Below are 288,358 nucleotides of genomic sequence, written 5' to 3'. Positions count from 1 at the left end.
TGTAATAGACCAAGAAGGTTGCATGTTAGAGGGTAGTAAACGATGGATAAACGATAATAATTATGCATCCCTTAAGGAATGTCGTACATATGATTTTTTTTGATACCTACTGCTAAATATTTTTTATCATAACATTGATTAGGTGAAATGAGCTATTTTTGGTTAGGCAAAATTAGGCAAACTCTTTTGGCTGTGCTAAATTTTAGAGCGAGATAGACAGTTTTGACTGTTTAGATGGCAAACTTATTGTAACAATTATAACACTTCTAACTACCCTCGACAGTTGCCGATAGCAGTATTGTGTATAGAATAGATGCGCTGGGCATAACATAATCAGTGCTTTAATAACATTGACGCGGTCAATATTCAAACAATAAGCACCAAACTGCAGGGTAATTCGTGCGCACACAAATCTATCGAAGTGAATTATGTTACACATAAATACACAAAGTGACGTTTATGAGACCAAGGTGAGGGACTTCCTCTGCCTACTACAAAAATACATCTAAAGACCGGTAACTAAGAATAAGGAAGTAGACAAGAGTACGCGATGTGATAGACGTCCCTAACTAGATGAAATGGCAATCGGCAAGTGAACAATCGCTGAACAAATGCCGTTATACAATATTACCACAGACAGAGGCACTAAACATCCACAGAGACCTCCTCAAACCTGCTTGATAGACCAATTTATAAAGTGGCGGCAAAGAACTAAGGACCGATAAGTGTATAGGGAGATAGGAGAGGCCTTCATCCATCAGTAGATTGATCCCAGCTGATGATAATAACCAGAAGATATATATGCAATAGATTCAATACATTTTAGCGATAATTATTATTTGATTTTTTTTACAATTTGTTATCATTTCATTGCCTGATTAGTTTTCTCGCATTAAAATCTAAATAAAGACAAATGTAATATATTTGTCTTGCTTTTAATAAATAGTCCTAATTCTATTTAATTTTTAATACTGAAGGTAAATATTAAATAATTATTCATTCCTACCCCTTTGCCACTGTAATAGGAAGAGGTATCTACCGATTGGTCAACAGAAAAAGGAACGAGGCAGAATTGTGAGGAGGGGAGTCATGTGCAGTCACAGTGGTTTTGTGCGCCAACTGTGGCGTACCCTTAATATCCATTAGGCACCACTTGACCACTGGCGATTCAATAAGAAATGGAATGACGTACGTATTGATAAAATAACAATGCAATATCTACGAACATTATGTCGATCGTTGTCTCATTTTATTATCTGACATAACAAAACAATTTAACATTTCCAGTCGACCCGATCGTTGGCTTCAATAAATAGAGACATTATTTGATAAAATTAAAAACTATAATTTTATTTTTCGTTATAACTATCATATTAACGATCATTTAGCTATACATAATCCATCAAGAGATGGGCTGGACACATAGCTAGAAGAAGAGACAATCGTTGGACGAATTTAGTCGTCCAGTGGTATCCAAGAGGTACAAAACGTCCGCAAGGTAGACCTAGAGTCCGCTGGATCGATGAAATGATAAAGTTCTGCGGAAGTACGTGGCAACGTAACGCATAGGACCAAGAGAAGTGAAAGCAGCTTGAAGAGGCCTTCATCCAGCAGTGAATAGATTCAGGCTGATGATGATGATAATTTATAATATTTCAATTGTGTCAATGATAATCTCGTCTAATAAAATTTTACCAATTTAATGTTGTTATTAATTTATTGATTATGAACATTACTGCTAAGAAAACATTTAATCTTTTGAAACTTTAAAACAAATTCAATAGATGTCTACACATATTTTCATCCGTTTTCAATTATTGTTTCATTCTTTTGGAAGAATATAATTTTACATAACTATACAACTTAACAGTTACTAATTTAATAGCAACAAAATCAGTTCCTCCTTACAGATTGAGCATACTAATTATATACACATTAAATATCACGAAAGAGATAATCATTATAATAATATAATGTTCAAACTTTAAATGCAGTTATGTAATTGTAATATGTAATTGGAATTAGATTCTGATATAATTTTGACCTATATGCTTTGTAATTCGGGGAATAGATGGCTCTATAAAAACGAAACTTTTGATGACATCCCCCTTAATTAATAAATATGTATCTGTAAACATTAAAATGATTTTTTTTTAAGTCAAAGATAAACTTACAATTATTGTTAAAATTGTGAATTTCTTGCAGGGTCCCATCTTATTATTACAATATATTTTATGGTCATTATAATTTAGTTAATTAAATTTTCAATTTTTTACTGTTTAAATTTTTGACTAATTCATAGTTATAATATTTTATATCTATTTTAAAAACCATCGATTTTTATAAAAAATATAAACATGTATAACTTGAAATCCTTTTTGTTTATACGAAATCTTATCTAGGTGTGGTCCCAATATTTAAGCTCGATTTGGCAACATATATCTACATATTGGCAATTATTTTTACATTGAACGATTGAATTTAACCCAGTTGGCGGAATTAGATCACGTGACCAACTAGTCGCAAGCATATATTATCTACCCACTAATTTTTAATCATGACCAGTAGCAAAAATTAGAAGATTAATATTTTTGGTTCTATTTATAGGAAAAAGCTAATATTGATTACAAAAAACATCTTACAATCGGAAGGTTAGTTGCAGCAACCCTGAAACCATGCTCTGCGTCAGCTTCGTAAGACACACTTTGTAGAACTCCATTAGCATCTACGTATGAGTATGATCCTCTTGTTACTCCATCCAATGACCTTGACTCTTCCTTAGATGATTCACCGTTTGAATAACCATAGCTGAAAAATGATTAAAATCATTACAATCTATTTTTTACAATCTATTAAAAAATGTAAATAGCCAACATCCGAATCCGCAGTCATTTGATTGTTAAAATTAAATAATGAATAACTCTGATTAATCAAAGTTTCTAGTATTTTCTTAGTATTTTTAATTCATTCACAAACAACTTCAATATATTGAGTAATAATCTTTTATTCATTTTAAATAATACTGAACAGTCGTTTTTGGATTTTAAATCACGATTGTTCCATTTAATCACAAGTAAAACTCATTGATGATAAAATAAATTTTAATTTAACATCCGCTTAGGTACCTACCAACTAATTTTGAACTAGATACACCGATAAGGAAGATCTTTATATCGAATCAAAATGATGAGAATACCGACTTCATAATATTAGCTACACTTGAATTTATGTTTCCCAAGATAAAAGATAGTGCGTAAAATTCCCACGATCAAAGTTTTGTTTCGCAGCCGAGCTTTAAAAACTAACGAATACGTCACGCAGAATCGAACTTAGGACAAAGCTTTCGCAAGACATTATTAAATTTTCTTTTTTGTTTTTCTTACTTCGCCACGTTTTGGTTAATTTCTCCGGAAAATGAAAAGTTATATATTAGTAGCATATTTGACTCAAGTGATACCCTATGGCCTTTAATATTTATAGTCAGTATAATAAATCATTGTGAATTCAACAATATATTATATGTTTTATAAAATAGTCATAAGTCATGTATATGTATTATTAATATCTAGTACCTATTTCACATAGTTTAATAATGATCAAGACCGTTTCATCTGCTTCAATGGGACATTGTTAACATATCGTCGCCTCAATACTACAACTAGATAACTCTGGGAAAATGAAATTAACACTTTACTTAATTAACATAAATCTAGGCTATAATTATTATTTAAAAGAAAAATGGAAAATAGTGCTTGTCTAATTGGGAACAATTAAATAATAATGTATATATATTATTTTATTTATTTAATGCATTTATGGTTTTAAAATTCTTTAATATTTTCAAACACAAAAGTAATACAGTTCCCATTAACTTCTGAATTACATAGTTTTATCATTTTGTAGAGAAGGAAATGTAGAATCATATTCAATAGCTATCTCAAAAATAGTGAAAATCAAGTTATCTATTTGTAGTATTGAGGTGACCATAATATTATATAATACTTATGCATTATTGCAGATTTTTATACAGAAACATTAAAAGTCAATTGAAAATATAGACATAAGAAAATTCTAAGAAATAAAGTGTTCAAACATGTATTTAATTATTTTTCTTCCGTATTATATTTTCCCATCCGTCTTAAGTACATATGTCTTCAGTAAATATTGTTTTTACTATAAATATGTGAAATAAGTACCACATATTATTATGTTTTATTTTATTCAAATTCAAATTTATTTGTTTCATATATAATGAACATGACAAATTATAAATTCAAAGCGTTCACGCCATTCCATAAAGTAAGTGTTAACATTTTTTCAAATACAGATACCGGGTAATGTGGGTATATAATACAATAATAAAATAAGAAAATAAAAGTACGTGGAAGCACAAAGAGTGAAATTGGTTAATAGACCCTATCTTAAAAACTTATAAAACAACGTCCACTTAAATTCACCCTCACTTAATTGGAATATATCAATAAATGTATTATTAAAATCGATTGTTATCAAGAATTCACAGTTAATACCATTAAATAAGTAGTATTAATATAACTTTTTTTATTTTTATGATACGTAAACGATAATTTATTTATATGGTTACTAATTTAAAATAAATTCTTTGGAATGTTGATAAATGTGGCACTATTATGTCTAGGCCCACTCTTACCAGTAATTAATTTGTCTTAAGGTGTAATACGCCATAAAACTCCTGAATACGACTCTGTAAGCATGCGTTAGCACCGCAAGTTTAGGCACTAAATTCCAACCACAACGCGACACTTTGTTTCAGTGATCATAAAACTAAGAAAGAGGCGCCCTTACAGTTACTTTATCAAATATATCTAGGTATTAACTATGTACTAAAATTTATATGGAAAGTTTTTTTAATACTATATCGTTGTTGACTAATTGTAAATGTAATTGTGTAGTGTATACTTATACAACAAAATATTATTTATTTATAATAAAAAATTATCGTTTTTTCTACCTCTGCATACATCACACAATAAATAAATTAGAATTGAATATTCTTCATAATATTGTCAGTTTAGTCGTAACATAATACGTATGTATGTTTATAAATATTATATCCTAATTAAAGGCAACATAATAACAAATAACTTTTTGCTGAGCCAAAAACGACTGTCATCAATGGTACCTACTCAAATCTAGCGGGACAAAAGCTCTTTTTACGTATATATTGAATAAAAAATGTATATAAATGTAGGTAGGTATCTATGACGAGTTTTCTCAGAAAATCAAAATGGTACCTAGCCTGGGGCGGTTTCCCATAAACTATAGATTCGATGGGGTTGCTTGATAAGAAAGTACCAAAATCTTAAAAATATATAAATATTTACAGTCCGAGTTTTACAATATAATGAAAGTTTGCCTTCTAAACGTTTCTAGTATCAATATTTCGAATGTAAATACCCAATGACGGTTTATCGTATCGGACGGTAAATGGTGTAAAGTAAGGGGGTCTCCAAACCTGTCACCACCTCGGATCTCCGCGTACCCAAACCCGCTACTTCGTGGATCCCGTGTGTCCTAAAGCATAATGAATACAATCTATTTGTGCTACCATCGCTCATGTCCGCTTGTAAAACATGGACCTTTAATGTAAGGGAAAAATAATCAAAAACACCCAATATACAATTGGATAAGGAAGCGGGCAATGTTACGCGATGTGATTGAAGTCGCCACGCAGATAAAATGGCAATGACTTGGCCATGTCGTTTGGCGAGTGGATAACCGCTCAACAAATATCATCATACAGTAATTACCCAAGTGGCACTAAACAAGGACGCTGGATGGACGAACTTATAAAGATCGGTTGATTACCTGGCAGTGAGAAACTAGGGATCATCCAACAATGGATCGACATAAAATATATGTTATATTTATATATGCAAAGCAGTTATCTACTCGTACATGTTTGAACAGGGAACTCAGAAATAATGGGAACTGAAATACATAACGGGTAAGGCGATAGCAGGTAACCGACTCGAGAAAGGAAGAATCCGGGTTAAACTTACACACGTGTCAAGAATACGTTGTATGTTGAATACTGACAACTGCTCTCGGTTTATTCATTTACGCTCATTTAATGTTGGTGTATTACACACACTATTGCACGTGCATAATGCGTGCTTCATTTTCGTAGGACACTCACACATTTAAAACCCTGCATCAAGATGCGGCGTATTGAATATAACCCTTCGGTATTCTATTTATTATCTGTTCTGTGTATTTGAACCATGTGTCATATTATTATATACTGTTTCTAGCACATTTGCTTTTTAAATATGTCACTTACGAATTATTAACTGAGTGTCAATTGAATCTTCTTATTTCAAAAAGTAGTATTAGTTAAATCTAAAATTATTATTAGTATAATTATTAATTAAATACATATTATTATTTATAAGATTTTTAAATACTGCTAACATTATTTTTAAATGTTATACATAAGAAATTGCCACAGTAAAATAAACAGCTGAATAAACAGAAATCCTAAAAATTATGTATCCGAATATCTTAATTTTGGTCACAGCACTGAACCGAAAATCCAAACAATTCGTTGACTTTGATGTGCTTTAAATGTTTCTTGGTGAAAACCTCTAACTTAGTTTTGCAAGAACCACTGACTCAAGTAATATGATTCAAGTTTGTCTTTAAAGTATCTTAATTCTAGAGATCATGAACTTGTGCTAAGGCTCATAATAAAACACGGGAAATTTAACACGGCGGCCGATGTTTCTCTTCAACCTAAATAAGTTTGGCGATTTCTGAAACATGGAGACTTATTACGAGAATATTTTGTTAATTTAAAACTTGACTGTATATCACAATGTATAATAGAGTAGAATAATCTAAAAGATTATGTTTTTTTAAACTGCTATAAGTGCTTAGCTGGTAATATTTTAATTGAATTGAAAAAAATACTAATTTTATGTTTTCAATACTAACTGCCCAGTAGGTACTGTGAGTAAAGTTGTTAACTAATTTATAAATAACTTAATAAAATTTAGCCTATTTTAAAAATCTATTATCTGAAGTTACACAGATAGGTTACATAGGTATATTTATATTATATGAAAATACTCCTAATTAATTATTTAAATTTAAATATATAAACGATGGTTCGAACATGTCGGTCTATCGATTTGTTTTACTCGAGTATTTTATTATTTACCTTTTCTCTGGGAACAAAGGTAATTTAAGTAAACTTTTATTATATTATTTCAATTTGATTTTAAAAATTGTTACTTATTGATATTTTTATATGATAATAATAATATTATGAAGGTAATCAGCAATCAGCAATAGTGTGAGATAATAATTATTTTCTGCGAACTGTTTTAATATGTACTTATTTTTATATTTATGTAGGTGGTGGTTTTTTTATTTCTATTTTGCTACTGAATTTTAGTATATTTTATGGAAATAAACGCTTATATTAAAATAGAAAACTGGGAGATCATAAATAAACATTATAAATAATTCAATTTCGTCTTTCGTATTTCCATAAAAACAGCGCATAAAAGTACTCCACAACAAAATCCCACCAAATTCATTCCGCAGGGGAACAAGATTCCAGGTTTTTCATAATGAAAAGCATAAGGGCGTCCTTGAATCGACGCCGTTCAGTGTTAATTGAATCGCTAATGAGCGTCGCGGCGCTGGCAGGTGGGCTTAGAAGCCCTCGCAAGTGTTAAAAAGCTTGACGGCTAATGTACGCCGAGCTTTTTCATCGTGCTTATAAAATCGTTATGTATACGTTTTAGCGCCGTTTAAAAAGCTCCGTTCTGCACAATTTTATAACCTCGCGTTTCCAAACTGTGACCCAGTGTATCGATAATTATTTAATGCCTATCATATGAAGCTTCATTATTAATCAAGAAAAGCAAATCCATCGTTCATATAAACAAAGTTTTTTATAAAATGTTTATACACATATAAATTATAATTACTTAATACGAGTAGTAACCTGATTTTAAATGACGTCATAAAATTTGAAATATATTCGAATTATCAATTCGGTTGTTGCCATTAATTTCGTCTGTATCGATGGTGTTTACATTAAAAAATGTGGCCATCATGGCTGAACACACCCATAGTGTAATCAATTATGACATATTTTATAAAATTAACAATTAATCGTTTTGTTTGTGTGTACAATTAATCTTAATGCAATTATTTTTTGGAAGAATTTCCGCATCAAATAGTATCAGCTCATTCTATAGACAATGCAGCATTGAGGCGGTTAAATTCAATGCTAACACCGCGAATGGCGCATTTGGATCAGTTGGCCATTAGATGTAGTTAACCCGTTATTTAAATGTGGTAATTAAAAGGTCAGCAGTGATTGTGTTTGTTACAATAAGTTAACCATCTGAACTGTCAAAAAGCGCTATGTTTTAACAGCACCTCTCTTGGGTGTGTTAATTTTTAGAGCGAGATAGTTATAATTATAGTTATAACACCTCAATACATAAATGTGATAAACTACCCTTGATAACCGCCGATAGAAGCTTTATTTATAGAATAGATGCGCTGAAACGGATAAATAACATACCGTATATAAAAACATACAATTATTATACATATACTCAAAATATATGACTGCTTTGCTTTGACACGCTTTTAAAAAAAAACTATTATCTAGTCACTGTTATTTTGAAGAAAATTAATAATCATTATGAAATCACATAGCAATAAATGTGGATTAACACTTTGCCACTTTTGTTGCATAATAAATAACTTCAATGTATGAGCTCGAGTATAGAATATTTCAAATTAATAAGTTCCACATTTTTATAATGCAGAAATGTTAGAAAGCATTAGTTCTTCAGGAATTCACAAAAAATACCTAAAGGTGGACTTGGTTGATTTTGAAATCTAGCGACACATATAAATGTAATCAAAAAAGTTTACAGACTATTCAAACTAAGCAACTAATTTTCTGTATTTTCCCTTGCATTTCAAAATAATTTAACTCAAGTTTTGAGAACCAATGGTGTCATTTAAAATCTTTTAGTAAAAAGCAGTAGGTGTAGTTAACGTCTGACATACCTACTGATTCGGGGTGCCGAAAAGGTTCCTGTCATGATAAAAGAAAGACCTTATGACATAAAATTTGTTATCATCAAAGAGCCTATGTATATAATATCTATCTATGTAATATGATAATAATCTTTTAGCGTTACCTAATTAATATTTTTATTTTCTTCTTTCGTTGCTTTATTTAAGTAATTATAAACCTGGTAGCTTTTTTAATAAAATGACTCAGTATAATACAGTCGTCAACCTATATATTATATACCTACGATGTAGCAAAATTCTTGATTCATCAATGTAACAGGTAGTGGAGGGACTCATCATCATTGTGTATTTGTGATAGCTCCATAATATGATGACTACATACATTGGAGGTACGTATTACGGTCACGTGTTAAATCGGAGGTTTATATTATTATAATTGGCGATACATAGATTATTGAGCATCTTCAAATACATTAAAAAAACATTTAGACTACATTTTTACATCGTAGTTTATAAAAACTACATGACGATTTGTATGCTATAAATGTATATAATACATGTAAAATATACAGGCGTATTTGTGAGTATATTTTTAATGTAGATATTCCATTGTTTGAAAAAATATATGCATTCCTATTTTTAATTACTGATAAAATATGTACTTACTTACTTAAGGGGGGACATGCTCAGCGTAGGTCAAAATGGAGCTTTTATTCTATTTTCAAAGCATTATCCTGGAAATTTTTTAAACGTTGTAGATAATCCATTTACATAATTTTGAAGCCTTATTATCCTTTATATTTATTTTAAACATTTGATGACTGCATAAAGTATTTTTATTACATAAAATAGTATTCTTTTAAACCTAGCCTATAGCCACATTTCAGTACATAAATGTGCAGTGGTGTTAGGATTTTTTACATTTATTAATTTTCAGACACATTTATAAAACCATCAGTATAATTTATGTCGACATTATTATAGTGAAATATTTACGATAAAAAATTATATTGATAATCTCTGTGATCCCAAATTTGACAAGAATTAGGCATTTTATTATTCAAAAAATGGGCAAAATTAACACATTTTAAGATCATTCTACAGATACTAATTATAAGATATGTCTTTAACCATTCAAATGTGATAAAGATTCTACGAATAATGATTTTTTTATAATAATTATTGACCAAAGAATAAGGTAGTGTTTTTTTTTAAATACGTCATTTCTTTTGGCATTCCCCAGTGGTTAAGCTACAACATACGGCCGTAGCCATAAATTGACAAACTATAATTGAAGTAGGGAGTACAATGATGTTAACTCGCGTGTTTGAACATGTACCGTTTAAAAAAAAATCAGTTAGGTACATGTTCAAACACGCGCGTGGGTCAAAATGTAGATTTTTTTTAATTTTCAAAGCATGATCTCTGTGATCCCAAATTTGACAAGAATTAGGCATTTTATTCATATCAATATAATTTTTTATCATAAATATTTCACAATAATAATGTCGATATAAATTATACTGATGGTTTTATAAATGCGTTTAAAAATTAATAAATGTAAAAAATCTTAACACCACTGCACATTTATGTACTGAAATATGACTATATTCTAAAACATTAGAGCGAGAGGTTTAAAAGAATACTATGTTATGTAATAAAAATACTTTATGCAGTCAACAAATGTTTAAAATAAATATAAAGGATAATAAGGCTTCAAAATTATATAAATAGATTATCTACAATGTTTAAGGTATATCCAGGATCATGCTTTGAAAATAGAACAAAAGCTCCATTTTGACCTACGCTGAGCATGTCCCCCCTTAACTGATGACAGTAAAAATTAGTCAATTGTTATTTTGGTCATTAAATGGTACCTTATGCAGATATTTAATACTAAAGAATATTATACTTAGTACATCTGCAATAAATTTAAAAATACCAGTGCGATACATACATACACGTCTACATATTAATTGAACAAATTACATGTGAATTTCCTCCAGCTTTGGAATTTGAACACATGACTCATACATTAAGAGATGAACTAAAAGCGTTCTAGCCTCATCCACACAGTGAAACAATATTAATAGTGAACAAAAATATTTAAAAGGAGTAGGTATCAATATACTTTAACCATTTCAACACACTATTTAATATGTTATAAAAATATGTAGGTACTTACTTACTTTCTCCCAATTCAGTGCAATCTTCAATATGTATATTTTAATGTGATTTAGACTGAATTACACGATGTTGTGCCGATAACTAACAGGTAATGCAGAGTTGACATATTTTTTAAATTAAATAGTAATAGTAAGTAAATTAAATATAACTTTCTCAAAAGTCTAGTCCTAGAAGAGCGTATTCATGTACGCCATCATAGTATAATATTTATGTAATGTTAATTTATCAACAATTTATTACAGTTTCTATAAAATGGTTCATAATATTGTATTGTTTCTATGATCCACTTTAAAAATAATCAACTCCATCTATATTATTTCACTATCACAGTTAGCACAGAAGTTAACCATTAATTACGGCATGTAATGTTAGCAGAATTCTGCAGATGGAGCGTTAACTGGGACATTAATTGTTAGTAGACCATTATGAGAATAATACAATTAACCAGTTGAAAATATTTAATTTATTAATTGAATTGACGTTGACATTGATGCGGTAGAACTCCATAATAATAGATTTAAGATTTTATTCTACGATACTTGAGCTGTTTCGGGTTATAAACCCATCTTCAGAATGACAAAATACCAGTATACTTAGCATCATACCACCGATGTTATTTATAATTAAAAATATTTTATATCAATGGTCGACGTCAAAAAAATGTGAATTTAATTTTTTTTTTGAATAATTTTAGAATAACATTAGCTATTACTCAAAGTCACTCTAAAACATGCTGGATTCTCAAATTGGTTTACACAGACATTTATGATAACGATAATTTTGATGACGAATAGAAACGGAAGGAGCGTTAGGGGTGTCTTTATCCAGCAGTGAATCGATCAAGATTACTGACGGTGACAACATATTCTTTCCGGGTAAACTTAATATACCAAAATTTTTAATTAAAATCAATTCGTTTTGAGCGGAAAGTGTTGTGTATGCTATGATATGTATACTATGCGCACCTGTATTGACCGGAAGAATCTTGCGAATGATGTTGTGAATTCATGGGAATTACGGTGTCAACAGTTGTCATCGGAAGACTGTCGATTGCAGAAAGTGGAACCTGAGCAAGCGCTCCAACAGGAACTAAGAGGATCAAAATGTAGAAAATCATCTGAAAGTTGGAAAAATTGTAAAGCAACTAGGTACATAGTATTCTCCACGTCATAATACAAATACTATTGTCGTTTTAGCCTATAATTTGTATACCTATAAGAATATTTAAATTAACAGTGTCTTGGTAAAACATGTTATGTGAAAATCTAAACAAGACAAAATCATCCTTTCCACTCCAAAACAAAACATAATAATATGGTAAAACATATTATTTTATAGTACCTATATATCCCCATGGTGCAAAGATTCTTATCAATAAATAATTGTGTGTACGAAAACAAAGAATAGATAATATTAACTATGTCTGTTTCAATTCACTGCTACTATTAACATGACCGAAAATAATTTATTTTGTAAAAGAGCGTTGGGCTAATTTTCTCCTTTTATAAAAGTGGCATAGTATTTAACTCATTTTTACTCATTGACTAATCTTTCTACCTTCCTTCCACTAAATTTCATTAATTACCCATCCAATAACATTGTAAGCTTTGTCTCTTAATGGGGATAATTAACTATATTGATAAATCAGGATATTTTACAATTTTAATGATGTATGCATAAATTAAGAAAACGAGTTTCTATTAAATATTGACAATTATTAATTTTAAATAAACAACACAACTGTAAAATAATATACCAATTGATACGTAAAACAGGCGACGATTTCGTTCGTAAAAATCTACATTTTCAATTTTAAGCAGTTAATATGTAACTATTTATTAACTGATTCACATAAATTGTGGATTGACGTATCTTTAATATTGAGTAAATAACATTATTTGATCAATTCTTTATAAAATGACAACATACAATGACAACTTTATTCAGACACTTCGTGTTACATTGGTCTTATTGTTAACATACTCTTGTATGTCCGTTTCAAATATAGTTTTGTGCTGTCTACACATCCGTGGGTCAAATAAAATATATTATTTAAGTAGAATTTTTTACAGCTACCTAGGGCAAAAAAGCTTCTTTTGATATACAATACGGCACTTAGAACGAATAAATACAAATGAAAGCACTTCACATACCTTTATCACCGTACTGTGGACAGCGGACGTTTGACCTTTCCAGAAACTTTCAAAGCACGTATTTTCAAAAGCTCGCTAGTGGCAAAGCTTCTCTAGTACTATCCTTCTACGATTGTATGGGATGCTTTTATAGACGTAACTATTCGTTCACGAAGGTGGCTTTATAGGGATGATGTAAAGTAATGCTTACAGGATAATAACATGAAGGAAGTAGGCATTTCAGATCTTTTGTAGTAAAAATATTGTATTTATTTATTTAACATTATACCATTTATATAACTAAACTAAGTATATAAATTTATATAATAATTATAATATTATATCATCGGTAATACCGCAAATAAGCCAATATTTAAATATCCAGCAGATGCAAAATAATGTATGTATTACTATAATATTATTGTTATGTTTATCTGCGGTATGGTTCCTAGATGGTATTAATTTAAACCGATAATAAGAAGGATTCCAGGTGATGAAGGTGACTTCCAAGTATCTGTCTTCCAAGTAAGCTTATACGCCATTATATGTCCTGTTTGTACTGATTCCCCGATACCGGCATTCCAGATGTGCTGATATTATACACAATGCATAATTCAGGCTTTTTTCCCCATTTTGCAACTATGGTGAAACAGAATATGGACCACACCGTGAAGCCCTGTCTTCACAAGGGTGTTTTAGCCATATACCAAGCAGAACAGGTGGCTGTTACGTAAATCGATGCCTCGGCGATTCTAGTTATGTGACTAGTTTATTGTTGTTAGTAACTAGATAGTAATGATTATATTTTTGTGAATATGTGTTATAATGTCTTCTTTTTCTTTTTTCCTATGAAAGTTATGTTACAAGAAAACTATTGGTCAATTCTACAAATTGAATACACTAAACAACGAGTATTATCACTTCTAACAGGATATGGATTTGTAAATAAAAGACTGAACTATTTCATGTCCACCAAAAATTATTTAATTAAAGATCCTAAAACTTTGCTTGGTGAAGTAGAGAGTAAAGTAGAGAGAGGATGACATACCAGGGTATCACAGCTCCAGTGGCTAGAAGGAGTCGAAAAGGATCTCCAGAGTTAAGGTAGTACCAATTAGCATTTCAGATCAAGTCTGGAATAAGTAGAAACCAATGTTGATAGCTGATAGGGTTCATGCCAGGCTGTAGCAAAATCAATAATTGGTATAATTATATTATATAGATTTAAAAATGTATGATACAAATAAATATTAACTTGTCTATTGATACAAAAAAAATCCGGATCAATTATTTATCAAATTTCAACATATTATATGATATCTAAATATTTAAAGATTTAAATTTATTATATTACTGAGTACCTATTTTTTGTCGACATCAATAAATATATTCATCCACCCTAGGTTATCAGACTAATAGTGGGTTTATTAGTGAATAAGTATTTTTTTAATTTACGATATTTACTTCACATTAAAAAGGTGTTGAAATGATTTTTTAGACAAACATGGTAACCCTGTAGTTGTATTAGACCAGGATGTGTACCACCTGTAGGGTGGGCGAGCTCAATACTCACCAGCAGAACTGCCAATATTTCCAGGATTTATACTTCTTTTCAGTGTCGTAGTGAGAAAACATACTTAGAGCTGTTGTTTCAATTCATAATATAATATTGCATTCATACATCTTAAATGATAAAAAATAGCTTCAAATAATAATATCGACTAAAGCATGTTTCTAACTTGTCCCCGTTATAATATAACAACGTGTCATTATTATGCATTATAAAAGATGAGCCTGAAAAAATTTGGCACCGGGAATGGCGTAATATAGATGTTTAAAATTTTTACACATCGTATAGAAGTCAAAAAATGTTTTTTTTTTCAATTTCAAAATTTGTCACATAATCTTCATATTATCAGCATTTTAATTTATTTAAAAATACTCTAATACTATAATTCTAATAGTATGGTAGGGTTCAGCCATCATTACTTTCTTGACTTTTTTCTAATATATAGAGAACCGCCCACATGTCAATCACTTTCAGTGGATAAGAATTAATTTATGTTAAAAATTAAATATTTATCACATCTCTAAAACTGTTGAGAAACGTCTTTGTGGTGTGGTCAAGTTTCACAATAGATTGTCGGATCAATGAATAAAAACTTTTAAACACTAAATTCATTTCTTTACAATAACAGTTTTGAAATTATTTTCTTCAACTATTGGTGTCATTGAGTTACAGAACGTAGCATTATATTTCATTATATATTAAGGCTATACTTCAGTTGAGGCATGGTCTAAAAAGATCGTTGCTAGGCAATGCGTGGATTGCGCAAATGACGCGTGCCGAACGAAATATAATTTGTCATAAAAATCCAACATGTGTCCATTTAATGTTATGTTTACTGTTATATTACTAATAATAATTGTATATTCATTGAGATGTTTTCTTTTTTACGTACATATGTATTTTTTTTAGTCTTACACAATTTAAGAATATTTTCATCCGACGCCATGACAAAACAAATCGACGTGCGGACACCTCGACTGTCGGTCTCCGATTGGCGACTAGTGAGAAATTTCGTCGCACCTACTGTTGAAAATTATTTCCCGTGTCACTGAAGTACGCTCTTAAGACACGTTAAATAAATATTATGATATATAAATAAATTAACTATTTGATTATGTTTAAAATTGTAAATTCAATCACATGAATATATGGCATCGTTTCGTGCCCTTGCTCGATATACAGAAAATTGTGACCCATTTCACGTTGATCTTCATAAATCAAACTTTGCAAACTCGTAATCCCTGTAGGAAAGGAGGAGATAAATGGTGACCTTTGTTCTGCAGTTATGAAGAAGTAGATAAGTTTAAATCTCTTCTTATCTTAGCATTCGTCATAAGTTTTTGTTTAGTTATAAAAAATATATATAAAATGATTCTGGATGGGGAATTTTAAGTTGCTTATTTGTTTTAAAATGTGTCCTTTGTAAATACTCATCATCGACGCCACTGTCAATTGGTCAGTGCAACACGTGGGCCGTGAAAATCAAGGTATCGGACACGTGGGCAGGTATGCTATTTAACACCTACGGCATTAGTTTACAAGGGATGTTACCGCGAGATATAAATGGGACGAACTGGAAATAAATTGAATTTGTTGTTTGTAACTTTTCACCAAATTTTGGGCAACCCTATCCCTATTTAATTGCCCGTATGATATAACAGGTTTCGAAATAATTACTGTCTTCAACACTGCGAAAACCTAGAAACAACAAGAACTAGGCTATAGTTGACATGCTCGTGTGAGCTGAAAACTGTTGTTAGAAATTAATTATTCTTTGTGTAGAGTTTGCCTTGGCAATTATTGCTGTTACACATTCAAATTACTTCATTAATTTTACATGTACATCGGCCTTTCTAAATTGATTCTTGTTTGGAAAATAATTCTCTAAGGATGATATTAAATTGTTATTTATAATTATTATGAATTGTTATAATAGGAGGGTTGATAATAATTATTAATTATTATTGTTAACAATATTTCTGCGCCGCATGTACCAAAATCCCTAAAAAATATCACAACATCTTCGAGTATATCAGTGAATTTCAATATATTATAATACTATTAGTTGGTATGTTACAATATAAATATTAAACTCTTTTGTTTAGGCATACTTAATAATTTATCGCTTGATAATCATTTTTTTAATAATTGTATATTAATAAAAAGAATATTTTTATATTACGAAAATCATAATAATTATATAAAAAACAGCATAAAAATTTTCCAAAAAAATTAATGTATATACTAGGCACCTACATTAGTGCTTAATTTTCTCGTACAAATGGCTTAAACAGTAAAGCTCATTGACTGGAATCCAATGAATGCAGGTTTGAGTCCTATCCGCCACCATTTTTTTCAAGATTTTTTCAAATAAACATTTCTAATAAGTAGGTATATATTTCTTACGTGTTTCCGAATCATGTATGTACATAAATACAAACGCAAAGAATATTATTTATTTATTTTGTAGTTTCCATTTAAGCCATTTTAATATTGTTCTGGAATGGCTTTCAAAATTTAAAAAATTATGATTACGTTTGAATAATTATAGTACAAACTATTAGGTCAGGAAAATAAAATGTTGACAAAGATAAAAACTGCAATCTCAATAATACTCTACGTACACATTTGTGTTATAAATATCATCAATATCTTACGTTTATTGTTCAAAACAGAAAACTTATACTGCGGTCCTGCTATTATCTCCATTGAAAACATCAATTTCTACTTCTCATTTGAAGCACTGCATGCCGTGTGACCATACAAAATGACTAATATATTATGTACTCCAGAAAAAGGATACAACGAAATAGGATATGATTCGACTTACCTATACATAATATGTGATTTTAATAAAATATTTAATATAATATACGTGTACATAATCACTAAATAATAGTTTTTAATTATTTTTCGACATTTACATATAGCCAAAAATTATATCAACAAGTACCTACATAATAATATGTATTACAAAATTTAATTGAGTAAATAATCGTTTTTCCCTTCGTCATATCAAAATTCTCACTCCAATAATTAGTTTAATTGTGACAAATAAAAAAAAACAAACGAACCTCTAGCGACATTGCATATGTATAAAATAATTGAACATATTGTTTTTTATTTAATTATTGTGCATGATTTTTTTGTTAAAATATATAAGTTTAAGGGCAGACGTGCTCAGCGTGGGTCAAAATGGAGCTTTTTTCTATTTTTAAAGCATGATCCTGGCCATTCCTTAAACGTTGTAGATAATTTAATTATATAATTTTGAAGCCTTATTATCTATAATTTTTTTTTTAAACATTTGATGACTGCATAAAGTATTTTTATTACATAAAATAGTATTCTTTTAAACCTCTCACTCTAATGTTTTAGAATATAGTCATATTTCGGTACATAACTGTGCAGTGGTACATTTATTAATTTTTAAACGCATTTATAAAACCATTAGTATAATTTATGTCGACATTATTATTGTGAAATATTTACGATAAAAAATTATATCGATAATCTCTGTGATCCCAAATTTGACAAGAATTGGGCATTTTATTATTCAAAAAATGGGCAAGATTAACACATTTGAAGATAATTCTAAAGATATTTATTATAAGCTATGTCTTTGACCATTCAAGTGTGATAAACATCCTACGAATAATGATTGCTTTATAATAATTATTGACCTAAGAATAAGGTACAGTTTTTTTTTTAAATACGCCATTTCTTTTGGCATTCCCCAGTGGTTAAGCTACAACATACGGCCGTAGTCATAAATTGACACACTATAATTGAAGTAGGGAGTAAAATTATGTTAACGCGCGTGTTTAAACATGTACCTAACCGATTTTTTTTAAACGGTACATGTTAATAGAACCCCCTTAATAGAATCAATCAAAATAATTTTGTCAATATTATTCATTCATTTTAATCATGTTGCACGTTTTTCAGTAGCCGAAAATGATAAACAACAATAATTATAAATAATATATGTTTTTTTATAATATAATATGCTAGTGAGCTAGTGAACAATACGCTTCATGCCCGCTATCTCTTAATAGATAACTATATATTATGGCGTTTGATATTATCCATTCATTCATCACGGATACTGCCACCCAATGTGGTTCTTGACCGTCGTCAAGAAATATCTCTTCGTCTGCCATAAGCTTTTTTAATTAACGTCAGGGATCTCAGTCTCTTTCTACATAGCTCAAGCCCCATCTAGATCTATCAAACCTTTTTTCTTTCTAATTTTTTAGAGAGCATCTTGGATGGTTGACTATCTTCAGTGTCTTCCATCCTTAAGACATGGCTTTATCAATAGAGTTACCCCACTTTCACGTATGTGATGACGGGGGGTCATTGTATAACGCCTATATATGATTGATAGTATAACATTACCATTATAGTATGGCTACGAGATGATTTGCGGAGCTAAAACCCCTTCTCGGTCTTTCACGTACAAATCTATACGCATCCCCTGGTTTCGTGTATTTCACTATACGTATATAGTATCATGAAATCCCAGCAACGACACTCTGGATACATAATAATTCGATTAGAAAAGAATAATGATAATTTTCATCGTCAATAAATTCGCAACTACCGATAATTTATGCAAAATGCTTATTTCTTAATTTAGAAAATCATAGCTTACATGTTATACCTAATTCCTATATTCATTCGCATAAAAGCTTTATAAATCAAATCTCTGTTAAAGTATTCGGTCAGAGAGGTTTTCATGCGGCAAAAGTGCAGTTACGTAAATCTACACTGTCAGAGCTTTTGCTATATAAGCTTTTTGGGGTTGTTTTGCTGTTTGCAGCAAAACTGCGAAGTAAACTTTAAGCCTGAAACATTAGTAGTTTTTTTACGCGATGGGTTCACAAAACAACTATTCTAATTAAATCATGACGTTCCTCTTTTAGTTTTTTTTAAAAAGAGGAACGTCATGATTGGGAATACAAGATTTTTATGTTACATTTATTAACGTACCTACTTGTTCTGTTACTGTTAATTCAATTGCATATAATAATTAATAATAGCTAGGTAGTCAATGAGGTTTTATAAATAAAAAAGATATTAATTTGAACTTATTAATCATAATTAATTACTCACAAATTTCGTTACATACCATAACTTTATACGGAAACAACGCAAAAAAACTTATTGTAAGATATTGGCATTTGATAAGATAAGATTGTGTGAGAAATGCAATTTATTTATTAAAATCTAATAGAATTTAGCAATAATCATTGAAATTTTATAGTTTAATAAGGAATCAACTTGAATTGAATTAACGAATAATTCCAGAAATAATGTTAAATGATGTTTTTCAACATCCAAATAGATGTCAAAGTATGGACCTTTATAAGTAAAGAAAGTGGCTAACATTCACTTTTCGTAAAAACAAAAATCAGGTAATACAACCTCCACTCCGTGATCTTATGATCAAACATGGTGATATAGTAATCGTATTTTGGTAACAGTTAATTGTTAATTAAAGATTAGCCATAATTTTTACTATTATATTTAAATAATTAAATAAATTTCAACCAATTTTTTGATAATTAAACGTAACTCTGTCCTTATATTTTAATAATAAATAGGTTTATGATTAAAAATAATTTTTCAAATATTATTAAAATACATTAAGTACGTAGTCGTAAGTATGATAATAATAATATTCAAATACCTGTAATTTGACGTTTTCCCCATACTATTCTACTTGAGTTTTTAATTAAACCTTTTTCCATTCTATAATACGTAGCTAAAGAAATTGAACGAACGAATTAAATTTAACGTATTTGTTTTTCGCATTCTACAACACAACATTACAAGATATAATATACAACAGGCGGCACTTTGAATTTTCACCATTTTAAATTAGATCTTTAAGCTTATTTATCGCGCAATACTGGATGTCCAATAAAGGAAACATCCAGATATGCACAAGTACAACTTCATGAGTAACAGCCTACCGTTGCGAGCGCTTTCGTGGGCGGTATGTGCATTGGAATAGGCTTCCAGTTGGTGAGCTTAAAAAGCTCGCCAACACTGCATGTTTTTGTACGATGCATGAGGCGTTAGTACAATCGTTAACAATGCATCGTAAATCCTCCACGACTGACATCAAATAGATATATTTTTTATTGCGGTTAGTATATAGGTACTCTATAATATATAGGTATATACGAATATCATTTTTTCAGCATTACTACGAGTATATAACTACGCACACAAATAATATATTGTTTGTTACTCTTATGTATTATTTGGGAGTGATAGTATTATACTCCTTTCTTGTTTTCATGTGCACTGAAGTTGCAACGCATTTCCACAGATTTTAAACACACATTCCACTGATCCAGCAGTTCTTAAGAAACATATACCTTTTAAACAATCTCATGTCTTAGATCTTAGCTATCTAACATCGAATACCTAGGTTTGTCCAGAGATTGTCTTTTTTACGAATAATACCAAGACTTGTCTGATGGAGCCACAGAACACACAATAAATAGAATTCTGATAGGCTATATACCAATACAGTAAATTTTGACGCAGGGTTTTGTATGTCTTACGAAAATGAACCACGCATTGTAGACGTGCAATAGTGTGTGTAATACAACAATATTAAATGAGCGTCAATGCATTAACCGAGATCAGTTGTCAGTAATCGACGTATGACGTATTCTTGATACGTGTTTAAATTTTTCCCGTATTCTTCCTTACTCGAGATCAGTTGCCTGCTTCTCCTTACCCGTTAGGTATTTCACCCATTATTTCCGAGTTCCCTGGATGTAGCCTGTAAGGAAATATTGAACGCAGAGCCGAACCCATTAATATGGCTACTGCCGCATGGCTAAATCATCAGGCATGAAGTCATAAGAAAAGGTATTTTATCCATTTGGAGCTCAAGGCATTATATATTTCAGTAAATTTCAAAAACAAAAATCATTACTTATTTTATTATATGTATTAATATTATAATTATTTTAAAGTTGAAATAACACCAATGATCTATAAACGTAAAACTTTTGAAGCTGATAATCTTTGTTTAGTTAAATACATTGTTTTATTAATATGTGCTTTCTACTAAATTATATTTAAAATAAGATACCTACGATTGCTAAATAGGTATAACATCAATGTAATATTGTATAACCGTTTACCTATCTGAATAGTAATATATGACTTTAAAATTATACACTCTGGATATATTCAGAAATTCTTCGTTCTAAAGAGCCGTTATCAAAGCCCGAGGGTTCGCAGGTTCCGGGTCCGTATCCTGGAATAGCTATCTCTTGAAGGCGAACCATTATGCAAATGAAGTGAATCGATTGCTGCACTCGCTATCCCGTATGTTTACTAATAGTAGGTAAGTGTATATGGCAGTGAAATGAATCGTTAAAAACTAAACTTACAATGTATTTAACATACAATTTTATTTTACGTATATTGTGTAACATATGTGATGCATTAGAGATTCTTTGTAAATAAAAACATGTATTTTTAATTATAAAAAAGAATAAATGTTATATTAGTTGATTATTTTATTACTTTTATTTAACACTACAACAGGCCATGCGGCCCAATAATAGTAGTCTAGTTAAACAGTATTTTAGTAGTAGAAGTGAAACAATCACTTAAACATCCACGCTTTGAGGAAATCACATAAATGTGACTTCACGGTGAATATCGAACCCGGAGCCCCGGATGAGAAGCCAGTGCCTTGCAAGGTGAAGGTATATTGACATTCTGAAACTTAAACTCAATAAATAAAACATATGAGTATATTATATTGCAATGATTTTCAAAACCAATACCCTGGCACTCTGAGGTACCGCAAAATGATTTTTTTATGACTTCAGTCAATACTGAATAATGAGCATGGTCAAAATTATATGAGTACCAGTTTGTGACGTCCAATATTATTTTGTCATGTTATAAAAAATATTTTTCACCTACCTCAGCTTTAGGAATTGCAATACCGAATGAAAATACCAGTAATCTAAAAATACAACTGACAACGTCTAAAACCGGCGAACGACTAGCGAAAACATAATTAGATAAATTTAGAATTAGGGAAGTACATACCTCCAATGCAAATATATTTCGCAAATCTATACGTGTTTGTACTGGTCACCAAGGACATTGAAGAGCAACGGAAGTAAACCAGACATCGCATAACCTGACAAAAAAACAGTCCCATTAAACCTTTTATGATAATAATTAATACATTTTGTTTCCACTTTCACTACCGAATAATATATCGGTTTTGTCTGATTTTTAAAACCGGTATTTCGGTATCAAAAAAACCGGAATACTGGTTTTCAAATACCAGTATTGCAATCTCTACTCAGCTTAGCAACTGTTTGAAAAAATATTGTCTAAAAAAATCTTAGTATCGTGAAGTTCACATGGATTCAACATTTTACAGAAATATAATTAGATGATGCAATGTCGTCTTGTGTGGGTAGAATGTTAACGCATTGCTTGGTACTGGCACATTCTCAGTAGGCAGAAAATTAAGGAAGGAATGCGAATAATACAACTTTTGAGAGTATATTCCATGGAGTTAAGAAGTTTTACGCCTGCGGCGCTAACTTACTATGTCTGTTTGTTTTTTTTTTATGAATATTTATTTGAGATTGCGAAATGAATATATTTAAGTAATGAATTTATATATAATATGTGAAGCTAAAGAGAGTAATAGCTGCACATTGTCTAGACATTTCACTAGGTGACTGAACGTACGAAGTTGAATGGATAATAAAAAAAACGTAGGCAACATGATTCAAGTAAGTATGTATTTATTAATCCAAAACCCAATTAAATCTAAATTAAAATAAACAATGTTTTAAAATTAGTTAGTACTACCAGCACATCTATTCTATACACAAGACTGCTATCGGCGGCTATCGAGGGTAGTTTATCATATTTGTGTATTAAGACATTATAATTGTTATAATAAGTGCTATGTTTAACAGCACTTCTCTTGGCTGTGTTAAATTTTAGAGCGAGATAGACCGTTTCGACGGCAAACTTATTGTAACAATTATTAACCTCAATATATTTATATAATAAACTACCCTCGATAGCCACCGATAGCGGTCGATAGCAGAATTGTGCATATATAGAATAGATGCACAGGTGGGTATATAAAACTGAAAAAAAAACTCTTGGTTTCGATTCTGGGCGGAAAATATTATACGGACAAAATGGAAAAAAATTTCCTCCTGGAATTTTGCAAATTGTCATTTCTTTAAAAAAATATATTGTTTGCACTAGAGTTTGTTTCTGGTTTAATGATAAAAAATAATTTTCACAATAATTTACAAATGGAAATAGAATAGCATTAAATGAAATTTAAATAATATAATCTAAGTGTTACCAATATATTAAACAATTTTTCTAAAATGCTATTCTTAGCAATAATCTTTTTAGACTAAATTCAATATTAAGTGAAGGCTGGCCTCTTGATTCATTTATGTAAAGCTCCAAAGCGAATTCCTTAGCTAATTTATCGAACTCGATTTAAAATCCATTCCTTTAATTACTGCAGTCTGGAGATTCTAATCGTATTATCGCTCTTTACTTAAGCTCGAGATTTCGTTCAAAGGAAATCTGTCTTCTAAATCCCAAGTATTTGATAGATAATATATAATGTACAATAACTATATACTATAACTAAACCCCAGTTATTAGATTTATTTGTCATATTATCTATTATATAATCAATAAATTAATATTACATAACAATATAATAAATAGAACTTTACAACTACATAAGTTTGGAAACAATTCTCTCGGTTCTGTAAATTGTGTTGCCACGTTCTTCCGCAAATTATATTTGGATGACGCAGAGACCTCTGGGTCGAAAGATTTCTGCTGATTAAATAGATAACTTAAATTGTCAAAGTTTTGTTTCTTCTGCGTACTGTGTACTGTCCATTTCATTTTAAAAGTTTTGAGGGAACTGTATTGCATCGTATTCCCTGTTTGTGCACTTACCCATTTATTTATTTCTGGATCTCATTTGGAACCGATGTGATTTTTTCTCACTGGTTATAAATATACCTGCAAGATTTTTTTATATAGCGTGTAGCATTTATCTAATATTAGTGGCCCATAATTTAAGATAACTCTACGTTTTAGATATGCCACGGCATGCGATCGGAAGAGTAGTGAATTAGCTATAAATATTGTGACCAAATCCAAAAATGACGCCTCTTTTTCGTACTTTTAAATATGAAAATGATGAAAATGTAGGTTAATTTTTCAAAAATCAACGTTTAGTGACCTCCGTTATAATAATATGTTCTATTCTGCCTACTATTTTGAAATTATGTATATTTATGAAAAATATAAGCTGCAAGGAATTAAGTTTTTAGAAACAGACCCTACAAATATATTTTTGTTTTCTTATCTTATGTAAGTAAAACATTGATTATTTGAAGTAATGAAAAATCCCATAAATTCTTACGTAACACAATTCACGTGTTTTAGGTTTGTATGCGTTTTCTTTAGTACTTATACTATATAATTACATTCTGAACGATATAATAGTTGTATTTCCTTTAAATAAAATAAATATTATCTGACTAAGATGTAAAGTCTCCTAATCATCGTTTTACTAGCAGAAAATATTACCGCGCGTCATTTTTTGTACACACGTCAGCGAACAATGTTCGCGCGATAATATTTGCTGCGTCTAAAACGGGCGATAACTGCCTGATCCTCGATGCTTTAAATATTATTATAGAGAGATATCTTACGCCTGGACATATGGACAGTAGTGAGAGAGAAAGCAATAAGTACTTACCTACATAATCATAGTATTAAATTTTGAATGAAAAAGGATTGCTAATCCATTCTCGATTATAGCGCTAATAAAAAACTATCATGCCTAAAATAATCGTTCTTAAAGATTTTATCGTTTTTGTTCTTTAATGTTTACTATTGCGTAAATAAGTACCCACATTTATTATATTACGGAGGATATTAAGTTATTTCATTCCTCTTATGAAGGTCGGCCAATAATAGGCGCGGTCCTTTATACAATTTGTATCGTCGTGAACATTACAATCCTACGCTTATGGATATCAGTGGTAGCTCGTGACTATATCATTATAATATGAGGACATTTATATAAATTATAATACAAACCTAAAGTATAATATATTATGTTAATCTGGCATCTATATTAATATAGTTATATTCAAAGAAAGTATTATTGTAAAGAGATTGACTTTCTTTCTTCCAAACAAAAATGGCAGGTGAGTATAATATCAAACTGAAGTTGTTCTTAGCGATTTTCAGGAAAACTACAGATGACTACATTTGGAAAAAGATTGAACGTCTTTGAATACATGGGAATATATTTTTTCATTCCACGGAATATGTTAGAAGTATTAGATTGACTTTCATAATTAAATCTTTAAAAAACCAATTATTTGAACACATATACGTATGAAACATAATCCCTTAATAAATATAAGAGACATCTAAAAGTTATGAGTAGCACAACGTGGCATATAAAAGTGCATGTTGGCCATAATGCAATGAGACCACAATATATACAAATGGATAATAATCGATACAATAGTATGCGATGTGGTAGAAGTCGCTAAGTAGATAAAATGGTAATGGGCCAGACATATCATTTGGCGAGTAGACAACCTCTGGATAAATACCCTCATAAAATGGTACTCAAGAGGCACTAATCGAATATACGAACTCATAAAGTTCGGTGACTGTACGTAGCAACGAATAACTAAAGACAGATAGGAGTAGAATGAGCTAGGTTAACCTTCATCTATCAGTGAATCAACGACGTCTGATGGTGATGATACACATATGTAGGTAGCATTGATAATCACATAATATTAATATAGGTGTAACTTACTTTATAAACATCTAATCTCTAAATGAATTTATAATTATGTTTCTTTTGTCTGTTTTCACCCCGACTAAATGTAAAAATCGTGCCTATCTTAATATTAAAAAAAAAACCTTTTCATTCACCTCTAGAAAGGTTAATTTAGAAACAAGTAGTAAATCATTCATCTTGAAATAATCTAGAGATAGTTAGAAAGGGCAAACAGCATTTCTTTACTCTATTTACCGGTATCCATTTGTTTTCAAACAGGAAATCTTTTTTTGTAAACGGCTGTCACTGATGTAATATATTATATATTAATATTCAAGTACTTTCTGAACGTATTTATAACAGAAATTCACTCCAATTGTCTCGGTCTGTTGAACAAAGTAGCCATATTGACAAATCGCATAAATATTACAAACTTATAGAAAATAGCTGAATTTTCTTTCTGTCTGAGCTAATAAAAAATCCAATATCTTTCGTGATAGGACTAGCGATGACCACTGACGGACGTCAAACATTACAAAAAAATCCCCTTGAGGCTATTTACGGGAATCAAGTATTCTAGCAATGTAGGACGAATTCTGGAAATATACTGCTAAATAATAATAGCCAAATTAATAGAGAGCGTATCCTGAAATACATAGTAAAAACGCCTCAGACATTTGAGAAATATATAATATATAGATTATCAAATATTACTCTATATTCTTTTCTATTTCAAAAACCATGACAATATAATATACATATATTCATTACTAAAAATTTATTGAAATTGTTATGTAATAATTGTTGTTCATTCTGTTTCTCAAATGTCTGCACTGTATTTCTCATAACTCCGACTGGTGATATTTTCATCAAAAAATAATTTATGAAATTGTAACACATATTAATATTATAACAAACCAAAAAAATACGTATAGCGCATGTACACGTGCATGAGTTTACTAGAACCAATAGAGCGTAAATTAAACTATCGCAATAATAACTGTTTACACGTAAAAGTCAATGACTGCCTCGCCAATATACATTCATAAAGCGTAAGCGAGACGAGTTATTGTTATTGCGTGCTACTATTTGACAGACTGTGGAGATTGGTAAACATTAAAATGCTCTGCGCGGTGTAATTCGATTTTTTAGAGCAGATTTGTCACTATTGTTTTACTGCGCATGCGCCCACTTCATTCAAGCTGTAACTATCCCATGAAAATTCAGAAGCAGCTAAACTTTTTTGATCCATGCACGGTAATAGGTATTTACATTTGCATTGAATCGTTATGGTCGCGACAATACATACTACCGTCAGTAAATCCATCCACGTGTACAAGGGTTATTATATTATATTAAGGCATTTCGTGGTAATTGTGTTCATCAAAATATCACATTAACTTGATATTGATAACATAATATTCTAGGTAAATTGTGTATAACCATAAGATCAAATAAATTTGTCGTCTTCTAACTTTTTGCCTGTTTATAATATATACAGACAAATATATTATGTGTCTAATTTATCAACACTAAATATTATCTTCGTATCTTCGGTCTATTTTATATTAATAATTATGTATTATTTCACCATACAATTACATATTACTGTCGCGATATGCAAGCACAAAATACACGAAGTTAGAAACCCTCTAACTTGTTTTTAAGTAAGTAATTGAATTATATATTTATATACACTTTTAACACTACAACAGGCCATGAGGTTCAATAAAATTTGTAATCAGTATCAAATATCAAATTAGTAGTTACTAATCACTATCAGTAATATATTAAGTGAAACAATGACAAACACCCAGGCTTTGAGAAAATCGCATAATTATAGTGTTACCTCACCGGGATAGAACTCGGAGCTTCATAATGATAGACCAGCGCCTTACTCACTGTACTACGAGGATCACGAAAGTTCAAAGTATATTATCATTATGCTTTAAAATATTCTACAACTAATTAGGGTATTTTTAGCAGTACATATTTAAAACATAATAGTGAATTTTAAATGTAGTGTAACCTTTCAAATTTCATTTGTGCAAAACATACAATATTTACAATTTTGTACTTATACTAAAGATTTTTTCATCATATTATCAGTAGTAATAAAAGTATGTATTTTAAAATTTTATATTCTAATAAATAGGGTTAACATAAAAATGTCGCAAATGGGTAGTTCTATATTTTTTTTTTATTTTACAAAATTTCTTCAAATTAATTTAGAATATAAGGTACTTACATAATAATAATATGTTCGGTCATGTATTTCATAGTTTGGTATTGGTAATACGTATAAGAAATCATTAAATGGACACTTTTCAAGCGTATAGAAGCCTAGCGTTAGCTTCAGCATGAGCGGCAAAATGGGCGACCTTCGCGGCGACAACTTCGGGCGTCTCTGCAGGTCCAGCTGTCAGATGAGGATACACATGTACTGGAACCACAGCCAAAGATGCAGGCCCAACCGGCAAATTAGTTGCAGCTACTCTAAATCCTTGATCATCAGCTGTGTACTGAACGTTTTGTACTATTCCATTAGCATCGAGATAAGAATATCCTCCGTTTGTGGTGCCATCAGCAGCGCGAGATTCAGCTTTTGAAGATAGGCCATCATTGTATCCGTATGAGTACTGTCCCAATGAGTCTTGCGCTTGGTATTGACTGGATAGAAGTGGACTGTATGCGATGATGGCCCTTCGTTTTCGCGAGTGTAGGGCTGCTCGAGCGGCGGCATGGGCTTGGAAATGACCGATTTTTGCAGCGATTACTTCAGGTGTTTCCTGAGGACCGGTAAGAGGAGCAAATCCTAATGGGACATCTTCTACCTGGAAATTATTCTTCATATTATACTAAATGTCATTTTTTATTTTTAGAAAAACTTCAGCAACAGAAAAATCAAAAAATAAGGTTAAACCCAATGGAACTCTAACCAACATCTTTACTTTCCATGTGAGTACTCTCGCCTTGAAGATATTATTGCGAATTATGATAACTACGTTTGAATTGAGGTACTTCAAATAATGTTAAAGTAAATGATATCATTTTAAGAATGAATCAATGTTTGATTTTACTGGTTTTTCAAAATGATGTATTTCATATAATAACGAATCTAACATATTACTTAAATGTCATTCGAGAATTAAAAAATAATAATTATATTATTATTTTGTTTGTTTTTCTAATGTACAGAACTAACCTGCCATTGGTAATGCCAATTAGGAGAAAAATAACTGTTGGCAACCAAATTGCTTCAGATATTCATATTCACTTGCATTAGAGAAGTTTAGGTACCTACCTAAACGTTTTTTCATAAATTCTTAAAATAGGGTCCATGTACTTTTAAATATAAGATATTCTTCTTAAAGTGATTTTTGTTTAAATGTGATTTAAACTGTTACTTATGCTTTTTGTCTTCTATGTGTGAACGTCTTGAATTTATTATTTGTAATAATCACTACCTAAAATGTGTGGTCGCCAATTGTTCGGGCGAAAGAATAAATCAACTTGTACTATTTGTGGCATTACTAAGTACATTATGTTTTTTAAAAATCTCATGATTAAATTATTTTTTTTAATCAATGTGAATAAATTGATGAAATAATCAATCAATTTTGTAGATCATTCACCTGTTGTGGAATATTTGTAGCAGCCACACGGAATCCATGAACTGGGTCGCTGACATAGCTAACAGTCTGGACCAAATTATTGGCGTCGATATAGGAGTAGCCTCCTTGCGTGACTCCATCGGCAGTCCTCAACTCTTGCTTGGCTGAAGGTCCTCCGAAATACCCGTAAGAGTATTGGCCTAAGACATCCTGGGCGTGATATTGTGATACTGCAGGAACTATAGCCACGATGGCGCCGTGGGCCACTGAAAGAATGCAACACGCTGCGATCTGAAAAGATTAAAAATCAAAGTTATTGAATGAAAATTTTGTATATTTTTTACTTCTATATAATATGAACACATATTAAATCTAATGAGAAGATAGATTACCAAGATAGTAAGTAGCACATTACCACTTTGTTCTCCTCTGTCTATTCGGAATAGAATGTTTTTTAATTCTCTCCAAATGTGTTAATATAATGTAGCTAATCAATTCTCTTTAAGTTATGTACGAGTACCTACAAATAAATCTCGTACCTACAAATAAATTTATTATATATTTCAATTCTAAAATCACCTCAAATAAGCGATTAGTTGCTATTCAGCATTTTTACAGAATCATTTTTAAATATAAACAGTAGCTGTTTTCCACGAAATAAAATGAAGCAATTTGTTCAAAAGTACATAAGTATACATTTTTTAAATAATTTATTTTTTAAACAAATTCAGCATAAAAATAAAATCCGGAGTATAAAAAAATCATTCAGTATAGCTAATGCTTTATGATTATGTGTTAGTCAATGGCTAGCAAAAGGCAAAAATTTTGACGGGGCTACAAAACCTTTCAGTGGTTCAACAACCCAACATTAAATAATACATCACAATCCAGGAAGATAGAAAATAAATACAGTTTTCATAATTAATAGGAGAGCACACTTATAATAAATAATAAACATGATATACTTAAAACGAAAAGCTATTTCAAGGTACGTGTGATTATAAACTAATCAGTTATATATTTTATAAGATGTCAAATATTACAGTGTTTATTTACCAAACCACATATTTTTAATTTCATCGGTCATTTAAATTGAATCTTTAGAGCTATCGGTAATTAAAAATTCGGTTTAAGAGGCAAATAATGTACTTATTATATTATGCAACGTTCAAGTAACCACCAAATTAAAATGCCTTAATGACAAGCCACACAAAATCCGGTTTTCACATCAAGTCTAGTTTTTATATACATCAGTAATATTCCACTGAAAATTTATAAGAAATAATTGTATCACAAAAAAAATAATTTACTTATCCATTTATCTATTTCAAAGCCTGTTTAATCCATAATTAATATTGTAGGAAATATTTTTTTATAAAACTTTATACCGAAGTTTATAAATTACTTTTGGGCTTAAATACAATATTTTTCAATGTGTATTTAATATTATGTTATATTATATTATTATGATATTTAATTATGTTCAATGATGATTTAGTATAGTATTACGTAAAGATCTATTCTTTTCCGTTTACTTAATAATTATAAAAAAATCAATTCTATATTATAAAATATAATTTTATAATGTCACGTGATTTATTTTTATGTAAAATTAGTGTTTTTGTAAATCTTACTTATTTTTATATTATTGTATTTAATTTACTAATAAAATTAATATTATGATATAAAGTCAAAACCAGATCGCAAGCTTTGCCAGTGATGTTTAAAATATTCTTACTTTTTATATTTTACGACCTTATTTAATCTGATTTAAAACGTGTTTGATGAACTATACGATCGGTGTCCATTAAACACGTCAAAACAATAATTATTGTGACCGAAGGTCATCCAGATTCGGATGTTACGAATAATTTAAAATAGGGCGGGACACAGTGGCAACGAATTAAAATTCCTCTCCGCCCGAGTGATATATTAACATGATTAAAAGTCGTCTGTAAAAACATCTACATATTTTTATACTAACAACTATTTCAAGTAACTTTATTTTATTGAAAAGATGTGTACAATAATTTATCATTAAAAATATGCATATTACACAATATTTACTGAAGCAAAATTACTTTAACAATATTTCAAACCAAACATATTTTTGGCGTGGTTTTTAGTTTTTTTTTCCAATAAAATGTAGGTATCTAAAGTCAACAAATAATTACCACGTTCAATCTTTAGTGGATTATATAGGCCGTCACATTGTGGAGGTTGTATTAACAGCCATTTTTCGAGGAATAGTTGCTCGCTATTTACTCAATGCACTCTTTCTCAACGACTCTGCACTATATCAATTACATTAACAACATGCACTTTTTCGACCAGTCGTGGATCTGAACCTGCAATCTACAAATTCGTAGATATTTATACATAAACGACTGCTTTATGAACCAAACTCACGTTAGTAAAAAAATCTAAAGAGGTAGAATTAGATAGTTAGGTTAATGAAGAATTTGCTGTATTATGTAAGTTATTGTGTACCTGCTCTCATTTCAAATACCTAATCGATTGTCTGATCACCAGTATTTTTTAAATAATTTAATAAAATATATTTATTATGTCACCACAAATTTATATAACCATATAATTAATAATCTAACTGGGTGTTGACGAAGCTATTGTGAATGAATAAATGAGAGTATTAGTTGAAAAGACAGATATCCTTACTTCTAAGTCAGTGTGTTATTTACCTATCAAACTCAGCATCCGTTACTAAAAATTCTGTTAAAATCAGTGAGTTGCAAAGTCGGTAACAACTAGAATGTTAACAATGTTAACAATCCGTTTATTAACCGGTTAAGTGCCAAAAGCGTCTTTGGACGCCCTAATTACACCAATTCTTATGTTAATTACTATCAATTAACTAATTGCGGCATAGAAAGGATTAAAGATAATACTCTATTTTTATTACAGGGTTTTTTTGAAAATATCTAGGAATAGAATTCTACGGAGATATCTGACTGTACAACTAGTGCCTTTAGATGATATGAGTAGCTGGTGTATCTACATAACTAAATTATTTTAAGCGCGATGTGTAGGTTCGCTGTTGAAAATAATTCAATTAAAGTACGAATAATATTATCTTCCCTCTTTGCGGCTGCAAAGTAAATACGGCGTTGAAAATTAGCTTACCCTATTATTTAATCAGCTGCTTAATTTTGACATGAAATTATACTAAAAAAACTATACACGCTGGAAGTGGATGGTAAAAGAATATTTATTCTTCTAAAATGAGACGGCTTTCAAATCTACATCATTATTGTAATGTATTTTTATAACATGAATAGTATAAATATGATGGATATTTTTATAGTATATTATGTAAAACAAAATCGCGGTTTATATACAGCCAACATTATTAGGCAGATAAACGTCACTAAAAATTGTGTAACTCTCAATAGATATCAAATTTGCAGTATATAAATATGTTACCGGATATAGAATATAGTTACGGATATGGGCCGGTGTTTAATATGTGACGGCGATCAACGCTTTTTAAATCAGAATGATTAACATGTTGGGTACAATGTGCAGGGAATGAAAAATAAATAAATGGGTAAGAAAAGAAATAAATACCGAATTGGATTTGGGGCTGATTATGATATGTATAAGTTGTATTAAATAGATGTATTAGCTTGATAGATGATGATTTCGATAAAAATCTTAATTAAACCCGACCTGAACAGTGTATAATAAAAAGACGACCAACAAACGCACTAATACATACTGTCATTAATGATTGTAGATTTACTATTATTAGTTAAATATCCAAACTACTTAATTATGTAAGTAAATAATTTATTTATTGAATGTAAAAATGCATACCAACAATGCAACTTAAATGTTCAGTAAATATTTGAGTAATACAATCGTAGGTGTAATATATACCGCGAAAGATTCTATTGAGCCACTCCTCACCTGTTTATTCGCTGTTATTGATTATATCTACATAATGATTGGAATCATTTAGTCTAGTTTTTTTACAATTTTCAGAATAATCAAACCTAATTCGGCTGCCAAAATTTAAACACAAATTTGCCTTCGAGGATGAATTTTAATCTCATTCTAACTTGAGGTGAGTAATGAAAGCAAAAGTTTCAAATACTTATACTATTTTATTTTAATGAAATGTACTATTATTTTAACAGCCTGCCATGAAAAAATAATTTGTAATATATGAGGGAATAAAATATCACCATTTTTTAAATCCACGACAAATAAGAAGCCTACGATTTTTTTTTTACATTTTAGATTAATTTTAATACAGTAGTAACTATAAATGTTTAGATAATATGTACTTAGGGACCACTTCAATTACTTCAAGTCACAATGAAAATAATAAATAATAAATGATTATTATATCGTGAATTTTTAATATTATATTGTTTTCAAGCTACTTTCACAAAATAATTTAATATTTTATATCGCAACAATATAGAATATTAATTGATATGTTTAGACTTAATAAACAATTTATTGGACAACAAATATATTTCATTAAAAATATGTATTTTCAAATCTAAAATAAATATGTTTGTATTTCTTGATAAATAAACAAAATAATCATCTCATAGACATATTCTCTGCCAAAATGCACAAAAAAATCATCTGGTAGTTACCACTAAATATTATGAAATTAAATAAAATCACAAACTGGGTGCACTTAATGGAAATTTATAATAAATTCAAAATAGTGTCAAAATTATATTCAGTGTCTACAAAATAAATTGAAAAATTTATAAGGGTATATAAATACTTACAAAAGCCTTCATTGTTGATTTATTTCACTGGGTTTTATTCAGACTATCTTCAACCTCCTGCAGCTTGAAACTGTTAGGACTGCTGTCAAGACAAACTGTGAAATGTGGGATTCGAACCCGGGACTTATATACGGTGGTCTCGTTAAACAATAATATATAACAACGCATACTTGTTTTATTCTGATTTAATTTGTGGTAGGTTTCTTGACAAGTTGATAGGCTGCAAAAAGGTGCTCTGTGTCTACATGATATATATGTGTATTACTATTTTAAAACAATAAAAATAACAAATACTACGATATAGGTACTTTCTCAGTCGCAGTGAGTTCTATATTAATTCATAAAATATGATTAGTATTATAATATCTTCTATTGAGGAGTAGTACAGAGTGCCATCCTGTTTTTTTATCGATAATAATGACCCAATGGGATGACGAGTGGCTTAAAACTGTTCCTTATAATAAGTATTCTGTTAATATAACCATTGGCGGTTTTCAATCAAGTGATTTAGACAATCGCTTCATCAAAATAACAATCTGAAAAAAAATCCTAGCAACATTTTAACACCTAATGGTAATTTACCGAACTGGCAAATTTTTTGAAAGGGTTTCCAAACCAATTACCGTTTTGTCATCCATGTACCTAAAACCGTCACTGAATAATATATAAGTACCTATTTTATTCTGAGTACCTGGTAGTTTACCTTTTCTTAATTGTAATAATAAAGTAAATAATATAATATTGCTTTTGGGTCTAAAATATATTTTACACTAAGGTTTTGGCTAACTTTTTTTTATATAATAATAATACAGTTTTACTCTAAGTCATCAGTCATCACCGATTCTCCTTCATCTTGCAGTTATAACTACTACTAAAATAATTTTCACACAGCTGGTCTTTCTCGGCAAGAAGTGAATTAATTTCTTAATCTATAAAAAATAACAATAATATTATCTTAATTTTATTAAATTGCGTAGCTAACATACTTTTCACTATACGTTATCTCAATAAAGAAGTCACTTGCGAACATGGTAACATGTGTAAGCAAAAAAATTCAAGTTTGATTTTATATTGTAAGTAGGTAGGTACCCGTACTAATTAAAGCACTAAATCTCGTTATTACTTGCCTTGTTGCGCTTTAAACACATGCATCTTACTTATTCCATCGCATATTTCGATCACCTCATAATAAATGCCAATAATAATGTCTATTTGGTTTATTTTTTTTTATTTATATCGCAAATAATATTTAAAATAACTCAATAGTGTAATCTTTTTATATACAACACAAACATAGACCCCTCCAAACCAACTCGCCCTGCACCACACTCGGTCTAAATCAACCGTATCACGAGGCCCTACATTTGGATGTGAAGCATCAGCAGTTTTTTATGCCTGGGAATGCCTCAGGAGCAGATGCCTAAGACTAAGATCGCCACGCTCTCATGTGAGCTTTGACTGAGTTTACTGAAAAACGTAATTTAATAAAAAGTGCCATGGAAGAGAAAAGCACAGAGACTTAACAGAAATAAATGAATTTAATGTTATATATACGAAAAACAAAGCTAAAACAATACGGACAAACGCATTTTTTTTAATTAAATATAATTGGCCTTTGTGGCGAGCAGGTCGGACGGCCCGTTGGGCCCAACAACTGGTTGGACCAACTTAAGCACCACTTCACTCTCGGAGCACATTCTTGGACATTCCCAGTGGATGTGGTTTGCATCCTGTAGATCTCCGCCACATGGACATGTTGATTGGGCAACAAGTCCAAGCTTATAATATACAAATATAACCATAACCGGAAATGAATATAAACTAAAAACGCATTAATATACGCCCTAATAGTTATTAAATATATATATATGTAGGCAGGGTCGCCGCACCCTTGTGTGCAATATATGCGGCGCACACGGGTGTCCGGACCAAGGAGCGGCCGCCACATTTTGACTCGTAACACCGACCGCCTCTTGATTTGGTGTGAGTAATTCATTTGTAATCAAATAAATACAAAGATCTTAAAATATTATTCCGTTTTAAGGCAGTACAGATATGTCATTATTGTTGTGGCGATTTTGAGTTTGTAATGTAATCAACTGCAAAGGATACAGACAGTCTACACATCCGGTACATAGGTATTATAGATAATCTCCCCAAATAGCGTTGAGAGTCTACTCAGATACTTGGGTAATTTTTCCAAACTTTAAAGCCAGTTTATATCGTATGAGTACAAATATTAGTACCTAATCTCTTTTTAATTTATTTTTCTTAAACACTGGCGGCTGTGTCCTCCTGACGGCACTGTTTTTAAGTACCAGAATAAATTCATATTTTCTTATTTTTTTAATTATGGATGCAATTTATAGATAATATTTTAGAATAATTAATTAAATGGATTTTATAATATTTTTCATACTACCTTTTTTTCCTACTATTTATGTAAATAACAATTTTAATCAATGCTATAATATACAAAATTCATCATATAAAATATAATGAAAATATTCTCATAACCTTAGCAAGGCCGCTTAAAATAACTAAATAATATATTACATATATCAATGCTTTAAAATGCGTTTAAAAGAGATAAATCATTTCGTCACCGCCCGCTTTTGTCCAGAAAAACTGGATTATTATAAATGAATATCATTTTTCATCATAAAGGTAAAATGTCAAACATATAAAAATCCACCTTAAATAACAATATAGATTTATAATGATAAAAGTACTCAGTTATTTTAATTATAGTGATTTTCATCTAATTTAAATTTTATTGTTCCTTACATTACATACAGGCTTTACACTTCGCACAAATGTTATATATTCCAGCATATTATAATCCAGTGAAAGGTAGAGTAACACAAAGTAGTGGAAAGAATGAGATTCTCTTGGCAGCATCTTCAGTTGGAAGGCATCCTCTGCAAGTGGCTCATTGTGCACTGCGCAGATATTCTAATAAACCCTGGCGGCCCTCGTTGTCCACAGTATAGAGCGCTGGCTTTTTGTCCGGCTTGGTTCCTGGTAAGGTCACGATATATTGATGTGATTTTATTTTTTTATTTCACTTCTATTACTAAATACACTACTGTTGTATGACCCTCATGACTTATTATAGTGTTAAAAAGAATATTGTATTGTAATATCTAAGGCTGGTTATTTGGACATGTAGGTACTGCAAATTGGTCTCCAATCATGGATAGAAGATGAGAGAGAGTACCACGACATAATTTTCATATTACTTTATATATTATAAAATCGATCAATTCACTACCAGTTGAAGATCTCTCTGAGATGATTCCATTCATCTCGGTCTCTTTCAGTACTTTGCTACAAACCACGAGACTCAACTATCTCGTCGATCCAGCTGTTCTACTTTTCAAATGTTCTCCACCGCATGGGTATTACTGGGTCACCAAAATTGTCCAACAAACAAACGAGATATACAATTTTGCTATAGGTACCTAATATTTTTTTCTACTCTTGGAAATCTGTCATAATTCGATATTAAAATAATTTGACTTATATTTGCATAGACTTTGTTTTATATCAAAATCGATGTGTATGTTAAGACTATGAAGTCTTCAAGTAAATATTTTTTTTGATCTCATTATCATAATATCACATCTCTCATTACAACCTTTATTTGACCATTTAAACGGAAGACTTTACTTAAAAATAACAACCAATATTGTACGTATATAAATAGTAAATACCATATCTAAATAAATATAAATATTTCAGACAAGACTTCTTTTCAGTACAACCTATCTTTTTAACTTCCCAGCCTCTTTTACATCGAATAAATCTTCTTACCTGAGTGGAATATCAAAATTCAATGCATCTGGCAATATTTCACTCAATACCTACGTCTCCAATCTCCACGTATCATTTTTCATGTGAATATAATACTACTTGATTATACTTACCTTCGAATCGTATCAGTTCCTACTCGCTTTATTATTTTTCTCATTTTGTACCAGAAATTGCAGTACTTACCTACAGCACAGTAGGTACTTATTACTTGATATATATCTCAATGAATAATAATTCTTTATTTGAAATTCTGTCACTAAATTAATTTATAATAAATACTGTTAACGTTGTTATAAAAATTAATCCCAACAAATGAATAACAGAAAAGGGAGAGATTAATTTAATAAAAATTCATGTTGTTGATCTAGCTAGACTATGATGATCATTATTAGCAATTGGCATATCCAATAAGATTACATATTTCGATTTATGAAACAAATGTCTATGACCACATTCATTTTTTAAGTAAAACAGTATGTGCCCGTACATATTAATACTGTACTAGCTGAGCCAGCTGGCTCTCGCCAGTCTGTCTCGCTAGGTCTTGCAAACGGCTTGGCGGTGTTGGATTTTAATATAATTGTGAAGTATGCATAGATGGTGCCATAGTTTTCTCTTCAGCATGGGTTTTTTATTCACGTCAGACAGTTTGACATTTCGCTGATAGTAGTAGAATGAGGTTGCGGAATCCTTCATCAAGCAGTGGATTGATCCTAGTTAATGATGATGATGATAACGATATGAGTATGTAGATAAATATAATATCACCAATTTTGACAAATACAGAAATTCAAATAACAGAAAGGAGTAGAATATGGGTAGAGAGGCCTTTATCCAGCAGTGGATTGGATCATTTCGATGGTGATGATGACGATATTAATATGTAGACTAGCTGAGCCAGCTGGCTCTTGCCAGTCTGTCTCGCTAGGTCTTGCAGACGGCTTGGCGGTGTTGGACTTTAATATAGTTGTGAAGTATGCATAGATGGCGCCATAGTTTTCTCTTCGGGATGGGTTTTTTATTCACGTCAGACAGTTTGACATTTCGCTGATAGTAGTAGAATGAGGTTGCGGAATCCTTCATCCAGCATTGGATTGATCCTAGTCGATGATGATGATGATAACGATATGAGTATGTAGACAAATATAATATCACCAATTTTGATAAATACAGCAATTCAAATGACAAATAGAAGTAGAATATGGGTAGGTAGGGAGGCCTTTATCCAGCAGTGGATTGGATCAGGTCGATGGTGACGATAACGATATTACTATGTAGATAAATATAATATCAGCGATTTCGATAAATACAGCAATTCAAATGACAGAAAGGAATAGAATCAGGTTAGGGAACTCTTCATCCAGCAGTAGATTGATCCTAGTTGATGATGATGATGATAACGATATGATTATGTAGATAAATATACTTTCACCGATTTTGATAAATACAGATATTCAAAAGACAGAAAGGAGTAGAATCCAGGCTAGGGAGGCCTTAATCCAGCAGTGGATTGGTTCAGGTCGATGTTGATAAGAATGATATAAATAGGTAAAGTATCACAAATTCGTTTAACTGCTAGTAGTAGAATCAGGTTGCGGAACCCTTCACCCAGCAGTGGATTGATCCTAGTTGATGATGATGATGATAACGATGCGAATATGTAGATAAATATAATATCACCGATTTTGATAAATACAGCAATTCAAATGACAGAAAGGAGTAGAATCAGGGTAGGGAGGCCTTTATCCAGCAGTGGATTGGATCATTTCGATGGTGATGATGACGATATTAATATGTAGATAAATATAATATCACCGATTTTGATAAATACAGCAATTCAAATGACAGAAAGGAATAGAATCAGGCTAGGGAACCCTTCATCCAGCAGTGGATTGATCCTGGTTGATAATGATTTAAATAATATGTATAACACCAATTATTGTTGAATACCTTTTAAATATTTTTGGGTTATATGAGCTAATTGAATGTATATAAGTTTCATTGGTTTAAAAAATTATCATTTAACAGCCATAAAAAAATGTTACGTTATCAAATTTTGAAATAATATTCTATGGTATCCAGTGTTGCCATGTCTACTGAAATTTCAGTAGATCAACTGATATTTTTTTTCGAAATTCAAGAAATCTACTGATATTTGTGTTTCTCCATAATTGTAAATTAACTGATGATTATTTTAATAATAAACTTGAAATGATTTACGCATGACCTTTTTTGATGTTATACACTTCTAAATTGATATAAAAAACATTGTAACTCTACCCAAGAGCGCCATTTTACCCATTAATATCATAATTGTTTACAATAAATTAATATTATTAGTTATTGTTATTCTTATTAGTTTTAAATCATATCTAATAAACCACATTTTTCAAAATCTACTGATATTTTATGAAATCTACTAAATTTTTTGTCAAAATCTACTGAATTTTTAAATTTTGACTTGGCAACACTGGGTTGATCGCATAGTACTTGATACCTTTTAAATATTTTTGGGTTATAATGAGCTAATTAAATGTATATAAGTTTCATTGGTTCAAAAAAAAATTCATTCAACAGCCTTACAAAAAAAAAAAAAAGTGACATCAAATTTTGAAATATTATTCTTTGCGTGGAAATGACGATACGTGCGCGCCCGCAGTGAAATGAAATAAACATTTTTAATGTGAATTCGTATAAATGTTATTGTTTATTTGAATAATTATAGTTATCTATAGGTACTTGCTATACATGTGAGTTATTATATAGTTATGTGCATCTTGAAAATCATTATAAGACGTAAATAATCTCAGCTACAAATTCGTAATGGTGCGATGACGGATGATAGTTTTTAAAAGTGATTTTTTGTGACTTTGTTGAGTTTTATAAAATTGTGGTCACTTCGAATTATAGCCACTCGAATGCATCCGATAAGTAAATATGTGGTGAGTAAATTAGAATAATGTAGTTAAGTATACATAGCGTGATAAATACGTAGTGTCAAAAGACTTCCTTTCCGTCAGAGGTGTAGAAACTTAACTAAAAACAAAGAACTTAATTCATAAAAGTTTAAATAAATCAGTTCTAATATGTTTACCGGTTTATCTTATTATGATTAGTTTGTGAAAATTGATTGTATATGTCGGTTAAAACGCATTTTAAATTTAAAGCGGCCATCTTTGGTTAGTTGGTAAGAGTGTTGCAAACAATGTGAAAAAATAAATTCCCGACATAATCAGTTGTCAATAAAGTGGCGTGTCGCTGGAAAATGTATCGGGAAATGAATAAAAATCACCGACTTCGAGTGGAATTTCGTCAAACGGCTGTCAACTATGGAAAACCCATTTTAAGCGATCCGAGAACCGATTTTTTTTAACCCATCGGACATGACGAATAAGGCACACAATCGCTCGCAAAACACCGGGAAAGCTGTAGGATAATAATATATAGGAGATTATGTCAAAACTAATCATTAAAATTGAAACTATACATTTCACACAAATAATTTTTATTTTCCACAGTATGTATTATATTATGTCATTCCGGAAGTTGGCCTACTCTATGACTGCTCTCCATTTTCGTAATCCTGTCTCTCGATATTGTCATCCAGTCGTTAGGTTTTACCATTTTTCTCCAATCTCCTTAAATATAGTCAACCTAATTACTAGCATTGCTTCAGCCACAATAATCAATGTTAACATCGTTATGTACTTACCATTTTCTTTGTGACACTTCTTAAGCAAATGTTGATTATTTATATTTTAATCTCAGTTTTTTCATCCAGTTTTCCCTTTAATTGAAACGGTACATATTTTTAATTTCACATGATTTTGAAGAATTTCAATTTTCATTTTAATAAATAATATCCATGTTTTTTTGCGACTTTTATTTCGTATCGGCAATGCATCGTACATGCTTTGTCTACAACTCTACATGATACCCTAAAGATTCTCCAGTAAGCTCATATCTTGAAAGCATTTACTTTATTACTTATTGCCATACATAATATGATAATAAGGAAAACATAACATTTCTTCCATTAATGAGGCAGCACGAGACGTTAGCAATTTCATGTCTACAGAATCTACATAGTATGTACATAGGTATGTAAGTATATAATATTCGCAATTTCTGCCTTACCTGCCTGTCTCAAAGCAACACATGACCTGCTTGCTCCCACAAAAAGTAACTGTTTTTATTATTGTCGAATGATAGAGATTTTGTGTTGTGAAATTGAAATCAATAATAATTTTAAATTAAAAGGAAACAATAATTCAGGATAAATTGCATCTTTTCTAAAGTTTCGAATAAGTTAATAATTTTACGATTGGTTTAAACTGTGAGGCCCACTTTCGAAAATTCTAATGAATCGATTACGTCATGTTTGTCAAAGAAAAGCGTCGTGCACATCATCTTCAACGAATGTATGTGGCAATGAAGAGGCCGGGAATAGTGGAAAGAGCTTGGGTAAGGGAAGTTTTATTCCAACAGTGGATTCTCTGACTTCGTGGCTGTATTTTAAATACCTCCTATGTGGTTTGAGTCATATTCTGAGATAATCGAAACTGTTTTAAAAAATAATGTAAATGGTACATATTGTGTTCTAACATTTTTTGTAGATAATAATCATAAATTAAAATTGGATAATTATATTATTTTATAATATGTTTATTATTATGTAAATGGTAAAATCGTAGCATTTTTCCATGTTTTTATCACATAGGATTAAATATATATGCACCGTGTTGAATACGTTGAATAAGATATTTTTTAATACTGATCTACTGCGGCGGACACTCACATAGGATTAATGACGGTGCATGATTTTGGATGCTCTCACATAGTATTAATTTAATATCGATTTATTTTTTTTATTTTTGATCTTTTCGCAAGTGATATAGGTAATAATTAATACATGTGGTAGAGAAAAAAATGCGCATCACGTGGTATCAATAACATATTTTCGTCAAAATCACCATATAGGAAGTATTTAATATACACCGACACTATAAATAATATTCATTCATGATTTATTTATTATAAAACTAATTGTTTCAGGAAAGCATACTAAAAGTATAAACCATGATATATTAGCAAAGAGCAAACTCGAATTAAATCCCGATCACGGCAATCCAATTATATTTACCAATAACCCAGAATCGATAAATAAATGAGAACAGGAAACATATTCTTGCAGAACAAATTCTTTATCCTGACTTAGGCAACATAATCGGATTACACTGAAATTAATCCCCGTTTTCTACAAACAAAATACTTGGCTATATTGGCTGTTGCTCCCTAACATTAATACCACTAACAACAACCTAGTCAAAATATCAATGTATCATTTTGAGACAATCATATTCTCTAACTAAAAGCAATTATTATTGAACATTACAATGATGACAAGAATATTTCCTGAGAAGTTTGTTTTTTTTTGTTTGGCAGTGGAATAAGCATATGTTTAAGATTTTGGGAAAAATTATTTATACATAATTGTATGAATAATTGTTTCGATGCCCTTTTTATATCTTCTGACAGATCGATTGCGCCATGTGCGTCAAATAAAGTCGCCGCTACTGTAAGACACTCGTTATAACTATATAACGCATTGTCCCATTTGTTTATAAATATGATAAGTCAACTTCTCAATGGTTAAAAAAATAATAAAATACCTAACTATCATGTAATCAGGGGTAGTCAACCTGGTCCCTACCGCCCACTAGGCGTTCCAGCTTACATGGTGGGCGGTAAGGGTTTTATGATTATCATTTCCATTGTGTTTAAACATCGGAGTACAAGTCTCCATTCATAATTAACTATAATAATTTGAACCGTAAACAAGATCAAATCAAATTTTTTAAAAAATGAGAAAATGTTTCGACAGCTTTGCCAGGACAATAATGAAGATTTTATTAGGTTACTTTTGCACACAGAAGTTTGATGGCTATCAAAGGGTATAATCTATACCTCTTTATATATTATCTACACATCTTTCACTCGTATTGTTGCATTATATTATGATAGTGTCATAGAATTTTTAGAAAGTAATTCAATTCAATTAAATTTATTTATTTTACATATTGTGGACATTACAAATTATAAGTTTAAGACGTTCACAACATGACATGAAATAGTATTATAAAGAAGAAAGAATAAAGAAAAGTAATATAAGGGACAAAAATGAAAATATAAAAGAGAACATAATATAAACATACAAACGCAGTGAAAATACAATTATACATATATAATAATAATAATGAGACAAATCTGTGTCAACAGTTAAAACAATTAAAGAATAATGCCTTTTATTTAGCAGATATTTTCAATTAGAAAGTAGAGTTATTTCTCTACTTTATAAAGCACCATTACTGTGGAACCGGTGGGAGGTTAGAAAATTTTACTACTAACAGAAATACAAAAGTGGGCGGTAGGCATAAAAAGGTTGAAATTGTAAATAATAGAGTAATCATGTGACCTTTACATGGAATTTAACGAAGAGAATCATCAGACAAAATATATTATTACTCAGTATTAATAATATCATTATAGTATGAGAACATTATCAATGTTTTTATTCGTACTTAATAACAAGTAGAAAAACTCGTGAATATTAAAGTTACTTATATGAATTGTGAAGTAAAATACCTACTATCAATCTTGGTATTAAGAACGCGTTTGATCAATACAAAATGACTAAATTGAAATAATTAAAATGTCATTGTTTCACATAAGTATGAAAATATGCCATCATTTAATAATTTAATCATGCCATAATCATAATAAGTGTACGTATAGGTAAAAGATTACTGTAATTATATCAGAACACAGGTTCATATAAGTAATATGTATGTAATAATTACAGTATTAAAATTAAAAAGTGAACCAATTTTATTGGTTCTAGAAAATTGACTTTCGATCAACTACCACGTCTTCGATCGAAATAAGTTTTTCCATGGTCATTGGTCAACCCGCCGTAATTATAAAATCTCTATTATAATATTATCTTTTCCCGATCCATGAGTTGAAAACAGTGATTTGGACAATACGTGTAATAGAAAAAATGGTATGCCTAAAATATACCGAAAAATTAATTTATCATTCTTTTAAAGTAAACCAATTAGTACTTTTTGTAAGTATTTTTTAAAAAAGTTTCGTTACAAAAATAGTTGACTTTATTTCAGCGCACCTTGTTAGTTGTTCCTGGCAGTTTTCGTAAATGTCAGGCAGAAACTTCTTGGTCGTTACAGTTCGATTCAGAAATAAAAGAAATACTTACATATCGAATAAATTCACAATAAAGATTCTTGTTTAAATATAAAAAAAATATATATATTTTACGCCTTCTTTCAGTTACAACATTCAACGCTTTTAAAGTATAGATAGCTGTAAATGTATCATTTTATCTTCTACGTATACGATATAATATGCAATATTTTATCGTATAACAATGTTGTTCATGTTTTTTCTTCTCTTTTCTGAGGCTAGTATTATTGTCCTATATACTAGATAAGTATATATTTTTATTTAACAATTTAAATCTTATGTTGTGAATGTCGTTAATTCTGATTTGTTATGTCCACAGTATTTTTTTTTAATAAATAAAAAAAATATATAGTCTACATTTTGTATTTTATAAAACTTTTTAAGAGGATCGGTTCTTAGCCAATTACCTAACCCGTTGGGTATTTGCTTTGATTCTCACACAGACATTGAATACACATTATATACCAGACGCGGATATTGAAACCGTCAACCACGGCCTCAGAACCAGATGTTGTCACTACTCCACGGTACTTCAAGACAATTATTGGTTATACGAGGGTGGGTCAATAATTCCTTAGAAAAAAGCATTAAAACACTTTTTATTTTTGTATTTTTTTTTTATTTCTCAACATAATTTCCTTGGAGCTCAATACATTTGGTTAGACGTTTCTCAATTTTTTTTAAACCGTCAGAAAAATAAGTTTTCGGAAGGTCCTCAAAATAAGCATTTGTCCGATCGATGACTTCTTCATTTGAAAAAAAACGTTGTCCACTTAGCCATTTTTTTAAGTTTGGGAAAAGGAAAAAGTCACTGGGGGCTAAATCTGGCGAATACGGTGGGTGGTCGACCAATTCGAACTTCAATTCTTCAATTTTAGCCATTGATCGTAAACATGTGTGAACACGGGCATTGTCCTGATGAAAGAGGATTTTTTTCCTGTTTAAATGAGGCCGTTTTTCTTCAATTTTGTTTTTTTAGCTGGTCCAATAAAGATGCATAATAATCCCCTGTTATTGTTTTTCCTTTTTCCAAATAGTCAACGAAAATAATTTCACGTGCATCCCAAAATACAGTAGCCATAACCTTACCAGCTGATTTTACGGTTTTCGCCTTCTTTAGACATGGTTTGCCTTCGCAATCCACTGCTTTGACTGTTCTTTCGTCTCGGGAGTACAGTGGTGTATCCATGTTTCATCTACAGTCACAAAGCGACGAAAAAATTCATCCGGATTGCGTTGCATGAGCGACAACAGGGCTTTAGAGGCCACCACCCTATTGCGTTTATTGTCGACTGTGAGCAAACGCGGCACCCATCTTGCAGAAATATTTTTCATGCCCAATTTGTCATGTAAAATAGAAATGACGCTACTTTTTGAGATCCCTGTAACCTCAATTATCTTACTCAACTTTAATCTTTGGTCACTTAACACCATATCGTGGATTTTATTGATCATTTCTGGTGTAGTCATCTCTACAAGACGTCCTGAGCGTGGTTCATCCTTTGTTGATGTACGACCACGTTTAAATTCATTTAACCAGTTATAAATAGTTGCAAGTGAAGGAGCAGATATGCCGTGAACTAAATCCAACTCATTTTTTATTTCCTTTGCTGTTAACCCTTTTATATTAAAATGTTTAATAACAGCTCTAAACTCAATTTTTTCCATTTTTCCATTTTCCACAAGCCATTCTAAATGTACGAGAAACACACAACAACCCGACCGATCTAATTGAAACTTCGCAGCATACTGAATCGGTAGTGCCGCTGCATGAAAACAAACCGCTTACAGTACAATTCGCGCCACCTGTCGGCTTTTCTAAGGACTTATTGACCCACCCTCGTATCTTTCAGTTGTGTATTAACAGATATTAGATAACCTTATAAATGCTAGTTTGGCTCGACTTGTATCATCTAGTGCTTAAATCGTAACAGATAAACCAGAAAAATTACCAAGTGGCAGAGTTACCTACTAATATTCACGAATGTAACCATCTGCAAAACGTAATAATCAGGGTATTCAAGCATGTTTTATTTTACGACCCGATTAAAATAAACGTTCCTTTATTTGCGTGTCAGTTTATTTTTCAAATTTAGCATATGCGTTTACGTATATATTTTCTCTCACCTTATCCATTTTAATGTCTTCTCCTTGTCTTGCTATCAATAATCAAGACAAATATATTATAAAATAACCAGTAGGTAGTGCATGTTTTTGAGTTTTAAAACTTCTTTAAACCTAGTTTAAATTATACTAAGATTCACTCTCATATCTGACTATAATCTAAAATCAATATTTTTGCGTGCATATTATGTACTGTTATTAATAATTCATATATAGATAAAATATCATCTTGGTATAAGTGAGCACTGAAATTGTGACGAAATGCCTCTATCAATTAATTATACATGTTTTTTTCTGTATGTATTTGGAACCCAGACCATGGACCTGACTATTATTTTCAGAGAATGTCTACTAAGACAGTCTCGTAATAAAGCTTTTGAAAAACCTCCTCAAGAGGCAGCCAATATCCATACTTACTAATCGTATTGTGGAGCCTACGATTATATTGTGTATCCGGTTGGTTGACTCGTTTCCGCCATTGGGTATTCTTTATCATTAGTTATTAAATGCTGTATGCATGTATATGTATATATTATTTATAACACATCTATGTAATTGTCCTAAAAATAAAAATAACGCTCGTGTATTAAGTATAATATATTATATAAATATGTAAATATTATAATATACCGTATGTTCCAAATATTGTATAATAAAAAAATATGATGTCCTTTCTCCCAATGAATAATGTTACATATGTAATAATAATTTGGTAGGTGTACGTCCATCATAAGCAAAAAAGGCGTCATAACCTTGCATTCAATTCTAATGAGCTCTATAAGTTAGTATGATATTATTTAATAATATATTATGTTGTAGCAATTATACATTTAAACTTACTTAAAGCTAATCCTTCACTGCATGATTTTTATTTTTTCTTAGTGTCAAAATGCCTTGTGAATGAAGAAAAAATAATAAATTATAAATATTTTTTTTTCGAAAATTACATTAAATTTTGTATGTTACTGCGTGGTGTCGCAAATTTACGACATTAGGAAATCTTACATTTCAGTATGACAAAATACAAAACCAAATGATAACAATCATAAAAAACTAATGTACACACCTTATTTGATGTGTAGATATTTTATTTAACCAATTTTAAACTTTTGTACATTTTTTTAAATTTATTTACAAATGCGGATTTTTGCGTACATACGAATTCGTCAACTTTACTGTCAAAGCAGAAATGCATAGACTATAATGCAGAAATGCTTTATTTCTTAAGTGTCCAAACAAAATCGGTAAAGTAAGATGTTTGTGGTAAAACAGTTTACTAGGCATCGAAAAAGGATATTATTTGATAATTTACACAGATGGCATTGGCTATATCGAAATAGTTTGAAATGTCGCAAATTTGCGACGCTATGCAGTAAAGGGCTAAATAAGTATCGAATATCAGTATATTGAACATAATCTTTACCTACCTAAACATGTAATATATTTTATAGTTTTTTTTATATAAAATACAAGGCAGGGCACCAATTCTGCTACAAAAAAATTACATGTTGTTTTTTAATAATAAAAAGGGTTCAAGATTATTAATGAATTGTATAACTATACTTCAAGTTGAACTGTACAGTTGCGGTCCAACGGGCAAGAGAACGAAGTATTCCCGCGCGGTAAATTTTTTGTGAATAGCGAAACTAATAAAAAATATCAATCGTGTCATATCAATATTTTTTTCTATGTGGTAAAGACAGGTTAATGGTTATTTTTTACATAATTATCATAAATTACATGTAAATGCACTGAATCTCTTGAACATAAATACCCTACTATTAAAAACTCATCATTCGATCTGCCAAATCATAGTTGAGCTGTTATTACCTCCGATGTGACAATTTAATACAAATAGTTTTGTTGTTAGTTTGTTGTTTGACCACAAACACATAGCTTTTGTTTGTAGCTCTTGTTTGAACACATAGCTTAGTAAAACCATAAATGTTTTATACACTACTAAAATAAAAAAATAATTGGTTATAAAATCCTCTCGTGTAACATGTATAATATTGTAATTATTCAGTAACAATACCTCACATCGGAGCTATTACAAACATTCAATGATGAGCTCTCCATACCTTGGTATACTGATAGAGCAGTTGTATATCACTCTTCTGCGAAATCTTAATGTTGTCACATATGACATTCTAATAACTCAATAACGAAATACACTATGTGATTCATTACTCTACGTCCTACGACGATATTCCCTTAAATTATAAATTTACGTCTGTTTTTTTATGAACAAAATACAGTTACAATTACTTATAATTACGGTAAACATACTGCAAACTCACTACGTGACTTAAATTTACTAAATTATTTTGTTCTCACATGAAACATGCAACTATCAATGTCACAAGATTGTTTCACCTGGCATTTAAAAACAATCTTGTGACTATTGTTGAAAAGGTTATACATAATATTATTGGACATTCAAAAGTGAAAGCAAGGCCACGCTCAGCCGGGACTCAATCCCTACTGGGCAAAATAAGTATGAAGTGACCACTCGCAACTTTGCCTTATCTGTAGGGGTGATCAGGTGAAAACTGGCCTTAATTTTGTTAAAAGTAATAATTATCATTTGATAAATTTAAATTATAAAGACATTGGCAATGAAACTTATTATAAAGAAAATGTGTAGGAATATATAATTTGCATTGCGTGTTAAAACAATATCTCGATTGAACATATTAATATATTATATCTATACAGTAAATGAGGGCTCTAAAAACAAAGTCATTTCGTAAAATGTTGGTATGTTAATAAAAAATATATTTTTTTATTTCTTATAATATTATGTATAATTTCTAAGAAAAAAGTATTCTTAAATGCTGTTTGTATACTAAAAACAAACAACAATTAAGAATATTTTTTCAGAAATTATACTATATATAAGAGGCCGTTTTTGTTTCTAAAGCCCTCATAGTATACATTTACTTATTCAGTACCTACATAGTATTGTGGTATAACAGTATTTCCCAATATTTTAGATATAACATTAAAGTGTAATATCAAAAAAAAAACAGTAAAATACTTAATTTTAAACAGAGAACAGAAATCATAAAAATCTTTAAGCATAATATATTTTTTTTAATAATGTAAATTAATTATAAAAAAAATTACAAACCTCTCGATCCGCACAATATACAGTATCATCACCTGTCCTATGTTGAAGTGATTACGAGTGACGTTGATTGGAATATGAAAATCAATACATGCCGGTCTCAGAGATTTGGAAAATATAATCCCACAAAAAAGTAGAACGAAATGTTTTTAAAGAAATTTATTCTTGTACGTATTTACGACTACGTCATAATATTTAACAATTACAGTTGAAAACATGAAAATAATAAATTCATCAACGGATTCAAAATACTTTGCCGAAAATTTGCAACATAGTATCCACGAAAATAGCAAATTATTACATTTCTGTAATTATAAACTTTAAAAGCTGTCGCAAAATAATCTAAAATCATTCTAACTTTTTGTCTACTAGAGCCAAACTAATCGCGGTTTCTTATTTTCGTGCTGGAACAATAATGTCATTTGGAATGATATTATATTAAGCATTTTATATGTCTGGGTAATTTTGCTATTATTCAGATGCATGAAAACATGTTCTACTGAATAATTCGCATCCTCCCTACAAGCTATATATTTTACCTATGATGCCTATATGCTATGTAATACTTGGTCGGCGCATCTATCTCGCAAAAGAACACTATTCATACGACCTTATATAAATAGTACATGCAAATTTCAATAACGTATGACCATCTATTTTGTATGTGAATTAAGAAATGTAATAGCTATATATTACGTACATATTATATTTGTCTTGATTTACCTGTAACGCATGAGAGAAAACATAATATATTATAAATGTGTAGGAGACAGCGAGATACGGAGAAGACGTATTAAATGGGGTAAGATGAAAGAAAAGATACATATAAACTATAATTCTGAATTTTAAAAATATTACACACAAATAAAGGAATCGTATATTTTAATCGGCCTGTGAATGAAAACAAATCATAAGATACTCTCATTATAGTTTGACAGAATTTTATGCTCACAGTACAGTACTAGCATAGCTATATGTGTATTGAGGGAAATGAAAGGGCGGATGATCTGACAAAGGAAGCTGGCCATTCAGGGATGCCATATCAGTGGATACCAGTAAACCTGGACTGGAATGAGGCTATACAGAAAATTTGCCAAAGCATGTGGATAGATTTTCACCATAGGGTATCCCTAGAAAAGGGAAAGTCCATTCTACCATCCACACAGTTGGTGCCCTGGTTTGTAGTCTCCTTTGAAGAGAAATGAGCTTAAGCTGATGCTGAGGCTAAGAATAAGTCACACAATGGGTAAAAGATTTGGTATCCTCATGGAAAGAGGCGATTCGTAGCTCTGCGATGAATGTGATGTTTTGGAGGACATTGTACATATAGCTGTATAATGCCCTAATTATGAACGACACAGAGTACAGCTGCGAATTGCGGATATCTTTGAGAATACCAACGAATTGAAAGGTGCTCTGGCGGTGGGTAAGACGGAAGTGCTTGGCAAAATTGTAAAGTTCTTTAACAGAATTTGAGTGAGGACCTGATCGGCGGATCCCTTTCTAGATGAGAAGAGGCGATATGACAGCGAGTCACAGTCAAATCCTCGATAAAATCATTAAAATATTGTTTTTCTCCAGATTTTGGTATTTTATTCAAAACCCTTTAGATTTACAAACATCATACTTCCATGTACCTACGTATTTTTTAATTATTATAAACAAAAACAACAAAACATGTTTATTGATAGGTACTGTTTAATATAATCATCATATTGATGACCTCAATTTGACCCTTAGCTAAAAATAGATTGATTCTACCATATATGGACATAATTTAAAGTATTACTTTTTTATGTAAGTATGTCTTGTAATGATTTTTCTAAATGTTTCCTCACAGTTAGTACGCCGTGATTAATCATTATTTGTCATTTACGAGTACCTACTTGGCGACATCTAAATTGACGTCGCATCTTGATATTACGCAGTTCGTTTGTTTACAGTGTAGTCTGGCAAATATCTATAATTAAGTGTATATGTGCATGATTACTATTGTAATCGAAAGTATTAACTATACCTAGTATTTATTGATTTTATCGTCTTGAAATGAAACCCTCAGCATCAGTCTCGTTTATATTGTTAGTTACTTCAGTGATTTTACAAGGTATCTAATTTCGAATAATATGCACACGTTGTGAATTATTTTTCTAACCTACAATAATAATTATTGTAGTATTGCTTTTCATTACAGAATATACCTATCTACAAATGTGTAAATCATATTTGCATACTTCTTAATTGATTTGTAGGCTTATTTGTCTTAAAATATTTCATTATTTATCGCTGTTTTGTTATGCCTTGTATCCTAAAAATAATACGTTTGGAATAAATAATAAAAATTGTAAGTATTCTAAGGAATAACTTACTAAACATGTCAAAATATTTTAATGAAAAATCAATTTCATCTTATTAATATGCAGTAATGTCTTTTTGGTGAAACGTTTTAAATGCCATTAATAATGAAAAATAGTAGGTATCTAAATATTTATATTTGTATGATCTATTCATTTATTGTTCATGTCATTTGTTTTTCAGGAACAAAATGTGAACTTGGAATTAATAAAGGATCAACGTTCAAAAGGACTCTCATTGGGTCACTAAACTCATATGATCACCAGGTACACGATCAATATCATTATTCATAAAATAAATAACGGGTAGTACAATAACGTACAATATTTGATTAATATATTATACCTACCGATTACTTTACAATTTTTTGTTCAATAATTATAAAATAATATTAGCAGTGGAAGCTATCTACATAAAAATTGTGCTCAGTGGAAAAAAATTAAACCGTAAAGTGACCGTAAATTAATATAAAATGGGTAAATAATATGGTTTGACTAGAGTTTTTTTTACAAAGTTAACAGTATTTTGAAATTTCTTACTGTGTTAAAAATAATCATTTAATCATTCGTTATAAATCGACTGTGTTTAGGAAAAAGGGCGTAACCATCGATTTTTCGAAAAGTGCTTTTATTAGATATTATCAATGTATACAACTAAACACACATTCTATAAAAAGGAAGTAAGCCGCAAATGCCGAATTATTATCTAAATTCAGGTTTTAATTGAGATTAATTAATTTTTAATTTATGGAAAAAAGCATTTATCCTCAATTTTAATGATTTTTCTGTAATAACTTCTTTGTTTATTATTAGATCGAAAATATATTACACCAAATCATCAACCATCATGCACCCAATGTCTGTGCCTATTTTTAAAAAATATTAAACTAAAATCACTCAAAAAATGTTTTTTGCCTCTCCTGTAAAATTTGTTCTGTGAGGGTTACGCCCTTTTTCCTAAACACGGTCGAAATTTATAAGAATGTAAAATATATACAAAGACAGGGACTGTACATGTTATTTGAAATAGAGGTGTTGAAAGGGGTTGTTGGGAGACATGTGAAATGACAAACAAATAGATCATCAGCGACCATCGTATTAGAGATAAACCCTCTTCTGTTTGCCTACGCCAGACTCTCCAGTGCTATTTTATCAGTTAAAAGGATAGAGAAGCCAAGGAAGAGCTCATTTCAGATGGACAATATAAATCAAGAGTTCCATGGGGTTGACATTGACACAGGCTCTGCTTAGCTATATGCTGAAAGGGGGGACCCAGGGAAGTGAAATACCTAACGGGTGTGGTGTAACAGGCAACCGATCTCGAGCGTGAAATACTATGGGATAAACTTAAAACGTATCAATAAAACGCTTATCCTTCGTTCTGACAACTGCTCTCGTTGTATGCACTGACGCTCAGTTAATATTGATGTATTTGAAGGTTTCAACACACACTATTGCATGTCTATTATATTGTGTTGTTCATTTTCATAGGACACTCACACATTCAAAACACTGCGTCAAAATTTATATATTTTATATTCAAAGTGTATTGGGATATAATAGCTTATCATAATTCTATTTATTAATCTGTTCTGTGGAGTGACCAGAACCGCGGAAAAGGCTGCTATCCGACGGCCAAATAAATCATCCGGGCTACACTCTCCACTCTCCCGACTGAAAAGAATGAGATATTTATATATAGTTAATAACTTTTGTTTGTACGATTTTAAAATATATCTTTGTTACAAATCGGCGATATAGGTATATAACTCAAAAACCGTCAAAAGATTAGCAGGTAATAATATAATATAATCACCGACGAATACATAAATAGTCATATTATTATTTTAGGTATCAGGTGTTGTCTATCAGATCGATCAAAAGACATTGATGTTGACTGACTTCAGCTATGACGGAAAGGGTGAAGACACTTTCTTTTGGGCTGGTGGCGCACCGAAACCAGGCCCACGAGGATTTATTATTCCCGACGAATACGGAACGTAAGTAATTAAAATAAGAAAATTAATTCATTTTACAACCAAATAATTTTAACTATTATATTAAAATCAATTCAATGTATTAATAGATTTAGGCGTAAGGGTATTTAGGCGCAATAATATCAGTAGGTATTGGTAGCGAATAGTCAATAATTTAGAGCCTTCTTGTATAATCTTGTACACTATAGTATCAGACTAACCAAGACATTTATGTGTGTAATATAGTTTAATAGTTGTCACAATGATATTATATCAATACTTGGGTGTTCAACGACTGTAATAATCAGTACATAGTTCGATCATATTTTTGCATAGAATAATACATGATATATAGAATAAAATAAAATATAAGTAGATGGGTTAATTATATAGATTGGGAGGGTTTTGTATTTTAAGCCTTCAAACAATTTTTTTTTTTCAACGCCATTATACCATACTTAATACTAATGTCATTTTTAAATATACAATTGAATACGTGTATTAATTAAGGCGCTAAGTACCAAAATAATAAAAACTGACATTTTTATAGAAAATTTTTCTACATACCAACGCCAATAACTTCAACAATAGTCTAAGTGCCTCAAGCAAGTCAAAAAAATACAGTAAAATAATTAAACCTGTCGACGTTGTAAGTCCGTTGGCGTGTTTTATTTATAATGGTGTAAGTAGCACTGTAGTAGTCAACGGCATTCAATATAAAATAGCTGACGATGGTGTGTTGACACTTGCGAGTTCTTAATACCTAAAATTATAGAAGCTGCCGTGATTGCTTCATACTGTAAAACTACATTTTTCAAAAGGTCTGCTTCGTGAAATTTTACTGCAATGACTCGGTATTTTGTAACTACAGGCAATACTAGTTTTTGGTACTTAGAGCCTTATTTAATACACGTATTTAATTTTTTTTTAGTTATTTACTGAATTTATTTTATTTCTTTAACAAGTGGATTTCTTACTTGATCTATTCATTGTTTATAATAATATGATAACATGTACTCACTAAGTATATCTACTTTGTATCTACCTATATGAAGTTTTTATAAACATCAAACATATTATTAGTACTTACTATTAATTGAATTGGCGTTTATATGGTAGAACTCCATTATAATGGAATGGTTTGGAAATAAAATTATTTTTGTTAATTACATTTTAATGTAAGTAGAATTTAACAAAACTTTGTTTCTAAACCATTTTAGGTTAGGATTTTTTTTAAATTTTATTAACATGAATTGTTGCTTGATTAAATAAAAATATGTGTGGTTTCGTTTTATTGCAGGACGAACATTCTTGAACGATATTCAAATAAAGATATAAATCTGACACTGCCCGGAAAGTACGCAGTAGATGAAATTAAATGGTTTTCAATATATGACTTAAATAATCATACATCGTTTGGAGAAGTTTACATGGATATATATTCAACACCTAAAAAACCTTATGAAACATGATTATTCAAAATACTTTTCATATTTTTAATTATAGTTAAGCCATATAAACTATTGCGTGCTAGGCTACTACGGTTTATCAATAACATGGCAAGTAAAATATTATTTGCACACTCGTGTGCCGTTTGTATCTAGTGTCAGACTGTCAGTAGCGAAATTTCAAACACCTACCCCTCTATTCATCCTATAAAAAACTGTCCCACTCTCTTATAATATAAAAATCTATAGTCATTTTCATATAAAAAATCTAACAAATAGAACGATTCAAATATATTAAATTGACCGCTCTAAAACTTAAATCAATCTCTAGATCTATCTAACTCTATCGCGCAAATGCAATGTTTATAATTTCCTGTTGATAATCGTATCCGCAGGCGGTTTTTTTTCCGGTAAGTACATGGGAACAAAATTATAATAAAGGTATGAAATATGGCTACTTAATTATTTGAATTTATAAATATGTATGTATGATGATATCTGTAAAAGGTTATATCATTCAGTGTGATATTTTTTAGCAATTACGTACTAAACATCACTGTGCAACCTCAAATAATGGAAAGGTTCATTCTTGGTTCCAGTCATCCTCAAATGCATGTTACTACAAGCTTTAATATGTTAATATACTTTTGTTTATCATGTAATATTTATAATATATTAATATATTATTTATATTTAAAATGGAAAGACAAATTAGGTCCTGGGGTATTTCTCTGCCATGTAAAATCCAACTCGAAGCTCAATCGATCTAATGTTGAAATAACTTTATATTAAGGCGATCAAATGAATACGGTTTCAATTGACACCGTCCAACGCACTGGTAATGTCCAAGAATACGCCCAAAACGTACCTATGGTTGAATTTTGCGATGCCAATCACTTATCATGCGGTATCTTTGGTTTAACTTGCCACTTCTGAAACCAAATTGATTTTCCGACAGAGGTACCTATATTTTCTGCCAGATCTTTGACCCTTTTCCAGGCAAGAGCTTTGGGGTCCAATGGAGCGCAGCTTTTTTTAATACATGTGTAGTTTTTGTTTATTGTGTAATTTTAAATATTATTTTTATTTAATTAAATTATTATACTTACACTAGGATTAGGCATATGGCTCTATGACCATTACAAACTATTTTGTTCAATAAATAAATATAATATCAGGATAATAATTAGTGTTTTATTTTATATTAATAATTAATGTGTTGCTTATGTAATATTAAAATGGATAATAAATCAATTCGTACTAATTGTAGATTTTATTTTATCCAATCGAAATATTACGGGAAAACATATTCATGATTTTTATGTGGTTTTGTCAGTTTGGTTGCAGCTGAGATAATAGGTTTTGAAATAAATCACAGTTTTCAAAATACTAAGTTATTTTGTGTATATTTTTTATTTCTTTCACATTATGTATGTATAATTAAGTTTTTGACATTTTTCAATGTTTTGAACATAGATTTAGTAATTAGAATTCAAAATGATTTTCTCATTTTAAGTTATTTCTACAAATTATCTATTTATTTTGCTTACATGTGACAAAATTCATGATACAAAAAATAGAACACAATTATTTACACACATTGGCAAATGACATAAGAACTTTTACCCTGCAACTATATTTATAATAAATAAATTGAATGAACTCGGTTATTTGTATTGCTTACAATATGTTAAATCATTGATACAGGGCTCGAAATGGATCGGAACGTATCGGAGCGCCGTTCCGGTCCGTGAAATAAGTAAAATTATCGCTCCGTCTCATATAAAAAATAAACCGATTGTCTGAGCTATATATACCATAACAATAAATATAACACACTTATCTTTATAAAATATACATCAAATTTGATAGCTATGTTAATATCTTTGTCATAATATTATATAGTATAAAATTGTCGAGCGCACCGGTTCGTAAACTTTTCCATTTCGAGCGCTGTTGATACATTACTTATTAACCTCAGTTGTAATGTTAAAAAAATTTGAATACTTACCTATGCGTTATAATATTATTTATATTATATATATTACGTATACCTATACCCAGAGACAAACATCTTGCTTATTACAATTAAATAAAGTCATAAATACGAACAGTAACAATATTCATTTCAAGTGAATTTAATATGCTGACATACAATAAATAATTATCGATATTGGTTAGGTTTCACGATAACTCGTATGTGTTTTACAATCTTGCTTTATACAAAATACGTGAGATGTCAGTGTTATTCAACGATATTATAAATATAATTAATTCGTAATAACGTAGGTACTTAGTTTTGAGTATGAAGTAGGTATCTACCGAAACAATGAATGCATTGGTGTCCGAAGTAAACTGTATTATTTATGTTGAAGGTGATTGACTTTGCCACCGTATTCTGACAGTAAAAACGTTTTACAAGCGTCAAATAATAATGATCACAAAGTACACAATAATCATAATAAATTAAAATATAGTTTAATCAATGGGTAAAAAAAATAATTCTGATTTATTTAAGTTCACAAAAAATAAATATTAGGTAGGTACCCAATTAAACCATCAGTTTAGGCATTAAGAATACGTGTATACTTTCTTAATATTCGTAGGTACATAATACAGATGAGAATCAGATACATTTATTAATTTACTTATTTGTAATTTTTTCATATAACCACATTAATGTAAATAGATATATAAAATCCCTAGAAATTGTGTAATTTTATTTAATTGCTAAATTAAGTAGCTAAATAGGTATTTTTTAAGTATGTACAATAATAGTATAATATATCTTTTTCAAAATGCAATACATTACCCAACACACAATCAATGTTGAATCATAAATACACACATATGATTAATATTCTCATATCAATATTGTAACGGGAAACAGAACTACACTATCATACCAAAAATTGTATTCTTTCACGGCCAATTTAGTCACTGCCTATATTAGTTTCAATTAATTAGATATAAATGCATGATAATTATGATTAACATTTATTACAATTGTTTTAAAAGGAAACGAATTACAATAGTGTGTATAATATTTCAGTCAATAACAAAATGTATAATGATGAAGTCCTAATACTTTTTGAAGTTACTTCTTTAGGCGCGTTTGGAAAATCAGATCTGAGTGTATTTTTAGCGTGTGACATGTAACACATAATTTTTTTTTCACACGAAAAAAACCCCACTCGATTGGATTCAAACCATCGATTTTTCGGTTATCAGCCGAAGGCACTACCTTTACGCCATAGTATGATACTGCAATCGTCACGATTGTACATCTTAGTGTAGTAATATATAGTTTAGAATTGTTCCGTTGCCTAGGCAGCGAATTTATTATTGTCGGCCATTTGCAATTCCTTACGTAAACTATTAAACGTCAAAGTGACAGTTGGTACTTTAAAAATAAAAACAACGAGAAACCATTATATAATTTAGTAATATATTTTAAAGTGTTTAGAAATAAATCAACGGCGTTTCAATAAGCGGTCCCTTTTCTTGAGTGTGTAATTTAACAAGATAATTAAGAGCTAGTCAAAGAATCTAGTTTATCACAAGTTTTGTTTTTGTTTTGTTACGCCAAAGAAGTATAACTTCTAACGCGCGTACATAAGTACACACACCGATTTTTCTTCTTTAAATAATTAAATATATTATACCTATAATTACGAAAATAATATTTTAAATTATTAAATTTAAAACAGTGAATGAAACTTTGATAACGGTGACTAATATTGTTATCACTCGTTAATAGTACCTAACGAATTTTCAATGTTTCAAAGCTATACCTAACATATAACGAAAACATTTAAAAGGCGTTAGTAAATTTTATTATTGTTCATAGCTGGTATAATAAAACAAAATGAAGGCATCCCTAAGTTATTAATAATTAGTAACGAACCTAATGAAAGTGTTTCCGTTGTGACTCAGACAAAATTCGCAGACTTCCTTGCCTACGAGAACAACACAGTCGATAACCTTGTCAAATACTTGGTCGCGTAAAAGTTACATTTTTCATTTCGATAATAATGCAGTCAGCGAATTCTAATGCAGTGGTGTCAAAGTCTTAGCCCGCATCTCGTGTAAGTACCTAGCTGCATTGTACTTAGTTATAAATTACTACTTACTGCATATGCTACTTTTGGATGAAAAAATATTGCGATACGACGTAGTAATTAATACCCTATTTTCTACCTCTATTTTTTGTGTTATTTTTATTTTGTTAAGTTATTTTTTCAAAATTTGTTTCACACATTCACGTTTCAAAATATAATATAGCTAGGTACCTATCAATTTCATAATATTAAAGGAAAAACTTAATTACAATTATACTATAAACATATATATATACCGGAGTGACTTAATCTAACCAAGAACCTTAAAATAGTGGTTTCATTTCTTCGATGTAAAATGAACTGAAAATTCTAAGAGTAGTTGTTTGCTTATCAATATAATAATCAAAAAAATATTTTTAAAATGCCACATGGTGGTGTAGACACCAAAAGACTAAGTATTATAGTCCAGGGGTAAGTTACTCTGATGCGTAATTTGCTTTCAAGTGTAAAATCTTTCGGAGAAATTGAGAAAAAAAATAATTTATATTTATTTTATCAGAATAATATCTAAGCTGAGAACCATTTTGTAGTAGGTATGTGAAAACATTTTTAAAAGGAACACCGGTAATACCAATGCATGTTTACCATTCACCAGTGCACGCTACTAAAACGTAAGTACAATGCAGGCAGTGAAAGTTGGCTGGAATTCAAGGTGACGATCACATCAAACAATAATAATTAGTCTACCAAGTATAAAAATATTTCCTATAGTTTTTTCAATAAATACGTATATTTTTTTATTACAACGTTTTTCTTAGCTCTTATTCTAATTTGTCCGGTACGATTGTTAACTAACTTCCCGACTAGCTAGACATTTGAAACTTTTAGAATATATCAGAACACGGTGCCAATGCATTTTTTTGATACTTTTAGCCATATTTATGTAGAATTGAATTCATTTTCAGTTAATTCTGTTTTGTATGAAAAGTTATTTCGACACCATTATTGGTTGCTAGGGGTCTGGGGTCCTAGCAACTTAATTATTAATATATACGTGCGTTACTATGGAAATCAATATAACATGTCAAAATAACATTTCAGTATTATTTCTATCAAGTACAATTTTTTTTTTGATCGTTTAACCTAGTCAAGTCAAGTTTATATGATTCAACAGAAAATTTAAAAACGTTGTATAGAAAAAGTTCTTTTTATCTTGTAATTATTATGAATTTACTTTTGGTGGATGTTTTGGGTTTAAAATTTAAATATCATAATTTGACTATTCAATATAATACTTACCTAATAAATGATTATTTCATATCAAACTGGATATTTAAAATTTTATTATTTATGACCGCTAAACTATTTACGGTAAAAAAAATGATTAACTAGAGGATGTGCATAATAGGGACGTCATATCTAAAGAAAGTATTACTACGTCTTTGATGCCCCTAGACATGCATTACAAAATGTCCCAGTAGGTACTATAAACGGGTGCACGTTTCACTATCACAAAAAAATGTACTATTATAAAATGATATATACCTACACAGGTTGGTATAATATACTCAGGAAATCCGTTTCTTGAATTCAAATTACGTACCTTCAATAATTTATGCTTTGTCAAATCTATTTCTGTCAATAATTAATTAATTGTTATAAGTCTTCAGATATCTACATAGTATGTGGCGAAGACGGCATGTAGCAAATAAGTTTTTATACGATTTGTATGCATATTGGTATGCCTGCTTAAAGGTAATCCATATAATGAAACCATGTAGTTTTGAACCATGTGCCACACTAAACTTATGATTTCTGTTCATGTAAACATATTTTCAATAAGTACTTGTAATAATGTACTTAATTCAGTATGTACATACTTACAACTTTTCTTTTTTATAAACAAATATTTTCTCTTGTCGTAACTCTGTACTTGGTCTCCCCTGTATTATAACACTGTTGAAGGTATACAACTAGTTCTTGCCGAGTCTCCGACTTGCAATGGTAGGCATACCAACTTTCTTACAGTAGTAACAATATGTCAAATAAAAACTTCAAACTGAGAGTTAAAATAATGCTTTTAATATATGATAATACTATATTATAATAGTACAATAGATTTAAATTCAGTTGTGTGCGTGTGAAATAAAATAAAAGTGTAATATTACATTGGTTTTAACTTCGCAGATTTCGTGAAATTAGAAATTTGGACACTCTACCGGATTTCTTTTTCTGCTGACAAAGAAAACATTTCTCAATGTTTGCAAGACGCTCAGTGTAAATATGGATACATTTAAATCTACTGTGACACTTCGATTGTTGTTGATATTTACATACTTATTGTTTAAAGGTAAGCTGTAGTTCTTATTTCCATTTTAGAAAAATCTATCGTAAGATAACCTCAATTTGATTTCCATAGATGTTCTCGTCGCTCGATTCGCTTGAAAAGATATTGAGCTCGCGTAGATGTATGTAGATACGTACCTACGTAAACACAGCCTAAGAGAATCTTATAAGAATCTAGCTGTCAAAATTACTTGATATTAATCAAGTATCATTAAATGATTCATATTAATATGCTTAAGTGTAATAAAATATAATAGTATGGATATCTAGTCATAAATACGATTATGAATCACTTTTATCATTTCAGTCGTAAAATGTCAAGAAGATGACGAAGGTCCATACCGAGGAAAATACCTAGGAGAACTAAACTCCTATCATCATCAGGTAAATATATTATTTAACATTTACTATATAACATAATTATTATTATAAAATAATATTATGCCAATAACTTTTAATAGTCTTTTGGTTTCTGTCTTGCCCGTGCGTTGACATTTTTAATCTACGATGATACCGTACGTTTATCGTCGGGCAATTCGGGCATACCTGCTACTAGGGACAATGACGTTGACATCATAAATTTAATTAGGTAGCGGTAATTAAATTTTCTTTTGAAAGTGTTCCATGCGGTACCTACAGAACGACGGTAATTTATGTGAAATAATATAAATAACATCATGTCATTAAACAGCAAAAATATAACTATTTATATGAAAAAAATATTCGTTAAAATTTATCATGAAATATTTACATTTTTCAATATCTCTAATTCTACGACGACACACTAGTGTAATGGCGTAATGTACTCGATATCTATATATAGTACAACATACAGTAATAAGATAATATTCTTCCTTTTGTCTTCAAGGTATCTGGTGATATACATGCAGTCGACGAGTACACATTACTGGTGACGCATTTTAGTTACGATGGGAATGGCGCCGACACCTTCTTTTGGGCTGGTGCTGCAAACAGGCCTGGCCCCCAAGGCTTTATAGTTCCTGACGAGTACGGAAAGTATGTAGATATATTTTTCAATACGTATCTACATGCATTAAATTGTTTTACTATTTTTTTTATAAACGAATAATTATTATCAAGTGTAGCGTTGGTTAAAACTAAATAGTTAGGATTTCTATCGCTCTAGGAATCAGTAATTGTCTCGATTGTCTGACATTGAACAGACAGTGATTTGAAAGAATTTTCTGCATACCATCTCCTCTGCTAAGGGCTTGTCCGGATGACGCGATTTCAAAAAATACACATGCTCATATTGAGAATGAGGTGTTCATCGATTTTCACAGATCTCAGGATCATGGATCCAATAGTCAATTCAACGGTACTCGGGACTGTCAGAGTTCATTCTCTCGTCTTTAAATGCCAGGGATTTAAATATTTTTGAGTAGGTATTATTATTTGTTTGTATATTGCTATTAGCAATTTGATCCACCTATTTCCAGTATGAAGAACGTTAAAAACCTTTGCTCCAGTGCTCGAAATGGAAAATTTAACGAACAGGAACGCTAATAATTTTTCAAAAATCTGCAATATTAGATATAATATCTGTAATATAAAAAATCTTAGTTTTACATAATGTACTTTATAAAACATTTCCATCATCACCTTCACCCGAATCAGTTGTTGGTAACATAAAAAATATATAATAATATAAGTTTACGAAATCGTTTACTCAAAAATTTTAAAAAAAATCATTTATAATAATAATAATTATACAAATATCTAATTGTAAGTATATGAATCTAATTGGAGTAGGAAACATAAAAATACATGAAATAATGGACAAACCAATACAATTTTCCATTTGTTTCGTCAGTAGTTTGAATAAAAACATGTAACTAAGTGTAGATGGAAACATGAGTGAAGATACCTTATCGTTATTGATTTTTTGGGTTTTCACCACGTGTACTTCTTCCTTCTTTCCTCGATATCATATAATATCTCTTAATAATGGCCTCTGCAACAAGCCCGAAACGTCGAGGAAAGAAGACAGAATAACACACGGCGAAAACCCAAAAATCAATTACCATGACAAACAACCGTGAAAGTCTCAAACAGAAGATAGGTACATTGGTTAAACCAAGATACATGCTACTTCATTTTTAAAGCTCTGATTTTTAGTACCTAAATTGGAAATATTTTGATTCCACTATTTTTTAATCACATCAAAATCCACCATGTACGAAAAGGCAAGAGCTTATATATCATAATAAATTAATTTAATAATATTAAATACTTAATAAATACACAAGTTTTACGAATGTAGCATTCTTTATTAAATATGCATAATTTTAAACAACCTCAGACTTGTAGATATTAGAAAAAAATATTTAAATATTTACATCATGTGGGCAGGTGGGATAATTTATTCTAATAGATTTCTGATGTTATTGAAATTATTAATTATTATATAAGTAAATATTTTTCCAATTGGATTGTGATGATTTTATTTAAATGTATTTTACCTATTTTATTTCGTGAGTTTTCGCAATGTACCTATTATTTGCTCAATGTAATCTATATGTTATATTATATTAGAATATATGGGTACATATTTTCTGAGATTATATGAATTGAAATTAGAAAAATATACCTGCAATACTCTCAGTCATGGAACACGAGAAGATGGTAGCAAAACACGCAGTGATGTTCTTAAATAAAATGCCGCCCCAATTTTTCTACAGTATTTTGAATCTCCATATAACGACTCAAATACCTCTGTAATAAGGAATCTGTTCTATGAATATATAACAAAAAAGACCTTTGCGATAATAGGTATATGAAATTAAATTTAAAAAAAACTAATACATAATATTTATTCGCTTTTTAATATGTTACTATAATATAGAGATTAGACACTTATCCAAATCACCATAGTGTAAGGTCCTATTCGATACCCAACTTCTATAGAGAAACAACTTTACTCAAAATAGCTTGTTCTAAGATTTCGTCGTTACCACTTGGCAATACCTACACAGTTTTAATATTTTTACTCATTTGTACTTTGCTATTATTGCACAGTAGGTACCTATATAAAAATCCTTAGTATGTTCGTGGTTTGCATAGTATGCAACATGTTTCCCCAATCACAAGACAAACAATTCAAAACACCAACAAAAACTCACAATCAAGACACCATAATTATTATGGTACTTACTTGATTTAGATGGGTATGCACTTTTTTATAATTACTATGGTTTTATAAATAAATACTACGACGATGTAAACGACTTCTAGATACTCCAGGATTGTTGGTTAAACTAATATTTTAGTACAAAGTAAAAATTTTAGTAGTAAAAAGTACATGTGTGCTATTTATTAGCTATTGTTTATAAAACCTTTTTTGAGACAAAAAAATCTCTTCCTTATGCAACAGTTTTGTGAATTTGAGAGCACCGACAATATTTTTTTCAATGCACAGTAGATAGGATTTATTGTATTATTATTGAATGGTAAACAGCTTTGCTACGCAGAAGTTTTGTGAAACAAAAAATATGAACTAAGTAGGTACCTACCTATATTGATTTATTTCAAAGGACCGCATTACTGTGGTTATTTTAATATCCTCAACAATATATTTTTCCATTAGCTTTATTTTCTGTATAACATGAAGGGATACATATAGATAGAGTTTAGGAAGGTACCTACCTACGCGTATTTTTTTTTTAAGTATTTCGGCCGAACTAAAATCGAAATTAAAAATAAAAGTAGCTCGGCATGATATGGGTCTATGAATGTTTAAATTTGTTCGTGATCTCTGATGAAGATGCCCATAGACGCAAAAATTTTACAGAGACCACTGATATTTTAATTTACTTGCACAATAGCGACATAAAACCTCCTCGGATGTATATCGCTCCATACCAATGGGAAGACCCCTCGTTGGTTGCATACCATCTAATATCAACAGGTCGACTAATGAACGACCTCGATTGTCTTATGATGTATTGTCAAAACTATGAATGCGTCAAGCCTACATATGTAAAGTTAGCTATCCTATATCCTATATTTTACGCAATCGTCAATCGGACAGTTACATTTGGTTTAGTTTTTCCCATTCATTTCTCTCCCGTTTCATTCCATAAAATATTGTGACTTCCACTCCCGTATTGAATACAAATATACTCAAAATCATAACTATTTAGGAACCCGCGATTTACACTCTTAACCAAGTCAATTGCTCTGTGATTCATACCAAAGGGTCGAAAATCCAAGCCTTGGTAGATACCTACTCGGAGGTAGTTTATTTATTTATAAAACATTAATTAACAAATGAATTATTTTTGACAATGTGTAGATATTTCATGTGTTTTAATTGAAAATCAAATACTTGAAACAAAATCAAAAAAAGGTACGTAATAATTTGACGTTATTATTGTTATTAGTAGTAGGTAGAAGGTACTGTGACGCCCCCGTATGGTCCCCATTTGGGTGTCTTTGTGTACCTGGAGACGCCCGAATCGGTATCAAAGCCAACAAATAATAACGGCTGATTGCGAAAATAATTAAATAATGTATAATACCACTAATAAATAATATCTGACCGGCAACATTGTCCAAAGAAAAAAACACGTATGGCAACGTCGCATTGTGCACAGCTCGCGAGTCCAACGGTTTTTTTTTTTTGGCGCTGAGATCGCGACAAGCAGCAAAATCGCGAACGCGTACATTTTGCGCTCCGTAGAATTAAATGATAAAAAATGTAACCATATAGTATATATTAACACCAAATAAACCTCGTCGTTTCCGAAACCATTCCAGTGTGTCAATTATCCACCTTCATCCCAAATACAGACGATAAAAAAAGAAAACTAAAAATAAAAGTGACAGTTGAGAAAAATCCACACATATCAAAATGGAGGGGAGTGATAAGTGGCCCCAGTCAACGTGGGACTACGCTTCTTGATTTTGATCGTCTGGAATCAAGAAGCAGGTGGAATTTCTTTCACCCGGACACACAACCCTGAGATCCAAACACCGGAATAGGAAACGGCGAGGAAGAAACATCCAGAGGCTTGCCTCTGGTGGCGCTCAACAAAAGTATAATAATAAGCAGTAGAAAGAGGATGCTGCCAAAGCCAAGCCAGTGAAGAAAAGAGCAGAAACACCCGGATTGCGAAGTCATGGCTCCCGATGTACTCCCGACCAACTGCATCCGCCAGCGAACTTGGCCCACGGACGAGTGTATCGGGCAAGACCCTGGCTCCAACGAGGGAAAACGGCGTCAAATGCCCTGCATCATCAGCCGCTTGAGCCCTCTTCGTCAACAGCAGCGTGTCTGTGAGCCTTGCAAGCAGCCCTGGCCCAGATGCACCATGATGAAGAGAGCTACAAAGCGGCCTTCTTCAGCTGAGCAAAGCAGCCTCCATCAGCGGAAAGCAGCCAAGCAGCATCCTCAGCCATTAGCATCATAGATTAGTTAGTTTTAAGTGTTTTGTGTTTGGAAGCGATGTATATTAAGTTATTTCAGTGCTCGAAGTGGAAAATTTTACAACCCGGAGCAGTTGTATGAGGCAGAATGGCATTCCGGTCCATTTTGGGCCCTGATATATTTTTAAAATTATTTTTATAAACTTTAAAGCCATTTTAAGTATAAAATTAAGTTTTCGCATATTATATTAGTATAATATCAGTGCAGTGCGTGTAATTCGATAGCCGCGGCAGGGCAAGCGAGCAAAAAAGGGGGTCGAGTAATGTGCCGGTATGCACTTTCGTGAGGGATCGACTGATTTTCGGACGGTCGCTGTTGGGAAGGCTGGGTGCGACGTCCTCTCTCAGCATCCGCCCGTACGGTAGGCCTGGGAGCCGCGAACCACTACGCCCACAAAGCGGCGTAGTGCTGCATCCGAAACTCTCCGTTTGCCGACGGTCCGAGGGTGTTGAGAGGGCTGGGCGCGACGCCCTCCTCTCTCAGCAGCTTTACGGTGGGCCCGGGAACCGCGAACCACTATGCTACAGTGCTGCATCCGAGTCTCTCCGGCCGCCGACGTACCGGTGGGGCTTCGATCCTTCAACGTCTAGAGACGCAACCACCCCTTATCAAGCCACCGCACTGTCCAGTTACACACGCTATCGTAATCAGCCCTTAGTTGGCCCGACCCCATTCGGGCCTTTCCAGAGAGGTGCGCTTGTGACGCCCCCGTATGGTCCCCATTTGGGTGTGTCTTTGTGTACCTGGAGACGCCCGAATCGGTATCAAAGCCAACAAATAATAACGGCTGATTGCGAAAATAATTAAATAATGTATAATACCACTAATAAATAATATCTGACCGGCAACATTGTCCAAAGAAAAAACACGTATGGCAACGTCGCATTGTGCACAGCTCGCGAGTCCAACGGTTTTTTTTTTTTGGCGCTGAGATCGCGACAAGCAGCAAAATCGCGAACGCGTACATTTTGCGCTCCGTAGAATTAAATGATAAAAAATGTAACCATATAGTATATATTAACACCAAATAAACCTCGTCGTTTCCGAAACCATTCCAGTGTGTCAATTATCCACCTTCATCCCAAATACAGGCGATAAAAAAAGAAAACTAAAAATAAAAGTGACAGTTGAGAAAAATCCACACATATCAAAATGGAGGGGAGTGATAGTACCTACCCTAAATAAATTATGTATTTTGTGATATTGTCTGCAAGCAAAAAAAACTTGTTGAATAGCACTAAATAATAGAATAATATACTATTATCTCATATTGTCTTAAAGAAAACCGAAGAGAGCAATAAATGTAAGGGTGCTTTCTTCAATTAAAGCTATATTTTTTATTATCAGACAGGCACATGGGTTGTCTAGAAATGCATTGTTAGGAAAAAATATACCTAGATGCATTTCTAAGAAGAAATTTGGCTTACTGTGGCACGCATTTGTATCGACATTTACGAATTATTAAAAATCAGGGGTAGTCAACAAGTAAAATCATTGTTTAATAGAAAGATTTTTTTTAAATATATTATAAGTACTAATTCATATTCCTCAATTTCAACACATTCTGAACCGGAATGCCATATTAAATAGTCTGATGAGGCTCGAGAATTTTACGAGACATCTCGCTATCAGGATTCCACGAGAAGGAACGGTAGATTCGAGGATTCCACGAGACGGAACGGAATTGTCGAGGAATTCACGAACCGGAACGGCGCTCCGGGGCGTTCCGCTCCATTCCGAGCGCTGCTTTGCTCTCAATATAGACGCAAGATATATACGGCTTTACAGGTATCGTATTATCAAAGGTTTTAAACAAAACCTTCTTTTATAGAGATGGATCCTAAATAATGATAAAGTGAAGCAAAAATGGACTTAGTAATTTTATTATCGTACATAAATCTGACAGCAATAAATAATAAAGAAACTCAATGTTTGTTGCATAAAAAAATGGTAGGTAGGTACTAAAATGCATATTCCTGACCATGATACATCAGGTTCGAAAGTTGTACCAATAGAAACTGTTTCCGAACATTACGTACAATTAATAATATATTCTAATACAAATGTGAAATGTCCATGTATTTTTGTAATCTGGTGCAGACGGAAATAGATGTTTATATTATATACGTCACTCTATGTGCTTGGTCTAGAGCTGGATTATACGAAAAACTGGAACATACTACAGCGATTTTGGTACTACTACATTGTCTCTTTGCGTATTACAAATAATAATTCCTCTTTCAGGTCCAATGTGCTCGATCGCTATTTCAACAAAGACTTCACCCTGGTTCTTCCAGACAATAAAAAGATCACAGAGATAAAATGGTTCGCAATTTACGACCTCTCTAGTCAGAATACGTTCGGTGATGTTTATATTCCGGAGGATTTCGATCCGCCAGCGCCGCAGAAAGGTGGGAACTTCATAGGAAAATCACATGGTGTGAGGTCGGACAGCATTGAAATATTGGACGCAAAGACTATAAGGTAAGTGGAGTAACACCATCTTAACTACTAGTTTCGGCATGGTTACAATACTTAACCTCGATTCGATATAAATAAAAATGATTTCAAGTCATACACATTTTTATTTTTTAGAAAAATAGATTTTTTTAATTGCATATAAAATATAGGTAGGTACTAAAACTATAAATTATTCAAAAATATCTTCAAGATCCTAAGACAGTATTATAAGTACTTATGCCATTTTAATGATAAACATAACTATAAAAATATGTAATAGCTTGATGAGATAACAAACACACATTTTATAACGGTTTTTTTTATTGTAAATTTATATTTGACTTAGGTAGGTACCTAATAAAAAATATTTATTTTTCTAGTTCACGTTTTTAAATATAATGTATTTATTAACTAAAATATTTAAAATGTAAATTATCAATAAATCGTATTAAATTACATGCTTCGTATTCTACCACTACATGTCCCAAGTAGATATATGCCTACATTGTAATATTCCTAAATGAAATAGTAGGTATTTATTTTGATACGAACTTGACTTTCTAGTTACTCTGGATAAATTCACGGTCACAAATTTTCTGAATAATTTTGTTCCCTTGCCCCATAGAAATAAATAATATATCCAACTTGCAACCTTTTAATTATTATTAATATTTCAAACGTTTTTTAAAGCTTTCTACTTAGGCAGTGTTTAAACTAGACATCCACGTATAATGTATATTCGGTGATTTTTCATGATATTACTATAGAATTACCATTATAATACCTTGGCTGCTGGCGTTTTAGCGACGATCTGCGAAACTACAGACCTTCTGCACTTTTAGATAGACCTATGCCCCGAACCCCGCCTCGATCTTACTGCATATTATAGCGCCATGAAATCGCATTTATATTATGTCAGAGAATCTTAATTTTTCTGAGAGTATTTTACTAATGTGATGTGTAATAAAACCATGTTAATTGAGTACTTATTGAATGTTATCCGATCTTTAGAATTCCTGAATTCACCTACGATGGATTGGGAAAAGACACATACTTTTGGGTTGGAATCGGACCATCTCCTTCTTCCAAAGGACGGAAGATTCCCGACGAATACGGATAGTAAGTCATATTTTCTTTTCAACGTTCTTTATTAAAGGTGACAGCCATTGACATACGAATGGACGCAATACGTGATAAATAAAAAGATCATCGTAAACGACCCTGCCCATAAACATCTGGGTCTGTCAGAGATATGTTCCAAAAAAATGCCATTCTTTTATATACAGATGAATGTGATTGAAAAATGAACTCAAAGTACATTGTAATGAGGGTGATTATTGCAAATATTTGTTTGTTTTTTTTCTCTTCTGCTAATGTGTTTAAATTTTTAACGTAAATGGTCTCAACTTATAGCTGATATTGAAGTCGAAATATGATATTATTGTGGGAATGACTTCATGTGTTCAAAACTCATTTTTCTATGCATCATGATCCAGATGTGAGGATATAAGTCTGGGAGTTTTATGTATTATGAACATGGCCCCCACAAGGGGGGGCTGACAAGGCTCCAGCCTGGGGGCCCGGCGTGGCAGGTCGACCAGCTGTGAGATAAACACTCCAGAATATTATTACATTATAAAAAAATTTAGCTATTTTACAAAAAAAGTTTCGAAAAATTCGTGAAGTAAAATAGCTTTTTTTAAAAAAAGCTATTTTACTTCACGAATATTAACATTTTAAAATAAATGTAGTTGGACAATACAATTTGATGTGATATGATTGATATATCTACCACATGATAATTCTTGTGTGTATCATTTTATATTATAATTATTTTTAGTGTTTCTTTAATAATAAAAATGGCTATTTATCCAATATCGAAGAGTCGAATGTTACTTGACTACCGCAAGAGGGAGTCACGACCAGTAGTTCATAATATGATACCGAGTGCCTAATTTATTTAAAATAAAATCGCTAAAATACATGGAATATAATTTTGGGAACACTGATGTAGATCATCACACTGCCCTTAACCATAGTGATAGGTAGGGGGAGCGCCAAACATCCTGGCCTAGGGGCCAGCTTCAGGATGTGGGGCCCATGATTATGGATAGGTACATTGTTGTATTATGCAAGTTTACCATTTATCATCTGATTTTAACGCTGCACTGCCATTCTAGTTTGGATCCCATTCGTGCATACAACAAAGAAACGGTTACTCTTGAATTACCCGGAGATACCACCATCTTCAATATCAACTGGGTGAGCATATTCGACTTGGAAACGATGGAGAGTTTTGGGTCGGTTTTAATACCCGATGGCCTGAACGTACCACCGTCTCTTGTGAAAGTGCTTCCACATAAAAACACTCTACCAAACTGCGTCCAGCTTCATAAGGATATGCAGGTTTCTTGGGAAGTTTTTGGACCTCAGGTTACCATACAACTTGTAGGACAGGTGAATACTATGTTATTAATTTTTCTAAGAATCCCTATAACTAAATATATTAAATTTATTTAACTTAAATGCCCTAAAGGCATAAATCAATAATACAATTAAATTAAAGTATTCTGTTATAAGAGAAATTGAATATTTATCTATGATTTTGTTGTTGCTTATTAAGGCAATTAAAGGAAATTGCATTAAAAATTTGGTTTGCTTACCTGTATATTATATCAAAATACAAACATGTATTACTTGCATTATCTGTGGAATTTCTTGAATTATTTAGTTTGTTGGGCAACATTACAGAAACTAACCAAATATGGTTAAGTTACCGTCTTTGTATGCTACTTATACAGGGCTAGAAATGGACCACAGCGCCGTTCCGGTTCGTGGAATCTGTAAAGTTATCGCTCCGTCTCGTGGTTAAAATATTTTGACCGTCTTAGCTAGATATGTCATATAAAAAAAAATCTAGCACATTTATGTTTATAAAATACCCATAAAATTTGATAGCCATGTTAATAATATCTTCAGAAAATTTTCAAGCGCTCCGGTTCGTAAACTTCTCCATTTCGAGTGCTGCTTGTACAGCAATTAAGGTGAATACTTGACCTATAATGGGGCACCTATTAGGAGAGATTTTTTTGATAATTTATATTTTAAAGCTTTTTAATTAATTTACGTATCTAAAAAAATACTGAGCTTCAGTATTTTAACCATAGCGAAACTAGGTTTGATATAAAATAAAAAGGATTCCAAGTTAGTATTCAAGTATTGATTAAGTTTTATAAGATACGTACCTATTTATGAATTAAAACACTATAAAATGTAAATTTTCAAAAAAAATGTCTCGAATTTCAAGCTTCAAATTTTTCTGCTTGGTGGAGTTATTCACCTTAATGATGTACAGTAAATAAAACAAAATATAATTAATTAAATCGGTTAATATTTTAGCTTACGATGGCTGACTGATAACACGTCAGACGTATAATGTCATGTGTCCCGGGTTCAAAGGTCTGACAAAAAAATCACATGTTGTTTTACACACACATTGAAAAACAACATGTGATTTTTTGTCGGACGTTGATCCCGGGACCCATGACATTATATGTCTGACGCGTTATCGGTCAGCCATCGTGGGCTAAAATATTAACCGATTTAATTAATTATATTATTTTGTTTTATTTACTGTACATCACTAAGGTGAATACTCCAGTGTGTTTGAATTAAGTATGGACCTAATAGGTTGAGCAAGTGGCTAACTCACTTCACTTGGTGGAGGCCCGTTTATAATCTTCTTGGGATTAAACACTTGAACGTCTTGATAATTTTCAAATGTGTAAATATAAATAGCCACTCCTTTAATAATACAATAATATGGTATTAAAATATTATATAAAAATTATATTAATTTAATATTTGTAGGTAACAGAAGAAGAATACATGGCATTTGGAATATCTGGATCGACAGAGAAGAGCCAAATGTTGGGATCCGATGTGACAATCGCATACATTGACGGTTTTAGAGGAGTAGCGGTTGATTACAATATAACAGCTTTAACACCGGTATGTTGCTTCCACTAATTATTCTTGATTATTATGTTTTAAAGATACATATAAATTTCCATAATTATATTTTAAAAAAACACCCATATTAAGTAATTATCCACTGGTTTTTATAAATATATTTTTCTATTCTTCAAAATTCCCATATACAATTTATTTGAGCATCTTTCATTTAGCTAAAATGTGCAATAATTTATGCATGGTCTACATTTTTATCCTAAACATTAAAAAACCATTCAATTACAAAGCATTGACACCTTGCCATTCTGATTACTTTTATAAATAGGTATTACCAAAATAACATCTGCCGTTCAAATTTGAAACAAAAGTTATCACAATATAAAAAATACTGATCAAATTAATGTAAGCCGGTTGTGCCCTCACTAAGGAAAAATAGGTACCTACCTACCTACATAGTTGTGTTCTGTCACTTCAGCTACCTGGTTGGCAACATTTTGTTGGAGTCATTAATTGAAAGTATCTAGTGACATTTTTTCAAATTCTGACATTTAACTATTCAGAAAGAAACATCTGCTTTAATGTAAATGTGTCATTATTTGAAAGCAGTAGGTACAAGGCAACCTCAGATCCCTTCAGACCATTTTAGTATGGTTTAATCAAGGTTCAACCCGCAAGTGTGCACCAAACATCAGCAGACGATCCATAGTGCTAATGTAAAGAAACCTATAATTGACATGTTACCTACTCATTGTCTTAATTATAGTGCATTCAAGTGCTGGGGCAATATAAGGGTGTCTGCCGAGATGAAATGGTCGGAGGGGCTGACAGCAATCAACTGCACACAGCTGTCAGAGAGAATGGAATCAATATCATCACCTATAGAAGAACTTTAATATCATGTAAGTAGAAGTCATTAAAGTCAAAAAAACATTTATTTGCAAATATTGTAAGTATCATTAATTTATTATTCATTGTGTAACATCTTTTTTAATACAATGGAATAGTTAAATAGTGGCAATAATTCATAGTTTTAATGTAAAAATCAAAATAAACGTATGCTACGCCAATTTATACCGTCTAAAACAGTAATTAGATTTATCTATAAACAATCTTGCTCCAGTGTCCTAACACAGTTAACTGAAGAAACCTAGAAACAATTGGAAACCTGTGGTGCAAAGCCCACTGCAAGCGGCGGGGTGATGGTGCACAGAATTTAACAAACCATATTTTAAGAATTTGTAAAACAACGTTCATTTAAACTTACCCTCAAGTAATTAATGTACTAAGTATTAGGACTTTGGGAAAAGAAACAACTGATGCCCGTAATTTCTCAGACAGTTGGTTATCAGGGACACTCGGTCATTAGTCAGGATGCCAGCAATATATTTGATTACTCAAGCTAAAAGCATATTATTTTTTTAAAACAAAATTTTTGTTAATACATAAAGCCCACTGCAAGCGGCGGGGTGATGGTGCACAGAATTTAACAAACCATATTTTAAGAATTTGTAAAACAACGTTCATTTAAACTTACCCTCAAGTAATTAATGTACTAAGTATTAGGACTTTGGGAAAAGAAACAACTGATGCCCGTAATTTCTCAGACAGTTGGTTATCAGGGACACTCGGTCATTAGTCAGGATGCCAGCAATATATTTGATTACTCAAGCTAAAAGCATATTATTTTTTTAAAACAAAATTTTTGTTAATACATACAATACAAGGGGGGGGCTGACAGAGCTCTAACCTGGGAGTCCAGGCTCTGGGGGGGGCCAACGTTGGGGGTCGACCTGATAAGTGAGAAAAGCACACATCACAAATTTGCTCTAATAGGAAAAAACGTCGCCTGCAGCACTATTTTACTTCAAGGGTATTAACATTTTAAAATATCTATTTCTGTGATGCAGTTTTTGATTATTATGTGTCAATATTCAACAACTCCATAATTCAAGTGGATTTATTCAACAATACAAAAAAACACCCTTAAAATTTTACCTTAAACAATTCTGTGGAACATCCCACTGCCTTTAACCCACCAAAAATCCTGTCTTGGGGGCCGGTTTCAAGGTGTGGGGGCCTTGTACATACCTACTGCGTTATTTTTGAGTTATGTTGATAGCCGTTTCTGACTATAAACCAATCAAAACAAGAGTTGTTCCTTATTTTGATCGGTGTCAAAACAAGGAACAAAACAAGTACCTATATTTCTTAGAACACCTACTCACCACTCTGGACCGATATTGAAACCTAAAGTAAAAATTTTCTATTTAGATATGTTGTATTTAAATTTATTTATCTTCAGGCCGTTCTGAAAATGGGTTTATACTCCGGAATATTATCAATTTCAATAACTCAAAAACTGTAGAAATAAGAAAAACTTTCGTTAACAAAACGCTATTATGATGGAGTTTTAGCATGTTAACGTCAATCAATTAACAAAATCATATTATTCTCTTGGCAGCTGATAGTGGTGACAAAGAATACATCACGGAAGGAGAGACATTTATTATTTGGGCGCTTGGCAGATTGGATAATAACAAGGAACCAGCATTCCATGACATCTATCCGAAGAAAGATAAAAAAATTGAGTTTGGAATCAAGGAACCAATCAACACATGCTTTGATTTCACCAGGTTAGTACATATTCACATATTTTCCCTAACTACCTACATATTTTATTAAATGGTTTCTACGGTCGATTCTACATGTCAGATATTCAGGAATGATTGTTTTTTTTAACTTTCCTTGCAACCATATTATACTTACAATATGCAATGATATTATCAGTTCAATATCGGCATTTCAAACCACCAAGTCGCTTTCGAGCCAAATGAAAAAGCTTATTTTGTGTAATATTTTAATTCGATTAAATCTTTCTATCTGTCTAATGCAGAGTTTGGACTATAAAAGAGGATTTTCCTCAATGTATTCATTCTTGTGCCATTAGTGACAATAAGCTGGGAATATTTTTAGATCTGATACAAACATAAATGAGCCCTGGGAGAAGTCAGAAATATTCGACAAGTCTGTGAGAACATTCACTGCAACTGTGGGACCATCTGGTGGAAAACGAGGGTACCAAGGCATCACTGGGCAGACCTCCAATGGGCTATCATGGTACATCAATGGATTATTGGCCCCAGACCTATGGCTAAGGAGAGGTCTTACATATTCCTTCAAGGTAAATTCCTATTGTTTTAAGAAAAAAATGCACATTATTTCTAGAGTAACAATGGACCGGTATATGCTTTATCCAGAACACATGACATGAATTCTGCTATAACAATAAACATATTGCTAAAATAAGTCAGCGATCAAGACATTATTTGCGTGGCTTTTGATCAAACAATACAAGTTACCATCAAGTAAGGATAATCCTTTTACTCATCTCTGGCGCTACAGCCTGAGGTGGAACCTTAAACAGACTCCTCCGCTCTCCTTCTAAAGTTTATCAATCCTAGCGCCCACCGCCACCAAAGTTCTTCCTGCGCTGTTTTCCTTCAGGTCCACCCTTTGGTAGTGGTTGATGATCGATAACGTGTCACATAGCCAACCCATTTTAGGTGTTGGGTATTCATAAATCTGATGACATCAAGTTCATCAAAGCCCTTATAGAGATATTGGGTTTGCGGTGGTATAACTTTAGGAGTAACATGGAGATAAGAAAGCGAACCATAGCCTCTCATCATATCGAGTGTGAGGAAGCAACATTGGACCTGGCTCAACCATTTTTACTGGTACCATCAGTGCTTCTGCTTGTTCTTTAAGTCAACCAGATTCTGGTGTCCTGGAAGCCCACTAAATATCATACAGTATATACAGCAGATCTATGGGATACTGACATGACCTAGGAAAATTCAAGGAGACTGGCAAGCAACAGTGATGCCATGGATGATATGGTGTGTCCATATGCACTAACTGAGGACCAAAGAAGAATAAATTGTACATAGATTCATATTTAAGATCACAAATACCTCTGACCAGACGTCACCAAATGATTTTTATTCCATAGGTATTCGGAGGCAACAATCCTCATTCAGCGGAATGGTACCACCCTATGATCATCTCAGTGGATTCTCACGGAGGCTTTGACCGTCTCAGTGACGCAGCACAGAAGAACATCAGAGTATTGGCAGGAGTTGAATTCACTCGGAGAGGTCGGCCAAGGCCTATTGCAGGTAATACAGATAATCAAATCATATTACACGATCAACAGCATCAAACAAAAAAATATTCATACAAACTATTGCTGAATTATGATAATGAGAAAGCCTTTTCCAAATTATCATAATATTAAGTGTAAGACATAAGGTCACAGACAAACAGGGTTGAAGTGTGAGCTATTTAGCCAATCAGAAAAAAATGCAGTCTTATGTCTTGATAATACATAAAACTACTTTGACTTCTGTTAGCAGCAAAGATTTTGAATAAAAGATAGAAGCTTTTCTTATTTTTTATAAAAAAACATTGAACCAAAACACTACTATTGGTTGCTAAGGGGGTCCTTACAACCAAATTGTTATATGTTGCATTACTATGGAAATCGATAGGTGAGAAATGTCAAAATGACATTTCAAAGTTTTTCTATGAAAATTGACAGGCCCGAACATATTTACAGATGCGAATTTATCAACAATTTTTATTAAATGTAAAAAAAAAATTATTTAATTTTAAACACAAAGAGTATTAAAAAAAAATCGGTGTGTGTACTTATGTATACTCGTTAAAATTTATACTTCTTTGGCGTAACAAACCAAAAACAAAACTTGTGATAACCTAGATTCTTCGACTAGCCCTTAATTATCTTCTTAAATTACACACTCAAGAAAATGGGCCGCTTATTGGAGCGCCATTGGTTTACTAAATTATATAATTATTTCTCGTTGTTTTTATTTTTAAAGTAACAACTGTCACTCTGACGTTTAATCGTTTGTTTACGTAAGGAATTGCAAATGGCCGACAAAAATAAATTCGTTGCCTAGAACGGAACAATTCTACTATCAAACTTGCGTTTGTATGCAGCTGACTGATTCGCAGCTAACTTCATACTGTCGCACACTTTCATAACGGTGTGCGCGCGCACCTGTCAATTTCACTTTCTACCAAACACCCCAAAAGAAGTATAACTTCAAAAACTAAGGCATGCAGAGCGTTAGCAAACATACCTACACTTTTTATGTCCAAGAGTGATGTTTGGAAAAATTACAAGAATGACTATCCCTACAGAAGAAGGTTCTTTTCAACATATTTGGTTAGCAGACAATTAAATCCAATTGAGTCAAACTGTTGACAAATATTAATTTGCATAAGTACATGTTATATAAAAAATATTGAATCAGCATTTTCGCTCTAAAACATGAATGTACCTACATCTGAAAATATCTTAACAGACATTTTACGAGAATTGGTTTTAAACCAATAATTGAAGAGGTAGCTAGAACAAAGACCTGAGTACTATAGGGCCTTTTTGTGGAGAATGCAGAAATGGAGTCCTCACGGTCTTGTCTATGGTTGGGCAAATTTTCATTTGTCTATTTTGGTTCATTATGTTGGTAGAACATTTTTTTGTTGACATGTCAATGTCAGACTGCTTTGAAAACTTTATACCCTTGTATCTCAAAACACATTTTGGCTTATGGGTAGATATGGGAAATGAGTCACTTAATAAGGACTCCGACCGAATAGGTCAATTACGGATAGCGATTTGTTCGGACAGATTAGGTCAATTGTGTCTTTTGTTGCCGTAATAAAATTTATAGTACTAGCCTGCACCCACGTTTCTTCCTATACTGCGCGCCAGTGGCGAAGGGTGGAGGTAGGCTGTTAAGATCTGCCATAAACAGTGCACATTAAACTTTTTCAGACATACATATTTGTTTTCATTGAAATAAGACTACAATTTACAGATAGTGTTTGTTAGTTTTTAAAATTCAATTAAGCCCTGAGAAACCAAGCCATAAAAATACATGTCCATCTATAAAATATCTAAAATTATGCAATTAAATCATACATAACTTTGAATATTTTATAAATAAAACTATATTTTTTATTTATTATAGTTTGGTTTAGGCAGGGCTAAATGAATTTAGAAAAATTAACCAACAATATGTGTAATATGTATTTTTAATCCTACAAAAACAAATAACTATGAATGAAAAAGTGTGTACAATTTTGTCGTATTGCCCAAATTAGACCAAAACTATTATGGTTTCGTTTAGGCATGGTTTAATTGATTTTTAAAAACCAACTAACACCATCTGTAAATTGTAGTCTTAGTTCAATAAAAACAAATACATATGACTAAAAAAGTTTAGTGTGCACTATTTATAGCGAATCTTAACAGCCTACCTCCACCCTTCGCCACTGCTGCGCGCGCACTCTCGCGTATCTCGTTCGCCGCGAACGACAAATTCAGTTCGCCGGGCAGCACATCCTTCGCACCCACGTTTCTTCCTATACTGCGCGCGCACTCTCGCGTATCTCGTTCGCCGCGAACGACAAATTCAGTTCACCGAGCAGCGCATCCTTCGCACCCACGTTTCTTCCTATACTGCGCGCGCACTCTCGCAATAGCAATAGCAAGCACATCTCACTTTTTGGAGCATATATTTTGGTTTCTATCAAATTTTCTTTTGAAGTACTTTAAAAAATCAGAGTGCCACCGAAAACTAACCTGCTAGGAGCACCTCATGCACATCACCAGGTTAAATTATTAAGAATGTCATCTTCGGCATTCCAAAGCTACGTCAACAAAGTTGTTCTTTGACAGAGTTACAACAATTTTTTGCCAGGGTGAAAGATTGATAGAAAAATTCTAATAAAATTATTTTTTTAAATTGCTCTCATGTAATATTGCAAATTTTGTCATTATTATAAATAATAAAGAAGATAATTTAAGATGGTACAAATTTTATTTATTTAAAATTCACTGACGCATTCATCTTCCATTACAGCCGGTCCCTTATGCCAATCAACACATCCTGAAGGCAAAGATCGAAGATTAGATGATGACTTCCCCACATTCAAAAAATTCAACAGAACTCTTATCTTCAAATGCGAGAAGGGCGAACCGGCCATTTTGGAAATCACCCCAAACACAACATGGCCCGATATTGTTTACTACAATAGTTTCACGCATTCCAACATGGGATGGAAGATACATATTGTCGACCAATATAAAAAAAGTGCCGCAACTGCTATATTCTTAAATGGTTATCTCAAGTTCCTTCTGTCATGCTGTACTGCTCTATATGTGATAAATTTGAAATTTTGATTCTCGTAGCAATCAATTATTGTAAATAGGTAATTAATTAAATGTCATTACAACAAAAACATAAAAACTTACTTCATATTTTGATACATTACCATCATAATACAGACAAACATTTTTTTGTTTGCCAGATACAAAAAATTTGAAAAAGATTGTTATTTTATTTAATGCCATTGTATCAAAAATAATATAAAAATTTACTTACATTCAATTTAGATTTTAACTCATTGACCGAGCGGCACAGCTGTTGTACCCTCATTAGGTAATTGAATAGTAATTAAATGCTCCGCGGCGAACCGGTTTATAGCATATTACTGTGAATATTTTAAGAATGTTATGTCATTGTATAAAAAAATATTAAAATTGATATAAACAACTACTTTATATTGTTATACCTTGTTATAAATGTAAGTCAGAGAAAGATTACTTAGCTTACCATCCCCGTGCTTAACGCTGATCATTTGTTTTATAAGGCCCACACCACTGTCTAGAGCCCCTCAACAATAGTCCAACAATTGGTAAGTAGGTCAAAAGAAACATCAAGAGTCAATGCAAAAGGAGTTCCATGACTCAATGATACAACATACAAATTACTATTATTCACTAGTTAACAGTTTTATTTCAAATAAACTAATGAAATAAATTGAATAATTATTATGAACAATCTCGTAAACAGAATCCATATTTAGAAGATGCGTAATATCAAAAATGGCTGCCAGCGGAGAGATGCTATCATGGGGTAAAAACCGTATACGGCTGAAACTTATACGAAATTCTGATTCCTGTACAATAAAACAATTTCATACATTGTCGTTTTACTTACCTTACTGTAACTTACCTGAGTATGATAGGCAGGATAATAAACTATTTTGATTATAGCGCTGTACACCTAGCCTGCAGCTAAAACTTAAAACTACGCGTGCTCACTGACAAATAATTATGACCTGTTAAATTCACATTCGGTTATCATATATGTATTAACGGTCATAATTATCAGGATCGTTAGTGACCGTTTGTGTCATCGGTGCAGTCTTATCTTTTGGACATGCCGCATTATAATATACAAGCAAACATTGGATGCCCCAGATGGATACACCAATTCATGAATGCCACAGGTCTTGCATGTCATAAAATGCACAGAGGCCAACCCATTGAGAAAGCAGTTCGAAAACCAAATCATCTGGGTCACGAGGTTCTGACTAAGAAGTAATATTCCATTCACTTAAATAATTCATACTCTTTTCTCTGGGGGGGGTCCAGACCCAAACCCCCCACCCCTGTGAACATGCCCATCTCGAAAGGTGTCCAATCCTGGGTGACCAAAGTGAACACACATGGTCAATGACCTTCTTCAGCTTGTTACCACTCTTTAAATTGTTTAATACCCATAGGATTGTTGCGGAAAGTTTGTTAAAACTTCCGTTTGGGTAATGTCAAGTTTGATGCGATCCGGTGCTTAAGTGATTCCGTCATTTCAATTGAAATGAATATCGACGGGTACTGAGTAGACTCCCTCTCTAACTGGCTGACTGCCACTGACTGGCATTCTTTGCAGCCAGGAAAAAATGAATGCATGCGCATAAAGGCACCCCTTACCTCCCCAATGGAAGAGCCTTCCCGTAATTCATTTATCTTTATAGCAAAAAGAAATGTTGGATACTTTTTAAACAGCTATCAGATCGACAAAGTTGAACAAAATATGTTATACATATAATATATGCGTTGGAAATAAGATAAACATAGGCTGAAAAGCATATACAAACATATTTTGAAGCATTTATGTAGAGAATTAGGCATGTCTAATAAAATTAGTACCTACACTGAAATAGAAATTCATATTATTACCAAAATAAAGAAAACTGATATGTGTATGTTTCTTTTAATAATCAAACCATTAAGTTATAGATAATAATATTACTATCTATATATTATAATACTGCGATTATGAATAGCATAAATTGAATACACATGGATTTGTTTGACATATATGAAGGTTTCTTATAATACACATATTATTTTAAATAACATTACATCATTTAAATGAAATTAGTACTTAAAAAGATAATTGTAATCAGTTGTTGCACAATTGTAAATAACACACTTAATAATATATATCAGTAGAAAAACTAGAAGAAACACAAAAATTGAAACAATAGCCTGGCACACACGGTGAGCTTTGCCCTACAAGTTGAGCACGAAGGTGAACACGTCACGGCAACCCTACAGGATTGGAGATAAGTCTACAAAGCATCCAAAGACCGATTCAACCATGTCAGCCATCCCCAACTTAAGACTACATACTTACTATTAAGACAAACATGTGGTCAGTTGAATTGGTTGAAATATTTTAAGTCACAGGTAAACACTAAATTTCAGCTTTTTGTTGACCTCAAAAATAATAAAAATAAAGTACTGTGAAGTATTTTGAATAGATGGTTTGTGGGGAAAATATATTCGCACATTCAGACTATTTTCACTAGAGGTTGTGTGTGATCGAGAAGTAATCAAAAAAATGCCAATCTCGAATTTTGAGAAACTAATTTTCTCAAATTTCGAGAATTCTCAGAAATCATCAATGAGAATTTAAAGAAATTGTCACTAGACTAAGGTGCCGACCGCAACCAGAATTTAAAAAAAAAAACAACGGTTGTAAAAAGCACATCCAACATAATGCCATTTTTTATGCTTTGAACAGCTTTAAACATTCTGAAAAAATCTACAAAATTATGTCTCATTAAATTTTTTCAAAATTTCTGTCGAACGTGACTTTGAATGCAATTTTTAAAATTCACCAGTGTTAAATTTTTCAAGCCGAGAGGCTAAAAAATAGCTCTCAACATCGATTCTGAACGAATTTGTTAAATTCGTCAATGGAAAAAAAATTATAAGAAAAAAATATTTGGCTGGAAGAAATTAGGGATGTGTGGTTATTTTCCTGTATTACTAAATATATAATAAAAATAGTTATGTAATTATTATAAGTAGAGTTTTGACCGTTTTATATATTAGGTTTCCATGATTATTTAATATTGACATTGATGCAGGCGATCGATTGACAAAAGTTCAAAATTGAAAATTCACCTGTTTTACTAATGGATCACAGAGAATTAACGTAAGTACCAAGTTTTTTAGTTCTAATATTAAAACTTCTGATGATCTCGAAATATTGTGTTACAATTGAGTTGTTATTAGTTATAATAAATTTATTGATATGTAAAAACCATTCTTCCCATCATTCAAAATAACTATATTGGTTGTTGCTGACATGTTTTCATGCTTAAATGAGAGTGTGTTACCACCAATGAAATATCACTCTCGACTTCAATTAAAAGTGTTACCTATACTTGATCACATTATCGAATCACAACGATTTTTCAACATATATTTCCCAAACTTAAATGAATACCAAAAGTACAATTGCATAAGAACACCATATTACGTGGGCAGCTCAAGAAGAATTGGTTGATATCAGATCAGATAATTCCCTTGAAATTGAATTTAATGAAAGAAGTCTTGCAGAATTTTGGATAAAGGTGACAGCAAGAATATCTGTCAATCGCAAAAGCAGCATTGTTAATCATAATTCCTTTTGCGACAACGTACCTACATATTGGAAACAGCATTTTCATCATTACTGGGAATAAAAAATAAAAACAGGTTGTGTCTTTCAACGGAGACTTTGGAGCAAACCCTGTGAATTAGCATTTCAAACATTGAAAGGGATATTGATTTATTATGTAAAATATGCAATCACCCCCCTCTCATTAAATTGTTTTTGTGGGCTGTAGCTGCAACAAATTTGAAGTTTATTTTTATTAAATTTTTGGTTTACTTTATTAAATTTTTGCTTTACAAGCAAGTAAATGAATTGTTCTATTATTTTTAATAAAAATGTACCTATAATAATAATTAATGTTAAATAAAGTATTGTTGGTCACTAAAGACTAAATTTTTTGGGGAGAGGAGCCTTGAGGGCCTTGGATTTATTTTTTCTGATTTTGGGGGCCGTGGTATAAAAAAGTTTGAGAAACACTGGTCTAGTTAGATGAGTTTGAGAGATTTTACTGGGACAGCTTAAACTTATGTGTGTCACATTCACTAATGTAATGTTTCTTTCTAAACTTTTTACTATACTAGACGAAATGACAAAGATAAACACTCTCCGTATATGCCAAGCGTATGTACCATAGTTTATCAGATATTTTTATTTATGAGATCAAGATGCAAGTAAATTAACCGGGATGATTTTTACAATACAAATTATTAAGAATAACATGAAATAGTAAATAAAGAATATTATGTTTAATGACTGACTCATTAAACAATATAATTTATTGTCTTCGATGAAATCACTATATAACTATGAATTAAAATCATTACACAAGATGTACTTATTAATCAGTCACTAACAATGAGTTTTTAAGGATATTTGATATTAAATATGAAACTTTCCAATTGAAACAATATTTTTTTGGTATAATTATATCTGAGTATTGGAGAACCTAATGTTTTCTAAAGATTTGCTGGTTCTATACACTTTAACCTAGGTGACAAACCTATGACATGACTGCCAGTTTTGGGCACACATATTCAATTGATGCACTAACATTCTAAGTATCGTTAGCATCTTACAAAGACTATTTTATTTTTAATTAATATCAGTTTATGTCCAATTTCCAAGGATTTGCCATTACTGTACTACTATGATATGAGAATATTATTGCACTTAAATATAGAATAAATTTTTGGTATACATATTATGAACTAAAAAAACTAAAAACATTAATTACTAAAGAATGATTGTCAAGAATTGACTTTATAGGACAGCATTTTTAAAGCAGAATGCAGAAACATAGTTAACATTGTCATATACTTTATTTCAAATAAAAAGTACTATAATTATACTAGATAAAGACCAATTACAATTACCAAATTGCAACAATAGTTAAAATTCTATAAATGGCAATTACAAATATTGTTGAAATTTGATTATTTCAATAACTTTATGTCCAAATATATAAAATTTAAAAATTTATACATATGATAGGAATTGATAGATAAGACAATTTATTTCTTCTATATGAATATTGATAAACATGTTACACAGGTTTTGAATATGAATATTTTTTTTAAGTTCACGGTTACTCAAACCATAACAAAACATTGAGGGAAACATAACAGAATAAATACATTAAGATAATGAATTCACTGGCAAACAACAAAATGCTACTAAAATGGAATATAACAGCCATTTCATATAAATAAAAAAATTAATCAGCTTCAACAAACTTAATAGGCTAACAGTTGCACCTTACTTAATAAAATCAATTATACATACATTATAACGCCTGTACACGTGCATGGATTTACTGGCACCAATAGTGTGTAAATTAAACTATCGCAATAATAACTGTTCACATGCAAAAGTGCCGATTGCCACGTAAGTGAGACACATTGTTGTCATTGTATGGTGCTACTCGAAAGGTTGTGAAAATTGGTAAACTTCACAATGCTCTGCGCGGTGTTCGTATTTTTTATGGCAGGTTCGCAATAATCATTATACTGCGCAAGCGCAGGTGAAGTTCCAACTAGCGCGTGAAAATTCAGAAACCGGTGAACTTTTTTGATCCATATATCGTCACCGTTCAGGCAAAAGTCACCAACCCTGAAAATGGCAGTTTTGAGTTGAGTATGTCACCCAAAGCGTAAAATTATGTTCTTTAAGATGCAAAACTCACCACGGTACATTAGTTAGTAAAATTTTGCTTAAATCCGAATTATTTGTTTTTCACTAAATGACTTTCGATAAAATCTTAACAAGCAAAAGTCATTATAGGTGAATAGACATTATTGACCATATAAAAAAAATAAATCCTTCGTTATAAATATACAAGCAAAAGTCACTATACTATGGATGGTGAGTTTTACTGATGCTTCTTTTGGCTAACATTGTTCAGATTATTAACAAGCAAAAGTCACCAAACCATATTTGAACTACCTTGCCTCCTTCAAAACCTTCCAGATGTTTTAATTAGCATCAAAAAGTAAAATTACTTTAAAGAAATTATTAAGACATGAGAAAATAATTTAATGTAAATAAAACCTTAAAAACATTAAAATCTGATTTTTCCTGCATTTTCAAACTTTCAAATTGCGACATCTCAAAACTATGTTTTTAGGGTTGGTGACTTTTGCCTGAACGGTGACGATATGCAATCTTGCAACTTGCACGATAGTACGTGTTTACACGTGCATTTTCTAGTTATGGCCGCGATAATACATACTGTCAGCAGTAAATTCGTGCTTGTGTAAACGGGCTATTATGTAGTTGGAAATTGCCTTTAGTTAATGTTTAATTGAGTTAATTATTTGATTTAATATGATTTAATTAATCTTATTTGTGTTTCCAAACTCACTATATTATTTGTATTACTCTTGTGAAACACCCAGTTGTGTCATAGAAATAAATTATAATGTACTGCCGTCGTAAACATAGTTAATATAACCAAAAAACCCAGTTTCAAAAAAAAATCATTATCGATTTTATATAAATTTATTTTGTATTTCTTTAAATATGTATTATTTAATATACTTATTTACCGATCTAACTCAATAAATCATTCCTTAAGGGGGATCCTTATACCAACAGAGGCACCTAGGGGGAAAATACGAAGCTTGTAATTTGAGAAATTTTTTTGATAATTTACAATTTTAACTGTATTAATTAATAAATATGTATCTGTAAACATTAAAAAAAATATTTTTTTTTAAGCTAAAGATAAAGTTACAATTATTGTAAAAAAATGTGAATTTCTTGCAGGGTCATATCTTATTATTACATTATATTTTATGGTCATATTTATTATTAAAATTTAGTTTATTAAGTTTTCAATTTTTTAACGTTTAGATTTTTGACTAATTCATCGTTTTAATATTTTTATAAAACATTGATTTTTATAAAAATATAAATGTGTACGACTTGAAATCCTTTTTATTTATATCAAATCAAGCTTCAATATTGGGACCATACCTAAAATAAAATTTGATGTACCATTTCAGATTGCATACCAGTGTAAGCTTCTTCTTCTGTCAGCTCAGGGAAGTAGTGCTGGACCTTGTCATACTAGGGGTGCAATTTGGTTCAAAATATTTTTTTATATATTTGTAGGTAGGGCAACCGTGCCATCACAGACCTGCTATTACCCAATCTCGTGGGGCTATATATTAAGGAATTCATATATTCAAACATTTTGATTAAATAATTGTAAGTTTATCTTTAGCTGAAAAAAACCTTTTTAATGCTTTTACATATTACATACCTACTGATTAATTAAAACACTTTAAAATATAAATTATCAATAAGTTGTCTCCAATTGCAATCTTCGTATTCTTCTGCTAGGTGACTATGGCAGGGTGAGCATTGCCTTAATAACAGTCTTCTCCGCCAAGAAATAACAGCAAAAAATTAATAATAATTTTAATACATAATATGTGCAAAATGTCAATTTATAGTGTAAACTTTGATATGAAACACCCATAAAAGATGCCCAACTCATTATTATTGAAGTGTTGGTCACATTAAATATGCTCAGAACAGCAGTGTAGGTAACATTAAAACAAACACAGAATACAGTAGTACCTCGTTAATACGAATTCCACGGAACCGAAAATCGAAAAAAAAATCGAATTACGAAATGTATGGGGGGAAAGTATAAAAATTTTGAAAAAAAATATTTTTAATTTTCATTAGTTTTGTTTACGATCATAGATGTGCCTACGAAAATTTCGATTCCGTGTGTATTAATGGGTCATAAAATTTCAGGATTATTTATATTACCTTCTTAAAATTAGTAATTTATGCTGTCTTAAGAAAAATCTGTGTACTTTATTACGATTTATTGAATATTTTTGTATGCAGGCAGTGATGCAAACCGTACTATAATTATAGTACAATACTATAATTTTGATTCCGCAAAAAATGTAAAATACTAAAATTTTACGCCAAATATACCAAAATACTATAATTTTAAAGGATTCAAGACGAAAAATGTTCCTGTACTATATATTTTTCCGAAATACTATATTTTTTACGCCTTTGTACTATAATCAGCATATAAAAAGATGGCAACACTGATGCCAGGACTTTGAAATCTTTTCGAATTACGAAAATCGAATTAAAGGCATGGTTTTATATGAAAATAATGTTCAAGGGACTTTTTTTTGCGAAAATTTCGAATTATCCATGTTCTTATTAACGAGGTTTTACTGTACCTTTAAATTTTATTTTAATGCTCTTATTTAGAGCCACAGCAGAATGTATACAGTTTCATTTAGTTTTATTTTTATCCCAAATTCAAATGCATTCAAAATGACACATGTAGAAAAAAAATACATTACCATTTTCGAACTAAGTACGTAGTATCTTTACATACTATTATGAAATACGGTTGTTAACCAATCGTTCAATGGAATGGGTCTATGCGCTGATTATAGCACACTGACCCAATACATTGCACACATTGGTTGTAAAAAAAATGTGAATTTGACACAGTTGGAACATTTAAACACACAACCCATGGAAGTAGAGGCAAACGTTATAACTTCTAGAGTCTAGACCGAGGCAAGAGATGGTAAGAATTTCAATTGGTTCATGTAATTACTATTATAAAACTAAACGCATAAGATTCCTTAGTCCAGCGAATCAGTTTAAACATGGAATATAGGGAACAGAAAGATTTCTCTACACGTCATAACTTTGTTTCTACAACAAAATGAACTTTCCATTACCTACATTCAAATTAGCATGGGATTCAATGAACAATCAATTTCATCGCCATGACGATAAACAATTTGACCATGCTACCTCATCTCCGCCGAGGTCTTCTGCGTGTCATGGCTCATGAAACTTGACATAACTGACGAGTGTGGAGGGAATCTGGCCGTTCTGATATGGAATCCTGTGGGTGATCACAACGTTGGCTGCAAAACACTTCAGCGAGACGTATTTGAGGAGATTGACATCGTTGAGGGGGTTTATCGATATGAGGAGAGCGGGGGAATCACCAAACTTATTTGGCTGATCTAAGTGGGCACCGTATGACAGCAATAGACGGATGAGCTGAAATAATTATTCATATAAACAAACACATCGACTTCAACATCCTTTCTAAACATTTCAAATTATTGATTGACTTTTGGGATAGACATTATTACATATACAAAAAAAAAGTCAAACACTTTCACAATACGCCTGGCTTCCGGATTACGAACGAACATTGTGAATATATTATCTTATACTGATATTGTTTTAACATACACAAATATATTATTATAAAATTATTAAATAATAAACTACCTTTCATTTTTTTCTTTTGACGATGTCCGATCCTAATAGGAACATATGCGCCTCCACGGAGTGGAGATTTGTATTAACAGATTTTTGTTTTTATGAGAAAACCACTTGCTCGACCTATTAGGTCCATACTCTGACTCCAAACACAAATTGAAAAACAAAATGTGTATTTGCCAGACCCAGGATTCGAACATGGCACTCACGACATTATAAGCTGACACATAAGCCGCTCGGCTATTGTGGACGGAATAATAAACATCACGCAAAAATATAATGAAACTAAACTTGAAAAATACTTCATTATTTTAATAAAATGTCACATTCACACCTTGATGATTGAAAGGATTTTACTCAATTACAAAAATGGTGGTTATTTGTACGGTTTTTACCCAAGCATTTGCGAATTCTCGCAGAACCTCTTAGTCTGCGAAAAGTCTAGAGTCTGTAAAACCTGGGTGAGAATCATGCTACTACTATGAACCCGACAGCTAAGATCTTCAGTATACTAGAATCATGGCCCCCACATCCTAAAGCGGGCCCTCAGGCTAGGTCAATCGGAATAATATTTGTGACGGGACCATTATATTTAGACGATAGATCGAGGAAAACGATAAATCGGGGAACGATTAATGCGGGATTATTTAACATTGTTCTTATGGGTATTTGGCGGGACTTTCAAAAATGAACGATCCGTGCGGGAAAACGATTTATGCGAGAACGGTAAATCGAGGTTCCACTGTAATTTTAAATTTTGTGATGTGTTTACCTCAATTATCTGGTCAACCCGCCTCAATCAACCCCAAAGCCCGGGCCCCCAAAGCCCGAGCCCCCAGGCTAGAGCTCTGTCAGCCTCCCCCTTGTGGGGACCATGACTAGAATCATACTACAGTAGCACCAAGGATACAGCAAAAGTGATTCACAGATGTATTAGTGTTGTATGCTAGCATTGAAACAGACATTGTAGCAAATAATACCAATACAATTGTAAAACAAATATTTGTATGTACAATACATAAAAATTACAATTACTCACTTTAGTTGAAAAATTGTAGGGTATCGTTGCAACATGGAGGGCAGTTGATTTTGATTCATTTTTAGCATTCACATTAAAACCACAATCCAAAAGAAGCTTCGCTACATCATAATGCGGAAAGATTGGCTGAAAAGGTAATGCATTACGAATTGTATTACTTTATAATATCACCAGTACAGAATGTTGCTTATAATTTTATCAACTGAATACCTTACCCTGACATCCAAATTGTCTTCTGCAAAATACGTGCTCTTAATAATATTCAGTCGGGATACTGTCAAATGAAGCAGAGTGTCTCCGGTGTATGAACTTCTGATATTAAGACGAATCAGATTCGTAACCAATTCATTAACCTATGAAAAAAAAATCTTCGATTAATTGTCATATGCAATGAAGACCATAATGTTGTTAACAATCTTAACTCTTTTACTCCCAGCTGATTTAGCCTAGCATATGCGAAAACTCCCAAGCGTTTTATGACAAAAAAACGTCGATTTAGTTTTTTTTAAATAACTAATTCTACACATGTTTTAAAAATTTGAAACTTTTTTTGTATGTTCTCAATGGTGTATAAAGCAATAATAAGTAATAATATTGATAGTTTACATCAATAAAACAAAAGAAAAAAATAATGTATCAATATTTATTTAGAAATGAACGGATAAAACTATGTTTGAACAACAAAACAAGTGTGACAACATTTTTTTATTTATAATTGATTTATCAAATTTTATAATATAATCTATCCTTATGTAGTAACAGAAAAAAAAATAAACAAATTATTATTTATCTATGAAATAGAATTTTTATAAAGTAATCAAAAAATATCGTATAGTGTCCAAGGTATTCAAGAATATTATTCAATTCACGAAATCGCAAGAGAATTCGATACAGTATCGACGACTAACTGATATGGAATGAAGTAATTTCAAAAAATAAGTCTCAAAGCACTAAATCATTTATAATAATATTTATATTCATGTATTTTTTCACCATCTTACCAAAAGTACAGTGGCATCCATTGTTAGTTCAAAAATTACAAACTTCATTTTGTAATGTGATATATGAATCATAAAACAACTAAAAGAAATATCAGAATTTAAAATGTGTCATAAAAATAATGTTTCACTATTTTTATGACCCTCTTTGGTCCCAAGTTCGACAGCAGAGCAATTATGACTTGTGAGTTAATAGGGCGTGACATAATTATTAATAAAGCCGACACTAAAATAAATGTTACTCACACTCAACACACAGTGAATATAATGATTCGTCTACACGAGACGAAATATGATGGGAAAAAATTTGGAATAAATCGTATATTTGGTTCCAAACTTTCGGCCGATGGATCGGCCCAGATGCAGTTTTCGCATAGGTATGGTGGGCCGAAATATCGGCCCCGTGGGAGTAAAAGGGTTAAACAGAGTTCTCTGAAATTTTACTTAGGATTATCAAAATCAAACCTTTGTTTTCTCATCCTCAGATTCAGCCGTCACCATGAGCAAATAGATAAGGTGTGTGATACATTTTAATGTTTTGTCGAACATTTCCGATTGCTTTCTGTACAAGGGCCGAACATCCAACATCGCTCGGATTTCTAAAATAAAAACACAATTTTTTTATATTCCGAAAAATTAACGAATAGCATTAAATGAAAATTAGATTAAACTATTTTTTTTTAACAAGTAATTCGCAAGATTTAGGAATATACATAACATTATTTATAAAACATACATAATTCGGAACACATCAAAAACTTACCTAATACAACATATCTGGAAAAAATTTGGTGTCGGGCAGGACTCAGACCCGCCTCAGCACATGGTACAAGTACTGGCTTGGAATCAAAGAAAGAACCTACTATTGGTACCTTGATTCAAACCATAAAAACCAGTCGCCAATATTAACGGGACTTGAGAAGCGCTTCAGTTGCATGACTACTAGTTAATTTCATCGTAATTGGGAACGGTGCAAGTGGCTATATTGGTAAAACACATTGGCTGGAATCTGATGGATGCGGGTTTGAGTCCCGCCCGGCACCAAATTTCTCTTACGATATTTTCTAATATGTAGGTATGTTTCTGATGTGTTTCCGAATTATATATGAAAATTAGAATCTTTTGACTGAAGATATCAGTATCTCGAAGCTGCACCAAATACATCCATGCAGGTTTCCAGAATACTTGATTCCAACCAGTTGGAAGAAGATACAGCAAAAACCTCTTGGCTTTGGTTAGGTTCAACAAAATGAATATTGACCTTTTATGTTAGATGTGAGCATAGTAAATATCTGAACAACGTCACAAAATCTGGGAAGATTTCTTGTATCGGGAAAATCGTTTTCCGGTGAGTCGATTCTTCCTCCTTTCAAATCTATCAAAACTTTGACAATCGCCTGAGCCGAGTAACAGGTATCTGAAAATAAAATAAAACATTGCATTTCCAATAACACTGCATTGCCAAGAGCATTATGTATTTCTTAATAACGAATAATAAATACTGATCAAACTACATCTTTCTATAATGCATAAAATTAAACGACTATTGTACGTTACTTCTAGTCATTCAAAATTTGTGATTACTATTAAAAATATTTCAATAATTCATCAATTACAATCACACTGAATCACTCTTTGATTACTCAGTGAATAATTTGTTATATTATTTTATTAATCGGCAGACTAACCTGTGTAAAGTATAGAATCCTTTTCAACACGTATTTGCAAAGCCCACATCCATAAATCAATGCATCTTTGGTAACGCAGAGCATCTGCATAAGAAGCACCTCTAAAAGACATAGAAATTACTGACTTGATTGTAGAAAGGCAATTAACATATAAGTGACTTTAATCCTATCCATTCGATTGCAGAAACCGCACAGGCATAATTACCATAGAAAATATACATACTACTGTCATAACAATGACATTTCGCGCTCAAGCCGACTTGCTGCTTTTGTACCAATAGTGTCGCGTCACCAAGCTCCACCTACTACCTTTACTTAGGAGACCATAAACAATGAATTCCTAATCCAATCTCAGTTTGAAATCACATGATAAGTTGATTAAGACGTGAAAAAAAACTATAGAAGGAACCATTTTTTCAATGTTTGTGCCGATATTTTGAACGAAACGAAACAAAAATTATGAAGTGTAATAAAAAAAACGAAAAACCTGTGAGGTTTTGCCTTTCAAAAGTCAAAACATACCTTTATTTTTAATTCATTATGAGATGAGGATTATCGAACGATTAAACGGGTGGCCAACCCTTTACACACCATGCGCCAATTTTTTTCACAGACAAGAGAGTCTCGTTTGGTGAAGATAATTCTGGACCACAGTTTTTGGATATGATGAGAGAGAGAGCTCTGAGCAGGATGGAGCACTGAGAGCTTTTGAGCGTTTGGATTTCGCTAGTCTTTCAATGTTTGGTGTTAAATTTGTTACTGAGAGCAGCAGAGAATTCTTCAAATTTGAATCAGTTATTCGCGACCTTGTTTTGCTTTTAATCAGCACTCAGGTGTTGAAAATATGAAAATGGATTCAGTTATGACGCCTACTTCAAAAGAATAAGTAGGCGCAAAGATGCAATGCGCCACTTGTAATCATCCAACGTGCCACGGTTTGGCCACCACTGATCTAACCAATGAGTTCCATTAACCCAATGGACCTGCTATATTTTGACCAAAGATTTTGCATTTCACCCAGAGTGAGATTCATGATATGAACTTTTTATAATACACATATTGGTTGGCAATTGTTAGTTGTAACCACAGAAGATTTAATATTCTCAATATTGGTACATAGCATTGTGTAAATAAAAAAGAAAATGGCATCCTGTTTAAATTTTATTTTGGTCACTTACTTAGGAACTGTTACATATCTGCAATTTAACGTGATTATTCACCTAGATAATGACGCTATAAAAAGACTTTTCATGGACTTGTAGCACTGATAGAAGAAAGGAAGGAGTTTTTATCAAAGGAAGATAAATAAATCTCGAGAGCCCGAGTGTAAATCTTTTGCCGCTAATTTAATTACCTTACAAACCGTCCTTCAAAATTCCTTTCATTTCTTTAATATCTTTGGACATAATATTACTTTGGACATTTGAGTAATAATACATATGTATATTATGTATTGGATATTGAAAGCTCACCTGTACATCAATCTAAAGACAGTATCTTTATGTGTTACCCCGAGGACTCTTTCACAAATGAGCAACGATTGTATACGCATCGCATCGATGTCTGTTGAAATGGCATCAAGGTCTTCCTGGGATTTGAACTCAACCGCATATCTAAACGCAGCTCTCGGCTCCATCACAGGTCTTTTTTCTAGAAAAGAGTTCTATATCATCAAACACTGACATAATCATCACACTGATTTGTGATTTAACTCTGAATGTTTAATTTCTTTGTAGAGTAACTCGACAAACCTATGTAATGAGGTCCACTGTTTCGTATACTGTTTGCCATCCTCCAGTGAGATAGTGCGAACATTATGTCATTGAAGTCATCCAAAAGCGTAGATCCTGTGGATTAATTAATTTATTAAATAGTATTTGTAATACGTAATTTTATTTAAATTTTCAATATTTCAGACATAAATCTTGAGAAATAAAAATGTAAAACCGGTAATTAAATGTACCTACTAAAATGAAACGGGACTGCAGAAACTAGACACAAATGGCACACAAACATGAATTCCGTGCATGAAAAATCAGTGTTCTACTATAAGTAATTAATATGTCACAAAGAAATATGAACTTGAGAGTGAACTACTATAAATGAAAAAATTTGATATTCACACCTCAATTCATGTAATCAATCACTATTCATCACTAAATAAACAGCTGACTGACAAGAGCTACATTCTTCATTTCTGACGTGTACACTATCGGGTCCAGATGCCATGTAACAGGAATAAAATTAACACTTCTATATCATCATTCATTCATAGACTTTTTCTAATATTTTGTAAAAATTATAAAAGGGTGGATCAAACGGTGCCTCATTTAAATTGTAATTTTACAGGCAACAATTCTATTGTTTCCATCTTTTAAACCAAACTGTTGACTGAGAAAATAATTTTATTTGTATGTACCTATGTACATGTTATAAACAGTACAGTAAAACTTTGTTAATACGAATTCCACGGGACTGAAAATCATATTTGTATCTTCATCAAGGAATTAATTGAGTTAGCATTTACTTGGTAGAATTCCATTTTACAAGAAATGAAAATATAATTAATATTAAATTCTACAGGTTTTTTTAAAAAGGTTTGTCGATAGCTATTTCGGTTGTAACACCATTATCAAGACTATTCAGATAGGCCGTTTGCCTTTGCTTAAATACTATACGTGTATAGATAGAGACAGAATACATTTTCTTATTCGTTCCAGCAATATTATGAATTTTTACATTATTATTAATTGTAATATTATTAATACTTTGAAAACCCTAAGTGGGTTTCTTAAAATGGATATCGAAATTTTCAAAATTTATCAAAATTACAGTATTCGATGGTTATTTATTGACATTATTAATCAATTAAAATATTATTAGTATAATTGTCTTAATCGTGTGTTTAGATTATATTTAATAGTGGCGACGAATACATTACCAAATTTTCATTAATTATGTGATTACTTTTGGATAATTCGCGATCAATTTCCAACTGTTCAAGTAAATTTAATTTTAGACCTTTATTACATATATGCAAACATTGTGGCGTTTCATTGTTACTGATGCTATGCGAGTTTGATATCAAATGTTTAGCAAACTGAGAATCTGTTTTACCATTCCTAAAAGACCGGAGGTGCTCTTCAAAACGAGTTTTTATTGACCTGCCAGATTGACCAATGTAGCATAGACTACATGTGCCACATGTTATTTTATAAACTCCGCTTTTCTCCAGTTTGTTGATTTTATCTTTACTATTTTTTAAGTTTAATCCTAGATTATTGTTAGCTTTGAATGCTACGTTAACGCTATGTTTAATTTCTTGATAAATTTTGTCTGAAATAATGCCGTGATAACCAATGGACTTGTAATAACGATTTGAATCTTTAACGTTAGGGTATATTGTTGATCTAGCTAATTTAAGTTGCTTTTTATATAATATTTTATCTACCATTGATGTTTCATATCCATTACTTAAGGCTATTTGTTTAATGGTATGTAGTTCATCCTCAAAATCTAATTTGTTCATGGGCACGCTAACTAGCCTGTGGATCATGGCATGGTATGCCGCCAACTTATGAATCCATGGATGTTGCGATCCTTTATGTATAGTAGTTTCAGTATAGGTGGGTTTTCTATATATTTTGAAGTTATGTTTATTATTAACCCTCTGAATAGTGAGGTCTAGAAAATTAATTCTGTTTCCTATCTCTACTTCGACCGTGAATTTAATATTACAGTGCAATGCGTTAGCCCTTTTGATGAACGAGTTAAGTTGACGGTCAGTTCCTTTCCAGCAAATCAAAATATCATCTACGTATCTATGGTAATATAATATGTCAGCTACTGAGTCTATTTTAAGTGATTCCGATTCGAATTTGTCAATAAAAAGTTCTGCGAGCAAAGGACTTAAAGGAGACCCCATAGGGACTCCGTCAAGTTGATTATAAAACCCTGAATTAAATGAGAAATAGTTATTTTCTACACATAATTTCATTAAAGAATAAATTTCTTCTAATTCGAATGGGTGTACGTTAGCTTTTTCTAGTTTTTCGTACACTATTTCTAAACATTCTTTAACTGGAATATTAGTAAATAAACTGGTTACATCTAATGATACCAGCTTACAGTTGCTAGGCAAATCTATGGTATTTATTTTATTAATTAAGTCAACTGAATTTTCTACGCTTCTTTTGGCTTTGAAATTTGTTAGATGTTTAAAAATTTTATTAATATAATATGCTAATTTGACTGTTGGCGTATTCGTATATGATACCACGGGCCTAATAGGAATATTAGTCTTATGTATCTTCGGTTGACCATATAGTAAGGGTGCCATAGGATTCATAAGAGTAACACTACGTTTGATAGCTTCGGTGGGGAATGTGATAGTGCAATCATTTATTAATGTTTTAACTTTAGATGCGATTTTAGACGTAGGGATGTGACATGACACACGTATAGTATTTAAGCAAAGGCAAACGGCCTATCTGAATAGTCTTGATAATGGTGTTACAACCGAAATAGCTATCGACAAACCTTTTTAAAAAAACCTGTAGAATTTAATATTAATTATATTTTCATTTCTTGTTCATCAAGGAAAATGATACATACATAAGTTAGGCTCTCGCTGGAAAAAAACGGAAACAAACCGAAAGTTGCTCATTGAAAAAAATGATATCCGAATGAAATTCACCGCATACCTAACTAAATTAGAACAATATAGGAAACAAGGAAGTCCGATTGTGTATTCTGATGAATCATATATCCATAGCACCCATACGACACCGCGCGTGTGGACTGACAACACCAATAAAGGAACTAAGGTTCCTGTAACTAAAGGGAAGCGGCTTATCAGCCTTCACGCATGTAGTGAAAATGGTTTCATACCCAACGCACTGCTGACATTCAAGGCAGATCAGAGGACTGGCGACTACCACGTCCATAAATTACAGAAAATGGGTCACGGAGAAACTTTTGCCAAACCTTGTACCAAAATCTGTGCTACTTATAGACAATGTATCATATTATAACGAGGAATGTGATAGGAGTCCAACATCGAGCACAAAACAGGGAGAAATGTTGGCCTGATTGCAAAAATATAAAATACCGTAGGTACCCGGACAAAAACATTAAGCCGATGTTGTATGACATTATTAAGCCATTACAAGCCATGAGTTAAGGAATACATTCTGGACAAATTACTAGTAGATCATGGTCACTCAGTGTTACCACATACCATACCATCCGGAACTGAACCCGATCAAACTCTGTTGGGTAATCATAAAAGAAAACGTAGCTGCTAGAAATGTTAATTTCACAATTGATTCCGTTCAGACACTACTTGTAGAAGAAGTTAACGTTATTAATGGGCAGACATTCAAAGACATTTTCAGAAAAGTACGAGAACAAGAAGAAACATAATATGCAAAATTAGAACCTAAGATAAATAATTTAACCGATGAATTCATAATACATCTCGGGGAATCAGATTCCGAGTCTTCTACCAGTGGGGAAACAAATGATCTAGACGAACTTTTATGATGATACATAAGTAGGTAATGTCTATTATTTTTTTTCTAATAAAAATAACGATTTTTTTCTAAATCAAAACAAAGAAACTCTTTTTATAAAAGTCGATTTAAAATTTTGAAAAATCCTGTTTGTAAATAATGCGTCAGTGTGAGTATTGTTGCACCTCAACTCTGGTTGTGAGACCTATACCACTATATTATTAAATTTCAATATAGTTAATACTAAAGGAAGATTTATTATCATTGACTTTTAATTACTCAAAGGTATACAAGACGACCTGCATAAGGTGCTGGCCTTTTATCCTGGAGCTCAGGATTCAATTCCCAGAGAGGTCACATCATATCACTTCTATATTAACCACAGTACTATCATGGGGTCTCATGGCCTGTTGTAGTGTCAAAAAGAATATAATATATTAAATATAATTATATTATAAGTACATGTACTTATGATTTTTTATAATATATTCTATATTATTCTATTCTATACAATTCGTTTATAAGACATTTTTCATGCTTTAGGTTATTTCACTTGCAGGTTGTCAGAAAAAGTAAAAGACTGCGTTAAGACGGTTTATTAAATTTACCGATTCAATTAAGTCTAGCTCTTTTTGAATCCAATACCATACAATATTAATAAACATAACTAAAGCTCACCCATCAACTCGTGGGCATCGGCAAGTCTCTCATTGCTGTATTGTATTCGCTGGCACAACATTGCGAAGATCTGCGTAGCTCCTTTTAAGCAAGCCATTTGTAAAGCATCATCACCCGACCGCGACAGGGCAAACGGACTGGCACCGTAGTCTAAAAGAAGCTTTGTTGTCTCGATTCTGCAATTACAAGTACAATCAAAATTTGATATCTCTCATTACAATTACTTTCTTGAACACATATCAGTCTTAACTCTGGCCAACATTGGTTTATTTGTATGTATATGCCATAGTGGCATAGTGCTCGAAGAACAAAGCTGGGATGGAGTGCTTTCGGACGTCTGAATAGTATCTTCAAGAGTGACCTACCATTATGTCTTAAGCGTAGGGTGTTCAACCAATGTGTGCTACCCTTGCTCACGTATGGCTGCGAGACGTGGACCCTTAACACGAGAGATGTCCAAAGGCTAAGAGTCACACAGCGAGGCATGGAGAGGTGCATGTTGGGCATCACGCGAAAGGACCGTAAGAGAAACGAATGGGTTAGGAAGCAGATAAGAGTACGCGATGTAATAGACGTTGCCCAACAGCTGAAATGGAGATGGGCGGGGCACATTGCTCGCCGAAAGGACGGCCGCTGGACAAATGCCGTCATCCAATGGTACCCAAGGGGTACGAAACGGCCACAGGGTCGCCCTAAAAGCCGCTGGATTGACGATCTGGTAAAGTTCGGCGGAAATACGTGGCAGCGAACGACACAGGACCGAGAAAGTTGGAGAAAGCTTGCGGAGGCCTTCATCCAGCAGTGGATTGACCCCGGCTGATGATGATATGCCATAGTATCCGACATATAAGTGTAGGTATATACTGTAATTTACAGTTCTTACTTGAAATAATATTTCTCATTAATGTCTGTATTTCAGTCCAATAATATTCCCGGAAATACAAAATTATGACTGTATAATACGAATACTTATTATATATGGCAGTGATGCGTGGACATTTTCTGTGAGAATAAAATTCTAAGAGTTTTTATGACCTAGTGAGAAGCATAAGACACAATGAAAAACTGTACATGTACAACGCACCTTTACATACATATTAATCTGCTACGATTTAGATCACCAGGACAAACAATATCGTCGTTGAAACTAGAAAATTGTGTAACTCCAAAAACACTACTTTACAGGAGAGACAAAAAACATTATGGTTTCCTATACAAATGTATGGTTTTGGAGTGAAATCATCCATGATTTAACAATGATACAATTTTTCTGGAATTACAAAATTTGCAAGACGGATAGATATTATCAACGGCCACTAGATGGCATTCAAAGTCAATTTTCGATTAAAACGGAGTTACACAATTTTCTAGTTTCAACGACGATATGTCAAATACATGGGTTCAGAAAATAATCATCAATGAATACCCAAGTGGAGAAGTGAAAGATGATACTTTGGAGCAACTTGACATGCAGAACTGGTGGTATGCTGCTAGACACCAAGGAAAATTAAGCACAAGGCTTGATTTGACTTGTGGTGGCATTGGAATAAAGGCATGAGTTATTGTTTTGTATATAAGGTTCCAACAAGCGCAGTTCAATATCTCCTGGAAACGATAAAAAGGTACATAGTAAGACAATTACGCTGGCTAACAAATCCTACTACAGTTTACACTGTACTACAGAGACACTTTGGATCAAGACTGCTCTGAAAGAAAAAAAAAAGCTCTACAAAACCCAAATCAGGCCCATATTGACCTGTGGATCAGAATCCTGGGCCTTCATCAAGAAAAAATGAGAGAAAGCTAGATATCTTTATGAATCACATAATGATTCCCTTGTCGTCTCTCTTATGAAAGTAGGGTGAATCCGTTGGGCAGGCCATGTCTCATGGCTTGGTTGGAACTGGCATAGTTGAAAATGTCCCACTGAGGCGGACGAAACCGGTCCTAATATATTAATTAAAGTGGAATAAGTACTATTAAAAAAATTTGCGTTTTATTAAATAAAAACAACAATACATGTCTCATGGATTAAGAAAAAAGAATGGTTGGGATATGTCAACTACATTGGTTGGACTGTATGAAAAGAAACAAGACATTCCTGAGAGTCAAAGGGGAGTGTAGACGTTTACCAGAAGTGGTGCACATTAGGTTGTAGTGCTGATGATAAGTGACTATACGAATAAAAGGAATGCAATGTTAGCCAAATTTCGATCAATTGGTCAAAGTTATTATTGGAATATTATAACTTAACCGAATTTTTTTTTTTAACGGTACATGTTCAAACACGCGCGTTAACATCATTTTACTCCTTACTTCAATTATAGTTTGTCAATTTATGGCTACGGCCGTATGTTGTAGCTTAACCACTGGGGTATGCCAAAAGAAATGGCGTATTTCAAAAAAACACTACCTTATTCTTAGGTCAATAATTATTATAAAGCAATCATTATTCGTAGGATGTTTACCACACTTGAATGGTCAAAGACATAGCTTATAATGAGCATCTTTAGAATTATCTTCAAATGTGTTAATCTTGCCCATTTTTTGAATAAAATGCCCAATTCTTGTCAAATTTGGGATCACAGAGATTATCGATATAATTTTTTATCATAAATATTTCACAATAATAATGTCGATATAAATTATACTGATGGTTTTATAAATGCGTTTAAAAATTAATAAATGTAAAAAATCTTAACACCACTGCACATTTATGTACTGAAATATGACTATATTCTAAAACATTAGAGCGAGAGGTTTAAAAGAATACTATTTTATGTAATAAAAATACTTTATGCAGTCATCAAATGTTTAAAATAAATATAAAGGATAATAAGGCTTCAAAATTATATAAATAGATTATTTACAACGTTTAAGGTATGTCCTGGATCATGCTTTGAAAATAGAACAAAAGCTCCATTTTTACCTACGCTGAGCATGTCCCCCCCCTTAAGTTAGATTATCACACACGTACCTCATTCACTTCGATTTTGATATAACATTACATCATTTGCGCCTGCGCTTTGCTCTACAAATTAACTTCATTGACCGCCCTTAAACTTAACATCTCTGAGCTAGACCGAAGGGTGGAAGTTAGCTGAAAGTCGTTCCGCCTTGTCACGCTAACTCCGTGATACGACAAATAAATAAAACGAGAGCAAACTCAAATTGGTATGTCAGTATATTATTCTTTTGTGTTAATACCAATTTCATTTTAAATATAAGATTTGATGCCTCATGTTACAATAAATCATTCAATAGTAATTTCACACAATAAATTAAAATCCTTGAGCTGATTATTTTAACATTAAATGAAATTGATGGAAACTAATTAATTTTACCAAAAATGCTCATTAAAATCAAATTAAAAGCGCACTTTCTAAACAAGAATCCTCGTTTAATTGAAGGTGTCTTCACAATACCAATTAAAATTAAATCCATCAATGAGTAGAAAATCAAGTGAAAAATAGATAAGTACCTGTGCTCTTGAATGGCATAATGCAATGCAGTTTTATTTTGTATATCGGTGGCTTTCACTTCTGCTCCATTTTCAAGTAAGAGGGTGCACAAATCAACTGATTGGACGGAGTTTATGAGGCAGGTGCCGCCATTGTAATTCGCCTTCAAAATGTCAGCGCCATTTTCAACCAAGAATCGAACTGTAGAAAAAATTAAAGATTAAATGAAAGCAATAATCAAACCATCTTTTCTACAGATGAGGCATTTATTTTATAGTAATTCCAAATACATACAATACTTATAAATGTTTACAATATCAGGAAAAATCATTAAGCAATTATTATTATATGTGCTCAATTTATAACGAAGAAGAGAGATGCAATTTTATAGATATTATTGATCATAAATTTTGAATTGTTACCATGAAATTAACTGTTTTTACATATTATTCTCATTAATTATTGATTATTACTAATTATAATATAAATTTGTAATACAAATTAATTTATCATACTGACCTATATTGAGATGGGTCATAAAACATGCACTTCTAACGGGAGTAGATCCACTGTCGGAGCCCGCATTGATATCGGCTCCGTTCTTGAGCAGACAGCGAATCACATCCAACTTCTTCGACACGGCCGCACACCACAAAGGAGTGACGTAATGGACAGATCTGTAACACGACCAAACATTTTATACTATCAATACCAAACCAATACTCAACACAATTATCATGGTCCAAGGAAAAGGTAAAACAGAATATTCTCACTTATCTCTTTTTATTATTTCATTCGAAAGATACATTCATCCAAATTTCCAGACTTTTAATCTGTTACCATATCAGTACAAAATAAATAATACAAATACAATGCAATTGGTAGTACCAGGGAATAAAAAAATAATGGGAAGTGGGTTGCCATCTGGGTGCGGCTGAAACAATGTTTAAATCAAGACTAAACTTTGTCAGTGTGTTTTTAATGAACTAAGAATACCAATTACAGATGATACTGGTTAGTTTTTAAAAATCAATTAACTTCTGCCTAAACTAAACCATAATAGTTTAGGTATGCTATGGGCGATCCGACAAAAATATTTCACACTTTCACTGATAATTATTTGTTTTCGTTGAATTAAGAATACAGATTACAAATGGTGTTGGTTAGTTTTGTAAAATTCATTAAGCCCTGTCAAAACCAAACCATAATAGATAAAAAATATTCTTCTCTATAAATATTTTTTGACTATTATCTATTATGGCTTGGTTAACGCAGTGTTAATTGTATTTTAAAAACTAACCAACACTGTCTGTAATTTGTAGTCTTAATTCAACGAAAACAAATAATTATCTCTTAGTGCAAAGAAAACTAATATGTATGACTGACAAAGATTAGTTTGCACTATTTATGATGGATCTTAATAGCCTACCCCCACCCTTCGCTACTAGGTAATACAATATTATGTGACTGCAGTGAAATTATAATTTTAATCAACCACAATAATATTTTTCTCTATCAATAACAGTGTAAACATTCTGTAAACATTTTTTATTGAATTTTTTTTTCTCATTGTGTACATTTTTTAATTTTTCTAATATATGTTGATAAATGATTACTGTGGGGGTTGGGTAATTGGGCCTCCAATCCATCATCGAAACCGCAGACCATAACTACTGCATACAGACCAGAGAAGATTGAAGCATGCAGGATTAGTGATCAATAATTATTTTTGGCGTTGACCGGTACACAGAATATAAATAAATTAAGTATTCACCTGTCATCCGGAACTTCATACATTCCTCTCTGTTCGATATCCACACCGCAGACGCTTATCAGGTATTCTACAATCTCCAGATTTCCTCTTTTACAAGCGATGAACAGTGGAGCGCAACCATCCTTCACACGGCATGCTACTTCTTTTCGGACTTCCGGGCTGAATCTTTAAAAAATATTACCACATAAGAGTACCTGTACTATTGAGTAATTCGATAAAATATTATGCACAAACTAACTATGTAATCATAAGCGGTGAAATAAAAACAAAAAAATATAGTACATCTTATGTAACTATCACTATCCACTATTGTTGTATGCAACATAATAATTCAACCAATTAACGAACCGCTCCATTCACCAGGCCAGTGTTTCTCAATTTTAATGACAGCAACAATAACAACAAAATAATGATATCAATGCATGGTATTTTTTTGTGTTAAGCTGAGTAATGATAAATATTGAATTGACTAATACAAGATTTGAAGTATGCATGATGTCCATTATAAAAATATTTGCAGAAAATTCATTATATCCATCACGTATTTATTGCAACTATTAAAATTGCTTTATCAATATTTAAAAAAAAAAAAACACCACCATAAACCCAAAACATGAATTCAATTTGAAGAAAGCTCAAAATAAAACCCCGTAATTCAATCCCAAATAAGCAAACGACCTACTTAGAGCTTTATTAAAATTTAGACAGTTGATTTTCAATTTACAGGTGTTAACCATGATATAAAAAAAGCTTTTCTAACAATTATTTTCATGCATTTATTTGCATGGTTAATTGCCGAAAGCAAACTTGCTCGCCGTAATTACACCAATTCTTACGATATTTACTACCAATTAACTAATTGCGGCATAGAAGGATTAATTTCACAATATACTGTGGGCAAAGCCACATTGGCCTGGTAGATAGAACTGCCATCTCTAAACCCATGAGTCATGAATTCGATCCCATGGCTGGATACAAATAAGTGAATGTTGTTTTTCAATGAGTGTTTTCTCCCGTGCAAGGAACCAATGGGTTTGCCAAATGACCAACAACTGAGCCGTTGCCCGGAATAATGTTGTATCCAACAAAATTATCAATGTTAAGTTATTGATGGAATAATGTTGGGTATGTTTTTATACATCGTTTAAGGTAGGTAGTATGGCAAAGAAAAAATATTTAGGCTTGTGGCAGCATTTTAAAGTTATTGGTTTGTGGAAGAACGTTGTATATGTTATTGTCAAAATGGCGTCGCCGTCCGTCAATATCACGGAGCGTGGTATAATTCAATTCAAAGGAAGAAAACGGACATCTGATGTTTTAAACTGGAAAAATATCAAAGCTAGGAAGCTGAAGGATGTAGGAAAAGAGCATTTATGCAGAAAAAATATTATTAAGCCTGCAATTGACCCATCGAAACAGTTTTGTGGAATAATGTTGTATACCATTTGACAGTTCTGTTGATCTCATGAATAAAATTATTACGTTCGACATATTATTAATATGTCGAAAGTTAATCGATTGTATTCAATTGATTTATCCATATTGTTATTAGAAATGTTGCATAATAATGCTGGCATTATAATGCTCTATATATTGTAACTTAATCTAATACCGATTCAATTTTTTAATCGTTCCTAGTTCTATTTTGCAAGGTCGCGTTTGTGCCAAAAAAAATTGAATCCGGGATGTGTTCTCGATTTTATAATCAAGACAAATATTCAATTAGCATTCAGGTTACTGAATCACAATGGACAAAGTCATCATCTCGTCTCATGTATTTGAGAGTCGAATGTCGGACGCTATATTCAGAAAGCAGACGAAGATAATTATAAGCTCAAAGACCTCAATGACATGTGTGAATTCATGTTAGATGAGCATGCTGCCTTTTTAAAGGCACTATGAGTGAAGCAGAATAAATAAAATACAATTTGCGGAATAATGTTGTATGTGAAATTTTCATATACAACATTTTTCCACTGATTTACTATATTTTTTTGTAATAAATTCAAATTTAATTGCCTTTCCTCACCACTTTACATTTAAAACTCTTAATAATTGTATGTTTATTGTATTTAAAATATAAAATGTAACAAAACATAACTGGTTTAATTTTTTCTATTTTTCTCAAAACACGAATATTGTTGGATACAACGTTATTCCGGGCAAGGGCTCAACTATTCCTTATAAAATAAAGGTCTATTAATACAAATTCCACTCCATGGATGTCCTTATGCTACGCTTAGAGCCAAACATAGTAATTTACTCTAGTTTTTTATAGTGGAAAATTGATTTTTTAAGCATATGAATTGAATTATGTGTTAATGATAAACACAAAACCATGACTGAAAAATATTAACGGTGATCTTAATACCTCTAAGTAAATCTGAAAACTACATTTTATTAATAATGTTCATTTTAAATAACCAATAGGTACATAATATTCAAAATCATTAAAAATATTTTTACTTAAATAAAAATATAAACAAACAAAATATATATTTTTAATATTATAAAAAAAATAGAAGTTAAAACTGTGAAATCTTCAAAAATTGTTTTTTCACATTTAAAAAAAATTATCAAACTATATTTAACGTTAAAAATATTTATAAAATTCGATGCTAATAAAAATCTGTTTATCAAAAAATAGACATTACATTTTTTATTTTAAATGTTTCACATAAGTACTTATGAGGCTTCTATTTCTTATTCCACAATTCAATATTAGTGGTAAATGACATCTGTGTCATTCGCAACTGGTTTGTTTTAACATTTCTTTATTTTCCAAATTAGAAAAATATGTCCATATCTATTAGTTGATAAACCCTTTTCATATAAATATAAACAATTAAAATTGAAAATATCGACAATCATTTATATTACTTTTAATAATCAGTGTTTGTGAGTTTTTAAATTATTAAACATTTTTTTCTTAAGTATGATTTTGGAATGTTTTAGAAGTTATAGATTATTACATAATATAATTTTGTAAAATTACACATAGAATATGTACATACCTAAGTAAGGTACCGGTTTTGAAAATATAAAGAAAGTACAAACCAAGTAGGTAGGTACTTTCTAAATCATATACCTATTTACTACACAACACATGTTTGAGAACCATTGTCGTTATTTATCAAATAAAAAAATCAAATAACATTATAAATATATTTTGTCGGTTTTAAACAATTATTATGAAGGTTGTCGAGCATTTTCGCTTTTCATAAATATTCATGAGATCTGTTGTGGAAAAGTCAATTTTAGTTACGGATATAAATAATTAGTAATTGACAAAAGAAGGCCACACTGAATGATAAGATGTTCTTAATAAGGTTAAATTTACAGTTACAAAATAATGGTGCAGGAAATATAATATGCAAGTATTCCGATAAAATCTTGTATAAACAAGTTTTTCAGGTTCAAATAGAAAATTTATATGGAAAGCTGTCCACATAGAAAATGTGAAATGAAATCAAACAAAAATACACATTCTATACTGATTGAATACTAACTACATTCTCTTTCGATGCATTGCCTTTTTATAATCAGTGACCAAATACTGTTTTTGTTTATGTTTATATTATTATTATGAAATATGACATAAACAAATTACACGTAAATCGAATAGAGTGCATATTATTATAACTTATAGCCTTGGTTACGAATAAATTCAGAGGATTTTCCCGAAGTCCATTCTCAAGATAAATGATCATCTTAACAAACAAAGGTTGTACCAAAGGAAGTATGTGATTGATATTGATATGTATATAATTCATAATGATTGTTTACCTTTCAAATGCTATTCGAAGTTTTGCACTCAATCTCGCTCCGGGTGCATTGTGTTTGCATTCCAACAATAATTCGGCAAATATCATATCTTTGGTCTTGGCTAAGTCACCTGCTGGAGCCTCCCTTTTGCTCATGTGAAGTTTCGCTTCACTGGACCACATTTTGATGTGATATAATATCACTTAAGACACTAAACCCATCAAGTCGAAGAAAGGAATAAATAAAATAAAGAAAGAATAATATTATAGGATTAATATCACTTCTGACAGATGCCCAAACTGCCCACAACAGTTCTACCACTACAACTACACCATAGACATCTATGCCATAGACTAAACATAAAAACTAGATTGAAATGGAACTAGCGCCGTCAAAAGAAACGTTCTATACTTTTTACCAATACTTTGGCATCGATACTTTTCTTCTGATACGATACCGGTATCGACACTTTTTTGTGAGTACCAGATCATTATTTTGACTAGGGCGTAGTTTTCCCAATTTTTTCCCTAGACGGAACATATAGGTAGATGTGAAATAGAAAGAGTTTTGTATTAGAAGTCTTTTCTCGTTGTTTGTCAATAAAATAAATAGTACCTCTATAAATTTATCGTAAATAATAATATATCGAACAATAAATACACTGTTGTAAACCTGATAATTTGACACTGTTGTCTTGAATCGATGTATCAAAAACATTCGACCCACGCAATGTACATAAACCGTACCGTGAAATGATGTGAAATTAGACCAATGCTATTTTCAAAACCTTATGTAGGTACCTAATTAATGTACCTACCTAAGTACCTATCTAATTAATAAGTTTAGGGTCAAATTTTATAATTATTAATAGTCATCCCTACAGACTACATAAATTTACAATTATTGCATTATCTTAATTGTTTTTCAAGAAAATATTGTATTTTTGAAATATTAAAAAGATTCGATACCTTTCTATCGATTCTTCCAAATAATATCAATACATTGTTTCCGTAGATACCGATACCAAGTATTGATACTTTGCTGTTCGTTTTTGAACTTGAACGTAGCGCATTCTAGTGGCGAAATAATATAATAAGGGGAATATATATTCGCACAATTGAATAGACTGTTTTCACAAAGCGCTGACAACATTTAAAAAGATGTTCGTCACATCGGAAATGGATGATATTCACAAATCAACTACAACACTCAAATAATCGATTTGCACTAAGGAAAAAGTAGTCTTCACGTATCAATATACTATTGTAACCAATTAATCGTAAAAGAATACAAACACTATGAAAATTAGGTTTAATGATTTTAAACAATATTTTGGCAAAACATAAGTATGTATTAGGCACCTACTTTCAGATTCAAATAATACTATTAATACCTATTTAGAAAGTGACGTTAATTAAAACTTAGGTAATTGTGCCGCAGATGCCGTCATGAGCTTTTATGATTTTTTTTTACGAAAACAGTTTATTCCAGTAGACAATTTATTATAATAAATACCTTTTTCTGTCGGCACATAGGTTTTTCGATCCAATTTGTTAATTTAAAATTTGAAATGCTCATAGATTTTGATACTTCATTATCACAATCTAAGATTATATTATTAGGTACCTAATATTTGGTTGGGGTAGGTTAGGTTAGGTTAGGTTAGGTTAGGTCAGGTCAGGTTAGGTTGGGTTAGGTTAGGTTAAGTTGGGTTAGGTTAGGTTAAGTTATATTAGGTTAGATTACGTTAGAATAGGTTAGGTTAGGTTAAGTTCAAAAATGATACTTATACACTCTTATAACGGCATCTGCGCCACATTTACCAAAATTTATATCGATGAACCGAAAAAGATATACCTAGGTGGTGTTATTTGGTTGTAGATTGTAGACATCAAATAATATATGAACGACAGCAGCATGAATATACACATATTTATATTACTGCGTTAAACATTAATTATATTGACACCTAAGCATCATTTTTGCGATTGCCTTCTAATAAATTGTATTGCTGCTACAATTATTAGTTTGACATTTGTGAATTTCTACCTTTTCTTTGTGATGAACAATTTTACAAATGTGTGCAGTTGTCAAAATTGAGTGAATTTATATTTACAATGAGTGATTTATGATTTTTGTTTTGTGAAACAAACTATTTTATGTGATTTCATCTATTTATTTGTGAAATCATTTAATATATGTGAAAACTACTTTCCAAATGTTAAAGTTATTTTTTTTTTTGTGAATTTTGATTATTGCATTGTGCGATTAATTCCCACCCATATAATAATACTATTATTAGATTCTCATTGGTGTATTCTCCTATAAAATTTATGTTGGCGGGAACATTGAAATACCATAATTTATAATATTATTAAGTATGTACATAACAATATTATTATTACCTATCCTTAAATCTCTTGGATAGCACACTAATTTATTTAATCTAAACGCCACTTTGTTCATGCTTTGTTTTAACACTTTCACTTCGACATCTCTTGAATCGAGCATAAAGCCTCGTTGACACGGTCCAAGTACGATCCAAGTACACTTGGACTGAGTGCCATCCAAGCGCACTCGTATGCGACATCTTCATACTAATAATTATTCCTATCCAAGCTAACTTGGATGAGTAGGACGAAGTCCGAGTAGCTTGGATAGGAATAATTACTATGAAGGTGTCGCTTGGATGGCACTCGGTCCAACTGTACTTGGATCGTACTTGGACCGTGTTAATGCGGCTTAAGTTATTATTTAAGAAATTAATTGTCATTTTCAGATATACTTATATCATTTTCCAAGTCGTATTTCCTTTCCGACACCATTACTTCTTTAAGGTGATATCTTTACTCAGCCTTTCTACAAGAAGCACCTAGCGAAGAAATATGAAGCTTGCAATTTGAGACATTTTTTTGATACTTTACAATTTCAACTAATAAATATGTATCTGAAAACATTAAAAAGATTTTTTTTCATTTTAAGTCAAAGATAAACCTACGATTTTTGAAAAATGTTGTAAAATGTGAATTTTTTTTACGTCCCCATCTTATAACATATATTTTATGGTCATATTTATTATTAAAATTTTTATATAATTTTAAAATAATTATAGTTTTAATATTTTTTTATAATAATTTAAAAAAAACATCGATTTTTATAAAAATATAAATTTGAATTAAGTACTTTACTATTTATTATTTGGGGTGGGTGACAAAAATGCCTTATTGAAAGCCAGGGCTCGAAATGGACCGGAGCGCACCGGAGCGCCGTTCCTGTTCGTGAAATCGGTGAAATTATCGCTCCGTCTCGTGGAAAAAACAATTTTACCGAATGAGCTAGATAGGCCATATAATAGAAAATCTAATACACTTATTTTTATAAAAAACACATACAATTTGATAAATATGTGAATATCTTCAGAAAACTGTCGACCGCTCCGGTTCGTAAATTTTTCCATTTCGAGCGCTGTTGAAAGCAATTCGTCTACCTGCATTGGGTAAATTGCTGATTTAGTTTCGGCCATATGAATCACCTTGCCAAAAATCCTGAATAATAATAATTATTCTTTGCAGCGCAAGGCGGTGGTGATTCTGATGGATATTTTGTCGTAGATATTCATTGGAAAATGAGAACTGCGATTTATGGCCGCATATTTTGTAGTTTTCCCGTGAAAAATAAATGTCACAATATGCAACTGAACTTCTGAGCATATTATAATGCTGTAAAATTAAGCTCTGATAGTATACTTATCCTAACTTATATGATTGCAATCGCTGGACATGAAAGCCATGAATCAGTTTTATCTGTCACCGTTTATTATTTCGATTAGTGTGGAGATTTAATAATATAAATACTATCGACCGAGGGTACTTGATGGAATTTGAATTTTAAAATTTATCTAACCATTAGAATTGGAAGGATTAATATTTAACGCCCACGATAACCGAGTGGTTATAGTGGTCTTATAGAGTCGTGGATCCCGGGTCTGGAAAATTCACTCGTTATTACTACGCTTTATTAGCTCGTATTCTTGTTTGTCCAGAATAAATTTTTTCTTGTTTGTCCAAGATTTGTATTGGACGATTGAAGATTTTTAACTAACTTCCCAACTGTCTAGACATTTGAAACTTTCAGAATATATCAGAAGACGTCGACAATGCATTCTTTTAATACTTTTAGCCATTTTAAGCAGAATTGAATTCATTTTCAGTTAATTCTGTTTTGCATGGAAAGTTATTAGTGTTGGTTGCTAAGGGGCTCCTACCAACTAAATTATTAATATATACGTGCGTTACTATGGAAATAATATGTACTTAATGTAAAAATGACATTTTAGTAGGTATTCTCTATTTATTCAGTATTTCTATCAAATACCATAATAAGTTTTTATTAATACATAGAATTGTCAAGTTTATATGATTCAACAGAAAATTTATTAACGTGGTAAGTATATAAAAAGTTCTTTTTATCTTGTAATTATTTTTCAATGTGTATTTGGACCAGAGTATGTACCTAATAGATTGAGCAAGTGGCTAACATCGATTCCTCGTAAAAATAAAAATCTGTTAATTCAAGCTCCACTCCGCGGAGGCCAGTATGATATTCTTAAGACCGGACATGGTAAAAAAAGACAAATGTTTAAAATATTTATTTATTATAATATTAGAGATATTGTTATACTTTTTATAATAAAATGAATGCACGTAGTCCTCACCAACAACATAATATAATAATAAGAGCTAGTGCTACACACTGTACCTAAATAATAATAAAGCAATAATCAATTTACTTTAATCAAAATTGAGACCGGTTCCTTGAAGATTTTTTTCTGCCCAAATGTCAAATCTACTGGCGATATCTTCTGACATGAAATTTTTCCAATCTCCAATTTCACCCTTTCGAATAAATCTCAATTTTGTGTTCTCGAGGTATTCTTTCCCGCCGGTTTTCTCTATTATCGGTTCCAGGTTCACGGCCCGGTTCTTCTTCATATTGTTAAATGACAAATGTTCGCATAATGTCTCGATCTCACCATCCGTCAGTGTTTTTCCCAGGAAAGCTGCAGTCTTTCGAATGATCGCTGGCAGGTCTCTTTTCATCTCTTCAAATTTGATAAATAAAACGTTTGGATCATCTCTCCTCGACCAAAAACCTGTAAAACACGATACCCTTTATTCAACCAATGTCAATCGTTAGAGAAGTGATTGTAATTCATAATAATTATTATTGATTAAAATACATTTAAAAACTGCGAGGTCAATGCTAACGTCGTAAAGGTTAATCACGCGCTTTGCATGATTTTTGTCACAAAATCCATCTAGTAAATTTATGTGAACTCAATTTCATTGAAGAAAAATGCAACTATACAAAATGCCAGGGAGTTCGTGTAACAAACGTCCCAGAAACTAACTACTTTTCTATAAAATGGCATTGGTTATACAAATATATTAGGTTAGTATAGGTAACCAACATACACTGAAGTGCCACATAACTTTTTTTAATTAACATACTCCCCCCCTTCTTTCATTACCATAATGGCATAGTGACCATTAGCATTTGTGGAGTGAAAAAACACATTAAATGAATTATACTATAATTTTTGCATGTGGCTTCAATGGTTTAGATAATAATACAGATTTTCTCAATTCTACAATATTGAGACATTTACATTGACAGTTGTTTTCTAGACTTTAGCTAGGTATAGTCTAGAATCTAGATCAATGTGTCTTAACCTTTTTACATCCATGGACCACAAAAAAATCAAAAAAATGTTTTGCGGACCATCAACATTGGAATAAAATAAGTAATAAATGTTTACATTTACACTATTTTTTAAACAAGTGTCGAAATATAATACAACCCCACTTCAAATGTTGGGTTTCTAGGTAACCATTTTTAAACTGTAGAAAATTTTTACGGCCCACCCAAAAATCTTCGCGGACCACCGGTTAAGAAACTATGGTCTAGACCAGAGGTAGTCAACCTGGTCCCTATCGCTCACCAGTGGGCGTTCCAGCTTTCATGGTGGGCGGTAGGGGTTTTAAACAGTATCGATAGTGGTTGATATGAAAACCTATGGCAAAATAAAAAAATGCCTGTTTTAAACTTATCCAAATTGTATGTGGAAAATTATATTCAGTTTATTGAAACCTTTCCTACCTCATATCTTGTGGGATCAGATCTTAGTGCTGTTAATCATATGACCAAAGAAAGAAACGGCCTGAATATTTTTTCCGAAAGTGGAGACCTTCGTTTGTTTCTCGCAAAAATTGAGCCAGATATTTTATCCAGTATTTAGTTTCGTAGCATCAGCCGCCTCAGGGACCTCATTAATAATTTAATTAATTAAATGTAGTTTCATGAGGCTTTATGCTTCTATGAATGCAAAGTATAAAATAAAAAGATAGATTTAACTACAAAAAGTTGTTTTATAAAGATTTATTCTGCCAAGCTTGGCGAAAGTCTGGCATAAAGTATTAATTGGAAAGTAAATATTATTATATGCGTTAACTTGCTGTAACTCTGGTTTATAAATTTTATAAAGTAAATTTACTTCCCTGCTTATGAATCACCATTACTGTAGAACCGATGGGCGGTTAGAAAATTTCACTACTAACAGAGATACAAAAGTGGGCGGTAGGTATAAAAAGGTTGACTACCCCTGGTCCAGACTCTAGATCGTGCTACCGAGTGTTACGCGTGCCACGTGTTGCCAAACATTGACTAGACCTATACTAAGTAATGTTTTCATTTGACTTGGTAAAACAATAGCTTTGGGAGTTAGAACGAAGGCAGAGGATAACCACGATCATGCAATTGTACCCACACTACATTTAAGTACATACATCAATAATAATTTTATAATATTGATTCTTCACTGGGATTTGATTGCAGATCCTTCAGCATGATATTTTATTTTTATTTATTAAGGAAAACAAACAGTTACAAATATTACAAATATGTATAAAAATAGAAGTCTTTTTTTTAGAAAGTTCTTGAGAAAACAGATAAAATTATAATACAGCATTGTATGTAGTAAGGACATTACTATGAAACTGGGTAAGAATTTATATTTTACCCATCGGCACATATTATTATGTACAGTTTCATTAAATTTGATTCGCCTTTCTGCATCACTTTCTTATCTAAGCTTGTGTTAGTTTTTTTTTATTAAATCAGTACACACTAAATCATTTATTTTTACCTAAGATATGACTCCAAACAGGTCCGACTGGTACATTTCCTTGGAGGAATAATTCAGAAAATTCGTCAAAAGACCCCTTCATATTATGCACAAGTATACAGTAGTGATAAAATGACACACACATATCTTTTGGATTCCGTGCGGTATAAATGACCTAGAATTATAAAAAATATACATATTTACTTACTTGGGTAGAGAATATTTAACATTTAAAAAAGTAATAACTCCCTTGTGCTTCTATCTAGTCATGTTGAGAATAATAAACGGAACTTTTGGTTGGTATTGATTGTGTTGTGCTGGATGTTAAATTTGGTCTCTATTAATTCATTATTGGGCCAGTTATTCCAAAAAAATCAGAAGATACAGATAAAATTCATTAGGCATATAATTTTCAATCCCATGATTATGAGATCAATATTATATTTTCTTCAGTCCTGGGCCTGGAATACTGGTTATTAGGCGAAAACCATATTAAGTTATATTTTCATGATAAATTTAATAGTTAGATTTTGTATTCTAAAAAATATACTTGCGCCACCAGGATCGATACTTTTCGTAGCGTTCTGAGAAGGTAATCATTTTGTAATGTATTTTTTTCGATTTCATAATATTATATTTAAAAATACACGACTTTTCAAATACAATGACCTTTAACTTAATGTAGGTAACTTACTTACATATGAAGACTTATGCATACGCCCATGAAAACCAATAATAACATTTATCAATTTATTAACTTTTGACGAGATTGTGTCTTTTTTTTATTCTCATAAATATAAACGCGAAATGTAAAACGGAAGGTTATTTTCAAGTTGAAAATTCGAAGAACCATATTATTATTATGTATATATCCTATAAGTATATAATATTATATATTAATTATTAATCATGAAAATTTGTACCTTAGCCTTCACGCTATTATCTTCTCTGACTAGATCAGTAGGCAAGAGCCCCCAGGGGAGATGACTCCTTACGTATCTTGGATGTGGAATATCATGTTTCACCAAGTCGACTGAGGTTCCTTTGATGCTTTCGTTGTGCCATTCCTCGTGGTCTTCTGATAATACGGCGGTCAGTTCTAGGAGAGGGCATCGTATCTAAGAGAATTTACGATTTATAATAGTAATATGCAGGTCCAAATTATGTGGAGAGGCTCCTTTAGAAATTTAAATAATTCGAGTTTTCCCAATTTAATGAGTCACGTAAGTGCAACATTCTTATATAATAAGCCAATCATATATTAAATAAATACAGTGTACAATAATACGGATTTTCAAATATACTATGTAAGTAGTCTTTCGGTTGCTGTAAATTTTCCGTAAAACATGATGAACATATTACGCTATATATTAGCATAAGATTAGCCATCAAGAAAATTCAACTCTTTTCAGTGACGGCCAAAGGCCTTGAGAACAACAGCGAGTTTAGAGTTATAATAGTATTTTTAAATTACAAGGTGTCCTTAGGCAAAGTGTCGCCCTTAAACAGACTTAGAATGCTGTCCATTCTCATTTTTTGTTTCAAATTGTCTGCAAAATCGTTAGGTCATGTTAGGTCATCTTAAACAGACTAATATTCAAAAATCTTTAAATTGACATGCATAGCATTAGAGAATTTCCACGAAACCTACTCTCAAACAGTGTTGGTTTTAGGTACCTACATGGAGGTCTGTGCCGCTGACAGGTTTGGCGGCACTCTACTGAAAATATTACTTATGCGATAAACCGCCATTACAGTATGTACGAGTATTAAAATAGCTATTACAATATAATCGTTAGGTTATCATGATTTTTTATCCTTCAACTATTTTTTAAACTAATATGTCGATACTTTCTAATGAAGCAAAAGCGTCGTCTTCTCCATGGAAAACCGCAACTGCTCTCAAAAGTTGTAATATTTCTACCTATTCGTTCTTTCATTCGCCGCCTTTTTAATGTGTTGCCCCTGTGCATCGCATGACCTGTCTACCCCCACGGAACGCCACTGGTTTTATATTATATTTACCTGCTGCAAGCTTTTTGCTCCTTCATAATCCAGGTCATGACCGATCAGCCACACCATCTCTTGTGCCCATGTTGAACCTAAAACAAGGAAGATATCATTTATTTTTTAATCTTATTGAATTATGTACTTGTATGGGTACCAGTGGCGAAGGGTGGAGGTAGGCTGTTAAGATCCGCCATAAATAGTGCACATTAAACTTTTTCAGACATACATATTTGTTTTCATTGAAATAAGACTACAATTTACAGATAATGTTGGTTAGATTTTAAAAAATCAATTAAACCCTGAAAAACCAAGCCATAATAGATAATAGTCAAAAAATACACGTCTATCAATAAAATATCTAAAATTATGCAATTAAATCATACATAACTTTGAGCATTTTATAGATAGAATAATATTTTTTATTTATTATAGTTTGATTTACGCAGGACTTAATGAATTAAAAAAATGAACCAACAATATGTGTAATATGTAGTTTTAATCCAACGAAAACAAATAACTATGAGTGAAAAATTGTGCACAATTTTGTCGTATTGCCCAAATTAGACCAAATCTATTATGGTTTCGTTTAGGCAGGGTTTAATTGATTTTTAAAAACTAACTAACACCATCTGTAAATTGTAGTCTTAATTCAATAAAAACAAATAAATATGACTAACATAGCTTAGTGTGCACTATTTATAGCGAATCTTAACAGCCTACCTCCACCCTTCGCCACTGATGGGTACCAATGGTGGAGTCATCATCATTATCATCATCAGCCTGAATCTATACACTGCTGGATGAAGGCCTCTCCAAGTTAACTCCTTTTTTCTCGGTCCTGTGCGTTGCGTTGCCACGTACTTCCGCAGAACTTTATCATTTTCATCTATCCAGCGCCCTCTAGGTCTACCTTGCGGACGTTTTGTACCTCTTGGATACCACTGGATGACTAAATTTGTCCAACGATTGTGGTGGAGTAGAATGGGGTTTCTTGGGACGGTGATTCGTGACTTTTCAAGACGGAACGCGTTCTTAAATAGTTTCTTTATACCAGTTTTTTCTTCGGGCGTTTTAAACAATTTGATCAATGAAACTATTTACATCTATCTTGCATCGATTTAATGACAACACAGCTAGCCTTAGACTAACCTCCATCTTAAATTTTATTATTTGAAGTACCTAATCACAAAATAAATATTTCTGAATAGTATCTACATGCAGCGACATCCCTAGGCAAAGAGCCACACTTAGGCAGAATTAAAATGCCACCACCTTAGACAATTGAACGTGAAAAACATCAATGACCACACCACATCTTGAAACTATTGAAAAAAAATACAGCTCCATGGTTGTAAACTTCCTCAACCAGTCGACAACGATCAAGACATTCGATTACTATCCAGCCGTTTCAAGATTTTTTTGAGACCACAAGCAAGTTTATTTTTTTCTTGTAAAGATAATAAATATGGCCTATAGTTCCCTCTTCATTCGTATAAATGCTAATTCCGTCAATTTGAAAGAGAAATCACTATATTATAATATATATTTTCCTTATTTTTTGTTACTTCCCTTAGCCCACGACTAGAGTTGGGTATTTCCCGAAAAAATCTCAATCTCGAGATTCGGGATTTCCAGAAAACCGTTCTCGAGAATTCTCGAGATATCAGGAAATTTAAAAAAAAAACCTGTAAAAAGTCCTAAATCAGTGTAAAAACAGACAAACTCCATTTTTTTTATTTATGTAAGAAGACAAACAAATAGAAGTAGGAAAACAAAAATTATTCAAAACATTACTAATTATTAAAATAGAATTTCAAACTCTTTCAAAACTGTCAATCACTGCGTCTGACAATCGCGTACGCTTTTGAGACACAAAAATCCCTGATCTTGAAAAATCGCGCTCATTTTGAGTCGACGTTGGCTTAATTGTGTTAAATGCCCCAATCAGTCTTTGAACGTTTTGTGTTTTCTGTCCACTTTTTTCATATAGAAAAATCGTTTTTTCGATTCTCGGACCGATACCGAGACCGGATCTCGAGAAAAGATTCTCGAGATCCGGGATTTCCCAAAATGTTAAAAATTTCAATTCTCGAGATTCGGGATTCGCGATGGAAAATCTCGAAAATTTCTCGAGAATTCCCGAAACCCAACTCTACCCACGACCAACGGCCATGAGGTCTTCGCCAATAGGTATATAATCGCGAGTCCTACATATGGCGAACGCGTTTTGGCATTGGTGTCTTAAATTATTCTTCATACCATTTACCTCATTACTGAGGATGGTGATCATTGATCACTGATCGTACAGGCGTTGCCAATAATCTCCTTGCATCGAAAGTGATCCTGCGCTGATTGTGTTGCTTCAGTTGCTTTCTTGATTGTGTTCTTGATGTTACAGATGACGACGATAAAATGCTATCTAGCCATGGTGCCACAAAATATACCTAAATATAATAGAATACTGTAGCTAAATGGCAGGATTTTGCATAGGTACGTCACTGGGTAAGCGCCGACAACACAGAATCATTAACAATCATCGGTATAGTGAAAAATAATTGTAATACGAGGGTGGGTCAATAAGTCCTTAGAAAAGCCGACAGGTGGCGTGACTAGTACTGTAAGCGGTTTGTTTTCATGCAGCGGCACTACCGATTCAGTATGCTGCGAAGTTTCAATCAGATTGGTCGGGTTGTTGTGTGTTTCTCGTACATTTAAAAAAAAATTTGCTTGTTTACAAAAATGGAGAAAATTGAGTTTAGAGCTGTTATTAAACATTTTAATATAAAAGGGTTAACAGCAAAGGAAATAAAAAATGAGTTGGATTTAGTTCACGGCACATCTGCTCCTTCACTTGCAACTATTTATAACTGGTTAAATGAATTTAAACGTGGTCGTACATCAACAAAGGATGAACCACGCTCAGGACGTCCTGTAGAGGTGACTACACCAGAAATGATCAATAAAATCCACGATATGGTGTTAAGTGACCGAAGATTAAAGTTGAGTGAGATAATTGAGGTTACAGGGATCTTAAAAGGTAGCGTCATTTCTATTTTACATGACAAATTGGGCATGAAAAAAAATTCTGCAAGATGGGTGCCGCGTTTGCTCACAGTCGACAATAAACGCAATATGGTGGTGGCCTCTAAAGCCCTGTTGTCGCTCATGCAACGTAATCCGGATGAATTTTTTCGTCGCGTTGTGACTGTAGATGAAACATGGATACACCACTATACTCCCGAGACGAAAGAACAGTCAAAGCAGTGGATTGCGAAAGGCGAACCATGTCCAAAGAAGGCGAAAACCGTAAAATCAGCTGGTAAGGTTATGGCTACTGTATTTTGGGATGCACGTGGAATTATTTTCGTTGACTATTTGGAAAAAGGAAAAACAATAACAGGGGATTATTATGCATCTTTATTGGACCAGCTAAAAAACAAAACAAAAGAAAAACGGCCTCATTTAAACAGGAAAAAAATCCTCTTTCATCAGGACAATGCCCGTGTTCACACATGTTTACGATCAATGGCTAAAATTGAAGAATTGAAGTTCGAATTGGTCGACCACCCACCGTATTCGCCAGATTTAGCCCCCAGTGACTTTTTCCTTTTCCCAAACTTAAAAAAATGGCTAAGTGGACAACGTTTTTTTTTCAAATGAAGAAGTCATCGATCGGACAAATGCTTATTTTGAGGACCTTCCGAAAATTTATTTTTCTGACGGTTTAAAAAAATTGAGAAACGTCTAACCAAGTGTATTGAGCTCCAAGGAGATTATGTTGAGAAATAAAAAAAAATACAAAAATAAAAACTGTTTTAATGCTTTTTTCTAAGGAATTATTGACCCACCCTCGTATTACATACCTGTTCTTGGGTATGAACACAGCCAAACATCATTTTCCAATACTGGCAAATCTAGAATATCCTGTCCAACTTTTTCGAAGGCGTGCGGCAACAATACTTTTCCCGGGTTTATTTCAATCATACAGTTCTTTTTTTGAAATAGGCGATCCAATCTTTCCCCAGCGTCCCCCACAACATCGGCATACGTTAAATGCACTGCAGCCGGTGGCGACATTTTACAAATTCAAAAAGAAAAAATATGTTTTTTTATCCCAAAATGATTTTGATGGAAAATTCACAGTTCGTCATCTAGCATTAAAATATACAGCACGTGTAGATCGGTTAAGATTGTGGAAAATAGCACTTATTTATAAAATCAATGTTAATAATATTTATAGAACTTTTGAGAACGAACCAAAATGATATTGATTATTGAACCTTTCTTTACGGATATCAACCTACAAATGGCGCACGCAAACCTTGTTTACTATCGAAGTTGCATTTCACTGCATTTCTCTTCAAAGTGCAGCCAGTTATCCACTATAGTACCTACTTGTTATTATGCATTTCACTTTCAGTTTCTTACTTTGGCTTCGTGTTAAATGCATCATTTTAACAGAGCCGCAGTGTGTTCATAAAAAATACTTATCATCTTAATTAGTTCTTGCTTACCAATCCTACATTCATCATCATCATCAGCCGAGGTCTATCCTTATGGTGAATAAAGCCCTCCCCTAACACCATCCACCCTTCTCGGTTCGTAGTTCTTCGCTTCTACGTTCACCCACCGAACTTTATACGTCCGTCGATCCAACGGGTTTTAGGGCATCCCTGTTATCGTTTAGTGCCCCTTCTTACGATTGTATGACGGTGTTTACCCAGCGGCTGTCTACTCACTGAGCGACATGTTCACCCCGTTACCATTTCATCTGCTTGGCGACATGGATTATCACATCGCAGTACTCATGCATGTTGCCTTATCCATCGATTTCTTTTGTGACCTTTTCGCATTAAAACCAAATGCATTTTTCTATACCACATTGCAAGCACTCGAAATGGAAAAATTTACGAACCGGAGCGCTCGATAATTTTTCCTACAACATTTACATATTTACCTAATGTACCTAGTGCAGGCGGTCAAATTATTTTTTCCATGAGACGGAGCGATAATCTTGGCGAACTCATGAACCGTAGCTGCGTTTCTATTGTTCAATGAAATCAACATCGATATGATTAATTTAGTATTTTTATAAGTGGTTTTAACGATTAACTGGAGGCCCCATTTTAAATTTTCTGACGAATCAGTTGCATAATTCGTGTCAAAATTGCCGCTGTTTATATTGCAGTAACAGCATTTGACGATACTAATAGACACTTCCGACATATTTTGGGAGTTACGTACCTAAGTATAATATTATCTTAGTGATAATGCATGTATCAACGCATTTCTTGAGTTATATTATACCAGCATATTATAATATGGATATCTTGTGAGTCCGCCTCTGATGAGTTCCGGATTTTAATAGCAGCTTCGCTCGAATGATTCTGTAACGTCACGCCACGTAACTGCATGGTAAGTGCATTTATTTGAGTGCATACTGTCCATAGGAAGCACAAACTCCTTTCAAACATTTTTTTTACAAGAAAACTTTAAACGAAATCTGCTTGGCTATCAATGTTTCCATTTACCGTCAATGTATTGTAAAAAAAAGTTACAATGATAAATACACTGTACCTACATAATATTTAGGCGATGTTTAGTTTTTATAATGTATAATGAAATGTAACTATAAATAGTGTAATGTGAACATATAATGCCTAATGAAATAGTTGACTCTGAAAAAGAAATATTCTTTATTTTTAATATCATAAAAAATTACAAAACTCCATTTGTCGCATTTTGTTGCCTTTAGTAAATTTACAGTAGCACAGTTTTACTCCCCTTAATACGAAATATACCTATATTTTCTTTGACATGGTATGTAAACTTTATCACGGCGACCCTCGTATTGACATCTCAGTTTAAAAAAAATATATTCGAAGCATATAAAATCCTGACAACTATTATTGTATTATAATATTAAATTAATTATAATACCCACCGTAATACATAATATTCTAATGTCGGCTGCAATTCTCAGAAGATTAAAAAATAGAAAATAAATAATAAAATCGGTATACAGGCAGCACACCTTCTATCTTTGACCAATCGTATCGTACTTACCGAGGTTGTGTAGCCGTTCAAATTTCCATCTACCTACGCTTTCTGCCCTATACGTTTCCCTGCATTATGACTATTATGAGTTAGAGTAAATCCTACTCTTCATTGCGGAAAATATGGCTGAACTATGCAGATGTTATGCCCTTGATAATAGTGGCCCCAGGGAACTCAGAAATAATGAGAACTGAAATACCTAACGGGTGTGGAGTAGCAGGCAACCGATCTCGAGTGTGGAAAAATATGGGATAAACTTAAACATGGTTGTAGAATACGCTTGTCCTTCGTTCTGACAATTGCTCTCTGTTTATCCACTGGCGCTCATTCACACATTCAAAACCCTGCGTCAAAATGTTGTTTAGGGTATAACCTGTAGGAATTCTATTTATTAATCTGTTTTGTAAGTGCCCCTAAAGCACAAAGTCACATTCCAGGTCTGAGATGAATAAAGACGGTGATTGAAACATTGTAACAAAACTAAGTTAACCTTCCTTAAGGGGGGACATGCTCGTCGAAGGTCAAAATTGAGTTTTTATTGTATTTTCAAACCATGATCCTGGACACTCCTTAAACGTTGTAGATAATCTATTTATATAATTTTGAAGCCTTATTATCCTTTATAATTATTTTAAACATTTTATGACTGCATAAAGTATTTTTGTTACATAAAATAGTATTCTTTTAAACCTCTCGCTCTAATGTTTTAGAATATAGTCATATTTCGGTACATAACTGTGCAGTGGTGTTAAGATTTTTTACATTTATTAATTTTTAAACGCATTTATAAAACCATTAGTATAATTTATTACGAGATAATTTTTGTAAAATATTCACGATAAAAAATTATTTTGATAATCTCTGTGATCCCAAATTTGACAAGAATTAGGCATTTTATTATTCAAGAAATCGGCAAGATTAACACATTTGAAGACGATTTTAAAGATACTTATTATAAGCTATGTCTTTGACCATTCAAGTGTGATAAACATCTTATGAATAGTGATTGCTTTATAATAATTATTGACCTAAGAATAAGGTAGTGTTTTTTTGAAATACGCCATTTCTTTTGTCATTCCCCAGTGGTTAAGCTACAACATACGGCCGTAGCCATAAATTGACAAACTATAATTGAAGTAGGGAGTAAAATGATATTAACGCGCGTGTTTGAACATGTACCGTTTAAAAAAAAAATTAAAAAAAATCGGTTAGGTACATGTTCAAACACGCGCGTTAACATAATTTTACTCCCTACTTTAATTATAGTTCGTCATTTTATGGCTACGGCCGTATGTTGTAGCTTAACCACTAGGAAATGACAAAAGAAATGGCGTATTTCAAAAAAACACCACCTTATTCTTAGGTCAATAATTATTATAAAGCAATTATTATTCATAAGATTTTTATCACACTTGAATGGTCAAAGACATAGCTTATAATAAGTATCTTTAGAATTGTCTTCAAATGTGTTAATCTTGCCGATTTCTTGAATAATAAAATGCCTAATTCTTGTCAAATTTGGGATCACAGAGATTATCAAAATAATTTTTTATCGTGAATATTTTACAAAAATTATCTCGTAATAAATTATACTAATGGTTTTATAAATGCGTTTAAAAATTAATAAATGTAAAAAATCTTAACACCACTGCACAGTTCTGTACCGAAATATCACTATATTCTAAAACATTAGAGCGAGAGGTTTAAAAGAATACTATTTTATGTAACAAAAATACTTTATGCAGTCATCAAATGTGTAAAATAACTATAAAGGATAATAAGGCTTTAAAATTATATAAATAGATTATCTACAACGTTTAAGGAGTGTCCAGGATCATGGTTTGAAAATACAACAAAAACTCAATTTTGACCTTCGACGAGCATGTCCCCCCTTAAGAAGTCTAGACACAAAAATGTTTTACGTAATGAAATTATAATATTATATTATATAATGTGAATTATATTATTATTTTCAATGGTATACCTAATCGTTATATACCTACTGAATATTTTTATAATTAACAACACACTACTAATAATTATGTTTTTGACATTGAGAGCTCTAAATGTCATAAGGATAATGTTAATGAAAAATGATTTTATTTATATAATACTGAAAAAAACTTGGAGAGCCATTCGTAAAACTTGTTTTCACGCGAAAATACAAGTGAAACCCCTTTCGAAATCATTTAGATGGGTAGGTACTGCAAACGAATGGAATCCGAAAGTCGGGCTTGTCATTATAATAATAGTATCATGTTATAAATTATAAACATCTCCTCATTGACGAAGACTCCTTACCAAGGAGTCTTAGGTAGGAATATAGTTACTTGAACGAGAGATTATACAATGCTATTAGAGGCATCTAGCAATAGAACATAAACGTACAATTTACTGTTAATTTACATTGTAAACAATTATCCAATATGTTATAAAATGCGTGTTCGTTGTTGTCTCCTTTTATTATTGTCTTTATATTATTATGACAAGGCTGTCCTATGCCCAGGATGGCCGAGCGGCAATCGTGTCGGCTTATTATATTGTCATGTGTCCCAGGTTCGAATCCTGGGTCTGTCAAAAACACTTATTGTTTTTCAACGTGTGTTTGGAGTCAGAGTATGGACCTAATAGGTTGAGAAAACTTCTAACACATCCGTTTCCCGTAAAAACAAAAAATCTATTAACACAAACCCCATTCTGTCGAGGCCCATCATAATATACTACGTTCTTCTTGGGGTTGGAAAATAAGTCTTGTAGTTTAAAATATAATTTAATAAGCTCTTTCCGAGTGAACGTGTATGTTATTATTCATATTTTTAGTATGTTTTATAAAGATCGATTTTTCCAAAGAATAAAATTGTGTATACCTTCTAATCTACTTTCAGTGTGGCCGGTCACAAACTAATATACACAATACTACATAATAATTACAAGATAAAAAGAACTTTTTGTATACAACGTTTTTAAATTTTCTGTTGAATCATATAAACTTGACTTGATTTGACTAGCTTAAACGATCAAAAAAATGTACTTGATAGAAATACTGAATAATGAAATGTCATTCCATATTGATTTCCATAGTGACGCACGTATATATTATTAATAATTTAGTTACTAGGGCCCCTTAGCAAACAATAATGGTATCGAAATAACTTTTCATACAAAACAGAATTAACTAAAAATGAATTCAATTCTACTTAAAGATGGCTAAAAGTATTAAAAAATGCATTGTCATCGTGTTCTGATATATATTCTAAAAGTTTCAAATGTCTAGCTAGTCGGGAAGTTAGTTAAAAATCGATTGCAAGATTTGTACCGGACAAACAACCACCGGAGAAATAAGAATACGACATAAGAAAAACGTTGTAAAATGGTGAACGTGTAGGTACATATATTTTCATAATTATTAATTTTGTTAGTAGGTAGTACCTAGGTACGCGTTAATTTTAAAGCTCTCGTTTTTATTCGCGTCTAAACGTAAATGACATGAATTGCTGTAATATATATTTAATTCCCGTCATATTTCCACAATATTAATTTTACTGTATCACAGATCAAGGTTTTGAAGTATTCAGTATCATTGAATATGTTTTTATATTATTTTGTCGCATGTTAGTCGTATAAAATTAAGATTATTTATAAATTATCATATCAATGACATTTTTCTCAAAATTCTAAAGGCCCTGTAAATATTCAACAAAATATATTTTGAGAGAAGATTAATAATTCTGCCCCCATTAATAAATTACCATTTTTATTCAAGAAATACTACCTACCTAGCTATCTCATCACAAGCGTATGAAAGCATTGGAGCCCAGATATAACTTAATTTTTTTATAATAATGTCATTCATCTAAGTCACACTTTAACAAACAGCATAGCATAGAAAAGCGTGACGTACGCAGGTGTTTACTCACATACAATAATATTTAAAATATTATAATCAAGGGTTACCAAACTCTCTTACTTGTGCAAATGCTTTCGTACAATAAAACCCTATTGAAAAATGTAGTCAACTAGATACATTTAGGTTTCTAGCAGGTATTTATAGCAGATAGTCAATACGTATAATACGCCAGATGAACATTAAAAATTTGCATATTTATTAATTACATAGTTTCGAATTCTGACCTCAAAATATAACGTATTCGGTGACATTGGTTATGCTCAATAACATTATGCATAATAGACAATATGTAAATGAAATAAAATGCTATAATTATATAATACTAATAATTGTATTCAGATCCTTTCAAGTATTCTTGACTCCATTTATCAGCCAACTCAATTTGGTCTGGAGAGAGGTGAGCTTTAAAATCTCCGACCTTTCCAGATCTCATGAAATTCCCTTCGGCCGTTATTAGACCAAACTTCCTGTTCATCTCGGAAATTGGTTCATAATTAACGGACGGATTGTTTTTCATGTTTTCAAAGCTGAGATGTTTGCATAGTTCTTTCTTCTGATTTGCGGTGAGGGTCTTTCCCAAGAACTTTGCAACTTTATCGACCACCGATGGAAGATCTGCTTTCATCTCCTCGTAGTGTAGGAATAGCATATTTTTCTGGTGACGCTTCTCCCAGAAACCTAAGACATGAGGCCAAAATGGAGCATAGCAAACTGTAATTAAAAATTAACAGTTTATATTATTAACAGAAATAACATTCAAAATTTTAAAACTTTTTGAGCATCAGTTGAAAATATCTGAACACATCAAATATATCCGGTTTTTACGTTTCTCTAACGTTGATACGTTTCCATAATATTAAAAAAAATCCTTATTACTTCAAATAATGTAGTAGGTAGTACAGCAGTAGTAATAGTGATGCAGTTAGAAATATTGAGCTGCATTTGCAGGTAAGAAATCTCTCCACATAGCCCGTGTTTCTAAACTTAAGATTTACAATTCCCCCCACGTGACTTTATAAAATATGCACACAAAATTAATTATGCACAGAGTTTTTTTATAATTTTAAGAATAACACTTATAATTAATTAAGTAACATTTAAATAATTAATTAATTGTTAGTTTAGCTGTATTAATTATGGCTATATTCCGATCGAATTATAGCACCTGTCAAATTTGGAACTTTTGATATAATTACTTATTGATATTGTAAAATAAACAGTTCATATTGGAACATAATGAATTTTCAAGGGTGCGCGCTTGAACATTTTATAAAATAATAACATTTATATAAGTAAATATCAGACGATAAAATTTACTTACGGAATAATTTATTATCAGTTTTAATTCGTACATCAGGAATATGGAAATATTAAACGGTTTTAGATTTAAGGCCATTTTAAACGAAAATAAATTTTATATCCAAAAAATTAAATCTCCCCGAGATGAGATGGCTAGGGAAGTCAGTGACAAATTATTTTTGAAGAAAACATAAATGTGTTTACCTCGTCCTCCAATGAACAGGTTAAAAAAATCAGCAAATGTTCCCTTATAACCCTCCATAAGCACACAGTGATGATAATATGAAACCAAACAATCTTTTACATCTCGACATGTGTAGATTATCTGAAAATAAGGTAATGAGGTAACTATTAATTAACATAATTATTTTCAATTGTATATAAATTCTGTTCAATATCATGTAAGTAGTACTTTTATTTACATTTCTTTCGAATATGTACATGCAGGTTTTATAACGTAGTCAGAGACCGCGGATATTTTATAAACGACATAGGCGAAAAACGTAAAACGTTGTAAAATTTAATAATAATTAATCATTATCATCCGAGGCATCCTTACTATAGTGCAGGGTTTGTCAAACTATGTTCCGCGACCATTTGGAAAGGTTTTATACACTGCAACACATTTAAAGATCTTCTACTAAGTAGAAGTAAAATAAGTAAAACTAAAATAATTAAATAATCTACTTCATATTGAAAGGCGAGTGATGATCAATCTCCACTGATGTTTATGACGTCAAGTATCTAGATAGATCATGGCTCCCACAAGGGGGGGCTGACAGGCCTCTAGCCTGGGGGCTTGGGCTTACGGGGGGCCCGGCGTGAAAGATCGATCAGCCAAGTGAGATAAACACACATCACAACATGCACTAACACATGGACCATCTTTTCTCACACCGTGTGCAATAAAAAGATAGGGTATATTGTTTTTAACTGACCGGCTGACAAGTCTTGTCAGTTTAACGACAGTTGCCAAAATTGGCAGAACGGTTAGCTGCGCTTGTAAATAACCTACAAAATAAACTAAGTGTTCCGTTAAAATTTCCGGGTTTGCGAAATGTTCAATTGCAGAAAAAGTTTGGGAAACCCTGCTATAGTGGGTCAAATTCAAAGTATCAGCACTTATTGTAACAATCACAATAAAATGTTTGTAATTGTTGCAATAAATGCTATATTTTAACAGCACCTCTCTTGCTGCTGTTAAAATTTAGCACTTATTGCAACAATTATAAACATCGTATTGTAATTGTTACAATAAGTGCTAATACTTTGATACAAACCTACCCTACGTTTGATAATATTTATCACTTTATCACTTTAGTGGTCGATACGTATAGAATAGACCCACAGGTAGCGCTACGAAACTGTGAATTTTGATCGTAGTGCTAGTTATTGCTCATACTTCTAATACAATAATATTATGGTAGGTAAATTTTATTGTTTGTAAAAAATGATTGTTTCGTATTGAAAAACAGTGGTAGGCAAAACGTTTAATAAAATTAACGAAATATGTAATCGAATATTATCTTCATTTACTGCGTGCAGTTCGAAAAAGCAAGGACACGGTTATTAATAATAATACAAAACTGTCATATAGGTACCTACTATTGTTTCGTCCGTTTTGGAAAATTATATAAGTAATACCTAGTTACCTTGGGACGTTCAGAATTATTCCATATCTGTTCGGGTAAAAGAGAAAATGGAAGATGTGTCTTAATAAATCGTGGGCCATCCATATTGTCAATATACTCGACAGAATTCGACACAAATTTGGGAACTTCAAAGCCCGGAATTTTCTGTGATAATTTGCGGTAATCAAACAACGGTGTATGCCTGGAAAATAAAATATATTATTTATTTATCTAGATCGGATGACGAGGCGGTTGCTTCGCAGAAAATACCAACATTTTATAAAAATATGCGTATTTTTCGTAATCTAAGTGTAAAACCGCTCAAACTCTATTCAGGAAGCTGCTGTAGGGTGACATATCATGGTAGAAAAAGTATTTTTATATGAACATGTAGTTGAAATGCGGATAATAATAAAATTTACGGACAGGCAGAACATATCTGCAGACCGGCGGCTGGGAAACTAATACCTAGACCATATTATTTGCTGAAAATTTGAGAAAATCCATTTTATGAGACATTTTTTCATTGTATTGTTGAAAATACAAACATTACAAATGTAATTTAGTTTATAATGGTTGAGATTTTTTCGCAAGTAGGTAAGAACGTAAAGTATATCTTACTCTAAAAAGGGAAATCTCTCAGGTAATGGAATTTGAGCTTTTTCGTAATCCAAATCATTAGCTATCAACCAAACCATTTCTTGGGTCCACGTTGTTCCTAAAATAGGTCAAGAAATCATAATATTATGTAAAATAATAATATAAATTATAGTTGTTCAAATGAAAAGTAAATGACATTAAGTAGTTCTTAGCACCAATAACCTTACAAACCAAGCACTCCGATGATATAGATTTATTTAAAAATATTATTTTTGTGTATATTGTATTTTGTTGTGAATAATGTTTTCAAATCAAACTACGACCCCCTAACCATTTTCAGGTTTCGATAAAGCTAAGCAGGTATAACAGGTAGTAACGTCCCGCGGTGGTAGGCAAGACAGGCGTTGCATAGGGGCGGCACATTATAAAGGGCGACGGCGAATGAAAGAACGAATACAAATATTAAAACTTTTGAGAGCATTGACGGGTTTTCATGATGCAAACGATGCTATTGCTTCATACATATCTACATTTTAGTTTACAAAATAATCAAAGCATAAAAAATCTTGATATCATAACTATCGTATTGCTATAGTCATTGTAATAATTTATTACATATTGTACCTAATGGTGGTTTATCGCTTAGACAACAATTTCATAGGGATTCGTCCAAACCTGTCAGCGCCACAAACCTGTTTTAGAGTAGGTTTCTTGGAAATGCTATAATTTTCAGTAGGTGGTGCGTCAATTTTTTTTTGTTATATTTGACTGTTTAAGATATTAAAAAATAAATAATAAAATTGTTAATTATGTATGTACCAAACGAATATGCAAATTTATTATTTGAAAGTAAAAATGAAAGGGGACTGCACTCTTAAGTCTCCTTAAGGGTGGCAGTTTTCCTAGGGACGTCACTGGCAACAACGAAGAGGGCTCTCAATTGGAACTGACAATGGGATGGTAAATATTATAATTACATATTGTAGACGAGTTACACTTGCTACACATAATAAAAGACAAATTAGATTTTTGACATGAAACATCTTTCGTTTCGGTATACAAAAAGGGGTCACCTGGGCGCTCGCGGTATCAAGCTTTCGCGTTACCTGGTCACAGTGCTCTACGCCTACTTCAACTAAAGCAGTGAACGATACATGTTTTGAAAAAAAGGAATATGCCTATATGTACACGTAAACAAGAATCAACGAAAAATCTTTAAAACTGAATAATAGCGGCCATGACAAAATTACATTTATGATTTTCACACACCGGCGATTTTTTTTTATCACCACTTGGTATTGTACAGGTCTTTCATCAATTTAGATTAATCAATGTTGTTTTCTAAATATTTTGCAGTCTACAAATGCTTCTCGATGTTTTATCAAGTTGAAATGTAGGTACATATTAAAAAACATTTCAGATCAATAAAATTATCAAACAAGATTGATTGTCGAATTTGACACAAGATTTGAGTATGTAAAATTTTATATATTGAATAGGTATATGTACATACTTTGAAAACATCTCATGCATATACAAAAATCGTCGTAATTTAATAAGATGCCTGTAGCTTAATTGGAAAATTATACTAGCGCGAATCCAGCAGATACAGATTCAAATCACGTCGGGTGTCGTATTTTTTTCTGCAAAATATTTTTTTCTAGTGTGTATATTACCTATGCATAAGATGTTTTCAAATTATGTATATTCAACTTTCCCACGCGTGTTTATTAAATTGCACTGCGAGTAATTAAAGTGAACTATTTACCGCATTTGGGAAAACTGCATATCCACACGTCATCTTCCCGAACTTTCATGTCTCTTATTTTATCACCGAACTCTTTAAAATATTCCGGCACAATGGAATCGGCAACGGAGACATATCCAGAGCGAAATGACGTCACAAATTCTTTATTCAAAATTTTCCCAAGATCGTCACTGACATTTTCATAAACCAGGCGGTCTGTCATTATATTTTATAAACGTATAATCCTTATTATTTCAAAGATTTGGAGATGCCTTAATCGAAAAAAAATTACACAATTTGGAAGTTTAAAATAAAATTTTGATTCTTTTAGGACTTTCAAATCATCAGATCTTGGAAAACTATTGTAAATGAATTGGTGTTAGATTATTGATACTTTTATATACAGGAAGACCGAAGGTCGACATAAAGTACATTGTAAATACCTAGGTACTTAATTGATGACAAAAAATGTGGTAAGAAAAATATCTAGACCACAATAAGGTAAACAGTAAAAAATGATGTAAAAAAGTCTAACATTTGCGCCAACTATGTACCTAGGTACTACGTAGGTACTGCGATATTGATGTTTAGGTGAGTATAAGAAACTGCTCATTTTTGTACCTAATATGTGAAATTGTATTAGTATCCACAACAACACTATGTACTTGCTTCCTGAAATAATTATATGTACATATGATGCTCATTAAAATGTCAAATTTAATATTAGGTAGATACTTACATGTTTTATTCGGGGAAAGCATAAATAATGGGAAGTACGTTATCTTATGGATTTGATTATAAGAAGGTACGATTCTTGAGTGTCGAGAAATATTTACGTCTGTATTATAATATGCATTAAAGTTTGTCATGTAAACGCAACACGCATTCAACATTGGTAATATTTGAGGACATTCAGGTGCTTTGTATTTCTTGTATTTATTGACTTGTACCTCATTATTCATAAACCAAAACTGTCGTCAAAGTCTTTTTTGCATATTTATCAACTTATACAATAATGAGATTACTTCATAAACAGGTGAATGTCGTTGATAATAATGAATCTACATGCATTGCAATGAGGTGCATAATGTAAATTCACGAATATTATATTGTCTTCAACGTACCTAACATAATATTCTGTTTACGTGTCCAATTGAGATTTTTTTGGAGGCTGAGGCACAAGTTAAGGTTAGGGGTTCCAGTGGCTTCATAAATAAGTAATGTGTCCCCTATTTCCAGTAACTAAGACAGTCGTTTTTGATTTTGTAAACTGCTATTTTGCATGATCCAACAATGAATGCTAGGGTTATTTTTTTAAAGATGGTATATTGTATCAATTTATCATATCTACGAGTCCCTATGTGGGTACCTACATGGTCATTTATATATTGTATGTACTCTTTAGACTTCGATGCCGCTGTGACAAGTGAGTCAGTCCATCAGAGGCAGCGCTCGAAATGGAAAAGTTTACGAACCAAAGCGCTCGACAATATTCTGAAGATATTTACATAGTTATCTAATTGTATGTGTACCTATTTTATAAAAATAAGTTTGTTCGATTTTATATTATAATATGGCCTATCTAGCTCAGACGGTCAAAATATTTTTTCCACGAGACGGAGCAATAATTTTACCGATTTCACAAACCAGAACGGCGCTCCGGTACATTTCGAGCCCTGCAGAGGAGTATAGAGGTAGAAAAACGACATTCACCTTTTGTAAATGCATAATGTTATTTATAAAGCACATACAGCATCATCCTAATTTTTGAGTCTACAACCCTTTCCTCCAGAATCTTTCTCCATCGCGGACAAGCACATCGAGCACGACAGAGCAACATCTGATTCTCCCTATCGTGCGCAGTCCAGCCATCGCAAAATTGGTCGCCCGCGTCGTCCGTTGCTCTCAGTGGTGTGTAAATAATGTAGTCAGTAGCATTTTTTCACGATGTAGAATGTAGATAGTACAATAATCTTAAAAAGATGCGTATTTTCCACAATCTGGCAACACACTATTGCTGTATTTTTAACACACTATTGCTGGTTTATCAGAGCTGTTTTAAGGAAAAATCTTCGCAAGGGAAACTCCAGACCTGACAACGCCTCGGGTCACTACGTAGATAAAATCGTCACTGTACCTAGTCTGTCTTCTATATGCTGGCGTGCCGGTTCCCCCCCCCCCCCCCTCCACTTCAGCATCCATGTCGTTCCTTCCAATTGAAAGTTGAACGCAATGGCACAATGCTTTCCGTGTGACGTATACGCCAGTTTATAGAATACAGACTTTACTTAGCCCACCTTATATGCGTTCTATGCAAGTACGCATCCGATCCAGCGCAGTCTACGTGTTTTATGTGACATATTATTTTGATCGTTTTGCCCCCATAAAGTAAGTACCTATTGCTCATTATACCTCATCTAAGTGACATTTTATTTACCATACCAAAAGTTTCTTCTTAGAATTTTATTGTCCTCTCAAAAGTATCCGCGTAGGTACATACATTCTTCTTGGTCGTACACTCATGGCTGAGGATCGTGACCACATTTGAATTTCGTCATCCTTTGAGCGACCAAGACGTTCCATCCTTCTCGATCCTCCGCTTCTCTCAGGACAGAATGCATGGTGCCCCCAGTCAGCTCTTTCACTTGGTCGCTCGAGCGCGCAGACGCTCTTCCTCTGCTTCGCCTTCCCTGGAGGCCAGCTAAAACTACCAGTCTCTCCAGGTTATTCGCTCCGCGCCTGACAATATATACATACATTAGGATATTGGATACCTAGGTACATAATATAAATAGAGGAAGTGGTTTAAGTATGATGGCCCAATTTCGTCAGTTTCAGTGACGGCATTAGGTATGGTCGAGGTGGTCACAGGTTTGGAGGAAACTTTACCCTTTGCAATAAACCGATATTGGATAATATTTATATTCTTATGATTATTATAGTAATATTTCGACGAAACTATGCTAGTTTTAGATTTTGATACTTTCTTACGAAACAACCACTTTATAGCCAAAATATAGAAAGATATCTGGGACATGATGATAACAACAAAAATAAAAAGAAGGAAAATAATATTATGATTGAAATCCAATAAGAATTATTTAAATTTTGTCATCTTATACCTACACCGGAAGTTTTCAGTTTCCCGGTTTCGTTTTCCATGGTTACCTCATTTTTCTGTTTCCTGGATAACTACGTTTCAAAACGCGAGGCTATTTTTTGCTATCGGTAAAAATGCATTGAACCATGCAACCACGTATTTCCACGAAACGTACATAAAGTAAACTGTTTATTTTTCTTATAATAATATACCTACTTCGGTATGAACATAGGTATTTAATATGGAGTGGTTTTTTTTGAATACTTACCTAGAGTTGCTAAATATATTTTTAGAGTAAGTACCAAATACTAATCTGGCTACTGGGTAGATAAATACTAATAATAACAGCTATTTTTGTTGTGCTTACCAGCTTACCACTACAGCAGTGATTTTACACGTAGTGTCAAAAAGTATGAAAATCTTTAAAATATGCGAATGTTCACAGTCTGTACTTATGTAAAAAAATCAATCGAAGCAGGAAACAATAATAATTAATGTGCAAAAACGATCATGACAATATACGTAACTATTGTTGTATTTCAGTATTGGTTTCAAAGATTTCAAAGTTTCAAAGGTCTTCAAAGATTTTGAATAAAATATAATTACTTAGTGATTTTCTGATGTTCTATTAAAAAAACGTTGAAGTGTTCTAAGGGGGTCTAGCAACTAAATTGTTATGTACGTGTGTTCAACGACTTCCTGAGGGGTTAGGCAGGTTATGCGTTGCATAGAGACGGGACATTACGAATGATGGAACGATTGCAAATATCCCACCCTTTGTGAGCTGTGGCGGTTTTCCATGAAGCAGACGATGTTGTCGCTTCGTTAGCATTATTAGCGATCCTTTGATCGACATCCTCATAAATTTAAAAAATGTATGTTAAAGCTTTAAAAGTTCTAATAAATAGCTATTACTATACTAATTATTGTAATACCCATTGTACCTAATACATATTGTAATGATGGTTTACCGCACAGGCAAAATTTTCGCAAGGGTGCCTTTAAGCCGATAGATAATTAATAAATGTATGAATATACCTACGTTAAAAGTCAACATGCTTCAAAGAGAGTTAGGTAGGTACGTGAGACATCACAATATCTGAGAGAGAATTTAGTAAACCAACAAAATATTTCTGTACATGTCTAGTATCCTACATCTAAAAACAACACTTACGGAAAACACAATTAAAAAATTTTCATTGTCAATATCTTTTTTCCGACCATGTTCGATCCTAATAAGATCATAATAATATGGGCCTCCACAGAGTAGTGGTTTGTATTAGCAGATTTTGTTTTTACGAGAAATGGATGTCAGCCACTTGCTCAACCTATAGGTCTCTATAGGTATATCATGGGCCCCACATCCTGAAGCGGGCCTCCGGGCTAGAATCTTTAGCGGGCTCCCCTACCTATCGCAAAAGTTAATTAAAACAGTGTGATGATCTACTTCTACATCTTCCAAATGGTGTTCGAGATAAAATTAAGGGTATTTAGTGTATTTTTTAGCGTTTTCTTTCGTATCTTTGAATGCATTCACTTGAATAAAATTATGAAGTTGTCAAAATATATCGACAAACAATAATCAAAAATTGCTTTGCACAATCACATATTTTTTTAATGTTATTACGCTTGAAGTGAAATAGCGTATATTTTTTTTTACTTTTACTGCAATTTCGTGACGTGTATTTATCACACTTGGCTGATCGATCCGCCAAGCCGGGCCCCCCTTAAGCCCGGGCCCGCAGGCTAGAACCCTGTCAGTCCCCCCCCCCCTTGTGGGGGCCATGAGGTATATACCCTGACTCATACAGAAATTGAAAAACAATGTGTACTTGCCTGACCCAGGATTCGAACCTGGGACCCACGACGCTATAGGACGACGCTTAAGCCATCGTGGGTGTCAATACTTATAGCTTTATGGTTTTCAAAATGTCGGGTTTCTGTTAGAATTAACTCAAAAGGTGAATAAAATTGATCCTGAGTGATCTTAATAATTTAGGAGCAAAAACACGTGCATAAATATGTTTCGGCAAAATCGGACTTGACACACTGGATCTGAAGTAGATATTTCTAAAAGCTTATACTTACTTACATAATATATAGGTACCTACCTAGGTACCTACATACAAATATTCAGATTTTAATATTTTGACAAAGTTTATTATATAGATACATCCATAGTATATTATATCATTTTGATAAAGTTGTACCTATAATATGATATTATAAAAGAAATATAAATTGTACATATTATGTAGAATCATGTTTCATTTTCAATCCGGCCCGCATGTAGGTAGATAGTACTTTCAGTATTTTAATGTAGTCCTCCAGTGTATGCTTAAACCGTTTGGGAATCCTTGATCAGTGACGTCCCGTGGGGGAAGGCAGATTGAGCGTCGCTTGGGGGCGGCAGTTACCGGAAGGGTGGCAAATCGAGGAGAATCATTAGGTATATATTATAGACCTTATACCTAAACAGCTTAGTAATAACAGAAATATCTTTCCATTAAAATTATCTGCTTACTAGTTGGAACCAACATGTATTAATTACTATAAAAGGTTTAACAGGACTGTAATTTTTTGTCGGGTTTGTGATGTCTAGTTTACTTCCATTGTCCTTGGTGATCAGCAATGACATGTGGAGATTTGCTAATTACAATTGAATTATAGGTAGGTACCTACTATCACTTCCCTCCATTTTGGTAAGAAAAATTTCTCAACTGTCACTTTTATTTTTAGTTTCTGGTTTATCGTCTGCGTTTTAGGATTTGGAGGTAGATAATTGACACACCGGAATTGTGATGGAAGCGGCGAGTTTTTTTACGTTTATTATACTATATGGTTACATTTTTTAATAATTTAATTCTACGGAGGGCGAAATGTACGCGTTCGCGATTTTGCTGCTTGTCGCGATCTGCGCGCCATCTTGAAAAATCATTCCCAACGGTTTTTTTTCTTGGGCGACGTTGCATATCTCCAACGGTCAAAGACAATGTTGCCGGCCGACTTTTAACATTATTTATTTTCGTAATCAGCGCTTTATTATTTGTTGGCTTTGATACCGATTCGGGCGTCTCCAGATACACAAAGACATCCCCAAATGGGGACCATACGGGGGTGTCACAAGCGCACCTCTCTGGAAAGGCCCGAATGGGGATCGGGCCAACTAAGGGCTGATTACGATAGCGTGTGTAACTGGACAGTGCGGCGGCTTGATAAGGGGGGGTTGCATTTCTAGACGTTGAAGGATCGAAGCCCTCCCGGTACGTCGGCGGCTGGAGAGACTCGGATGCAGCACTGTAGCATAGTGGTTCGCGGTTCCCAGGCCTACCGTAAAGCTGCTGAGAGAGGAGGGCGTCGCGCCCAGCCCTCTCAACACCCTCGGACCGTCGGCAACCGGAGAGTTTCGGATGCAGCACTACGCCGCTTTGTGGGCGTAGTGGTTCGCGGCTCCCCATGTCTACCGTACGGGCGGATGCTGAGAGAGGACGTCGCACCCAGCCTTCCCAACAGCGACCGTCCGAAAATCAGTCGATCCCTCACGAAAATGCATACCGGCGCATTACTCGACCCCCTTTTTTGCTCGCTTGCCCTGCCGCGGCTATCGAATTACACGCACTGCACTGATATTATACTAATATAATATGCGAAAACTTAATTTTATACTTAAAATGGCTTTAGAGTTTATAAAAATAATTTTAAAAATATATCAGGGCCCGAAATGGACCGGAACGCCATTCTGCCTCATACAACCGCTCCGGGTTGTAAAATTTTCCACTTCGAGCACTGAAATAACTTATTATACATCGCTTCCAAACACAAAACACTTAAAACTAACTAATCTATGATGCTAATGGCTGAGGATGCTGCTTGGCTGCTTTCCCATGATGGAGGCTGCTTTGCTCAGCTGAAGAAGGCCGCTTTGTAGCTCTCTTCATCCTGGTGCATCTGGGCCAGGGCTGATTGCAAGGCTCACAGACACGCTGCTGTTGACGAAGAGGGCTCAAGCGGCTGATGATGCAGGGCATTTGACGCCGTTTTCCCTCGTTGGAGCCAGGGTCTTGCCCGATACACTCGTCCGTGGGCCAAGTTCGCTGGCGGATGCAGTTGGTCGGGAGTACATCGGGAGCCCTGACTTCGCAATCCGGGTGTTTCTGCTCTTTTCTTCACTGGCTTGGCTTTGGCAGCATCCTCTTTCTACTGCTTTTTATTATACTTTGTTGAGCGCCACCAGAGGGCAAGCCTCTGGATGTTTCTTCCTCGCCGTTTCCTATTCCGGTGTTTGGATCTCAGGGTGTGTCCGGGTGAAAGAAATTCCACCTGCTTCTTGATTCCAGACGATCAAAATCAAGAAGCGTAGTCCCACGTTGACTGGGGCCACTTATCACTCCCCTCCATTTTGGTAAGAAAAATTTCTCAACTGTCACTTTTATTTTTAGTTTCTGGTTTATCGTCTGCGTTTTAGGATTTGGAGGTAGATAATTGACACACCGGAATTGTGATGGAAGCGGCGAGTTTATTTACGTTTATTATACTATATGGTTACATTTTTTAATAATTTAATTTTACGGAGGGCGAAATGTACGCGTTCGCGATTTTGCTGCTTGTCGCGATCTGCGCGCCATCTTGAAAAATCATTCCCAACGGTTTTTTTTCTTGGGCGACGTTGCATATCTCCAACGGTCAAAGACAATGTTGCCGGCCGACTTTTAACATTATTTATTTTCGTAATCAGCGCTTTATTATTTGTTGGCTTTGATACCGATTCGGGCGTCTCCAGATACACAAAGACATCCCCAAATGGGGACCATACGGGGGTGTCACACTACATATTTTTGAGTTATCAGGTATATTTTTAAATGTATCTGAAACCGTGGACTCGCAATATTGTCTGTTGAAGCAGATGGCATTTAAATGAGATTTAGTGGTATTTATCATACAATAGATACATTTATTAGATATTGGTGTCATGAAAGGATGATAAAAAATACGGTATAAAAAATGGGGCGGCATTTTGTCTTGGGACGTCACTGTCCTTGATACAGGTTCATATGGGTATTTTGGAAACAACCTGTATCGAGTTCGGCGAAAGTACACGGAAGCGAAAAAATAAGAACCGGAAAAGGACTAGTAGTGGTCTTCATCAGGATGATGACGTGTGATATTTTTTTTATATTCATCATCATCATCATCATCAGCCTGAATCTATCCACTGCTGGATGAAGGCCTCTTCAAGTTGCTTCCACTTCTCTCGGTCCTGTGCATTGCGTTGCCACGTACTTCCGCAGAACTTTATCATTTCATCGATCCAGCGGCCTCTAGGTCTACCTTGTGTACAGTGTTCCCAATTTCTGACGATAGAACCATCTTTTGCTTTTAGTGCTGTGATTTGACGTTTTCCTATCGACAAGCATTGCTTGTTTTTGTTTAAACTTCTGCCTGCTTTCACAATTGCTTGTATGAGGTTTACATTGAATTTACGGAGGTCTTCTCTAATCTTCCTTCGGAGGGTTTTGCAAAGTGATGCAAACTCCATATCGTTTTGTGCCTGTCTATCGCTCTTGGTTTTCCTTCTCTGCTCCATAAGATTCAATGTTGCCTTCGAAAGCTTGGTGGAAGGTGTAACTTCTGAGCTTTTTACGCCTGTTTTTTCTGCACATTGTAGAATAATATTCGTTATATCCTCCGCGTTGGATAGGGAAACGGTTTCGTTCTCATCTAAGAAAGCCGATAGTGCATTTTTGAGTTCATTTTGGAATTCAGTATTGTTCTGCAGGTATAGGCGAGCATTTGACTTCTTCTGCAGTTTGGATCTTTCTGATTTGACGTTCAATCTTATCTTACATCTCACCATCCGGTGATCACTCCCGGTGTTAAACTGATTGATCACCTTACAGTTTAAAAATGTATATTTTCTGTCAGTGAGGATGTAATCGATTTCGCTGGTATTCTATTACTTACCTATTATTCAATATTTTATAATATAACTGTTTCAGGATTTTGAGATAGAATACCGTAAGAAGCACCAAAAGAGAATTTTTTGGTGAATTTCAGATGCCAATTTCTCAGTCAGAGCACATTTTCCTCAACAGTCTATTTCTAACTGAAGGGTCAACATGACGTGTAAAGGCTGAAAATTAAGAATTTGGGGTATCTTTGAGAGCTAAGTCTAAATAATTTGTCCACTTTGCAGGGAAGATATAGATGCCACAAAAAGGTTTAACAGTGAATCTCTTTTATTGGTGCGATTATAATTTTCTACCTCACTTGAAATAGTAATGTATCAAATCATCAAAAAAATACATGTATCTGTATGTATATACAGATTAGAGACATTCTACTGAGTATGTAGTGGTGGATGGGTTACCAATCCATCCCAACTGAGTGACTCGGCGTCATTCAGGGATCTATCTATATCTTTCATACAAATATCATGATCCCTTGTCGAAAAGAATTATATTTTATCATTAGATGGCATTATGATCACATCTAGCAATAACCAAATAGTCTCTTTACACATTACGTTTTTTAGAAACGCCACAAATGTCGCTATACACGCGAGCCCAGAACGGCGTCGCCACTTTTTCGTATGGATGTGTAGCAATCATACCACTCAGCATTAAATGAGTGACACTCCAATATGTATGTTTTGTCAAAACAAAACAATATAGTGATAATATTGGTAAGCATTTCCTCAATCATAACTAGATCGGTAGGGTCTGTTATGATTGGTAATTGTGACAATATATCCATACCTATATGGCAGAAGTATATACTTTTTTTTTAAGTTACTATACCATAGGTACTATACTTTAAGCATATGTCATTTTTTCGCATTTTACAGGAGAAGGTTTTTAATGTTTAAAGAAGTGTCACCAATCAGGATATGATGGAAATTGGATTGTTTAATGTTATTATAAAAAAACTAGTATATTTTTAAAATATATTTAATAAAAAAAAGAAAATCAAGTAATTCAATGAGTTATTGAGCATTCAGAGGGACAACCTACATTGGTGAACCCGACGTTCCACGCAACCTTCTGACCAAGGAGTTCTGACATCACGACATCGATATCATCAACAGGACAACATGGGCTTCCAAAGTTGACCAAGCCGCCGGACGCATCCCACCCTTCCGCCCCGAACCAGCAAGTAGCAACAAACTTCACTTGGCGAACCAAGAGCCGGATGTAGCCACCTCTACTCCAGACGTAGCCACATCATACCACGACGTGGACGACTGCAAGAGGATACCAAACATTGGACATCGACCGGCATCCGAACATCAGGACTTCAGCACCAGTAGCAGCACCGATTCGGAAACTCTTCAACCTTGTATTTCCACGAACCACAACACCGACATGTAGAAGCAACGGAACCATGACCTTCGTCCATTAAAACATACCTACGCGATGGATCTTCATTAACGCCGTGAGATTCCTGACCATGTCGTAGCTGTTGTTATGCGACTTTGATATTCCAAACACGAGATTTTCGACACAACAAAACAGTTTTTCCGTCTTCGTAGTTTCGATAGCTCACGCCGAAACTACCGAGCCTCATTTTGTTAAGTACACACGTCGTCGCATACGTACTAACATCCTTCTAGACTCCTCGCAATGCACGCCGTAGTCTACAATCTCTCTAGTTACTTGTGAACCCATGCACAGCTAGAGATACTTTCCCACACTACTGGACGCCAGAAAAAAATCATTTCACGAGCAGTTGAGCGCGCGCTCCCTCGTACAAATGCCTTGATGGCCAAGCAAACGCAATTCATTAGTTATACAGACGTCTACATTGGATACACATCATCGCGAACAGGCCATGACTACATCTTCTACATTATCATCATTCGATACATGCCTCAACTAAATCAAGTGGAAGTCGAAAGTGCGCACACAACGACCGTGCAAAAATTCCAAAGTGCTACGAAAAATATATAACATCGTGTATACAGTAGTAAATCATTTTAGGTTAACATGTAATCAAAACCAGCAAGAACCAGGTATCCATGTGTTTTTTTTTTGCAGAGAATAAAAACTCGTCAATATCTTGAAGTTGTTAGATATCAACTTAATCGGCTTCCCGCTGGTCCCCTTCGTGGTTTTCATGTTAGGTAGCTTGTTTTATACAATTGTATCTTATTTTATATAATTGTTTTTTTTATATTATATAATTGCAATAGTATCGAAATTTCGTAATTTCTGGAAAGGGGGTATGTTAGTAGCTGTCAGTATATTAGTGATCAGATATCTATTTTGAATGTACCAAATTATTCGACCATTTCCAGCGAACCATATTCCAGTAAACAACTTTATCTGTATCAGCGGATTGAAAGTGCAATGTGAAATACGCTATCGCACGGAAAAGTGGTCGAATGTTTATTCCCATAATCTCATATTACCTACACTACGAATGTAATAATATTATAACATTCACAGGTACTCGAATTTAATCTGCTGATTCCCGTAAGATAATTATGTACTAGAATATAATGTTATTGTATTACTTTTGACTGTATAAATAATGAAGAATAATTTATCAAAATGTCACTCGACGATACGTTTCTAGTCTGTTACCATCGCAGTCTCGATATCGCTTCGCTCAACATCTGATTGTACCGAGGTGCGGACCTCGGCTCCGTACCTATCATATGTACTGTCATGGTAATCTGAACTGCTGTAACATCTATTGTACCGACCATTACGCTGCCAATAAAACTCGCTCCTGCATACACCATTTACGACTTCTTCATCATCATCAACCTATAACCTCCCATATATGTATCATATCTAAATGTATGTGAATAAGCCTGGTGTTTGCGGCACTTCTAAAAAACGCCAATGTGTAAGGAGACAAAATCAATAAGAGCCTATCAGCACTCATGCTGCCAAATAGATTTTTTTCAAACGTGACATTATTCTAGAGATCTACAAAACAAAAGTTGAAGTTAGTGTCAAGATAATATTGCTCTATTTACGAATTGATAAAAAGAATTACGAAATCATATGAAAAGGTATATTTATTTTTAATTAGAAGACAAATATACTTCTCTTGAAAAAGTTCTTTGCAGTCATGGATGGCATCACAATAGTAATAGTACCTACCTATAGTCATTTTACATTTGCAAACCAACTAACGTGAAATTAATAACTATACTATGTAAATAAGTTTTTAGTAAATTACTCGTATAAAATGTCTAGGTTATATTAATATACAATAGGCAAGATGTCAATGTCATATTGTATTTTTTGACATTATATTTTAAAATCATTATCATTTCAGAATCAATGTTGTTAATTGTTTGAGTTTCTGGTTTCACTGTATACCTACATAATATCAGTACTTAAGAGGACGTTCTACAGAATTGGCCTTGAGAATTGAAAATATGATTTTTTAACATGTGGTCCATAATATCTGGTCTACTAGTTAATATAAAAAGGTCGTGTCAAAGTTGTTTGTGTTAATAAATTTGCTCTGTGACTGATCCGACTCATATTTCACATTTATTTCATCAGGGCTGTCGAAGACATAAATCATAATATATATTTATAATTTTAAATTTTTATTTATAATATATATTATTTAAGTTTTGTGCATCTAATGCCGGGTCCACACTGGCAACAAGTTAATTTGCTGGCAACCTCGTTAGATTTTACGATAATTATTGTAAAATTTCTTAAGCAATTATGGTAAGTATCGTAAAATTTAATGAGGTTGCCAGCAACTTGTTGCCAGTGTGGAAATGGCTTAATATCCACTGTGGTTCACGTAATGGCATGGACCTGGGGTTAGCTAATTCAGGAAGTCAACACCCATGATAGAATTTTTTTCCAGTTTTGGTTGCATTATATTCCAAAACTCTTCTGTAAAAATCGTTTCCGAGTTTATAAATGGAAATTTCTCGGTGTACATAGTAAACAAACCTACGAATAAAAAAAGACAAAAAGGAACATACTGATTCATCGCAGTAAAATCTGGTAATCAAATTCGCCATTTTGAAAAGCGACGATTTTGCGTAAACAAATATCACGTGGTCTGTACGTGTGTGGCAAACTTCGAATGTGTTTGTAATTTTGTGCAAAGTGCGAATGTAATGTTTTCAAATAATTGATATGGATTAATAATACCATCGTATTATTTTCTCGAAATCATAAACATACTATAATAGTATTTGAGTATCAACCTATGTTCAATTTGAATTGGGTTATAATAATAATATACCCGTATATATATCAATAGTATGTTTGCTACAAAATCCACCCAAGTTATCAGTACGTACTTGCACAGGTTTGATTAAAAACCATGATGAAATTAACATTTAAAAAATTTGAATGCTTAATATTATTTTGACAGCCCTGTTTTCTGATCGGCTTCATCTCGCAGGTGTTATTATTATTATTACTGATAATTTCTGCCGCGGAGCTAAGCCCCTATATAATATATAGTCAGCCGCAGCACGAAACTGTAAATTTCGATCGTATTACTAGCAATGTTCCCTGTAAGGTGTGAGCGCGCACACCTTCCAAAATGTGTCCGCACACATGTCCCCGCACAGTCCTCACACAAAAATATTGTAAAAGAAAGTTTCCTTTGCCAGATTTTAGTTTTGCTCGAATGCACGAAACCATCACATGCACAATTCTTCGACTCATTTCTTGGAAGGCGAATGTCATGTGCGACTAACGCGAGCATGCAAGTAAAATTTTACGTCGAGCGGGATCACTATATCCGTCCCGTTCTATCACGCGCTAAAGTATACGAAAAGAAGAGACGTATTTTAGTGTTTATCAATGACCACCTATGTGCCGGGTCCTCTACATTTCTTAGTCTTTGACATGTTTCAACTTTCAAGAAACATTTGTCAGTAGAGTCCCATAGTAATCCTTATTGAAAAACAGCAGCACAGTTCTTGCAATATTTTTTAAACGGTAAAGTGTTCGTGCCAAATTGAACTACATGTGTGTTCAGTGTACGTAACAAACAATTCAAGTAATCAATATTTTTTTTTTTTTTTAGAATTATTAATAACCATATCCTTGCTTTTTCGTACAAGGAGGTTGTTAGTAATTTTGAACAGTCACAAACACCCAGGCTTTGAGAAAAACACATAAATATTGTGTTGTCTTGACCGGGAATCGAACCCAGGAACTCTCGGGTGGAAGGCAAGCGCCTTACGCACTACACCACGAGAGCCGCCAATCAATATGATTGCTTGCACTAATTAATTATTATAGAAAACTTATCCCCTAAATATGTCAAAAAGGAGTGGATTTGATATTTCAAATGCGATCATTAAGAAAAAAAGAAAATTAAGAAGAAAAATATTTGTTGCAACACCCCATTCGTCAGGTTTATATTGAACAAAAACAACCCAACATACAAATACATAGATTTAATATAAATATAAAAAAATGTTTTGCAAGTTTGGGGGAGGTGGGGTGTATATTTACTGCACCGGGCGACACCAACCAACCCTGCTCAGATGCGTTGATGATCCGCACACACAATATAAAAATTAAAGGGAACGTTGAGTACTAGTTATTTCTTATATTTCAAATGCAATATAATAAACTATTTGTAGAAAATGATGGTTATTTCATATTGTAAAAAATGGTAACGCGTTTATGGTAATTAATATGAAGAAAATATTCATTTATATACATACTACAAAGGTCACCGCATATTCAGAATTTATAATATAGTGCCGTGGTCTGACTATAGATGACCTTGATATTATTTTATTTGTTATTTCAGGTTTCACTCCTAGCAGTGCTCCACAGGGACTTACTCATTTATTATAATAGGTAATAAGGACATATAAATTTATAAAATGTGTTTATCACTGTGTCATGATATTTCATCTCATATATATTTTTTTAACTGGATGTATGCTACAAGTGCACACTACAATTCCGTGCGCGCAAGGCCAAATAATAATAAAAAATATATTATAAATAGGAAATATAAAGTATCTGAAGATTGTAATTTTTGGACTGAGTATTTTTTTAATATTAAAATTGCAGTGTGTTTATTCTACAATACTGAAAGCTGCGTAACCTTGCACTGTGATAGAAATATTTAAGTAAAACTATCAAATCAATAACTAAAACAAAAAATATATGAATATCTTCATTAGGTAGTTTATTTCATTGGACTTATAAATAAACATCTACAATATTAGTGTGAAAATGAAAAAAATTAGAATACATAAGTTAAATTGATACATCCTTAGTTTTTGGTGAATTAAAAAAACCATCTGTGGATTGGCTGATATGAAAGTTTCAATGAATAGACAATACACACATTGCTTTGACATTGAATTGTCTCTTGGCGTCAGTTTAAAGCATATTCAATGCAAGTCACTTAATATTACGGACAAGACGGACTACATCGGTGTGAGACACTATTGACATTGTTTTAAATTCTATTTGATAATAGCAAAATATTATAAATTACATGGAAGTTACGTTAAAGAGTTATTTGAATTGTTAGTCCCTTTATTGCCCATTAAGTTTGCAATCATGTCTTGAATTCGATTCATTTCTTCCAATTGTGTAGTCACTTGTGTCAATCTTCGATCTCGTTCTAGAAGAGTCTTTTCCAAGGTTTTCACCGACTGTTGATAAAATAAAAAATATCATAGCAAGTACATTGTATTGATTGGTAATGAAGAATTAGTAGTTAGCCCTGGCAAAACGCACAGAAGTGCATATTTTCAAGGGTACTTTTTGGCTACGGAACATCTTATGAATAAAATAATAATTACTTTACAATTCTTCTGAAAAATAGATATTTGTAAATAGTAATTATGTACATATATTTCCAAATTTTGGTTTAGTTATCAAATATTCAGAGGCCATGTTGAATAATGAAAATAGTAATCATATATTTTTGATAACTACAACTACGTTTATTGATTCACTTCGAAATTAAATAGCTGAGATATTAATTATTGCAATTTGCCCAGACTATTTACCATATAAAATATTCTTTCACGTAACTAAAACTCAACGTTCAATTTTTTTCACGCATTTGATTGCAAATATAATAAATAAAATTATAAAAATTCTATGCGTACACTCTAAAAAGAAAGCATTCCGATTAATAATTGGCTGGCGTAATGCAGAAAGGAAACAGTCCACATTCAACTCAAACTGAGATAAGTAATGAGGTTTAAAGTTTGGAATGCGATTTGAACTTTTTCATTAATAATTGATTATAAATGTTTATGTGAAAGAAGAGGATGAATGTTTAATGGACCTAGCGTGGATTGATTCTTTCGTAGAAAGAAGAAATATCAAAAGGGTATTTTGTAAACAGAAACTGTTGATTATGCTACAAAATAAACTTTGCCAATTCTTACATTTCTTCATTAAGATTTCATGAATTTATAAGTGTAAAGTGGACTGGATCTGTTTTGAATATGAAAGAGCTTGAAAAATCACATTATGATTCCCATACTCAACTTATTTTGTTCAAATCTGTGGTCTAGTTTCATTCTCTATAACGCCAGCCAATTATTCTAGGATAAAAATATTGATACGGAACTGCGTTCAGTTTCGAGGACATAAAATCTAATGCACAGCTTTAGAAATGGAAAGTATTTCAATTATAAAAGAATCGAATGTTCACACATACCTCTTGTGAATGTTTGAGATCATTTTTAATTGAAGAATATTCTTTACTAGCTTCCTCCAACTTCTTGTCTCGTACTTTTACTTTCTCATCAAACATTGTAAGGACTCCACCTAAATCGTTATTTTTTGTAGTCTGAAAAAACATGAAATATTAAATTATTGTATCATACCTACTCATCTAAATAATTATTGTAAAGTGAACATTTTTTTAATATCATACATTACAAAAACAAAAACTCTATATTGCCACTGAGAAATCACAGTGATAAACGTTTTAAAGTGATAGAAATCTAAAAATATAAATGAACTTAAATTCCCTAAAACATGATCAAAATACATTTTAGGTGTAAAACAATGATAAACCCATCATAATTATATTATCTTGATAGATGAGGGCGTTTTCGATGCTCATTGTATCAGTTTTGACCATTATTGTTAGAATAGAATATAAATGACATAACCTTAAATAAATCATTTTTAGTTGATACTAACGCATTATCATCATATCAGCAATAATTAGATCGAAGCAGAGACAATCATCGGAGAAAACTAGTCATCCAGTTATATACAATAGGTAATAAACCTCTGAAAGATAGACCTAAATGCCACTAGATCAACAAAATAGTTAAGATCTACGGAAGTGCATGGTGATACAACATACAGAACCCAGTGAAATGGAATTAACCATTTTAGCAGTGGATCGATCATAGCTGATTGTGATGACTGATGCAATATGCAAAGAAAACTCTTCATCAATGATTGTAGTAAAATGGTTCACCCCAGCATCATATAAAAAGTCTTAGAGCTGCCACTGACAGTTAACGTTACCTGTTCATCTAATTTAATTTGTAACATGTTTCCTGCAGACTCCATTTCATGAATTATGGTATTCAATTTCTCCAATTCTATATTTCTGGCCTCTATTTCCTTCTCCAACGTCTGTAACACCAATTAAAAAAATAATGGAATAACCATGCTTATTAGAACAAAATTGAAAAACAATATGAATACGGTACATTTTTATTATGCAAAAATCCAAGTAAATACAGTAAAACCTCGTTAATAAGAACACGAATAATTTGAAATTCGCCATAATTCGAAATTTTCGGGAAAAAAAGTCCCTTGAACATTATTTTCATATAAAACCATACCTTTAATTCGAATTTCGTAATTATTCGAAATGATTTCAGAGTCCTGGCATACAAAAATATTCAATAAATCGTAATAAAGTATTATATACTATTTCATGAGCCAGTCATTGAAAATTGTGACAGATTTTTCTTAAAACATCATAAATTACTTATTTTAAGAAGGTAATAAAAATAATCCTGACATTTTATGACCCATTAACACACATGGAATAGGAAATTTCATATGCACATCTATGATTGTAAACAAAATTAATGAAAATCAAATTTTTTTTTTTAATTATTATATTATGTAGATATATATAATTATTATTAAGAGGTTTTACTGTAGTAAGCAGAATCCCACACAAATATAGCAGTGCTTCAAACTAATAGAGAGTATAAAGCCAGGTACTCATTAGCGAGCCGTAACTGTAACCGTTCCAGGTACTGTAACCAACTCTAGATGCAAAATAATTATTTCTTTAGCTCGTGAAATAATTTTTTGGCGTCCATACTGGTTACTGTATCTGCAAAGGTCACAGTTACGGCTGCTCGCTAATGAGTACCCGGCATAAGACTGATATCTCAGCGATATATTGTAAAATGTAATCAGATGATTTAAGTACATACATATTATGAAATCATGTATTATCATTAATTTGTAGTTTTTTATTAATAAAAGTAATAAAAATCAAAACCTTAATTTTTTGTGTATGCTCCCATTGTAAATTGGCATTTTTTTGTTCTCTATCCAGTCTCTCAGCTGCGAGTTTTCCTTGAAACCGTCTGATACTTTGCTCCGCATCACTTAATTGTTCAGAAAGTCTGAAGACGTTCTCCTTTAACCTGCATAGTAAAAAAGATTAATTTTGGTCTTTATGATTTACCTTAAATACGTAGATGTAAATAAAACCAGCCTAACTATTAAGTATGCATGTTACGATTTTACTATCCCTCTCATTTTTCAATGTAGAAATATAAAACAAATTGATACAATATATTATTATGAAGTATCTATGTAATAAATGAAGGTGGTGTTTTTTCATGAAAGCATTCCACTATTCCTCTTCAAAACACATACAAGATAACATAATTTATTATTAATATAAAATAAATAACATACTTCTCGCTGTTCAATTGGGATGTATAAAGAGTATCTTGCTGAAGTCTGTTCGTGGCTTCCAATAAGGCTATAGACTGATTCAGCGAAGCAACATTACTAGTGGCACCCTGGAAATAGTATTACATTACAAATTACGATATTACTAATTTTTACTAAGAGGGAGGGAACCTATCCATAACATCACATAGTAGATCTTCCAGAATGTTTTAGCACAGTTGGATTGGCGTTGGCAGCACTGAATAAATAAGAATATAGTGATAGCTTCTTGCTTTGGTTACTTTACTGTTATGTGCAAAAATGTTGAAGATATCCTTCTTCTGCCAGATGGAGCCTGTGGTTTCCTTATCAGAATCGCTAAACATATTTCCGATTGTCATAACTACCATTTTTCAATACAAAAAAAAAATGGTTACCAAACTAATATGGTTTGTATGAAAAATAGAACCATGGGGTCTCTTTTTTGCTTCACTTTCTTCACTTTTAGAAAAACATCTTTAGGTTATTTTATGATTTTAAAGCATCTAAACAATGAAGGTCATTTTATATAATAAAATAAAATCCTCTTTGGTTAGTAACACCAATGCCAGACGTTTTAAGTGAAGTGTAAATATAACTGAAAATGATCATGAAATGCATAACTTTCAGTTAAATTAATCATTAGCCTTAGTAATGATATTAATCAGTGTTGCCAACCGTACCATAATTATAGTACAATACTATAATTTTGATCCCGCAGAAAAGTGTAAAGCTTTTACTTTAACCCTTTCAAAGCGTTACGAATCCCGGCTTGAGGCGAAGTCTTCACTGAGCCTTTTTTAAAGAGGCACCTAGCGGAAAAATACGAAGCTTGCAATTTGAGACATTTTTTTGATAATTTACAATTTCAACTGTATCAATGAATAAATATGTGTCTGAAAACATTAAAAAGAAAAATATTTTTTATTTTAAGTCAAAGATAAATTTACAATTGTAAAAAATGTAATGAAATGTGAATTTGTTGAATCGGACCGCACCCTATTATTACATATATTATATGGTCATATTTATTATTAAAATTTAATTTATATTTTAAGTTTTCTAAGCATCACCCAAGAGATTTTTGACTAATTCATAGTTTTAATATTTTTTATATATATTTTAAAAAACATCGATTTTTATAAAAAATATAAATGTGTATAACTTGAAATCCTTTTTATTTATATCAAATTTTATTTATGTATGGTCCTAATATTGAAGCATTAACTTAACTTTTGAATATTCTTTTCAACAGTTTACGCACCAAATAGTTTTTCAATCACTAAAAAACTATATATGTAACATATAATTATATCGCGAACTCGTATGGTTACAAACGCGACAGTAAAGTGTCATCGGCGCACATGCACTGAGTAGCGATCCGAACCATATACGTGGCAAATGTGAAGTGACCTGTGGGTCTATTCTATACTTATCGACCGCTAAAGTGATAAATATTATCAAACTTAGGGTAGGTTTGTATCAAAGTATTAGCACTTATTGTAATTGTTATAATAAGTGATAACTTACAACAACTTTGATACAAACCTACCCTAAGTTTGATAATATTTATCAGTTTATCACTTTAGGGGTCGATAAATATAGAATAGACCCACTGGTGAGTGATATTTTTTTTAACCCGAGACACGCTCCCGAAAAATATTTATTTAAATTAGATAGAACAAAAGTTTAGGCTAAACATCGACAGATGTCAGAAGGATGATTTTTGAATAAATTAAATCAATATTCGAATTTTTCGTGCCTGGGCGAAAGCCGTACTAGGCAAACGAAAATCAAAATGACTTTAGTCAGCTGCCGCACGGATGACCCGCGCGTATGGGCTGACTAAAGTCAATTGCCGCGTAAGGGTTAAACAGACGAGAAGACGAAGAATTTTTACAGCTTTGTTCTATTATTCATCATAGAAAAAGATGGCAACACTGCATATTATCAACTACTGTCCAACAAGAAGATTTAGGCAATATCAGGAAGTCGCTATCGTCGACTAAATGGGAGGAGCTTGTTAGTTCACTGTTTTAACACATATACAAGAAGATCTTGTCGTACAGTAGTGTTCGAAATGGTAAATTTTACCATTCGGAGCACGATAATTTTTCGAAAAAATTATGTGTTTGATTTTTCTGCTGGATAAGAACTTTAAGAATAAAAATGTAAGGTAAACAAATTTAATATTTTCTTAGTATTTTACAAACCATAATGCACTTGATTTATATTTTTTTCACGAAACGGAGAGTCAATTTGAGGATCTAACGAACAGATCTGCGTTCCGGTCCATTTCGAACAGTTATCAACTTATAATGAACAGGGTATACATATTTTTATTTATTATTTTAGTAAGTATGTACCTATAATTAAACATCTTTATTGTAAAGATATGATATTTTTTTCTTGATTAATATTTCTTTAATTTCAACTTTTTAAAATTAAATCCATCTAATCCTGAATACATAAATCAGCCTATTGTGATATGTGATGTAAATCGTAACATATCCTTGTAAATCATCGGAGAAATAGTTTTATACCTGCAAACCTCGCTGTGCTGCATTCAGTCGTTGTTCTTGACAGGACATCTTATAGCTGTACATTTCCATCAAACTTGATAGAGATTTATCACTTATCTAAAAAAAAATACCAAAAAATAATGGTTAGATTCTATCGATATTAAGGGATATTGGCTTAATGAAAAAATTTGAAAATCAATGTGGAAGCCCATTAATTTAGGATCAGACATGGTCAGTGCTAAACAAATACAAAAATAGCAAAAAAAGGAATATATGGCGAAGACTCTAACGTAGAATAATAACGTAGATTGGTTCACCTGATTATTGTCGAGGGAAATATTGATTTTCTCAATAAGTTTATCTAAAACATGTTCCTGAGAAGGGGTCAATGAAGGGACATTTGATGCAGGTGTAACATTCAAAGTATCAGAAATTTTGCTTGAACTGTTATTATTCAGACACAAATTGTTAACAGTCAAACTGGAATCAACATGACTCTCAGATCCACAGAACACCTGAAATGATACAAAAATGACATGATAATTTTATAACTGAAATAATATACAAAAATAAAACCGCACGGTATTAGTGACCATAATTAACTTATAATGGACAATATTAATAATCAAGTCAGTAAATGATCTGAGTAGGTATAACATAGGTACCTGGTTTAGTTTGTCAATAGGAAAATGTGGATGTTTGATTATTTCCAGACATTGTTTTCTTTTTAATTTCTGATTACTGCTTAGACAGGAACATAAAACACATTGCACCTAAAATAAAAAAAAATACTAATTTAATATAATACATTCTTTTACATAAAATTTGTCCATTTAAAAATTCCAAATTAAAATTGATCTTTTACTTACGGAACTATTAGAAAGCATGCGATTGAGCATGCTGTCCCAGTTTGAATTTCTTTGAGCCAATCCTAAGCACGATCTGCTACCGATTAACACAGATTCATGGCAAAGCTCATTATTGAGAGTGCCATTCTGAAAAAAGGTTACAATTCTTTACTAATAATACATCAATTTACTTGAACCAGAAGTAAATGCAAATGATTTGGACCAAAAATATAATAAAACACATTAAAATCGAATAAACAATAACATTTATACGAATTCCCATTAAAACTGTTCATTTTATTGTCCGGCTATCCGCTCGCATTTTCCGCATTTTCACGATCAACCATAGACTAATATTTCAAAATTTGTTAATGTTCCATTTTGTTTTTTTTTTATTTTTGCATGGCTATTATATTATTTTTTTTGAACCAATGAAACTTATATAAATTTAATTAGCTCATATAACTCAAAAATATTTAATAGGTATTCAACAATAATTGGTGCTATAATATACATATTTAAATCATTATTATAATCAGCTATTCTTCCCGCACTGGATTACAATGTAAATATCGTCTATATAAATAGATTTTAAAATAAAAATGCATTTTTGACAAACTATTCTTAATCGGATAGGAGCGATTTTTTCCATTTTTTTTAGTGTGGCTATTAGAGATGGGAAAACTGGTCGATTTTGAAAACTAAGTATACTTACTACCAGTACAAAAAAATACTTGTTCCAAAATACTTGGAATACTATATAGAGCGTTGGGTGTGCGTATGCGACAAAAGTTTCATACTCAACTGAAACTACAACCAACTCCTTATTAGTATTTGAAATACGTATCGGCTCAGGGAACTCAGACTATGTAGAATCGCTAAAAATACGCTGAGCTCCGCTTGTCGAAAAGTCCCATTTATTATAAAATTTTAAACACATTTTAAATTTATGAGTTGTTTTTCTGTTTGGTTACAATATTCTTGTTAACAAAAATGAATAACAGTGATTTTTTTTGATTGTAAACATGTTTTGAGCGGTCATATAACAAGCCTAGGCCTGTGTGTCATCTCACCACTGTGCTGCAACACAAAATTTATGACCTATTATTCATACATTTGAACACAGTAGACTAATAAATTAAAATATACCTATATTCACGTTTATTTACGCGGATGATACGGCCGTAGCAGCTCAAGGCAAGACTTTCGAAGATGTTGAAAATGAACTATCCGTCACGCTGGAGAAACTCTCAGTATACTACGAGAGCAACCACCTCAAATCGAACCCACGGAAAACACAAGTATGTGCATTTCATCTTCGGAACAAAGAGGCCAAAAGAGAACTACGTGTTACGTGGAGAGGCGATAAACTCGACCACTGCCCAACGCCGAGATACCTGGGTGTACTCCTCGAGCGCACACTGACGTTCAAGCAACACTGCATTACTACAAAACTCAAAGTGTGCGCGAGGAACAATATTATAAAGAAACTAACCGGGTCATATTGGGGAGCGCAACCACATACCCTGCGCACGTCTGCCTTAAGCCTATGCTTCTCAGCCGCAGAATATGCGTAATATATATCTGTGCATGCCAAACATGTGGATGTATCAATCAACGAGACAGGTCGCATCATATCGGGATGCCTGCGACCGACCCTCGTTGATAAAATATACCCCATCATAGGCATAACTCCTCCCGATATACGAAGAGAAGTTGCGGCGAATGTCGAAAGAAGGAAGCAGACGCATGATCCCAGACACCCACTCCATGGACATCAAGCAGAGACCTCAAGGCTCAAGTCCAGAAAAAGCTTCCTTAAAAGGACAACAGAAGTGGATTGCCTCCCAGAAGAGAGTCGTATCCAGAAATGGAAAGAAAGACTCTGCAATCCTTGGATAGAGCCAACAGAGGAACCCTCGCCGGGACACGAACTTCCCTTCGATGTCTGGAAGGCACTGAACAGACTAAGAGTCGGTGTCACAAGGTGCAAGACAAACCTCAAGAAGTGGGGTGTCTTAACCGGCGAGGATGTCTCATGCGAGTGTGGGGAGGTGCAGGATGCGAAGCATATGTTGGTTTGCCCTCGAATTGGGATTGAGTGTGTTGAGGAGGACCTGCTCCGCTGCAACGTTTTGGAAAGGAGCGGTGTGATCCCGGACACGATAATGAATGAATGACCTATATTCAAGTGCTATATCGTTCGCGCATATTTAATGTCAATAGTGTTGAAAGTCTACCAACTGGCGAGTGCACAGAACAGCGACTCGCGATGATATCATCACAAGTTTTTTGGAATAAGTTTATTGGGCCACACATATGGGTATGGGTAGTTTCATCCGAAACTTGAGTACGCAAACTGGTGACAGTATTTCCAACTCACCTCTAGTGGCTATAATATTTTTTCCCATGCATTTTTACGACCACCCATAGAAAACTATTTCAAAATTTGATAATGTTCCATTTTGTTTTTTTTTTTGAACCAATGAAACTTATATAAATTTAATTACCTAGCTCATAAATAACCCAAAAATATTTAAAAGGTATTCAACGATAATTGGTGTTATAATATACATATTTAAACCACCTTTATCATCAGTCTGGATCAATTCACTCTTCCCGGTCCTATGTATTGTTATATTTATCAGACTTTATTTTTTTATTTATTTCACCAACCTGGATCAATCCACTGCTGGATTGATCCAGATCCCAACATGATTCTAGACGCGCAGATCTAACCAGATCCAATGATCCACGCTGACCGTTGTGACCAACGTGTTTACACTATTTGCAATTACATGCAATGATTCGATCGCGTTGGTCCTTGCTTTTGATTGGTTTAAAATAAACATGGTGTCGCTATTATTAAAAATATAAGTTGACCGAAAACTATTTCTTCGTTAAGATTGTTGGCTACACTGAACAGTTTTCCCGCGAAATTTTACGACAAAACTCAGCTGTGAAACCTAGCAGGCGCGCGTTTGAATATTTTCATACATTCTCGGCAATCTTCGCTTGCTAATGAATGGATCGTGACAGACGGAAATAGAATTTGTTCCAATTTGCTCACGATCGCTCACGATCCCGGAAAACCATAGATAATAGATTTTGGCAACCGTGGCAGACAATCGGGCCAGACTCAATCCGCCAATGTAATTTGTAAAGGGTAAAATTTTAATGCAAAATTTGGTTTTTTAAATATTATTCTATGGCTGCAATAGACATAGACAATGAAACAAAATAATGTTTAAATTTATTTTACACACTGCTAACCTTCTTCTATTATCTAAATGGGACCCATGGGAGATTAATATTCACTTGGATCGCATTTTATGATAATCATAATATATTATATTGCTTTATATTTGAATGATTGAGATGTTAATCTATTTCATATATAGATCATATTTAAATGCACGTGATTCAACGATACATTATATACATATTGATCAAAATATCAGTGGTAGCAATCTGCGATTGTCAGCTGTTCTGCTAGGACTAGTAGCCTGAGGTGGTATCAGACGACATTCTGAAAGTTAGACTCCAGATTAAACTACGCATATGACATATGGCATAAGTACTTTGAAAGATGGCAGCATTGCTTATAGCAGCCATCTTGGTACAGCTATTTTGACACTTTTAAAAATAATGTATGAAATACGTGACTTTTGTGGTTGTTCATCTAAATATTCTATATGGCTTGGCGAATTTAGCTGCCTATCTAAGTGCAATAATAATTGACACAGTTTGCCCTTTCACTGACAGTTGTAGCTACATTCATTTTAGTTCTGGTATAAGTCAAATGTATTTCATATTGTATAATAATGTATGTAGTACCTACTTAATAAAACATTACCATCCATCATAACAAATTCAATTTTTCAATGTTTATTTTAGAAATATCTGCATATTTAACCCTTTTACTCCCACGGGGCCGATATTTCGGCCCACCATACCTATGCGAAAACTCCATCTGGGCCGATCCATCGGCCGAAAGTTTGGAACCAAATTTACGATTTATTCCAAATTTTTTCCCGTCATATTTCGTCTCGTGTAGACAAATCATTATATTCACTGTGTGTTGAGTGTGAGTAACATTTATTTTAGTGTCGGCTTTATTTATAATTATGTCACACCCTATTAACTCACAAGTCATAATTGCTCTGCTGTCGAACTTGAGACCAAAGAGGGTCATAAAAATAATAAAACATTATTTTTATGACACATTTTAAATTCTGATATTTCTTTTAGTTGTTTTATGATTCATATATCACATTACAAAATGAAGTTTGTAATTTTTGAACTAACAATGGATGCCACTGTACTTTTGGTAAGATGGTGAAAAAATACATGAATATAAATATTATTATAAATGATTTAGTGCTTTGAGACTTAATTTTTGAAATTACTGCATTCCATATCAGTTAGTCGTCGATACTGTATCGAATTCTCTTGCGATTTCGTGAATTGAATAATATTCTTGAATACCTTGGACACTACACGATTTTTTTTGATTACTTAATAAAAATTCTATTTCATAGATAAATAATAATTTGTTTATTTTTTTTTCTGTTACTACATAAGGATAGATTATATTATAAAATTTGATAAATCAATTGTAAATAAAAAAATGTTGTCACACTTGTTTTGTTGTTCAAACATAGTTTTATCCGTTCATTTCTAAATAAATATTGATACATTATTTTTTTCTTTTGTTTTGTTGATGTAAACTATCAATATTATTACTTATTATTGCTTTATACACCATTGAGAACACACAAAAAAAAGTTTCAAATTTTTAAAACATGTGTAGAATTAGTTATTTAAAAAAAACTAAATCGACGATTTTTTGTCAAAAAACGCTTGGGAGTTTTCGCATATGCTAGGCTAAATCAGCTGGGAGTAAAAGAGTTAATAATCCATGGAATTGACCGAGTGAATCTAACAATGTGGAGTAATGCTTGTAGTAATAATAGTGTGAAGTTTGCTATATATGAATCCTCGGGGTGAGCTGACCTAAATGGTAGTCCTAGTGCACCATTTTTCAGATATTTAGACTCTTGTCTTCTAGAGAAAATTTTCTTCAGTGTTCTTGTATAAAGCTTGCTATCACAAATTACAAACAGTTGTAACATTAACAAAATATGGAATCAATTGAAAATGATTACCTGAACCGCATTCTGAAGGATTTGATGAAGAACGTATTCAAAATATTCCGGATTGACATTGTGCAGAACGGCATCTTGAGTTGCATTGCAATCGCACATGGCACCAACCAATTGAAGCTGTAGACAATATTCAATGATATTAACATTTCACACAAACTATTAATTTAATAAACATTATCATTACTGTTTCACAATCTCTTAACTTGTGCAGTTTAGGATGGGCAATAATTACAATATATTTTTTACCCATTCTAATCCAGCTGACAGGGGCTCGAGTGATGCTGGAGACAGTAATCCTTGTAGCCCGACCGAAATTGCAGCCATCAAGTCATCTGGCAGCATTCCGTCTTCTAAAACACAATTTAATCAATCAATCATTGAAAAACGAAGTCCATACAAACAACAATATCATGAATCCACACGAGTTCAAAAAGGGAGCATGGGTTAACACATCAACTATATATTATCTAATCTGCCCATAACGTAAATTCATGTTTAAAAAGTATAATCAAATAATTTATCTATCGGGCAGCCTCTCTTTATTTTGTCTTGTTCTCACCGCCTATTCTATAGCCATGTATGATGTAACAGTGTCTAAGATTGTATTTGTAAGGTTTAACACCCAACTTGGATAATAAAAAAGAAAATTATGACATGGTAAATTGAGGTTTTGAATACTCCAAGGTAAGCTCCCACTCAATCGCCTGCCGTTTTTATTAAGGCTATACTTCAGTTGAGGCATTTTCTAAAAAGATTGTGGCTAGGCGATGCGCGGATTGTGCAAATGACGCGTGCTGAACGAAATTTAATTTGTCATAACAATTCAACATGCGTCCATTTAATATTATGTTTATTGTTATATTACTAATAATAATAGTATATTCAATGACATGTTTTCTTTTTCAAGTACATACGTCAAGTTTTTTAGTCATCTTTACACGATTTAAGAATATATTCATCCGACGCCATGACAATCGGTCTCCGATTGGCGACGAGTGCGAAATTTCAATGCACCTACTGTTGAAAATTATTTACCGTTTCGCTGATGTATGCTCTTAACCCTTTCTAAGCGTTACGAATCCCGACTTAGTACAACAGTGCGCGTTGTGATTTCAAGCATCAATAAATCGTAATAAATGTCAGTCAAACATACACAAATAGAGTAGTAAAAAATCGGAGTCAAGTTCAAAAATGATTATGACAGAACCTAATATTTTATGTGACTCTAAAAATAAACATTCGTCGCCTAGTCATAAATAACTCATTTTTATAGCATCCAGGACATCTCAAACTGTGTAACTTTTGTTTGAACTCGCATACACATTGCAGCACTGCAGGCCGAGTATAAATAAATCATCCTTGAGAACTACTGGCTATTTGAGAGTGATGTACTTACCACCAGTGCCTGGTTTGTACCTACCATTGACCCCGAACTGAATGGAATCGAATGACACATAGTTTATATAACAAAATGGTTTATTTTTCGAATACCTATTACAATTCGTAAAATATTAAATTTCAAACACTTTTTGCACTTCTAAATGCTTTATAGTCACCACAATTTTATTTTCAAGTTCATTTGTTTTTTTTTATTATATTACTTCAATAACCTGGTACTAGAATAGGTAATCTCTTATTTTATTATAATGACGTGATAGTAAGTAACTCGAGTTATTTTCGACTATAAATATAAGAAGAATTCTACATAAAAAAAATAGTAGTCATGAATCAAACCCTTTTGAATAGTATTACGAAAAAAATAATTCTCAAGTGTCTGTCTCACACCAGCAGACGATGATTTGCCGCGCAGTGTATAAAAATTCAGTAGCGTGGGACCTGGTGTTTGCGTAATACGACAATTTCCGCATTTATGCGGGAACGGGCGTCTGAGTGTTCGTGTCTTTTCTTTATAAATGGCTGATAACTAGGGTAAATAAATAATTTTTGTCTGTTTCACCTAATACTATAACCAGAAAATAGTATTTAAAAATGTTAATCAATGATAAACAAAGAGACATATTAAATCGCGGACTTCTAGGTATATTTAAATGACACCTGGTTCAAATTATTTTCCGAAACTATAAACTCGCGGATAATATACTGGCAGATAGGCGAATGAATGCAATCTCCAAAAGCATTCCTTTTGTAAAAATATTTTGTAAATTCACTTTGATCAATGTAACTTTCGAATATTCTATTTAACAGTTTACGCACCAAATAGTTTTTCAATCACTAAAAAACAATATAACTTATTATATCGCAAACTCGTATCGTTACAAACACGTCAGTCAAATGTCTTCGGCGCACATGCACTAAGAAGCGATAAGACACTATATACGCGGCAAATTTGAATTGGCCCGATGACTGATATATTTTTATTCAAGACACGCTCCCGAAAAATATTTATTTAAATTAGATAGAACAAAAGTTTAGGCTATCCATTGACAGATGTCAAGAGAAGGATGATTTTTGAATAAATTAAATCAATATTCGAATTATTCGCGCCTGGCGGAAAGCAGTACTAGGCAAACGAAAATCGAAATGACTTTAGTCAGCTGACGCGCGGATGACTCGCGCGTATAGGCTGACTAAAGTCAGTTGCCGCGTTAGAAAGGTTAAGGAAACCAGAGGTCAATCGGTATAGAAAAGTCCCAATTAAGTCACCATTAATTGTTCAACATTCAGAATTATTTAACCATAGTCAAAATGTAAAAACGTCATGTATTTTTTGCGATTTAAAAACATTTATTACATACCAAAAATGAAAACAGTTTAAAAATGTGTGAAAATATATTTCTTTTTTAAGCTTATGTTACGATAATCAAATAACATGTTCTCATACCTATAAGTCTATTTTATTTTGATATATAGCTCTTCATAATTTCTTTTTGAGTGGTTCCGAATTATTTTCCATTTTAGTGCAACAAACAGAATGCAAACAATAAGAAACTAAAATGCAACTGTAATATTCGAGCCAAACAAGAGAATAACAAAAAATACCGTGTGCCCACAATAGCTAAAGTAAAAAAGTGTGTCATGTTATTTTATAACATAACACACTAAGCCATGGAAGTCTTTACGAGGGCAATACTACGCAAAAGTACGACCGGATCACGCCTGCGCACGGGATAGTTTGTACGGAGTTCGCGACACTATTTCCGGCGCTATACGAGATAGCGGGCTTTTTACACGAAGGTGAAGCGGGAGTCGATCTCTCAGTCTTGACCTTTCGAAGGAAGCAGACGTCTTGGCCAGTTCCGAGCCTCGGACCCGGGGCACAGGGTTTTCGATTTCCTGACGTTGTGGAGACGAGAACGATGGCCATCCGAAGGACGTCCCCCCCACGCCAGGAGATCGGAGGAACTCCACGGTTCCCACACGTTTGAAGACGGACCCCTCGATTCCGTCCTGGAAGGAATCGAGGGCAGCGAAAAGGCTGGAGAGCCTTTTGTGTAATTGGTATTTATTGTTCTTTTATGTTACGGTCCACCGACCGAATTAGCTTTTGGGTTTTTGTTCTTATTTATTTAAATATTGTATCGCTTTAGGTGCTCGTGATTCACTTAAGTAATTATACTTCTTTATACACTGTAGCCCGCAAGTTATCTTATTTATTAATATACAATTGTTGAAATTTCTCTACTTGCTTTTCATTTAATTATCCTTAACACTATTGTCTCTATGCATCATCATAGAGTGGCGCTCAAATCCGAGATATTTATATTTATTCCATCTTTATGTACTTTATTATTATACAGGAACATCCAACGAATGAGTGTAGTAACCGGACAGGTAACTGAGGTCTTAGAGGTAATTGTCAATCTACCCACGACCCTGCTGCATCCTATTTCCCCGAGTCTCATGCTCATCCCCAACCTATCCCGTTCCATATCCCATAACCACTCCTCTCTTCCTTACGTCACAATCTGATCAATTGTCACCATTCCCACCTATATCCTATATCCCCATCCATACCTATTCCTTACCCCCACATAAATCATCCCATGATAAGTGTTGTATGAATTTAGCCTTAAATACGGAAAAAAAAGGAATTCACATATGTATCACCACTTATAAAAAGGTTATAAAAAGAAATGCAGTTATACATCTGTCACTTAAAATTTCAATGTTGACGTGCATTTATGTACATGCATACATAATTGAATGTTAAAATAAATTTAATTTGTAAAATGTATTTCAGACGTAAAATGTGAGAAAGAAAAACTCAAAACCGGGAATTTAATGTACTGAAATAAAACGGCACTGCAGAAATTACACGCAAATGGAAATATAAATTGCGGACACTTAAAATTGAGGTTCCACTGGTTCCAGGTAATGAAATACTTACCAACATACTGGAGAACTAGACAAGCTAACAGTCCCAAAGATGGACTTAAGCATTCTGGAATGTGGCTTGATTTTACGGAAAAGTCAGCTATCCTACTATGAACCGTTCGAAGAGGGTAAAGTTCTGAAAAATATAAAACATCCATTAGACATGTTAAAGAAGATTGCTATAAACTTAACCTTTTGTTAACATCCTAAGGAAATTAATTGTGCATTTCTAGAATAATCAAACCATAATCTTGAAAGAATATGTATATAGTGTGTAGTAATGATTATGTGTAATAAACTTACCTAATTTGACCAAGCTTGTGTAGAAACCTAATGTATTCTGCACGCATAAACTCTGTGTGTTTTTATTGTTTTCACCAATAGCAGGTGATAATAGTAGGGATGAAAGCTGAAATTAATTAACTTCATTATTTTCTGTACATACAAAACCAATGAATTAAGAATTACGCAAGTGTGGATAGTTTACCTGCAATGCTTCCTGTATAGGAAAATCATATTGTTCATAGCTGGTAAGGTGTATTTTTGTATATGTATCGGAGCAGAGGTCCCGGAGGAAAGAGCTGCAGTGTTTTAGTTGTGTAGCATCACAATCTCTGAAAATAAAATCAGTTTCAATTCTCCCCAACTGAATTCATGAGATATATCAAGTCATTTTAGTTGAATGTAAAATATTCCAACTACCAAAAACAAGATACAAATGATTCACCGACTTGATTCCCTGCACAAAGGCCTTAAGTGTGACACCGAGAAATTTATGGATGTCCTGTGCGCCCGGGGATCCTTCGATTGCTTGCAAAGACAGTAAAAGGCGGCATAATTGTACACCAATATCCTTGTTGTCCTGTGAAAAACGCAATAAAACTAAACATCGGCTTATACATTAAGAGAAAACATTATAATGAACAGTTTGTAAGATTTACAAGAAAAGTTACCGTGTTTATCTTTTATCTTAACACATTTTGCGCGGGCCTCACCTCAGTACAAAGGCACAGGTACACGCAGTGGGCGAAAACCAGCGGAAATTGAAATAAAATCGAATTTTACAAAAATCGCTCTATCTTCCAAACTATCAGTTATTTTTTAATGAAATTTGGAATTCACACTCACCATATATTGCTCCTCAGTGCTGTGTTTCTTTTTAGAACAAATTGTTTAAAATAACATAAGTACATGGTGCTAATCACATATTTACAGGAAGGTTTCGTAAAAAATATTCCATTCACTATAAATAAATTCCCGCACAAAAATTATTATTCTAATATTTGGATAAAGTATGATATTTATGAAAACACTCACCCCTGACGTCACAAAATGTACACATATAACTAGTCAAACTTTTCTTTTTGTGCACCGAACACACTCGACACTGTCTTTGTGGGTATTTTTTTTTACCATCTGTAACAATTTTTATCATTCGATGCTTCTTCATATCGAGTGATAACCTACCAGGATGGTCACTTTTACCCACTCTTCTTGGTAATCGTGATGTAGATGGCCCCGCTTCTTCCAAAATTGCATTGGTTTCAACGATATGGTCGGCTATCCAAAATTTGCTTATACTATGCAAAAACTGTTTGTAAGTTAGCCTTTTGGTCGGAGTTAATACTTTATAAACTTTAAAAGAATTAAAAAAAAGCACAATTTAACAAATACATGGCAACTCTCTTTGTCCATTTTTTTGTTCTTCGTATGATCGAGTAGTAAGAGAGATACTGATCCGCACGGTCAACCCCTTTCATATATTTATTATATTCTATAACACATAGCGGTTTCCAAATGTGTAGTCTCGTATTCCAATCGATGTTGTGACTCTCTAAAATGGTAGATGGATGTATTGTTGAAATCATTCGAACATCTCTCTTTGATTTCCAGAGTTGTAACAATACATCCTTTCGCTGACGGAAAATACTCTGTCCTGCACTAAGATTGACGTGTTTAAAACATTCTGGGAAGCCTCGGTTTATTCGCATTGTTCCACACGTCCTAATTTTATTTTCTAAAAGTGCTTCACTGGTTTTTACACTATTATAATAATTATCCATATAGACATGATGCCACAAATTTAAATACGGACCAAGAAGCAATTGGATGGTGTCTAATAGTGGTCTTCCTTGCCCACTGTAAATGATCAGATTACAGATGTATCCCGTAGTGGCTTCACCGACCATGCGCTGTCATGTTACATTTCACGTAACATGGCTACATTTCAAACGCAGATATTAAAAATAAATAATGTTAATTAAATAACAAAATTTGGCACAACCTTGTTAAAAAGTGTGTGTCAACCCTTGTTTCCAAGACAATGACGGTTAAAAATAGGCCAATCGGGTTTCTTCCCGCCTTTTTGAAAGCGTCTTGTTTACAAATAACTTATTTCCGCCCACAAGATCTTCACTCCGAGATTAGATTCAGTACCGATCGGACGTGCTTGTTTAAACAATTAGATACAGTTTCAACGCCATTTGTAGTTACTTCCTTTCGGACAGGGAGAAGGATTCGCAGTTCATAATTCCAGCCAAGATGAAGTTCCAGCCATCACAATTTAAACATAAAGTTAAGTAATAATTACCATCTTCCAACAAATGCTCTATGTCCATACCAAGTAAACGCTTCTCAACGTTGTATTAAAAATCTGTATTTGTTTTAGTATGTTTTTAAATTTCAATGGTTTGTGTAATTAAATGACACTTTTAACGATTAGCTGTGTTCTTATTTTTATACTGTTATATTTAATTTGTAATTACACATCTTTCAAGGCGCCCAAAAATTATAATTTAATATTTCAACGAGTTTACAAATGACATTTTATTAGAGGTAGATAAATGATTTATAAGGCATTCTTTACACAGGGTTAAGTTGGCAGAAAGCCGAATCTTATGAGCTGTGAGATTAATAGTATTAAATATTTCATGTTTTATTGATTGAATTAGTTGGCACTCTTATGTTTAATAATTGTGCATTACAATTATTAAACTTCTTTTACTATCATTCATACTAACTATTTACATTTTTACACTTTCACATTTTTCTTAATATGACAGCGCACTAGGATACCATATTTTATTATCTTAGATGCATTATAGACTTTAAATACAAGTCTTCCCCACCACGGTATAATACTTCATCTAAAGAAAGTTCCCTTTGAGGCTTATAAACCGAAGAAAACCTCGGTATTAGGTATGTCATAATTGGCCTAATCTTTTCGAGGCGATCGCTGGAATCCGTAATGATATCGTTATTTGAAAAGTGTCACGATTGCCAAATTTGTCTAAAACGATCACGACTCATTGTTTTAGAATATATTGGTGTTTCTATACTCGGATCAGTAGACCAATAATCATCTCTTGTGTCTTTTCGAACTTGTCCCATAAGCAAAATTAGTCCGAGGAATTTTTTTATCTCACCAAAATTTACAGGCTTCCATTTGATAGATTTCTTCATTTTCTTGATTCGGGATTCATTTTGTGTGCGGTATCGATTGCTTTCTTCTACCATCATGCTAAGTAAATCATCTCCAATAAATAAACTAACTATATCCATCACATTTTCAGAATTGTTTGCTGCTACGCAAACACCAACGTTACCTAAAAATGGTTCAATATGCGGTGGGTTGTCTATTTCAGACCATTCCATGACTTCCTCTTCTTCGACTTCACTGTCTTCAGAATCGCTGATTTGTAACGGTATCACTGGTACCCTTCTCGTGCGAGGGAGTTCTTCAATATCGCTGTCGCTGCCTAATTCTGGCAAATCTTCACCAGAATAGGCAGACAAATTATCGGCAAATATTTCGTCATCGCTTTCATAATTGTCTGAAGCCATTTTTTTAAGATTAAATAAAATATCGATTACTTAAATATATTTCACTTGTAAAAACACACCCATTCTATAGCGCCGTATTTCAAGACTGAAAATTCAATACTGATATTCAATATAGATCGTAGTAGATTACAGACATCTAAATAACATTAGTTTCCACTCATGTTATAATTTATTGCTCCGCTCGCATACCAGCGTTATCGCACCGCACAATATCACTTACAACAAGTGCGAAGAATGCATTCCGTCGATCACAAATTGTCGTCTTTTCACTCGCTCACAAAGGCTAATATTATAGTATGAAAAGGAGGCATAGTATTTATCACACATCATAAAAATATATATATAATCGCATTCACAGTACAGCAAACAAACCATGTTTAAAGAATCCATCGATATTTCACAAAATGTTGTCTTCCTGCTCACCCATCAAAAAATAAACAAGTGTAAAAAGAAGACGCATATAGTTTTAGCATTCTTATCGTCTACAGAAATATAGTTCGCTGATTTATTGACTCTAAACAAATTTCCTTATTACGCACAAGCTCTCATATGGGCGGTGCAAGAGTGTGTGTATAAGTAAATGAATCGACGGTAAATTATTAGTAGTTTGAAACATTTTCAAGCCGTTGATATAAAATATTCGTATGCAATAATCGGGTAGAAATACCTTTCCCGCACTTCAAGTGGAGCCGGCGTAAAAGGTATTTCTACCCGTCCCACCGTCGAACACCGGTACGGGGCGCGGGTAGAAATACCCTTCCCGCTCAAAATGTGTTAATAGACATGATAGTATTATGAAATATTTTAAACAGGAAAAACTAATTTAATAATTTTAAATTACAATAACGAAAATCTGAAAAATTTAATACCAACATTGACGTTGTGTGAGGCGGTAAGACTATAAAAGATCTTTAATCAATGTTTTATAGCATTTATTTTAAGAGCATTCTTTTATAAAACAAGAGACATAATATTATACAGCATTTATAAAAGTTAAGTTTAAAAAATGGACAACGAATGTATGTTGCCTTGTACGTTTATATGTTTCCAGACTTGTTTTTCTATTTTTGGTGGCGAGTATTATATAGTATTTCTTATGTTGGGTATTTTACAATCAATAATTTTTTTGGTTTAGTTCTTATCGTCTCCCATTTTGAAATAAGCTATCAGTGATCAAGTGTGCCATGTTTCCTAAAATTTTAGTAGATCTACTAACTGATACTTAATATTGGATTAAAGTATTAGAGGATAAAGAATTAAAGGACAAAAAAACAATAACACGAAAAATGTGTTGTAAATTGAAATAGAAAGAACTGATCGGTAAATAAATTATAATTAAAAGATCTTCTGAAATTTTGAGAAATCAATTTCTAAAAAAATTGTGCAAAATCTACTGTAACATCTTTGCTATAATAGTGGATAACCGTGGCTTCAATGTTGTTTCGTAGAGATGAAACGCTCCATTGACAGCAATTCATGAATAAGTAGTTGAAAATGCACATGATAATTTACGAACCGGCAGAAAACATCTGCGAACCGACAGTTGAAAATCACTGCTCTATTCCATTGACTAATTTCTGATAAAAGATAATGTCGCGCTATTACTTATATAAAAGATCTTTTATAAGAGATATTTTATAAAACGTGACTATTATAGTTGAAAATCACTGCTCTATTCCATTGACTAATTTCTGATAAAAGATAATGTCGCGTTATTACTTATATTAAAGATCTTTTATAAGAGATATTTTATAAAACGTGACTATTATAGTGTAAAGATTTTATAAAATATTTTTCATAGAAGATATTTGAGTAAAAATAAATGTTAAATAGGTACATGATTGTAAATTTTACATAACTGTTTCAATAGGTAACTCATTTTTAAACTTATATGCCACTTGTACTCATTTAATCTTTAATCGTCAGCATCTATCTCAATTATAATAAATTTTAAGTCAATAATACATCGTCACTGTTCTGGCAGAAGACACTAATTCGAAAAAATGACATATTGAGTTAATACCAAAATGATCCTTATTTCAAACTTTACCGTCTGGAAACCTTCTTAATAAATAAACAGTCTTTATTTTAAAGTCATTCTTTTTACGATTACTTAATAAACTCACATGATAGACCATTCTTTCAAACTTTTTAACAACTTCAAAGTCAAATTACTCAAAACTAGTATTCTCCAGTTTGTGTGTTCTGCCAGAACAGAGACGATATGATGTGCTTGTTTCACATTTTGAAAACATAACTAATTTGATGGAAAATACTCGGCAAACACGAAACCAGATTGTATTTTTATAATTCATGTAAAATCAATTATTCATTATATATTTATGACTCTTCTTTGTTTTCTTCAAAGCGGAGCATATAGGAATCCACAGTGTGAAGATTATATTGACCAAACTTTCTTTATGTGGGGAATAGCTGTTGGTTTCTTGCACTGGATCAAACCACACACGAAAAACAAAACCAACTTATTTTGCCGTCGCGGAATCGAAACATCAATTTACGCTTCGGAGACAGCCGCTGTACCAACTTGATAACCGTGGTTGCAATTATAGATGCATTATAAAATACGAATAATATATTTTAAGTATTGAACTAATCCACAAAAAATCATCAAGGAGATTTCGGTGATTACCCTAATTTAAAACAGAATATGTAGATTAATATTTATTAATAAAAAATTAATATTTAATTGTAAAAAAATTATTCTGTTTACCTTCTGCGAAACAAGATATTTGACAAACTCTCTCGTATCAATAGTCCTCATGAGAGTTTCAATAACGATTGGATTTCCATGGCAGAGATTTACGAGAATGGTTAATGCGAGAGCCACTATTTTTCTGTCCCGAGCATCTGCATTTTGCGAATTCATCGCCCACATGCTCAGGATTTTCATCAAATTCACTAAATATGACTCTTGCCAATTTATCTTTATGCCGTAGGAAAGAGCCTGAAACATTAAAATGCTATTCAATATTATGTTTGATAATCTTCTGTATTAATAGTTTTGAAATTTCCAATGATTTATCACATTACATAAAATGACAAGCCACAATATGTTTTAACACAGAAAGAGTAATGTGGAATAGTGCATTAATAGTTACTTAAAATATTACACAATATTTATGTAGTACTTTTTCTTAAAGTTCTTAGAATGTTACGTTTAATTATTCTACCAGCAATATTAACTTGATAAGAAAATATATTTGTTATGTAGTGTAAATAATAAAATTGTATACTTTGTATCAGTTGATAATATCCCATTGAAGTGGATAAATCTGTCCTAATAAATAATAAACTTTGTGGAATAAGTAGCTACATAAATATTGTTTTCTTTTAATTTTCCACCAAGAATTGACAGTTAACACTCACAAAGTACCTACATTAATTATATCATTTAATTGTTTTTGAGCTAATATTCACCTCCATTAATGTCAATAACATTATTCTCTTATCGTGAGTCAATTTTTCCGACAGCAAATTGGACAACAGAGGTAAGAACCTGAAAAAGGCATAAACATACTACTTGTTAAATTGCATCTGAATACAAGCATAGAATGGATTATTTTTTGCTGATTTCCAACATAAGACTAGAGATCTGCAAACTCATGCCGGGGTTTTTGCAAGAATTTTCAAAAACTGTCTGAAAAGTATTAGGTACATACAGTGGAATATGTAATTATTGTTATGGTTGCCATTGTGGACTGTAGTCACATCTACAACAATGTATCGCTTTCTCTCACTCTACGCTCTGCTGATGATGTCTACTTTTCTGTCAAAATATGGTATGGCAGTGTTTTGTAAATAAGAAATAATAATATACATATTCAAGGTTTTTATTGTGACCTATTAATAAAACAATGAAGCTTTTAAACAAATATTATTAGCTTGGTTAGGATATTCATCCAATGGTAATTATTGAACCATCCTATAAACTTTTTTTTTATTATTGAATAAACCTAGGCTACTGACTTCCATAGAACACAATATAGTCTTATTAATTAAACTAACAAAGTTGCCATTGCAAACAATGAAAGAAATTAATACGAATTGTTATAGTTATCAAAATGTGATATTGTATAATATCTACCTCTTTTTATTGTCCCCATCATCATCAATCTTGACCTATCCACTGCTGGATGAAGGCCTCCTCAGCCTTATTCTACTCCTTACTTACACATGAATTGTTATATTTATCAAAATCAGTGATATTATATTATTATCTACCTATCTATATATAATGCCAATATTATCACGAGCCTCAATAAATCCACTGCTGGATGAAGGCCTCTCTACGTTGATTGTATTCTTGACAGTATTGAATTTCTATATTTATTAAAAATGCTAATGTTATTTATCTACATATTCATATCGTCATCATAATCATCATCAACCAGGATCAATCCACTGCTGGATGAAGGGTTCCGCAACCTGATTCTACTACTATCGGTTTAACGAATTTGTGATATTATACCTATTTCTATCATTCTTATCATCATCGACCTGAACCAATCCACTCCTGGATAATGGCCTCCCTAGCCCGGTTCTACTCCTTTCTGTCAAAATCGGTGATATTATATTTATCTACATATTCGTATTGTCATCATCATCATCATCAACCAGTATCAATCCACTGCTTAATAATGACCTCCCTAGCCTGATTCTACTCCTTTCTGTCATATGAATTTCTGTATTTATCAAAATTGGTGATATTATATTTATCTACATATTCATATCGTCATCATCATCATCATCATCGACCTGAACCAATCCACTGCTTAAGAGAGACCTCCCTCGCCTGATTCTACTCCTTTCTTTCATATGAATTTCTGTATTTATCAAAATCGGTGATATTACATTTATCTATATATTCATATCGTCATCATCATCAACCAGGATCAATCCACTGCTGGATGAAGGGTTCCACAACCTGATTCTACTACTATATTATACCTATTTCTATCGTCCTTATCATCATTGACCTGAACCCATCCACTGCTGGATAAAGACCTCCCATGCCTGATTCTACTCCTTTCTGTCATTTGAATTGCTGTATTTATCAAAATCGGTGATATTATATTATATCTATTTATATTTCCATTATCATCATGAGCCTGAATCAATCCACCGGTGGGTGAAGGCCTCTCTAAGTTGTTTGAATTTCTGTCGGTCATATGAATTGCTATATTTATCAAAATTGCTGATATTATATTTACCCATCCATAATGTTGTCATTATCATCATCAACCAAGATCAATCCACTGCTGGATGAAGGTTATCCCAACCAAATTCTACTCTTCTTGGTCATATAAACTGTTATATTTTTTTAAATTTGTGATTTTATATACCTACCCATTTATATCATCATCAACCTGTATCAATCCACTGCTGGATGAAGGCCTCTTTAAGCTGATTCCACATCTTTAAGTCTTATAAATTCTTATTCTTATCAGAATTGTTCTATTCCTCTCAGATATAACATGTATTGCTTCATTATTTATCAACATTTGTCTCGATATGAATATCCCGCATCGGGAAACTATATTGTTTAAGGTTAATTTTTAATTTAAATTTTGATATTTTAAATATTATTCTATGGCTGCAAGCATTTATTTTTTACACTGCTAACCTTCTATTATCTCAATGGGACCCGAAGGAGATTAATATTACGTTATATTGGATCGCTATTTATGATAATCACATAATATATTGCTTTATATGATTGAGATGTATAATTATTTATCATATTTAACTGCACATACCTACACATATTATATTGTATTAAAATTAAAATGTCAGTGGTAGCAATCGGCGATTGCCAGCTGTTCTACTAGGCATAGCAGCCTAAGGTGGTGTAAGACGATATTGTGAAGGCCAGACTCCTGAATAGAATACGCATATGAGCCCAAATTTATATTGGCAGAGAAGATTTGCAAATCGTAAAATTGACAAATCAGCGAAATGTCAAACTGTCTGAGGTGAATAAAAAACCCATCACGAAGGGAAAACTATGGCGCCATCTATGCATACTTCACAATTATATTTTAATCCAACACCGCCAAGCCGTCTGCAAGACCTAGCGAGACAGACTGGCGACCGCCAGAAACTAGAATAAAATTATAACATGCTAAAAATTTACTTGTATGTGTGAGCCAACACGTTTTTCACAGAAGGATCCGTCATTGCCTTGGTGAGCACTGCTATTCCTTTCCAATGAGGGCCGTTCGGTTGCGCCATCGTCTCCCATAGACTGACAAAAAAGGCGTTCACTTCGATTCGACCAATTGAAAAACTTACCTTGTCAGATGATGCTATCGCCTGTAGTAGAAGTTAAACATTTATAGTCAAAACTCTATTATTTGGGATTCATCATAAAACTAAAAAATATCAGGTATGTTACAAATAATTTTACTGTCATTTGAGGATAGAATAAAATTGATTTAGTAGCTAAAGATTCAATATTCTATAGAATAACTTCACTAATAAAATGACTTCAAATCACTCAGTTCCACTCCCACCAACATAAAAAAAGTTTTTGATCCACCAACCGTGTGCAGAATAATGCAGCTAGATCATAGTTATTATGTAATTTTAAATTTGATTCATTTAATTAGATGCAAAATTAACAAACCACTTCTTTTATTCAACGAATACTTCACAAGATTTGAGAATGTAACAATCAATAGATTGAATACACATAATTTGAAAACATCTCATGCATATATACTCATCATGGTTATTCGTTGAATAATAGAAGTGGTTTATTAAATTAAATATAACAATAGATAGGTCTATATATTAAGGTTCTACATAATTCTAATCTAGGCTCACTGAAAGACAGCAGTTCAAGGCCCAGCTGTTTAATTGATTTGATTAATACCAAAGTGTTTAGCATGAAATATTTCATTTTTATAATATCCTAATTAAGTACCTATTCGAAAATAAAATTCTTCGAAGAATACTTGAACCAGTTAAGGAAAACGAAAGATTGTGCATCCGTACGAATACTGAGCTCTACGAACGATTTAAGCCCAATATAATGTGTTGTGTGCGTAGACTCACAATGGATCAGTCGTGTCCTTATGATGTGATAGCGATAGTGAGAGGGGTGCAGAGGCTGACTGTAAGGATTGGAGAGAATTTGGAATAGAGATTCCCGGAGGGCGGTTGTTCAGTCAGCCATGAACCTGAATGGCCTGTACTCTGTAGTCAGTTTAAGTAAGTAGCATCTTAACCTACAAATGAATATAAAAATTACCATTAGCAATTTATTCATCGCATTCAACGATTTTTCGCTGTGTGTAGCGATAAATTCTCTTGCGGTGCTGTTGAATTGCTTCATATTAGACAATATTCCATTTTCCGTCAAATTAATCCCAGGCGACATCCTTAAAAATAAAAACCTTAATGTCACTATTAACGAATCCGAAACTATTAAACTACGTATTATAGCTTTTTTACATTATTAAATTTGGTGTATTAAACGTAATAAATTGAAGAGATGGTATGCTAAACATAACAAAATAAATTATAGGAACACGGAGAATGTAAGTAAAGAGTAAAGTATCAAGCAATGATAATAATATTACGTGAGTAAAAACAAAATAAACCATTACATTTTTTAATCGAGCGTATGGGCTTTAGTTAAATTATAATATATATAACCGCTTATAATATTACTGCAAGTGTTGTAATCGATTTAAAAGGAACCATACAAATTAATAGCGTGAAAAATATACGAAAACAAGAAAGGCCGTTACGGTGAACCAAAACAAAGTTTTTTTAACCATAGAGTCATATATGGTTTGAACTTCAATATTTTTGTCTATGTTCAATTTGACTTTGAATCAGTGTTGCCATATTTTTGTTACCGAGTACGCACACAAAAAAATTATAGTATTTCGGGAAAAAAATGGTAGGTACCTACTTTCTTGTTGAATGACCATACTTTTCTGCATTTTCAAAAAATTCCACTGGAAATGGAAGTACACACCTACAAACTTATCTAAAGAATGGATGGGGGAGCCACTGTTCAGAGCCACGGTCCAAGAAAATTATAGTATTTCCGCAAAAAATATAGTACGCCTTGCATGGCCCCCACATCCTGAAGCGGGCCCCCGGACCACAATATTTGACGGGCCCCCCAACCTATCGCTAACGATAAGGGCAGTGTAATGTTCTATAGTAGTGTTTCCCAAATGATATTCCGCGGAACTCCGTATATTTTTTAATGTGAAAACGAAAATAAAGGGTTATTCCAGAAGTCCAATCTCTTTGGTTATTCCGTGTATTTTTATCGATTTTTGGTATTTTAAATAAATCAGGTTGAATTGTCGGCACTCAGCATCGTATTATGAAGCACTGATCGTGACCCAAGTTTGTGATAGCCAAGTTACATGTGAAACTTCGCCATGTTGGATAAAAAAATAGTCATTTTTTTAGTCAGGAAACACACTATAGGTAATTATTAAATAAATTTCTATCCATCTTATAGCGCCGCAGTCGACTTTCTTTACTAATGGAGCTTATAAATTTACAGTGCGTGTATCTCACATAATTAGTTGACCTGCTACTCCGGGCTCCTCCTAAGCCCGGGCCCCCAGGCTAGAGCCCTGTCAGCCCCCTCTTTGTAGGGGCCATGACGCCTTGTCATCAGCGCTGACGCGAGGTTATTTGGTGCCCTAGGCCAGTGCTCCCCAACCTTTTATCACCCACGGCACACCAAAAGTCTTCCCAGAATTCACGCGGCACACCACACGTAAAACAATTTATACACTAAATCATAGCCCCCCATCCTGAAAGCGAACCCCAGGCCAGGAGCTTTGGCGGGTCCCCCTACCTATCGCTAAAGTTAAAGACATTCATTGTGAGACTCTGAAATAGCATTTTTCAAATGGTGTTCAAGGTAAAATTAATGGTATCTATTGATTGTATGTTTAGCGATTTTGTATTTATTAATACATTTACTTGGATTATAGTTAGGTTGTTGGAATGAGAACAATAATTAATTTTCGAATATTGACGCAATAATTATAAATTGTATCCTAAAATCGCATATTTTAAAATATTAATTACCAGCGCAGTAAAAAAAGCGCCTTTTTAAAAAACTTTTTTTAGAGAGAATAAATTTGTAATTTAATTATGTTTATCTATCTTATCTAGTTGACCTCCCACGCCGGCACTTCCCAGACTAGAGCCCTGTCAGCCCCCCCTTTGTGGGGGCCATGCACTAAAATTACATTAATTTATGTTTTATTTTGATAAATAATTAAATATACAAACAACATAACACACGAAGAAGAACTAAATGTACACATTTCCATGTATTAATTTGTATTATTCGAATTTGACTTTGAAGTCCTTGAGATAGGGTTTGCTCTTTCTTCTTCGCGTGAGGTTATATTCTACTAATTTATTTTCCTTTTTCTTGTCGTTGGTCATTCCTCCGTTTTTATTTACTGGTCATACGCGCGCGTCTATTTTTTATGTATGGAGTTTGGCATCACTTTGTCTTCATTATGATATGACTCAAGGAACCAGGTAGAAGTTACCTGGACTTCAAAGTCAACATGAATAATAAGAGTTTTATTGGTAGGTAAAACTCCTTTCATTATTCGAATTTGACTTTGAAGTCCTTGAGATACCTGTTTGTATCACCCAGTGGCGAAGGGTGGAGGTAGGCTGTTAAGATCCGCCATAAACAGTGCACATTAAACTTTTTCAGACATAGATATTTGTTTTTGTTGAAATAAGACTATAATTTACAGATAATGTTGGTTAGTTTTTAAAATTCAATTAAACCCTGAGAAACCAAGCCAAAATAGATAATAGTCAAAAAATACATGTATATCTATAAAATATCTAAAATTATGCAATTAAATCATACATAACTTTGAATATTTTATAAATAGAATAATATTTTATATATATTATAGTTTGGTTTAGGCAGGGCTTAATGAATTTAAAAAAAATAACCAACAATATGTGCAATATGTATTTTTAATCCAACGAAAACAAATAACTATGAATGAAAAAGTGTGCACAATTTTGTCGTATTGCCCAAATTAGACCAAAACTATTATGGTTTCGTTTAGGCAGGGTTTAGTTGATTTTTAAAAACTAACTAACACCATCTGTAAATTGTAGTCTTAGTTCAATAAAAACAAATACATATGACTAAAAAAGTTTAGTGTACACTATTTATAGCGAATCTTAACAGCCTACCTCCGCCCTTCGCCACTGGCTATCACCTGGTGTTGGGTATGCCAAATTCCTGTATGTGACAATGATTCATTGACGAGGTAGAGACCATCGTGACTTTCCATACATATGGTGGAATAGAGAAGTTAATGGGTTCTTTTCCCCTTCTGATGGTGGTGTATCCATCGTCGTCTGGTAGTTGTCGTGAAATGTCGACTCACTACGCCAGTTACCTCTCTTTAAGATATCATCTATTGGGTATATTTACAGTTTAAGGAAGCCACCACTGAGCGGACACTGCCTGGTGGTTCTTGTACCCCTGCTTCCAACAGTACTGACCTTATCCAATTCCCTATAACAATCCTGGTGGCTGGTTTTGGTGATCCTCTTGAAGATATAAATAATTCCGAAATATCCCCACCTTCCCCTCTCCTTGGGTTCGACATGCAGACGAGTTTCCGTAACCAGAATACTGGGTCGATGTTTTGACACGTGGAAGCGCTTAGCTTCCATTCCGATTGACGATGCTTGGCGGTATCTGTATTTGAGCCAAACATTGGCCATACAATTATGTGGTCACTTTTTTCCACTAATCCATTATCTACTATTACTGAGCAGTGTGAGGTCATGAACCCTTCGTCCCGATGCGAGAAGCAGCCGAGTAGGTAGCTGTCCTGCGAGAGGTTTCGAATAGGTTGTACTCCACCGGTGTTGTTATCCTAAGGTGATCTACCACTCGTCCTGGATCCTAAACCGGTGGTTTGACGGGTTTCGTTTTATGTACGGAAATTGCTTGTAACATATTGTGTTGTACTACCACGTTGATGTACAGCAGTGGATTGATCCAGATTGATGGTGATAAGGACGATAAAAATAGGTACTTAAATACTATACGATATCATAAATTTTAATAAATATAGCAATTCATATAACCAATAGGAGTAGAATCAGGTTGCGGAGCCTGTAGTGAATTGATATAAATGTGTAGATATTATAATTACTAGCAGAGCCAGCTGGTGGTCGCCGGTCTGTCTCGCTAGGTCTTGTAATTATTATAATATCATTCTGTTGCAAAGAGATTAGACTGTCCAATCTCTTTGTCCTGTTGTTATATAATATGCTGTCTTTCATGTAGAAATATCAGATTGTTTAATAAAATAAAGATTTTAACTTCTTTCATTCTTTGCAATGGCAACTTTGTCTTCAGTAGATTCAAATTTTTGGCATAAATAATTATGACTATTGGTAGTCTCAAATATCCTCAGGTATTATTCAATAAGAAAATAGTGTGAATAAAGAAGTGTGAAGTATAAAATCAAATTTGAAATAATATCTAGTTCATTTATGGATTTAAATCAGTGACAGCACGGCGGTGTCAGACAATAATAATATTATGTACAATAATCATTTCTGATTAAAACAAAGAGACCGAAGAGAGACCGTCAAATCTACTTGGATTAGAAGGTCTTGAGCGACGAAAATGTCATGTTGTTAGACTTAAACAGTAAATTCGGAAATATCGGATATAAATGTCACGTACCTGTAAAATCATGGGACAAATCTGAAATGTGTCCAAATCAATCAGTAGATAATTTGGTAGCGCACATATCGAGGTGAAGATGCAAAAATATCAATAGTGTTCTTTAAATGAGAAATTAGTGCGTTTTATAAAATATCTTAAGATTAATAATATTATATTAGAGTGTACTAATACCTTTGACTGTAGATAAGATTACATTATGAATTATTGTACGATTATTGTATTGTATGTTCAAATACGCGCGTCAATATCATTTTACTCCCTAATTTAATTATAGTTTGTCAATTTATAGCTACGGCCGTATGTTGTAGCTTAACCACTGGGGAATGCCAAAAGAAATGGCGTATTTCAAAAAAACACTACCTTATTCTTAGGTCAATAATTATTATAAAGCAATCATTATTCATAAGATGTTTATCACACTTGAATGGTCAAAGACATAGCTTATAATAAATATCTTTAGAATCATCTTCAAATGTGTTAATCTTGCCGAATTTTTGAATAATAAAATGCCTAATTCTTGTCAAATTTGGGATCACAGAGATTATCAATATATTTTTTTATCGTGAATATTTTACAAAAATTATCTCGTAATAAATTATACTAATGGTTTTATAAATGCGTTTAAAAATTAATAAATGTAAAAAATCTTAACACCACTGCACAGTTATGTACCGAAATATGACTATATTCTAAAACATTAGAGCGAGAGGTTTAAAAGAATACTATTTTATGTAACAAAAATACTTTATGCAGTCATCAAATGTTTAAAATAACTATAAAGGATAATAAGGCTTCAAAATTATATAAATAGATTATCTACAACGTTTAAGGAGTGTCCAGGATCATGGTTTGAAAATACAATAAAAACTCAATTTTGACCTTCGACGAGCATGTCCCCCCTTAACGGCCGTCCATATTCTACACACTGATACTATCCAATCATTGCAATACATAAGTCATTACTTCATAATACATCTCATCATATTTATTTACATTTAATTATATCATTATCATTATTCGAAGTCCAATTTACGATTATCCTATGCTTATTGATTATATACTATCACTTGCTCCATTTCGGTAAGAGAATTTTTCTCAACTGTCACTTTGTGTTTTGTTTTCTTTTTTTTATCGTCTGTATTTGGGATGAAGGTGGATAATTAAGGCACCGGAATTGTGATGGAAGCGGCGAGTTTATTTACGTTTATTATAGTATATGGTTACATTTTTTTATAATTTTATTCTACGGAGGGCGAAATGTACGCGTTCGCGATTTTGCTGCTTGTCGCGATCTGCGCGCCATCTTGAAAAATCATTCCCAACGGTTTTTTTTCTTGGGCGACGTTGCATATCTCCAACGGTCAAATACAATGTTGCCGGCCGACTTTTAACATTATTTATTTTCGTAATCAGCGCTTTATTATTTGTTGGCTTTGATACCGATTCGGGCGTCTCCAGATACACAAAGACATCCCCAAATGGGGACCATACGGGGGTGTCACAATACCTATCATCTATTTATTTAACATCAAAATACCTATCACTATTATAGAAATACCTATTATTAACATCTTATTTAATCGAATTTAATTACTGAGTTATATGTTTATTTGTCATACTAGAATGTACGTTAATTTTGATTATTATTACGTCACCGCTATATATATTCTTACCAACACTCTTCTTGGTCATTATGACCGACTTACATCATCCACAGTTCACCTTGAGGGGTGTTATCTAAATACATCTTTTTTTTACATGGCTAACCTTTTTCTTTTACCTAAATGGAACACTCGGGAGATTAATCCACGTTATATTGGATAGAGATTTATGATAATCAAATTTAGGTATTGCATTATATTCGAATGATTGAGATGTATAATATATTAACAATTTTTACTCCTAAGCAAAGCATATTATGGACCCACCCCTTCAGAGTGGTGATTATCTTAAATGTACGTTTACGGGAAATAATATTTAGTCATTTTTTCAATCTAATGGGCTTTTCCTCCATTGAATAAACAAAACGTTATCACCGGCCTTCTGCGTGTAAAGCAGAGATAGCAGGCCGTGATAACGTCAAGGTCAAAGCGGGGGTGGGATACAGAAACTCACGGGGTATTTTGTCAAGGCTGGTTTATTTTAAGTCGTTACATGTTATTGTCATGGTGGTCGGTCGGTAATTGGCGGGCTGCAAGCGTGGCTTCTTTGCGTCCTAGCTGTTGATGCTTGGCATCCGAGGCGATGCTCGCTGTCCGATGGGAGATAGGATCGGGGCTTGCGGCTTAGCGTGCTGCCGATGTGGTCCTTTATTTCCTGGAGATGCTTGAGAAGTCTGCCGACGCGGTCCTTTTGGCGGGATATGTATCTTGGCTTCGCGTCCGAGGCGAGCAGGGACGATGCTCGCTGCCCGGCGGCCAATCGAAAAAGAACCTTTTCGCGCGTGTTCAACCGTCAGATTCGGCGTCATCTCGCTCTCGGTCGCGAACCTCCCTGTTATACCGACAAATTGACCGGTGGCGGCGCTATCGGTAGGCCGCGTCTGTTTTGGCGGGATTCTAACGAATTTGAATTTCCGGTTGAGGCGGGCTTCGCTCGGCCGAGGGTCGCGAAGAGTGGACGTAGGCTGTGGTGTTCTGGGAAAGTTGATGGTTCGGTCCGCCCTTTGAGGTAGTCTCCTGTGGGAGACTTTCATCTGGTATCAACGTGTTATTTGTACTGCAATAATCTAAATGTATGAAAAATAAGACTATCCTGTCAATTAAAATCCGTTTGAATGAAAAAACTATGACTATCCGAACTACCTACTACATAAAGTATATAGCGTACCAAGTCAATGGGTTTTGATACACCCCTGTTACAGGCGGGCTTCTCCCGGTGTAAAATAATCATTTAGCAGCTATAAGTCGAAACGTAACCCTGACCTCTAGAAACGGCTTCATAAAACATCTAATCTGATTCCTTGCTCAACCACGTAAGTATTTTTTATTCATAGGTAAAGGCCTTCGTCCGGTGTGTGAAAATCATATACTGGGCGGAGGTGTAATTAAGATAAATTTAATTTGATTTAAAAAGTATAAATGATGATGGATGAAAGAGAGGTGGCAAATATTGCACTTTACTACCCCAACGTAGTCCCTAAGAGGGAAGGATTCCCACCCCATGTAGAGTCTGTCTTCTGCTATTAGGGCAGACCAGATGGCCGCCGGGGCGAAGACCACAAAGTGGCATCTGCCGGTTCTTGGCCCGGCTTTGTGGCTCAGTCTTATTTCCTGGTATGCCTTTTCTGGCAGGCCGGTCTGTTCCCTGGTGGAGGTGAAGATAGCTTCCCGGAGTTGTGGTTCCGTGAGAGTCGACGGTAAGTTAAAGATAATGACACGAGGCTGTTTTTTCCCAGCGAGCTCGGCTCGTAGGGCAGCCTCCGAGGTCTCCAGGGCTTTCATAAGGGCCTTGGCCTCGACTTCAGAACGGGGGTGAACAATTACACCTCCGTTCCTTATGTTACGGATACCCGTAACTTGAGGATCTCCTTCGTGGTATCCGACTTCTTCTCCCCAGATCCGGTCGGGAAAAAGAGAACTCCCGGTCTGGGGGCGAGGGGAAGCAGGGACGGAAACTGTTGGTTGGCGGATGTTGAGGTGGAGGGTGGAGCAAGTGTTGCTGTAGTCGCCGTAGGTGGGCGGCTCTTCCTGCCCAATGCTGTGGCCCATGACATTGCAGGTGTCGTTGCTGTAGGTAGGGCGTTTGTGACCGCTTGTGGCTGGATAGTTTTTAATATTTTAGACTGAGCATGCAGGTCCTTGATAGCCTTTTTTTGTAAGTTGAGGCCGGAGGTCCTGTCTTTCAATAATCCTTCAAGGTGCAGGATCCTAGCCTCTTGGACGATTGATCTCCGCTCTAGCTTGGCCATGGCTAGATTTTGTCGGCTGTGGGCTTCCGACATGCTCAGGAGGGCATTTGTTATGCGCTCTTTGGCGCCGGCCTGTTTGCCGCGGAAGGCCGTAATAACCTCGTGCAGGCATGTTGAAACCTCAGTGTATATGTCCTCGTGCTGGTCGGGGTCTATCCTGGAGAAGTCCACCTCGTAATCCTCGCCAGAGGAGGAGGAGTCTTCGTCTTCTTGTGGGGGGGGCGGCTGATGGTTTCTGGATTTGGGTTTTTTCGCCTCTGGTTCTGTGATTGTTGTCGGAGAAGTATTTTTTGATGTTTTTTTTGTTGATGGTGATTTGGGGGAACGTTGTTTCGTTTTGCTAGTTCTGGCCGAAGATGGGGCGTATGCTGTGGATCCCGAAGTGGATGCCGCGAGGGTTGGGGAGTTGTCAGTCTCTGGAGGATCAGGACCCTCCTGGGGAGGAGTGCGCATCATATTCGGCATGCAGTCGCGTGATGGTGTGTAGGCAAGGAGAGAGAAGACGAGTGGAGTTTATATTGGATTTGGTTGTCCGTCACACGGCCGGTAGCTTGACGTTTAGATAGTGTTTTAACACTTTGTCGGGGGTGGCCGAAGCGAAGCAGTAGTTATGTATACAAAGTGGATACCTACTTGGCTATCAGGGGTGCTCAAGTCAGGGGTCGGGGTCCAGATGGGGTCCCTTGACTTCCGGTCAGGGGAGGTCAAGTTGGGCCCGCGGTCCAAAAATGGTCCCTATCCAAAATTGTACAGGGACACGGGGGGGGGGGGGGATAAAGCGGACCTCAGAGACAATAAGTTGTCGAAGTTGGCGCGAGTATATGCTGTATTGGGTGAAAAAATGGGGTGAAGGGAGAAAAAGCGTTGTCTGGCTAAGTGCCGTAGGTATTGAGTTGAAATGAAAAATTTGAGAAAAAATTACAAGTCCAAAATTGGCTTGATGTAGGTATTGAGATGAAATGAAAAATTTGAGAAAAAAAAAATTACAAGTCCAAAATGGGCTTGATGTAGGTATTGAGATGAGATGAAAATTTGAGAAAAAATTACAAGTCCAAAATGGGCTTGATGTAGGTATGGAGGTGTAATGAGTGAGAAAATAAAATTACGAGTCGAAATCGAAATCAGAAATTAGATGCGGGTGGGGCGAAATGACCGCCCGCTCTAGTCGGCCGCCAAAAAGCGACTGACGCAAGAAATTCAAAAAGTGGGCGTGGATTTTGGAATATGGGATTAGGTTGGAAGGGGTTTAATTGCTTTGTTTATTTCCTCAGTATTAGCCTTCAAGTCGTTAGCAAGAGAATGATGGTGATAAATCTTCGGACTTGGTCGGTGATTGGAGGTCACTTGTGAGTTCTTGATGATTGCTTCTTAATGTTGCTGTAATGGCAGCAGACGGAGAGTTCAAAGTTCAATGTTTGTAAATCTTGACAGCGTATCACATGAAAAAATCGTGAAAAACACACCGTGGCTATAACACAATCACTTATGGAAAGCCGTTGTTTCGTAGGGCAGACAGTTGCTTATTCGCTGTGCGAATTTGGAGCACTTTGAGCGTCTGGTTCGCACTTATAAGCAGATTGATATCGCTTAACACAAAAAAAAAAAAAAAGTCACAAAAGTCACAATTCCCGGGAAAGTCCCGGGAGGAAGCACTTGAAGATATGTCAGGTCGAAGTCCAGGGGCAGGCGCGGGTAATAAAGTGAAAACGGGATCAAAAACAGTAGAAAGCTGGGTCAAAGATAAAATGTTAACGAAAAGCGGTGAGTCGGCGTAAAATAGTTGCGGAGCGAAGCAAAAAACACGTCTGCATTCGGCAAGAATAGAGCCAAAGGTTGTTCTAACAAAACCCCGACGTGCAGCCACTGCGCCATCTCCGACCACGACCGCGAGGACTGCCCCAACAAAGGAAACCCACCCAAATGCGTGGCCTGCCATAAACACAAGCAACCGTCTGATCACTCCACCGGCAGTCTCGATTGCCCAGCAAGGCTACACGCTAAGCTGCGCGAGAGGGCTATGGTGGACTACACTGCCACGCGATGATTACCTTCGCTCAGTTGAACGTCAACCTGAGCGACGCCGGCTCGGCGGAGTTAATTGAGACCATGCGGGCCACAGGCTTGTCTCTGGCGCTGGTGCAGGAACCGCACCACTGGAGCTCTAAAAGGGGCCCCAAGGCCACTGAAAAGGGACTCGGGTGCGCGGGCCTTGTCGTCAGCGCCAGGGGTGTAGAGCCAAAGGCCTGCGTCTTCGCTCTTGACCCTCGCCTTGGCGTGCTTTCGCTCTCGCACCTGTCAACTGAGCTAGTCGCATGTGCAGACATAAGCTTTCCCGGAGGAGGCAGTGTGGTGGTTATCTCCGCCTACTTCAGCTTTAAGAGCACAAAGGAACACGTGGCATCAGTGCTCGACGGCATCCTACGCGCAGTTGGTGGCAGGGATGTCATCATCTGTGCGGATGCAAACTCGCAATCCCCCCTCTGGGCGCCCGTGGATATCCCCCTATGCGACGCGGACGTCATCGAGGAGCTGGTTCACCAGCACAACCTGGTTGTCCTCAACGACCCCAACAGCTTGCCGACTTTCGTGTCGCACGCAAACTCCGGAAGCACCCACATCGACATCACCCTGGCCACTGAGTCCGTCGCGAGACGAATCAGCGGCTGGAAAGTCCATGAGAGCGCTTCCATGAGTGATCACCGGCTGATCACTTTTGAGCTGGCCACTGTCTCTTCGCACGATGGCGTCTCTGACGTATCCCCAACCCCGCCCACGCGATTTAGAACGCGCGACGGGAATTGGGAAAAGTTTGAAGAGGTGCTCTCCAAAAAGCTTGACAGGACATCTAGAACCCGATTTCCGGACCTGCACTCAGCCGCCTCACGACTGACTGCAGACATCACCGGATCAGCCGAAGCTTCACTTGGACGCTGCAAGCCCAAGCCACCAAGCCAGTCGCCGTGGTGGACGCAGCATGTTTCGCGCCTGCGTGATCTTTTCAGAAAAGCGCGCAAGGCCCATCAACGTGCACGCCTGCGCAAGCAACCACCTGCCTCCATCGATCCCCTTGCAACCATGGCCAAATCCACCCGAATGGAATACAAGAAAGCGATTACTCAAGCCAAGAAAGACTACTGGCGTAACTTCGTCACCATTGAGGGAGGTTCGGACCCCTGGGGTCCTCCATACCGCGCATTGAGGCTGGGACTCAGACCCACGAGCCTCCTGTGCGGCATCGAGAAACCGGGTGGCGGATTCACCAGTACCGAGTCTGAAACGGCTGCGGTCCTACTCGAGGCCCTCATCCCCCTGGATGACGAATCCAGGGATGATGACGCCATGAGGATGGCCCGCTTTGAGGCTTGTCTTCCCATCGACACGGATCACTCATCGTTGCCTTCCGAACAGGAGATCAACCACATCATACGCACGTTGATTGCTGGCAAGGCCCCGAGCCCGGACTGCATTGACAATTTACTTGTCAAACGCACATGGGCCATCGCCGCGCCAGAGATTACAGCCCTCCTCAGTGACTGCATCAGAAGCGGCACGTTCCCCGACTGCTGGAAGAGGGGCTTACTTAAGGTAATCCCCAAAACTGGCAGCCGAGAACCGTCTAGCCCCAAAGCCTACCGCCCTCTAACACTTCTGCCCACTCTGGGCAAAGTGCTGGAGAAGCTACTGTGCCACAGGATTGAAGCCCACCTGGAGACACACTCGCCGCTTTCCGATAAGCAATTTGGATTCAGAAGAGGCAAATCAACAGTCGACGCCATAAGGAACGTGATTGCCATTGCTGAAAATTCTCGCCGTAAATACGTCCTAGGAGTTTTCCTGGACATTGCAGGTGCGTTTGATAGTGCGTCTTGGCCTCTTATACTTCGAAAGCTCCGGCTGAAGAGACTACCAGGAAATTTGTTCGCGTCAATTCAAAGTTATTTCACCAATAGATCGATCGAGTTTCGAGTTGGTTCAACCACAATAAAGAGGAACACCAGCATGGGATGTCCCCAGGGCTCAGTCCTCGGGCCCCTTCTCTGGAACGTACTCTTCGACGATCTCCTTAGAATTCCGCTTCCAACCGACTGTACTGTCATTGCCTACGCAGACGATGCGCTGCTGCTGGTCGAGGCCGACAGCAGGGCGAAGTTTGAGAGCACCGTTAGCGAAGCTTTAGCATCAATTGAGGCTTGGGGTAGATTAACTAGACTATCATTCGCACCTTCCAAGACAGAAGCCATTGTCCTTAAAGGACCGAGACGACTTAGCTGTTCGAGACTACCCACAGTCCGATTCGGTGACACGAGAGTGAAAGTGTCGAAGATCGTCACCTATCTAGGCGTCAAAATGGACACAATGTTAAATTTCCTACACCATGCCGAAACCCAAGTCCACAAGGCTGGGGTGGCCTTTCAGAGGATCGGCCGCATGGCTGGTGAAGGATGGGGCTTAAAAGTAAGGGCGCTCAAGATCGCCTACGGCGCCATTTTTATGGGAATCGCGGCTTATGCCGCCAGTGCTTGGTGCCCGCGCATTCCCAAAAGTGTCAAACTTAGAATCTCTCTTTTAAGAGGACAGCGCATCGCGCTTCTGTCCATTACCAAAGCCTACCGTACTACCTCAACTGACGCACTCCCGGTCCTGGCCGGCATTCTCCCACTTGACCTGCATATTCAGGTCAGCGGCGCTTCAATATTGCTCCTCAAGGGCGAGGAGGCCGACGTTGGTGATTTTCACCTCGTCCCTCCCCCTCGGCTAGCTGGCGAAGGAGTAGCATTATTGAGGCGCAGAATTAGACTCATGTCGCTCAACGCGGCCATTACGACCTGGCAGCGAAAGTGGGACGAATCGACCAAGGGCCGGCACACATATACGTTTTTTCCAAACATACAGTGGCGAATGGAGATAACCAAATATCTGACTCCAGACCATTACACCAGTCAATTTGTGACTGGTCATGGTGGATTCGCTGGCAAGCTCTTCGAGCTTGGACTTGTAAGCCGTCCGACATGTCCATGCGGAGGGGAAATACAGGATGCCAACCACATCCTATGGGAGTGTCTGAGTATGTGCTCCGAACGGGAGGAAATGCTCAGGTCGGTCCAACCAGCTGTTGGACCCATCGGCCCGTCCGACCTGGTTGCTACTAAGGCCAATTATCTTGCTTTCAAAAAATTTGCGGCGTCTTACTACGGGCGTGAAGATCTCTTCACATAAATTTTGCTGCCTGTATGATTAGCTTCGTTCTTTAATTTAATAAACAAGTAGGTTCATTTTCTTTTTAGTAATTTCCATGTGCTTTTTCTCTCCCTGGCACTTTGCATTAGAGTAAACTCAGTAAACTCAGTCAGAGCTCACTTTGAGCGTAGCAATCTAAGTCTTGGGCATCTTCTCCCAGGACACTCCCAGGCCAATTCTTAGATGCTTCACATCACCAATTGATGGGTCCCGTGATACTCTCGATTAAGACCGAGGGTGGTACGGGGCGGGTTTGGTGGAGGGACTTTAACTTCAATGGATGAAAGAGAAAATTTTAAGACTAAATATAAGTATTCAAATATAATAAATTTTGCCGCGCATTGTGCGTGAAATCCTCGCGCGCCGGCGCCAGGGTCAGGCTCGTGATTCGCCGAATCAAATATCATGCGATCAGATTTGGCCAATCAGGAGAGTCCTTTTTGCTGGACGGCGTAGGTACGAGGAATTTAAAAAGAAAGAAAAAAGAAGTAAGTAAGCGTCCCTTTTCCAATAGGATAGGACCTGCGACTATAATCGTAAAAACCCAGATATAAATTTGTGAAACTAAAAATCATAAGAAAATATAAGACCACGTCACGAACACGAAAGACCGAGTTTAATTTATACTTCAACCGTTTAATTTTTTTTTGTTTGGTGAATCCGTGGTTCGATGGACACCTGAGCTAGCCGCTGGAACCCCGGGTATCTCAGTTTCATGGTGATTAGACTTTTTATGATTTTATTAAAATCCTAGACTTTAGACTAGAATTAGATTAGGACACCAACCGACTTGCAAGCTCTAGCGAGGCTATCGCCAACTGGCTCTACTAGTTTTATTATTAATACTATAGATCGAGAGTACTTGATGGAATTTCAATTTAAATTCCAATTGATTTGAGTATTGTATTATTCCATAAGGTAATTTTGCATAATTGCATTCACCAGTGGTAAATACACACTGACAACGAATACAGGGGGTCCTCGACTTTCGTACAATTCGCTATTTTGTACCTTTCTTAAAATTTTGACTTTGGTACATAATGCAAAAACTGTGCATTTCCATGCAATCGCTTCTCTCTCCTCCGCTCCCCGTCACCTCTCAAATGTGTAAACAAGTTTGATGTTTTTTTTTTATTAAATTGCTCTACTTTCATACATTCAATATTCGTACAAATTTATCACACACAAGACTCAATTACATACGAAGGTTGAGGGCCTCCTGAATAGTTTATTCTTACTTATATACTTAATGAATTATTAATACAATAAACGTAGGTAAAAACTTTATCGGAAGTGAGATGGAATAAGGAACAGGCAGGGTAGGTTGACTCCAAAATGAATAACTCAGAATTTAGTGCGTGAATGAAATGAACCCTGGTTTTATTATCTCCTTCCAAATAAATATTAATTTAATTATTTCAGGTGCGTTTACAGATTATAATTTAGATGGGAAAAATCACGGTTATGCGTTCTGACGGATTTACGAAATCGATCGGGCAAAGCGCAACGATAACCTTACGGTTAAATCTTTGATAACTGACTGACATATTGTCTTCATGTAAGCACTTCCTGTTTTTATATTGATTCGATACAATAGGAAATGCTGCTATCGCTACTTGAATATTTTGATAATCATGCTTTGTTGTGTAATGCATGGCTCGTTTATAAATAATTGATTTTAATTTGAACCATTAAGCAGTTTTTAATAATTAGGCAAGATTGATTTTCATATAAACTATTTTTGTGCATATCATGATAAATCGTTTTGTAAATTATAAATAATTGATTAATATAATTATTGAATTATTTTTGCTAAATTAGCTTTCTGTTAAAAATTGATTGATTCACATAGATCGCTTGTTTTGCTATTTCAACAATATTATGTTGCAAGACACATTGTAATTATAAATTAAGTCATGCGGATGGTAGGGTATAGACCTTCCCTACAACTTTATTACCTACTACGTAAAAGGATCAAGAATAAAACCAAATAATGTTGAATATTATTTGAAGTGATTGATGTGATGTGAAATACATTACAATTACATTGTAAAAAGGGCAAATCAACTATTTTGGCGAAATTGAGATTTTAATGAAAACACAATATGTACCTCACTAGCCTTGTTATGTAAAAACGGCAAACCTGTATCTCTACGGGAAAGTACTTAAAAACGATAATCGTAAGGGCGAATATCCACTTTGTGTTATGAATAAAGGGCGAATATGACATATTGGGCCTTTTAAAATAAAACTGTCCTAAAGTAGTGGTAAGTGTTATGATGTACGGGCGAATAAACGATATTCGCCCTCCCTGCATATCCACTTACATATCAATGTGACTATTGTTAAATCAAAATTGTCGAGTTCGCCCAACGTCACTATAATTCGTGTCATTTTACTAATGACAGTAATGACAAAGCTTATTGGCGGGATTGTTTTTAGAAGTTTCCTCAGTGTAATTTATGGCTCGATGACATTGAGCTACTTTACAAGCTGCTTGTCGGCGAGTTTAGAAGTGGGCGAGTCAGCAAGTGCGATTGTGATGATGACACACAAAACTTTCCACTCGCTTAGAAGCCAGCAAGCTATTGATTTGATACCATCATTTTTGGTACTATTTTGACAGGACGTATTGAGTAGTTCGTTTTTTTACCGGCTGGTTTGCCACTATCGCTCTACTGCGCAGACGCAGATCGGCCCACACGCCAGCGTGTAGCGTGTAAAGTTGCCCAGCAGTCAACTTTTATCGGTAGATTGTTTACAATCTGCTTGTTAACTTGTTCGATGATGACACTGGGCGACTTTACAGGCAGATTGTAAATTCGCCAACAAGCAGCTTGTAAAGTAGCTCAATGTCATCGAGCCATTAGTGATAAAAGAATGTTTTAGTTGACAATTTGTTAAACAATCGTTTAAAATATAGTTATTTGCTTTTTCTACTAATACGTCAATTACATTGAGCTACTTTATGAGCTATTTGTTGGCGAATTTAAAAGCAAGCGATTCAGCTACTGCGATTGTGATGATGACACGCAAAACTTTCCATTCGCTGAGAAGCCAACAAGCTAGTGACTATTTTGACAGAACGTAGTTCATTTTTTACCGGGAGGTCGCTACTACGCTCTACTGGCCACACGCTTTTTACCGGGAGGTTGCTACTGGGCTCTACTGCTTAGACGCAGTAGGCCCACACGCCGGCGTGTAGCGTGTAAAGTTGACCGACTTTCAGCTTTTCTCGGTAGATTGTTTACAATCTGCTTGTTAACTTGTTCGATGATGACACTGAGCGACTTTATAGGCAGATTGTAAATTCGCCAACAAGCAACTCATAAAGTAGCTCAATGTCACTGATGCGTAATTGAACAGCATTTGTATTCAATATTAAGTATTCATCGAGTGATACAACATGCTCTACCTCAAAATGAGCGAGATGTAAGTTTTCTTGTTTAATTTTTCGTGTTGTACAGTTGTTAAGCAATTTTGGTTTCGATATGTAATATACATTAAGATAAAATACCGGAAATCAGGCTATGGAAAGAAAAAAAACAGCTGATAGCCGCTGGAAAAGAGTATAAAACTGCGGCGGGAAATGTTGTTCAACAAAGGAAACGATTTAATTTTTTCTGCAGAAAATGTACATATTATAAATGCAATGATAGATTTTTGGGGAATTTTGGAAACTCGGTGAAAACGATGGCAACCAAGATGAACGGAGACAATATATTTCAGATAGTATAACTATTGAAAACCCCAAAAGGCAGCGTGTAAACAATATTTCACACAATTTTATTCATTTTGTATCTCCAGTCCAGTTAATTTGTCCTTACTTAATAAAAAATAATCTGATGTTCCATAACTATTTTGATTAGGTATATAATGCCTTTTAAGGACAAAAACACTCTTAATGTTTACTAGAATATGGTTTTGATTTAATTTAACTTTCACTAATATATTGTTTTGTCTTGTAAAAGTTTAAATAAAATAATATAAACATAATAAAATTACTTTCCTTATAATTATTCCCTAAGAAACCCACATATCTAAGGGCGAACGTGCAACTGTTCCGTATTTTTTATCACATATAAAGGGCGAATATCCATTTAAAATGATTTTTCCGACCTTTTTATACAAGTTTATACATTTTTTTTATATTATCAAGACAGTAGTTCCTCTAAGCTTTATTATGTATTTGTTAGAAATTTATAATCATCCATAGGTAATTAATAATTAAATGTCAAAAGTTAAAAATCATCCTCCTGTAAAATAGCATTTTGGTTGATTCGCCCTTTTTACAAAACACCGACGATATGTACTAACCATTCCTACACTTACAAGTCAGCGCATTAAATTATCATTACCTACTCGTCAACAATGGAACTAGGTAATGTGTTTGAATTTTAATAAGGTTAGCTAGTGGAAAATGTTAATAAATATACCTACAAAACCTGTACCTACTAAATAAATTCATAATCGATAACCGAATGCATCAGTCAAATTTTAAGATGGTATAGGCCTAATTACACCAACAGACTTGGAAAAACAATGACATTCAACGATTGTCCTGAGCAGTCGTCGACTTTAAATAGCAATTACACGGAATGATTCAACTACAAATTCAATCGTGGAGTGGCCAACCATTTGCATACCATGCGCCAATTTTTATCACAGACGAGTTCAGATGCGCCATACAACTCAAGCACCTTTTCAACCTTTTTACGTTCACGGTTGGGATTGGAAAATAGGGATATGGGTAGAATCTGCTTCGCTTAGGGGAGGAGAAAAAGGAATAACTCAATCACGCAATTAAATTAATTAATTTATGCCAGTTCAAAACACACACGTTTATTGGAGCACCAATCTACAATAGTCAGAAATGATCTCTTCTACGAGAGGGTGATCGCTGTCTTGGATCCCGCTGATGGTGCTACAGCTGCCGGAGAGTCTCGTTTGGTGAAGATAACTTTGGATCACAGTTGTTGGATGTGATGAGAGAGAGAGAGAGAGAGAGAGAGAGCTCTGAACGGAATGGAGCACTGAAAGCTTTTGGATTTCGCTAGTCTTTCAATGTTTGGTGTTAAAATTGTTACTGAGAGCAGCAGTGAATTCTTTAAATTTTAATCAGTTATTCGCGACCGTGTTATGCTTTTAATCAATTTCATGGATGAAAATGCTTGTTCACATCTAAATGTCGGTCCAAAGCGACATAATATATAACTTTTTTTTTACAAGTTTCATTTTTATGAGGATATTATTTTTGTTTTGTACCTATTATTATTGTCTGTCAGTCAGCCTTCATAATGTGAATGTCAAATTTGTGTTCTGTCAAATGCAAGACTGGGCATGCTCGTGCGGCCACACTTGGAAGCTCAATATTAATTTGGATATTTTCATACATTCTCGACAATCTTTGACACAATCAAAAAGTAGGAATTGTTCAGGGAATGACTCAAAAGTGACTTTTTAAGATCGTGGCAGACAATTGGATCATACAGTTCGCCTAAGAATCTGCCATGTAAATTTGATATTTTTATTATACTATTATTTAAGTATCTACATATATTACAATATATCATCAACATCATCATCAGCAGCAGGTCGATCAACTGCTGGATGAAGGCCTCTCCTAGCACTCTCCACTCTTGGAATTTAAATCTTTTTTCACATTTTTTACATATTATCAATTTTGCTGATAACATTGTAAATGTAAGGTGAGTCGGGGTAAGTGTGACTTTGGGGTAAGTGTAGCTACTAAGATATCTCAGTATCTACTACAAATTGGATGATGCCATCTATGGAAAGGTGATAGCAAAATCACCGATTTATAAAAATAATCAGAAATGGTGTCGATACCATGTTTTTTGAGGTGACTACATGGAATTTTCTCCAGACGACATTTTGAAGTCGACGAGTGAGATGGTAGCTGTTACTAAAATATTTTTTTAAACACGGAAATCTGCACATTGTGGTTGTAAAAATTGGTGAGTATATGTGTTTTGATACGCTGCTTCACGTGGTGTTATCGTCTTACTGAATTATAAGCATTTGAAACCTTTAATCAAGTAGACACACTTCCCCCACAAAAGTAAACACGTGGGGTAAGTGTGCCTTTGTATTGTGTCACACTTCCCCCATATATTTTGTATGAATTTGCAAAGTCAATATTTTAACTAGTGATGGGACATGACGCATTATTTATATCGATCGAAGTATCGAAGATCGAACATGTTCGTAATTGAAATAGAATGTTTATATGTAAGAATTTGTATACCCGTATAACCTAGATAATTCGAAATCCAAGGGACTCTGAAAATTTGATTTCGAATTCGCGAAAATCGCTATAAATCGAATTTTCCGAAGAAGAAAAAAAAATCGTCAATTTGTATGGGGACTGTACGACTCAAAAATGTTCTTCTAAGCCTATAATTCTGGATTGCAAAGTTGTTCAATTACCAAATAAAGAAGTTTCCTGCAGAAAATATAGAAAAAACTTTGTTTGAAACACTTTTGCTGAATTCTATCAGTAGTAAGGCGCATATAAAGAATAAGAGAAAAATGGTTGCCCCAGGAGCAGAAGTGATTACATGTTATGATGTTATAGAGCGAATGAAAAATAATGTCCCAATAGAAAAGAAAATAAAGCCATTGCAAGACAAAACTAACACGCAGAAGAAGGTATTGAAACCGATAAAAGTACACCAAAACAAAAAAAACACGAACCCATGTCATCAGAAGAAGATTTGTCATGGACATCAAGTGACGAAAGCGAAGATAATATGCAAGACTATATTAATAATTTGCTCGGCGATGAGGAAAACGATCCTTCAATTAATTGTCTGATCAGTTTGATGATACTGCAGTTGCATCCAATTCAGAAATGTTAGAGATTGGAAAGTGGATTGTAGTACAATTTGCTACAAAAAAAACTGTGAAACATTTTGTCGGAGTTATAATAAAACTTGAGCAAGATGACAGAATTCTGACAAAGTTTGCTCGAAAACTTAAGACGATTAAAAAAGAAAACGAAATTATGTTTTCATTTCCAAGAGTAGAAGACATTTACGAAGTGAAAGAAGAGGATGTCATCTGCATATCGCCTCAACCATCAACTGGACGAAGAGGCGAAATAATTTTCAAAACAAAAATCTCTGGTTACAATATTCAGTAGGTACCTAGTCATGCAATTTCAAATATTGCAATTCGAAATAATTAAGTTAGAATAAATAGTTTTGTAAGTTAAGCACTTAACTTGAATTTTAAGTACAGTAAAAACGAAAGAATGATTCGAGAATGAGACCCAAAACGTTACTAGAGTTTTAATGTTTTTGTGTATTAATTATTATTTTTTCTTTTATATCTTACTCTCTATTTGTATCCACATTTTATTTTTGCTGATTGTTATTTAAATTTGTAATAATGCGAAAATAATCATGTTAGGTGTATTAAATTTCATCAACTGTTTGAAAAAATTATATTTTACCCTGTTAATTCTTGGTGAAGCTATTATAACATTTCAAATTTTAAAAATGTGTAACCTATTTGTAAATAATCAGAACTGGTTTCGTTAATTGAGCATTTTCAACGAAAATGTATTAAATATCTTCCAGTTTTTTTATAATAAACACCTACTGATCTATTTTATTATTTGTAATATTTTTCATTATACTTACATATTATGTATATGTATACGGTAATAAAATATATGTCGCAAACATAATTATATTGTTAAATTTAGTAAATACTTCGACTTACATTTATTTTTTCTCCAAGAAAAATAACCACAGAACGCCTTTTGCTATTTCTTCGTGCGTCATTGCTACAATGCAAATTTCATAACACTCTAAAATCACACATGTTAATTTCAAAAGCCCTTAAAATGGTAGGTTAGTTTCAAAGTCCCCTAAAATAAAAATCATTTGATTTTTAATTTATTCTCTTAGTAAAATAATATGTAAAAAGTGAGTAAAATATATTAAATAGGTATAATACTCTTTATAATGCATAAATCAAATAATAAATACATACATAGTGTTTACGTATTCAATAGATATGCCCTTTTCTCATTTTTATCAAAACTATCTAAAATCGTTTCATGTCGTGTCATGTAAGTACTGACTATTTTTAGGGTTACTCTGCATTCCTGTATTGTATACTTTGTATTTGTGCTCTTTCGAGACAAATAAAATTATAAGTCAATCTTCAAAAGCCTTTGATTCATTTACCTACCACTCCTGTTGCTGAGATAACCACATTAAATAATTAAGTACCTACCTAATAAAAAACGTAATTTTTGTTTCGGGACATCACTAGCTCTACATACATTAGTATGACACACTTACCCCAAAAAAAATGATATAGATAATTTTTGTTGAAAATCTATACAAAATCTTTAATTTAAGAATCAATATCCATTAAATGATATATTACCTTTCTATGCATGTAATACGTTATGGTTTTGAAGAACTTTTGGAACAATGGTGAATTTAGTTACACTTACCCCAATATCGGGGTAAGTGTGACAAACTGACTAGTGATCAAAAAATATTAAAATGTCGTATTATAGTAAGATATACAGTGGGTTCCTTCTGTACATATTAATTGTAATGATATTGTAGATCCTATGGTAAAGTTTTCAACTGTTTAAAACATACCTATTCATCATGAACCAGGTTGAAATTCATCTCATCAAATTATATGTCACACTTACCCCGACTCACCTTATGTATATATTATTAAGTACCTATTACCTAGGTACAATAAATATTGCGTTCAATATGTATTTAGGTAACGGGAATGGGTAGGTTTAGGTACTATTACAATGAAATACGTAAAATTTCTCTTTTTTATTATTAAAACCATTAAAATTCATGTTTTAATAAATTACTTAATATTTAATCAAACTCTATAATCATCCATATTAATATGATTATCTATAAGTTTTTGGTCGATCCACTGTCTTATTGAAGCAACATCGGTATAAACACCAGGCACTCCAGATTGTCTGCATCCAATACCCCATGAGACTATTCCATACTGAAAGTATCTGTGCTCATTATCCTGTTAAAGAAATGTCATTTATATTAATAGTAAAAAAACATTATACATACTATCACCGGCCTTCTGCGCGCTCTGAAGCGGAGATGGCAGGCCGTGATAACGTCAAGGTCAAAGCGGGGGTGGGGGACAGAAACGCACGGGGTATTTGGTCAAGGCTGGTTTATTTCATCGTATTGCAGGGTAGTCGTTACAGATACAGGTTATTGTCGTCGTTGGCGGTCGTTTGGTAATTGGCGGGCTGCAACGTGGTGTCGCGGGCTTGGCTGCTGGGGCTTCGCATCCGAGGCGATGCTCGCTGTCCGATGGGAGGTAGGGTCGGGGCTTGCGGCTTGGCGTGCTGCCGATGTCAGATGTGGTCTTTTTGGCGGGCTGTCCGGAATGCTGGCTTGGCTTCGCGTCCGAGGCGAGCGAAGATTTTGCGGTTGATGCTGTTGGTTCGGCGGTTGATGTAAGAGAGATGCTGGCTGGTCGACGTATCAGGCAAGAGAGAGCTTTCGCGCCCATCCAGATCCAACTGCCAGATTCGCGGCGTCCTGTTTTATCCGTTGGTCGGGAAGCTCCCTGTTTTACCGACGGATTGACTAGTGGCGGCGCGAGCGGCCGTTTTTGATAGACCGCGTCTGTTTTGGCGGGAATTTGACGAATTTGAATTTCAAGGAGACGGGTTCCGCTCGGCCGAGGGTTGCGATCACCGCGAAGAGTGGACGTAGGCTGTGGTATTTTGGGAAATATGATGGTTCGGTCCGCCCTTTGAGGTAGTCTCCTGTGGGAGATTTCCATCTGGTATCAATACTATAGTAGAACAACTTAAGCTCGAAATTGCGCAGATTTCATTTCTTTTACTGAACACTAATTACATAGGGTAAATTTAATTATTGTCACCGTTGTTATTTCCGACTGCTTTTGTATAAAGCCTATTGCATCGCTTTCTCTCGCTCGGAGTCGCTCTGACTACCTCATATTTTCTATCAAAACTATCGAACTTCACAGAAATGTGGTATGTTTATAATATGCAAAATATTTTCATAATCAATGTTATAACCTCTAGTTAAACTTATTATAGTTCAAGATATAAAACACAACAGTTCAAGATAAAAGTAATATTAGGTATGTACGCAATTTTTTTGCATAATATTATAATGATAACTGTGTAGACAGTTGGTGTTTGTTTAATTTTACATCATGAATGAGATAAGCTAGAATAAAATGTATTAAATGAACATGGTTCAATACTACTTGTGTGAATATAATATCGTCGCTGTATATTTATGTGGTAATTTTGAGGAAAATGAGTTATTGATACCACGTGATGCACATTTTTTCTCTACTATGGTATGTGTATTATGTCACTTGTGGAGAGATCAAATTAAAAATTAAATCACCTTTAAATCAACACTATGTGAGTAGGGAATCCAATCCCAAGCCAATTTGACGATCCCGGGATTGGCATTTTTTTTAATAGTTAATATAAAATTTTTATATATACAAATAAGATTGATAAAATCGGTCAAAAAGAAATCTAGTATAATTTACTCTAGCTAAGAAGACAGCTTAGGTGTAAATGGCTGAAACGTCTAACTAAATGTTTCTTGATTTATTTATTCTATTTCTCAAATTCACTTCACGGATGTTACCTGCATCGTACATGTTATGTGGAATTTTTAATTTATATTTAATTATTTACAAATCTAAACGATTTTCATTTATAAAATTTCGTAAAATTATTAGTGTTTAGTGTTTACATATTATATGAGATTGCTGTTTCTGATAGTAAAGAATTAATGAATGGGTTAGCGAAATTTAAAATAGTAAAGTAAATCATGGTTTATGGCCTTTCCGCTTCATAAATCTAATTAGTCAGACAAATATGAAACTAACGTAAAACATGAGAGATCATGGTGTAATCACTTTGTTAAAAGTGCGAAGCATTGTTATTTCCCAATCTTTCTCATTTTTATTAATTTATGTGAAAAAATAAAATATATTGGCAACACATGGGTACTAAATCAAACTTCATTCATACTCAGTTTATTTCTAATGCAGTTATATGTTATTCAAAGTATTATTTCTGTTATATTTTCTTTTTTATTTTATTTTCCATAAAAAATGATAAAAAAATCAATCCCGAAAGTTTCGGGATTATATTTACCAATCCCAGGATTCAAATGTATCGAAAATAATTCGGGATCCCGGGATTGGAATCCCTATATGTGAGAGCATCCAAAATCATGCACCGTAATTAATCTCCTTAGCTCCCAATCAAATATTTTACCATTCATAATCAATTCATAGCATAACACGATTGACAGCTTTCCAAAGCTTCTTAAAGATGTTGATCGGAGATTGGACAAATTGAAGTAATACAGACTTCAACACTATGCATAATGTATGCGATAAGGGAAACAATTTAAAATTTGTTTTTGCCTGAAGATAACAACCAGCAAAGCGTAGAAATTAATTATTATTATCAGCGTATTGAGTTAAGATTGTCTGGAATTTATTTTCAAACAGTCTGCAGTCCCCTGAGAATTCTTTCCAATTGATTTCAATGCCTCAAGGTTCCGCTGCTCACCACTGGGTAATGGATTATAAAAGAAATTAACTAACCGGTAATTTGCAGACTAGAGGTGAGCCTCCATCTCCCACACAAGCGTCCACATCTTTTCCACCGGCACATATAAATGAGGAATGAAGTTTAAAGTTTTGCCCTAATCGAGTCCTTTTCAAAGCATCGTTGCAGTCAGCGTTGTTAACTAAAGGCAATTCCAACTAGAATATAGAAGGAATAATAATTAATAAACGTGAAGAAAGAAAGTAATTTCACTATTTCACAATGCTCCAAGACAGAAAATAATAATAAAACCCCTTCATTGTGAAGTTACATAATGTCTTTCCAGACTTTTTTTGGTTGTTAGCCATTCCTTTGATCTATTCCATCTATCCCAAAGTGTAGTAGGCGTACCCCCTAGGGTACGGGAAGAGTTTGGTGGGAGTACGCACTGCACCGGGCTTTGGGTGCACCTGGTGCAACAAGCATTAATATGACATCAATACAACATTCCTGCCAGAAGGTTTATCGAATGCGGAAAGGAGCAATCGTTGGAATCGGCTTCAGACAGATTCTTGAAAAATAAATATAAGGAGTGTCTGGTTGCAAATGCAACATATCCAGTTTTAACAGAGAAAGTCCTGAAATACATCTTGCCTTTTCCAACTTCATATCTATGTGAAGTTGCTTTTTCAGCATTAAAATTAACATCCAGGGAACCAAATTATGATGATCTGTCTCAACATAAACAATTTCATTCTTCTTATTGATTATAAAGAATGTTATTTGTAGTATAACTTTTATTTATGTTTTATTATGAATGAATTTTATTTTTCGTTTATTATTACCTATTTTGTTAATGTACTAAAAAGGAAAAAAATAAATATATTTTGATTGTTATTCAATTTTTTTTTTGACGAGGGATACTCAGTGTTACGCAAATTATAGAAGGGGTACACAGTAAAGTTATCGAAAGATCTATTGGATCCCAAACCAAAGATGTTGAGGAAAAGCCTTCTATGGAAAAGGTGTCTTTATAATATAAAGTGAAAGTGAACCGGCTTTACAATAATTAATCGGTAAATTGAACAAGAGTACCATGTTTTCTTTATTATTAGTGCTAGAAATCATAATACATCTTTAGCATCCTCCTACTGAATAACATATTGTAGATAAACATGTTCTCACTATGTAGGTATATAGTTATGAATTTGAACCGGTAGATGGCAAGATTACAATCATTCTGCCAAATTAGCAAGTTACAAGCTTCAATCTAATCAGACTTTAATCGCTTTCCATCCTCAAGACAAGCTGCCAACAAGTAATTCGATTCATAGTATTCAAATATTGTCATATTCGGGGTGTTCAAATTCATCCTAATAATTTCTATCTCTGATGTGCACATTGTAAGCATAAATACCAATACACTCAATTAATCTAAATAATAATTTCAATATTACTCCTGCCTTATTTCCATAGCTGGCTCAAGACCTTCATTCAACATAACAATTAATACTACAGGTAGGTTGCTTGTCTCCAGAGTAACAACCGAACTTACAGCATCTTATAGAATGACTGCGGTACCAATGATTTAAGCATTTAGCAATTCATGTAATCATCACTGTTGACAGTGCATAGTGAATTTTCAGTGTTGTAAACAATCACTATTGTGGAATGAGAAATGTAGAAGTAGTTGGACGGTATCGTAACATTGTTAAAAGTAAATTAAAAATAATCATATCACTTTTTTTAAAGTGGTTTGATAGCGGCCATCTCTGTCAAATGTGTCCTTTCCCCATCCGGACATTATGCACGGGTTCTGCGGAATTTTTTTCTCTCTAGGAGGCAAGCAAACAACACCAACATTTTCCGCTATTTGCACTTCGGTTTCCAGTATGAGAAGTGCTATATTGAAGTTTAGATTTGCTGAAAACATTCAATTATACAGTTTTAAAAGTATGTGTATGTACAGTGATACAGTTCTAAATAATATATATTGTGAAAATATAAGCCAATCTAGACTTCAAAATGTGCAAGTTTCATTGTAATATTTGCTGCGGAGCTATTCTATACAGAATGCGGCTATCGACGGTAGTTTATCATATTTATGTATTGAGGTGGCTAATTGTTACAATAAGTTAACCACATTGTAATATGTCATCACAAAATCTTTTAACCTCTACTTAAATTACATCATGGCCACCCAACTTTTGGTTAACGAATGTACCTATTCATTGCGAATGATTGATTTTAAGATGATGTTCTTGTGGAATATTATATTCAGTGATGTCATATTTTCTACATTCCCCCTAGGTCAGGGATGGCGAACCTATGACACGCGAGATGATTTTGCATGGCACGCGAATGTTTCATTTTGAAGATAAGAGAAATTACTATTTTATATTATATACATAAGTACATATTTAAAAAATGTTGTTTTATAAAAAAAAAGTTTTACAAATAAAAATATAAGTACTTACTTACTAAATAAAAAATAATGACAGCATAGCCATGAGTATTTTCTTGGGTTTTTCATATTATGTTTACCGATCGATGCGCAAACGGTAACGACAAAATTCATGCATAAATGACAAATTGTATTGTAAGTATAAAAAATAGTAGGCAAATCCTTTTCAAGAATAATCATTACGTGTAAGTAAAAATATATAATTGCATTGATCGGTCCTTAGGATCGGGCAATTATAAATAAAAATATTTAATCAACAAACATTATGAAATTAATTATTATCGACAGTCATTCAAATATAATAACTGCTTGTTAGTTTGCCTCAAACATACGAGTAATCTCTAAAAATGGAAAACCATTCAGTGATTTAGAATTGAATATGAAAGAAGAGTAGTTTAAATTCTACCAAGAGATCGTATCTTTGAGAATTTTTAAAACAAGGAAAAATATTCAAGAAATAAAATTTATGCCTTCGGCTAGAAATACGATGAAAGATAGAATATCAAGAACTCAAGAATTGTATTTTTTAAACCTTTTTAATAGAATTCTTAAAAACTATTTTTTCAGAAAACTTCGCCATGCTTGGCACGTCAGACAGTCCAAAAATATTATTTGGGAAATTTTGGCACGCGTACGTAAAAAGGTTCGCCAACTCTGCCCTAGGTCCTTAGTCGCAAATCATTACATTATATTAGACCTTGTCCACCGCATTAGGGCATGATGTCATATTTGAAGGACCCCATATAATCTAAACTTTTTGATTGACAGCTTTAAACAAGGTAGTATGTAAAAATGTAAATCATTCTTGACTTTAAGAAGTGGATGTTCTATTGTAATGTAATGTTTGAAATTGCTGCTAATCTGATGAAATCTGTATAATTAGTTGATGCAATTTTTAAATATTTGTAAAAAAAATAATAAGTATTAAATTTCATACATTTATTAAATTCTTCATGCATAATAATTTTCACCACAGCCATGTCCTGGTGGGGGAGTCTCTCCGTACTAGATTGCGTGTCCCATTCTCCAACTCTAACAAGAGTATCACAAGTGAGTGTCATTGCACACCGTGCGCCCGTCATCACTACTCTGGGATGAATCAGTGATCCACCACATTTATATATTCTGGTTACTATTGATTTTTTTGGATCGCTTGCAGGTGGTAAAGACCTTTAATGACAATAATATACCATATTAAGTACATGCAACATAGAAAAATATGACAAATGATGAATGAAAAGTTTAATATCAATTTATTCAATTCATTGGGCATTTATGCATTGACACAAAGGTGATTTTTATTGACGCAGATGATGCAATCAATTTATTAGAATATTTAGAAGGCGACATCCTAAAAAGATGCGTGTTCCTTACACATTGAGTATAAAATATTACCCTAAGCATAACAAAATCCCTGCAACTAACATCAAAGGGACCTATAAGATAACCACTCAAATAGATAAGTACTTTTACACAAAAAAATAAATCACTAATATTATTATATTGTGTCATCGGTGTCATCTTTAATATTAATTATTTTTAGTTACAGGTGTGATTCCAGGACAGAAATACATACCCACATTGATATTTTTACTAGGTACTGTTAATATATTTTGTTGTAATGTTAATATTTTTAATTTGTAATAAGACAAGTAGCCTATTTACAAATAATAAGAAATCTAATAAGACCAAATTTTATACAAATATACGATTATTGTAAAACATGGATTTTATTTTAATTTTTATCATGGGAAGCTTCAAAATCATTCGGCACATTGGGCATCTATGTCCATAAACCCGCCACTGAAGTCACAGGCTTTTAATATACATACATAGCACAATCACACCTCAAAAATCAAGTTAAACTAACCATGTCAACAATTATTGCCACGTATTTACAATAATTATTATAAATAAAAAGTTATTCAGCTGCTTATATCATGTTTTAGAAACAATCGCATTATTCCTCTATTATAACAAATAACTATTATATATTTAGTAGTTTAACAAAAACCTTAACACCGCGACCATCCATGGAAATTCCGCAAAGGCTGACGTATTGTAAGGATTTTGCTGAGATGTCGAGTCGATGATTGGGTTGATTTTACCACAGTCTGGAGACGTTGAATTAACAAGATATTTCTTGTCAGAAGGAATAGAACCATTAGGACAGCATATGTTCATTATTCCAATACAAGGATCGTCTCTCCTGTGAATTTTAGACTAAGTTGTTATAGATAATAGGTTATAATAGAGAGTGGTAAAAAAAAGACTTGTATTTATGCCAAAGATGTTGAAGACAACCTTCTTCTACAGAGATGTAGCCTAAATATATCATGTTAAAAATAATTTTCAGTGAAGAAATGTCATGTACTATTTGTTGCATAAAAAATGGCACTTATTGGAACATGTCATCAATTTTTATAGAAAAACGACAAAAGACTTCATCTGGAGAAGATTCAACATTTTTGATTTAATCGTATATTTTAGATAATCTAACTTGAACAATTAATTCAAAATATTCATTAATATTTATTTTGGTTTTATAGAAAAAGGTAAATTATCATTACACTTCTAACTAGACTACCATTTTCATGTGACCAAGTTACCAATCTTTATGGACAAACTCAAACAATTGGAACTACAAAATAGAGTATACGTTATTTCGATTATGACATTTTAAATTATTTTGCAAGCGCATGAAGTATGGTTAAGTTGGAAATCTCCACAAATATTAACCTGCAATGCAAAATCTTTTGTAGCTAACTTAATCAGTGGACCAATGGAACTTTTTTTGCTTCAATTTTATACATTTAAACTCCATCTCTATAAAAGAAGGTTTTTTCAATATATTTGGACAAATCAGAACTTGCTTTATTTTATAACTAGCTGACCCGGCAAACTTCGTACCGCCTCTGAATCAGGAAATCTTGTGTTAACTTATTAGCTGAATTTAATTCAATTTTTATGAATACTCAAAATTAAGTTCAATAAATGTGCAAAAATCAAATCAAAATGAAAAGTATTTTAATTACATTAAATGAATGTAATTCACGTGGCAGCAAAGCATTAGCTTTATTGAAGCGAATAGATATGATTCGCGTAGCATTGTTGCACTACTTTCTGTTAAACTATTTGGTGGATGTGTTGCAGTCGGGTCGATTCCCTTCATTGAAGTAACTTGTGCTATACGACATTTTTCGTTTTGTTGTCTAGTGCGAGAACGAACAAAGTGGGTGGTTTGCCGACACATGATCATGCTACGTACAATTGACCGTGAGAGAAACATTCATTTTCTAGATTCAGGCCACAAACACTCAAGGATTGGCCTTGTGATTTGTTGATCGTGGTTAGCAATGATCTTCGGGAACACTTTGTTGATGAGGTCGTCCTTCGTTGAGACGAAATTGCAAAAATTCAGCGAAAACGAAATCAACCCATTCAATTCGACAGGAAGACGGCTATTACCAATAGTCAGCAATTGCTTGGAGAAATCTTTGGCAGATGGATCGTTTAGCAATGCAACGCATGTTTGTCGTCAGCTGAAGTTTATTTACATAGCGCCACAGAGTCGATGATTTGAGGCAAGCATTTATTTCATCGGCAGCGGTCGATCTTGGAATGACTGGTAGTGTTTGGCGGAAATCGCCAGATAGTAGAATCATTGCGCCTCCAAAACATCTTGATCGCAGATCTTTCTTAGTTCGATTGAGTGCTTCCAATGCGCGTTTGTGCGCCATTGTGCATTCATGCCAAGTGATGATTTTACTTGCTTCCAAACCTTTGGCCATTGCTGAGTGTTTCGCAATGTTGCATGTCGGTTTTTGAGTCGTTTGAAGGTTTAACGGGAATTTCAACGCTCAATGAGCCGTTCAGCAGCCTTCTAGCAACGTGGCCGCTATCCTGGAAGAAGCTACTGCTACATCAATTTCGGATCTTGCACGAACAGTGACGAAATCATGAACATGAGGAATGTCTTCCCAGTTATAACGGACGCATCGAGGAAAAATAAGCCACCATTTTCATGATCAATTGCCTTCATTAACGTATCGTACACTTCCTTCTGTTGGGGGTTCAACAGTGGTACATTCATTCGAACTGATTGGTTCAATGCATCTCAATCATATTCACGTTCACGTTTGAAAGAGTCGTTTATTCCACGATGTGGCGTTGGCATTCCTTACTTGACTAACAAACTGCCGCACATGAGGTAACACATGTCTTCGATCAAAAGCAAAGCCTGGTTATGTATTTACTCATTCACCCCGAGATCGGGATTCCATGAACTGACACGAATTCAATGTAAAATGTCTTCTGACATATCATCCTTGTACTTGTTTCACAGTTCAGGTGGATTCGATGGGAAGCATGTCGAAATAATGATAGCAAATAATGTGGGTGTCTGACTTGGAGATGCAGAAACAATAATTACTTCAGCGATTGTCATGTCCCAATGAGTATCGTTTTCAAGTAAATTGAGCTGTTGACATGCAGCACAAAATATTGGGCACACTACACCATTGACAGTTGTGATTCAGTTGTGATTCAGTGATTCAAATGTTGTCGGCCCACGAACATTCACCGGCAACAACGGCAAGTAGCATTCGTCATTCTTCGGATGAACTGTGAAAATGCGACCAAGAGCATCAGCAAAACACATATCCGTATGATGAGGAACTTCATCGCCTTGCTTCCGACATTGAAATTTCTTCAATGAAGCATTCCAAGTGTAATAACGTGGCATCTCAGAGTAGTGCAACGTTCGTGCAAACGGATTGCTTTGGCAAATCGAAAAGAAACTGGTCAATGTTGTCGCTGGAGGTGTTTCAGCACGTTCAACAACATTCTATGCATTGAAATAAATTCGTTGACCATTCTCCAGATGCACCGCCAAATGTACAACGGTGTGATGACGTTCATGAATGGGGAATGAGAAAATACGCCAAATCGCTGCATTGCAGCTCACATATCGACTAACTTGATAGTGCGTGATTTTATCATTGGTATTGGGAGTTTGAACACCAAAAACCGCCATATCGCTGCCTTTGGTGACATATTTGCAGATGTATTTGATGGACTTCCCTGAATTGCAATACTCCACGTTACAATGCGCCTTGAATGTTTTGGAAATAAGTGGCAAATACGGAACAATCCAAGTGTTGTCGACCACGATATCGTTTCCTTTCACTTTCGTTGTGATAGTTCTACTGTTATCATCGGGTGATCAACGCCGATATAGTGGATAACCATCGTTCGCAGTGTTAAATTTTGTGGATAATGCTTGTAACACTTGCCGTCGACCATGCACGGTGATTGGGGGTTGATGGTGCCACATGGTCCGTGAATCATGTTAGTAATTACAACATCATGCAGGTCTGGCTCGGTGTCGGGATCAGGAATCTCGTCACATATGATGTCATCTATTTGGTCTGGTCGAATTCTTTCAACTAACCAAATAAGAATGTGTACATGCGGTAAGCCTCGTTTTTGCCATTCAATCGAATACATCCAGCATTGAGTATCCCCAAAGACGCGATGATTAACAATGTAGTTCATCAGCGACAGGATTTTTTGTTTGAAGACACGTGCGGTGATGTTGTACTGATCATTTGATGTTTGTCCGGGGGCAGCAATTGAACAATTTCTATCCATTTCGGATTGCACGTAAAGGTGATGAATAGATCTGGATGACCGTAATGACGAACATAATATTATGTCATTGCATATTGCGCATATTCATGCATATGACGCGGGCTGCCAATGTACGTCGCCAGTAGAATAGTCAATCGACCAACATTAGCTGCATCTCCTTCGGTGCTGATTGCATTGCGTAAATGAATATACTCCTCCGAACGCAGTTTGGCTTGGTTCAACTGAATGAAAGTGAAGCGCTCCGTCTCGATTTTGACGTACAAAACGAACAACAAACGACGAATAAATGACGAACAAAAAAAAAATCATCGAAATCAGCAAATTGAGCTGTTGACATGAAGCACTAAATGTTGGGCACACTACACCATTGACAGTTAGACATTTCGACTATCATTCTTTCTATTGTTTGTTTGTTTCTTGTTTATTGTTTCTGTCATGTATCAGAGATGGCGTTGTATACGGATTTAAATTTTTTGTGATTTTCTTTTATTTTCGAATGCGCAAATGGTTCATTGTTCAAAATGTCAAAATGTATGAGAAAATTAATGTTATTCATAATTTTCTTTTCCGTGAATTTTTCCGATGTTTTAATAGTTATTCTGCTATTTGGGGCTGAGACAAATCCAACAAATCAAAGATCGTAAAAATCGGTCCAGCCGTTCTCGAGTTTTAAATGGTGTAACTAACCCGACTTTCTTTTATATATATAGATATATTGGATTTCCACCAAGAGAAAAATTGATAACTATTTAAAAACATACAACCTACCTGTTTAGAAATTGATTAAAATAAAATTATATGACAATTGAATATAGTACAACCATTCTAATACTGCACCACTCTGCTAATCATGGTTGTTTATGGAAGATGATACACATGATTTTCTCACAGCACTACGTGGGGTGAGAATTGCTAAAGTATTTTTAACACTATAACATGACACAAATAAGAATTAAATATTGACGAATATGCAAAAATGAAAGCTGTTGGAACCCCCGATCATTTTACAGATTCGGGTCAGGGTTCAGTTGCTTTAAATAGAAAATTGGAACCCCGGCTCCAGTTGTTTAAAAAACAAAATATACTATTACACTTATATCTACCTACCTACCTACCATATTTATTTCTATACCATTTTTCAAGATGTCCTTACCGGGTGAAGCATATGGACACCAAAATTTGTAGGTATTCAACCACATTAGTAAAAAACATTTACATCAATAACACATTTTGTCAGAATGTATAAATATGCAAAATATATTGATTAATAATTTTTAAATTCTCAAATTAGTAAATTGATTATTGAAGTTAACTCACTCTTTTTTGTCTATTGACCTAGTATTGTTATTGCCGAGCAATAGATAGAGGCAGCTGTTGTGGTCCATGCATACTCCTGGTCCATTGAGCAATGTTGTACAGGTCTGATCTGGTATAGTTATTATTTGTAGGGCTGAGTAGAAAAAGTATTTTATTAATAATTATTGTTAATATTACAACAATGCAGTGGCAGCTTGTGAGGTTTGAAAGTGGAGATTCACACTAGTGAAAAATTAAATTTAATGTAATAAATACTATTCAAAATATAGGTCCACATTCTGTGAGAACTTAAAAAAAAAAATCTCTTTTGCGGGTCGGTTTACTACTATGTAAATATCAGTGGCGAAGGGTGACTTTTGGAAAGAGGTAGGCTGTGGAGATATGATAAAAAGAGCACACTTGTCAGGTATACTTACGAGAATAGTACGATATTTACTACTAATGAATAGGCACACACTAATAAATGATAACGACACACTAATTCAATGAAACTTCAAAAACTCATTGACGACATAAAAATGAGCGATGTGTTTAAATTACGTATTTTTCAAAACATGTATACCCATCAAAAATCATTAGATAAAATTTATTTTTATTTTTAAAAACAATCTATACTTACTTATTTATTAATATTCGATTAAACGCCGTTGAAATTATTTTTTTAATTATCTAATTATTAATGATTTTGGACAAAGTGCGCAGTCGTGACAACAATATTATGCGCGAATGTTTTAGGCTCTGCGAAAGGAGCTTGCCTCATTTCGTACAAATCAGCAGACTTGCTGAGGTTACGAGACGTAAAGTCCATACAAAAAAAATTCAGAATTATTCCAAACATAATCGGAAATTTATTTACGTCGAGAAGTCGCGGCATATATTATTTAATTTACGGCGCGGCGCGCTGTGGTTTTTTTAATACCTTTGCAGTTGTTTTGTAAACTGTGTAATACTGTAATACATTCCTACATATGCGATCTCGTTGGCAAAATAAAATATTTTTATATAACATAAAATAATGAAGTGATTAAGTATATAAATATGTCAATATGCAATTAAAAAATATTTTTCTTAAGAAGGTAGGCTTTAAATAATCGCCTAGTATGGAGTCTTCGCCACTGGTAAATATGTATCCTGGGTCTGGCAAGTACACATATTGTTTTTCAATTTGTGCGTGTCAGGGTATGGACCTAATAGATCAAGCAAGTGGTTGACATTCATTTCTCGTAACAAACAAAATCTGTCAATACAAACCTCCACTCTGTGGAGGCCCATATGATCCAGTCAGGATCGGACATGGTCGGAAATATGTATAATTCGATTTACAATAATAGTTTGTTTCCAAACCAGGAGAAAATAAAATATAAGCTAAAAAATTACGAACTATTTATTGAATAAATGAAAAAACACAAAATTGAAATTGGAGGCTAACATAAATAATTATTGTAAATGTACACTAGTTTATTTTTCCCGACCATGTCTGATCCTAATAATATGATCATATGGGCCTCCTCAGAGTGGATGTTTGTATTAACAGATTTTGTTTTTACAAGAAATGAATGTCAGCCACTTGCTCAACCTATTAGGTCCATACTCTGCCTCATACATAAATTTAAAAACAATATTGTGCATTTAGGGTGTAATTATTGAAAACTAGATACTTATCTCAAAATAAAAAAACAAAACAAAAATTTTCGGAATCCACATTTATTCACTGTTTTGCACAATAAATGGCATTTTATGTCGAAAATTATCTATCTACCCGTTTACACTTATAATGCCGGTCAAAACGGTTTGTATGCTTAGAGGCCGTCCACACACAATGTAAGACGATTTTGGCTATTTTTAACCCCCCCCCCATCGTCACATAACTTTTTATCCCCCTGTCTATATTATGTCACATTTTTGACACCCCCCTTCCTAAATGTTAAAAAAGAGAAAATATTTATCCTTAAATTCCCAATCTCCAATATCAATCATATTTTCACTGACTCCCCCTTCCCCTTTAGCACAAATCATCACGTTATATGAGATCACCCCCCCCCCCCTAGAGCGTGACGTCATATATATATATATATATAGTTTTCTACAGTCGTGGAATCATGCAGTTTTATACATTTTAGCGCTGCGTGACAACATGACACAGCTTGTGAAGTTGTGGGTCTCAGGTTCAAATTCTGGGGCTCACAAATTCACATGTTATTTTGAACCCAAAGCATGGACTTAATAATTTGAGCAAGTGGCTTAACATATATTTCTTGTAAAAAGATAATATGCTAAGATACCTCTTTGTGTGACAAGAAAGCCTGAATTTGACTTAAAGGCTCATTTAGATGAGTCACTGCGGATGATCATCCACAGTGAATTGATTGCAGGTGTTCATTTTTTGTTTATATAAGTCACTGAAAGTGAAATATATAATTCATCCAAAATGACGTCAAGTGAAATTACGCTGCAGGTTGGAATTCAAACAATTACTTGTGAAATGGATGCAGAAATTTCATCGAGAGAAAGAGGAATAGGAATAAGAGTCGTTGGTGGATAAAACCATAAACTAATATATATATAGGTAATGCAATGTAATATCATGGGGAATATAATGACATTACTCAGGAGCGCAGTGTGCATGCGCAGGACTTTTGGAATCATCTGCAGTGAACACAAAATCATCAAAAAGTAAAACCAGTTGAACTTCATTCACTTTTGATTTCGGATGATCACTTTCAATGATTCGTTGATGAATGTGCGTTTACACGGGTCACTGGGGATGATTCCTCCATGATGATCATCAAAAGTGAATCATGTAAACGGGACTTAAGCATCATTTAGTGATTTTTTTCTGAAATCTGATATGTTTTATTTTTGTTATTATCAACAACTGGGGTTGATTTACTGCTGGAAGAAGTCCTCCTCTAGTTTTTTCATCATTCTCGGTTCCAAGTATTTCCCTACCTTAGGGTGTAAAAATTAGGCAACCTTACCTTACTTACCCTCCGTGGTTGTATATATAGTTGGATATTCTATGTCATGAGGTTTTGATGGTCCAGAGCCAAAGATCTGATCAATGATCTTTGACAGATCTTCATTACTGTCACTTTTGCATACAGCTTGAGTGAATAATAAAACTGCCGGGAGAAAGATCACACCTCTAAGCATTTTTCTGCATATACAAAAAAGAGATAAGCATAACTATAGTTTTAATAAAACAACACGATTACTCCAACACAATTATCTCATCATTGTACTTCTATCTAGTACCATTATTGTACGAGTTCTAGGACTAAAGTTTGGCCTATCAAAAAAATTGTTCTAAAATATAAGCCCAATATAAACAAAAACATCATAATATAGAAAAATTGATTATATACATTGTCTTCTATCAGCACGGTGATCAGAGATTTATTCTATTGGAGCTGGGATGGGGAACTTTTTCACATTAGTGGACTGCTTAGGTTAGCTGGAATATATTATATTATGTACCTATATTTTTTTTTGGTTATAACTATTATTATTATTATAATACCCCGTTTACACGTGCATGGATTTACTGCTAATAGTACGTATTAACAACAAATAATATAACATATAATATAACATAACAAGAAAATGCACATGTAATTGTTGTGCAAGTTGTAAGATTGCATATATGTATCAAAAAAATTCAGAAGCTTCTGAATTTTCACGCAATAATTGGTACTTGCATGGCGGCGCGCATACGCACTAGAAAAATAGTGGCGAACCTGCCGGAAGAAATACGAAGTACTCCACACAGAATATTTTGACATCTACCGATTATCTACGAACTTGTCCAAACCTCTACGAGCTTGTCCGATCCTCTCCGAACCTGTCTGAATCTGTCTGATGACAACATAGAGTCTCGATTGCGCTTGACGAATGAGATTAGAGACAGTGAGCACTTTTACGTATAAACAGTTATTGTCGCGATGGTTTAAAATACACACTTTGGTGCAAGTAAATCCATGCACATGTACAGGCGTTATAAGGCCGCATTATGGTTGCATTCAAGAATCTTCAATTAGATTTACTTCAAAAGGTATGTACAATGTTTTGTAAAATTCTAACTAGTTTTGATTAAAAAAAATGTTCAATACCGAATAACTGCAAGGCCGCAGCCCTCAAAGTCCAGTGAGTAAGACGCTAGCCTTTCATTCAGAGGCTTCGGGCTTGATCCCGGTGAGGTAACAATATATTTATGTGATTTTATAAAAGTCTGGGTGTTTGTGATTGTTTCACTTCTATTACAACATTACTGTAGGTACTACTACTAGACAGGTTTTTTCCATATATTTCACAAATACCGGTATTGATATTTTCATTCAGTATTGCAATCCCTAGTAGGTACCTCAGGGCCAATTTTGCCGAAAGAGAGTTATGTACATATTTTGTACCTAAATTATCATATCTGCCATGTCCGATTCACACTTCTATCTATGTAATATCTATCTGAATGATTCATAATAGAAACCCGAATATATTAAAACAACAAAACTGTAGTTAAGTACCGACTGTAATAATATTATGGGCATGAAAAATCTTAAATAACATTTCCCGAGACTTTTTTTTTTTGAAGATAAGTTTGTCTGACTAAAGTACAAGTAGAGCTTGTGATCTCTCAACTTTTTTATTTCTCCCGGGCAAAAAAAAACACTGAGTTATTCAGGAAATTCCGCAAGGTCGACAGCTTTTTTTCCTTTTGGTTTTCTAAAAACTTTTTACTGGGCAATTTTTCAAATTCCGGTTGCGGTCGGTAGCTTAACCTAATAACAATTTTTTGATTTCAATTATTCGAGAATTCTAAAAATTTGGGAAAATTTATTTTTCGGGATTCAAGATTAGCCATTTTTGGTAATTTCTCAAGAATTCTCGGGATGAGATTACAAGATATAAATTTAAATAATATATTGTTGTACCTACTATACAAGTCTCTGAGAATTATTTGTTTATAATATATTGTAGTAGGTATTAAGTAGATAAGCAACCAAGTCAGCCGAAGAATTTCAGCCTTCAAGTCAAATTATTTTATTTTTTCCAGTATTTTATTGATTGTTCGTGATTTCTGAATATTACTTGATAAGAATATCAACATTTGTTCCATCCGTAAAATAATTTGTAAGTAAAGTAATTCTCAAATGAAATAATATTATATAATAATAAGAGTAAGTATTTTTTTGTTTTGTCCTGTTGTAAAATATACTGTATGGGCAAATTGAGTACCTACTCACACCAACACATCGCAAATAAATAAAAATAGTTTTACTTACCATTAATAATATTATCTGTTAAAAATATCTGTTTAGTTCACAATATTATTGTTAAAAATAAATCCAATATGTATGAAATGATAATTTCATTTACTTATTACATAATATTATATTATTGTAGAAGTACCTAGTACTCATAAATGACATTATACTGCTTTAGACAGGTTTACTAATTTTATACTCATCAATCAAACACTGACTAAAGTTTGTTGGTTATATTCAAAGATATAGAAGAAACATTTTTCCTTATGTTATCTCATGATGAGTGTTTTTTTTAACAGACCCACCCCATGTGCAAGGTATGCATTGCCGAATTTAAGAAATGGTAAAAAATCCATCATTATATATTTGACTTAATGTAAGATTTTTAAATTTTCACCACAATTGATAAAAAAGATATTCTCCCAGCAATAAAATTGTAATAGAAAGCTATGTACCGAGTGTAAAACGTCTTGTAGTAAATATATTCTATTCTTTACATAAATATCGACCACAATTAATATTTGTATGCAATGCATAGCACTGGGATATTTTATAATTTGATTTTTTTGAAAAAACATAATATTATATACCTAGTGCAGAAGTTTTAAGAGTGATGTGGCTCGGCGTATTCGAAATATTTAATAAATGAGTATCTTGGTATCAAAGTGGGACATAAGCCATTTACAAAATTTTGCAGGAGACTCACAAACATGTGTGAAAAGTGTCCGTTTTTCATATAACATACCAACTTTAAACTGAAAAATCTCTATGAAAACTACCGCTTTTGATACTTTTGGTGGATTTTTTGAAAAAAGCATCACTTGCACTACCATAATCAATTAAAACATGAATTTAGTGGCAGGTGGCGTTTGTCCCACGTTGATACCAAGGTACTCAAATCTAGGCATAATAAATTCAATGTGCTGATGTATGATCACAATGATAGATTTGTATGGTTCATAAATCATTTTCTCAAGATTGAATATGACTTCATTTCCTTCCTCCTTCCAATAAAAACAAAATGTTGCTAAAGATAATGTTTTGAGACTTATTGTTTTTTATCATAATAGTTTCTTGGGTTTCCACCGCATGTATTTCTTCCTTCTTTCCTCGACGTTTCGGGCTTGTTGCGAGGCCATTATCAAGAGATAATATGTGTTACGATGAAGTGTAGTATGCCAACGCGGCTCTAAGAATGCCAAAAGGAATCCGATTAGCTAAGAGCAGACGTTGCTCAGAGTGTAATGACCAGAGATACTGGATCGAATGTTGAATTTTGCTGACAGTGCCAGAAGCCATGACGTTTTTAACTGTAACCCATCATCCCTGTAAATATTTTCAAGGTTTCTATGGATTTAAATAGCCTCATTACCAATTGTGAGAAAATATCTCTTATTCTGACCTAGTATCTTGGTTTCAAAGTCAAATTTGTATCTTCTGTCCATCGAGTGCTCGGCAATTGCTGACATCGTGTAGTGTTTTAGTCGGTATGCCCTCTCGTGTTCACTTACATACTTTTTTACCGTTCGAGAAGTTTGGCCTTCACTTTACTTCCTATATACTTGCTCAAAACTCAACATGGAACATCTAATGAGAGGAGCCTAGTTTTATTCCAAGATTTGAGAAACGGTGGTAATCATACTATTGGTATTTTTTTTAAGACGGCGGCTGAGTACCTTGAGGCGGGCCTGCATCTGAATATATTATTATTATACGACTTATATGAACTTTGACATCATTATTCGTTACAGGCATTCATTTTCAATATTAGTTATTGCAAACTTTTCATTTTGACAGCATTATACATTTATAGAGAAAAAAGAATGAATGAATTTGAACATGAATATTCATGAATGGAATGGTAATTAACAGGAAAAAATGGAATGGTAACAACCTTAATAATAAGTCAGTGATATATAAAAAGAATAATAAACTTTTTTTTTTATGCAATGAGAATAATTCACAAGATTGAAGAAGAATATTGTAAGATAGATAGAATATTGTAGAAGTATAGAATATATATAAGATTGAAGAAAGATATTTTAAGTATTGAAAATATATAATTTTAATAAAAAAAATGGTTAATTAAAACTTATTAACAAGTTCATGTAAGTTACAACAGAAAATATCTTGGAGTAATCCGTGACGTCGGTTAGTAATCAAAGTAATACCTACTTTCATAGCCGATAGCCAATGTAGCTCAATTTTGAAAATCGCTTCAGAGAGTATTATAAGAGCCATTAGTTAAAATTTGTCGCAATTAAATACGGTGCCTTAAGCATTGTGGTCAATGTGCACGGGCGCGTTCAATAAAAAGAATAGTTATAATGGTTATTCCTTTTAAAACATTTAACTCAGATAATGAAAAATCAAACATCAGTTAATGTAAATATATTTTGATTTGAGGGAGAGAGAGATGCGGTATTGGATACCTACATAATGTTTGAACATGCACCTAACCGAAAATTTTTTTTTTTTTTTTAAAACGGTATCGGTAACATGATCTTACTCCCTACTTCATTTATCGTTTGTCAATTTATGGCTACGGCTGTATCTTGCCAATAGAAATGGCGTATTTCAAAAAAATACTAACTTATTCTTAGGTCAATAATTATTATAAAGCAATAATTATTCGTTGGATGTTTATGACATAGCTTATAATCAGTATCTTTATAATTATCTTCAAATGTGTTAATCGTGCCCATTTTTTGAATAATAAAATACCTAATTCTTGTCAAATTTGGGAACACAAAGATTATAAAATATAATTTTTTATCGTAAATATGTCACTATATAATGTCAATATTAATTTTACTAATGGTTTTGTAAATGCGTTTAAAAATTATTAAATCTAAAAAATCTTAACACCACTGCACATGGACATACTGAAATATCACTATACTAAATAAAACATTAGATCGAGAGGTTTAAAAGAATACAGGAGGACCTCGACTTTCGCACATAATTGGTTACTGAAAAGGTGTGCGAATGTTGAATGTTCGAGAGTAGAGGGAAGTAAAAAAAAAAAAAAATTGTGTGTATTTTGAAATATTTATTTATCAAGTAAATATAAGATGTTTAAGAGACATGTTTAAGTGGGGTTTGCAATTATTTTGCAGCATCTTTATCCGCATCAGCCGATTCTCCAGTGAATTTAATATAAACCAACCGTTTAAAGATATATCTCCACAATTTTGAACGTATTCCTTAATTTTATTTTTATTTTTCAAAATTGAACATATCATAGACCTGTTAGTATCATACGAACGTTCGATTGAAGCATAAGATTCGCCGCTATCAGAACGTCTAATAATTTCCATCTTTGCCTCGATTGTGAGAAGTTTGAGTCCTTGATTTCTTTTTGTTTGTATCAACACTGCAGTTTTTCCGTTTCTCACTCATGTTTATAAATTTTTAGGGTGAAATATTTCAAATGAATAAAATTAGCAAATCGCACAACATAACACGCCCGCATGCGCTCCTGCGCAAGACCATAGACTAATATACTTTTCGCAAGACTAAACCTATCCTAGCTAGCTCACAAGCAAAGTGACGGGTGCGAGCAGGATGCAAGTGACGCAAGAAATGCACTTGCTTGTAAGTGAGCGAGAAGGGGATATCTTAACCCCACGGCGCGACGTTTAAAAAAAACGATTTTTTTGAAATGTGCGAAATAGCGAATTGTGCGGAAGTCGAACGTTCGTAAGTCGAGGTCCGCCTGTACTATTTTATGTAATAAAAATACTTTATTTATAGTCATCAAATGTTTAAAATAAAAATAAAGGATAATAAGGCTTCAAAATTATATAAATAGATTATCTACAACGTTTAAGGAATGTTCAGGGTTATAAAAGTCATAAAAGCTCCATTTTGACCTACGCTGAGCACTGATCAGGTTAAGTACATATTTATTTTGTACTAAGTTCCTTTTGAAGAAATACAACATCAAACCATAAACAATTTTATCGCACATCATTATTTGTAAATATTCATGAACAAATGCCAAATATTGACCCCTTTTATCAAGCAGATCTATACTTCGTGATCGTAGGTTTTTCCATGACAAAATAATCAATAAATCATATTGAATCGTAGGCATTCTAGAATCTAGGGAATACTTAATTTTTGTATTATATGGAGCTACAAGATTTTTTTTATTGCATTGAGATGACAATAATCTATACCAGTTTTTATCACCCACGGCACATCAATGGTCTTCCCAGAATTTTGCGGCACACCACACGTAAAACAATTTATACACCAAGACATGGACCCCCCATCCTGAGAGGGGACCCCACGCCAGGATCTCTGGCGGGTCCCCCTACCTATCGCTAAGATTAAAGACAGTGTGATACTCTAAAATAGCATTTTTCAAATGGTGTTTGAGGTAAAAATAATTAATGGTATCGATCGTATGTTTAGCGATTTTTTGTATTTATCCACGAATTATGGTTAGTTGTCGGGTTAAGAATAATTATTTGTCGAATATCATTTCGAATTAAAGGTATGGTTTTATATGAAAATAATATTTAAGGGACTTTTTTTCGTGAAAATTTCGAATTACGGCGAATTTCAAATTATCAGTGGTCTTACTAACGAGGTTTTACTGTAACATGAACAATTTTTTTAATACACGTTGTCATGTCAAGTCACGGTGGTATCGTCTGCTTCTTCTTTCGGGGACATGTTTGTGTTGATTGACAACGCGGAAGTACAGGCGAAAACAGGGCGTTTATTGTTCGGAATATAAATACAGTAAAGTACAGCGTACAAAATATTTAAAAAAAAATAAATAAATTTAAAATGGCGGTGACGCCGGCGAGCGCGGCGCCACAGCCGACGTCACGCTCAGTCCGAAAACCGAATGAATCCCTTTTTGGAGAGCAGGTCAACTCTAGGCAAGAATAAAATAAAACCTCTAAATTCTGTCACTGAAAAATGACAAAAACACTCTGCATATTATGTACCTGGCTTATTTCTGAGAATTTCGCTCACCACAGAAAAATAGTCAGCTAGACCTTTTTTAGGTACCTGCTTTGAAAAGGGCTGTATTTCTTTGCTAGGTAGGTACATATTTTGAAATATTTGAACTAGGTACAAATACATATTGTTTTAAAAGTAATCTCAAATCAGATATTCTAGGTGCTAGGTACATTGTATGGCTGTGAACTTTGCTTTCAATATTTATGTAGGTAAGTGTACGAATTTAATACCTATTGGTCAAAATTGGATGAAGGCTAATGTAGGTAATAATATTAAAAAAATGATATTAATAATTACTATTTGCTTACGGGCTAGAAATTTGCCTCGCAGTCGATCTGTTCATGTTGGCATGAATCAGCCCAATGATGATTCAGGCCTCGTGGCCTTGTATCCTCTGAGGATGCCATGGTTTAGGCGGTATCAACGTAATAAACACATACCATGTAATGAGGTGAAATTAAACCAATGCTATTTTCAAAACTTTTCGAACCTAATTAATGCTTTAAGCCAGTGCTCCGCAACCTTTTCCAACCCATGGCACACCAAAGGTCTTCCCAGAATTCCGCGGCACACCACACGTAAAACAATTTATACACCAAAACATGGACCCCCCCAGCCCAAGATCTTTGGCGGGCCCCCTACCTATCGCTAAAGTTAAAGACAGTGTGATACTCTAAAATAGCATTTTTCAAATAGTGTCCGTGGTAAAATTAATGGTATTGATTTTATGTTTAGCGATTTTTTTGTATAGTTATATTCTATTTATATAATTATGGTTAGTTATCGGGTTAGGAATAATTATTTGTCGAGTATTGATACAATAATAATAAATTGTGTCCTACATTCGCATGTTTTAAAATATTAATACCTACTAGCGTAGTAAAATAGCGCCGCAGGCGACTTTTTTTGACTCGAAAATGGGAGCTGAACTGCGATAGCCTTGTCGGAAATCCGAGGATATTTTTTATTAACCGAAATCCAGAAAATAGCCAATGGAACATCGGCGAACTTCAGTTTTAGCGTCCCATCGTTTATCAATTCAACAAATTCCTCTCGAATTTATAGGAAAAGCGCTTCTATAGAATTTTCGGCATTGGTTGCAAAAGGGTTTCGTATCCTGTTGCATTTATTGTATGAAAGTACTGATGAAATTTCTTTTGCAGCAAAGTTAAATGTTTTTGAGACGGATCCAAAATTAATTGCTTGTTTTCAATGGTGGTTTGGTAGTTCCTTTGTATCTCTACAAATTGCTTGTCTTAACTCCTTCTGCCAAAGTTCCATTTTATTTTTGACTTCTTCTAATTTATCAGAGCATGTCAATATATTTTCATTCTGACCTTGCATTGTTTTATTAAGTTCATGCAGGTGCTCAAATATATTACCAGCCATGTACGAAAATTTGGCCATTGCACCGCGGCACACCTAGCATCGTCTCGCGGCACACCAGTGTACCGCGGCACACCGGTTGCGGAGCACTGCTTTAAGCCATACATTTTGCTAAATAGCCATGACGCACGACTGTAAATTTAGTATTACATATGTATATAATATTGCTCACGATGGCCGAGCAGTTACCGTGTCGGATTATAGTGTCGTGGGTCCCGGGTTCGAATCTCAGATATAGAAAATTCACATGTTGTTTTTAAATGTGTGTTTGGACCAGAGTATGGGCTTAATAAGTTGAGCAAGTGGCTACCATCCATTTCTCGTAAAAATAAAAAATTGTTAATGCAACCTCCAGTCCGTGGCGGCCCATAATATGATCTTCTTAGTATCGGACATAATAATTGTTTTTCACAAAATTCTGCATTTTTTGTTTCCAATATTTGTTTGTCGGATCGATGAGATATTTAAGTTTAGCAGATGTATGTGGAAACGCAAAAATTGTCGAAAAGAGCGGGGAAATGCAAGCAAGCCTGAGGATAATTATGATAGAATAAAAGATTGTGTTCATATTAAAAATGTTTTATTACTTACAAAAAGTATCTTGAGAAAAATATAAAATAACAAGTATACACGGCAATCATAATAAAACGCCTTAACCAAACATGCCTCCATTATACAATTGAAAAGATTCTATACAAGAATAATCTATAGTCTATACGAAGATACATACGAAAAATAATTCATCCAAATAACAGTATACCTCATAAGGTAGATTATACAAAAAAAACAAAGAGCATTTAAAGCAACTATTAAACAATAAATAATAGAGTTCTAAAAATAAAAAGAATATTTCTAAATAAAAGTAATAATTATTTTGTATATGTATTTAGTCAAAATAAAATGCACATGCGATCTCAAAGAGTTAGTATTTTAAAAGAATTTTGGTAATATCATATTTTTTTCTGATACTGCATCAAATCAAAGCACCAAAAACAATAACTAGGGCACCTTAAATAGAATAAATAATAATATAATATTGTTGTTTTCTTACAAACTATGTCTTCACATTTCAAAGAGGTAAAATATAAAATGTCTTAATACACGTTAAATCAGTCAAAAGATTAAAATAAACTAAAGGGATTCCCTTCAGTAAATGTGATTTTAAAATATATACATAATTTTGTTTCTACACTTTATTGGTATAACTCGTCCAAACCGATTGATAATTTATTATAAAATAAACCAAAGTGTCCTAATAAATTTATCAAATTTAAATTATTACAAAGAAACTCCATTTTACAGAATTAATATTATAGGTTATTTCAGCAGAGTATGTAATTGCTAAGATATAATTGAGCAAAATATGGAATGAATGGATTTGGTTATGTTATGTTATACTGTATATCAAAAATCTTACATTGAAAATTATTGACAGTAAAAGGAAACAGTTACATACATGTATATGCATATTATTATCATTTTACTGAGAAGGGTTCATCGGCCACCGATTGACAGAACATTGGAGAAACTGTCCGTTGGTAACAACAGAGAGGTTGGTAGGAGTGAATAAGTCTGAAATCTTGCCTTTTTTGTACATATTATATACCATAATATTGACGAATAAACTTTAAGAAAAAAGCACAATTTCATACAACAGGGAAATGCATAATATTAGGACGTAAATTATTTACAATACTTTGAAGATTTTTTCTGACACGGACCATACCATATTGTAATGGATTTTATTCGTTTTGTTTTCAATACTTAGCAGGAAAGCATTGTAGAAATCCGAGTCATCATTATTGCGCCATGAATATATTATAACTTACTACTGAGATGGCGGTAAATATATTGCGACTTCCAACATAAGAATAGATATAAACCATCTGATTTGCAATATGTATCAAGCATTTCGTCGAGATAAAATTTAATTGAGAATTCTGATAACATTTTTATAATTGAGAATAATTGTCGGAAATTGACTGATTCCTTGCGAATCGACGCCTTTTCTGTAAATATGTTTTATCAATGTTTTTTTAAAATTAATTGATGATGTATTTGTAATTGCAAAGGATTACTTTAATTCATTTTTTTAAAATGGCAATTATTAAAGGTATATTATGTCATTGGAGTTGGAGTGGTCAGAATTTGAGTCATAGTTATGGTTAGATATGGAGGCGGTTGAATTTTTAAATAAAATGACTTAACTGTAGGAAATAAATCACTGATGCAAGTCCATAGTGTGAATATTGAATTAAATTAAAAACAAAACAATTAAATTAAATAAAACGGCGGTTGTTTCCTATAAACTCTTTGAAGGCAAAACTTTTAGTAAAACAATATCGCTGTCGATCTCTATTGTTATATAATTTTATCAGAGTGGTAATAACTTTATTGATTTTGTTGCAAATAGAGTCAGCGAAGTGTTCACAAAATATAATTATATCTTTTTAAATATTACAAATCCGATGTCTCTTCCATATTATTGAACCACGTTAAGAATAAAACTTGGGGTGTAATAAAGTTAAGGGTACATAAGTTATATTTACAGGTAATTTACTTAAAAATAATTGGCTTATAATATTGTATACTACTCATACCTATTAATAATATATGGACAAATAATACAATAAAATAATACAAGAAAATTGGTTGCAGGTAAAATAACCTATACCGATCTTAAATAATAATTAAAGGAAAAATAATATTGTGATGAATTTTATATTTTTGTATGTAATGAGTATAAAATAATATTGCTGGATAATGAGTCTTTGTTCACTGATTGTAATATTTAGGCCTAGATCTAAATGTAGAAAAATAAAATACGTTTTAGTCACATTGTTACAAATAAATAAGCTAGAATAGTAAAATGCACGATTGCCAATAATAATAGACAACGAAAATGAAAACTAAATTCCGATAAGTAATAACTTTTTAAAACGGAACAAAAAATTTTAATTATTAATAATTACTGGGTTTTTTTTTATATATGTTAGGAATACTGAGAAGAAGTTTCAAAAAAACGAGTTGACATCCAAATGCCCCAGTGTACTTATAATACATTATTTAACTAGTAATAACAATCAATATTATTCAAAATATTTAATAAATTTATCTTTGGACAGAGGATATCGAAGATTGGCTTCATGCTATTGGAAAAACAATAATATTTTTATGGCATGATAGAAATAGTCACTGACTAAATTGGAAAAATAATACATGTTAATAAATGCATTTAAAGATAATATATTATGACAGATTTAAAAAAGTATTGTTAGTATAAAATATGATTAAAAAATGAAAGGATAGAGTACAATGAAATATTGATTGAAATATATTTTGTGATAAAAAAAACGTTACAACATAATATAAAAAATGAGACTAGCAAACTGAACAAATTAATAATATCATATTGGAGTGTTTTTTTTACTTATGGTAATCACAGAGACATGTCTTTCTCTGCACAAATTTAACAAACAAGCATGTCAAAGTTGCACCTAAACGCGGCTAATCTATTCATAATCAAATCTACCTTTATTTATGTATATCGATACACAATGAAATATTTACAAATGAATGGTAGTGTGAAGCACGCGAGGTTTTGATAACAGTGCCTCAAACAATCAGACCCGTAGATCTTACGTGTAATTTTGAGTGCGATCGGAATGTTTTATGAACAATACAAACATATTAATCAACAGATTTTCCACACTGCAAACGCTGTCATTAGAATGCCAATGTGGCTTTGGTTTTAACACAACACGAATAAAAAAATTCTATGTACATTGGACAGTGTTTGTTTTTGAGATTTTATACATGCATCACTAACCCATTTATTTGACTTAAATTTGTTAATTACAGACAACCTGTTATAATAATACTCAATAGTCATTGAAGTGACAGAAAATTATTAGTGAATGATTCAATTTCACTTTTGTGGAAAATGTAAAACTAATACTACGAATAGTTGTAAAAAAACCTTCCGAGCCCACTGTAGATGTTTCAAGTTATACCGCTTGTCTAATGAGGGCTGCAGTGGCAGTGGTGAACAATCAATAAATGAATAAGGATCGGTCATTATCATATCAAAATTGTGTCACTTCAATACTGATATTGCTTACATTTTTGAAAAGGAACACATATTGCCTAATAAATCTAAAAAAGAAAGGCAATGAATAAGACAACCATAGCGATAATCACATACAATTCGAATGGAGTAACCGATCATTAAAAGGCCATAATAAACTTCTCTATAATATACATATCTGAGCAAATGTATTCATAAGCGTATCTTACTTTAAACGACATAACTGCCCATGTCTCAAAGCAATAATAAATAATTACCATTGGATGAATGAGTATTAGATTATTGTTGTCAAAAAAAATTGATCAGCATCAACTGGCATCTGATAAAAAGATAACCTCGTCGATAATAGCTATTAAAGAAAATTACCATCCTTCTATATATTTAATAATAAAGTTGAAAAACAACAGACGGATAGTAATTATACAAAATCAGTGCAATTATCTCACACAAAGTACCACGATGCCCCTTACAATATACAAAATATCTATGACATCATAATTTCAAATTCCTTGAGAAGATTTCAAATATAAATTCAGCAAGCTTTTATTCATCCCACGTCGAGTGCTATATTATTCTGGGTATGTCATGTTTTTTCCCCAAACTACGGTGATAAGCTTTAGTGTTTCAGTCTTATATTATATAAAAAAATATTTAGATAATATAATTGCAAACATCTGTTTTAAAAACGTATTAGATATCTGAAATTATAACTTGACATGGATATACATACATGCACGAATACTCGGTTGTCTATCAGATAGACTACTAGTATATTGATAAGAATTTTTCAAATTGACAGGCCATGAGGATGTGTAACCCATTATAATGGGGTAACTATTTCAATAATACTTTCCTATTGATGGCGTGTACAAAAAATATTTGTCACGTAAGGGTACTCGGCTACACGAATACTGTCAAGTCTAAACCAGATCCATATACATTTACCCGCAAAAAAAATATACAATAATTGTTTGGTTAGATATTGCTATCAAATTAAATGTAGTTTGGACAGTCCACATCGTAAATATTTGCAGACTTTAATAAAAACAACATTCTACGAGGCCACTACTTCCTGTGACAGTAAAAAAATTCCCAAAATTTATCAGCACCTTTGTACTTGTTTCCATTCACGGCAATATGCAAAATAACATGGTCGTGTTCGTTTATTTGTTTACAGGCGGATGTATGTTTGTCTGGAACAGGCTCAAAGCTTACAATGGCATAATGCTGCTCAACCAATTAAAGCGAGCATTGTCAGAGTTTAGTTGAAAGCAATTGCCAAAAGACTAATGATATTCAAGAAAATAAAATGTTTTGCCTATGTACACACCATGCCAATATTGGACACAAAATATTTTACATAGCTGGTTTATTACCAATCGATAATAAAACAATAATTAATACTTGTATTTCAGATGCTTCTATATAGTACTAATAAAAGAATCTTTCAATAAGCAATAAATTATCTCAAGAGAAAATGGTCACTTATAAATGTACTTTGAAGGGAGCAGGCTGCTGAGGTTATAGCCCGTACGTGTGAAATAACAATCGGTGTTTTAAAATGTCAGACGCACAGGTGTTTCACCGGGAGAGGTTTAATGTAGGAGTCTGGGGGGCGTGGCAAAGACCGAGACGAGGGGACGAAGCAAACAGTTAAGAGAAACATCATATACACGTGTCGGGGTGCTGACCGCCCATCTTACCGCGCTTGCTGATCTTGGTGTCAGCATGGCGCGCATCTCCGGCGATGAGGGCGGCGTGACGAGGCGGCGAGCCCAGCGTCACCAGTGCCGATGCCACCGCCAGCCCTGCCGGCTGCCCCGCTGGAGTGAAGCTGCCCCCGCCTGTCGGCAGTCTGTAACATTTAAACATGTAAGTATTAATATCAAAATGGCTAATATAATAAAAAAAAACTGGACAAATTAAACAAGTCACATTCAAACTTTTTTAATTAAAACGCTCAAACAATTTTTTATATATCGTAAAACTAAAAGTTTAGGTGCCAGGCATAAGAAATCGTCTATTAGAGATAGATGAGTGTTTTTTTCAAATACCGATCTACAACATTCAATATTTGCATAAATATATGCGATAGCATAGCACAAATGGTTAGTTTTAATATTAGTTCTTTTTTAACCCTTCGAATACCACAGATCCAACATATAGGCTTTGGATACTTTGCTAAAAATACTATGAAGCGATAATTCGGCTTATTGATGGACTTTTTTTGTAATATATAATTTTAACATAATGGTGATGCCATATTTTATAAATAATAAGTGTTTATATTTTAAAACATGTCAACTGTAGTAATAAAAAAGAACCCACGGGTATACAGAATAAATTTGTCAATCTTGAAAAAAAATGGTGATAAGAGCAATTTATTGTATTATAATTATAGAAATTGTATCAAATGGATTTCCTATTTTGCAAAAATTTATTGTGAAGTCTGTATGAAAAAAAAATGTAATTACCTGACTAGTAATGAGAGCACGGCGGCTTTGTTTCCACTGCACGGTTCCAGAGCTATGGGGCTGGGCGAGTCTTTCTTTCTCTTTCTGGGCGCGCCACTGCCGGCCGTTGTGTGGATGGCGGGCGCCGAGTTGGAATTTGAATTGGAGTTGACCGTGGCGCCGGGTGTCGGCGTTGCGTGCAACCCGCTGGAGTTGTCGGTGCAGTGTAGTGGATTACTCACCACGTGTTTCACGTGATTCTCCACCGCCGACCTCTCGCGACATTCAATCTCCACCAGCACCTGGAAATGGAAATGTGCACGCTTGAAATGAACAACCTTCGCCCATTAGGGTAAAAGATATTCGAGACGCTATAATATTTATGAATAAAAATTCAAACTGTAGCCATAATATTTTAGCTGAAAGTAAGAGGCATATCCATACGGTCTCGAGTAAAGGAGTCTCAAAAAAGGCAAAAAGGCTTCGAACTAAGGAATTATAAAGAATTTGATACTGTTCGGTTATCAGGAATACAGCGGAAAACACAACACGCCCGGCCATATCCGCGAACTAGTTTGCTTTGGCAGAGAACCGGTTAAAGATGGTATTAGCGAAAGAACTCTGCCATGCATCGGATATTGAAAAAACAATAATTGTGAGGCTCTAGTAAGCGATAAATTATTCTATTTATCAATATTGAAGTCCAGTTCGTTACACAGTCTAATATATTGTCTATATCAAGTGGGAGTTGACAACAATCATCCAAGGTGACAACTGCCATGAAGAGTTTCAAGTTATTAGTGAACAACGAAAACACAGCATTTTTAATGACCATTGTTGTCATTTATAATTTTTTTTAACAGCAATGGCCCCAAGTTTGATCCCTTACCCTGTTAGAATTGTTCTACTTTACTATGTTCATTGTAATAAGACAGTTAATTACAGATCCTTATCAGATCTTTAATCTACTCTGGAAAACATAAATCCACTTTAGTGTTAAGTTATTGATGGGGACGATGTATCCCGTGATTAAAAGTAAAAGTTAAAACCAAAATGATGAAATACCTGTGAGAATGGTCTGGAAGCCATCTGCTCCATTTCAACGAACAATCGTTGCCTCCTTCGATACATGTCATACTTTTGTTTTATTTTCCACATTATGGCCGCTACCAACAGAAGCAGCAAGAAACATCTGCATAATAAAAATAAACGATAGTGATTAAAATAGTCAAATTTAGTACTGCTCCTTTGATTAGCAGGTGAAAATCTAGTTAACCGGTTCTATGCCTTCAGCGAATTATCTCGCTTTATGAGGCCGTGATCGACAGGCCGCACATACAAATTTCGCGAGTTATCTCGTCTAACTCAAATTAAATTACTAACCACAGTCGACTGAATTGCATGATCTAAAAAATTTAACACGCAGTGACATCTGTTTGAATGATTATGAAATACTAAGCTACAAATTATCAGTATAACATCGATTATAGTAAAAGTTTCGCTTTACATTCAACGTGTGTTGTTAAAAATCTGCAGCCAGTCAGATACTGCCATAGTAATATCGTGAGTAGGGAATCCAATCCCGGGATCCCGAATCCCGGGATCCCGGGATCCCGAGCTATAGTCGATACCTATGAATCCCGGGATTGATAAACATAATCCCGGGATTTCGGGATTGATTTTTTTATCAATTTTTATGGAAAATATAACAGAAAAAATACTTTTAATACAAAATAACTACATTAGAAATAAACTGAGTTTGAATGAAGTTTGATGTGTAGGTTGCCGATTCATTTTATTTTTTCACATAGATTATTAAAAATGAGAAAGATTGGTAAAAAAACAATGCTTCGCACTTTTAACAAAGTAATTCCACCATGATACTCGTATCATACGTTTTACGGCAGTTTCATATTTGGCTGACTAATTAGATTTATGAAGCGGAAAGGCCATAAGTACGCCATGATTATTTGCTTTACTATTTTAAATCTCGCTGATCTATTCATTATGTCTTTACTATCAGAAATAGCAATCTCATATTAAATTCACATTATTATTTATATTACAATATTATTTACTCCATTAAACTTGTGTATTTCCAAGATTTAACGCATACAATATTAACAATAAATGTCTTAAATAGTATAAATTATACTAGATTTATTTTTGACCGATTTTATCAATGTTATTTGTAAATATAAAAATTTTATATTAACAATGGAAAAAAATCCCAATCCCGGGACCAGTCCCGGGATCCCGGGATTGTCAAATTGTAATCCCGAAATCCCGGGATCAGAATTTTGGCTCGGGATTGGATTCCCTAATCGTGAGGCATAGAAAAGGTTAAACAGCTAGGTAACATTTGAATGATTTTAATTATATTATGTTCATATTTCATAAATTTTTATATGACCCTTAGAGCATTTTGGATGTTTATCTCATTTCCGCTTAGTCGTCAATATCGGCAGTGCGAGTAAGTTAGGTGCCTCATTTCTAATTAGGCACACCTACGCATGACTATACATTACAGTGTAATGATTACACTCTAAGAATGAGATCTCACAACCAATTAGATAAATATAACATGATTGCACTTACGATGAAAACGTAACAAAAAACTGCTGAAGATTTAATTTAGGGTATTGCGAGAATGATATCTGAATCCAGAGTGGCGGTTGAAAGTCATACACGTAAACATAGAACGTTGTCAATGTCACATTGTCTTCAATGCCAAAATTGTGGTCAGCCTTTGAGAACCTTTAAAAGAGAAATATAAAACATTATATAGACGAAAAAAGAATACCCCTCGATAAGTGGTAACATTTTAATTAATTAAATTTCAAATGAACTGGTTGATTTATTTTGTAATGAATGATTAAGTGATTAGTACCCGGATATATATTATCCTAGAATGATACATACATCATGTCAATTTTGAAAAATCTAGAAGAGTCTAGAAGAGAAGAAACTAAATCATGTCCTCATAATGCACTCCCTAAAGATGTAGATATTTTTAGCGATGCATTATATATTCTGTTTTTAAAATTCTATTTAATTGTTTAATTTGCTTTTTTTTTTTGAATTATTGTTGTTTTTTTTAAAATATATAATACTATTTTTTGCTTTGTTTTTTTTTTCTTACTGATTACTTGTACTTTTTATTCTAAATGTCATGTTGTGACCGTCCTGAATTAATAATTTGTTATGTACTCAACGTGTCTTATACCTATAACGAAATGTAGTGCAGTTAATCGAATGGAAGACGCTTTTTTCTTGGCCATTGGCAGTCCTAATTGTGATGTTCATTTTGGCGAGAACACTGCACGTGATGGAGAAATCTGCATCGATATCCGGTTTGATCGGAGAGTTTTTAAAGTTTATCTGCGTGAAGTAACGGTCTTCCTTTTTCGACAGGTTGAAAGTGAATTGGTAGTCTATGGCCAGTTCGTCTGGAAAGAGAAGAGAGTATATTTTAATGTAGGCATTTTTGAATAGCATAATTTTACTGTACGTTCATAATCGAAGTAATGGTAACATTGTTGAGAATCACAGGACTCATCCACTGACACATCCACAAAGCATCGTCTCATAAGCGGCTACAATACATACTGATACTATTTTTCACACTTCATGTAAATATTTGTTAGGTGATGTTTGTTTCATGTTAATGACTATAATGACAAACAAATTTAATTTATAACATGGGATGAATGGTGACTAGAAAAGATTTCACTTTTCATATGTGGGTCAGATATTAACCTAACTGAGTGACTGAAGAAACATCAAGCATATTCCACATAGAGTTTACCACATTTATTTGTATGTAAGACAAAATGAATCAGAATTTCGATTGAAATTCAATTATCTCTCCCTCAAGATAATCGCTAAACGGCTAATATCGGCAGTTAGATAATATGACAAAGCATCTGACTCTAAGCTCGGTGCTTTGCAATATTGTTGTGTATGGAATTCTGCTTATGTGCACTCTACGTAAGCGAAAACGATTAAATGTAGATTGCATGCATTGGACATTACAGCAAAATTTAAGGATTATCATAAAATATCTGCTTTCTAAATTTACAATTAAACATTTAAAGATACTTGTAACTCACAGTAGCAGAAGCCTTTGTTGCTGGGATCCCCATGGTAGTGGTTGGTAGCGTCACACTTCTCGCAACGTTCTCCCGCCAGACCTTTGGTGGTGCAGTAGCACTTGCCACTGTCGGGGTTGCACATGGTCGCTTGGTCGTTGCACTCGCACGCTATGACAAAGAAATATTCCTTATTAATTAACACTGATCATGGGTAAAAAAATAACCACTAGATTCATTACTACTATCATCTCTCTTTGAAAAATTCAAGCATCCTCTGTTATACAGATGTCAGGTAAATATGCTATGTGCTAATAATTTCGAATACCTAATTTCATTATATAAGAGATAATCGATTCGTAGCTACACGGGTTCTATCACTCGGCTGGGCAAAATCCATTGGTTGCATGGGTTGGGTGAATGGGCAATAGCCATTCCTTGTAAATAAGGCTCTGCCTACGAGCGAAAATGGTGATTTACATATACATAAATTCATTTATATTATGATGTGCACAATAATTCATACTTCAGTACAGGAATAAGCTTCAGGACAGTGTGACTTGGGAAGAAGGAAATCTGGTGAGTGATGGGTATCTTGAAAGAGATGGTCTAGTTTGGCAGCAGATTAGTGGGTGGGTTGACACTTACGTTGGCATCTGCCTCCGTTTAGCGGGTTACCCCAATAGCCCGGCGAGCACTTATCACAGTGATGGCCCATTGTCAGGTTACCACATGGTTCAATGCAAACCGAACTATTCTCTAGACATGTTGAGTGGCCGTTGCATTGACAACTGAAACCGAAAGAATTAGCCAGTACAGTACAATATTTTAAAATTAATTCCTACGTGTCAGTAAAACATAAAGAGATATTTTTGAGAGGAAAAATAGAAATTGTAAGAGCTAAAAACTAACAACAATTTTAAATAAATCCAACAAATCTGCATATCAGGAGGTCATTTTCAAAAGTGGCAAATTCCATTTTTTTAGTGGCAATGCCAGATCACTTCTTGAGTGCTTGACATTATGTGATTTTCAGAACTCGCCAAATTCAACATCAAATCATTTAAAATACCTAATGTAACATGGGACTAATTTTCGATAATGGATAAATCAGGTATGTTTGGTAATCTTGCTTAATACCATACATTATGAAGGCGATCAGAGAGACATTGTGTTTCTTTTATTGCTAGTAAACACAAACTTTTTAGGTATCTAGGAGTAATGAAAATATTGTATATTGTCACTTAGCCAATGAGTAGATTTGACCAAATTTGAAAACATCTCCTGATTTATAATATATGACATTTTCTCAACACTCGAAGAGGTTATTAAAAAGAGGATACAATAGAGAGAAAATTGTCTTACCTGGGGCAGTGGGTGAAGTGCCAAGTGGTGGAGGGACAGGTGTGGGGTGTGGCAGGGGAGGAGGCACCCCCAGGCAGGCAGGAGCCCAGCCCCGTCCGGGAGCCGTCATCACACCACCCGCACGCCGGCTCCTCTCGGCAAACCAAGCAAGACGCGTACGCCCAGCATGCGCCTGCCCCGCTGCCTGCACTCAATCCAGTGCCAGCCAAGCCAGATTCTGGGAACATTATAAGCCAATTTAGTATTTTTATGATATTTCCTAATTGGTTCTATGTGACTTTTTTACCAACATTCAAAAATAAAGACGATCAAAACTAATATTCACTTTAATTTTATGTAGGATGTATGCACTATAAAACGATTTTGTCTCGCAACAAAAAATCCAAAATTGAGATTTCGTATTGAGCTGCTAGATACTCGAAAACGTTCTGAAAGAAACATTCTGAATCATCATTCGTATCTATAATTTTACAAATAGGGCTTTACACTTTACACTAATCATAAACTGTGGTTTGGCCCTTAGAAGGAATTCTGGTCATAACAAATTAAGAAAAACTCTGACTGACATTGAAAACATACCAAAACATTGTCAACATATTATTGTTTTGTTGAAATCAGACTTATTAAACTTGCAGGAAGAAGGATTTTTGAAAGATAATAAATGAATTATTTACCGACTGCATAGAGTGGTGGATTTCGACACTTGGCCATGACAGTAGTCCACTCGCGGCACTGCCCATAAGGAAAGGAGGCTGTGTAAGCATTCTTGTCGACACAGCGCGCTTCATTCTGGCACCAGATACATTCTTCTTGCGTGCAATTGCTACATGATGCTATTTCAGAACATGACGATGCACACGGATTGCCTGATTCTTGACTGTTTTCAGGAGTCACTGGAAAACATAAATGATGATTGACTTGAATATACTGAAGCCGCACTATATTGACATAGTTATAAACTTCTATATATAACGAAAAATAAAATAATATGAGCCTATAGAAAGTGAACATAAAATATCTTATACTCGTTCACTGCAAATAAAATTATAAAAACTAATATTATAATATATAATAAATATTAAATAAAATAATAATATAATATGTTACGCCGAATGTGTGAAATTCCGTATTACATAAAATCGGCAAAATTTTTCCTATTTCATGGAAAATGCAGGCCCGTTGCTTTATTCTTGAATTAGGCAAAATATTGCCGATTTCGTATAATATGCAATTTCACACATTCGGTGTAACATATATATATATCTGTAGGTACATTAGAGGATAAACAACGGAAGTCCAGTTTTTACCGTTTCTGAGTTAAATAGGAAAAAAATATTGTTTTATTTCATTACACAAATTAATGAAACACTGAAGTCCATAAGTAGTAAATTAACCGATATAGCTAATTAAAAGTCACTGAAGTCCAATTCACTTTAGTGCATAAACAACGGGTGTCCTTTTTACGATGTTTATGCTCTAAGAAAAATGTTAATAAACCATTATAATAATTCCATAAACACGGAAGTCCAACAAACGTTAGGTAGGTAGGTACATTTATTATCTATACTATAATTTTCGTTTTTCTTTGTACAAATCCACACGCGCAGTCGGATTTCGATAAAATTTGGACAGTAGACGGGAGCCGACGAGCCGGAGTGCGTGATCGGGGTCTCAAATTTCAGATTTAGCCCGTTGCACTCCGGGGACAGTTTTACGGTTTTTGCGTAAAAAAGTCGCCGTGTACAAGGTCTTGAAACGCGGAAGTTAATGCTGCAACCCCCATTTTTTATTGCAAATATCGCTAGAATTTGTACATTTAAAAAATATTGGCGTTTATTTCAGCTTGATCGGAGGTCAAATGGCAAAGTTAGATGCAAATAATTGTGTTATTAAAATTGCAGGTCGGCGCGGGCGACGTGTTACGCGTAGATCGGAATGCTTCACTCACGGACAATAATTTATTGTATGTAGTGGCATCAGAGCCGGAGTGCGTGGTCGGGGTCCCGAATTTCAGTTTTAACCAGTTGCACCCGGGGACATTTTTATAATAATAAATTGAATTTGTACAACTTTTTAAGATATTTAATTCTTTCTATGCCGCAATTAGTTAATTGATAGTAATTAACGTAAGAATTGGTGTAATTAAAGCGCGTAAACACGCTTTGGGCAGTTAACCGGTTAAATGCAATAAATGTACAAAAAAAATAAAAATCTAGTATATTATATTTTTTTACTTTTTTAAATTCAATCCTTTGCAATCTACGTAACTCCCGGGCAGCGCCGGGTGATACAGCTAGTTATACATAAATAGGTATAACAAAAATGTTTGATTTATTCTTCAAAGAATATAACCACATGAATGAACCCAAAATTGTGGTTCTATCGCCATATACATATTCAAAATGGATTTTTAATAAAATAAAATAAAAATTTAATTCGGGTTTCATTTGCCAAGCAATGACACCTGCGACGCCTGCGATAGCCCTAAGATGAGTCTTAAAGATGTTAATATTTCTTTTGAAGAAAAAGAAATTCAATGACACCTTTTGGAAGACCACATACAGGAAGCAACTGCAATTAGAGAAGATTGATAAAACTCTTGCAAAAGAAAAATCTACCAGTACGAAAGTAATAACGGTTGACTTGGAGAAGTGTTTACCTACTCCATATACCTAGTTTCTATCTGAGAAAATTGTGGACTCTGAATTGTACAATTTACGATGATACAAGTGGTGAGACACAACACTGATGTGGATGAAATAAAAGGTGGAAGGGGTGGCAATAAGATCGACTGCTGCTTGATGAAATGGGCATCTAGCAATGTTTTAGCAAATAATGAAGAGCTGACGATTTGGTATGATAATTGCCCTGGCCAAAATAGGAATATCATTATTGTTTTTTCATATACCAGGCTTCTGAAAAACATTCCTACGCTGAAAATCATAAATCACAAATTCCTATTACGTGGCCATACACACATGGAGATTGACACTGACCACTCTATAACATAACGTCAAAAAATATGCTGAACGGTATGCAGATAATTGTTACTCCATGGGATTGGGTTCAGTTTGTAGGGATATGTAAAAAAAACAAGCCTTTTAAAGTTATTAACATGGAGTTAAATGATATAAACAATTTTTGCTCTCTGTATGCATCATCTTCAGCTCCTTTTGTGCCTCGAAAAAAGAATATTGATGGCACACCTTTTTTAATTTTAATGTTGTATGGTTGTAAATTCGAGCAGATAATATGGGTTATCTCACAGCCGACTCTGTTTAATTTTGTATCTTAAGATGGCGCTAGTTATCTACGTTATAAGGCGAAGTTCTCCGATGAAGATTTCCAAACTGTGGACCTCCGTAGAAAAACAAGGTCGCAAAATATTTTGTTTCCCATTGGCATTCCACATGTTCAAAACGTCCAATTAGCACGGCCAAATTACAAAGATCTACAAACTTTATTTTCCATCCACGTTTCCACACCCGTTATGCAGGCGTATACCGTGGCATAACGAACGTTAGGCACTCTTCAAATTTGTGCCGAAAGTGTCCCAGGAGCAACTTACCAAGACCTTGGTTGGCGTGCACTAGAGTGTGCGTCATCCCTTATTCGATATAATGTATTAAGGTCAATTCTCGATGAGAAAAGACCTTCTCGCTCGCCGTAAAATGCCATAAACTTTTTAAAAGCTGACAAATTTTCCCTCGTAGAAACCAAGTCGCAATGGCCGACCGGTCCAACTTTGGGTCAAACCGACTTGAGAAGCTCTTCCCTTTCAACCAACATATGGGGACACTCCCAGAGGATGTAATCGGCATCTTGCAATTCAGCACATAAGCAAGTCGGAGATTCTATTAGGCCAAGCTTGGAGGCAAAACTACCGTATCCGGTTAAGATCTGAAAATTATGAAACAATGGATATCTCGAGAATTTCAAGAATTTTATGATAGAATTCCACATAATTTCTCATCAGCTGATGTCCCGGAGAATGACAAGGAATAATTCTCATTGCGTTGATTTTTTTCTAGAGCAATAATAAATTTCGAATAATGTTGTACTAATGTAAATTAAAAAAATATATAATTCCTTTTCATAATATGTAGACTTACTGAAATATTTTTTGTATTTATAATAAAATAATTATTAATATGATGCACAGGAAATAAAAATAATTTATACCTATATGGACTTCCGTGTATTATCTATAGGTGAAGTATTGCTTAGTGGTACTTCTACATTATGTGTTAGAACATAAAACACGGAAGTCCATTAATTTATTAATTCTAAATGATTTAGTCTTTCTATCCATACTATGGTCAAAAACAAATTTAATTATGAATGATACAGTTTACAGACCCTAATTATTATAGTTATTAAAAAAGTTATAGAGTTTGAAACATTTAACCTACACAAAAATCACTCTCCTGAACAAAAGTCCAAACGTGACTTCCGTGGTTGTTATAATAAATTAAATTGTGTATATAATAAATTGTTTTATCTTTGGTCACTCCAGTTTGATTCTCAGGCGGTCAAAGAATTGTACTGGTATTTCAATTAATGAGTATTTGGAATTCAGAACAATATATGGCAGTGGACCCCGAATTGCCCTGAATTCGTGTTTTCTCATTTTTTGCATGTGATTTCTGCAGCCACTCAAAAATGTAAAATTTCACTGTGCATATCTTGTTGTATATACCTGTGATTTTAATCCCCTTCTTATCAAAGTATTGATAAGCGTAGCAATAAAAATGTTATAAAATTTTCAGTCAGATGGATTACCTTTTTAACCTACTTTAAAGCAGATTTATAATTTAAGTGTACCTGGGTTGGTTGCATTACCAGCTCTGCATTTGGCTGCTTCGTAATCCCAATGGCAGAGTGTGGAAACTGACGCTGTTATGGATGTCAGAGTTGAAGTTGAAATAGGAATGGGAAGGGGTAGAGCTCCACTGCATGCTCCACAAGAATGAAGTTGGGCACACGTCGGCCCATTCTCTGCAGGACACTCCTCCAGGGTAGTTATTGTCTGAAAATGCATTATTATAATATGTATTAAATTGACTTTTATATAAAGAACACCTTTCTTCATAATATGTTTACCAGTTAACTATAGTAGAACCGTTACCTTTCTTTGGGTGGAAGTATGATAATTAGCATTGCCACAGCGCTGGTTCATACAGACTCCGATTGGACACCACACGCATCCGTATAACGTCTGCACACATGATGTGCAGTCTGTTTGTACAGAGCACCGATCTGAAAAGTCATATAAAATTTATGATACTATATCTGCGTAATTTTCATCAACAAAACAAGACAGCTACTTCATATAATTATATAACATTAAGATAGAATTTGAGTAAGCCGACAAAACAGATAAACCAGTTGACATATTTTTTTTTGAGGTGTTGTCACGGTATTGAAATAAGCTTGTGATTTTTAGAGTGAAAAGTTATTCCTGTTTAATTAAAAACAATATTATATTTATGTATATGTGTTTAAAGAGTCTTCGCAACATTTATTTTTGAAATGCAGTTGTTAATGATAGTAAAGTTATTCAATGCACCTTTATGTGACAACATTCTCTGGGTGATTCTATCTCGACTTTCTTCTGGACATTTGGCGAAACTCGGATCAATATCAGTCTCCATTGCGACCACAAAATCTCGAGGTACTTCCGTTATCTGAAAAATAAAAATGTCAAATGTGTCAATATAATTCATCACTGAATTTGATTATGTTAAGGAACACTGGAGATAGAGATGACACCGTATAATATATGGTGTCATCTCCATCTCCAGTGTTCCTTAACATAACCATATTATGGTAAAAAAGAAATAAATAAAAAAATTAAATAACATACATTAATGCAAGTAGTCTTATTAATGTCCCAAATGCATTTGAGGCCGGTTCTAGGTGCAAGGCAGTCGGCCTGAGAAGTTAGGCGGCGGCACTCTCCCGGTGTGAAGCGAAGCATGTCATTCAAAAGTTGACCATCAAAGCCTCCGTATATGTATAGTGATCCTTCAAATACAGTCCCAGAGTGACCATAGCGGGCTAAATCTGCAAATAATTTGAAAAGTTTTACATTATAGGATGTTTCACTTAGTTTGTTTTTTAAGAGTGTTAATGAATTTATTTACAGTAACCGTATTCTAGTAGCTGTGTTTACTGTATATATTTATATAAAGACAGCTTTCCGACAGAGTCAATATCTTCTGTAGTCCTAATAGCTTTTGTAATAAGGACTAGCAGTTAGTCAATTTCTAAATCCCTATTCAGAGAGTGAATCAAATTATGACATACTTAACACTAGTGATTTTAAGTGTAAACCTTAGGCATGCAATTCTAAAACCATTATACCTTGGCTACAATTTTATGGTGACTTATGCTGTTTTCAATACTTAAGCGGAGGTCAGGGGCATAACCTGAAAGTGCGGGGGAACGGAATTCTGCAGATCGCCAATAAGACGTCCACAGCCATATTATAATGGTAAGGCTATAGACTGCTCAGCTGTTCCAAATATAAACACTGAATAAGCTGTTTTCGACAATATTGCACTTTTAGATATACAGTGTAGGCACATATCATTTGAAGTTGTCTATATACCTAGTTTAGTATTGGCAAAACCCTGTATCACATAGATATAAATGTATACATACATATGTAATTTGAAAACACTTCAGAGAAATATATAACCAATAGAAAAAGTTTTTTTTGAAAAAAATATGACACCCAGCAGAATTCGAACCTGTTTCTCTCGGGATTCGCGGCCATATGCATTGACCACTATGCTATAGGAATCTTATCTAATTGCGACGAATTTTAACTAATGGTTCGCTTTCTAAATTGCGTTACTATTGGAATTAAGCTTTTGTATTTTAAATCAAAGTAGATATTAAAATCATGGATCACTCCAAGATTTTTTGTTGTAACTTACTTGAACTTACTAATAATTTCTGTGTTTGTGTGTGGAAAGTGTTTTGAAATTATGTATGTTCAATAAAAAGAATGTTACATTCCTAAATCTTGTGAATTATTCATTCAATAGTTAAATAAATATATACACATTTAGTAATCACGTTATAGAATTTACGATTTTTTACTGTTGGCATATATGTATGTACATTGTTTTTACTTGGTACAGACATGTTAGTGCGTCACTATTAACCAATTATTTAGCTAAAGGTTGTCAGTCATTTTTGAAATATTATTAGTATATACTGGATTTGTACATTCAATTATATATTTTGAAACAGGTTGGCATATTAAACTTAATACATACATACATGAAGAATAGTTTGAATTGATTGACAAAGAATAAAATCATGATCAAAAGAGCACATTCAGGATAATAATGAAGTGATTGTTAATAGGCATGCTCGGATATAAAAAAGTTAATTAGACGATTGTGCATATACTCACTGTCCCTGAGGTCATGCGGAATGTTCATGTGGTGCCATGAGTCACAAATAACATCGTAAGCCAAAAGTTCATTCGAGTAACACTTTGCCCCGTAACTGTGGGAAGTGTCATTGTGTGTGTTGCCACCGAAAACAATCATCATTCCTGGAAAACGTTAAATATAGTTTTGAAATGAAACAAGAACATACGATTTGATGAGTGAAACTTTTATTATAGTGACACGATAGTGAAAGCAAGATTCTTCCCTTGAGCAAATAGGCATATAAAAATAAATTATATATTGTCTATGATTACTATCGTCGACAGACATTTTTTTTTTACGGTTTAATTAGCAACAGCTTACCCGGCATTATAAAATTGGCAGTGTGAAGAAATCGGGAGCTTGGGGCATGGGCTAGGAGGGTCCATATTCGTGTGGCTGGATCATAACTGTAGAGGTTTGAATTTAATATCTGGAAAAAAGTGTAGACATAATATTTTAGACGATGTACCTGAACACAAGAGTATCTATAAGTGTCATAAGTAAAAGATGTAAATTTTTCAGTCATTTCAAGATATCAAAATATTTCATTTAAAATGCGTTCGCACTTTATAACGACATATTCAGTACAGCGAAACCCCCTTAATATGAACTTGGTTAATTCAAAGTTCAGCGTAAATCGAAATTTTTGTGAAAATTCATAAAATTTATTTACAGAAATTTTTCAAGTTTTACTGTTTTTTTGTCATTGATTTTGTATTTTTTCTCGATTTTAAATTACCCAACAGGGTCTTACTCATATATTGTACACATATAATTACAAATATTGTACATTAGTTCAATCCTTCAGTTGTAAGGGTGTTGTGATTATTCTATAATATTGTGAAAGTCTAATATCCTCCATATTGAGTTTGAGGTTGATGAAAATGTTTTTTAGTGACATGACAATAAGGTAAGTTGTGTTTACCTGATTACTTTCAGATTCTGAGACAATTCCTCCATAGACATAGATTTTCTCTGTAAAGGAATCAAAAGCGGCCGTGTGGCCATAACCCCCTTTGGCAGGATATCCTCTTGTTTGCAGGATTGCCCACTCACGCGTTCCGAAATTATACTCCTGGAATAAATTATTTATATTAATCATGACAATATTTTTTCGAAGTTTGTCTCAGCCTAAATTCACAAAACGCAAAGTCAAATAAGTTAAAAGAAAAGTTAGTAAACAATTCTTAAGGTAGTATTAATTGTGTGTTAGAATCTCTCTCGGACTTTTCTAATGGGTCTTTGAATATTTTCTAAGTTACATATATTTATAATCGTTTAATAATACTTTATTGAAGATACATAACATGGAAATGCATCAGATATATACCTATTAGAAAAATAAAAAATAAATTACAAAATACCAACACAAATGCATCTTGTACAAAATACTAATAAGACCAGTTGTCAAATATGGCTTGGAAATAAACGTGAGAAAAACATGAAAAAAGCGATGGGCTCATTTGAGTGGAGTGTACTGCGTGGTATCTTCAGATCCATCAATGACATGGTCAGGGTGGAGACGGACATCCGAGTTATATACTTAGTTGTACAACAGCCTATAAATTGTATAGTCCATCAAATTGGACCACCTTAGATGACTTTACCATGTACATAAGATGGACAATTCACGCATGACAAAGAAACTGACATTCGGAAAGTCGGAAGGCAAACGAAGACCTGGCGAATCTTGTACAACATGGACAATAGTGCCAAGTTGTATTTAAAGATCTCGGGCTCGAGGGAAAGCGGCTTTGAACAGTCCTGGATGGTAACAATAGAAACATTTGAGTGGTTGTAGTATGTATTTAATCTAGCAAACATGACATGATCATACCTGAACTGTATTCAGATATCCAAATTGCGGCGAATGACCGAATATGACAATCATTTTTTCGGTCGGCTTTCTATGAGAGGAACCGTCCGGTAATGTCACAATTGTAGCACTGTGCCCTGCTGATCTCAACGGACCTAGAAATGAAATTGAAGTCACGTAGTATATAAATATCTGCAGAAAATTTATAGTCATATAAAAATTATTATTATGCATGTTGGCATATTGAAAGATGGTACCCATAAACTTTCTCCATAGCCGCCAGCTTTAACCTATTGTGATGTTACATTATTATATACAGATGTAAATACCGAATGATGGTTTGGTCTATTTGGCAACGCAGTCTGTTTTTTCAGAGATAGTAATAGTTACATTTGTATTATGTCAATGTTTGTGGTATTAGATGGATGAGGGCAATAGGAGCATGAAGTTTTCTAGATGTGTATCGGCAATGCAAAATTACTTTTTTAACAATTAGCCTTAGTAACTCTTTTTTCAGCTGCACTTGCATTTATATTGAAGGAGTGTCTAAATGGAGACATTTCTCTTCAACGTAGTTGACTTGCATATAATAATTGTTTTTAACTTACCACACATGGCTATTGATTTGTTGCAAGGTTCTGCCCTCACAGTGATGTTCTCCCAGGCGTTGGCGCTGATGTCGAAAGCCCACAATTCACCGGTGACCCGTGTTACAGCTGCACCCGCCCCCTCGTGACTGGAATGACCGGGACCGTCAGGATTTGAGTGAGGATCTCGATTTGGGGAAGCTGAGATGACTGACTCCATCGGAGATGACAGGGGTAGCGCATGGCTCAGATGACCAGCGGAGTCCCTAAACCTAGATTGTCCCATGTGTCTGAAATAATTATGCATTATTAGTATCATTCAAATGACATTTAATGGTTATGTGAGAAAAGCAGGATTCTAGAGGAAAGTGAATTTATTTGGTCAATGTTACCTTACCATAAGCTGTGTGTTTTTTTTGGACATGTGTTTCTGAGAAATTGAATGTCATATATATCTCAATTGAATTCGAAAACCAAGTAAAATTTGTGTTATAATAATAAATTGGAACCTACACCTTATTTTTTCAGTATAAAACCAGATACGTAAAATTATTTGTATGTATGACTGAATGTCTCTAGAAAGTTTTCACGTATCTAGTAACATTATGCTATCATAGTTCTGGCTTTTTCATGTATGTATTAAGTACAGCACAAGAATTATTTACATTGCATGTGTGTAACATAAAATTAGGAGGAATATTGTGATGTATGTGACTTGATTGACATAATGAATAAGAAATAGATAAAATGAACACTGGTTACCTGGCGTGATGCCTTTGAAGATTGGCAGATGGATGAAAATGTTCAGTGACAACTCCCCCATAAAGAAAAATCTTATCTCCGTGGATGACCGCACTGGCTCCGTACCGAGGGTGTGGCAAAACAGAGGACGATGTGTGTGGAGTCTCCCATACGCCACCTGACAAATTATCAATGGGAATTATTTTTCATATCTTCTCAGAAAAGCGAAAAATACTGAACACCATACATCCTAATATTTACAATTAGTAATTCAATTAATATTTAAAGTGTAAACTATGTGTAAAAACAAATTGAACAAAAATACTATTCTCATAATACATTCAATATGAGAAAAATAAATTGCGATATTGATTTTTTTAATGTAGAAACCTATGCTAATGTCAGTCTTGAGCTCCTGAAATTTTATTGTACGGTTTTTATATTAAAATAAAATGTGAGTTATTCGAACTTCCTAATACATTAAGGCAGTGGTTTCCAAACTTTATGTTACTACGCCTCCCTTTAAAAAAATCTAATCTTTGCGCCTCCCCCCTTTATTTCATTAAATAAACAAGGTTTTACTACTCATATTACACCTATTCATTTTTAAATTTAAGGGCGGTGTGGTGCTCTAATGTAGTGTTTCCTAAATTATACACGGGAGTTATCATTTAAGTATATCAATCATTGTTTAGGTATCTCATCGAATTGCAACGCATAACCACATATTTAAATTATTTAATAACCCTGAACTTAAAGCGGCGCTTTTTTTTTACTATTAATAAAATAATGTGAAAAGTACATTAGCAAACTAACCAAGAAATCAGTAAATAGATTTTTGTTTGCTTCAATAGATATATCTGCCGTAGAAATCATTTAAAAATGGAAACATGGTGAACTTTTCTTTTTTTGTAATTTTGATTTACAAATCTCCATTTTTTTATGAATGCCTTCACTTTGTCTTTTTCAATCAATGAATGCATTAGTGGTCCTTGCATTGATTTATTCACTCAATTTTTTTAAAATTTTAACCAAATAGACAAGATTAACAACAAAATAATCGTTCCTAAACAAGTTTGCCTCAAATTTCAACATTATGATTTGACCCGGTCGTTTTACAAACTATGCATTTGCAAACTGCAAACCTGTGGTTACAATAATTGTGTTAAACTTTTCGCGCCTCTCTTTGCAACACTCCTGGGGAGACGCGCCTCCCAGTTTGGAAATCGCTGCATTAAGAAATGAATTTAGGGGCTACAGATTAAACGAGCAGAAGTACATATAAGTTCATGAAAGAAAAACAAACGAGTTAGCAACAGTTTTTACACAAATATTTATGTATGAAAAAGGATTCATACATCTAACCGCTTTGTACGAAAATTTATAAGCATTATATTTCTTACATTGGATTATATTCTGTATCCCTACATATAAAATGTTATTATTTTAATATATATCATTTTCTGATTTGTACCCTTTCAAACACTAAAAATATAAATAATACGAGGGTGGGTCAATAATTCCTTAGAAAAAAGCATTAAAACAGGTTTTATTTTTGTATTTTTTTTTTATTTCTCAACATAATTTCCTTGGAGCTCAATACACTTGGTTAGACGTTTCTCAATTTTTTTTAAACCGTCAGAAAAATAAGTTTTCGGAAGGTCCTCAAAATAAGCATTTGTCCGATCGATGACTTCTTCATTTGAAAAAAAATGTTGTCCACTTAGCCATTTTTTTAAGTTTGGGAAAAGGAAAAAGTCACTGGGTGCTAAATCTGGCGAATACGGTGGGTGGTCGACCAATTCGAACTTCAATTCTTCAATTTTAGCCATTGATCGTAAACATGTGTGAACACGGGCATTGTCCTGATGAAAGAGGATTTTTTCCCTGTTTAAATGAGGCCGTTTTTCTTCAATTTTGTTTTTTAGCTGGTCCAATAAAGATGCATAATAATCCCCTGTTATTGTTTCTCCTTTTTCCAAATAGTCAACGAAAATAATTTCACGTGCATCCCAAAATACAGTAGCCATAACCTTACCAGCTGATTTTACGGTTTTCGCCTTCTTTGGACATGGTTTGGCTTCGCAATCCACTGCTTTGACTGTTCTTTCGTCTCGGGAGTATAGTGGTGTATCCATGTTTCATCTACAGTCACAAAGCGACGAAAAAATTCATCCGGATTGCGTTGCATGAGCGACAACAGGGCTTTAGAGGCCACCACCCTACTGCGTTTATTGTCGACTGTGAGCAAACGCGGCACCCATCTTGCAGAAATATTTTTCATGCCCAATTTGTCATGTAAAATAGAAATGACGCTACCTTTTGAGATCCCTGTAACCTCAATTATCTCACTCAACTTTAATCTTCGGTCACTTAACCTGGCACTCGCGGGCTATTGTAGTATGACGAATTCACTCTCCGCGGTGATGGTTTTTGTTTAATTTAACTTCTGTGTTTCATAATAAAAATGGTAATAAAAAATGAGTTTTATGGCTCTTTAGGCGCCTAGACATGTTCAGATTATTTTACAACATTAAAAAACCGTAATAAATCAGTCATAATGTCAAAAATATCCGAAGAAATTAATTCTATACAAAGACTCACCATTTAGAAGATTTCCGCCATTTTGTTTTATGTATATGGAGCACTGCAAGGCTTGTATTTTGTTATTCGTCACGCTCGTGCTTGACGCGAGTATAGAAACACTTCACAAATGGTAATAAAATCACACATAATGTTTTTTCCCTGAGTAGGGTCGTAAATATAGCACAATAATTTTAGACTAAACAAACTTTTAGGCAGACACTTAAACAGCTATTAAATATTATTACTGAGTTACATATTTATTTTTACTTTTCACATTTAAAATTGTTTTGAAGAGTGGTAGATTTTATAACACGGACTGAGACATAAAGCCACATTGCAAATACAACACATATATCTAGATAGAGATGTTTTTTTTTTATTAATTTTTGAATTTCCGCACACATGACAGCGTCTTCTGGGCTTTTTATTATTTGCCGTGGGCGGAATGTGTTCCGGCAAATGATCTGTTAAAGTTCTAGGTAACAACCTCAATGGATTTTCACTAGTCGATGGTCTGGGTTGTGGAGTTTTCGTGATTTTCACAGCGTACTTAGCAACTAATTGTTTTATCACGACTAACTGAAATTCTCCTAAAGTTTTTTTACTACCAGTAACAGATTTATACATATAGAATGAATTTAATAAATAGAGGTCAATCATGTGAAATGCTACTTTTTTGTACCATTTCACAGATTTCCTCATGCACGACAAGCTGCTGAGCATCATGTCGGCCTTTTCGACAGTCCCCATATTTTTATTATACTCTAAGATGCACTTTGGCTTCATAATGGGTTCTCCGGTTCTAAAATTAGTTTTACCGGTTGGACCGAAGGAGTCATCGTGCATGGTTGTAAGCATGTGGACATCTCTTCTGTCACACCATTTGAGAGCCAACAGTGGGCTTTTTGACTTTGCCTCTGTCTCCCCCTTTTTCAGCTTTTTGAAGCATGGCATTTCTTTGCGATTCTTACGTACAGTCCCACAAGCATTGGTTTTATTTTCATGGAGGTGTTTGAATAACTGTGGACCGGTGTACCAGTTATCGCACCACAACGAATGCCCTTTGCCCAGATACTCGGTCAGCAGCGTTGTCACAACAGCTCCGGAAATTCCAAAGTTTTGGCTATCCACTATGTCTGTCCCGTCACCACAATAAATAATAAAATCTAAAATATAACCCGTCATAACGTCACACAGCACGAACATTTTGATACCGAAACGATGACGCTTCGATGGAATAAATTGTTTAAAAATAAGTCTCCCTTTAAAAACAATAATGCTCTCATCGATACAGAGATTTTGATGCGGAATCATCGTGTCTTTGAAAATTTTGCGTGTATGCTCTAAAAGTAACCTAATTTTATTTAGTCTATCTGAGGTAACACTTGTTGGATCGGAAAAATGGAGCATTTGGAGCAATAACTCATATCGGTCTCTAGGCATTGTCTGACCGAAAATGGGTGCACTTAAAAAACAATCCGTACTCCAGTGTTCTTCTAGTGACAAATGTTTGTTTCGTGTCATGAGCATTGACACCGCAAAAAATGCATATAATTCTGATACAGTTGTATCGATCCAATTATGAGAACGTGATTTTGGTCCAAGTTCTTGAGTATTATATTGATAGTGAAAAAAAATGTTTGTTTGTTGGACTACCTTCAACATTATATCACGGTTTAAAAAATGTTCAAAAAAAAGACACTCAGGCGAAGTCTCAGTCAAATCGCTGTTTGCTATGCCGGATTGAAAATCATCAAACTCATACACGATCGGGACATGGGGTCCGGATGTCCATGTTCTCAAGTGTTCAATTGGCTCTTCTGATATATCTACATCACTGAGGTCAGATGGTTCCAATTCTTCTTCAGACATTTCGTAATCGGAGTCCAATTCCTCACTTAAACCAGCCATATTGAAGTTTGAAAAAAGTTTTCAACCAAACACTCACACGATAACAAAGGTAAAATAGTCCAAAAAAATATAGTCAAAACACCTTATAACAGTTTAATACACATGAATGGAATAGTTAAAAACACATAAACAATAACACAGACAAAATATTTATAAATATTATAATAGTATTCACACAATACAATAGATCGCGTAAAATACGTAATATTTTGTACGGAAAAACGACAAGAGCGATTCCTTGCACAGTCCTCTCACAACAGTGATATTACGCATACTGCGCAAACGCAGTAAAGTGGCGCGATGTTTCAAGCCAAAATTAAATGAGCGTAGATTGACGGCCTGTCGAAGGCATGTCAAACATCGAAGTTTTAGTATTGTAACATAATTTATTTGACAATATTATATATATGTCACCGTTGGTAATGAAATAAGGCAAATTATGGTAGAGATTTCAAAATCATGCGTCATGTATATTCTACATAATCGACCGGCGCATTTTTGCGTACAACATTGGCGACAGAAGCGCTGTAGCCCCGTAGTTTTGCGCAATTTCGCGTACTACTTTCGTGACAGAAGCGGGCGCCGGGTTAACACCATATCGTGGATTTTATTGATCATTTCTGGTGTAGTCACCTCTACAGGACGTCCTGAGCGTGGTTCATCCTTTGTTGATGTACGACCACGTTTAAATTCATTTAACCAGTTATAAATAGTTGCAAGTGAAGGAGCAGATATGCCGTGAACTAAATCCAACTCATTTTTTATTTCCTTTGCTGTTAACCTTTTTATATTAAAATGTTTAATAACAACTCTAAACTCAATTTTCTCCATTTTCCATTTTTCCATTTTCCACAAGCAAATTTTTTTTTTAAATGTACGAGAAACACACAACAACCCGACCAATCTGATTGAAACTTCGCAGCATACTGAATCGGCAGTGCCGCTGCATGAAAACAAACCGCTTGCAGTACTAGTCGCGCCACCTGTCGGCTTTTCTAAGGACTTATTGACCCACCCTCGTAAATAAAAACATTTTTGTTCTTGGAATAGTAATAGTGGATCATTTGAGAACAAGACCTCATTTGCACAATGATGAAAACAGTTACAATGTAGAATTTACAATTGCATGTTTAATTTGAAGTCAATTTACTCAACTTGGTTACTTATGCACTTGGATCCTTTTAATCGTTACATCATCAATTATAAGCACATTATTATGGTATGCAGTGATAAATGTAAATAAAATGGGTTCTAACCGTTAAAATCATAAGTGTACATAAGATGTGAGCGGCCATATCCTTCGCCTCCGACAATGTAAAGCGAATCTCTCCATACAGTCGCTCCATGCGATGCACTACCTGCAGGTCTGAAGCGACCACTCTCTACCGCACTCCATACACCTGTTAAGAAAATATTTTATAAGAACACTATTGTTATGTAAGTAGTTAATAATAAGATAATGCTGAATAACTGAGAATGAGAGAAATTACCATATTTGGTGGGTTGAGAGCAATCATGGCCTCCAAAACCGGGCTGACAGATGCAACTCTGCGACATTGTTTGGCATTCACCTTGCTGGATGGAATATGAACAGTTGCCTGAAAAACATTTTTGAACATTTATTAATTTAGAAAATGCTACTTGAAATTTGCACCCACAATAGATTAATGGTGTCCACTTTTGAAATTGTCGGCCTCACGCTCTAATCCTGGATCTGACTAATTCGCATGTTATTTTTCAATGTTTGTTTGGACCCAGAGTATTGACTTAATAAGTGAAGCATATTCATTTCTCATAAAACAATCTGTAAAAAAACCTCTGCATGAGTCTGCCAAGTACATCGGATTATGGAGTCAATAGAAAAAAAAATCTACACTGCTTCACATGTTGGTTTTTTATAATGTTATCACAAACAGGAAATTCTAAATTTAAAAGATATCCTTTGAAAATTACAAAAAAAAGATAATTTAATTTGTGGCATTGAAAATGTAAATTTACAATATGGTAAAGCACATTGGCCGCACTAATGGATGCGGGTTCAAGTCAAATTATGTATGTTCAATTTACATAGTTGCAATTTTGCCAAAAATGGACTATACTTTGTATGTTTTTAGATAACTTAGAACTATTCCCATACAAATAGTAATTATTGTTCAAATGAAAAAAATACAAACCGGGGCAAGAAGGTTTATCACAGGCCTTTCCCACCCATCCACTATAGCAGAAGCAAACAGAATTCTCACACATTCCATGACCTGAAACAAAGTACAAAAATTCGGAGTCAAAATCTATAAAAAATGCATACATTATACATTTATTTTGTCTACACAAAACCACTTTTAATCCGTGTAATATTATGTCATGAATAGAAACCGGAAAAATGCAGTTTATTTTTTTAATAACAAACACAAAACCAATCTTGTGGATAATTGACTTGATGAGATAACGTTTTTCTTTCTATTTCTCCTTCAATTGCCAATTAGATACACGAACTAATTAATACACTGTTATCTTCAATGAATGTTGGTCACACATGTAAGATAAAAATTTAAAAGTGAATCATTAAAAACTATGTATATATATTATATATATTATATACGTGGAAATACTATTTATGCTTACCAGAACAGTTGAGAGTGGATTGTGTACTCGGACAAGCGTTGATGGCATAAGAAATATTGAATCCCGACATATTATATGCATCATCAGAGAAAAAATGGAGCAACGCTGAGCCCGATCTTGTTATAAGTTCTGGGACACTCCGCACCGCATATGAATCTTTGTACATCAGACCACTGGAAAATAACATAAATTAAATAAATAGATATTACTATTTTATAACAGCATGGTGGTAAATTTATTTTGCATTGATTATTGTGCACACCTGACGTTACATGTTAAGATTGGTATCAGTAAAGAAAGCCAAAGATGCATTTTGCTTAAAAGATACTAAACAATCCAGACATAACTAAATGGCAAAATAGATATTGATATGAAATTACTTCAATGGACTCTGGTTGAATAGTTTTCAAGATAGCAAGTTAATCAATTCAGTGTCCTATGAGTGCAATGATTATCATTTTTGTAAGTACTTATGATAAAAGGTTATGACTTCCTATCCATATAGATAATGCTAAAAAGATATCAGTTGCCAAGAGATATTGAATGGATAATGAAATTTGTATGATAATATGTGATGAACATTATAATATTGTTATTGCTTGTTGCCTCTTGTTTTTGCAGCAACATGCAATACATAACGTGTGGGTTGATTTTTGGAGCAGTGGACAGAGTGACAATTAAATTTTGATTCTCATTTATGGAGATTAGTCAGAAATTTATTTATTATGATTTAGGTTCACAAACTTTTATGTTATATAAAAAAAATATTAAGTATGTTTAATTAAGTAAAAATTAAAAAATACTTAGTTGTTGACACATCACACAAGAATTACACACCTACAAACCAATTACATTTAAATCAAATTGAATGCATGGTATGAATAAATTGATAACAATACTAGTTAAAAATATAAATCGTGATTATTGCATTGTTTGTGGAACATGTAGACATATTGAAATGTCTAGTAATATTTTTATTATTGTAAAATAATCTACATATACAGTCAGTGATGCCAACCGTACATACTATAATTTTCATTTCACGAAAAATGTAAAATACTATAGTTTTATGCCAAATATGTTAAAATCCTATAATTTTAAAAGATTCAAGACGTACAAAAATAGCAGTTAGACCAACTTGATGCATAACACGCGACGGACTGTGCTATCCATCGGCAAAAATGTATGCACTTATCACTGCTAAATATAGTCAGTAACTGTTTAGATACATTCTAAACGATCTCAGATATAAAAAAAAACATGGTGAACATATTTTAAGGACCATCTTGATCCCTGTTGGGTTCTGATAATTGAGGTTCTACTGTAAGAAAAAGTACGTTGGCTTAATTTAAAAAACAATGAAGATTTTGAGTTATTCACATAGGTACCGCTAACGTACACGGATATCATACTAAGTTGATTTTGATGATATTTATGCAATGAAATTGTTTTTCTTCTTATGCCATGTCTGGAATTTAAATGGATTGAAGATTAGACGTACAAATGTAGAATTACTTGAGGTATACGTTGTACATATTTGATCTAATTATAACATTGCATATTCACACATGATATCGTCGGTGTTTTGTAAAAAGGGCGAATTAACCAAAATGCTATTTTACAGGAGGAGGGTTTTTAACTTTTGACATTTATATGTTAACTACCTGTGGATGATTATAAATGTCTAACAAGTTTATAATAAAGCTTAGAAAGAATACTGTCCTTATAATGGGCTTTATAATATAATATTTTAAAAGGCCTAACATGTCACATTCGCTTTTTATTCATAATACTAAGTGGATATTCGCCCTTACGATTACCGTTTTTAGGAGCTTTCCTGTGGAGATACAAATTCGCCATTTTTACACAACAAAGCTAGTGAGGTACATATTGTTTTTTCATTAAAATCTCAATTTCGCCAAAATGGTTGATTCGCCCTTTTTACAAAACACTGACGATATGCACTTGCACACAGGAGACTGCATGTTCCGTTCTTTGATTATTAAAGAAATAATTAACATGATGATGAAAGAATGCAGTATTATGAGTTGTGTATTTATCGATACCTAAAGACAGCCAAGAGCGGTGAATCAACGCTGTCCCCATCGTACACATACAGATGATCCCATCCACATTCGGTTGCAAACTCTTGCAGGTGCAACCGAATGGTTGTATTTGGAGAGGAGTGCGCCCCCCGGCCGTCTATAAGCCAACTACATTTTACACCTGTTGAATAGTTTCCCGGCCCGTCGTGGATATAGCCTGTCGGCTCTACAAGTCTGGAAATAAAATTAAAAAAAACTTTAACTTAAATACAGTCAAAGGTGTAAAAGAAATACTTCTCAAGAAGACCTGAGTCTAAATGTATAAAAGTGAAGAAAGAAAGGACCGACAACTAGAACATGAGGTGTGGCGGTCTGGAGAACTAATAGCACACAATACATGGTCAATACTCACATTGCACATCTCATTTTATAGTTGTCAGTTGTATGACAAACACTTAAATTAGTTGTATATCATTTTGCATTGCATTACATTTTTAACAATTTTAGATTTGCTTAACAAATTCAATTCCATAATTAATTAAACTTGCATAAGTACATTGATGATTGTATTTGTAATGAATGTATGTTACAGTTTTATTGATTACTTAGTTTTATTTTGAATGCGAAGCATGGTTCACTTGTACTGAATGTACTGATGTACTGCAAGCGTTCAGATTAGGTATAATTTAAATATACTGCTGTACCTCCTGCGAAAGGATATGTCAATTATTGTACATAGATAGGCAGCTAAATACAAAATAATTTGGATGAAGATCAAAAAAAATCACATGTCATACTTACATAGAAAATAATATATAAATTGATTTATCTGCGGTTACCAATACAACCACACTAAAATTATCCCAGAATTATCAAGTGTTGTAATACTACAATGTTATAATGCCCTCTCTTGTTACAACCAAAATTCTTTTGTTACAGTTCACAAATTTTTCTATACCTACCTACCTACCCAAAGTAAAGTCAAACAGCTATATTATATCATGTGCCTTCCTGTATCTTCCTCTACGCTGACAATCTACCAGAAAAAAAGTGGGCAGTACCCCACTCTCTTCCTTTGAAGTACCCAAATGGTTATTATTTAATGTGCCTTATAGTTTGGCCTTATATTGTATGTAAAAATCTAAAAATGATAGGAGACTTCTTCCGGTTGAAGAACACTTTTTTTGATATACTTAAATGAGTAGTTATGTAACTTTGCATTTTTTCAAACAAACAGATTTTATTGCTTCATTAGGTGGATCAGTGATGTTCCATGGGGTAGATGGATCATGTGTTGCTTAGAGGCAGCAAATAAGGAAACAATGCAAACATTTACCTACAACTTATGAAAGTAGATTCCATGATGAGAACATTTAGCATGGGGTGAACTCGACCTATTTATATTATTATGTATATCAAATAATCATAATGTCAATGATTATTATTGGATTTATCTGTTTTTATAATGCACAGATAATAAATGTACTAGGTAACGAATTTCCTTAAATTTAGAGAATAAAAATGCTAGAGGGCAATATTTTGAGATAATTTAAGGACGTTTTGCCTAGGACGTCACTGACATGAACGAATGACCCTGTTAATTCAAATTTCATTCTTACATAAACATAGGAACGTGGTAGAGAAATGAACTATACCTACATTGCAAATTGACATTCATTTGTTTAAAATATTATTGTCCTATTCTGCTATTGTGTCTGTTTAAATATCGCCATATACAAATAATATACATTTTTTTATCTTAGATTTTGTATCTAAAGCAGTGCTCTGCAACCTTTTCTCACAACGTCACACCAAAGGTTTTCCCAGAATTCCATAGCACACCACAGTAAAAAAAATATACACCAAAATTACATTAATTCAGGTTTTTTTATATTTGATAATTAATTAAAAATATATATCATACGAGGAAGAATCATATTAACATATTTCCATATATTTGTATTATCAATATAATATTATAATATGTATTTACTTACTTATTTAATCAATATAACATATTTTTTCTTTTATTATGTTAACTGTCAATTTATGGTGGAAATGCATTGTATTATTAATTCAACATATAAAACGCAAATTTTTATAGTAAGTACTTTTTTTAATTATATTTGGAGCAGTTTCGTCCATATAATTAATAAAAGTGGAAAAGTACTATAAAAATTTACATTTTATTAAATTAATAATACAATATACTTAAGGACGTGCTCAGCGTGGGTCAAAATGAAGCTTTTTTTCTATTTTCAAAGCATGATCCTGGCCATTCCTTAAACGTTGTAGATAATCTATTTATAAAATTTTGAAGCCTTATTATCCTTTATATTTATTTTAAACATTTGATGACTGCATAGAGTATTTTTATTAGATAAAATAGTATTCTTTTAAACCTCTCGCTCTAATGTTTTAGAATATAGTCATATTTCAGTACATAAATGTGCAGTGGTGTTAAGATTTTTTACATTTATTAATTTTTAAATGCATTTATAAAACCATCAGTATAATTTATGTCGACATTATAATAGTGAAATATTTACGATAAAAAATTATATTGATAATCTCTGTGATCCCAAATTTGACAAGAATAAGGCATTTTATTATTCAAAAAATTGGCAAGATTAACACATTTAAAGATAATTCTAAAGATACTGATTATAAGCTATATCTTTGACCATTCAAGTGTGATAAACATCCTACGAATAATGATTGCTTTATAATAATTATTGACCTAAGAATAAGGTAGTGTTTTTTTTAAATCCGCCATTTCTTTTGGCATTCCCCAGTAGTTAAGCTACAACATACGGCCGTAGCCATACATTGATAGACTATAATTGAAGTAGGGAGTAAAATGATGTTAACATGTGTATTCTTTTTTTTTGTGATTTTACCGAGGCTTTGACTGCGACTCGCTGTCATATCGCCTCTTCTCTTCTAGAAGGGGATCCGTCGATCAGGTCCTCACTCCTATTCTGTTAAATAGCTTTATAATTATTTTGCCTAGCTCTTCCATAAATACTACCTTATTCTTAGGTCAATAATTATTATAAAGCAATCATTATTCATAGGATGTTTATCGCACTTGAATGGTCAAAGTCATAGCTTATAATTAGTATCTTTAGAATTATCTTCAAATGTGTTAATCTTGCCCATTTTTTGAATAATAAAATTCCTAATTCTTGTCAAATTTGGGATCACAGAGATTATCAATATAATTTTTTATCGTAAATATTTCACTATAATGTCGACATAAACTATACTGATGGTTTTATAAATGCATTTAAAAATTAATAAATGTAAAAAATCTTAACACCACTGCACATTTATGTACTGAAATATGACTATATTCTAAAACATTAGAGCGAGAGGTTTAAAAGAATACTATTTCATCTAATAAAAATACTCTATGCAGTCATCAAATGTTTAAAATAAATATAAAGGATAATAAGGCTTCAAAATTATATAAATAGATTATCTACAACGTTTAAGGAATGTCCAGGATCATGCTTTGAAAATAGAACAAAAGCTCCATTTTGATCTACGCTGAGCATGTCCCCCCTTAACATAATTATTATACAATAATAACTAATTAATGTGATACCTGAGCTTGTCTCAATGAACGTAAAAGTTTTATATTTGGCTTGATATTTGAAAGAGCAACCTGAAGTTCTTGGTTAAGACCTGTATGACTGCTCATTTTTAATTATAACTTGAGTTGAAAAACTTTGCTCACATGTGAGTATTAGTAGTCTGAGGATATTTTTTATTAACCAAAATCCAAAAAACATCTAATGGAACGTCGGCGAAGTTCAGTTTTAGTGTCCCGTCGTTCCTCAATTCAACAAATTCCTCTCGCATTTGTAGGGAAAGCGCTTCTATTGAATTTTTGGTATTGGTTGCAAAAGGATTTCGGATCCAGTCGTATTGATTGTATGAAACTAATTTCTTATGCAGCGAAGTTTAATGTATTTAGTCAGATCCAAAATAAATTGCTTGTTTTCAATCGTGGTCTGGTAAGTCCTTTGGTACATTTGTAGAGATCCTTGGCATAACTCCTGCCAAAGTTCGAGTTTATTTTTGAATCCTTCTAATTTATCAGAGCATGTCAATATATTTTCATTCCGACCTTGAATTTTTTTATTAAATTCATTCCGGTGCTCAAATTTATTATCAGCCATGTACGCAACTTTTGCTACTAGGTAAAGATTGTATAAAAATTACAAAGTACAAAATTAATTGCATTTTTTGGAAGCAATCCTCCGCGGCACACCTAGCATCGTCTTGCGGCACACCAGTTGTGGAGCACTGATCTAAGGCAATAACAATTAGTAAGTCAATGTACTTACTGCTAAATCATTATAATAAAAGAAATTGATGATAATGGAATTTTCATACATCATTTTACTTTGATTGCCTCAATGAATAGAGTACACTTTAGACTTAGACTCAGGTTTTATTGACTTTAAAATATTTTTTGTTAAGTAAATTCTTTTTCTTATCAAAACTCAATAAATAGAGAGGCATAGAAGATTGTTCTTACGGTACAATTTTCTCTCATGAGTATGTGATCAACATTCATTACAATGGTGTTTCAAATCAAAAAAAAATTATTTATGCCAGTAAGCTATTAGATAACACGATTTGAGTGTCCATGAAGCTAATGATTTTAGGGCTTCTCTGGTTAACTTATACTGGCAGTCATTTGACATTTATTGCGGCCTACCAACTATGGAAACATGAGAAAATACCTAGATTAGATTTTCATGAAACATGGTAAAATTGTTTTATGCATTACATACTTACTTATAACTTTTAAAGTTACTTATAATCAGTGGCGGCTCGTGGATATTATACCTGTGGGTGCTGCGGTTGATAAAAATAAATGATTATTTGGATTATATTTTACTATTAACATCAAAAGTATTAAAATTAGATATTATAAGTGTTTTTATTTTGTTATAAAATTGATTCTTCTGTCGCAACTCGCACCGCACGTCACTACTAGCTCAGAGTCGCTGTCCTGACAACGTTCACAACGCGAAAATACTGTCTTAAGCGGCAGTAACAGACTAAGCTCTGAGCGGCGAGCCCTGCTCCCCGCACCCCCCTGCGTCTATTCGAGCATATTCAATCGAAAATGCATCACTTTCATCTCGGTTATGATAATTATAATTGGATGTATCGGTGTGAGGGCAAGCTTAACACGCTTAAATAATATTGATATTTTCATATAATATACATAAATTTATGTATATTATAATATTACATTTCTCTCAATTTGCTTGGGGGTGCAGCAGTTCCGCAGTGCATATGGACGAGCCGCCACTACTTATAACATATCATTAAATATTGCCTTGTGGTGTTGTACTGTCTTCGGTAAAGTTTGATTTGTCTAAAGGTGCATAAATGATGATGAATATACATCAAACTATGAGTTTGAAAAAAATAGCATGTTTTAATCTCTTTCGGCTATACTGCCTGCTAAGTAAAAAGACAGTTTTGGTGAAATGAGAACTCAAGTTTGCAACTACCATTTCTCTTATATTATGTAAAATTATCGGATTGTTTTGACATAATCTCTAAATATACCCTGTATTTTTACTTAGCGGGGTAGTATATATCTACCTATTTATAATGCCATTATCATCACGAGCCTGAATCATCCACTGCTGGATGAAGGCCTCTCTGTTGATCGTATTCCTGTCAAGTCATATGAATTTCTATATTTATCATAATTGCTGATGTTACATCTACGTATTCATATCGTTATCATCATCATCATCATCATCATCAATCAGAATCAATCAATCAAAGGTTATGCCGACCTAATTTTACTCCGCTTGGTCATATGAATTGCTATATTGATCAAAATTGGTGTTATTATATACCCTATCTTTTAATATCGCCATTATCATCATCAACCCACTGCTAGATGAAGGCCTCTCGAAGTTGATTGTATTCTTGTCGGTCAAATGAATTGCTTTTTTTTTTTTTTTCGACCATGTCCGATCCTGATAGGATCATATGGGCCTCCACAGGGTGGAGGTTTGTATTGACAGGTTTTGTTTTTTACGAGAAATGGATGTCAGCCACTTGCTCAACCTATTAGGTCCATACCCTGACACACTAAGTTAAGTTACTACATTAAGTATGTGATTATGTGAAGGACTAAATTTTAGTTCAAATTTAATATTTTAATATTATTATAAAGCTGCAAGTAAGTAAGTAGTTGTGTTTGTTATAGACAATGAAATAATACAATGTTTAAATTTATCTTTTATTTAACATGGCTAACCATCTTCATTTACCTAAATGGAACATGCGGGAAATTAATTCACGTTATATTGGATAGAGATTTATGATAATAAAATTTAGGTATTGCATTATATTCAAATGATTGGGATGTATAATATAATATTATATTTAAATGCACGTGCTTTTAAAGCGGCAATTACATTGAGCTATTTTACGAGCTGTTTGTTGGCGAATTTACAATCTGCCTGTAAAGTCGCCAGTGTAATCATCGAACAAGCTGACAAGCAGATTGTAAACACTCTACCGAGAAAAGTTGAAAGCCGGTCAACTTTACATGCTATACGCCGGCGTGTGGGCCTACTGCGTCTGTGCAGTAGAGCGCAGTAGCAACCTCCCGGTGAAAAAACGAACTACGTTCTGTCAAAATAGTCGTTGGCTTGTGGCTTCTCAGCGAATGGAAAGTTTTGTGTCTCATCCTCATAATCGCAGTAGCTGAATCGCCCGTTATTAAATTCGCCAACAAACAGCTCAATGTAATTGACGCATAACGAAAGGTTTATATACGTACAAATAGATTATATTAAAATGTCAGTGGTAGCAATTGGTGATTACCATCTGTTCTACTAGGCTCAGCAGCCAATGGTGGTGTTGAACGACATTCCGAAGTCCGAAATCCCGAATAACTAAATGACTACGCATATGACCCAAATCTACATTGGAAGTAACGATTTACTAATCAGCGAAACCCCGAAATTTTGTTAAATATTAAATTAAGCATGTTGGAATTTAAAATAAAAACAATGTTTACTCCTAAGCAAAGGATATGGACCCAGCCTTTCAGAGTGGTAATTATTATGTTAAACGACTGTTTACAGGAAATATTTTTTAGTCATTTTTTCAATCTAATGGGATCTTCCTTCATTGAATAAACAAAACGCATTATTTGTACAGCAATAATCTAGATTTATAAAAAATAAGACTATCCTGTCAATTAAAAATAAATCCATTATAATGAAAAAACTATGACTCTATCTGAACTACTTACCTACCTACTACATAAAGTGACTAGCATACCGAGCCAATGGATTTCATGGTGAGTATATTGGACATGACCCTTGAAATTCATAATGTTATATTCACCTAATGTGTCTCATCTGGTCTCATGGTGAAACATCTGAATGTAAACTGTCAGTAACCTACATATTTTAGTTTCATAAATATGTCTGAAATATGTAGTTAATCAAATAGTAAAATAGTAAATAAAGCAACCTTTGACTGTGAACAGTTTTTGTTCGATAAATATAGGCAATAGGTTTGTACAAATGTTTTAAGATTGTTGAACAATACTACTTACGAACCGAAAGAATTATTGTTTACATTGCAACACTAATCAATTATTCCAGACACACCTGACAGAGAAGGTTACACGTAAATACTTAATTAACCGACGGAGAGTTTCACTAATCAAATAACTGGTACAGAGAAGGAACGCAAAAACAAAACCACCCCAAAATAAAAACCTTTGTAAACTTGACATTCAAAAATGGAACTGTCAGTTACCTAGGTCACTGAACTGATTTCTCAAACAATGGCTGAAATGAGCGGTAAAAAGTTAGCCCGCATTGAAAAAAACCACTTCAATTGTAAATAGACAGTCGGAGGATTCCCTTACCTAATTTTACCGCCGCAAAACTGGCATTCGGGGCCTTGCCAGCCTTCATTGCAAATACAAGTCTCATTTCTACACACCCCATTTGTACAACTCTGATCACTACACTTTCCAGACACTTGCTCTAAACAAAACACTAACAAGAATATGAGCACTGAACACAGAAAAGGTGGCAGCCACGCATATTTTCGGCGATATTTCGACTTGAATAGGAATAAAAACATTTGTAGGGATTCTACCATTTTGGAAAGAACATTTTCTGCAGTCGACGTACGACAGCTGCTGGCAACGTTGTTCCATCAACGGTACAACAGACAACAGCCGTCAGTCGCTCTCGCACTCGGAGGGTAAAGCAGCAGCAATCATTCAACAAATTTAACCATCTGACATTAGATGTCAATATATAAATTTATAATCAACCATTAAGCAAATATTCAAACCACTGTATACACTCATATACAGATTACTACTTTGGAATAGTAGACCATTTTTAAAATATCTGATGAAACAGTAAACAACTACTTTGAGAGATGGCACTGCCATGAGTAATAATACTAAGTCCAGACAATTATTATTATTAAAAAGTAAGTTGTAAATATATCATTACACTTCTTGAATAGATGGCACTATGTGAAGCTCAAAGATGTTGAAGAAAACCTTCTATCGAATAGGTAGGTGGATATATTATGGAGATGGACATGAGAAAATAATGTTCCTAATGTTATTGAACAAATTAACCGAATGTAATGTCACATTGAAAACCAACTGAAACGTTCTGGAATAGCCATCGAGACGTGTTGCAATGTACAGGTGCAAATAACTCTTTTTTAGCTAAGTATCCCATTGGTCTAATTCAAATAATTTAGATTTATGATCATGCTTACGGATTGCAATACTGGTATTTAAAAACCGCTATTCAATAATTATTTATCGACACCGAAATACCAGTTTCAAAAATCCAATATTCCTACCGGTATTTTCGGTATACACATTATGTTTTTCTAGAATAAATTTAATGTTATTTTTTCATTACTTACTACTATATCGTATATTAAATTTAAACTATAAGTTTTATGCTGCCAAAACACTGAAAATTGACTGAAACCAACAAAAGTTAAATAATAATAAAACAAAAAGCCTCAAATATACCTACTTATACAATTGTCGCGATGAATTAACATATTTCAAAAAATAAAACATTCGTGGTAAATAGGTATATTTCCAATTATTCTATAACTATCGATCCAACGTTGATAGTACATCCAACACACGTTAAATTTGAAAGAGATTTTCCTGTACCCGGACATATAGTATTTTGTAAGTATGTAAAAATTAGCAGTTCTAAAATATTAGGATTCATACATATTTATAAAGGTCAACATAATAAATGTAGGTAGGTGCTTTAGGTTGCTATAAAATAGTGTTTGAAATAGATTTTAATAGTTATATTTATTGATAGGTAAGTACTTAGGTAAGTACTTCTTTTTTTCTATAATATGTTTTGACGAATACCGGTATTAAATAAGAAATACCGGTATTGTTATATTCATTTGGTATTGCAATCCCTTATCCCACTGTCGCATTACTTAAATCTCGTGTATAGGTATAATAAAATAATAAGGCATAATGGTCACTTTTAAAAATATTAGTCAGGCTGACAAATAGTATAATACCTTTCTTCATATCCTGTGCTTCATTACTGAGGATTGCGATAACTGGAAGTACACGCGTTGCCAACAGCTTTTTCCTTCTGAAGCAATCCTGCGCTGATCTGGTTGCTTCAATCACTCTTAATTTAGTCGCCTTTCACAAACACTACTAACTTTTTAATTACCACATTTAAATAACACGTTAATTATATCTAATGGTCAACGACTTCAAACGCGTCAGTCGCGGTGTTAGCACTAAATGAGTTAATCATAATGCTCAATCTGGAAGGCGTATGCCCTCGCGGCATCCTCTCTTGAGCGAAATAATGTGAAATAGTTTTAGGTGGTGATTTGGAATAAGCTTTGGAGCTAAACAGATAATAATGGCCTCACGCAGCGGCGATTTTCTTAGACACAGATGACGCGATCGATTCGTCGAAATATTTAAAATGGCGCATCGAAACAGTAACCTGTTATGTAATTATTAATTAATTATGTACATCAAAACCTTTAAAATAAGTGTATTTATTTCTCACAAATAGAATATAGGATAATTTATAATTGAAAACATAACAACATCCCTACAACCAATATCAAAGGATTCTATAACATAACCACGCAAACAGATTCGTACTTGTACTAAAAAAATAAACAAATAAAAACTAACTTGTTATTGTCACTTTCAATAATAATTAATTTTAGTAACAGGATGTGATTCTAGCGAAAGAGATACATTTTTATTCTTCCTAAGTACCTACGTTGGTAATTAGAATTTATGGTTTTATTATTTTTTATTATGAGGAGCACAAAACCAGTCAGTAATTCGGTATCCACGTCCTTAAACCGGTTATTGGAAATTCGTTTATTATAATAATATTATTCGATAAAGTACGCATATTTAAAAAAAAACTTAGATTTCTCCACATCTTTGGCTCCAATCTTATAGTGCAATATAGAAGAAGTAGGTAAGTATGTTATTGTTGAAATATAAATCAAATAGTTATAAATGTCATAATTTATATTATAATTAAGCAGTAAGTATCTACGTTCACAAAATATCTCTGTAGAAATGAATCATAAATGTCTATCAGAAATAATGCCAAAAGAAAAAGCTCGTTACCATATTATATTCAGGATCACTGATAAGACTAGTGGGTATGGTATCTTGGTATCCGCATAAGGATTTGGTACAAGGACGAGCTGTCTTTAAAAGTTAAGTCAAATGTCCCCAAGGGTTCGCCAAACTTTCTTCAGACATGCCAACTCCGTTTAACGATGCTGTCATATTATATTTTAAAGTCAAGTATTCGAGTTTCAACAAGGTGGAGAGAAAAGCATATTATTAGGTATGGGGATATATTATTATGTAAAGTGTGTAGCTAGTTATGTATATACGTCCTATGTAAGTTTGTAGAGAACACATAAACATTATTATATTAAACCTTTTTGCACTGCTTAGGGAAAACTGTATAGCTATGTACCTATACTAGAGATACTTTTATGCCTACAGTTTTATTAACGGTAATTATTATTATTTCGATACTGAAAATATTTTTATAGATATTCAGACTTTTTTGATAATTTATAAAATAAGTTTATCACAGCAATAATTTTATTCGTCGTCTTATTTTTGTGCCACAATCGTTATCGGACGTCATAGATGAGTTAGGCTTTTTATTCCGACCATGCCCGATCCTAATAGGATCATATTATGGGCCTCCACAGAGTAGATGTTTATATTAACAGATTTTGTTTTTTACGAGAAATGGATGTCAGCCACTTGCTCAACCTATTAGGTCCATACCCTGACTCACACAAATTGAAAAACAATATGTGTATTTGCCAGATCCAGGATTCGAACCTGGGACCCACGGCGTGATAGTCCACAGTGGCCACACACAAATTAAATAATAAGATAACACATTGATCAACAACATTTTCAACTTAAATTTCTCTAATAATAACAGTTCAATTATTATCTCAAATCGTCATGATTTTCCCATTAACAATTCCCATCCCCTAAATTATAATTTAGACTTTTACCAACTATCCCTTTCCACATTACATAGCTCATTTTCTACACATACCACAACCACTGACCACATAGTGTTAAGAATAATAATTATAAAATTACATATTAAACTCTAATGTAAGTGTTGGTATCTACCTACTAACTCATACTTGATGAAACTCACCATCACGCGTCGTAAAATAATTTTTATATGTTGTGAATACCAAAAATTATAGTTATGTACGAGTACCTACATATTATGATATCATTTAAAAAAAATCATTTATAATTTTAAACACAACAGATTAATAAATATAATTCCGATAGGCTATAAATCTTAATACTAGATTTTGACGCAGGGTTTTGAATGCGAGTGTCCTACGAAAATTTACCACGCATTATAGACGTGCAAAAGTGTGTATTGCAACCTTCAATATACCAATATTAAATAAGCGTCAGTGCATAAACCGAGAGCAGTTCTCAATATTCGACGTATGACGTATTTTTGATACGCGTTTAAGTTTATCCCGTATTCTTCCACACTCGAGATCGGTTTCCTGCTTCTCTACACCTCTTAGGTATTTCAGTTCCCATTATTTCTGAGTTTCCTGATTTTAAAGGAAAGTATACACAAATGTCATATAGGTAGTTATGTAGTTACTAAACTAAATATTATATTATGTAGATCTGAAGAATTATTACGTACTTATCTACATTATATCGTGTAGCAAGGAAGAAAAAGTGTATTACCTAACTAGACTATTAGAAGCATTGATTTACTGTAGGTATAGGACATTTTAGTTAAATTCACAAAAATTTGATGCATACACATTTTCTGATAGATCGTAAAGCATTCGTAGCCAATGATTGGTCGGTATAATTGAATTAAACGGAATGCAGCCAATGAAGTATCGCCCAATTAGGATAAAGTGGTTTTTAGCCAATGAAAATATATATCGGGTTTACCCAAACTGAGGGTGGGTAATATACGATTTTCGTTTGAAAGAACGTCTTCACGAACGCAGCGAAAAAATCAAACTTCATTGATTGGAAACATTATTATTACAACGTTTTTATTAGCTCGTATTCTTATTTGTCCGGTGGTTGTTTATCCAGTACAGATCTTGCAATCGATTTTTAACTAACTTACCGACTAGCTAGACATTTGAAACTTTTAGAATATATCAGAACACGATGCCAATGCATTCTTTTAATACTTTTAGCCATCTTTAAGTAGAATTGAATTCATTTTCAGTTAATTCTGTGTTGTATGAAAAGTTATTTCGGAAGAAATCCGTAATCCAATCCACTATTATTGGTTGTTAAGTGGGTGTTCATAGCAACTAAATTATTAATATATACGTGCGTTACTATGAAAATAAAAATGACATTTCAGTATTCTATATTAATTTGTTTGTTTGTTTTTTATTTACTTCATATCAAGTACAAGTTTGAGCATATTGAGCATAATAATTCAACAGAAAATTTAAAGACGTTGTGTATAAAAAGTTATTTTTATCTTCTAATTATCTTCCAATTAGTTGGGGTCTCTAGATTCTTGAACAGTTTGTCGCATATTTTACCTTTCACCAATCCTTCAGCAAGAATTTCACATTTTTTCAACATCAGCATTTCCATACAATTTTCCATTATATCTGTTTCCTGTGGTTTATAGATTAGTTACCCTCACTTTTTGTGTCTCATGATGTAATGAAAGCATTCCAATTTTCTCATTTAAAGTTTGAAACGATCTCACGGCGTTTCGATAATTTATTGACAATCTTGATGTAGATGATTGACGACTAAAATATTTACAGCATTTAAACCATACCATAATATTACATAAACGTTAAATACATTTGGACAGAGATTATCGATTTTTTGTACCTCTTGTAAAAGTTGTGAATTGTGGGTTACGATATATTGCTTGTCTAAGTGCTAAGTTTGTCGAATGATATATTATATTATATTATTAATAATATATAATATCCAGGGCTTTTTTTTTAAAAAAAAGGTGCCGGAACTCACTTCATGTCAAGCTTTTTACTAAATAAAATTATATTCAAATGTCACTTAAATGAAATTTAAAGGAGCTATGCCACGAAGCGAACAAAAAAAGGTTGATTTTTACGATAATTTTTTATTTTAGTCAAAACAAAGCTACAGAAACAATAAAATACATACATTATATTTGAAATATATTGTACAAATAAGACTAAATAAGACTAACTTTAAAATATAATTGTAAATACATATGTAATGTATTTATTTATGAACTTGAATAAAAGTTTAGAGTGATTTCCAAAGTTTTTTCCAATTCTCGTCTGATACATCATCTCGATTCCTTTTCTTAGTGTTAGAGTCTAAGGCCGAATGTCTTCCTTTAGGTAACCACCTATCAACATATTTTGAAGGATCGAAAAGTGTCAAGGGTGGTCCCACGAGTTTGATGAACAAGAGTGCCGAAACTGTTTTAGTGTTTAACGAAGCTCTTGTTGGGGTAATAATAAGATTCATTTGCGAAAACCCCCGTTCACATTCACTTGAAGAAATGGGAATAGAATTCAGAGCATATACCAAACGCAAGAGTTTTTCAGAATATGTCTTTTCGAGAATGTATTCGCGAAATCCACGAATCATTTCTCGTTCATCTAGTTGTAGCCTGATCGAAATGTTTCTAATTTCCATCTCTCCAAATGTCAACCGATTATCAATGTCTTCAGGCCAATATTTTTGGTCAAGTACGCGAGCCCAAAGTGCAAACTCAACATCTTTATTATCTAGCAGCCTTTTTTCAATTGACGTTTTCAACGTGGAATAAAATATTTTCGGATCAATAGGAGGATCATTTTTAAAAACTTTTTCGTGAAGTAAAACTCCACGAAAATGCAGATTGCTTATAGCAGCTGCAGCACATTTATAATAGGGTCCAAAATTCTGTTTTCTTTCTTCAAAAACTTGAACGAGTTCATTTATTTTTCGATTTGCAATGTAAAGGTTCACATTGCGATTTTGTTGGTCCAAACTAAGTTCCGACAATTCTTGGAGAGCGTCGCACATCAATGCTAGATCCAATAAAAATGCTGTTGATGTTATTTTGTTCTTTAAGCCACTGTAAGTACACTTGTCATTTTTATCTCTTGTAGGGTCATTCATCGCTTCTTCAAAATGACGCACAAGGGATTCATAATTATTCCACACAGCCGAAACTGAACGAAAACTAGATGCCACCCATCGGGTACTTAAAACTCTTCCGATTTTCAGTACCTCAACGCCTAGTGATTCTGCACATAAATGCAACTCTCTATTATTTTTCGGCGACGCGTGGTATAAAACATAAAGTTTATCAATAAATGATTTGAATCTATTGATCCCTGAAATTTTTTTTACAACATCACTTACTGATAATTCTAATCTGTGATTAGTACAATGCCAAACTATAATTGAAGGAAATTTTTCTGTCAGCAATTTTTTCACTCCATTTTTAGAACCTAACATCACAGCAGCGCCGTCGCATGCAACCGAAACTAAATATTTTTTTAAATATTCTTCTGTCATCCCATATAAATCAAGAGATTGGAGTAATGATTCAAATATTCCTTTTGCCGTTACGTCTTTAAGTTCAATCAAATCCAAAAACAAATTAATTGGTGAATTCATTCCAACACTTTCGACACAGCATCGAACATACACAATGAGGGTGGTTTTTTGGCTTATGGTTGTAGACTCATCAATTATCAAAGAAATTATATTTTTCGATTGAACAATTTCTTTGAAAACATTTTTTCTCATTTCATCACATATATGATTTACAATGTTAACACATGCGTTAGTGGAATGGAGAATATGACCCATTTCGATCCCATTTAGTTCTTGGAGATTAATTTCACTTTCAAACATATTGAATGATTGATTTTCCTTAGCTACTTTATATGCAGTTCGAAAAATGTTTGCTGTTATTACTTTTTCGCGAGATAACGATTTTAAAAAAGTATTTTCAATCTGCTTTTTTTTGGCTTCAGAAATGATTTTTAACGCTGCTTTGTGTGCAATAGATCCTCTGTGATCGAAAATTTTTTTTCGAAGTGACCCCAATTGTAGCTTCCTCTCTTTCCCAGAATACGTGATTTCATTATTGGCCCATTCTTTGGATATTTTCATTCCCATTGTCGTTTCAGTTCCAAGAGTTCCAACGTTTCTGCAAATTGTGCAGCCAAGTTTCATTTTGTGTACGTTCAACCATTCGTTTTTTGAGCAAAAATCGTTTTTTTGATCTAATGACCAGCAGTCTGGCCAATCGTTTTGAGTTCGACCTTGATCCCCGAGATCAGCTAGAGATGATTCAGGAACATTTACATGTACCGATATTTCCATATCTTCTGTCATCGTTTCTGTTTTGAGCTTTTTATTTGCGGAATCGGCGCCGCTGCCGGTGGTTGAGAAGTAACAGGAAATTTTTTTCATATTTAAACTTGGGGTTGCACTAAATAATATATAAAATAGTTGCACAACACGTAATCGTAACACAAACTGACTAAACAAACGTAAATAACAATATACGCAGATGCTGCCATGCGATAAACGTCAAACTGTCAAAATCATAATACGCAGCATACGTATGAAGCTAGTTACATACGCATGTTTGCTATTTAAACTATACGGTTACTTCACTAACACTAACACGCCAACATTCAAAATGGCTTCCACCTGTACCTTATTTTATCATTTTAACGAATTATTATTGTAATTACTTAAGCGCAAATATTTTTTCGTTTAATTGATTTTGAAATAAAACCGTGAAAAAAGGTGCCGGAACGCCGTTCCACCGCGTTAAATAGAAAAAAAAGCCCTGATAATATCTATATACAACGGGATCAGTTTCGACCACTTAATATTGTCAACTAGACTTAGATAGTGTGATGCACAACTTTATTATCAGAAGAAACAGAATTTATTCTTCATCATCAAGATAATCGTCACTACAACCAAATGTGGTCTTCTTCAACTCCAAGAATCATCTCTATTCCTCTATCTGCCGCAAGCTCCCTTCATCGCCATAGAGTTAGGGATGCTGTGTCGCTTTCTACACATTTCTACACTTTTCCAAGTGAGACAACACGGGATTATTTTACAACCTGTAGTATTTCATAATCAATTATCCATAGTAATTAGTCATCTTTCTTACAAAAAATTCCAAATACAGATTCTCTGTATCTTCCTTGCAAAGATTTTCAGTTTCCTCTAACTTTTTTTAATTTAAGTTTTCTTTGATCCGATATGTCTCAGTAAACCGTAATGGGATTTGTTTGCCAGAGTAATATTAGTCAACTAATTTCTTGGCGAGTGTCATTTTTAAGGATAATGCCTGATTCAGATATATGAACTAAGTATGTGAAAAGCAAAAGGGTTTATCTCAGGTTTATCTCTATTTTTTGACATAGGTACACATCAGTTCACACTCTGTAATGTAAGCAAATAGCGTTGTTATTTTTAATCTTAGCAATAGTCAATGTAGTTCAGCATACTGAAAAAAAGAACAAAGAGAGGGATGAGTGGATAAGGAAGCAGACAAGGATTTGCGATGTAATATAGTTTACTACAAGCCTCAAATGGAGATAGGCTGGACAGATAGCTCAAAGAAGAGACATTCGTTGGACAAATATAGTCATCCAGTGGTATCCAAGAGGTATAAAACGTCCGCAAGGTAGACCTAGAGGCCGCTGGATCGATTAAGGTGACGCATCAGTGAAACGCCAAATAATTTTCAACTGTACGCGCGACGAAATTTTGTACTCGCTTCACATTCATTGAGAGAACGTCGAGTCAGACACACGTCACTTTGCTGCGTGATGGCTTAATTAATTAATTCTAAAATTGTGTAAAGATGACTAAAAACGTTACCCATTTACTTTAAAAAGAAAACATGTCAATGAATATATTATTATTGTTACTAATAGAATAATAAACAGAACATAAAATGGACGTATGTTGGATTTATATGAGAAATAATATTTCGTTTGACAGGCGTCATTTTCACCCGCGACCCGCGACCCGCAATCCGCACATCGCCTAGCAACGATCTTTTTAGACCGTGCCTCAACTAATGCATGGCCTTAAATGATGTCCTGTGGAAGTACGTGGCAACGTAACGCACTGTACCGAGAGAAGTGGAAGCAGCTTCAAGAGGCCTTCACCAGCAGTGGATAGATTCAGGTTGATGATGATGATGATTATCTTCATTGACTAGTTCATCATGTCTTCTGTCCAAGAAATGTGAAGTAATTGGTGCTATATGATGATGATATATTTTAAAACTTTATTATTTCTCCACTATTTAAAGTATTTTTCTCTCTATTTTTTGCAGTCAAACAATAACAGAAATAACGGAGATTAACACAATCGCTGCGTAACTTTTAATTACTTTTTAATTACCGTATTTAAATAACATGTTAATTGGATCGATCGGCCGCTTAACGGGGACACGGCAGCCGTGTCATCCGCGTCGAATGAGTTAAGGTAAATCAAGTAAATATATTGTAACCGTGTGAGAATCCAGCATGTCATGCATTGGACTACGAGGACCACTAAAGATTTTGATATCTTCTCTATATATATAAAAATCTCGTGTCACGATGTTTGTGGTCGAACTCCTCCGAAATGGCTCGACCGATTTTTATGATTTTTTTAATGTATATTTGATAGGTATGAGAATAGGTCAACAAGTATATTTCATACCGCTAGATGATTAGGGTATCTCTATCCAGAAAATTTTTCTTTTATTTTTAAAAATTTTTTTTTTTGTATCTTTATATATATAAAAATCTCGTGTCACGATGTTTGTGGTCGAACTCCTCCGAAATGGCTCGACCGATTTTTATGATTTTTTTTAATGTATATTTGATAGGTATGAGAATAGGTCAACAAGTATATTTCATACCGCTAGATGATTAGGGTATCTCTATCCAGAAAATTTTTCTTTTATTTTTAAAATTTTTTTTTTTTGTATTTTTTTTTATTATTTGGCATAAAAAAATACCTATAACCCCAAATTTTCACCCTCCTACCCCCACCCTCCTACCCCCACCCTCCCATTTTTTAATCGCGATTTTATTATTTTTGTATGAACAAATTTAACCGTCGTTCGTATTTCAAACAGAACAAAATTATTTATGTTGTTGAATGACAGATGGCGCTACGTCCGAGAAGAATTTAAGAGAAGCGTCGCGTCATTTTGACATTTCATTTGGCATATCACAACGCAGTGCATGCAAAATTGTGTACGATTTATTTTAATTTATTTATTTTTATATGCATTTATTACAGTGCACAATGCCAGCAAGATACAAGGGGGGCCATTTGGGCCGTCGAACGAATAAAGCAACAAACATGCAAAATAGTAGAGCAGAAAGAACAGACGAACAAATCCAACAAGATAACAAAAACGTGCGTGTAAGCATGTCGCAATTGCGTGCATCCCAATCACAAGAGGCACGAGCTGAACGAAATCAACAACGACAATTGGAACGGAGCCAAGCGCGCCGGTTCGTAGTTAACACACGCAGAGCAAATGGCTGACAACGCCAACAAGTACATCAAACATTTACATCCGCTTTGTTCCTTCGTCTCGCATTCGAGTACGAGCCAGATATTGAATATTCCGCTCATCCGAAAGTGCTGATTGGTGCTATGGACAAAGAATGTCCCCATTGTCATGCGCTCAAATTCAAACATGAGTCAGCCGGGATGTGTTGCGCATCAGGAAAAGTGCAACTAGCAGAAATTGAGATATCACCAGAACCATTGAACGGCTTGCTCATCGGCACGGTTCCAGATTCAAACCTTTTCCTGAAGTCCATTCGCACATTCAATTCATGCTTCCAAATGACTTCGTTCGGAGCAACAGAAATAGTTCACAATACTGCGGCAAATGGTCAACAATTCCATTCTACGTTCAAAATCAAAGGCCAAGTATACCACAAAGTAGGCTCATTGCTGCCAATGTCAAACGAACCACATACATTTTTACAAATCTATTTCATGGGCGGTGAGGACATCACTCATGTGGATGCACGTTGCGGCTACAATAACCTCAATTCGCCTAATGCCAGGCGCATCGTCGGCGAACTGGACGCCCTGTTGAATGAGCACAATGAATTATTGAAATTCTTCAAAGCACACATGCACGAATTGCAAAGTGACAATCACGCTATTGTCATCAATCCTGATAAAACACCAGCTGGAGAGCACGTGCGTCGATTCAATGCGCCTGTTGTTGACGACTTTGCTGGAATCATGGTTGGCGACCGCACATCGACGCGAGAAATCGTGATTCGAAGAAGAAACAATAATCTGGAGTTCATCGCTGACACACACCGTTCATACGACGCTCTCCAATATCCGCTAATTTTCTGGAAGGGACAAGACGGATATTGCATAAACATTAAACAACGAGATCCTGTCACAGGTAATTCATTCATTATGAACATCATTACTCATTTTGAATTGAGAAAATGAATAGTTGATATTTTTTTGTTTTTATCGGCGGTCATCGTCTACAGCGCTCTATTCCTCTTTCTGTCATATATCCCATCCCCACACACTTACGATACATTCGTTATTTTTTATTTAACAACCAAAATATTCACTAGAAATAATTTATATGGCAGAACAACGTTTGCCGGGTCAGCTAGTATTCTAATATTATTCAGTATGTACCTATTAGGGAATCCAATCCCGGGATACCGAGCTATTTTCGATACCTATGAATCCCGGGATTGATAAACATAATCCCGGGATTTCGGGATTGATTTTTTTATCAATTTTTATGGAAAATATAACAGAAAAAATACTTTTAATACAAAATAACTACAATAGAAATAAACTGAGTTTGAATGAAGTTTGATGTGTAGGTTGCCGATTAATTTTATTTTTTCACATAGATTATTAAAAATGAGAAAGATTGGTAAAAAAACAATGCTTCGCACTTTTAACAAAGTAATTCCACCATGATATCATACGTTTTCACGGCAGTTTCATATTTGGCTGACTAATTAGATTTATGAAGCGGAAAGGCCATAAGTACGCCATGATTATTTGCTTTACTATTTTAAATCTCGCTGATCTATTCATTATGTCTTTACTATCAGAAATAGCAATCTCATATTAAATTCACATTATTATTTATATTACAATATTATTTACTCCATTAAACTTGTGTATTTCCAAGATTTAACGTATACAATATTAACAATAAATGTCTTAAATAGTATAAATTATACTAGATTTATTTTTGACCTATTTTATCAATGTTATTTGTAAATATAAAAATTTTATATTAACAATGGAAAAAAATCCCAATCCCGGGACCAGTCCCGGGATCCCGGGATTGTCAAATTGTAATCCCGAAATCCCGGGATCAGAATTTTGGCTCGGGATTGGATTCCCTAGTACCTATGCCACAATAAATATGATACGTAGGGGTGTGGTATGATGCGAAAAGGATGCACTGGTATAGATTTCCTTTACTTTTCTTTTTTTGAAAGGGAAATTTGCCACAATGATCTCCAAAATTTGTGCAATGCCTGGTTTTATGCTAGCAAAATATAATACCACTACAACGGCAAGGCGCTTTTACCGTGCCAACGGTGTCACTGTATACTGATTGACTTATACGATCATAGGTATCAGTGCGATTTTTTCATACAAGTAAAGTGTAAATACTTAAATAGAGTATATAGATAATTAAATTTATAAGTAACATATATATTTATTTGAGTGTTGTTTGAGGATTAAAAGTATTAAAACTGAAATACAAGAATCGCACGGTCAGTTAGACTGGAATCATTGTATAGTGGCACCATGGGCGATACCCAGGTGTACTAGTATTGTTTGCTGCAATGCCTGTTTTAATGCTATCAAACAATTGTATGATGATTGCAGTATACCTGCATGCTTGCAAACATAAACATTTAGTCCGAGATGTTCCAAATAAACCGGGTGTTGTAAGCATTAAGGATTGTAAATATAATTTGGTTTGTTACAAAATATAATATTGTAGATTACTAATTATAAATACAAATATAAGTATAGAATGACATGATATTTCATTCCATATTATGCACAGGTAATAACGGAAGATATTAGGCAGAGACTTCCATTTAATTATTTTGTGGGTAGTGTAGATAATGTGCATCTTAATGTCTATTATGCGTTATTTTTTTATGTTTATGTTTAGTATTCGACCAAAAACTACGTGTTTTTCATATGTGCCTATTACAGTATTATAGCAGGGGTGTCAACTAATATTTACATAAGATCTACTTTGGAGAAGAAAAATCCTCCGCGATATACTTTTTCTGAAATTATGGACATATTATATATGTATAAGTATGTTATATCATCATCATCAGCCGGGGTCAATCCACTGCTGGATGAAGACCTCCCCAAGCTTTCTCCAACTCTCTCGGTCCTGTGTCGTTCGCTGCCACGTATTTCCGCCGAACTTTACCAGTTCGTCAATCCAGCGGCTTTTAGGGCGACCCAGTGGCCGTTTCGTACCCCTTGGGTACCACTGGATGACGGCATTTGTCCAGCGGCCGTCCTTTCGACGAGCAATGTGCCCCACCCTTTGTTTGGCAACGTCTATTACATCGCGTACTCTTGTCTGCTTTCTAACCCATTCGTTCCTCTTACGGTCCTTGCGCGTGATGCCCAACATGCACCTCTCCATGCCTCGCTGTGTGACTCTTAGCCTTTGGACATCTCTCGTGTTGAGGGTCCACGTCTCGCAGCCATACGTGAGCACGGGTAGCACACATTGGTTGAACACCCTACGCTTAAGACGTAATGGTAGGTCACTCTTGAAGATACTATTCAGACGTCCGAAAGCACTCCATCCCAGCTTTGTTCTTCGAGCAATTTCATCGTGCATGCTTCCGTCTATGGACACCTGCTGTCCGAGATAGACGTAGCTGCTGACTTGCTCGAGTTGGGTGCCAGAAATACAGATAATCGCAGGGTCCGAAAAACAGTTCCTCATCACTTTTGTCTTTGAGACATTTATCTATAGACCGACCGTTTGACTGACATCCGCGAGTTCTTGCATTCTACCTTGGAGGTCTTTCGGGTCTTGTGAGAGTATAACAATATTATCTGCAAAGCGCAGGTGACTGAGGTGCTCCCCATTAATTTGAACACCTTTTTCCTCCCAATCAAGTTTCCTAAATAAGTCCTCAAGAGTAGCGGTGAATAGTTTAGGTGAAATGGTATCACCTTGCCGGACACTTTTGTTAATGGGGAATTTACACGACCGTTTGTGGAGTTTCACGCATGCTGTGGCATCACTGTATATACTGTTCAATATGTTTATATAGCGTCTGGAAATTCCTTGGTTGCTAAGGGCGTCTATAATTGAGAATTTTTTGATGGAATCAAACGCCTTTTCATAGTCTATAAAACCAAGATATAATGGCAGTTTGTATTCCTGGTAGCGCTCTATGATTTCCCTGACGACCTGTATATAATCCATAGTACTGTAGCCTCTTCTGAATCCGGCTTGCTCTCTTGGTTGGTTCTCGTCTAGTACTGTTTCGAGACGGTTTGAGAGTATTTTCGTGAAAACCTTATACAGAATTGGCAGTAGACTAATAATTGGTCCATAGTTTTTCAGATCTTCAGTGTCTCCTTTCTTATGGAGAATAATAATGGAGGCATTTTTCCATGACTCTGGAATGTTCTCTTCGTGAAGACAAGACGTGAACAGACGTGCGAGCACATCGCTCACCGTCCTCCCGGCCCGTTAGAGAACATCGATAGTCAGCCCATCTTCTCCCGGGGCTTTCCCACTCTTCATGCACATTATATCATATTCCACCTCTGTGGTAGTAACCTCGGGAAGAGGATCTCCATATTCTCCGTTCACCGGAAGATCTGAGTTGATGTCAGTGGCATCTTTGTATAGAGCGCTGTAAAACTCTATAACAGTGTCCAGTAGATGATCCCAGTTACGCACGATACTTCCATCTTGCGCTTTTAGTGTCGTGATCTGCCGTCTCCCTATTGACAGATGCTGCTTGTTCTTATGTAAGCTCCTTCCTGACGCAACAATTGATTCTACAAGGTTCATATTGAACTTACGAAGATCTTCTCGTATGTTTTTACGTAGAGTTTTGCACAGCGTGGAGTATTCGAGATCATTTGCAACTTGTTGCTCGCTTTTCGTACTCCTACGCAGCTTCATAAGATCCAACGTTTCCTTTGAAAGTTTGCTTACTCGTTCAACCACAGCAGCAACTGTCTCTTCCGAAGATTCTATAATGATTTTTGCTACTGCCTCGGTGTTTTGTATGGAGATGGGGTAATTTTCAGCTTGGAAAGCCGCTATCCTGTTCTCCAGCTCTTGTTGGAATTCGACTCTGCTTCTCAAGCATCTGCGGACTCTAGGCTTCTGCATCAGTTTGGATCTCTCACGTTTGATGTTAAATCGTACTTTACACCTTACCATTCGGTGGTCGCTGCCAGTATTAAATTTGTGAATGACTGTGCAGTCTAGAAAAATATCCTTCTTGTCGGTGAGGATGTAGTCGATTTCGCTGGTTCGTTTTGCTGGGCTTCGCCATTATATTATAATACATATATTTTAAACCAAAATAGAATCTTACTAGGCTATACTTCAGTTGAGGCATGGTCTAAAAAGATCGTGGCTAGGCGATGCGCGCATTGTGCAAATGACACGTGCCGAACGAAATATAAATTGTCATAAAAATCCATCATGCGTCCATTTATTGTTATATTACTAATAATAATAGTATATTCATAGACATGTTTTCTTTTTTAAGTACATACGTAAAGTTTTTTATTATTATTTATTAGTCATCTTTACACGATTTAAGAATATTTTCATCCGACGCCATGACAGAAAAAATCGACGTGCGCACACTTTTATTGTCGGTCTCCGATTGACGAGTCTAGGCGACGAGTGAGAAATTTCGTCGCACCTACTGTTGCAAATTATTTGCCGTTTCACTGAAGTACGCTCTTAAATAAAGCGTTGTATATAGATTAAAAAAAACTATTTACATAATTGTAGCTATTTTATTTTGAATACGTAAATTTTATTTTGAGCTTCCGGATGCTACAGAGTTTGAATTACTTATCCTACAATATAAATATGTATAATAAATAAAATCACGTTATACTTCCCTATTATGAATAAATAAATAAAATATTTTTGACGATCGACCGGTAGATTGCGATCGACCTTATTGAAACCCCTGGTATATATTAGTCTATGGGTGCCTAGGTACCGACACAAGATGATAGTTTCATTTCAATTTCGATCATTTCTAGGTTATAAGTTTGGTAGACGTGGTTTAATAAACGACCCATCGCCACGTAAACAATTAAAACTGACTGACATCTCTTAACTAAATTTCAATCAAATAGAGCAAAATAAAGTAAGTAACTCCTGAAATAATAATTTATAATTGAATAAGCAAGACGAGGCAGGCAGAAATTAGAAGTTGTCTGTCTGACACAAAAAAATATATTCAGGGGCATACTTAGAGATAGGTAAGATGATACATTATTATTATGTGAAAATGTGTAATTTATTCACAATCGATTTATTATTGCAAACTTTATCGCGAGCCCAATGGCGCTAAGTGATTTAATTTGTGGTAAAGTACTTACTTTAAATGTCACCAGTGATATCCAATAGAAAAAGCGTGACAAAAAGCTCAGAAGATTGTGTAATCTCCGACAGAAAGAAACTTATAAACTTGTTTTTCATTCACTGGCGTAACTAGGCCCTAACAGGGCCAATACAATAATAAATATAATAGTGGCAAGGCCTTAGGAAGGTTATGAGGTTTAAAAATGATATAATTTTTATAAGTAATAATTAATTATTGAAATATCTCAGTACATAAATACATGGAATATTTTTATGATTAGTTTTACGTGTCTAAAGCGTCAATTACATTGAGGTACTTTACGAGCTGTTTGTTGGCGAATTTAAAAGCGGGCGATTCAGCTACTGCGATTGTGATGATGGCACACAAAACTTTCCATTCGCTGAAAAGCCAACAAGCTAGTGACTATGTTGACAGAACGTAGTTCGTTTTTTACCGGGAGGTCGCTACTACGCTTTACTGTGCAGACGCAGTAAGCCCACACGCCGCGTGTAGCGTGATAAGTTGACCGGCTTTCAATTTTTCTCGGTAGATTGTTTACAATCTTCTTGTTAGTTTGTTCGATGATGACACTGGATGACTTTACAGGCAGATTGTAAATTCGCCAACAAGCAAGTAGCTCAATGTCATTGACGCATTACGTTATTATAATGGTTGTTTAATTGTTTGAATAAAGATATAGATTTTTTCATAAATAATAATATTATTATGTTTTTATCATATCAAACAAACAATGGCGGATTTTCGGATCAAGATTTTCGCTTTGTCAGAACGTATTAAAATCTTTAAAAATATGCTAAATATTCAATGGCGATTTAAGATTATTTTGAATGAGGGCCTCCAAGCTTGTTAGCGTCTCTAGTATTCACGTAATGAAAAATGCTAATGACATCAATAAATATGACAATTTAAAAAAAAATGTACCTACTCTAGACACCAGAGTGGAAAAAAAATAAGTTTGGTCCCAGGACAAGTCCATAAATTGAATTGATTGAGTATTGTGCATGTCGATAGATGAAAACGGTCTCAAGATTATATAAATTAAGTCAAATATGCAAGTTAAAAGGTAATTATTTTTACCCCCGAAAAAAACTGTCTAGGCATACCAATTTTAAGCCATTTTGCTTTATACTATATACCTACACTATTCTCTTATGATAAAGTGTATAAAGGTATAGTAATTAATAGTCTACTAGTACTATATTATAGTTTCGGTATAAAATAAGAGATGTCTTTAATTATCTAATTGTGTACACCTTTTAAACATTTTTTTATTAAAGAGCGTAGCGAAGTTCTTTCAAATTAAAATTTAGTTCCATCGATAGAAAAGGTTTCAAACTAAATTAAAACGTGTTTTTTTATAATGGGAGGAAAGAGTATTAGAATTAATTGTAAATAGATTTTATGCGTATTTTGGCTGCATTTTTTTGCATTAAAAACTACAAAGAAAAACGTCACAATATAGGTCCCTACATAAGTTAACACTTATATATTTAACGCAATAATTCAATCTGACAAATAAAAGACATCTACAATGAAGATGGAATATTACATTTAAAATTCAACGTTATATGTCTACAGCGCCATCGACAAAGGAAGAATAAAAACAGAGCAGTGTATTTTAAACATACTTAAACAACATTATAGTGAATGGTTTATATTTCTTGGACAGAGCATAAAACAAACCAGTCAGTCATACAGAGATTCGGATAAAAAAACGGTTATTGACACTATTATGTCTGAGACATTCTGCGGTTATTCGGACAATTTTTTCATCGCAGACAAGACAATCTGAAGAGATTTGTGGTTTTGCGTGCACTTCGGAAAGGTGAAGCGGAGGAAGAGTGCAAAGCAATATTAACTTTGGTCCGAGGGACGCAGAAGTGCTTGAAGGGTGGAAAGTTTTGGTAGCAGGAAGATGGTTGCATTTCAGGACGGTCATAATCATTAGCTATGAGTAAACGACCGCCAAGAAGAGAGTAGCGTCGTATATCTCGAGTTCAAAACCTGGGTCTAGTAAAATTCATGTTTAATTTTTTCAATGTGTGTTTGGACCAGAGCTTGGACAGAATAAGTTAAACTAGTGGTTAACGTCCATTTCTCGTAAAAAAAACATTGTGAAACCTCTGATGGTTGGTGCGGCCCGAATCCTATAAAGAATTGTAGATCCAAATATATATATTATAAAGGTCTGTAATCATTCTTATAACAGTGGTGGGTGGTATTTAACTATGAAAGTCTCATTCTAAGAGGAGGATGGGAAAGTGTTGTCAATTTTTCCGAAAAAACATGCGAGAAAAAGATACACTAAAAATATCTGTAGTAAAATAACGCTTCTGAAATAATAAAATTAGCATCATTGTTAGATAGCCGCCTCAGAATATAACTGCCTATTGCTTATTATGCCAAAACGTAAATATGGCGCGTAAAAAAACGAAATACTTCAAATCACCGAGGCCTACTCCACTTTCCTTTTGTTTTCCTAATCCTTCAGGAGGTTTATCACTTGTTCTGTGGAAATAATTCACCCTAATCTTCTTGTTCACCGTTCACCCGGGTTAAGCTTCGAGCTTTAAGCTCTTGCCGAACCATTAAATAGCGAGAGATTTAAATTGACGTGGCGATAAAATGCACCGGGAGATAGTCTCGTAGGACGTAGACAACTCACCGAAATCACTCTTTTTATAACCGGAACAATATACTCATGCAAGTTTCGGTGATAGCGTATGAAGTTGTATATTTTTTATCACAGTGGTAAACATTATTATTATTATTCACCTACGTCATCGGCAGTGGCATAGTGTTAAATAAAAAAGTCCCGGGTCGCTATGTTTTTCAATCATAATCAACCTCACCCCGTCCCACTTTTTCTAAAGTACATTTTTCAATACGTACTTCGATGGTTTGGTACTAAACTGATATCGATTAATAAATAAATTACATTTTCGGTAGGTACATAAAAAGTATTTTTTTTTTAAATTTTTAAACAATAAATTTAAGACAGTGTATATATATATATATAGTACTTATAAAATAGCATTTGCAGACTTAGTTGGCTTTTTTTGTATGTATACAACTGATAAATACTGTATGAATATTTTTTTCTTAATATCTATATTCTTTATTATGTAGGTAAACTATGTGGACGACTGTCAAAATACAGGTACTTACTTAAAATGGTAAAACTTCATTTAAAGCTGCCTTCAGTATCTATAAAGTGAGGTGTCCATAAAGATGCAGGTAGGTAACAATATTTTCATGAAAATGTACCAGTATTTTCACATACTATGTACGTAATTTAAAATCGTCATCGTTATAGATTATGTAATTTTTGCGCATTGCGTCAGTTTAAGGGTAAGAGCAAATTGCAAGCTTGTAGCAATCGGATAAATTATGAATTTAATGAAAATATATAGGTCTCTAGATAGTACAAGGCACGTACATTATAAGTGAATAGCAAAGTTTTCTGAAGAATATACCTACGTCGAATTATTCAGAATAGTTAATTGAAATTACTTAGCGATATGAAAGAATGTGGCTCATGGCTTTATTTAAATTTCTAGCGTAGTTTTTAAGTAATAATAATTACTTATTAAAAAAATGAACGTTCATGCGTACACTGTCGGGGTAAAAACGGAAATAATTTAGATATTGTAATCCCAGACAAAATTTTCTACACCGGGACTTAACAAAAAAAAATAGTAGGTAGAATATTTTGCGCAGGGTAACCAAGCAGCACTGGGTGTTACCAAACTTTTTCGGCTCACGGTGCTTTTATCATTAGTTTGGTGTATTAAGATTTTTCCACGACGCTATACACTGACGATTTATTTTTTGATGTTTTATTTTAACGAATACAATGTCTTTTCATCAAGAATTAATACCATATGTTTTAAATATTTTTTTAACTGCAACATTAATTTGAGGAGACACAGTCCTGATGGTGGTGCTGAAGAATTGTATAGGCTGTCTTGTTCTGGAAAAGAGACACAAATACTTGACACAATTCATTTTTTAACATCAAATAAAGGACGATTTGCACATAGTTTATCCATAAATTAGTAATGCATTGTGATGCATTTAGTTTTCCCATTTTCCCTGTCTGAATCCGAGAAGGATTCATTTTACAACGTTTTTCTTAGCTCGTATTCTTATTTGTCCTGTAAAAATCTTGCAATCGATTTTTAACTAACTTCCCAACTAGCTAGACATTTGAAACTTTTAGAATATATCAGAACACGATGCCAATGCATTTTATAATACTTTTAGCTATATTTAAGTAGAATTGAATTCATTTCCAGTTAATTTTGTTTTGTATGCCTATCTTAGCAACTAAATTATTAATATATACGTGCGTAATGCGTCAATTACATTGAGCTACTTTACGAGCTGTTTGTTGGCGAATTTAAAAGCGAGCGATTCAGCTACTGCGATTGTAATGATGACACACAAAACTTTCCATTCGCTGAGAAACCACAAGCCAGCGACTATTTTGACAGAACGTAGTTTGTTTTTTTACCAGGAGGTTGCTACTGCGCTCTACTGCTTAGACGCAGTAGGCCCATACGCCGGCGTGTAGCGTGTAAAGTTGACTGGCTTTCAACTTTTATCGGTAGATTGTTTACAATTTGCTTGTTAGCTTGTTCAATGTTGACACTGGGCGACTTTACAGGCAGGTTGTAATTTCGACAACAAGCAGCTCGTAAAGTAGCTCAATGTAATTGACGCTTTACTATGGAAATCAATATGACATGTCAAGTACAAATTTTCTTGATCGTTTAAGCTAGTCAAGTCAAGTTTATATGGTTCAACAGAAAATTTGAAAACGTTGTATATAAAAAGTTCTTTTTATCTTGTAATTATTATTCAATAAAAATATTTGAATATTTCACGGTGTAGTTTGGTAGCACCTGGATTATAATCCAGGTATAGACCGACATAACTCATGGTGCTCACATCTGGAATTAAGCTTATCACAGTATGAACAATATTGAATGATATGTCAAAATTTAGCTAGCAATATATAGCGTCATCACTCTATGGACAAATTAATTATACTGGCATAATATAATATATAACAAAAAATACATATAAAAAAAATCAGTTCAGTAATCACTTCGTAGTTTCATAATTGATAAAATAATTTGGTTTCGAATTCAAATTTATTCAAATACATTTATTTACATGTAATGAATATCACAAATTATAATTTTCAAGATGACATGACCTGAAAAAATAAATAAATACTATTTTAAGAATTTATAAAACATCCACCTGAACTCATTCTCACATAGGTGGAGTATATAAATATCTGAAGCGGTTTGATTGAATATAGTTCTCGCCCAATTGGCTTTACAAATGTCAGGTTACTTCTGTACCTTGGAATAAGAAACAAATATCTTACATAGTATTAACAAGTCTAGCCTATCATGGGTGTGGACGTCTTAGTAGCGGAACTACGGATTCCCTAGCACTTTTAGGTAAGTATATATTTTATATAACCCCAATATATGTTAAAGTCTTTACTTCTGCATAAGTTCATAGAGCACCCACCATACAATGCAGTCATGATGGCTATGGTGGTTTAACAATAAGTACGAAGACCCATATATCGTAAAAATATTTAAATTTGGCTGCTATTGAAGTTTGGGGTATATACATAGAATATACGAGTTCCGGAAAGCTAGGGGCATATATTAATATGTATTATACTTTCGGGTAAATAAATTAATCGATCTCAGGATTTCAAATTTCTTTTTATACTGAGACATACCTAATGGTTTTAGGAGTGCGGGTAGAAGAGAGACAGTTTTTTTTTCAAGGGCGACTTTTTTGATCTGTATTTTTCACAAATTGAGTAAAACATACTACCAAACCTAAAGCATAACAAAATTCCTGCAACTAACATCAAAATGGCCCATAACCTATCCACCCAAACAGATACCTACGTGCTTGTACACAAAAAATAAACCACTTATATTATTATATGTCATCTACTAATAATTGGATGGGGAAGAGATAAATTGTTATTTTTAATTGCAATGTTGGTAGTTTTTATTTCTATTTCTATTTTTTCATATTATGAATAAAAGAAAACTCAAAGTATTATAATAAGGTTGCAACCCCAATGAGAAATAAAGGAATATTTCATTATATATGACATTTATATAAAATTATGATGTTGGGTGGTGTTTCCTGCCGATGAATTCAAATACCATCGACAAATGAGGAATATTTATAATATTTTTGTATAATTTACTATTTTCTAACATTATTGTTTTAACTATAAATTTTTGATAGATATACATTGTTTCCATATGATTTAATACTGATCAGACCCGGTTTTATTTGCTTACTGGTACTGGTGCTAATAGTTTCCACTTTAGTATTGTGATTTTATATCTACTCTAGTGTGCATTAGCAAGTCAATGTATCTGTAGTGTCATGCTGCGGAATGTGTA

General features: G+C 33.4%; 9 protein-coding genes across 15 annotated transcripts; 1 reads left to right on the top strand and 8 right to left on the bottom strand.

The window, feature by feature from the left end:
* Nucleotides 1-28,990: 28,990 nt before the first annotated feature.
* LOC147067283 (uncharacterized) lies at nucleotides 28,991-35,294 on the bottom strand. Its single transcript, XM_085954361.1, has 3 exons — nucleotides 35,196-35,294; nucleotides 30,448-30,717; nucleotides 28,991-29,646 (listed from the first exon to the last, which is right to left on the bottom strand). The coding sequence occupies exons 1-3, from the start codon at nucleotides 35,205-35,207 to the stop codon at nucleotides 29,140-29,142; spliced, it is 789 nt and encodes a 262-aa protein (XP_085810487.1). The 5' UTR covers nucleotides 35,208-35,294; the 3' UTR covers nucleotides 28,991-29,139.
* An 18,173-nt stretch (nucleotides 35,295-53,467) lies between these two features.
* knk (cytochrome and DOMON domain-containing protein knickkopf) lies at nucleotides 53,468-83,666 on the top strand. Of its 2 annotated transcripts, XM_085955006.1 has the most exons (15): nucleotides 53,468-53,632; nucleotides 54,064-54,146; nucleotides 55,731-55,879; nucleotides 63,552-63,714; nucleotides 64,018-64,094; nucleotides 64,579-64,727; nucleotides 71,404-71,643; nucleotides 72,631-72,738; nucleotides 73,800-74,076; nucleotides 75,490-75,630; nucleotides 76,355-76,490; nucleotides 78,053-78,224; nucleotides 78,565-78,772; nucleotides 79,604-79,769; nucleotides 82,545-83,665. In XM_085955006.1, the coding sequence occupies exons 4-15, from the start codon at nucleotides 63,648-63,650 to the stop codon at nucleotides 82,862-82,864; spliced, it is 2,061 nt and encodes a 686-aa protein (XP_085811132.1). In that variant the 5' UTR covers nucleotides 53,468-53,632; nucleotides 54,064-54,146; nucleotides 55,731-55,879; nucleotides 63,552-63,647; the 3' UTR covers nucleotides 82,865-83,665. The 2 variants fall into 2 exon arrangements, with proteins under 2 accessions (XP_085811132.1, XP_085811133.1); XM_085955007.1 differs by lacking the exons at nucleotides 53,468-53,632; nucleotides 54,064-54,146; nucleotides 55,731-55,879 and adding an exon at nucleotides 63,327-63,368 and having other exon boundaries at nucleotides 82,545-83,666.
* m-cup (ankyrin repeat protein mann-cup) lies at nucleotides 77,145-111,453 on the bottom strand. Of its 2 annotated transcripts, none has more exons than XM_085955009.1 (13): nucleotides 111,145-111,453; nucleotides 107,359-107,523; nucleotides 106,104-106,261; nucleotides 105,605-105,785; nucleotides 102,124-102,299; nucleotides 97,684-97,779; nucleotides 97,405-97,582; nucleotides 95,933-96,033; nucleotides 95,506-95,661; nucleotides 94,710-94,843; nucleotides 93,462-93,599; nucleotides 93,247-93,372; nucleotides 77,145-77,260 (listed from the first exon to the last, which is right to left on the bottom strand). In XM_085955009.1, the coding sequence occupies exons 1-13, from the start codon at nucleotides 111,303-111,305 to the stop codon at nucleotides 77,252-77,254; spliced, it is 1,779 nt and encodes a 592-aa protein (XP_085811135.1). In that variant the 5' UTR covers nucleotides 111,306-111,453; the 3' UTR covers nucleotides 77,145-77,251. The 2 variants fall into 2 exon arrangements, with proteins under 2 accessions (XP_085811135.1, XP_085811134.1); XM_085955008.1 differs by lacking the exon at nucleotides 77,145-77,260 and adding an exon at nucleotides 89,775-91,979.
* A 4,460-nt stretch (nucleotides 111,454-115,913) lies between these two features.
* LOC147067280 (luciferin sulfotransferase-like) lies at nucleotides 115,914-124,393 on the bottom strand. The gene is made up of 5 exons (XM_085954998.1): nucleotides 124,180-124,393; nucleotides 120,332-120,408; nucleotides 119,230-119,424; nucleotides 118,328-118,481; nucleotides 115,914-116,275 (listed from the first exon to the last, which is right to left on the bottom strand). Exons 1-5 carry the CDS (start codon nucleotides 124,391-124,393, stop codon nucleotides 115,914-115,916), a joined length of 1,002 nt encoding a protein of 333 aa, XP_085811124.1.
* A 6,048-nt stretch (nucleotides 124,394-130,441) lies between these two features.
* LOC147067279 (luciferin sulfotransferase-like) lies at nucleotides 130,442-135,928 on the bottom strand. Its single transcript, XM_085953988.1, has 5 exons — nucleotides 135,579-135,928; nucleotides 133,832-133,928; nucleotides 133,232-133,412; nucleotides 131,784-131,904; nucleotides 130,442-130,991 (listed from the first exon to the last, which is right to left on the bottom strand). Exons 1-5 carry the CDS (start codon nucleotides 135,778-135,780, stop codon nucleotides 130,603-130,605), a joined length of 990 nt encoding a protein of 329 aa, XP_085810114.1. The 5' UTR covers nucleotides 135,781-135,928; the 3' UTR covers nucleotides 130,442-130,602.
* A 14,575-nt stretch (nucleotides 135,929-150,503) lies between these two features.
* Nucleotides 150,504-179,128, bottom strand: LOC147067278 (uncharacterized). Its single transcript, XM_085954143.1, has 20 exons — nucleotides 178,916-179,128; nucleotides 178,558-178,687; nucleotides 177,439-177,617; nucleotides 174,723-174,801; nucleotides 174,016-174,249; nucleotides 168,173-168,303; nucleotides 167,929-168,055; nucleotides 167,745-167,850; nucleotides 167,455-167,577; nucleotides 163,353-163,456; nucleotides 163,107-163,223; nucleotides 157,960-158,085; nucleotides 157,756-157,863; nucleotides 157,408-157,605; nucleotides 157,112-157,207; nucleotides 154,554-154,660; nucleotides 154,129-154,276; nucleotides 153,129-153,239; nucleotides 152,302-152,433; nucleotides 150,504-151,279 (listed from the first exon to the last, which is right to left on the bottom strand). Coding segments are annotated over exons 1-20 (2,511 nt in total). The 5' UTR covers nucleotides 178,918-179,128; the 3' UTR covers nucleotides 150,504-151,126.
* A 21,882-nt stretch (nucleotides 179,129-201,010) lies between these two features.
* Nucleotides 201,011-218,708, bottom strand: LOC147067277 (phenoloxidase-activating factor 2-like). Of its 5 annotated transcripts, XM_085954427.1 has the most exons (8): nucleotides 218,508-218,708; nucleotides 216,216-216,385; nucleotides 213,229-213,361; nucleotides 208,274-208,468; nucleotides 207,197-207,429; nucleotides 205,537-205,718; nucleotides 203,852-204,013; nucleotides 201,011-201,244 (listed from the first exon to the last, which is right to left on the bottom strand). In XM_085954427.1, the coding sequence occupies exons 2-8, from the start codon at nucleotides 216,379-216,381 to the stop codon at nucleotides 201,083-201,085; spliced, it is 1,233 nt and encodes a 410-aa protein (XP_085810553.1). In that variant the 5' UTR covers nucleotides 216,382-216,385; nucleotides 218,508-218,708; the 3' UTR covers nucleotides 201,011-201,082. The 5 variants fall into 5 exon arrangements, with proteins under 5 accessions (XP_085810553.1, XP_085810555.1, XP_085810556.1 ...); XM_085954429.1 differs by lacking the exon at nucleotides 208,274-208,468 and having other exon boundaries at nucleotides 201,013-201,244; XM_085954430.1 differs by lacking the exon at nucleotides 218,508-218,708 and having other exon boundaries at nucleotides 201,013-201,244; nucleotides 216,207-216,340.
* Nucleotides 218,709-230,487: 11,779 nt separating this feature from the next.
* On the bottom strand, nucleotides 230,488-264,865 carry dsd (attractin-like protein dsd). Its single transcript, XM_085954097.1, has 25 exons — nucleotides 264,550-264,865; nucleotides 256,635-256,847; nucleotides 254,569-254,741; nucleotides 254,121-254,201; nucleotides 253,437-253,544; nucleotides 253,203-253,346; nucleotides 247,471-247,627; nucleotides 246,730-246,998; nucleotides 246,143-246,276; nucleotides 245,231-245,380; nucleotides 244,627-244,735; nucleotides 244,284-244,427; nucleotides 242,721-242,920; nucleotides 242,424-242,541; nucleotides 241,983-242,113; nucleotides 241,679-241,883; nucleotides 237,529-237,747; nucleotides 236,855-237,071; nucleotides 236,138-236,280; nucleotides 235,511-235,660; nucleotides 234,625-234,847; nucleotides 233,997-234,155; nucleotides 232,464-232,590; nucleotides 231,420-231,700; nucleotides 230,488-230,800 (listed from the first exon to the last, which is right to left on the bottom strand). Exons 1-25 carry the CDS (start codon nucleotides 264,786-264,788, stop codon nucleotides 230,611-230,613), a joined length of 4,284 nt encoding a protein of 1,427 aa, XP_085810223.1. The 5' UTR covers nucleotides 264,789-264,865; the 3' UTR covers nucleotides 230,488-230,610.
* Nucleotides 264,866-280,003: 15,138 nt separating this feature from the next.
* On the bottom strand, nucleotides 280,004-280,708 carry LOC147067275 (uncharacterized). Its single transcript, XM_085954987.1, has one exon. It carries the CDS (start codon nucleotides 280,706-280,708, stop codon nucleotides 280,004-280,006), a length of 705 nt encoding a protein of 234 aa, XP_085811113.1.
* Between the last annotated feature and the right edge of the window lie 7,650 nt (nucleotides 280,709-288,358).

This window comes from Rhyacophila brunnea, unplaced genomic scaffold (assembly GCF_057557595.1).
Source record: "Rhyacophila brunnea isolate RB1 unplaced genomic scaffold, BYU_Rbru_1.0 scaffold_4, whole genome shotgun sequence".
Lineage (NCBI taxonomy): Eukaryota > Metazoa > Arthropoda > Insecta > Trichoptera > Rhyacophilidae > Rhyacophila > Rhyacophila brunnea.
Note: the sequence above shows the minus strand (reverse complement) of the source record. Positions and strands in the feature narration are given on the sequence as shown.

Excerpts from the sequence above, each read along its gene's own strand:
- dsd (XM_085954097.1), bottom strand. The coding sequence starts at position 264,788 with ATGGTAGAATCCCTACAAATGTTTTTATTCCTATTCAAGTCGAAATAT. Across the intron at positions 235,661-236,137 it reads AAACGGAGGCAGATGCCAAC|CGTGCGAGTGCAACGACCAA; the intron begins GTAAGTGTCAAC and ends TCTTTGTCATAG. Across the intron at positions 234,156-234,624 it reads TGCACTACATTTCGTTATAG|GTTCTCAAAGGCTGACCACA; the intron begins GTATAAGACACG and ends TCTCTTTTAAAG.
- m-cup (XM_085955008.1), bottom strand. The coding sequence starts at position 111,305 with ATGTGGTCCAGTGAAGCGAAACTTCACATGAGCAAAAGGGAGGCTCCA. Across the intron at positions 97,780-102,123 it reads CGATGCCCACGAGTTGATGG|GATCTACGCTTTTGGATGAC; the intron begins GTGAGCTTTAGT and ends ATTAATCCACAG. Across the intron at positions 96,034-97,404 it reads GTCTTTAGATTGATGTACAG|AGGTGCTTCTTATGCAGATG; the intron begins GTGAGCTTTCAA and ends TATGTCTTTTAG.
- LOC147067279 (XM_085953988.1), bottom strand. The coding sequence starts at position 135,780 with ATGACAGACCGCCTGGTTTATGAAAATGTCAGTGACGATCTTGGGAAA. Across the intron at positions 133,929-135,578 it reads ATGCAGTTTTCCCAAATGCG|GAACAACGTGGACCCAAGAA; the intron begins GTAAATAGTTCA and ends GACCTATTTTAG. Across the intron at positions 130,992-131,783 it reads CCTGTTCATTGGAGGACGAG|TTTGCTATGCTCCATTTTGG; the intron begins GTAAACACATTT and ends TTTTAATTACAG.
- LOC147067278 (XM_085954143.1), bottom strand. Across the intron at positions 163,224-163,352 it reads TGTCAGCTGGATTAGAATGG|CTTCAATTGGTTGGTGCCAT; the intron begins GTAAAAAATATA and ends TATTGTCTACAG. Across the intron at positions 154,661-157,111 it reads CAGCACAGCGAGGTTTGCAG|GGTGCCACTAGTAATGTTGC; the intron begins GTATAAAACTAT and ends TACTATTTCCAG.
- knk (XM_085955007.1), top strand. The coding sequence starts at position 63,648 with ATGGATACATTTAAATCTACTGTGACACTTCGATTGTTGTTGATATTT. Across the intron at positions 64,728-71,403 it reads GTTCCTGACGAGTACGGAAA|GTCCAATGTGCTCGATCGCT; the intron begins GTATGTAGATAT and ends TTCCTCTTTCAG. Across the intron at positions 72,739-73,799 it reads ATTCCCGACGAATACGGATA|TTTGGATCCCATTCGTGCAT; the intron begins GTAAGTCATATT and ends CTGCCATTCTAG.
- LOC147067277 (XM_085954426.1), bottom strand. The coding sequence starts at position 210,050 with ATGGCCAAAGGTTTGGAAGCAAGTAAAATCATCACTTGGCATGAATGC. Across the intron at positions 208,469-209,727 it reads CAAGCAATTGCTGACTATTG|GAGAGACGATCCTTGTATTG; the intron begins GTAATAGCCGTC and ends TAAAATTCACAG. Across the intron at positions 204,014-205,536 it reads ATCAAACCACTTTAAAAAAA|TTGGAATTGCCTTTAGTTAA; the intron begins GTGATATGATTA and ends TCTATATTCTAG.
- LOC147067275 (XM_085954987.1), bottom strand. The coding sequence starts at position 280,708 with ATGGTAAGGTGTAAAGTACGATTTAACATCAAACGTGAGAGATCCAAA.
- LOC147067280 (XM_085954998.1), bottom strand. The coding sequence starts at position 124,393 with ATGTCGCCACCGGCTGCAGTGCATTTAACGTATGCCGATGTTGTGGGG. Across the intron at positions 120,409-124,179 it reads GTGTTCATACCCAAGAACAG|GTTCAACATGGGCACAAGAG; the intron begins GTATGTAATACG and ends TCCTTGTTTTAG. Across the intron at positions 119,425-120,331 it reads GAGCAAAAAGCTTGCAGCAG|ATACGATGCCCTCTCCTAGA; the intron begins GTAAATATAATA and ends AAATTCTCTTAG.
- LOC147067283 (XM_085954361.1), bottom strand. Across the intron at positions 29,647-30,447 it reads CTACAAATATTCCACAACAG|GTAGAAGATGTCCCATTAGG; the intron begins GTGAATGATCTA and ends AATAATTTCCAG.